The sequence below is a fragment of the Bos indicus genome, chromosome 22 (assembly GCF_029378745.1).
Source record: "Bos indicus isolate NIAB-ARS_2022 breed Sahiwal x Tharparkar chromosome 22, NIAB-ARS_B.indTharparkar_mat_pri_1.0, whole genome shotgun sequence".
Lineage (NCBI taxonomy): Eukaryota > Metazoa > Chordata > Mammalia > Artiodactyla > Bovidae > Bos > Bos indicus.
In genome coordinates this window covers 31,511,529-31,799,886 of record NC_091781.1, presented here as the reverse complement: position 1 = coordinate 31,799,886, position 288,358 = coordinate 31,511,529, and the positions used below count along the sequence as shown (strand labels likewise).

General features: G+C 40.2%; 1 protein-coding gene and 1 non-coding gene across 9 annotated transcripts; one reads left to right on the top strand and one right to left on the bottom strand.

Annotated features, from left to right (window-relative positions):
• Positions 1-58,875: 58,875 nt before the first annotated feature.
• On the top strand, positions 58,876-287,658 carry MITF (melanocyte inducing transcription factor). Of its 8 annotated transcripts, none has more exons than XM_070776328.1 (11): positions 58,882-59,143; positions 146,196-146,342; positions 194,040-194,286; positions 252,460-252,687; positions 253,739-253,822; positions 255,941-256,036; positions 266,335-266,452; positions 268,422-268,478; positions 274,191-274,266; positions 278,206-278,353; positions 284,064-287,658. In XM_070776328.1, the coding sequence occupies exons 3-11, from the start codon at positions 194,089-194,091 to the stop codon at positions 284,463-284,465; spliced, it is 1,407 nt and encodes a 468-aa protein (XP_070632429.1). In that variant the 5' UTR covers positions 58,882-59,143; positions 146,196-146,342; positions 194,040-194,088; the 3' UTR covers positions 284,466-287,658. The 8 variants fall into 8 exon arrangements, with proteins under 8 accessions (XP_019840173.1, XP_019840177.1, XP_019840172.1 ...); XM_019984616.2 differs by having other exon boundaries at positions 194,037-194,286; XM_070776329.1 differs by lacking the exons at positions 58,882-59,143; positions 146,196-146,342 and adding exons at positions 181,380-181,446; positions 183,385-183,477 and having other exon boundaries at positions 194,037-194,286.
• On the bottom strand, positions 264,162-264,234 carry TRNAS-GGA (transfer RNA serine (anticodon GGA)). The gene has a single exon. It is a non-coding gene; the product is annotated as a tRNA-Ser (tRNA).
• Positions 287,659-288,358: the final 700 nt, after the last annotated feature.

Here is a 288,358-nt window from a genome sequence, read left to right as displayed (position 1 = left end):
ACAGCAAGGATACCTGTGCTTCTACTTTGTCAGTTCAGTTCAGTTCAGTCGCTCAGTCACGTCTCTTTGTGACTCCGTGGACTGCAGCACGCCAGGCTTCCCTGTCCATCACCAACTCCCAGAGCTTACTCAAACTCATGTCCATTGAGTTGGTGATGCCATCCAACCATCTCATCCTCTGCTGCTCCCTTGTCCTTTTGCCCTTGATCTTTCCCAGCATCAGGGTCTTTTCTATTGAGTCAGCTCTTTACATCAGGTGGCCAAAGTATTGGCACTTCAGCTTAAGCATCAGTCCTTCCAGTGATTATTCGAAGTTGATTCCCTTTAGGATTAACTGGTTTGATCTCCTTGCAGTCCAAGGGTCTCTCAAGAGTCTTATCCAGCACCACAGTTCAAAAGCATCAGTTCTTCTGCACTCAGCTTCTTTATGATCCAGCTCTCACATCCACACATGACTACTAGAAAAACCATAGCACTGAGCTAATCCAGTGAATTATCCTCTGGAGCTGGTGGAAAAAAAAAGGAAAGAGTTTGAGGTTATCAGAATTGAGATGCTCTGAGGAAGGACACTTCCCATCTGCTTCTGGCTTCTCTGTAGAGCATGGAGCTGTTCTGGGGTTGCCAGAAAGAACTGGAGGCTGGAACTAGCTGCTGCGTTGGGCTGAAAGGCTGGGGCAACTTTGACAAGAACCCTAAGCAAAGAGAGAGAAGGAAATCCCTTCTCCAGCAAAGCCTACTGTCTTCTCAGTTCCTCCTGCCTTCAGAGCTCCCTGTAAGCTTCTTGTTAACAGAATCCAGCAGGAAGCCACCTGATGGAAGCATCTGGAAAATGCTTAGCCAGAGGGCAGAATGTAAAGAAAAGAATTTGGAGCTCAGACATAATGGCTTAATACCTAGCATAAATGGTGATCGTGTGCTTTTTGGCAGGGCATCAAAACACATAACAAGGATTCATCTTTTGCAGCCCACACATTTTTGTTAATTATTTAATTAACTGTGCACAATACATTTGCCTAATATCTTTCTTCCTTACTAGACTTCAAACTCTATGAAGGAGTCTACTTTTTTTTTTTTTCCCCCCTTGAGAATTCCCAGGGGTCTGGACTAATGACCGTCATTGAGTTGGCATTTCTAAAAAAGTTGTTGACTGCCTGACTGCTTTTCTGGGTTTTTATCTCACTTGATTTAATGTTTCTGAAGGACTATGCTATCCTTTATGTTATAATGAAAAGCCTTCTTTCCTTGTGTAAATATGACATAATCCTTACTCTTCAGTGCTGTTATCCCAGAGGCAGGGTGGTGAATGAAAGGGGAAAGTTGGCAGACAGCCGCTCTGGAGTCTCAGTTACCTCACTGAGCTGTCTGCACCAGACCAATTATTGTCAAATCTCCAATATCTGTTTCTGTTTGTTTCATGTTGACATAATCATGAGCTCCTTCAAGCAGACTTTGGAAATTCCTTTATGTTCTATCTTTCTGAAAACTGAACATTTTCCCTCTGAATAATGTGAGTATGATTTAGTACATGATTCTTAGCCAGGGATGACTTTGACCCCAGGGGGCTTTAGCAATGTCTGGAAACATTTTTGGTTATCATAAATGGGGATGATACCGGCATCTTACAGGGAAGCCAGGGAAGCTGCAAAACATCCTGAAATGCATAGGACAGCCCCCACAATAGAGAATCTTCTGGTCCAGCATGTCAGTAGTGTTAATCAAGAAATCCCAGTCTACTTTGAAATATATTTTTTACTCATTGCTCCATGAAAGAAAGTACAATAAGGAGGAAAAACATGGATTTGGAAATCCAAAAGAGTTGATTTTAAACTTCACTTCCTCCTCATACCAGCGCTATGATCTTAGGGGATTAACAGGTTGCTAGAGACTTCAGTTCCACGTCTGAAATGGCAGTAACTAAATCCTGGTTTGTTATGAGGTGGGTTGCACAAATTAACCAATGTGCTGTGCCTGACACACAGGATGCATGCATGCTCCGTTGCTCAGTGATGTCCAACTCTGCAACCCCATGGACTGTAGCACGCCAGGCTCCTCTGTCCATGGGATTTCCCAGGCAAGAATACTGGAGTGGATTGCCATTTCCTTCTCCAAAGGATCTTCCTGAGCTAGGGATTGAACCCATGGCTCCTGAATTGCAGGTGGATTCTTTACGGAGGAACCCCTCAATAAATAGTAACTGGATGTATGAAGAAAACACGTATGTTTGAATGCATTTATTCTACTGTAAATGTACTTCTTTAACTTCTTAATTGCTTTCCCCCCTCAAGGAATAGAAATCTGCAAAACTACATAAAACACACATTTCCCAGAGCAAATTTTTTATTAATGATGTGTTATTGAACAAGAAACTTGGTCTACACAGCCTAAGTTATTCCCAGGTTTTAATTGGAGTAAACACATTCCTCAAAGCAATAATCTCTTAAGCATCAGAATGAAAAGAGGCCAAAGTATGAATGTATGCGGAACAATAAAACAAATGTTTAAAATTGAGACATATCAATCCCATAGCTAGGCAACACTTTCAAAGATTTTTAGTTCTTAAAAACCAACAACAGAATAACAGTTAGTTTTAGGCTTAACAAAACCAAAAAAGAAAAAAGTTCATTTAAAACATTAACCCTTTTTATGAAAGATCATCTTAATAATAAAAAATGTCTATTTAGCCATACCACAAATTATTTGGATTTTTTTCTCTATATATAGCTTGCTGTAGAGAATAGATTTATCAAAGTCTGTTTTTCTAACTATTAAAACAATGCAAGTTCATTCTAAAAAACACCTAGAAAATATGAGAGTAAAAAGAAGAGTATGATAACAATGACCCATAATCCAGTAACATAGAAGGAGATCCTCCTAACATTTCAGCATATTTCCCTTCTTTTCATTACATGAATATTTTGGGGGCTGGCTAATGCTCCAGATTCTTACTAGACTCAGTAAGCTCTTGGGGATCTGTATTTTTAGCACTTTACACCATGTCTGACACATTTGGAGGGCATTTCTTCCCCCAGATATCTGTTACTTGGTTGAATATGTCCTTAATTAAATACATATATTTTTAAATTTTTTGGTTGTGCTGGCTCTTCCTTGCTGCTTAGGCTTTTCTCTAGTTGCTGTGTGTGGGGGCTAACCTCTAGTTGCAGTTCTCTCATTGTGGTGGCTTCTCTTGTTGCAAAGCACAGGCTTGAAAGCATATGGGCTTCGGTAGTTGCTAGCACTCAGTCGTGGCTCCCGGGCTCTAGAGCACAGACTCAGTGGTTGTGGTGCGAGGTCTCAGTTGCCCTGAGGCACGTGGGATATTCCCAGACCAGGGATCAAATCAGAGTCTCCCACATTGACAGGTGTACTCTTTTACCCCTGAGCCACGAGGGAAGCCCAAGTATATATATTAAGCAATAAAATTCTCTGCAAATAGCACACCACCAAAGACTTAAAATCACATGAACTTTAATAACTGCTTATGTATTAGGTTGCACTGTATAGAACGGTCTGTACTACACCATTTTTTTTAACCTAACTGTGGTAGCTCTGTATGATATACATGCTTTTTGAAGTCTGAAAGTGAATAATATCCCTCTTTATGTCACCCGCAAAGCTTGAGTAAGAGCTTTACAGAAGGAAGATGCTTAAACATTGAACTCTGTAACATGCATGTTGGTGTGTGCTTTGAGTACCCCTAAAGCCTTTCCTTGCATGAAAATAATAATTTCTTAAAGTCTTTTTATTATATGATTCTGTTGATATGAAATACCCAGAGTAGACAAATCCACAGAGACATGAAGTAGATTAGTGGTTGCCAGGGGTTGGAGGGAGGTACCCTGCTTTTGCTCCCAGCACCTCAGAAATGGCAGTTGGTTTTTGGTCTTTTTACATCTTATTGTTCATAATTGCCCCAACTGTGTATGTGGACAGTTATTTTTAGTCCTGTAGACTTAAAAAATATTCAAACGTAAACGTTGAGAGTTATCTTTTATTTGGTGAGAGTTTGTAGGACCTCAATCCAGGAGGCAGCATCTCAAATAACACTGAGAGAGCTGCTCCGAGGAGGTGGGTGGGGAGGGCAAGGTGGGGACCAGGTTTTATAGCAGTTTTGTGACAAAGGGCAGGTAGTCTGAACATGAAAAGGTTATTGTTAATTAGAGGAGAACCAGATATCTCAAGGAATTTAACACTTTTCTTTGTATGGAAAGACACAAGAGTCTGGGCACACCGAAGTCATCTCTTTGATATGCACCTCACCTATCTGAGGCCAGTATTCTGTGTTTTCACATCCTGAGCTTCCTCGGGGCTCACCATAGAGAGTGGCTGCAGGGTTTGACTGCTAGATGGGAGGTATTCTTTTCCTTCCTTAGTTTTCTCAGGGCTCACTGGCTCAGGTTGGAGGGCTGCAATCACTGATAACAATGACATCCTTCTTTACTGATTTGACAGGAAATACTCCATTTCTCAGTCCCTTTAGGTTCTTTATATAGTTGCTGGAGGAGACTTTTGTCCAGGTTGCAGGCACTCCAGTAAAGGGTCCTGGGTTCCAGCCTATTTCGGTAGGATCTAGTACTTCCTTAGGTAGTCATGATGGTTAAGTTTATAAAGTGCTTAGAGCTGAGCCTGACACACAGTAAGTGCCTTTTATAAAGATTTCACTGTTTTAATCATTGCTGTCATTATCATGATCATAGTGTCTATTTGTAAAATCCAGAGGAAGGACCTGATGGGCCAAGTGTAGGTCAGTGAATTCATTTGGTGCTGGAGTGGGCAAGCCCACCAAAAGCAATTCTCACAAAGACTGAAGTTGTTACCAGAGGATGGGAATGAGGGAGCTGGGCAGACATGAACACTCACTAGCTACCCAGTAGCCTACCCCTGCTTCAGAGAGTTTCCAAATCCCTACTCTGTCCATTGCAGTGAAAAGAAGGAAAAAAAAAAAAGAGGAATGAGTTTTTCTTTTCTTTCCTGAGAAAAAAAGAAGGAAACCGTGAGCAGGCCTGGTCACTCCTAGTTTTTAACTTTAACTGTTCCTAATCTGTGGCCTGTAAACTAAATTTGCTTTTCTGCCCCTAACTCTGCATGAGCTACATTTTGCACCTATTATCCTTTGACTCTATGCTAATTACATCCTGTATCTGGTGCTCTCCTTTACAGCACTCTCTTCACAGACCACCCCTCTAGTTTTTCTCTTTTTGCATTACAGAAAGAAGGTGGCAGCAGGGCCACCAGACTCAATTATTGGGTAACTGACACCATCCTATGACTGTTTTTGAAACAATGCAAGAAGAAGGCGTAAGGAACAAAGGTGTAAGGAAGATCCTTACACACCACAGACCCCTAACTGCAAGCCCTCCTCTTATATAAGCCCCTAGACTCCTCATGGAAAGGTGGGGGCAGATCTGGAGACACGTGCCCCTCACACCCGCAACAATTCTTTGCCGGCTGAGAATTAAAGCCACCTTTCTATATCCTGTATTTCCTCCAGACTCTGTCTCCGTGTTTTTTATTTGGCTTCAGTGGGCAGAGAAAGCCAAGGCTTTGGCCGGCAACATGTCTGGTGTAAATACATCCACGTATCCAGTGGAAATTAGCACTGTTTGTTCCCTAAGTGCCAAGCCCAGTTTTAAGTCTCTTGTGTTTACTATGTCATTTGTTCTTCCAGAGACCCCGTATGCTAAAGTTTCACTATTATTAGAAATGAGGGAGGTGAAGGAACTTGCCTATTGTTGCCAGGCCAAGGTGTGAGTTCAGGCAGCCTGTCTCCAAAACTGAATTCTCAGCCATTCAGCTCTGTTGTCTTCTGCTTTAGAGCCATTAAAAACAAGTAATGGAAAGATCAGAAAGAAGTTGGGCAATTTGCACAGGTGGCGTTTGTATTGGATTTAAAAAAAAGAAGAACTCGTTTCTTTAAGAGCACAAGTATGAAACAGGTTCTGCCTTCAAGGCAACGTTGGAATGAGCAGTAAACTCCTGAAATCAAGTTCTGTTTGCAGTCCTTTGTGAAGAAAAAAATGTTTGTCAGCTTGAATAAATAGTTGTACTTTTTTTACTTTTGAATCCCTCCGTCCTACTGAAAAACGTTGAGAGATTTGGAGTAAGGAATCTTTAAGGAAACCCCAGATTCAAAATTGTCACATGTTTGTGATCTCTAAGCAGGGGGCTTTTAGGAACAGGCTGAACCGAAAGCCCTCTGGTTAAGCAAACAGGTCGTTTCCTGGACAATGGAAGGATAAACAGGACCCCGAGGCAGGGATGAGTGAATTGTTTTCCATTGTTGAGTCTCGCTCAAAGCACCTCTGGGTGAGAAACAGTTTTCAAGACAAAGAAAGTGCCACAGCTGGCAGTTAAATAAAGCAGAAATGTGCTTGTTTTGGCCATCCCTTTCTTCCTGGATAAAGAAGGAAACCAATAGTCTTTCAATAAGCAAATAAGTAGGACTGGACCCATTCCTGCATGTGACAAAAGAGAGGGTCTGCTTTATATTTTGAGAAGTGAAATAAATTGAAGTCAAACAGATTATTTAATGACAGAGTAAAGAAGAACAGCTGTGGAAAATATTTAGAAGATGAGGCACAGAGAATCACACACACAGCTATCATTACAACTTAGACCAAAAAACAGTGCCAGGATATCAGACAGTTTTCCTTTTTAAAAGTCTTGTTTCCCTGAAAGTAAAAAAAAAAAAACTTTGTGATTTACATTATGCAATTAATAAATGCCACATATGAAATATTCAAATAGCTAAGATATGTGGTATCAGTTCACTTAAGTCACTCAGTCTTATGCGACTCTTTGCGACCCCATGAATCGCAGCACGCCAGGCCTCCCTGTCCATCACCAACTCCCGGAGTTCACTCAGTCTCATGTCCATCGAGTCGGTGATGCCATCCAGCCATCTCATCCCCCGTCATCGCCTTCTCCTCCTGCCCCCAATCCCTCCCAGCATCGGTCTTTTCCAATGAGTCAGCTCTTCCCATGAGGTGGCCAAAGTATTGGAGTTTCAGCTTTAACATCAGTCCTTCCAAAGAACACCCAGGACTGATCTCCTTCAGGATGGACTTGTTGGATCTTCTTGCAGTCCAAGGGACTCTTAAGAGTCTTCTCCAACACCACAGTTCAAAAGCATCAATTCTTTGGTGCTCAGCCTTCTTCACAGTCCAACTCTCACATCCATACACGACCACCGGAAAAACCATAGCCTCGACTAGACGGACCTTTGTTGGCAAAGTCATGTCTCTGCTTTTCAATATGCTATCTAGGTTGGTCATAACTTTTCTTCCAAAGAGTAAACGTCTTTTAATTTCATGGCTGCAGTCACCATCTGCAGTGATTTTGGAGCCCAGAAAAATAAAGTCTGACACTGTTTCCACTGTTTCCCCATCTATTTCCCAAGAAGTGATGGGACCGGATGCCATGATCTTCGTTTCTGAAGCCAACTTTTTCACTCTCCTCTTTCACTTTCATCAAGAGGCTTTTTGGTTCCTCTTCACTTTCTGCCATAAGGGTGGTGTCATCTGCATATCTGAGGTTATTGATATTTCTCCTGGCAGTCTTGATTCCAGCCTGTGCTTCTTCCAGCCCAGTGTTTCTCATGATGTACTCTGCATATAAGTTAAATAAGCAGAGTGACAATATACAGCCTTGATGTACTCCTTTTCCTATTTGGAACCAGTCTGTTGTTCCATGTCCCGTTCTAACTGTTGCATACCTGGCACTTTTTGAGTACCTGCTATGGACCAAATAATATTGTAAGTGATTTAATTGATCCTGTTCTCTAAATTCTATGGAAATGCTTGTTATCACTAATCCCACTTTAGCAAATGGGGCAGTTGATGTCCTGAGCTGGAAGTTGCCTGGGATAATATCATCCAGCATCTCAGCTGGACCCAGGCAGTTGGAGTCAAAGCTAAGTCAAAGCAACTACTGGAGCGCCCTGAAGTCTGTAGAGGTTGTTTTAATGAAAACAGTAGAAGGGCCACAGGTCTGTTCCCACCTGCCCCTCACCCACCCACCCCACCTGCAGTCCCGTCACGGCCCAGGGGTAAGGTGACCAGTGCATCCTTATTTGCCTGAAACTTCCCCAGTTTTGAAACCAAGTCTTGTTTTCCAGGAACCAGCACACTGGAATAGTTGTTTACCTTACCCAGAAGGCACATCACAGATAACATGAATGCATAAATGTACTTCCATAGATTTGTTTGCAAACACACACACACACACACACACACCCCTCTGTGGCTTTTCTCCTGTCTCAATGTATCAAGCAGTCCTTTTCTCTGCCTCTCTTCTTGGTGATTGCATGTGCATTGATTGTAAAGTTGAACCGTCACTCACATAACCACCCCCTCTGAATGCTGTCCTGGGGCCACAAAGAATTGGGGATGACTTAGTAACTAAAAAAACTGAATGCTCTGTTAAAGAAAAAAAAGTATTATAAATGAAGAGGAATAATGCTGATATTTGAGGAGGAAGTCAACACTTTAAAGAGAAAAAACTGAGGAGAGATAGAAAGACTATGGGGAAAAAATTCCCAAGAAGCATAAACAAGAAAAAGTGCTTTGGAAGTTAATGAGAATAATTTTATTTTCAGAGGAAGGAAAGTCTCAGTGGGTGAATGTCAGGAGGTCAGGGATCTGGTCCTGGGTCCACCCCTGGAGAGCTGTGTGACCGTGGATGGAACTCTGCACCTCAGTTCCACATCTGTGAAACGGGATCAGAAGCGCTGCCCAGTGCTTGAGAGAAGGCCTGTGAGGACCACGTGAGTATAAAGTACAACTATTTTTATTAGTAGTATCCTAGTTAAAGTGCCAGTCAACGCATTTGACTGTGCTCACTGGACTATGTTTCAGGGATCACAGGGTGATGTAAAGAGTTTAAATTGTTGATTGTCACACGTTTAAGATTCACCCAGGGAGGGAGTTGGAAAATGAAAATCAGGAGCCCCACCCAAGAATTATTGAATTAGATTTTCCAGAAGTGGAATCTGCATGTTTGTCATTTTAATGAGTTGACTCAGGGAATTCTGATACAAACCATCCAGATTCACAAGCAGCGGGCTAGATTGCCACAGAACAACAGGGGGCGCTATTTGCTTGCTCTGCAACGCGAATGGCATCTGCTGACCCTGTGCGGTGCCCTACATGGGCTAACCTGGCTCTATGACAATCAGGCCCCAGAACAGCTTGACCCTTTCTTAAGAGCAGAGAACGGACCATATAGCAACCACCATGCATTAGAACTTTACACGTACATTGTCTTTTCCTTCAATTAAAAATTTCTGTTGAGGTGGATTGACATAGAAGCAACAATGTCAAAGTCTAAATTCAGTGGCATTTAGTACATACCCAGTGTTGTGCAACTGCCACCACTATCTGGTACCACATATGTTATTTAATCATCACAACATTCTGAATGGTCAGCCCTTTGTTATCTGCATTTTCAAGTGGCAGAAGAAGACTTAGAAAAGCATTAGTAATTTGTCGGAGATTGGACAGTTAGAGAAGAATGAAGCTGGAATTCAGATCCAGGTCAGTGAACTAAAGCCCTTTCAAATGCATAAATGCAGGGAGGAACCCCAGGGTTCCCTGTTTTCCTGGAAAATATGGAAACAGAACTTAAGATATTGCAGTGTTAATTTCAGCACTTTAGTTTAAATGAACCAGTATTGTGTACCCCTCCTACCTGTTTTCATTTCCCATCTTCAGTCAGTTGCCATACTTTCTTAGGGACATATTCTACATGGATGCCCAGTCACAAGTTTAAATTTACTCACAAGGTAAATCAACAACTTTACCTCGTTATAAACTCTCAGGAAAAGAAAGGGAGCATTTTCAGACTATAGGTAAACCCACAGAGAGTAACATGTAAAAGGATGTGTCTTCGGTCATTGGATCAAAGCATGTTCAGTCCTGGTCTGCATATTAAAGTGGAACAAACCCACTTTCAGGTACAACAACCATGTAATTTATCCACTAACTGGGACATTTTCAAAAGAATACTGGACCGGACACTAGAACAACAGGGCTGTCCAAGACAAATGAGGCTATAGGAACCTCTTACAAGAAGACTGAAAAGCCGTCACTCCCTCAGCAAAGTCCCAAAGCAGGAGAGGAACAACCTATATTGAGAAATAAAGAAGAAAGAAACACTTAGAAAACAGTAAAACTCAACTAGGAAAAACAAAGCCGAATGAAAAATCTATGACGATTTAAAGTTACTTGATTGCAAAACAGTAGGGGTGAAAGGCGTGAAAAGTAAGAAAGTACACAAGAAAATACAGAGCTGACTAAGCCAAATGAATCTCATATCCAGCACCCATAAAACGAGCAGAAACAAAACTTCAGTCAGAGACAGTACCAGACCAATTAAGTCCAACGAAAACAACTTTAAAAGAAAAAGAAAATTCATCCTGAAGCTGGAGCAGCATCTAAATGGAAATCAGATGACTTGGGAGAAGACAAGCCAGCAAATGACTCATAAAAATACCCCTTGAAAAGGAAAGTTAACAGAAAAACAGAAACATCCAAGTAATATGAATTCTACTAGTTCAGGATCTGGTCCAGCAGAAAGTTTCTGTGGCCTATGGAATCTCAGACACAGGACAGAATTGCCAGCCTTGCTTCCAGCCCAACTCACTGCGTTGGATTGGAAAGGTTAGGCAGCTGGCTGGGGGGAGTGTGTAGTGTGTGTGTATGTAGAGGCAGTTAGCTGGGGGAAATATGTACTCTGTGTGTGTGTGTGTGTGTGTGTATCCAGAGGCAGCTAGCTGGGGGGAATGTGTGTGTGTGTGTGTGTGTGTGTGTGTGTGTGTGTGTGTGTAGAGCTGAGCAATATAAATGTGGAGCTTTCCAAAATTTAGCAAATCAGTTACCTGACTCCCAGCCTCCCTGAGTCCATCTCAGTCCTTCTGCCTGCCAGACCCTTCTTCCTGGGCCCCTAAGGTGTTAAGGGCCTGCATGGACTTAGAGTAAATAGCAGCTGCTTCTTGACTGCAGATGTTACAATAGCACAGATGGACTGAGACTGCACTCAGCACAGTTAATAAGGAAGGAAGGAAATGCAGAAGGGCGACTGCTTTATTGAGCACAGCAACAGATCTGCACCATTTTGAGAGAACCTTTGCTTGCCTGGTGTTGCAGTGTTCTGTTGTGTATGTTCGGATTGTGATGGATTTCCCCATTTCATATTGGATGACTGAAAGAGCAAGGATTTGGGAATTTTAAATGCATGGCCTCAAAGCTTAGTTTTTTCCTGTAGTATAGCGGACTGACCTTGGGCATATATGTATGTACCTTTAGCTCTCCTGGTCTTAGTTTTTTTGTCTGTAGATCAGAGAAAAATATCTTGTCTTATTATCTGTATAGTTCAAGATCCCCATTAGGAATTCCCAGGGGATTGATTCATCTATACCCAGTGTGTGTTCACAATGAAAGTCATTCTTTCTTCTTGCCCATAGTAGGACAGAAATGGTGAAGGGTACAGAAGACTCAAGTTCTTAGTCAACAGTAATTAGCAGCCACGTCTGGACTGAGATCCAGGGCTCTTGCCTTCCCCCCCCAGCACAGATACTGTTCTCAGCCCGCCCTGCCTCCCTGTGCCCACCTCCGTGTTCCCCTGCACCTGGGGTAGAACAAGAGCTCCCGACTCAAGTGAAGGAATGGCCCTGCCCTTCCCCTTTGGACTTGTCCACAACAGTGGCAATGATTCCATGTATAGCAAGACAAACTTGTAAATGCAGCATGAAAGACAGGTTAATGTGCCCCAGAGGCAGACTCTAATCTGTGAAGGTCGGGAGTCATGGACAAACGGCCCCTGATCTCTGTCCTGCTTCCTTCAAGGTTCCCCAGTGTGATGGAGCCCCTTGGTCTGGAGCATTCACCCACGTCTTTGAGGCCTATTATCAGCTTGTCTCACTTCCCCCTTATTTTCTCCCCCTGTTCCTGGCTTCTACATAAACCACCTGCTCCAGAGTCCTTATCTCAGGTCCTGGTTTGGGAAAACCCAGCCAAGACGGCATTGATTTCTCTCTCTTAGGCTTTGCTTTCTGTGTTCTGCTCTCAGAGCTGCAAATATCTCAACCCAAGGAAAGCATCATCAAAAGGGCTCCATTTGCTGAGCACCGACCATGTGCTTAGCAAGGTGCAGAGGAGGGAAAATGTGTAACTGCAAAGAAACTTTTCTTCTAATGGTGCTAGCATAAGTGTTCTACCTTCTTCCTCATACTGAGAGCAAAGATATTGTACTCGTGTTAAACAGTAGATGTATGTCTCAGGTTCTGTGGCTGCTCCGCTATGTGAGGAGGTGAAGGTCCTCTGTGAGATGGCTTCTTGTAGAGCAGAGCCATCTCTTGTAGAGCAGACACTCTTTATGGGTGTCTGAAAATGCAGACGTAGATTCAGTGTTCGCTTAAGGTGGGTCACGAGAAGCTAGAAACACAAACATTCAGGAAGAGGTTATAGGTGGCCGGGAGAAAGAAAAGGTGGATGAGGCTGGGGGTGGGGCGGTGGGAGTTGGGAGGGGGTTACCCCCAGCAAAACACATCCGGTGACAGATTTCCATGGGGGATGTTTAATAAAACTTTAAGAACAGGTACGTTTACTCGGCAGCTGCCTTTTGCTGGGAGGTGGATCCCTTCTGCTCCCCCCAGTTTTTCCTGGACATGAGCCACAGAGTTGCCCTGTGTGGGGGGCAAGTGACAAAATATTCCATGTTTCTTTCAACATGGGACAGAAAAAGGAAAACAGTAGCCAAAGACCAGTCACAGTTCATTGGAAACAGGGAACCAGAGTAGGAAACTACTACCAGAAAAGTGACCTCTTCCTCCCACTTGAAAACAGTCCAGGGAAGATAGACTTAATTTCACAGTGTAGATGGGAAGGTGGACTTGAGCCAGTTTTTTTTTTTTTTTTAATAATTAGGGAGAAAAAGAAGTATGTCTTGGGGTTTGGGTTTCACCAACGGCTGATTTACAAATTCATTATCTCACGTATTTCTCAGTGATTAAATGGTAATACGCATTTGAAGGATGAGGATTGAAGTTCAGGGGTGGTGAAAGTGACTCATGTGAGATCTCAAAGGTGAGATTTCAACCCAGCCCTGACTTAGAAGCCATACATCCTGGACTTGAATTATGTTAGACTAGAAAGGAATTCATATCTCACTCAGATCTACCTGTCCCCTTTCGGATTGTGCTTTTTATTTTTTATTTTTTTTTTTCGGATTGTGCTTTTTATAAGCCAGTTTCATATGTTTTTCACATTGGCTAGAAGTATATGATAAAAATCTTAAAGATTTATGAAATTCCGTCTTCTCTCTTATTACCCTCTAATCATCATGGAAGAAATTAGTTCTTCATTTCACATTTTATTCATCTTCAAAATCCTGCATGGGTCACACACACACAAGCACACAAAGCAGGGTTTGCCTGGGGGAGCAAAACCTGAATATGTGTCACTGCATTTCTGATGCATTTCTGTTGCTGATCATTATATAGTATGAATTGTATTAGAAGCTACATCTGGCACCATGGACTGTGGCTTTCCATGCACATATGTTCATTGCAACTAAAACACTTAATATCTTCAAAGTTTCCAAGAAATTCATGTCATGGTCCAGGAGAAGGCATTCATTCATCCTTTCAATCAAGAAATACTGAGTTCCTTTTCTGCAGTAAACAGTATAGAAGGCAATGTTTTAGGCACTTGGAATCAAATTAGACCAAACAAACAAACTCCAAAAATCTCTGCCCTTGTGAAGTAAAAGGGAAAATACGGAAAACAAATAATAAGCATAGGAATAAGTAAATTAGGTAATATATTGCAAGGTGATAAATGCAACAAAAAAGGGAAACACTAGAACAGTGTGAAAGATTACAGGCAAGTGGGTGTGAGTTGCCCTTTTACAGAGGAGCCTGAATAGGATTCATTGAGAAGGTGACAATTGTGTAAAGACTTAAGTATTAATAACCCACAAATAAAACAGTCTGAAGCCCCCGGGGGGTCTTTCTGAGCTTGGCTTGATGGTGAAATCCCAGTCCAGAAACCCTGCCTGTCTGATGACTGTGTCGTCTATGAAATTCCACAGGGAGGCAGCAGATCCTAGCCTTGGCAGCCTTGGAAATGGCAGCTTTGGGGAGTTTGGACAATGAATCCCTTGTGCTTCCCAGTTGCACAGGAGGGACTCAAGAAATCTGTCTTTGACCTGCATGCTTGTCAAGGTATTTCTTATTTAGTATGTTTGCTGGATTTGGATTCACGGATCTTTGTAACAAAAGCAACAACAGTAACTTTCACATATTAAGATTTAGCTGTGTACTAGGGGCTTATTGCATTTACAGCCTTTGAGTTTCATCTTGTCCCCATTTCTCAGAAGGGGACTGAAGCTCAGAACCTCATCACAAGTGAAGGTAGGAACCAGGATTTGTCATAGAGTTTTTGTAAAATCTTTGGCCCCTGAGTTGATAGAAGGAAGACATTTTTTTAGATTTGTTTCTGAAAGTTTCATGTGGGATGCTATTCAGTTAATTGGAAACTAGAACCCCAAAGATCAGCAATATCAAGATGACAGTAATAGCCGTGTTTACTTAGAGGCACCAAGCTCTGGACTAAATGCTTCACATACACTGTGTCATTTACTTCTTAGCTGTTTGCTCACTCCGTGATGGCATTGTCTATGTTGCTGTATTAGAAGTGATGGGCATTGTCTATATTGCTGTAGGAATTTACCTCCTAATAACTTTATTCATAAATGTCATACCTGATCCACATCAATATTCAAACAACCAAAAGAATATAACGTGGAACAGAACTTGGACAAAACCTCCCCCTGGCATGTTAACCAGCATGAGACTTTATGTAGTTTTCCATAATTTAAAAGGTAATTATCTATATCTGAAGCTATAGAAACATAATATCTGAGTATTACAAGTTTTTACTGAACAATGTAATATAATATACTATGAATATACTTTAATGATAATGGCAAACGTGTACATTTTGCCGGACACTGAGCTTGATGCTCATTTTAATGTCCAGGAGTGCCTGCTGTTGTCCCTACTCTGCAGAAGTGGAGGCAATAGAGCTTAAGTCACCGAGATCACAGAGCTGGTGGGATCCAGAGTCAGGATTCAGGCCCAGGTCATTCTGACCCCAGAGTTCACATACACCTTAACTCTCATAATTAGGGAGGGGAGGAGGAGAAGAGGGGTGTCACCAAAATATATAAAATTCATGGCAGGGTGAGAATAAGCAGACAGCAGAGATGCTGGCCTAACCAGAAAGGAAGACAGCTGTTATTTACCAGTACATACCAGATAAATATCAGCTCTGTCTTAACCAAGAACTCCTGACTCAGCCCAAGATGGAAACACAGCATTTGCTTCTGTGTTTGTTTTTCTGTTACCAGTTTATAGAGTTACCTGGACATTTTGCTTTAAAGTAGAAAAAGGGCAAAGGGCAGGGGCCTACAGACCTTCATTTTCCAAGTTGAAAACTTGAATTAAGCAATTTGCTTATGGTCCCTCAACTAACTGTCCAAGAGAGAGTCTCAGCTTCCATAATCCATACTCTTCTAACACTGGGACATCCTTTGTGATTGCTCTTAAATTTACTGCCTCAATAATTCATGGGGCCTGGGGTGGGTATTTTCCAAATTGAAATCCATGCACACGCTGTAAAAAGACGATTCTACTTGTGTGTGCCTCTATCAGTCTTGGAGATGACTTGAGATGCTCTGATACTGGCACTTGTATTGAGAGAGATTTTGATGATTTGAGGGAGAACACAATAGGATCTTTAAAATTAGAGCTGTCTCAGAAGATCTGGGGACCTGTCGCCAAAATAGAGATATTGGAAGTAATGAGATTAATAATGAGACATTAATGAAGTAATGGCCTAACTCCTGCCAGTTGAGTCAGCCCCTGCCCGAGTGTAAATAAATAATAAATTACAGGAATAACATTACCTGAGCTTTATAGACTATCCTCCAGCTGTTTGAAAAAGCTGTCTCTCCCTGAGGATCAGTCAGAGGGAAAATTTTTTTTAATTATCTTGAATTACTAAGATTACCATTTATTAGTGAATAATCATCCCTACTGGACTCTCAAAAGTGCTTAATTATACTTAGAGAATAATTTGCTCCAGCTTTAAAAATAAACTTGGATATTGCCTAAGTCCCTTTTAAAAAACCTCTATGGGAATTTGGTACCTAATATAAATGAAATCAATGTCTACACAATTCCCAGAGTAGCAGTATATCCTTACCCCAGTCTATAAAATGATATTATAATGCTTACCTCTTGGGGTTTTGGTGCAGACTAAAAGATAATAGTCAGCGACTGGCTACATAGCAGGATGTTCCCAAAGCTTCGCATATATATGTTAACATACTATCCTTGCAATGGCCCTACTGTGTGCATGTCACTTCAGTTGTGTCAGACTCTTTGCAGCCCTATGGACCCTATTATGTGGGTACTATTGTTATGTTTCGGAGAAGGCAATGGCACCCCACTCCAGTACTCTTGCCTGGAAAATCCCATGGATGCAGGAGCCTGGTAGGCTGCAGTCCATGGGGTCGCAAAGAGTCGGACACGACTGAGCAACTTCACTTTCACTTTTCACTTCCATGCATTGGAGAAGGAAATGGCAACCCACTCCAGTGTTCTTGCCTGGAGAATCCCAGGGACGGGGGAGCCTGGTGGGCTGCCGTCTATGGGGTCGCACAGAGTCGGACACGACTGAAGAGACTTAGCAGTAGCAATTGTTATCTTTACAGATTCAGATACTTAGGCATGGAGAGGTTAAGTGACTTGCCTAAGTCACACTGCCAGTAAGAAACAGATCTTAGATTTTAACTCAGGCTGTTCAACTGCAGAGTTCATGCTCTGGGAAAGAAGAAGAAGGTTGGATTGGGATAGAAGCAAAAAGTGTTTGATAAAATCCCATGGGAGGTAAAATCAGCCAGACACAGCAGAGAGAATAGTTAGGTTATGACTAATTGATGATAGTAGGTGCTAGGAGTGTTTAAAAAAAGCGAAAGAGAGAAGGAACAGCATTTTCAACAACTAAGGATCTGTGTGTCCCACCAGTACCTCTAGAACCCATGCTCACTGACGGGCCACGCCCTGGGTGGGGAGTGTGGAGCTGGCAAGACCTCAGCAAGGAATGGCTCTATGGGGCCTGGGAGGCACCAAGTGTACCTTGACACTTTGCCCTGGAGCTCTGGCCACAGCAGATTCCTCTGCCTTGCAACATAGCAGGGAAGCAGAAAGCCTCTGACTTCAACTATTAAAAGAGCACTCCATTTGGCATTGGTTGTCCTAAATTACAGAGTTGATTTGACTTCTGTTTGAAGGAAACCAAAGAGCAGCACTCTCTTCCTACTTTTGTTCCCCTCAATTGGTAAGTAAGGAGAAGATGGACTCCTATGAGAAAAAAGTAAATCTAAATAGAGTTATTTTTGTTGGTAAAGGTTAACTGAAGAAAGTAGCCTGATCTGTAGCCACTTCTAGACTTCATAAGTATTCTGCTCAAGTCTAGACCTGGATGCATCTCATCAAGCAAGAATTCGCATTCATGGAATTACTGCTTTGCACTTGTCCTGGGACAGAGAAAGAACTTCTGAACCTGATTCCTGAAGCCAGTCCTGAGCTCATCTCTTGCTGCTGCTGCTGCTGCTGCGAAGTCGCTTCAGTCGTGTCCGACTCTGTGGGACCCCATAGATGGCAGCCCACCAGGCTCCCCCGTCCCTGGGATTCTCTAGGCAAGAACACTGGAGTGGGTTGCCATTTCCTTCTCCAATGTATGAAAGTGAAAAGTGAAAGTGAAGTCACTCAGTCATGTCAGACTCTTAGCAACCCCATGGACTGCACAGCCCACCAGGCTCCTCTGTCCATGGAATTTTCTAGGCAAGAGTACTGGAGTAGGGTGCCATTGCCTTTTCCGGGGCTCATCTCTTACATCCCTACTATCTAGGAATAGAGCTTAAAATACTCATTTCATCCCAAGTGCAGGTTGATCTAGAACCAGAAGGAAAAAAATAGTTAAGAAGCATGCTGCTCCAATCCTTCTCCCAACATTTATTGAGTGCTTTCTATGTGCCGGCCAACCTTCTCAATGCTTTCATGAGTTAATTCATTGAATCCTTTTAGTGACTAAATGAGACAGGTACAGTTATCACTAAGGCTTGAACTTTGAACTCTCTCTGACTCCAGCCCCCCAACCCCCCCCCCACCACCACCCTGCCCACCACTTAACTATTTCCCAAAACTGCTTCAGAAATCTTACCTGTTTCTTGGGGTGGAGGGAAGAAGGACTGGATCTGTTGCTTCATTACTATTGCTGATACAAATATAGGGACCAGAGATTAAAGTTCTTATTATCAACCCTGATTGTGGGGCCAAAAAAGATCAAGTCACGACTCTTCAATCTTCAGTTTCTTCATATGTTACGTGAAGAGGTTACATGTAACAGGATGCTGTATTTGACACTATTGCTGATCAGTCACAGCCAAGGTCTGTGGGGCCTGAACTTGTACAGTTGGGGTATTCCTTTAAGAAAAAGAATACAAAAATCATAAATAGAAATATTGTGTATGAAAGGGAATACCTACATGGAATGAGGAAAGGGGAATTTAGGACTCAAATTATGTTTCATTTATGATATGCTCAGCTTCTCTGGATGATCTTTCTCTCAAAGCGTGTTTGGTTCTTTTCCTGCAGATACCCTAGGCTTTATGACCAATTATCATTCAGCCAGTTAGTGTCTATCTTACACCTACTTATTAGATAAGCTGGGTCTCCTCTGAGCCTCCACCTGTCATGCACTAGAGTTCAAGACAAACCCTATGGTTTAAGAAATAAATAGTCTTTGTTGGAGAAAGGAGCAACTTACACAAGATCAGCAAGAGAAGAGAAGGCCTGAGTCCCCACTCTCTCATTACTCCACAGAAGTCCACACCAGATCAGGGTATTCCACTGCATTCTGTCCTAGGGGGCAGGGAGCAGGTTTGAAATCACAGATTTCCGGGCACTAGGTGGTCTCAATTTGAGGATCAGCTATTCAGAAGGAGTGTTCTGGCAATAACAGGTGCTTAGCACCTGGAGACCTTGGAGCCTATGGGACGTTACACTTGGTTCCATGGGAAGCTGAGCTTGAGTGCAGCCCCTTGTTACAGAAGAAAGGGGCATCTCTGATCTGATCCCAGCTAGCCCATTGTCCACTTAATCAGGAGTGAATATATATGATCTCCTCCAGACATTTTCCCTCTTTGCACCATACATTTGGTTCACACTAACTGATGCTTTGAAATGGTTTACTATACACTTTAGCGTTTATTGAGCACTTAATACTGCTAATTGAAAAGACTGCTGCTGCTGCTGCTGCTAAGTCGCTTCAGTCGTTGAAAAGACTATGTCCTGGGTAATTCTACTAACTCTGTGGGATAGGTGCTGTTATAAATATTATTATGATCTCCACCTTGTAGAGAAAGAAACAAGGCTTAGAATGCTCGTGTATTTCATCATTATCCCACCTAGCACAAGCAGGTGTAGGAATCTGCCTCTTGATTCCAGAGCCAGTGTCCCAAAAACTTTTTCCCATAATGACTGGTGGCATGGAAGGGAGGAAAAATCAGGATTAAGAAAATCAAGCTCAGAGATTGATTCTAGAAAATCAAGCTCATTCTTAGCTCTGGGACTAGCTCTGGCTTTGTGGTCCAGTTACTTCCAGCGTTAGAGCCAGCCTTAGAGCTAGCACCATACCTGGGGGCAGGAAGGACCCCTCCTGCCGGGTTTGGAGAGTGAATCAAAGGGGATAAATTTATAACTGGTAGCACCATAAAATGTTAATAAAGCAGAGCTTGTGTCTTTTTCATTTTTGGATCTTTGGTGTCTGTGTGGGTACTCAAATGATGGCTTTTTAGTGAATGAATGAAATGAGAATTCCTGTTGGATCAAGATGTAGAACTTTAACATGGGTTAGAAAACATAGGGCTTAAACAGATAAAGTGGACTCAATAATATCCTATTTTAGTTCACACATCTTTGATAATAAGCCACTGAGGAGAACATACACAACAGTGTCACACACACACACACACACACACATCACACCACACACACCATATACTGCAAATGATTCTCAAAGCTAAGTGTGACTAAATTACCTGGCAAAGCTTTCAGTGAAGCTCAAAGGCTTCCTTTCAAGTTGTTGCTAATATCATGCTACCAGATTAATTTTTGTAATTGATATGCCTTGGGTGTATCTTAGAGGTAAAAATCAAGAACTATATTTCTTCCTTTCTCACCTTTCCAGTGTAACTTTCAGGTACAAATATAGATTGAAGTGTTGCTGATGTTAAAATGACACACTTTTTCACAAAGGCTAAGATTAGAGAGTTTCGGAAGAGAAATTTGCAAGCCCATGGTCCAGCCTAGGAGCAGTGAGACATCATTCAGCACCCTTGAGTTTACTGAGCACCTACTATGCGCTATGGATGAATTAGAGAGACATTGTGAGGACATTTTTGTCTTAGTGTCTTTCGCAATGTCTTTAAAGAGACAAGGCCTAAATATAGGCATGTTTACTAAGGGTTCAGTTATTGCCTAAGAATTAACACTGCCAACTAGTATTATAACTAACAGGGGTTTAAATAGTATAACAATGTAATTGATCACATACCAAGATGTCTGGGCATTAGCAGTCTCCCATGGACGGAGGAGCCTGGTGGGCTGTGCAGTCCATGGGGTCACTAAGAGTCAGACACAACTGAGCGACTTCACTTTCACTTTTCACTTTGATGCATTGGAGAAGGAAATGGCAACCCACTCCAGTGTTCTTGCCTGGAGAATCCCAGGGACGGGGGAGCCTGGTGGGCTGCCGTCTCTGGGGTCGCACAGAGTTGGACACGACTGAAGTGACTTAGCAGCAGCAGCAGCAGTAGTCTTAGAATTGATTGACTGGTTTAACCATTTCAGGGGTAGGAGTTTCTGAGATAGTTCTGGTTTTTCTTTTCCTTCAGCATCATGAGATATCTGCTACACATTTAGATAAATCCTCACATAGACATGTCTAAAGGCAATGAATAGGATATCGAATGAGAGAGATCTCCTTCAAGCCTAGGAAGGAAGTCTGAAAATAGAAGTATCTAGTTTTTTCAGGCTCTATGATAGGAGGCAACAAAGCAGTAAGGCAATTGGAAATTGGCCCTGGAAAAGACAACCCAGAGTCAGAAACAATGACTAAATACTAAATAACTAGAATAAACTTCAGTTCAGTTCAATTCAGTCGCTCAGTCATGTCCGATTCTTTGTGACGCCACTGACTGCAGCACACCAGGCCTCCCTGTCCATCACCAACTCCCCGAGCTTACTCAAACTCATATCCCTCAAGTCAATGATGTCATCCAACCATTTCATCCTCTGTCCTCCCCTTCTCCTCCTGCCTTCAATCTTGCCCAGTGTCAGAGTCTTTTCCAAGAGTCAGTTCTTTGCATCAGGTGGCCAAAGTATTGGAGTTTCAGCTTCAGCATCAGTCCTTCCAAAGAATATTCAAGACTGATTTCCTTTAGGATTGACTGGTTTGATCTCCTTGCAGTCCAAGGGACGGTCAAGAGTCTTCTCCAACACCATAGTTCAAAAGCATCAATTCTTTGGCGCTCAGCCTTCCTAATGGTCCAACTCCCACACCCATAAGTGACTACTAAAAAGCCATAGTTTTAACTAGATGGACCTTTGTAAGCAAAGTAATATCTCTGCTTTTTAATATGCTGTCTAGGTTGGTCATAGCTTTTCTTCCAAGGAGCAAGTGCCTTTTAATTTCATGGCTGCAGTCACCATCTGCAGTGATTTTGGAGCCCAGAAAAATAAAGTCTGTCACTGTTTGCATTGTTTCCCCATCTATTTGCCATGAAGTGATGGGACCGGATGCCATGATCTTCATTTTTTGAATGCTGACTTTTAAGCCAACTTTTTCACTCTCCTCTTTCACCAGGAGGCTCTTTAGTTCTTCACTTTCTGCCATAAGGTTGGTGTCATCTGCATATCTGAGGTTATTGATATTTCTCCTGGCAATCTTGATCCCAGCTTCTGCTTCATCCAGTCTGGCATTTCGCATGATGTATTCTGCATATAAGTTAAATAAGCAAGGTGACAATATATAGCCTTGACATACTTCTTTGCCAGTTTAGAACCAGTCTGTTGTTCCATGTCCTGTTCTAACTGTTCCTTCCTGACCTGCACATAAAGATTTCTCAGGATGCAGGTAAGGTGGTCTAGTATTCCCATCTGTTGAAGAATTTTCCAGTTTGTTGTGATCCACACAGTCAAAGGCTTCATTGTAGTAAATGAAGCAGAAGTTGATCTTTTTCTGGAACTCTCTTTCTTTTTATATGATCCAATGAATGTTGGCAATTTGATCTCTGGTTCCTCTGCCTTTTCTAAATCCAGCTTGAACATCTGAAAGTTCCAGGTTCATATACTGTTGAAACCTAGCTTGGAGAATTTTGAGCATTACTTTGCTAGGGTGTGAAATGAGAGCAATTGTGCAGTAGTTTGAATATTCTTTGGCCACCATTTTTGGGCTTCCCTCATAGCTCAGTTGGTAAAAAAAAAAAAAAACCCTCCTGCAAGGCAGGAGACCGGTTTGATTCCTGGGTTGGGAAGATCTGCTGGAGAAGGGATAGGCTACCTACTCCAGCATTCTCAGGCTTCCCTTGTGGCTCAGCTGGTAAAGAATCCGCCTGCAATGTGGGAAACCTGGGTTCGATCCCTGGGTTGGGAAGACCCCATGGAGAAGGGGAAGGCTACCCACTCCAGTATTCTGGCCTAGAGAATTCCATGGATAGTCCATGGGGTCGAAAAGAGTCAGACATGACTGAGTGACTTTCACTTTCACTTTCTTTGGGATTAGAATGAAAACTGACCTTTTCCAGTCCTGTGGCCACTGCTGAGTTTTCCAAATTTGCTGGCATATTGAGTGCAGGACTTGAATAGCATCATCTTTTAGGGTTTGAAATAGCTCAACTGGAATTCCGTCACCTCCACTAGCTTTGTTTGTAGTGATGCTTCCTAAGGCCCACTTGACTTTGCATTCCAGGATATCTGGCTCTAGGTTGATGGTCACACCATTATGGTTATCTGGGTCATGAAGATCTTTTTTGTACAGTTCTTCTGTGTATTCTTGCTACCTCTTCTTAATATCTTCTGCTTCTGTTAGGTCCATACCATTTCTGTCCTTTATTGTGCCCATCTTTGCATGAAATGTTCCCTTGGTATCTCCAATTTTCTTGAAGAGATCTCTAGTCTTTCCCATTCTGTTGTTTTCCTCTATTTCTTTGCATTGATCACTTAGGAAGGTTTTCTTATCTCTCCTTGCTATTCTTTGGAACTCTGCATTCAGATGGATATATCTTTCCTTTTCTCCTTTGCCTTTCACTTCTTTTCTCAGCTATTTATAAGGCCTCCTCAGACAACCATTTTGCCTTTTTGCATTTCTTTTTCTTGGGGATCGTTTTATTTTATTTTATTTTTTATTTTTTTTGGGGGGGATCGTTTTAATCATGGCCTCCTGTACAATGTTACTAACCTCCGTCCATAGTTCTTCAGGCACTCTGTCTATCAGATCAAATCCCTTGAATCCATTTGTCACTTCCACTGTATAATCGTCAGGGATTTGATTTAGGTCCTATCTGAATGGGCTATTGGTTTTGCCCTACTTTCTTCAATTTAAGTCTGAATTTGGCAATAAGGAGTTTATGATCTGAGGCACAGTCAGCTTCCACTGTTTTTGCTGATTGTATAGAGCTTCTCCATCTTTGCCTGCAAAGAATATAATCAATCTGATTTTTGGTGTTGACTGTCTGATGATGTCCATGTTTAGAGTCTTCTCTTGTGTTGTTGGAAGAGGGTGTTTGCTATGACCAGTGTGTTCTCTTAGCAAAACTGTGTTAGCCTTTTCCTTGCTTCATTTTGTACTCCAAGGCCAAACTTGCCTATTACTCCAGGTATCTCTTGACTTCCTACTTTTGCATTCCAATCCCTGTCATGAAAAGGACATCTTTTTTGGGGTGTTAGTTCTAGAAGGTCTTGTAGGTCTTCATAGAGCCGTTCAACTTCAGTTTTTTTGGCATTGAACCCAGGTCTGCCACATTGCAGGAAGATTCTTTACCATCTGAGCCACCAGGGAAGCCAGCATAAACTTAGCTTTTCAACAAAGCTTTCTGCAGTGATGGAAACGCTTTATATTTCTGCTGTCCAATATGGTGGCTACTAGTCATTGTGGTTACTGAGCACTAGAAATGCAGCTAGTGTGATTTACAAATGGAATTTTAGTTTTCTTTAAATAGTCACACGAGGCTAATAGCTATTCTATTGAATAGCATAGTATTACAGAGAGTATCTTGTTGGAGATCAGAGGCAAAACAGACACATTACTATGGACCAGAATAATCTGGTAGCCTTCATGGAGGATGAGGAACTTGAAATGATTTGAAGGCTAGTTGGGGTTTGGAAGTTTTCTAGGAGGGTAGACTTATCCTGAGACAGGGAAGCAGAAATAATAAGGCATTCCTAGAAGATGCTAAGTCAGTCCACTTGGCAGAAGTGTATTTTTTGCAGAGGTCTGGACAGAAAACTGAAAAGCAAGTTTAAATCAGGTGGTAGGAATTTTTGGACTGTGTACACGGGAAACTTAAGATGTTGAGAGAAGAATAAAATATGAGGTAGTTTTCTAAGCGGGAAACCATTAGCTTTGTGAAAAAAAAGGATTAGCCTGGTGATGGTAAGAAAGCTGGATAGAAGGCAGTTACAACTGTGTTTCCCAAATTTTACATATTATGGCACATGAGAAAAATGGTGAATATATTGGTCACTGGAGCAAATGGACAATACAGCTCCTGGTGGGGAGTGATCAGTCCAGAGACCCCAGCTCCAGTGACAGATAGGAAAAGAACCAAGGTTGGGTCCATTTTTTTGAAAGAAAATATTTATTTTTAATCGGAGCATGGTTGTTAGAGGGCACATTTTAATGGCCAAAAAAGGGCAGAGATTTAAAAGAAATACCCTAGTCAACCCTGCTACAACGAATGGTTATAGTTAATGGGGTATACTTTTGTGTTTATTAAATCTCAGACTTTGTTTTTGGACTATCACTAGTGAATTCCCTGAAGAAAAACATTAGGCTGTCTTGAGTGATCTAACTGTATCCTTACTGAAAGCAGTGGATGAAACAGCATTCTGAGGTCTGTTCTTCTCTTTATTGTACCCACTGAATGCCTGCTGGTTGATCAGAAAGCTTAAACTTTCTGTGGTTGAGCTTTCAGTGTCTAGTAGACTCATTGGAAGGAAGGAATTTGTTGAGAATAAAGAAATGGTGCAAGAGAGGAGAGTGCTATTCATGTTAGGCCTCATGGGAGAGATTAAACCTTAGCAATCTAATTCTCTGAAGTCATTTCTCTTGGGAGAGACAAACAACATAAAGACCGAAAAGACACAGTTCTTTGAAACATTGCAAAACACCCAATAAAATCAACAACTAAAAAAACAGAATCATCAGTTATGCAAATATCTCTCATTTCATTGCTGTGGCGTTGGCAAGAAATTAGGCCAGACTCTCAATGATATCGGAATCTGTGATTAAGAACTCTGAAGTTTATATTTGTGAGTTTTGCTGCCCATGTCCATTCTTCTTCTTCTTTTTTTAAATCAGATAATAGCATGGTGACTTTGTTTTGGAGGAGCATCTTCCTCCCACTCTGAGTTCGTGTTGTTGAATGGATCTGTTTTCACCTCGCCTTTACCCTTTGCTCCAGGAGTAGATGTGTGACAGAGATCCCAACTGCAGAATGTCACATCCATGCAATCATGGTAATACAGTCAAAGATGAATATTTATCCTATGTCAGGCCAGTCTGGCTCAGTCATAGCTAATTCTGACATTTTGCTTGAGCACCTGAAGAAGAGACATGCTCCTTTTACATTGAATGTAAACTTGGGATGATGTAAGCCTGGAGCTGCCAGATGCCATCCTTGGAAGAAAAGATGTCTGACAGTATGGTCAACAAGGAAGAAAACTGCATGGAAGGATGATGGAGAGGGATCTTTCCTTGGTGACATTTCCTGAACCTCTGGATGCAGCTGTGTTTGAGCTTTTTGTTTGTATAAGCTAACAGTTTAGAGAGCAGTGTTAGTCGCTCAGTCATGTCCAACCTCTTTGCGACCCCATGAACTGTAGCCCTTCAGGCTCCTCTGTCCATGGAATTGTCCAGGCAAGAATATTGGAGTGGGTTGCCATTTCCTTCTTCAGGGGATCTTCCTGACCCAGGGATCAAACCCAGGTCTCCTGCATTGCAGGCAGACTCTTCACCATCTGAGCCATCGTGGAAGGCCCATATAAGCTAACAAATAGTCTTTATTGTTGAAGTCAGTGTGAATTGGATTTTTATTACCTGCACTTGAAAGAATCCTGAGTCATACACCCCTAGAGTTAGGTGTCTCCCTTCTAATCCATTCATCTGTACCATGGCCTTTTCTCTTCACACTCAGCAGGTTCATAAGGTTATTTGCCTTTAGTGATTTCACTTTCTTACAGTATGAAATGATGAAGGAGAGACTACATTAAAAAAAAAAAATAAAGAACAGGAAAGCAAAGCTAAAAGAAACAGCAGCTCTAATTTATTTCTCTGTGAGAGTCTCAGGTCTCCTTAAGTCTTTTCCTGTTTTGGCTCTTCAAATCCAGCCTAAGCTAAAATGAAGCAGTATGGTAGATGCTGTTACACATACGCACAGTTCCCAAAGACCCCAGTAGGGTAAAGACCAAAAGGAAGCAAAACTAAAAGAAGATAAAACAGGAGAGCTGGGTTTGATCCCTGGTTTGGGAAGATCCCCTGGAGAAGGGAATGGCAACCCACTCTAGTATTTTTGCCTGGAGAATCCCATGGACCGAGGAGAGCCTGGTGGGCTTACAGTCCATGGGGCCGCAAAGAGTTGGACAGACTGAGCGACTTTCACTCACTCGCTCACTTGAAAGAATCCTGACTCATAAAACACCAAGAAAATGTGCGTGTATTAGTGTATGGAGATGGAAGACTACCACATAGATCTTTCCACATAATTCTCAAGCAGTTCTGTTATATTGGGTCCACTGACCATTCCATTTTAAAGATGAGAACTCTGATGCTAAGATGAATGTTTGTCGAAGGAAAAAAAAAAAGTGATTTAAATTAGATGACAAAGGAGCAGTCAACAAATTACTCTAGGATAGGCGAATCCAGTTTACCACTAGTTTTTGTATGTTATACAACTAAGGAATGGTTTTTATATTTTAAATTGTAGAAAAGAAATTAAAAGTTGACTTTGATTTCATGATAACGTGAAAATTCTATGCAGTTGCCACTTTGGAAGGCAGTTTGGTAGTTTCTTGTAAAGCTGCACATACCCTTACCATATGATCCAACAATCATGCTTCTTGGTATTTACCTGAAGAGACGGAAACCTGCACACAGCTATTTATAGCAGCTGTAATCATGATTGCCCAAACTGGGACACAACCAAGATGTCCTTCAGTAGGTAAATGGAAAAATAATAGCCTGTGTACATTCAGACAATGGAACATTATTCACCACTAAAAAGAAAAACGAGTTTTTAAGCCATAAAAACACTATTTTTCAGAGCAAAAAGATGTGCCTGGAAATTGTATTAAAAAAAAAAAAAAAAACAACCCTACCTAATAAGAGTTCTACTTTCTTAATTTAAAAAGTTACCAGCTACCTCCTATGGACAGCCACTGCGCTTATGTGTTTATCTAATTTACCTTTTAGAAACTTTTGTGAAATGAATGTTCCTTTCTTTGCTTTACAGAGAGGAATCTGAGACTGAAGGGGCAGAACTCCTGTTCCCATGTGTTATAAAGTAGCAAGATTAGAGCTGGAACTTTGTCTTCCATTTTTAAAAATTCAGGTTCCTTTCACAAAACATGGTTCTTGAGCTTTAAAAATTAATCTAGTGAAATGCTATCTATGTGATTTTAGGTTTAGATTTTTTCAACCCTCCAGAGACAAGAAGGAATAATATCCCACAAACTTCACTTCTTACCAGTGTACCACTGAGGAAGAAGGAGGAGGGACAAAACCCTCCAACATGTGAGCAGAGAGATGGGAGATGTATTATATAACAGGGCTATCTATGACCAGAAACAATAGAAAATAGTCATCTGAACTGAATTCAATATCTGCTTATTATCTAAGTCTTTCTGAATTTCTCTCCTTGACAATACCAATTAGCTACATCTCATGAAGAGATTTATAATCTGACAAGCCTGAAACCCTGGTAATTAGGAAACTCCTCATTATCACTCATCTTTTGAACAGTGCAGACTGGCAGGCAATTGTCAGGTTTAAATTGGTCAAGCTTTAAATTGGCCAAGGATTCCTGAAGCCTCTCCCTCATGTCAGGAGAAGAAGAAAAAAAAAAAAAAACACCACCAAAAAAAACCCCCTACAGAATTGAGGGCCTCTTTCTTAACTCATTGAAATGGGATTCAAGCCACATAAGGGGATCATCTTACTAGCTGGGGCTAAACATCTACTCTGACCTCTGACATCCATGGTTTTTAATTGGTAGTCTCCATATAGCAGCCTAGATTTTTCAGTTTACATCACTTATGTCCTATCTTAATAAGTAATGAATTACTCAATGTATTGTAACTGTGAAGCAGAAAAGACAGCCACACTTTTAATGAATAATAATGGTGGTTAATATTTATTGAATTAAGCACTGTGTGAAGATCTTTCACGTGAATTTCCTCAGCTAACTTTAGCAACACCTCTCTAAGGTGGGTTCTCCAACTCTTCCCATTTTCAGATGAGAAAGCTGAAGCATAGGAAATGAAATAATTGTCTCAAGGACTGACTGTTCGAAAGTTACATGGCTGGAATTTGAACCCGTTAATGACTGATTTCACAGACATTGGCTATAAATATTAGGCTCTGCTGCTGCTGCTGCTGCTGCTTAGTCGCTTCAGTTGTGTCCGACTCTTTTCGACCCCATAGACGGCAGCCCACCAGGCTCCCCCATCCCTGGGATTCTCCAGGCAAGAACACTGGAGTGGGTTGCCATTTCCTTCTCCAGTGCATGAAGGTGAAAAGTGAAAGTGAAGTTGCTCAGTTGTGTCCGACTCTTTGCGACCCCATGGACTGCAGCCTACCAGGCTCCTCCATCCATGGGATTTTCCAGGCAAGAGTACTGGAGTGGGGTGCCATTGCCTTCTCTGATTAGGCTCTATTACATGGAAAAACAAATCCTATGATTGCAAATGTTCCCAATGGAGCCATTTTCTGTTTGCAGGAGATGGACACTTGCCATTATTTTGTGGCTAAATGTCCCTTGGTTAGGGGGAAAACACTGATATACAAATGTGATGGAAGACCCTTCCTGGAAGGTCTTGAGGATTTTAACTGTTCTGAGGGAGAACATATAAGACTACCTTATTCAATGAAAATCTTCATCTCTGCAGATTATGCTTCCTATAATGTCTATATATTATTGCTTGGTTTTGGAGTGGAGTGGGTATAAGTGTATGTGTGTACAAGTGTATGTATGTGTGTATAAGTGTATAAAAGTCAGTGGATACCTTAGTACATGCAAAATTCTAGAAATAAGTAATTACTAGGGGAGGCAGCTAGTAGAGTTAAGGAGGCATTGCTTCTGGGTGTCAGAAATGAAGGACATTGCAAGGAGTAACTTAAAATTTTTAAAACTTTAAGGACTACCTTTGTTAGACTTTTCAAGTTATGTATATGCGTTCACTTAATACACAATTTTCGAAGTCATGTAATAAAGAAGTTAGAAGTAGTAGAAAACAGTCTTCTCCATCATGGTAGAGGCAAGTGGTGAGTGGGGACATGCAGAACTGGGTGACTAATGGAGATGGCATGCATTAACCAGCCCAGACTTGTGGAACATGCAGGCATTCCGAGAGTTGCTAGAAAACCTTGACAAAGGAACCCTGGTGAAGGAGTGAACCTCCAAAAATCAAACAGTCATCACACACCACTTTCACATTTAGGTTCTGCAGTCAGGTCTGAAGCATAATGACAAGAGCCTGACATCCATAAGCACTTGTGCTGACGGCTGATTGCTAACTTAGCACTGCTGTGGTTCATAGGTACATATGATCAATTAGCGGTGTCTGTCATGGGTACAGAAAGGAGGAGTGGCAGCGCATTAGCCTAAAGCCCATGTTTTCAGAATCCTTCTCAACTCAAGACTCTAAGAGCCACACCACTGGGGCAGGGGGGCAACTCTGAAGGGCTGTTCTCATTCCAGAACTTCTCATAAGATCGACAATCCCCACATACAATTTGCCATCTTAATGTAAAAGCCCACCTTCAGTATGTCAGCTTGGGTCCTTTCAGAAACAAGTACTAATGCAGGATTAAATGGACAAAGTTCACTAGGAGAAATGTCTGTGAGAGAAAATGGAGAGGATAGGTGACCTTGTTGCAAATCTGGTCCCAGTGAAAAAGAGAAGGAGGTCCTAAATGCAGTTCCAAGGAAACTTTGGCAAGACCATCAGGAGCCCTCGAGCCAAAGTTGCCCATCAAAGAAGCTTTGCGCCCTCCATGAACAGACCTGCCTCAGTATCCCTCCACGCTCGGTCCCTGGCCACAGGAAGCATAGCGTCAGCCCAAACAGAGTGATGCGTGTCAGATACAGCGGCTGAGGCTGTGGCAACAATCTGCCCTCCACTTGGAGGTCTGTGGGTCACACTCCCAAGGGCTGCACACCCCACGCTGGCAGATGAAGAGAGCTGAGCAGGGTTCAGACTGGCTCGTGGAACTAGATACATGAAATTACAGGTGTGGCCATGGAGTCACAAGGGAAGAGTGATGAGCTGGAGTGTGGGCCAGGCCAGACTGGAGGGAATGGCTTACCAATGTCTGCCTCCAGTGACTCACGATGGCCATTGGACGGGAAGAGTGGGATAGGAACTTTGTCAGCCTGAAGTAGGGCAGAGAGCTGAGAGGAAGGACTCAGAATCACGAGCTAAGAAGGCTGGTAGGAATCCTTCCATGTGTTTGTCAAGGACTCCAGAGCACTGACCCAGCATATTTCTGTTCAATGGCTCAAAGCTGCTCTACACAGTAATTATGTTAAAAGCTGCAATTAGTTACTGCACTAACAACAAAAACCATTAATAAGCACCCTCTAAGTACTTATTCCTATGTACTGGGCATTAGAAACACAGTTCTTGTCCTCCAGGTATTTACAGTGGAGTTGTAACATAAGCAAATTCAACCAGTGTACACAGCAAACATAGACACACAAACAGACACACACGCCCAACAAACAAAACATGATCAATTCCCTTTACTTCAAAGAAAAAGTTTTGCACAACATAGCCCCTAAAAATTTGTTATGTAATCTACTATGCCATCAAAGAAACTGACTTGCTTCCAATGTTAGATAATATATTTTCAGACTAGTTATTGTTTCCCTCAAATTCATGACACAAGAAGCTTCCTATTTTGAACTCATATATGTCATCATATCTATAGAACTACACAGGCCTAATCACTTAGGTTATCAAAAAGCATCATTTGTTCTATCAAGGGCCAGCACTGGTCATTAAGGTATATCTGTTGTAGTTGATTCTCATTAAAGGCTATGGTCATTGATGCAACTGTAAAAACATATAAGACTATAAACAGCCATCGTAATTTGCTGCTGCTGCTGCTAAGTCGCTTCAGTTGTGTCTGACTTTGTTCGACCCCATAGACAGCAGCCCACCAGGCTCCCCCGTCCCTGGGATTCTCCAGGCAAGAATACTGGAGTGGGTTGCCATTTCTTTCTCCAATGCGTGCACGCGTGCTAAGTCGCTTAAGTCGTGTCTGACTCTGTGTGACCCTGTGGACAGCAGCTGACCAGGCTTCTCTGTCCACAGGATTCTGTAGGCAAGAATACTGGAGTGGGTTGCCATTTCCTTCTCCACATCGTAGTTTGAGATACTTGCAAAATGCTTAAGGTTCTTTGTCCTGTAATTCAGAATGTGGTGGGATAGAATGTCTTTGCCAGCTTCCAAATTTGAATATCTGATTAACAAACATCACTGGAAGAATTCTAAGTTCACCTTATAAATTAATAGATCTTCAGTAGTATATGAAGTATGAATTTGTTACCCATTGGACAGACAGGGCAGCTGTGTTGGAGGAGTTATTCAAGGTCACATCATGAATCATGAGGCCATATCAGAACATGAACACTTGGCTTCATCTGTACTTTTTTTTTTTCCTTTTTTTCATCTGTACTTTTATGTCCCATATTATGTGTCATCTGGTCCAACCTCATGTTGCCAGCAGCGGTCTCCACCAAATCTAGACTCTAGAGATCAGTCAAAGTCATTGGCAGAAGAATTGTCTTTGTCATCGACTTTCTAAAACAAAGTCCAAGTGACTCTGCTATTGGTTCTTTAATGACACCTTTTTTTTTTTTTTCCAAACCTACCTTCTGAATCTAAAAGGAATACGGAAAGGACTCAGTTTTTTCCACTAGTCTGGTAATTATAGTAAAATAATCTACCATTTTATTCATCTCTGGAAAAGTATTCTGCTTTCAAAAAAATATGAAGACCAATTTAAAAAATAACAGGAATACATTCTTTGAAAAAGAAGAGATCCCCAGATGACAAATGCTAAAGGTGCTGATCACTCAGATGCTTCTTGTCCCGTCCAAATAACCCAGCCCTTCCAAAGCTGCACACTTACCCTGCATGCCTTGGCCATGGCCCTCCCATTAGCGCTAATGAACATCTGAGGGACCTGCCTGGCTGCATTCCCTTCGTATGTACCGAGCAAAGAACTTACACCAAAAGGGAAACTCAAAGTCTTTGCTTCCCCTGGGAATTGTTTCATCATGTTTCCTTTGGAGTATATTCCTAACTATTGTATCAATAATAAAAAACAATGAAGTTTATAACATGCTACATTTGGGAAGATTATTCAGGGTTTGTCTAACTTGTAGCACTTTGGGTTTCTTTTTTGTTGTTTAAATATTAAAAATAAGAAGAAATATTTGACACAAATCCAGTCCCTGAAGATATTGTATCATTCTAACTATTAAACATAAGCAAGTTTAATATATGCTTCTTAACTATTATTTTTGTAAAATGTGTAACTCCTGAAATTTTCCCCACTAGCCTTAGCTATATTAATTTTACTCCAGCTATAAAAAGCAGAAAGAAAATCATGCTACAATTCCCGCTTCCCCCAAGCAGTTGTTCTTAGGTTCATCTTTAAAAATTAAGAAAAAAATATACTGAAAATTGGGCTTCCCTGCTGGCTTAGCTGGTAAAGCATCTACCTATAATGCGGGAGACCTGGGTTCAATCTCTGGGTTGGGAAGATCTCCTAGAGAAGGGAATAGCTACCCACTCCAGTATTCTGGCCTGGAGAATTCCATGGACTATTCTTTAGGGTCACAGAGTTGACATGGCTGAGCGACTTTCACTTCACATACTGAAATTTTAAAGTATTCAGAAAATCTGAAGAATGTAATTTTCATGAGGAAATAGAGTAAATAACATTTTACCTTAGAAAGTATCATGATGGAAAAATAAAACTTTTCAGTTTAACTCTTAAATAATTCCCTGCCTGTAAGGCAAGGGTTAATATGCCCATTTTATAAATTGAGATCAGATAATGGGACCAAGGCTGCAGAGTTAGAGATAAGCCTTTAAAATTTCCCATAGCATTCTGTTTACAGCACCATCAAATTTGGAAATTAATGAAATCAATTTGAATTTTGAAACTAAATCAGATTCAGATCATCTTCTACCTTTCTCAGAATTCCTCTTCATAGTATGAAATGGCACATTATTGCATTTAGATTGCAAGCCAAAGATGCTCAAATTGACCCCTAACATTTTAATTAGACTTTTTATTTACAGGGGGTAGAAAGGATACTTTTTCTTATCTTTTTTCGTGTATATCAAATATTAAAGTGGGTTTCCCTATTTTCTAGGGCTTTCCCTGTGGCTCAGCGGTAAAGAATCCACCTGCAGTGCAAGAGACACAGGTTCAATCCCTGGGTCAGGAAGATCCCCTGGAGAAGGGAATGGCTACCCACTCCAGTATTCTTGCCTGGGAAACTCCATGGACAGAGGAGCCTGGTAGGCTACAGTCCATGGTGCCACATAGAGTCAAACATGACTGAAGTGACTGAGCATAGCACAGCACTCTGTTTTCCAACCCTGAGCTCCATCCTTCTGCAGGAATGCTCTTTTCCATGGAGCTGGCAGGACTTTATAAAGGGTTCATGTCAGTGGTGGCTGCATGACTTCATTGGACCACCTGTAGTTCTGCACAGCCAAGGTTTGGAAGAGGGTGCTGTTCTCATTGTGCAGTATTTTTAAATTATTCATTTTAATCCTTCATTCTCCAGACCAGATCCTCATCCCTGGGTAGAGGTATAGATTTACACTTTCAGCCTTGCATCAGGGAAGTTAAATGGAGGCATACAACTGTATGAATGGATGTGTGTGTGTGTGTGTGCACGTGTGCATGTGCATCTGTGTGTAGGGGGTTTGAATCCTGGGCTCAGTTTTGCTTTTTGCTGACCCATTCAAAAGCTCAGAGGTCCTAATTTTGAACAGGTGCAATTTTTAAAAACCCTTAGCAGGTATCTGTATAGGAAGATGATCTTAACTATCACTCTGTGAAAACTGTGTACGTACTCTTTTCAACATGACATGCAAGAAAGATCACTGCAATGCACTGGGCTGTGGTTAGGAATGCAATAAAAATAACCCAAATTGTTTTTCTATACATTTTTTATGGAGGATGAGGTAGATGGTAATGAGTTTTCTTCAGGAGAGTGTGATTATTCCGTTTCTAAATTTGGTAACTTTGCCTTTTTTTTTTTTTTTTAATGATGGGAATTATCAATGGGCTTCAAATAATTGTGCTCATGTGGAGACTCTGAACACAATATTAATACTGTTTATTTTAAATAAGAGAAGGTCTTCAGATCCCTCTAGAAGTAAGCCAAAGCCTTTCTTATAAAAGGAATCCAAATTGAGTCAGTTGTTACTACCTACAAAGGTCATGGGCTTCCTTGGTGGCTCAGTGGTAAAGAATCTGCCTGCAAATGCAAGAGATGCAGGTTCGATCCCTGGGTTGGGAAGATTCCCTGGAGAAGAGAATGGCAACCCACTCCAGTATTCTTGCCTGAACAATCCCATGGACAGTGGAGCTTGGCGGGCTACACAGTCCATGGGCTCGCAAAGTGTCGGACATGACTTAGGGACTAAGTAACAACAAAGATTATGTTTTATATTAACATCATCCCCTTAGCAGAGAATCCAATTAATGTTTAAATGTACCTCCTGGGCTTCATTTGCAAAATTTTCCACAGGAAGGCTCCCTCTTCTGAAAGTGAAAGTCGTACAGTTGTGTCCAACTCTTTGCAACCCCATGGACTATACCTCCTCTAGATCCTCCACTATTCTCAATATCTTCTGGAACCTTCCCTCCCTGCGACTTCTAGGAGGAGCAGGACCAGTGAAGGTGCAATCCTCCCTGAAGAGGCAGCAGTAGACAACCATGTTCAGAGATAGCATGTTTAATTTCTAAGTTTGAAAATCCCCCTCTTAAGAACGGAAATAATAATACCTACTTTATGAGGTTGTGAGGTAAAATAAATGAAATAACCGATTAAAGGTTCCTTACCCAGAATTACTGTTCCGTGCATGTCAGTTAGCATTACTGTTGTGCTCAGTTCTTTTGGGGCCAGAGCTGAGCAGACCGTAAGTAAGGGAAAGCAGCATCCTGTGCCAACAATGTCATAACTTAGTAAGTCCTCAGAAATTTGGCTGACTCATACTAAGAGGGAAAGACCATTCTTTGTAGGCGCTGAAGCTATAAGGTCAAGATGTAGAAGAAGGGTCACACTGGGAACTATGAGGCACCACAGGAAAACTTCATCTCTAGACTTCTCTGGTTTCTGCCTTCTGTGAACACTTTTTGGACTATCCAAATTACTCCTTTAGTCATATAGTTTTGTTACTTTTGACTTTTGAATGCAAGCATGTTGGTTTTGTGTCCCTGCATCATTTAGGGTCTAGACAAGAAAATTGAAGTTACTCTGGGTATATCCATTACCCCCAATACCCTTACCTCAGGCCAAACTACAGGGAGGAAACACAGCCCCACTCATTAGCAGAAAATTGGATTAAAGATTTTCTTAGCATGGCCCCGCCCACCAGAGCAAGATCCACTTTTCCCCACAGCCAGTGCTTCCCATCAGGAGTCTTCCATAAGCCTCTTATCCTCATCCATCAGAGGGCAGACAATGAAAACCACAATCACAGAAAATTAACCAAACTGATCACATGGATCACAGACTTGTCTAACTCAATGAAACTATGACCCATGCCATGTAGGGCCACCGAAGACATAAGGATCATGGTGGAGAGTTCTAACAAAATGTGGTCCTCTGGAAAAGGGAATGGCAAAACACTTCAGCGTTCTTGCCTTGAGAACCCCATGAATAGTATGAAAAGGCAAAAAGATATGATGCTGAATGATGAACTCCCCAGGTCAGTAGGTGCCAAATATGCTATTGGAGAAGAGTCAAGAAATAGCTCCAGAAGAAATGAAGAGACTGAGCCAAAGCTAAAACAGCTCCCAGTTGTGGATGTGTCTGGTGGTGGAAGTAAAGTCCGACGCTGTAAAGAGCACTATTGCATAGGAACCTGGAATATTAGGTCCATGAATCAAGGTAAATTGGAAGTGGTCAAACAGGAGATTGCGAGAGTGAACATCAACATTTTAGGAATCAGTGAACTAAAATGAAACAGAATGGGTGAAATATAATTCAGATGATGATTATATCTGCTACTGTGGCAAGAATCCCTTAGAAGAAAAAGAGGGGTTAGTAGCCCTCATAACCAAAAAAATTGTCTGAAATGCAATACTTGGATGCAGTCTCAAAAATGACAGAATGATCTCTGTTCATTTCCAAGGCAAACCATTGAATATCACAGTAATCCAAATCTATACCCCAGCCACTAATGATGAAGAAGCTGAAGTTGAACCATCCTATGAAGACCTGCAAGACCTTCTAAAACTTAACATCAAAAGAAGATGTCCTTTTCATAATAGGGGATTGGAATGCAAAAGTAGGAAGTTAAGAGATACCTGGAGGAACAGGCAAGTTTGGCCCTGAAGTACAGAATGAAGCAGGGCAAAAGTTAACAGATTTTTGCCAAGAGAAAACACTGGTCATGGCAAACACCCTCTTCCAAGAACACAAGAGAAGACTCTACACATGGACATCACCAGATGGTCAATACCGAAATCAGATTGATTATATTCTTTGCAGCCAAAGATGGAGAAGCTCTATACACTCAGCAAAAACAAGACTGGGAGCTGATTGTGGCTCAGATCATGAACTCCTTATTGCCAATTCAGACTTGAATTGAAGAAAGTAGGGAAAGGGAAACACTAGACTATTCAGTGTTTTTCAAATCCCTTAGAATTATACAGTGGGCGTGACAAATAGATTCAAGGTATTAGGTCTGATAGACAGAGTGCCTGAAGAACTATGGACAGAGGTTAGTAACATTGTACAGGAGGCGGTGATCAAAACCATCCCAAGAAAAAAAAGGCAAAAAGGCAAAACAGTTGTCTGAGGAGGCCTTACAAATAGCTGAGAAAAGAAGAGAAGCTAAAGGCAAAGGAGAAAAGGAAAGAGATACCCATCTGAATGCAGAGAAGAATAGCAAGGAGAGATAAGAAAGCCTTCCTAAGTGATCAGTGCAAAGAAATAGAGGAAAACAAAGACTAGAGATCTCTTCAAAAAAATTAAGGATACCAAGGGAACATTTCATGCAAAGATGGGCACCATAAAGGACAGAAATGGTATGGACCTAATAGAAGCAGAAGATATTAAGAAGAGGTTGCCAGAATACACAGAAGAAGCTCTACAAAAAAAATGTTAATGACCCATATAACCACGATGGTGTGATCACTCACCTAGAGCCAGAAATCCTGGAGTGCAAAGTCAAGTGGGCCTTCGGAAGCATCACTACAGACAAAGCTAGTGGAAGTGGTGGAATTTCAGCTAAGCTATTTCCAATACTAAAATATGATTCTGTAAAAGCGCTGCACTCAATATGCCAGCAAATTTGGAAAACTCAGCAGTGACCACAGGACTGGAAAAGGTTAGTTTTCATTCCAATCCGAAAGAAGGGCAATGCTAAAGAATATTCAAACTCCCACACAATTGCACTCATTTCACACACTAGCAAAGTAATGCTCAAACTTCTCCAAGCTAGGTTTCAACAGTACGTGAACTGAGAACTTCCAGATGTTCAACCTGGACTTAGAAAAGGCAGAGGAACCAGAGATCAAATTGCCAGCATCCACTGGATCATCAAAAAAGCAAGAGAGTTCCAGAAAAACATCTGCTTCATTGACTATTCTGAAGCCTTTGACTGTGTGGGATCACAACAAACTGTGGAAAATTCTTAAAGAGATGGGAATACCAGACCACCTTACCTGCCTCCTGAGAAGCCTATATGCAGGTCAAGAAGCAACAGTTAGAACCAGAAATGGAACAATGGACTGGTTCCCAGTCAGGAAAGGAGTAGGTCAAGACTGTATACTGGTACCCTGCTTATTTAACTTATATGCAGAGTACATCATGCAGAATGTTGGGGTGGATGAAGCAGAAGCTGGAATCAAGACTGCCAGGAGAAATATCAATAACCTCACATATGCAGATGACACCACCCTTATGGCAGAAGGTGAAGAGGAATTAAAGAGCCTCTTGATGAAAGTGAAAGAGGAGAGTGGAAAAGTGGGCTTAAAACTCAGCACTAAAACAATTAAGATCATGGCCTCTGGTCCCATCACTTCATGAAACTAGATGGGGAAGCAATGGGAACAATTACAGAGTTTATTATCTTGGGCTCCAAAATCACTGCAGATGGTGACTGCAGCCATGAAATTAAAAGACACTGGGAAAAATTGAAGGCAGGAAGGGAAGGGGTGACAGAGGAGGAGATGGTTGGATGGCATCACCGACTCAACGGACATGAGTTTGAGCAAGCTCTGGGAGATGGTGAAGGACAGGGAAGCCTGGTGTGCTGCAATTCATGGGGTCGCAATGAGTCAGACACAACTGAGTGACTGAACAACAGCAACTAGGTGTATCAAACAGAGGAGTTAGTATAGGGGATTGGTTACACAGATGATGAAATAACTGAAAAATGATAGAGGGGACACGAGTTTAGAAATAGTTAGGAAGCTAGTCCTAGCCTTAGGACTGGAGAGAGAAAGTTTCCACGTAAGTTATTTGGTATAAGTTAGCAGAGCCCAATATCTGGGGCCATATGCTGGAAGCTGGAATCATAATAGGCTGCCAGGCAGGAACTGAGGTCAGGGAGAGAGAAGCTTTCCTATAGAAAGGAAGCTATAGAGCAGACACAACCATATCAGAGGTACCCTGTGACTCAGAGAGTCCAGGGAAAGAATAGCAGCTTCTGCTCTCCTCTAGTCCTTCGGCCTTGCACCAGTGCCTCCCATTGGCCAAACTGCTTGAAAGCCAGAGGGCAACAGAGCCTGAGGAATGTTGCTGCCTAAGGAATGGAGCTGAGAGCAAAAGGCACAGGACCAACAAGAGCCCAGCCATACACGCTACTCAGTGTCATCTCTGGGGTCTCCTGAGTGTTCCCTTCTCTGGTTAAGCACTGTCCTTGTGGTGTGTGTTGGTTGCTTAGTCCTGTTCGACTCTGTGGCCCCATAGACTGTAGCCCACCAGGCTCCTCTGTCCATGGGATTCTCCAGGCAAGAATACTGGAGTGGGTTGCCATTCCCTTCTCCAGGGCATCTTCCCAACCCAGGGATCTAACCTGGGTCTCCTGCATTGCAGGTGGGTTCTTTACTGTCTTAAGCCACCAGGGAATACATGAATTATTGCTTCTAATGTGGTGCAATGCTCTCTCTAAAGATAAGAGCCATGAGAAGAGGAGTACTGAAATTCTTTAGCCAAATTCAAGAGGACAGGCTTAAAAGTAAAAAGGATTATTTTTAAACCCATAGAATTCTGCAGCTCATGTCTGATGTTTTCCAGCTACAACCTGATGACTCAGAAGATTTGGGGAGGTTTTTCATTTAGCAGTCTTTATTATTGATGTGATCAGCCCTCTTTTGAATCTGGAGGGAATGATTAGCAAGAGTCTAGCTGTGAGCTGAACACGATAACTTTGCACTTGGGAGGGATTCATTTTGCATCCTTTTTTGAAAAATTTAATTCTAACGTCCTACTTAAATTTTATTTATTTTTGTCTGTGCTGGGTGTTCTTTGCTGCACGGGCATTTTTTCTCTAGTTGAGACTAGAGGGTGGTGCCTGTGGACTTCTCATTGCGGTGATTTCTCTTGTTGCCGAGTGCTGGCTCTAGGCACTCGAGTGTCAGCAGTTGTGGCACATGGGCTGAGTAGTTGTGGCTCCCCAGCTCTAGAGCATTGGCTCAGTAATTGTGGTGCACAGCTTAGTTGCTCCATGGGATGTGGATCCTCTCAGACCAGGGATCAAACCCGTGTCTCCTGCATTGGCAGGCAGATTCTATACTACTGAGCCACCAGGGATGTCCTTCATTTTGCATCCTTTATCTCAAGGATATTTTAAACAGTATTGAAATAAATGTTTTCACATAACCTGTGTTTGTGATGGATTCTGAAATTTGGATATGTTATGTATTTTCCAGTTGCTCTGATGTGTGTGTGTGTGTGTGTTAATCACATCTATATTAAAATATCAAAGCAATTGAAAATCCGAGGCAGTTCTCACATTGTAAAAGCTAATTTTAGTATTTCTGTGCAGTGTCAGAAATTGTATTTTCATGTAGACTGTTACTTTATGACACAGCTTTTGCCATTTCCATTGCCTCCTGGCTGAGAGCTAGATTTCAACAGTACTAGTCATTAATATCCTGCTGTTGCTGGATACCAAGTAGTAAAGTGAGCTAGATGTCTTCAACATCTGGAAACCCTAAAGGAACTCCTTCCAAGCCTAGTATTAACTCATCTGGACACTTGTTTCTTTGTTCACGCTTTGCCTCAAGCAGTTCACCCACAGTGTATTTATTTTTAAACCAATCCTTTTAAGAGCTTTCACCTTACTGACAAATAAAAGACTTATGGAAAATATCCCTGGATGTCCATGGAGACTGAGGTTACATAGCTGTGAACTCCATTGTTTATAACATAACATGCTAAATTTCACACATTTGTCTCTGAAGTCATCCCTTTTTTGGAAAGATCCTTCCTGCCATTTCTAGGTGGAATCAGTCTAGCCATATGGACGTTCAGTTCAGTTCAGTCGCTCAGTCGTGTCCGACTCTTTGCGACCCCATGAATCGCAGCACGCCAGGCCTCCCTGTCCATCACCAATTCCCAGAGTTCACTCAGACTCACGTCCATCGAGTCAGTGATGCCATCCAGCCATCTCATCCTCTGTCATCCCTTTCTCCTCCTGCCCCCAATCCCTCCCAGCATCAGAGTCTCTTCCAATGAGTCAACTCTTCGCATGATGTGGCCAAAGTACTGGAGTTTCAGCTTCAGCATCATTCCCTCCAAAGAAATCCCAGGGCTGATCTCCTTCAGAATAGACTGGTTGGATCTCCTTGCAGTCCAAGGGACTCTCAAGAGTCTTCTCCAACACCACAGTTCAAAAGCATCAATTCTTCGGCACTCAGCCTTCTTCACAGTCCAACTCTCACATCCATACATGACCACAGGAAAAACCATAGCCTTGACTAGATGGACCTTTGTTGGCAAAGTAATGTCTCTGCTTTTCAATATGCTATCTAGGTTGGACATAACTTTCCTTATGTAGGTATAGCATATTTTGGGAGAACCTGAGGAGGTTCACCAGCTCTGCACATTTTTGTCTCTCATCATCAGTTCCTGAATTTGGGGTCCAGAAGAAAACTTATGTTTTATCTGTCACTCCTTTGAGAGTGTGAGGCATGTAGAGTTGGATACTGGAGGTGTGTCTACCAGCTCCACGTTAACCCTCTTCCTCTGAGAAGTGTCCCTCTCCATACATGCAACACCTTGGACACCAGGCAGCCATGTTTCTACAACTTGATTTTATCCACATGAACTGGACCAGAGTGGTCAGTCACATGACCCATTTAGGGCCAGTGGGTTTCTCTGTCCCTAGAGAGACTGTTCTTCAGGGTGGTCTGGTGTCTTGAGGAAGATATTCAGTAGCCATTTCGGCCAAGGGCAAGAAGTTGAGGAATGACATGAAAAGAGAGGAAAGGACAAAGAAGATAAGGCTAGAAAAGCCAAAAGAGGTGAAAGTGTTTTCTGGTGAACCGATTATCTCTTATTATACAATAAATCACCCGCAAATGGCCAACATTTATTAGCTCACATAGTTTCAGGGTTCAGGAATCTGAGACTGTATTTGTGACTCAGGATCTCTCATGAATGTGCAGTCAAGTTGTTAGCAGGGACTGAAGAATGCACTTCCAAATTCACCTGTATTGGCAGAGGGTTCTGTTCCTTGCCATAGGACCTTCTCCATTGGGATGCTTACTTGATGGAGTAACTCATCCCCCCAGAGCTGAGAGAGAGAGAGAGAGAGCATACAAGATGATTTTTGCTGTTGCTGTTGTCAGTCGCTAAGTCATGTCTGATTCTATTCCACCCCATGGACTGTAGCCTCCAGGCTCCTCTGTCCATGGAGTTTCTCAGGCAAAAATACTGGGATGGGTTGCCATTTCCCCCTCCAGGAGATCTTCCTGACCCAGGGATTGAAGCCAGGTTTCCTGCATTGCAGGCAGCTTCTTTACCACTGAGACACCAGGGAAGCCCCACCCAAAATGATGTTGGACCTTAATTCTTCTCTAGAGTGTGAGCTAGACTTGGTGCCTCTTTCGAAGAAAAAAATATGGAAAGGGAAAAAGAGTAACAATACAGTGAAGAAATATAGTAGACATCAGCTTAGCCAAGCAATCACGGTTGACATTACTAACCATCAATCATATTGATGTCGTATACTCCTGATGTGGTGTGATGAGAAGCTTATCTCACCTTGTCATATTCTTCCCCCAAATCCATAATCCCAGACTAGTTCTGAGAAGACAGCAGACAATGTACAAGATACATTGTACAAGGACATTGTACAAGATACCTGACTAATACTTTTCAAGTTATAAGGTCTTAAAAAAAAAAAAGAAGAAGAAGAAAAGGACTGAGAAGCTGTACACATTTTAGGAGATTAAGGAGATTTGATGAGTAAATGCATTGTAATATCCTGAATTAGATCCTGGAACAGAAAAATAACATTAGTAGGAAAACTGGGAATATTTGAATGAAGTCTGTGATTTAATTAATTGTATTATATGAATGTTAATTTCTTAATTTTGACAAATGTACCACGGCTATGTTAACATAAGAGGAAGCTGAGTGGCTGCAATACTGAAACTCTAGGTACTATGCAAAAATTTAAAAAAAAAAAAGTTACCTAAAAAAGTTCTCCAAAACCAACCAACCAAACAAAAAATGTGCAAAGTGACAAGCCCTGGGTGATAGCAGACATTTTAGGAAGGAGATCTAGATTAGGTTTACATGTGGGTAGATGGAATAGTCTGAGAAGGCCGCTTAAAGGCGAAAAAAAAGGGGCTGGTTGCCTTCAAAAGAGAGTGAAAAATATAGCTGTAGCATCATGAAACAGTCAGACAACTTCTAATAGAATTGTACAAGCTCAGCAGAATGGGGTGGGTGTGGTTGTAGTGTATGAGGTGAGAGAGAGAATGGCATGAGCAATGCTAGAGAAATAGCCCTGGACTCTTTGGTTAGCACTGACATAGTATTGACTTTCTGTAGGAAACTATAATAGTAATCTTGGACTTCAACAACAAAATGCCATAGACTGGGTGGTTTAAACAAAAGAAATTTATTTCTTATGGTTCTGGAGATTGGCAAGTCTCAGATCAGGGTGTCAGCATGGTTGGGTTCTGATGAGATTCCTTTCCTGGCTTACAGAAAGCCGCCTTCTTGCCGTGTCCTCACATAGTCAACAGAGGTGAAGACAAGGCTGTCTTCTCAGAAGGGCACAAATCCCAGCAGGAGGCCCCCACCCTCACAGCCTCATCTGAACCTAGTTACCTCCCAAAGGCAGGGCGTCAACGTAGGAATTTGAGGGGGGCGGGGATGGACACAACATTTTGTGTATAACAGAGATCTCTTATGCTCCATATCCATCATGGGTTGGAGTTGAGGGGAGGCTGTGTTCCTGTCAGCCTCACTTGGGGACCCAGGCCATAAGGAGTGGCTGCCATCAGTGATTGCTGTAGATAAGGGAAGAGCATGTGATAAATCACTCACCATTAAAGGCTTCTGCCCTTGGGGAATCTCCGTAGCAGGAACCCATGGGTTGATTTTGTACAGTACTGTTATTGGATGACTCAGCTCCAATTCTCCTCCCTCCTGGGGTTTCTGTAGGAGATTCAGCTTTCTAGGTGAGAGAAGCTTTTTGGTCTAGCTTGGGTCAGCAGTTCACTTCCTTTGACCAGAGGGAGCTGGGTACTGTGACATGACTTGCTTTCATTCACATTTCTTTGGCCGAAGCAAGACACATGGCTCAGTCTAACTTCAAGGGTGTGGAAAGTTCAATCTTACCCCGTGCCTGGAAGGAAGAAAATGGAATATAGGTGAGTAATCCTGAGGATCACCAAAGAGTCCATGGCAGAGTGCCCGAGGGAATGTCACTGCCTTCTAATCCTCTTCTGTTTCCTCCTTTTTTACTTTCTTCCTTCTCATCTTTCTTATCCTTATGTCTTTTTCATCCTTTTTTCTATCTTTTTCCTTATTCCCTTTCCTGAATTTAAGCAATTATTTTCTAATCACAAAGTGATATATTTAAGCTGCAAAGATTCAAATAACACTGAAACATTTTTTAAAAAATGCTTTTTTCTTTTCTTCTCCCAGAGATGACCACTCTTAACAGTTAGAATGGGGGAACCTAATTCCAGGTAATTTTTTTTTACACAATGCAATTATAAATATTACAGTACATTTTCAGATGACAAAGATAAGATCACACAGTACATAGAATTTTGCAAAGTGTGTTTTTGAATTTAATAGTATATCTTGGACACTTCTCCTTGTGTTTAAGTTGAGAAACAAAAACAATGACTACACAACAGTAACAGCATTCATTTTATTGACTAACTAAGTTGTCCACCCCTCTGTTTTAGGGATGGGGTTCTCACCGTGAAACAAGATCCTGTTTCTGTTCTTAAGACTTTTATATTCTATTGAGGACAGATCTGTGCCTGGTCCTGCCTCTGTCATCAGTAGCTGTGCGACCTTAGCAGGTATCTTGGCATTATTGGGCCTGTGTCTGTGTTTTAAACAGCAAAAAAAAAAAAAAAAAAAAATCAAAGGGTGGGCCATGGGCCAAGTATTATCACTATATCCATGGGTCTAATTCTAACTGTATTAGGACTTGTGTTTTCATTGTTGCAAACAATAGACACTGACTCTCACTAACTAAAGCAAAAAGAAGGAGTTAACTGGAAGAATATTGTTGAGACTTGGAGACCAGAAGGAAGAGTTGAATAATCATATCTGGGGAAGGGCAGGAACCTGGGGTTCTTGGGGGAATCTCTGTAGCAGGAACCCATGGGTTGATTTTATAGGGTACTGTTATTAGATGACTCAGCTCCAGTTGTCCTCCTTCCTGGGATTTCTGTAGGAGATTCAGCTTTCTGGATGAGAGAAGTTTTTTGGTCTAGCTTACAGCAGTTCACTCCTTTGACCAGAGTGAGCTGGGTACTGTTGACTGACAGATGTACCAATACCACCTGTGATGGACGTGGGGCCGTTCCCCAAAGGGAAAGGCAGGTGCTCTTAGGAGAAGAAGGTAAAAAGGAAGGAAGGCTGACTCAGTCAAAAAACGGATGTAATTTCAAAAAACTGCACTAATTTCTTTCTTTTCCCCCATCCTGTGCCTATCTTTTTTTCCATTTCTTTTTTTTTAAAGTATAGTTGGTTTCCAATGTTGTATTAGATTCAGGTGTACATAAAGGGATTCACATTCTTTTCCTTTATAGGCTATGATAAGATATCGAGTATAGTTCCTGTTGATTATCTATTTTATATACAGCAGTGTATGTATGTTAATCTCAGACTCCTAGTTTATCCCCCGTCCCTTTCTACTTTGGTAACCATAAGTTTGTTTTATCTGTCTGTGAGTCTGTTTCGGTTTTGGAAACGAGTTCATTTGTGTTACTTTTGAAGATTCCACATATAAGCAATATCATATGCTATTTGCCTTTCTTTTTCTGACTCACTTCACTTAGTAAGTTTGATCATCTCTGGGTCCACCCATGTTGCTACAAATGGCATTATTTCATTCTTTTCTTAATGGCTGAACTGTTCCTATCTTTTCCTCTCTTCTTTTCTGTTTTGAGTTTTCTGCTTTTCTTCTGCTGATCACTGTCTTAGGTTTGGCAGTCAGTGACAGGCTTTGTATAATTGAGCTTGTTGGGATTCAGTGTCTAGGTGTTTCTAATCTCTACTTTGATGACTCTAAGAAAATGTCTTCTGTATTGATGTTTGAACTGGAGCACATTCAACTGTTTTTCAACACAAGGAGTCTCAATAATATTGCAGTACTCCATGCCTTTCATGTTTTCCTGAATATCAGAATTGAAAACTCCTAGATTTACTTATAGCACTGTTTATAACAGTGCAAACTGGATACAAACAAAATGATCAAGAAGGAATTGTTTATATAGTCATGACGTCTCTTGTGCATCTATAACATAGGGTCACTCAACTATGTTTTTTCCCTCTCTAATTATTGTTTAATCCTTGGAGAATCTGAGAATTGCTGGCTCCCTTTCTAGAAAAACGTGTGTACATTGTGTATATAATTTCTCATAAATGCTTTGGGTATTTTGTAAACCCAGTAAAAATTTACCTCTAAATCCAAGAATTGTTATGAACAACCACTTGATATATTCTTGATGTAATAGAATACTGTTTAGGTTTAATCATTATTATGAGTTTATTTTTAATGTAAAATGCTGTTCAAAATATACTGAAAAGAAATTAGCTACAAAAGAAGAGGCCAGCATGTGTGTGTGTGTGTATAGTAACATTTGGGCAAAAGTTTGGACCGCTGTCCAGGCAAATGATAAGTGTATTTCCCTCTGGTAGATCACTACAGATAATTTTTTAAAGTGATTATTGTAGTCTCCTTCTTGTCTTCAAAAGTGAAAATATATTACTCATGAAGTTGTTAAAAAGGGACTGTGATAAAGGAAATATATACTTTAATCACTTATGGCTCATCTTTTTCATGCTGTCTGGTTTTCATGGCTCTTTGATTAATGGTAGAAATAATTGGGAGGCGTGGGTAAAAGAAGGTCCTATGTCAAGCACTAAAGATAGTCCAAAATGTGTGATTTTGAAAGTGAATTTTTTTATAATTCCTTCTTCAGCCCCAATAATAGCTGTTAGTGGTTTAATTTATGTACACCATTACACACACAGTTTGTTTCTTAAATGAAAATAGAATTGACATATATTGTTTGCAATGTGATTTTTTTTCATGTAAAATTTATGTTGGACCTCTTTCTATGTCTGCTCATAGTGCTCAGTCTGAATTATTTTTAACACTTGCCTAGAATTCAGCTGTAAGAATCATCATAATTTATCTACCGCCCCTTTGCCATAGACCTGGTTTTTCAAAATAATGAAAATCATCTCAGTGAAAATTCATGTGTACACATCTTCGCAGCTTTGTGAGAGTGTTTCTGTAATGTAGATTCCTAGCCATGGAATTTTTGTTCCTAGCTTCCCCCCAGGTAACAGGTTTGCAGTCTCCATTGCGTAGGCTGTGTGTCCTCCCGAAACAGTGGCAGAGTACAAGGGGCTGAGCCATACCAGGTGGCTGGGGGTGGAGGTGCTCAGTATTCCTGCTTGATCAACAGCCCAACTATTAAGAAAACATGACTTTCTGAGTCTGCAGCAGGTTGAAAGTGTGTTTGCTTTACTTTAATTGTCAGAGGAAAGTATATTACAGGCGGGTGCATGCGTGCACACTGTCCTTTCCTCTAGACTCGGTTTGAGAGGCAGAGGAGTCTAGAGTCTATGTCAGATGATATGAAGGACAAGAAAGGTTGTCACTCAGAATGACTATGTTTATAGTGAAAAGAGATAAGGATCATTCCAAAAACTTCTTGTTTTGAGTTATTCAAGGTATTTGGATTAGTAATGGTAAATTTGGCCTCAAAGGTGGCAAATACTATTTTATCCTCCCTTCCCCTAACTGCAGAGTTTTTTGTTTGTTTGTTTGTTTAGTCACCAAGTAGTATTTGACTCTTTTGCAACCCCATGGACTATAGCCTGCCAGGCTCCTCTATCTGTGGAATTCTCCAAGCAAGAATAGTGGTGTGGGTTGCCATTTCCTTCTCCAGGGGATCTTCCCTGGCTCAGGGATTGAACTCGCAACTCTTGCTGCATCTCCTGCATTTCAGGTAAATTGTTGACCATTGAGCCACCAGGGAGGCCCATGAACTATCTCCAAATAAAAAATTATCACTTCTCAAGCCCTACAGAACCTTCCCTACCACAACAAAAAATGTTTATAAAAACCAAACTAAAATGTATCCATACAATAAGCTGCTATACAGTTATAAAGTTACACACAGTACCATATAAATGAATCTCTAAAAAATGTTGAGTGGAAGAATCAAGATACAAAAGAATTCACGTTGTATAATTTCTGATTATTTATCTATCTATTTACCTATTATTTATTTATCTGTAACAAATTACTGCAAAACCTCTTGCTTTAATACAACAGATATTATTATTGCTCATGGTTTTGTGGGTCAGAGCTGTAGGAGTGGCTTGGAGCATTCCTGGCTCAGGGTTGCTCGTGAAGTTGTGGCCAATGCCCTTTCGGTCTACAGTCTTCTTCAGGCTTGGCTTGGGCTAGGGATCCACTTCTAATGTGGCTCAGTCACAGGTCTGGCTAGTTGGTGCTGGCTCTTGGTGGGAGACTTCAGTTCCTGTGTACATGGGCCTCTTGTACTTTCCTCATGGTCCTCACAGTTTCAACAGTCTGAAAGACCTAGATACAAGTTGAACTTAATTTTTTTGATAGCCCCAGAGATGAATCACATAACAAGCCCTGATTCAGTGTAGGAAGAGATCACCAGGGGACCAGAATCACTGGAGGGCCATCTTGGAAGCTGACTAGCCTAATTTCATATATCTAAAGCCCCCAAATAGGCAAGAATAAACTATGTGGCTTAGGGTGGCATATTTAGGTGTTAAAACTGTAGAAGAAAAGAAGGAATGATTACTATAAAAGTGATTACCTCTCTGAGGGTAGAAGTTAAAAATGGACAAAGATCATTATTTGTAAAAGGATACATTTATGGTTTATGTACAAAAGTACAGTAATTTATTTCATAATTGCAAGAAGAGATCTTAAAACAGAAACAGAAAGTGTTCTGTTCTATTTTGTGCCTTAAACAGACATCAGTGGATTCCTAATAATATAAAGTTAGCCAAGAGTTCTTATGAGTTCCAGACAATATAAAGCAAAGAGTATTATACTGATGCTTATTTAATTCTCACTACAGTGTCAGACTTTACTTTTTTGGGCTCCGAAATCACTGCAGATGGTGACTGCACCCATGAAATTAAAAGACGCTTACTCCTTGGAAGAAAAGTTATGACCAACCTAGATAGCATATTGAAAAGCAGAGATATTACTTTGCCAACAAAGGTCTGTCCAGTCAAGGCTATGGTTTTTCCAGTGGTCATGTATGGATGTGACAGTTGGACTGTGAAGAAAGCTGAGCCCCGAAGAATTGATGCTTTTGAACTGTGGTGTTGAAGAAGACTCTTGAGAGTCCCTTGGACTGCAAGGAGATCCAACCAGTCCATCCTAAAGGAGATCAGTCCTGGGTGTTCATTGGAAGGATTGATGCTAAAGCTGAAACTCCAATACTTTGGCCACCTCATGGGAAGAGTTGACTCATTGGAAAAGACCCTGATGGTGGGAGGGATTGGGGGCAGGAGGAGAAGGGGACAACAGAGGATGAGATGGCTGGATGGCATCACCAACTCGATGGACATGAGTTTGAGTGAACTCCGGGAGTTGGTGATGGACAGGGAGGCCTGGTGTGCTGTGATTCATGGGGTCACAGAGTCGGACACGACTGAGTGACTGAACTGAACTGAACACCAATTTTGTACTATCACCCCATTTTTACATAAAACAAAATTGAGAATTAGGGTACTTTAGGTATCTTACTTAAGGTCACACGGCTGGTTACTGGTGGAGCCAGAGATCATAGCCAGCCAGTGGCCCTTCTGATGCAGAAAAGGAGGTCAGAGTATTTGTTGTTGTTCCATCACTAAGTCCTTTCTGACTCTTTGCAACCCCATGGACTGCAGCACGCCAGGCTTCCCTGTCCTTCACTATCTCCTGGAATTCACTCAAACTCATATCCTTTGAGTCAGTGATGCCATCCAAACATCTCATCCTCTGTCGCCCTCTTCTCCTCTTGCCCTAATTCTTTCCCAACATCAGAATCTTTTGCAGTCAGTCAGCTCTTTGCATCAGGTGGCCAAATTATTGGAGCTTCAGCATCAGTCCTTCCAATGAATATTCAGGATTGATTCTGTTTAGGATTGACTGGTTTGATCTCTTTGCAGTCCAAGGGACTCTCAAGAGTCTTCCCCAGCACCACAACTCAACTTGAAAGAGTCCTTTCTTCTGCCCTCAGCCTTCTTTATGGTCCAACTCTCATATCCATACATGACTACTGGAAAAACCATAGCTTTGACTATATGGACCTTTGTTGGCAAAGTGATGTCTCTGCTTTGTAATATGCTGTCCAGGTTTGCCATAGCTTTTCTTCCAAGGAGCAAACATCTTCTACTTTTGTGGCTACAGTCACTGTTTAGTATACATTTAAACCTGTTTTTGTCTAAGTTGAACAAACTTTGGAAACCTTTTGTGAATCAGTCAACCAACCAGTCTTTCTCAGTATATGAGTGGCACAGAGTAAGTACTACAAAGATATTTTTAAAATGAATAAAGAAATAAAGATTTAGTTATTTTATTTACTTTAGAAAAGTCTTGTATGGAGTATGTCATATGCTAACCACTGGTCTATGTGTTTTACAAGTATTAATCCCTATGGAATTCATATTAATTCCTTTCCTCATCTCTAAGAAATAAGTCCCTAGGGACCTCTTCTTCTTCATTTGCTCCTAGGCTGGAAGTTTTCTGTTCCCCGCCCCCCCCCCCCCCGCCCCAGCTACTTGACCTTTGATCCCCAGGACTTGATATTTTAGCACACTACTTTTGACGCATCAGTTCAGCAACAGCACACTGAGTCCTTACTCCTTACTGAGTTCTTGGAGGAAATAAAGATGAATATATTTTCATCTGCAACCTGACAAATGAGTCCTTGTCTTTTAAAACTCCGTGACAATGTTTTGTGTTTACTTGGTTGGGAACATCAGATCCCTTGAGGTTTACCCTAGAAACCTTCACAACAGGAAATGTGCATGTATCTTGGCTTATTTCGATTTTTGATTTTAGTTCCTTTAATGAGTGCTAAATATGATTCGTTCAGTTATTTTCCAGCAGATTTTTCCAAATCTCCCATGAGCAAGTCTAAACGTGTTTGCTTGTTGCTCTAATGAAGAAATCTACACTTCCTTATCAACTGTGCCACTGGGATACAGGCTAAATTCTGCTTCGATAAATCAGTTCAGACTAAGAGCATTAGTGCTGGAGAAGAAATTAGTTATTTTGTTCCATCAATATTTGCCTAAGCACAAATGGACACTGTGGAAAACCTACTAAAAATTCTATTTTTATTTGCAATATCCTTGCTATCATTACAAAAAGGAACAATGTATGTTTGTTAGAAAACATATTTTCTTTCACACGATGGCTAATCCATTCATTTATTCAATCAGATCAGATCAGATCAGTCGCTCAGTCGTGTCCGACTCTGTGACCCCATGAATCACAGCACACCAGGCCTCTCTGTCCATCACCATCTCCCAGAGTTCACTCAGACTCACATCCATCGAGTCAGTGATGCCATCCAGCCATCTCATCCTCTGTTGTCCCCTTTTCCTCCTGCCCCCAATCCCTCCCAGCATCAGAGTCTTTTCCAATGAGTCAACTCTTCGCATGAGGTGGCCAAAGTACTGGAGTTTCAGCTTTAGCATCAATTCTTCCAAAGAACACTCAAGGCTGATCTCCTTCAGAATGGACTGGTTTGGATCTCCTTGCAGTCGAAGGGACTCTCAAGAGTCTTCTCCAACACCATAGTTCAAAAGCATCAATTCTTCGGCACTCAGGTTTCTTCACAGTCCAACTCTCGCATCCATACATGACCACTGGAAAAACCATAGCCTTGACTGGACAGACCTTTGTTGGCAAAGTAATATCTCTGCTTTTCAATATACTGTCTAGGTTGGTCATAACTTTTCTTCCAAGGAGTAAGCGTTAGACAGTTTTTAAACTGTTAGACAGTTTTTAAACAGTTAGTTTTGAACATTGTGGGCATGGACCCAGCGTTCTGGGAGCTCATCGTCTGGGCAGGGAGAGGAGTACACTGGGGGTGTGTGTGGTGGTGGGTGGTGGTGGTGGTAGTAGAGGAAGGAGGAGTTTTAGGGTGGTGGGAGCTGTGTACAGAAGTTAAGCAGATGACTACAGGACTGGGTAGCAGATAGCATATCTCGGAAACTTAGGGACGGGACCCGTAAACCAATCTGGGAACTTAGTGAAGGTTGGTGGGATAGAGCAAGGCTTCCTGGAGAAGGTAACATTTAAGCTGAGTCTTGAAGGAGCGTCTTGGGCAAAAGGGGAGAGAAAGCTGCTCCAGACAGAAATAGCCTGGCATATTCCAGGAACTTCAGCAGTTTGGGGTCACTGGAGTTACTTAATATGGAAGTCAGGGAGTGATCTCGGAGGAGGTCCAGAAGTAATAGGAGGAGCCAGGATATAGACACCAGTTATCCAGTGTCAAAGAGCCAGGTTGTTATTCAGTGGGGAATCCTAAAAGTTTAAAATAAGGAAAAGACAAGATGAGATTTGTATTTTAAAAAGATTCCTCTTGGAAAAATTTCAAAAGCACACCTGCTTTTTTGCCCAGCAGTTTAATTTCTAGGCAATTATTGTGGATGGGAGCAAAGATTTAGTTACTTGGATAGGAGTGAAATTACCTAAAATAGTGAAAACTTGAAAATAATCTAAAAGTCCAGCAATACAGAAATTAGAAAAATAAAGTCTTGCAAATTTACTGAATGGAAAGTGTATTTTAAAAACATTAAAATGATGTTGTGGGCAAGGAAAGCTACTCATATTACATGAAAGGGAAAAGTATGTGATGAAATGGTGTATTCAGTATGATATTCTTCTGAATATGTTTTGAAATTAAATATGTAATAATAACATGGTTGTGGTTGTTTAATCACTAAGTTGTGTCCAACTCTTGCGACTCCTTGGACTGTAGGGGCTTTGGGGCTCATGAGCTACAAAAGGCATCTCTTTTTTAAAAAATAATTAAACGATTTTTTTTTCTAATTTAAACCATTGAAATACAGTTGATTTATAGAGTATTTTATTAGTTTCAGGAGTACAGAATAATGATTAAAAATTTTTAGAGTTATACTCCATTTAAAGTTGTTACAAAATATTGCATTTATTCCCTATAAAAGGCACTTCTTTGCTTTGAATGTCTCTCCTGGACTAAACTTTACTTAGTTGCCTCTGAATTCTCTTCCCAGTTAGACCTTGACTTTTGGACTTCCACTAGCATTGACCAGTTTTAGCAAGAATCCAGTCAAGTCAGTTTAACCAGCAGCCCCCACCGCGATATCTGATCACCTTCTTCATCCCTAGCATCCCCCAGGAAATATCTGATTACCTAGCCTGCCTTCAGCAAGAATCCTGCTAGGTCAGTTTAAGCAAAGAATTATACTACCTTTTTAGTAATTTACTACCCACTGACCACCTTCCATACCCCCAGTACACATTCTGTTTCTTGGATATAAATCTCCAACCTTTTCTTGTGTTTGAAGTTGAGCCCAATGTGTTTCCTCTACTGCAAAACCTCACCCATTGCTGTTGTTCCTACACCTATGGCAGTAGTCCCCCTGAATCACGTTGGGCTTATTGTTCTTTAATAAGTGCCAGAATAATTTTTCTTTAGAAGTTCTTAACAAGGTAAAAGTGAGAGTGGCTCAGTCAGGTCCGACTCTCCGTGACCCGATGGACCACACAGTCCATGGAATTGTCCAGGCCAGGGTACTAGAGTACTGCAGCGGGTACTTGTTCCCTTCTCCATGGGAACAAACCCAGGGACTGAAGCCAGGTCTCCCATACTGCAGGGGATTCTTTACCACCTGAGCCACCGGGGAAGCCTCTCTTCAAACTCATCGCTCAGCTCTTAACCCTGGTGGCTCTTCAACTGCTGCACGCCAATCAGCTATTCTTGAGACTCATTAGATTTCCTTTCCTAAACTCATTTAAATCGCCCTTCATACCTCAGCCAGCCTTTTCCTAATCCATTTATGTTGCAATTTATATTCAGACCTAAGCTTCACAAATTTTGCATTGGATTTTTTATTAATCATCTTCTTTGCTTTGTTCAAATCAGAACTCAGATAAAGCCTGCAAAATGTGTTTGAGTGATATGTCTCTTCTTTTTTCCAAAATCATTTTAAAAATTAGATTTAATTCATGTATCTAATATGTCTTTTAAATATTTAAAAATCTATAGCAGGTCCTCCTTCCCCTTAATTTCATGCTGTTTGTTTTTTTTGAAGATTTCTCAATGTCTTGTAGATTTCTCAATTTCTGAATCTTTGTGGTATTATTAACATATTTCTCTCTTTTTTTCCCCCTGGAAATTGGTGGTAGTTTTCATAGTTCATACATAGGTTTCTTTCTCTTACTCTTTCCCTTCCTTTTTTTCTTTCTCTTCCTTCCTTCTCTCTCTCTCGCCTCCTTTTCTTTTCTCCTTCTTTCCTTCCTCCCCCTTCTTTCTTTTGTAGCTTAGTTACTTCTCCTCCAAGAATCATCTCTCTTTTTTGCTTTCAGTGGTTGCTTCTTTTTCAGACACTTGTAGGATTTACCTATCACTTTATTTATCCATGAAATCATTTTCATTCCTATTCCTAAAAAGTCAGGGACCCTATCCTGAGTACAGGGGATACAGGTGGCTCATTACTGCTGTTTCCCCCATAACCAGCACATAATGTGGCTGGCTCCACAAATAGTTGTTGGGATAAATGAATATAAAGTATAAATCACACACCACTTATCTGCTCCCTAACATTTGCCACCTTGGGTGTGGCTTCTCATTGTGCTACAAGCCCTGACTCAGCTCCTGAACTTTGAGCCTCTTGAGGGCAGGAAGTCAGATACATTCTTGTAGTCTGGGTACCTAACAGAATACCATGTTCATAACCAGTGCATTTTTACTTTGAACATTTTTAACAGTTACAGCAAAAAGAAAGAAAAAATTTGGTTCATGTATCTTGAGAGTCCAAGGATATCTGACTTCAGATGTGGTTGGAATGGGGAGCTGAAACGATGTTACTGTTATTTTCTGTTTCTCAGTTTTGCTTGTTTCTGCTTCTTTTTGTTGATCTTGTCTCATTTTCTCTCATTTTTTATCAGCTTCACTGCTGATCAAAAATGGCCATTACTTTGTGGCCATAAGTAATAAGCTACCTATAGATTTCCTTCCCTCCAGCACTGTGCTTCCAAGAATCAGACAGTCTTCCCAAGATGCCCCAGAAGAAGAGTCTCAAGGAGGACTTCTAGTCACGGTAGGACACTGTGTCCATCCCTCAAGGAATCACCATGGCTAGGAAAATGGCCCCCCTGATGGGTCAGGAACAGTCTCATAGCTACTCCTACAGGGTGGCAGATGGCACTGTCATCAATAACCCAACCATAGGCGATGAAAAGAGTCATCTTCCTGGACTGAGTAGGATGAGATCAGAAGAAAAAGTGAAGGAGAAAAAAATAGAAGCTATCTGTGTGTATCTCAGGGCAAGCTTACTTAGTTGGAGCTAAGTTCAGGTGTCTTAGCTTTCCTGACAGTTTATTCCCTTTTGGGTTTGATCCCTTAGGTCTAGCAGGTCACTGTGGGATATAATGACAAAATGGACTATTTCATTATAATTCAAAAAGACCCTTGCTCCTTGGAAGAAAAGCTACGATCAACCTAGACAGCAAATTAAAAAGTAGAGACATTACTTTGCCAACAAAGGTCCATCTAGTCAAAACTATGGTTTTCTAGTAGTCATGTATGGATGTGAGAGTTGGACCATGAAGAAAGCTGAGCGCCGAAGAATTGATGCTTTTGAACTGTAGTGTTGGAGAAGACTCTTGAGAGTCCCTTGGACTGCAAGGAGATCCAACCAATCTATCCTAAAGGAAATCAGTCCTGAATATTCATTGGAAGAACTGATGCTGAAGCTGAAACTCCAGTACTTTGGCCACCTGATGCGAAGAACTGACTCACTAGAAAAGACCCTGATGCTAGGAAAGATTGAAGGTGGGAGGAGAAGGGGATGACAGAGGATGAGATGGTTGGATGGCATCACTGACTCAATGGACATGAGCTTGAGTAAGCTCTGGGAATTGGTGATGGACAGGGAAGACTGGCGTGCTGCAGTCCATGGGGTTGCAAAGAGTTGGATGTGACTGAGTGATTGAACTGAGCTGAACTGAACCCGAAGTCCTTGATAGCCTTTGAAGGTCAGCGGACTAAAATTAGGCACAAGAATCTTGTTTTCATCCACATTTTCTGTGGAGCAGGTCAGTGGCTTTCCTCATATTAAAAGGTTTCCAGTGAACCAAAAGATTAAGAAGATTCCAGTGTTTCTCAATACAGGTATGGATGATATTTAGATAAGAAAGTTTGTCATTGTGCAAGAGATAAAGAGTCTCTAGCCCATACCTCTTAAAGTCCTGTAGCACCCCTATGTTACGATATTCATCCCCTTCTAGTAGTAGTAATGTTAGTTGCTCGGTCATGTTCAATGCTTTGAGACCCCACGGACTGCAGCTCGCCAGGCTCCTCTGTCCATGGGATTTTCCAGGAAAGAATTCTGAAGCTATTCCCTTCTCCAGAGGATCTTCTCAACCCAGGGATCAAACCTGGGTCTCCTGCATTACAGGCAGATTCTTTACCATTTGAGCTACAGGGAAGTCCATATTCCAGTCACCTATAGTTGAGAAACAAGATGAGACCACAAGTATAGTCTCAGTGTTTCTTGCATGTTTTACATTTCCTCTTCTTTCTGGCAGAGAATAACTTTTTTTTTTTTTAACTTTTAATGTCTAATTTCTACTAGTATCTATCATGGAATCTGGGATCCTATTTCATGAGCACAAAAAGCCTATTTTCCACGGGAGTGTTCAGGTTCTGTAATATTTTCCTGGTATGGACCTAATGTGATGTTTCATCCAAGGCGAAATAGCAAACAACCAGCTCCTGGGAGGTACCGGTCATTAGTCTAGCCTCCTTAGAATTTTCTCGCAGGATGATCATTTATTACTTTTGAAAGGACAAACTCACAAATGAAGTGTTAGTCTAAGAAATATCTTCAAGATCTGGCAAATAAAACAATGACCATTGAGCAGCATTTTTATAGATTACAGATCATTCTGTTGCATTTGACCTCGAAACATCTTCAAAAAACAGATTTTGCAATCTCCTTTTTTATAGATGAAGAAATTAAGGCTTCTAGGAATCAAGTGACAAGCTCACGATTACACAGCACTTTAGAGAAGGACTCGGGATTTCAACTGTGGGTTTTAGAACTTTAAAAGCCACCCTCTAACTCTCTACTTCCTCCCTGATACCTCCAAACACTTTTAAAAGAAAGAAAAATACCCTACTGGAACTAATCAGAGGGAAAGACTGGAAGTTCAAATGAGCCATAACAGTGTCTGTTAATCTGTTACCTAACTGAGTGCCGGGAAGCTGTGGTGGGGGTGGGGGGAGTTGACACTTGTACATTTTATGTGCCCCACAGCTTCACTCCTGTAAAGTTAGGACAACTTCATTTGAAGTCCCAGCCAACTGAGAAATTAAAAGCAGACAGTGACGATGCTGTTTTGTAACTTTGTGCCTTTTAAAATTAACTGCACCTTTCAAGTGCCGCTTTGGATTAGAAGTGGCTAATTGGATAAAGGAGAGAGTCATTCAGCTGGATGAAGAGTATTGTAAAAGCCCTGACTGAGTTAGTTACAGGAAAGGGACGCACAAGAACAGTACTATTTTACTTACAGAGTGAAGGAAAGTTCCTCCACGCAGTTCCAAATCGAGGACAAGTTGATTTGTCGCAGCAGCGCTGTAATACATGTAGCCTGATATAAAGTCTATTTAAGAGAGACTTGAAGGCTGAAACTTTCTAGTGCCAAAACCCTTTACTATTTTTTTTTTTTTAATAAGGACTTGGCGTGCCCTCGCGAATGTGTGAGCTTGGAGGAGGAGTGATGGTAGGAGAACAAAGCTGAGTCCATTCTTATTAATATTAAATGGTCAAGTCTGTACCCTTGAAGCTAGTGGAGAGAGAGAAGGGAGAGGAGCTGCTGACATTGACAATGAATCCAAACAGGAGTTGCACTAGCGGTGTCTACCACGTTGCCTCTGCCCTCGCTTAGCCTTCTGGGAATTGTAGTTTTGTGTCGAGCGGCTCCTCTGGCAAGTCGGGTATACTCGGCCCGGCTGTTGACTACAGATCCCAGACGGCGCCGGGCAGCCGCCCCTCCCGTCCCTGTTCGAGTGTAAACTCCCGGCGCCGGGGCGGGCGGCCGCGCGCGGGCCAGCGGGCTGAGCTCTGCACGGCTTGGGGGCACACCGCTCGGGGGACCCAGGCCCCGCCACCTCCCCTCCGACCCCGGGCTCGGTTCTCAGTTTGGAGCAGTGCGAGGACGGGAAGCTGGAGCCATGCAGTCGGAATCGGGGATCGTGCCGGATTTCGAAGTCGGGGAGGAGTTTCATGAAGAGCCCAAAACCTATTACGAACTCAAAAGTCAACCTTTGAAGAGCAGGTGAGTGGTGACAGCTGGAGGGAGGCGCAGCCCGCACCTGGGGGACCGGTTGCCTCCCACTCTGAGGCGAGGAAAGCAGCTGGCTCGGACTCTGGGACAAGGACCCCGTGCCCTTGCCCCGGGGCAGAGGGCGAACTGACCCCCGCAGTTGGGGGTCGTGCCGGCCGGACGGGTGCACCAATGAGGGTCTCCGCCCGAGCGCATTTTGGGGGCGCGGCGGGCAGCCCCGGACAGCCCGCGAGGGCGACGGGACCCCTCAGTTGGGGATACCAGCTGCGGAGAGCGGGTGGGGGCTGGGGAGTGCCCCGACGCGGAGGAGGGGGAGAAGGAGCGCCGGGCCGGGACGCGCTGGTGAGTTTCGAGTGAACCCCTTTTCTGAAAATCCCAGCGGCCTGAGAACTTGGGGGAGGAGAGCTTACGGTGGATCGAGCGCGACCTTACAGGCAAGCAGTTAGCTCATGTGTTGTTGGCCGCTTAGGAGTCGGGCCCCTTTGGGAAAGCCGACCTCGGGCCGCCTCCAGGTGAGGTTTCCCGAGCCCCGCCCCTGACCTTCCCGGCCGCGGCACCCCTGTGCGAGAGGGGCGGGGTGCGAGGTGGGGTGGGGCGTGTCTCCTCGTCCAGGTGGAACTCCCGGGCTTTGGGGTCCCATTCAAATACAGGCCTGGAGGGAAAAAAAAAAACAACTTTGAGACGGAGATTTGGCGAGTGACCGCTGTTGGGCCGGGACACGTCTTTCATTCTCCGGGCACTTCTAAAACTGTTTGGGAGGAGAGTGAAGACACCTGCTGGTCTGGCGTCGCATCACCCCTAGTGCCCACTGCTTACGCTGCCTCCACTCCCACTTGTCCCTTGGAGCAGATTAGGTGTCTTCTTCCTCTCTGTCCTGTGGCCACTCAGGACATTTCCAGGTCAGTTGAGGCGCTGAGAGTAGAGAGGGTTTAGTTCCACCCCTCAGTTGTGAGGTAGCATGAGGCTGGAACTGGAAGCTTCAGCAGTGCTTCTTCATCCGTCTCAAACCTTCCTGCCGGCCCCTCACTGTCAATAGTGTTTGGGTGAAGGGGCCTGGCTATGGGGGGAGAGGGCCCAGAAATCATGGTGAAGGAAGGACTGAATCCGGAGTGAAGGCGTGTGATCACAGCTGCTGGGGCATGGGGGATTGGTACTTGTGCAGTTTAGGTTCGTTTCCTTCAGGGCTGTGTCAAACTGAATCCACTTTGGGGAAGAACTGCTAAGAGCACACCGACTGGGTGGCTGAAGCAGCCTCTTGGCAGATGCTTCAGGGAGATTGGAAGGAAACCTCCTATGTAGTTAGTTGCCTAAAACCAGCCTTTAGTTGGTGGTTTCTCTTCATAATGGCTGTTTTGTGTGTGAGCCTAGATTGTGTGTGTTGGGGGTTGGGGATGTGGAGTAATAGTGTGTAAAGGGTATTGTTGGTTATGCTCATTGGGGCTTTATCTGTATTCGGCTGAAGGGACCAGTGTTTTACCGAGCAGTCTCTGCTTTTGCTTCTATAAGCAAATGCTTACATGGCCAGAATGAGGGAGGGAGAGTGTGTGTGTGTGTGTGTGTGTGTGTGTGTAGTCCTGAAAGACATGAATTAACCGGACTGTTTGGAACATTTTTGATGGTAGCTGATACATAACATTAAATAAATTTGAGAGAGTGAGGAAAATACCATCTGGAAAAACCCAAATGAATGCCATGAAACTCACGTTGGAGGATTTGGGGCCTGTTCTTTTTCAAGAGTCGGCAAAAAAAAAAAAAAAAGACTTGCAAGGGTTGAGCATCCTCAGGAGCTAGCTTGCACGTGTAAAGAAAATTTCGGGGATGTGGGAAGCGCTGGTTTCACACGCTGAAGCTGGAAACAGGTGCAGGATGGAACCGGTGCACAGAGGAAGGCTAAATGAAAAAAGTTGTAAAACTTGTCTGTGGAGCAGACACATGCTCTTTGAAATAAACCAGTGAAATAAAATCTGTGAATAAATATATGGGGTTGGCAAAATTTCCCTATAGTACAGTTTTCCACAGTTGTCTGATGTATTGTCATCGACATCTGTTGTGTGACTTTGCAAGGGCTGCATGTTCAGGGCCCCCTCCTTGTGGCTTTTTGTCTTAAGTCTTTGACTGGGACCTCCCTTCTTGTAATCTTGGTTGGAAAAAGTTGAAATCAGAAGGGGAAGATGGCTGCAACTGCCTTGTCTATCAGTTGTATTTTCTGGATTGTCTTTTGGAGTTGAAGATATGTCTAGAATCCTCCTAAAAAAGAAACTGTTAATTGCTCAGTTGTGTCCAACTCTTTGTGACCCCATAGACTGTAGCCTGCCAGGCTCCTCTGTCCCTTGGATTCTCCAGACAAGAATACTGGCGTGGATTGCCATTCCCTTCTCCAGGGGCTCTTCCCAACCCAGGGATCTAACGTGGGTCTCTTGGATTACAGCCAGATTCTTTACTGTCTGAGCCACCAGGGATGCCCCTAGAATCTGCCTACTTGTCATCAACTCCTCTGCTCCCACTTTGGTTCAGACTGCCACCTGGCCTCCCTGGCTAATTATCTCTTACCTGTTCTCCTGCCTTTATCCTTGCTGACTCTCAGTGGATTTTTCAACACAGGAGCCACAATATCTATGTTAAAACTGGTTTTCAACCTGAATGGTGGCTTGCCCCACTCAGGGGTCATTCAGCAACGTCTGGAGACATTTTTGGTACAATGGATGAGAGTTACTACTGGCCTCTAGTAAGTAGAGAGTGGAAATGCTGCTGAGCATTCTCCAGTGCTCAGGACAGTCTCAAATGAAGAATTATCTGTCCCCAGATTGTTACTGCTGAGGTTGAGAAACCTCATGGTAAATGTATCACATCATGTTCTCTCTTCAGAACCCTCCCTGGTATCAGTAGAACTCGAGACCCTTGAAGTGGTCCAACGCAGACCACTTTATGGGCGGGCTCCCTGTCAGCGCTGACTGTGTGTGTCTCTTGTTGCTGCTCTCCTGGCTCCCTCTGCTATAGCCAGCCTCCTCACCATTCCCGGAACACTCCAGACCTCTCCACCTCTGGCCCTTTGTAAGCTGCACTTGCTGGGGCCAGCAAGTGCACTTTCTGTCTTTGTCCAGAGAGCAGTAGCGTTCATTCCCTCCCCAGCCGACTTCATGTCTTCCCTTAAATGTCATTCCTGCCTTGAGCATGCCCTGTGCTGTGGCTCTCCTTCTAAACTCTGTGTCCCTTGCTCTGCTCAGTTTTTCCCACAGTACTTGCATTATGACCTAGTCTATCATTTTCTAATGGGTTTCAATTATGCTATGTTTCTCTGTACTAAATTGCAGGGTCCAAGGGGACAGGAATTTCTGGGTCTTCCTGGTTTACTGTGGTGCCCCCAGAACCTAGAACAGAGTTTCATCATCAGTGCTGTTGACACTTTGGACTGGATAGGTCTTTGCTGTGGGGGCTGTCCTGGGCGTTGCAGGATGTTTAACAGCATCGCAGGCTTACCTGCTCAAGGCCATAGCATCCCTCCTCAAGTTGTGACATCCAAAAATATGTCCAGACACCACCAAATGTCCATGGGACACAGACTCACCCCTGTTGCAGATGAAAAGGCCTAGAACAATGCCTGGCACAATAGTGTTTTGTTGTTTGACTATGTGTTGTTTTCTCCCTTTGTATTTAATTCTGGATGGGCTATTTGATTCTGGTTTTTGCATTTAAGGCTGCCTTCCTTTTAAAACAGGTATCCACCGTGCTGTCTCCAAAGAGGAGTTTATATATTCTTCATTTGGATTAGGCTTAGATGTGCAAGTGTTTGATGAGGAAAGACAGTTTCATTCCTAACCCAGACCTCCTAGACTTTAGGAATGTGAAGCCAATGGATTTAGGTGATGGAACCCCACTTTGGTCACGACGACTGGAGAAGCTGTGTCCTAGAGAGACACACACAAGAGTAAAGGGTCTCCTGAAGAAATGTTTGCAGTTTGGTTCCTCCCCAAAGGTTTTTGAAACCTTGGTGTATTCTCCTGGAAATGAGCCGTGAATGGTGGGTGGCAGAGGAAAGGTGCCAAGTATGAGAGCGTGAACCCAGATAGCACACACGAGCACAGTCAGGTCAGGGTCAGATGTGGAACCACTGAATGGGTCCCTCTCCGGGAAGGGACTCTCTGTAGGGCTTTAGGTCCCGAAAAAGATTTTTTTTAATATGTTAGCATCTTTCAGGTTCATAGTTCTTTTGTTTCATTTACTTGGTGCTAAATTCTGTGGCTTTGTAGCTGCTAATGCCCTTTTCCTGGACAGACTTCAGAATTGATTTAATCTAATTCCAGTTTCTCCTCTTCTCAAAGTTTTAATAATGGTTTAGATAATGGTTCTTTAACTTCCCACAAATTAGAAATGGGAATGAAAGTGAGTATTAGGTTTATATTGGCAGGATGAGATAGAGCAATGGTTCCCAGATGCTGATTCAGAGAGAGGTGTGTGAAATTGTTGCAGATTTGTATTCAGATGAGAAAGAAAAGATGGTTGTGTCCAACTCATGCTCACATGCATGAATTTCCATGTAAAGCCACTGCCATTTCTTGGATTTATTCTGAGATTTTTCCTGGGCTTCCCAGATGGCACTAGTAGTAAAGAACCGGCCTGCCAAGGCAGGAGACATAAGAGATTCAATCCCAGGGTCAGGAAGATCCCCTGGAAGAGGGCATGGCAACCCACTCTGGTATTCTTCCCTGGAGAAGCCCATGGACAGAGGAGCCCGGGGGTCTACAGTTCCTAGGGTCACAAAGAGTCAGATACAACTGAAGCAACCTTGCATGCACCCATATCTTCCTATTAAAAATACCCTTTCCTTTATAAAATGAAATGAATGATTGTTCATTCTTGGCAAGACTGAACTGTCCATCTTTTATTGATTTTGGAAAGTTTTCTTGATTTTTCTTTCTGTCTAATCTGTAGAGAATTACTTTACATGGAGATTTAAGAGGATTGTTCTGTCATTTCTGTCCCTAACAAGCTAAGTGACCTTGGGGAGGCTGGGTGACCTCTAACCTCAGTTTCTTCATCTGGCAACTGAGGGGCCTGCCTCCTAAGGGTCTTAAGGACATTAATTGTGACATTGACTATGGAAAAGTATTAGCATGATGCTGGGCACATATTTAGTGCTCAGTAAATGTTAGCAGATGTTCTTGTTATTTCTCTATTACTTAGCAGTGAGTCCTGACCTTCCAGAATGTGTTTGCATTTGGTTGACTCTGGCTTTCTTCTCTAAGGGCCAGCGTTGTTATGCAATAAAATTATCCCAAGTTTAGTAAAATCTTTTTGCTTTTCCTCCTAATGAGGTGCTGCAGATAAATCTTTTGTGTTTTATAATTTTGATGCAGTCCTTAACAGTTTCTTTATGCTGGTTTAAGAAAAAAACAAAAACAGAACATCGGTGGCATCATCACATACATACAGATTCATATTCTACACATATCTGTTGAGTACCTGCGAATTCATACCAATGAACGCTGTTAACATTTACTGAGGCCGCACTGTGTGCCAGCCCCTGTCCTAAGTGGTTTTACATGTGTTAACTTGCACTAACTGCTTGAGATGATAATAATAAATAAGAACAATAATGTTGTGGATTATAATTTTAAAAACAAGTAACATGCAGTCCTTACTACATGCCAGGAATGATTCTGGGTATTTTACTTCTGTTAACTCAGTTAAGTCTCACTTCTACCTTGGGTGCTTGTATTTTTGCTGTTGACATTTTACAGAGAAGGAAACCAAGGCATCACGATTAGGTGGGCCTGGTTCTGGCTCTGGTCCTGGGCTCCAGTGCCCTACTCTGGGCTGCCCTGTGAAAGGCATGGGGCCTGCCTGTGCTGCGTCTTCTCCAAAACTCACCTCTGCAGCGGGAGGGAAGGGAACACACAGATCCAGCCAAACATACAGGACGGAGTGTGATAACCAGGGGCATGAGCCATGGGAATGTAATAGAGGAAGGGAAACTGGGGTGGAGTTTTGTCAGTAAATAAGGGTATTCAATTTTGGCATTGAATGTCAAGCAATACTCAAAGCATAGTTATTTATAACATTAAATAAAATGTTACATGCCTTGGAAGGCATGATCTTTTTTTTTTTTTTTTTTTTGCTATGAACCATTTTTAAAGTCTTTAATGAATTTGTTATAATATTGCTTCCATCTTAGCTCCCCGTTCAGGGATTAAACTTGCACCCTCTGCATTGGAAGCATGGAGTCTTAACCACTGCACCCCCAGATACATTCCTGCCTTTATACTTGTCACCAGAGTCCCAGCTCTTTCTCTTGCTCTGTGGGCACCTGGGGTGGCAGAGACTGGATCCACATAGACAGGTTCAGAAGTAGCCATGCTTAATTAAGCACAGTGCCCGTGGCTTTGCTACTTAACTGATGTGTGTGTGTTCACAACTAGACTCTTAGCCTCCTGGACTCTTAATTTCTTTACCTGTGAAGTGGAATCTATAGAAGTGTCTTCTTAGGATTGGTGGAAGTTTTAAAACGGAGATAACATGTGTAAATGTGCTTTGTAGCGTGCCTAGCACATGCTAGTAATATTAATTTCTTCTCTTCTATTTTACCATGATTGCAATTTCCCCCCTCCTCATCACAGCACTAAAGCAAGTGCAGAATTATGTATCTGAAGCAAAATAGACAAGATTGAAGTACGTTAACCTGGCAGATGTTCAGATCTTATTATGCAAATTGCTTGTATGGTATGATTAGATGGAAAACTTGATTAAAGTGGGATTCTAAGTGTTGGTTTTGTGTGTTATTGGAGATTTCCTTTTCCCGAGTACTGCTATTTATAGAATTATTTAAGTGTGTGTATGTGTGTGTGTGTTTAATTCCCTTTGAGTTCTGCAGTGCCGTTTGCACAGGCTGATGTTTATATCTGCTCCAGTTGTGCAAGAAGTGGAAAATATCCTTTTTTTAGAACAGGTCACATGTGCTTACTGTCAGGAATAGGACCTCAGTGTAAAAAAATGTATCTTGGGACAAATCAAAGTTACTAAATTTCCCCTTCCAACTGCTTTGTTTCAGAACTGGCAGTATTAGGATAAATAATAGGAGAAAAATTTGGCTAAATTTTTTTTTTTGGTCATTTTTCACGGACGGTAAGCAAGAGTTTCATTTGTTTTGTGTGTGTGTTTTAAGTATAAAATGTACTTTGCTGTTAGGTCTGTCTCATCAAAGTAAATTATAAAAATATGTTTGACTCATCTCCAAATATGCATTATTTGGAGAAAACAGTCAGGAAGGCGGGTCGGAGATAGTCACTGTAGTTGCCCAAGCTTTTCATATTGTAAAGACAAATGTAGAGTTTATAAGGAGGTTTTTGTGAGTCTGGTGAACAGTGTGTACTTGAGGGCAAGGAATCACAGCAAGCCATGAAGGCTGTATCTTTCCTGAGCCAGCTGAGGGCGAGAGGACCAGCGGGCAGATCTGGGATCTCTGTTGAAACACCCACACCCTATTTCTGTTCCGAAGGACTGGGGACCAGGCTGCTTGTGTCTCTAGGTCTGGTCTTAAACACGGCCACCTTCTTTCTTTGCTGCATCCTCCTTCCTGTGGCCTTTCATGCATGCTGTGAAGGTTAAAGACATACACCTTTGGAGTGTTCGCACAGAGGTTGAACCAGGGCAGGCTGAGAGGAATGCAGTGCTTCAGGAAGTGGAGACATGGTGAGAGAAAGACTCACCAGGAAGTAAATGATACCCCAAAGTCGTGAGCCCCTGTTGTCCTCCCCAGGTCATTTCTCAAACGTCACTCGGTCGCTTTCAGCAAAGGCAGTATAACTTTGGGGTCAGAGGGACATGGAATTGTTTGTTTTTTTTCTTTCCTGTACCTACCTCATTTCTCCCCTTCTTTACAACACTTATTTATTAAGTGCTTATCGTATGACAGCTCTTTGCTGGTGTAGGGAATCAAAAGTAGAATCAGACAGACTAGGTCCCTGCTAGCATGGTGCTCTCATCTTGGAGGTGGGGGGTATAAGCTGATAATGATGCAAATAGATGAATAAGACAAGTTTTCATGCTAGGAAAACGAAATAGAATGTTATTGATATAGAGTGCCTGGGAAAGAAGTGCTTTATTGGATGGGTCTTTAGAAATGACCTCATAGAGGAAGTGATTTGCAGGCACCAAATGTCTGAGTTAAAAGTGCAGATCTTGGTGCTGCCATTCGCTAGCTGTGTGACTTTGGACAAGCTCACCAACCTCTCTGGGTCTGAGTTCCCTCCTCTGTAAGATGGAGTGAAAACTACCTTGCAAGGCTGCTGTGAAGATGAAAGGTAATGCATGAAAAGAGGTAATATATGAACAATGGAGAAAGACATGCAGGCATTCATCTTCACCATAAATAAGTGTTTATAACTAAGTCTTAAATGTTTTTCTAATGTCCAGGGAGTCAGAGATTTATGCTTGTCTTTACAAATCTACCCCTGGACTAAACATGGAGATGGGTCTTGGTATTTTTATTATCCTTCCTTTCTTCCAGGATCGTCTTACTTGAATTGTCCCCTTGCTCATTTCACTTTTGTTGCATTGAAATCATTCTGGTCTGGCCATACTTCCTTTATGTTTAGGAACAGTTTTTGGCTGCATTTTGGTGCAAAGGAGAGGGCCATGTCACCTAGGATTAAAAAGTAAAGCCTGAGATTGATTTTAGCAAATACACACGCACACCACAAAGAAATGACCCACGTAGAACTCCTGACTCCCAGGGCTGTTTTCAGCCCCTGGGTCACATGCTTCCTGTCTACACTGATGTGAAAATGTCAGTGTTCGTGCAGAAAGTAAAAGAAGAAGCCTCTCCTCCCACGCACCACTTCCAGCTTCCATCAGAGTTGACATCCATAGGCAATGGCATGTTTTAATTCACTCCTTTACGAAAGAAATCTTCAAAGCATTCAAATTACAGTAGCTGTGTTCTTTGATTCAGGTGTCCACGGGAAAAGGGTCTTGGGTTGCGTGGGAGCAAATGTTTTAAATCCGAACGTGGTAAATTGAAATTTTAGGGAAGGCACTGGTAGAATGGTGTCTTTCTATAAGAAAATTGTGGGCTATTGAGCAATTTCAGGAAGGCTTCTGTGGCCTGCGCCCTTGCCACCCCCACCCCCGAGTGGGAGAACTTGCTGACACATTCACACACATTCCCCTACTTTCCCGCAAGGTCAAGAGCCGATGGGAAGGGTGGTCGTCCCCACTGATGGGACCATGTGTAGCTTTTGTAGGATAGGTTTTCTTTCTGGGAAGCTTAACTGGCTTCCACTGGAAGAAGATTTGAGGCAGAGAAATGTTATTGAGCCCAGTGGTTGAGGTTGTATATCAGATCAGGATAAAATAGACAGGAATGCTGTACTTACTTTGGTACCTTTTCTGTGATACGTTCCTGAATATTAACTGGTTCTAAAAAACATACATTAATTTTTTAACTGGAGATTGGAAACTTGATGAAGGGAAAAGCACACAGAAAACATAAGGATGATTTTCCTGTTTAACTTGGAACCTAGCGCAATCCCTATAAAGCCTACCTGGGCACCTCAGTGAGATGTGGCCACCTTGTTCCTCTTGCCTGAACCTGTCCCAAACAGTTGGAGGTGGTATTCACAGGCACTCCAATATTGTAACAATCCCTTCTCTGTCAAAAGGACTGAGTATACTTCTGTTTAATTTTTTTTTGCATTTGAAATCTTTTAGCAGTAAATGAAAAGGTATTATTTCGGGGTCAGATTGCTCTGTGTAAACTGCAAATAACTTGAGAAATAACTCAAACTCAAATAACTCATAAGTCTCAAATAACTGCATAACTTGAGAAAATTGGCATCTCAGCCAATAGAACCTTTTGCAACAAATTTATAATACTTGGGGCAGAGAATGACTGTGAATAAGCATAATGACTGTGAATAAACATTAAAATAGTATTGGCCAGTTAGGATCATTTCCTTTTAAGGGAAAAGGATGACACCAACTATGTATTCTTGAAAAGTCTGTTCATTTTTCAAGGTAGAGTTTACAATAGCTTATGTAAAAGAGTCTCTAAAAATATAAACAGCTGGCATGATTCCTGGTGACATTCCAAATAAAAGTTTGCCCGTTTGCTCCAAAGAAGCATGGTTAGAGAGTAACCTTTGAGAGAAACTGGCCTCTGGCTTGTGGTGTATGGGACAATCGGTGGGTAGACTTTTTGGAACCACATCTTGCATCACCTTGGCATGGTCATTTATCCACTGGTGTTTAGGTAGATAAACACTAATCACATCTTATCTAGATGAAGGCTGGAGGTATAAATGCTAAATGACGGGGTCGTGAAATGCAACTCTGTCGATATTGATAGCGTGTGGGTGCTTTATATCACTGTTGATTCAGAAGTGAATGAGAGAATTTGATGCCGTTCACTTGATCATAGTATTGCAGTTGCTAAAATGCACGCTTTAATGGCAAGGGGCTGAATGGCAAGAACAATTAATTGGGATTTGTTTCTGGAGTCAGTGATATACACGTCACTCTGCTGGCCGAGGTACCCCTCTTTCTCACTCTTGGTTTCATACACCTGTCATCTTTCTAATCAGATTTCACTGGCAGCCAGCTCCCTTGTCCTCATGTGTTTCCCCTAGTGGGCACTTTTATTTTGCCTGCCTGTAATCACTTTTCCAAATTCTTGTAACAGCCCCTTCCCACAGCTTAGCCTACATGCTTGAGTTTCATGGCTTTGGGGTGGAGAAATTGATACAGGCTCGCCATGCTTCTGTATCACAGGGATCGGTTTCAGGGAGTTACATGTAGACTAATGTAATGAATCCCAGGATTTGCTTGGGTGCTCACAGAGAGTCTCCTTTTATTTCCATTGATCTTGAACTTGGGAAGGTTGTTGTGTTTTAGAATGAAGCCCTAACTTGGAGGCAGAGAAAAACTAAGTCCTTATTTTGGGTTAATGTTAGTTGCTATAACGAAGTGGCAGATGATAATCATATAAGTAGTAGTTCCTGGTAGGCAGACAGCTTTCCTCCATGTGACAAATCAAGAACCCAGGCTCCTTCCATCTTCTGGTTCTGTCATTGCCTAGAACCCTGGCATCTTTTGTGTCTGATGGTGGAAAGGAAGAGGAGAAGGTATAACTTCAGTCCCAAAGTGACAGGCATCACTTCTGCTCAGATTCTCTGGCAAGGTCCAGTTTCATATCTAGGTCTGGATGCTGGGGTGGGAACTGGGAAAGAGAGACCCCAGCTGAGCAGCAAAACCTCTAACTTAGAAAGGAGAACCCACTTTTGGTGGATAGCTAGCTATCATCACCATGGTCCTAGTAGGAGGGTTTTGGCTTCTGAATCGAGTTGTGCCTATCTTTGCTTAGGTTTATCCTTGGTCTTTTCTGTTATTTTATTTTATATCTTTTTTTTTCTGATTAGAAGTGGTTAATTTGAATTTTCTGTCACTCCAGTGGGGGCCACCTGAGCTGATCCATTGTCTAAAGCCCACCTGTCTGCATTGCTTCCTATTCCAGTTCACTGATTAAAATCACCACCCCATTTCCAAACAACAACAGTACATCCACCACTACCACCATCACCTTAGTGCAATCATTTTCAAAATATGGCCTCCAGACCAACAGTTTCAGTGTCCCTTAGTAACTTGTTCGAAATGCATATTCGCAGCCCCTACCCACGACCTTCTGAATCAGAAACTGTGGCTGGGGAGTCCCAGCAGTCTGTGTCTTTCAGTAAGTCCCCCAGGACATGCTGATGCGCACACACTTCCCTAATGCTTTTACCATAAGTTCTGTGTCTCCATAGGAAAAATACCCTGGATTGGAATATATTTTGTAAAAAAAAAAAAAAAATAGGGTGTTGCTTGTTATCGTCAGGCTAGAGAGGATCATTGATAATCACATACTGATTTTAAAAAAAGGAAAATTCCCTCTAGAATGTTAGTGATCAGATGTACATTAGTGAAACCTGGTAGGGTGCTGGGTTGTCCAGATGTGAGCTCTGAGTGACTTGGAGTTAACCTGGCTGTACTCCCATAAGGAGCCCTCACCCAGGTCTCAGAGGGCTGTAGTTTATCAGAGATTTGCAAAGTGTGAAACTTGAAGCACACTGCAGTCACTTGACTGAATGATTTGGTTGAGAAACAGAGTGATGGTGGTTTTGAGTGTGCCCGCATGACCAAATTGTTTTCCACAGAACTTGTGCTGAATAAAATTTGAAATACGACTGTCAGCCTGTTTTCCTGTCTTAATGAATTCCAGACAGTTTGTAGAATGTGGGATCTTCCAAAACAGAGGGGCGGGGTGACTGCGACCAGCCAGCCTCTGTTTAGTCGCATGTTAGGGTGTCCCGACATAACAGATTGTCCCCTTCATTCTGAATCTCACCAGGCCATCCTTCTGTCTAAAGAAGAGGGCATGGCAAGGCCAGTGTTATGTCAGACAAGCAGGGCCTATAGGGTAGATCTGGACTTCTTACTTGCCAAGAAATTCAACCTCTTCTTATTTTCAATCCACTTAAACCCAAGCATTTTGATTCTTTTGTTTTTTTTCTTTTGCTGCATGCTGACCTTCTCCAGACAAAAAGCCCTGATGCTTTTTTGGCAAAGAATCTTTTATTATTGTAAACTGGTTAAGAGCTGTAAACAGTTGAAGAAGTCTAGAGTTCTGGGTTCAACCTTCTGAGTAAGAAGGATTAACTTAAATTTCAATTTGACCAGCTACTAGTTCTTTTTTTTTCTCTTTGAGCAAGTTATTCCTGTAGTCTCTATTTCAACAGAGGACTAAGTGGGGTGAGTGGATAATAATATTATCTAAGTTGTAGGATAATTGAGTGAATTACAAAGGAATACTTGACTTAATTCCCCAGCCCAAAGCCTGTGCTCAGTAACCAGGCTCTCACTGTGATTCCATCTTTGCCCATAGCACCAGCAGGGTGAAATGAAATGAATTTTTGACTTGAAATGAATTTTTAGTTTGAGACACTGCACTAAGAGAAAATGACTCAAAGACAATGAGCAGGAAAACAAGAGGGTTCATAGAACAGAAGGGGAGTGGGGCCAGATTATCTCTTGGTTAGATGATCCAGAACCATCATTCCAACCCAGGCCAACTCTAGCCAGATTCTTCTGTAGGGTTCTTCTGAGCCTCTTTTTGCTCATCGGAGTCTTATGTTGGCTTGACCCTGGGCTTCTGAATCTACTAACCCAGTGATTCTCAAAAGTGAAAAATTAAAAATGTTAGTCTCTCAGTTGTGTCCAACTCTTTGCGACCCCATGAACTTTAGCCCACCAGGCTCCTCTGTCCATGGATTCTCTAGGCAAGGATACTGGAGTTGTAGCCATTTCCTACTCCAGGGGATCTTCCTGACCCGGGGATCGAGCCCTGGTCTCCTGCATTGCAGGCAGATTCTTTCCTGTCTGAGCCACCAGGGATTAGCTTGAGGAACTTTTGGAGTAGATGCAGGTTGAACAGTGATGAACTCCGGGATGCCTCACAGGGAGGTATTTAAAGACAGCACGTGCTATTTACGGGTAAGGCATTACTTTTGTTGCCAGAACATTCTTTGCCTTTATCAACATGTTTCCCTTCATCGTAATGATAGGCCAGCAAGGTGAAGGAATAAATAATGAGGTGCACTAACTTAGGTTTCTCAACACCGTGTAGGGCAGCAGCCGAACTCCACGGCTGTGTCCACACGGGCGTCTGTCATTCCTAACTGTCACGTTTCGACTTGGCCTGTAGTGAGTTCCTCCTTTATCTTTTCGCATTTCACAGGACAGCCTCGTTACACAGTTACCTTTATCCAGTAAAAGCTGTAATACCTCATGTTGTCAAAGTTCAATATCTTTGTATCTTTCATTCTTCTAGAATTTTTTCTGTCCTAGTAGCACGGCGTAGCTATTTTAGAGCCTAAATATCCACACCAATATGATAGCTTGCTTTTCTTTTCTTTTTTTCAGCTTTATTGCAGTGTGATTGACAAATAAGAATTTTATATATTTCCGGTGTATAACATGATGCTTTGGTCTGTGTATACATTGTAGAACAATCACCACGGTCAAATGACATGCTTTGCTTGAGCCTCACAGAGTTTCTCCCCCAAACTTGTGGCTAAACCAACCACCGGGAAGCAGAAAGGGAGACTAGTTTGAAGAACCTCCATCTTTCTCAGAAGAAAAATTCCCATTATCTCTTGCACATAAGCGGAGGCCTTCATCAGTTACAGCTTAGACTTGTTACCTGGGTAACGAGGGTCCCGGCTGCATTGGCTGGCTGGGAAGGTTTGGTGAGGTAGTGAGAGTACTTACTGTAGTAAGGGTGCAGTGGATGCTAGCTGTACCTGCTGCTGCACCTGCATTACTGTTGCTCTCTGCCTCCTGCTCCACCCAAGTGCTGCTACTGGTGTCATTGCCATTAGAATTTAGGAGTTTACATAGGAAACACAGAAGTGGTTCATCTGTACAGGTGCTGCTGACACTACCGTTGTTCTGTCACCGTTAGGCACATACAGTCAGTTTTCATGTGTTTGGGATTCTTGCAGTGAGTTTTCAAACCTACACTTGCATTTGGTTGTCACCCAGCAGTCTTCTGGACCCCTTACCCCAGCTATCAGCTGTTGTGTGCAGAGGAATGGGAATTAGTTTGATTCCCAATCAGTGGGAGACATTTCCTACCAGTAACCAGACATAGATTCATACAAACACATATGGAATTCTCAAGGCAGCATTTTTCAGGGTATTTGCAGCCTTTTTGTGGTACTGTCTGGACTGTTTGAAATTTGGTTCTCTGCTCAACAGTTCCTTTCCTGAGTTTTATAAAGAAACAGGGAAAATGACAGTTTCTCTCTTTCCATGTAATTGAAATCCACCCCCACCCCCGCCACATCCATACCCACACCCCCACAGAAGTGAAAGAGGTGGTGAGTTGGATACTTGAGGGTGAGATCCAGTGTGTTTGGGGAATTCCTGAGCATAGGACAGGATGAAGCGTGAGAAGGATGGCCAGAAACTGCCCAGCCTGATGGGTTTCTGAGCGCTTCATTTTAGTGGGCGAACAGGATGAATCGGCTGTGTAGGCTGGAGTGGAAAATGAAGACACGCGTAACTAAAGGGAAGAGGAAACGGGCAAAGGCAGTTTGGGGAGTTTTCAGAGTACATTTATGCCTTGGGTGTCTCAACAGATGGACGTGAAGAGATCTAACTCTTCCTCTATTTTCTTAGAGTCATAGTTTGGGAATGATTTGGAAGATCCTTGGGCAAATTTTCCTTTCCCATGAGGTAAAATGATACTCAGTAAATATTTATTGAGTCCACTGTGGAGTCTGGAGATGATGGTGAACAAAGAGAGTCAACCTTAAACTGCTGTTGCTTTTGGCACATGCGTGGCTGCCCAGGGCTAACACGGAAGCCACAGCAGATCATCCTGGGCCAGAGGATCCCTTCCTAGGGGGGAAGAAAGGAGTGTACTTGGACTCAGTTACCCTGTGAAAGAAATATGCTTAAGTGACATATTTATTAAAGGAGAGTAATGTGTTATTTGGGGCTTCTCAGGTGGCTCAGTGGTAAAGAATCTGCCTGCCACTGCAGGAGATGCAACAGATGCAGGTTCGATCTGTGGGTCGGGAAGAGCCCCTGGAGAAGGAAATGGCAACCCACTCCAGGATTCTTGCCTGGAAAAATCCCATGGATAGAGGAGCCTGGCGGGCTACAGTCCATGGGGTTGCAAGGAGTTGGACGTGACTGAGCAATTGAGAACACACACACACAATATTAATCCAATATAGCCAAATATTACCAAGTCAAAATGTAGTCAGTATAAATATTATTATTTTTTGATTGAGGTATAACTGACTTATAACATTATATTACTTTCAGGTACATAATGTAATGATTTGATAATTGTGTATATTGGAAAATGACCACCACAAGAAATCCAGTTAATATCCATCACCATACATAGTTAGAAAAATTTTTTTTCTAAAAATTTTTTCTTGTGATGAGAACTTTTTAAAGATTTATTCTCTTAGCAACTTTTAAATACACAATGCAGTATTTTTTTTTCTGATTTTTATTTAAAAATTAATTTAAAAAGTTGAAATATAGTTGATATACAATATTAAATTAGTTTCAAGTATACAGCATTATGATTTATTTTTGCAGGTTATACTCCATTAAAAGTTATTATAAGATAATAGGTATAATTCCCTGTGCTATGCAGTATATCCTTGTTGCTTATTATAATACAGTATTATTAACTATAGTCACCATGCTTTACATTCCATTCCATGACTTACTTATCTTACAACTGGAATTTTTTTCTCTTTGACTACCTTCACTCTTTTTGCCCACCCCCACAACCCCTGTGTCTGGCAATCAACATTCTGTTTTCTGTATCTGTAAGCCATCCCCTCCCCGCCTTTTTTTTAAGGTTCCACATGTAAGTGAGATCATAGATAATGTAGGGGATCATGTATAGTGTAAGTGAGAAACATATTTGAAACTGATTTGACTGAAGACAGCCTTTAGCTGTCACCTTATTTGAAGCCTTCATTTAAAAAAGGATGTGTATTTTAAGAAATCAAGCATCTTCTACCTATAAATATATTGATAGGAAATATTTATTTTATTTCTGTCAGTCGTCACCTGAAAGAGGCCCCAGGAAACATGTAACTTGTAAATTCCCTGGGCACCTGCAGGATAGTGAATGTCCAATAACAATTTCTTGAATAAAGAACTACCAATATAAATGGGCTTCCTTGGTGGCTCAGATAGTAAAGAATCTACCTGCAATATAGGAGATCCAGGTTCGATCCCTGGGTCGGCAAGATCCTCTGGAGAAGGGAATGGCAATCCACTCCAGAGCATAGCCAAAAGGAAAAAAAAAAGATTGATTCATTAACAGAGGAGCCTGACACGCTATAGTCCGTGGGGTTGCAAGAGTCGGACATGACTTAGTGACTAAACCACAGCATTGAACTAAGGGCTAACAGAGTCATGTCTGAAACAAGATTATCTAATACCTGTGCTTTCTCCATAAGATACCTCACAGTCTTCTCACCCTCAGCACCACTAGAGGATACCTCAGCACTAGCAGGGGCTTGCCTGGTGGTTCAGACGGTAAAGAATCGGCCTGCAATGTGGGAGACTGGGGTTCAGTCCCTGGGTTGGGAAGATCCCATGGAGTAGGAAATGGCAACCCCCTCCAGTATTCCTGCCTGGAAAAATCCCAGGACAGAGGAACCTGGTGGGCTACAGTCCATGGGGTCACAAGAGTTGAACACAACTGAGGGACTAAACCACCGCCAGACTTGCGGGTTGTCAGTAAAGTTACCAACAGAAAACATAAGAATGCAGATAGTGTAGTGCTGAATGAGCCCCCACCCCCACCCCAAGACACTTGTGAAAACTGAAACAAGGAGGCCGAGTGTTGCCTTGTTTGACCTCAGTTGGAAATGCATGTGTGGGTGACTCAGATTTCTCACTTCTCTGTCCACAAATGACTGTAAAAATGCTGCAAATATTAATTTGGGGGTTACAAATAAGTTTTAGTGAGTCGGTAAATTTGCAAATAGGGAATCTGTGAATGATGAGGAGTGATTGTATTAAAAACGGTTTTCTAGTGGTTCTTTCTCTGATCTAAAAAGCATCTCACTGGGGAACATATTTTTAAACACTGTCTGCTCTGAAATTGTTGTGGACTAAACTTGAAGCCACAATAATGAAACTTTTCCAGGCACCTGATCTTCTCTTTTTATGAGTTTATTTACAATAAAAATGGTTTATCACTTCCAGATCTTTAAAGTTGGGTGGGGCTGTTCAGATATGTAACTCTTTACTTTGATATAATTTCTGTTGTTCTTTAGAAGATGAAGAGTGAGAATATGGACCAGGGCAAAGAGTACAGAACAATGGTGGCGACCGCTGCTGCAGAATCCCGCAGAAGGCGATAAGATGGCTTAGAAATTCTGCAGGCAGTTTTTGAAGTAACCAAGCTCAGTTTAGTCATGGCCTAGAACATAAAGGTGATGCTTTGACTTCCCAGTGTATTGAAAATTAGCATATTTTAATTATAAGCACAGTCATTATTGTAAACGTTAATCGAGTGCTTGTTGAGAATGCTTGGAATTCTTTTAAGAAGGGGGGAAGAAAAGAATTGTTTTCAGTAGGTCCAGTAGTTTCGAGTGGCACAGCAGATAGATCATACAGTTTAATAACAACAAAGAAGCACAAACAAAAACAATAATAGCAGAAGCACCTCGCATTTTCAAAGTCCTTACTACAGGCTGTGTCTTGTGTTAGTGCTTTAATCTCATCTGCATTTTGGAGACTGAAGCCCACTGGGGTTAAATAATGAAAATTATAGAACAGTGGAGTTAAGTATTGAACGTTGCCGTCTTTTTCTGCGTTCCACCTGTACCTTTTACACTTTTATAATGTATCCTTGTGTATTATAAAAAGAATGGCTTCCTTATTAATAGTTTGTTTGTGTGTGTGTCCCTTTGTCTCTTTGTCTTAGTCCTGGAATAAGGAAGTTACCTATGTGATTTTTTATTTTTTTTGTATTTTTCACGTATTAGAAAAGTAAGAAGCCAAACTAGCAGTAATGAATAGCTCAGATCTAGTTTACTTACAAGTTTATTGAGACATCTACTAGCTCCATTTCAAATGCTTTGTATAATTTAATTCTGTGAGGTAAGTATATGTGTGTTTACTTGCTCAGTCGTGTCTCACTCTTTGTGACCCTATGGACTGTAGTCTACCAGGCTCCTCTGTCCATGGCGTTCTCCAGGCAAGAATATTGGAGTGAGTTGCCATTCCCTTCTCCAGGGGATCTTCCCAACCCAGGGATCAAACCCAGGTCTCCTGCATTGCAGGCAGATTCTTTACCGTCTGAGCCACCAGGGAAGCCCCGTGAGGTAGGTAGGATCCCATTTTATAGATAAACTTAGGCTTGGCCATTGTAAGTCACTTGCCTGAAGTCATTCAAATAAGGGCAGAACCAAGACTTAAACTAGAGGATTGTTTGACTTCAAAGCTTCCCCTCTTATCTGCCCTGCTACAGTAGTAGTTGTTCAGTGGCTAAGTCCTGCCTGACTCTTTGCAACCCTACAGACTGCAGCACACCAGGTTTCCCTATCCTTCACTATCTCCCAGAGTTTGCTCAAACTCAAGTCCATTGAACTGGTGATGCCATCCAACTGTCTGTTGTCCCCGTCTCCTCCTGCCGTCAGTCTTTCCCAACATCAGTGTCTTTTCCAATAGGTCAGCTCTGCTCACCCTGCTGCAGTGGTTACTGTGTATATTGAGGCATGGAAGGGAGGGCTGGATAGGAAGAGATCTGGGGCAACAACTCATGTTGACTTTGGAAGAGAAACAGGACTAGGTGTCTGATGAAGTAAAGAGAGACTCTGGGTGTGGTTGAACATCTTAATCCAAGATAAATAGATGTATCTATTAAAGGTGCTCACTGAATGCTTGGCTGCCTTGTCCTTTGTTTTCAAAGCTGTTTCTGATGATTGAAAAGAGGTAGGCTGTGAAGGCTTCAAGAAAGGTAGCAAAAGATGGGATGGTGTATACGTAATCATTCACAGGGGTGTGGTGTGTAAGTTGTAAATTTTCATCATTCCCCAGTAAAGATCTTCTTTGAATGACCTTAGTTGGTGACAGCAAAAAGTCTTATCTACATGCCCATCCTTGTGGTCTCCCACTGAACATATGTAGTTCCTAACATCTTGGTATTTTCTATTTGTCTCTCTCTCTCTCTTTTCCCCCTCTAACTTGACTTGTTAATTGCTTTTTGTGTATGTCTTTGTGAAGTTGTAGTCAGTCTATTACGTTCTGGACTGTTTATCTTTGAATGCCAAAGGTCTTGAAACATCATAATATTGTGTAATGAACATAACTTCTGCCTTGACATGTGGGTGTTAAGAATATTAGTCATTGCAAAGTATTAAGTTAAATATTTTCAATAAAAGGATATAATGATCTAATAGAGAGGAAGAAGTTATAAAAATTCTAATTGATGGCTTTAATGATGAACCATATACACAGTGGGTTCCAGCAGCAATGGGTTAGAGATTCTCAGAATAAATGTAATGGTATTTTTACTTTTTATTAGTGGGAGAGGAGAAAGGCCAACAATAAAAGGAAAACGCACTTAATTCTCATGTATACTAAGAAAAATGAAAACCATTTGAGTTTTCAGCGCTTCTGCTCCTGATTTAGTACCTCACATGCATCTTTAACTGCCATAAAAAGTGTTGGAGATTTCCATCTGGGCTGCATCTTAACAGCAAGCCCTTATTCTTGCAATGATCTGTTTTCTGGAGAGTGTCAGGTCATCCATTGCAACACCATCAGAGAGCCAGGGTTTTCCTGAGCAAATAAGCTAGGTAGGTCTTTCCATGTTGAGTTGATTTTATGAAGAGTTTTGGTCAACATTAGTCATAATGAAACTATGTGCCTGCTGCCCTGGTTTATCTCTGTAGACATCTCTCCATGGCAGAAGATGGAATCCTTGTCTCTTCATGTCTCTAGGCATCAGAAGATGTTAGAGTTGTATTTGTCTGTTTCTTGCTAGAGAGTGTTGAATGGGTGCTGGTCTTCTCTGAACTAAACAGGGAAAATTGTTTAGTTGAGTGTTTGGTTATCGGCACTCTCTTATTTGGGATCGAGTGGTTTAAATTGGAGATACTGTGTGCTACCTGTCCTTTGCCTTGCCAGAAATGTTCAGTCATTCATCCAAGACCTTGTTTTAGTTTCAGAACAGAGAGCATAAATTATGTCTGTGGCTGCTGTTAAAAGTTTCTCAACAGACTGGCTATCCTCAAAGGGTGTCTGAGTCAACTATAGCACTTATGGGAAAAATGTTCATCTCCAGTGTGATATCATTTACAAGTCGATAATTGTCTTCAAGATCAATATATGATATTTTGAGTGTTGGAGAGTGTGTGGAAGGAAAATCTCACATCTGTGGTAATATTTCTGGAAGGATTATTGATCTCTAGTCCTCATATATGTGATTCTCGATTTATTTGCTATCATTATTAATTGAATGTGTAGATAAGGAGGTTGATTTGAATGAGAGCCAAGCAACCTGTTGATGTAAAGTCTTTTTTTACCTTTTATGATTCCCATTGTTAGCACCTCCCTCCTTGCTGGCTGGATTCCCTGTCATTTTAAGTAGGCAGCAATTACTGGTTTGTTCAAGAAGTTGGCTCCTGCTGCCAATGATCCTATTAATTATCACTTCATCTCTCATTTAAGCTTCTTAGTGTTGAGAGAGGGTGCATGTAAGCCTGTGGCCAAGCAGCTACAGTCACATCTCCGTAATCATCTCCTTTTTGTGACAGTTCAGCAGGCTCAATGTTCAGCCAAAGGGCTGAGGCAGCCCTGGTGAGTGTTTTCAACTCTTCTGTAGGTTGTTCCGTCAGTTGAGTTTGGTGTGGTTTTCTTCTCCCTCTGACTCTGGCTTCAGTAAAACCTCTTGGTTGGCATTTGTGTGGGGAGTTCATACCTGTTCCGGGTCCATTTGTGAACTCAGATGGGACACTGTGAAAATACTGGGATGATTTTCTCAGAAGCTGTTTTTTCTCTCTGGGGAAAAGGCCACCATGGAATTGACTCTTTGTCAGTCTTCAAAGAAGGTAATGTAAATAATAACCAAAGTGACTTCGTTTTTACAAGTTCATGTCGTTCATGAATGTTTTTTGAAAAGTGATACTCTTTGCGTAATGTTGAATCTTTGGTTCTTGTCACTCATGAATAGTTAAATTGCTTTCTGTTTGTTTCCAGAAATGTTTACTTTACTTGTTTCAGTGACTTTTTTTCCCAGATATTCTACTGGATCGTTTGATTAGATTTGGAGTGCTTATTCTTCCTTTTCCACTTTTTCTGTTATTTTTGGCAGTGATGGTGTTTGAAGCTGTTGAAGTGATTCACTGCAAAGTGAATTAATTTTCCACATCTTCAGATGTGTTTTCCAGTTGCCCCCAAGTTTCTTTTCCCCCCTCTCATATGATTCCCCATCCGCAGTTCTGTCATTCTTGCTGGATCCATTATAAATGCTGATGTCACTGAATTTCTTAAATTACAGCTGGTGGGGATTAACAGAAATTGTAAGCGAATACCACTTCCTCATTTTGCTATTTTCTTGACTAATTATTGTCCTTTCAAATTCTGTAGGAGGATGGGGATTTGGAAGTAAGTTCTCTGTCTTGGTGTTAAAACAGCACTTTTCTGTTAATGTTATTTTTCAAAAATAGTTTGATTTTAGGATGCTCCCTACCTAATGTACTCTTTCTTAATCTCAGATAGACTTTCCCCACTTAGGATTTTGCACATTGAGTTGTCTTCTGTCCTGGGTAAAAGGTTTTGAATACTTCCCTTAAGTTTCCTTATATAGAATATTTTTACTCAACAGTCCTTCGCCAGCTACAGACTGTTAATGGTACTAGGTGAAGGGTTGTGATTCATTGATTTTTTTTTTTTCCTCCAGAGTCTTTTGTCCTTTAAGGAATGCCTGCCTCTGTCCCCATTGTTTTCTTATTTAGAATCTGAATGTTCTTGGTGAGAGTTCTTGGTTGCTCAGTACCTTCAAAGATGAATTTTTCTGGCTTTGCAGTACCTGTTCTAGCATTTGGAGCCAGGAGTCCAGAATGTCTTGTCACTCTGTGGCTTGATTGAGGGCTCCCTGAACCTTGTCCAAGAATCTTCGGGGCGGGACTTTGGAGGCCACCTGGATGTGTGCGTAAATGGTGCTGGAGCTCTGCAGGTGGCAATATTGATCGAATTGCAGTTCATGGAAACAGAAATAGAAAGGGTTCAGCATTTGCACTTTCCTCTGGTGGTGTTTTTGCTTATTTTGTGTATTTAGAAAAGGCAGCCGTATGCAAACTGCTGACTTACTATTTTCCCTGGAATGGAAACCATTTGGATTATTTCAATGAGTTTTAGCTAAGATTTGTTTGTTCATAGTATTAGTTTTGATTTCTGATGTCCTTTTCATAATAAGACCCAAATGTGTCTTTTTACTCTATGGAAGTATGTGTTCCTTGGAGTCTTGGGATTTTGCAAACCATGAATTTGAAAAATCATGTGTTTCCTTCATAGTCAAAATGGAAACTCCTTAGTGAAAATTATAGGTAGATAATACTTCTTTTTGGGTCAATTACTTTCTTTGAAGAAAAAAAAATTTTTTTGGCTGAATTATTTAAGATTTCAGAGCAGTCATTTTTCCTGCTTAACTTTCCCACTAATTATTTTTTCTCATTTTTAAAGAGAAAAAGATTAAACTGAGAAATTGCAGACCCAAAGCACATTTACTCCACTATCTGATGTAAGATGGTGACTGTTTTTTTTTGTTGTCTTTGATGATACAGTGGATTTAGTTTGACTTTTAGTGGTAAGATTTGGATTAGGTTTAAAAATAGAACTTCCTTACTGTAAGAACTATTATGCACTGGTTTGAGTTCCTGAGCATTAAGATAATTGTTTAACCTCTGGAAAACATGAATTATAGGGTCTCTGTAAGCTTAACTAACACTTCCTTCTAACATTGTGATAAGTTCTTTGATGATAAGATTTGGGAATGATATAGCTATCTGAAAAATATTTCAAATATCACTGTGGGGTTTTTGCTTAAATATGAGTTTTTAAAAGTTTGGATAAATAGAATAAAGAGAAAGAATAGTTATAATATGGGTGAAATATTTGGAATTAGGTTTTTTTTTTTTGGTGCACAGCATGTGGGATCTTAATTCCCCAACCAGGGATCGAACCTGCACCTCCTGCGTTGAAAGTGTGGAACACTGGACTGCCAGGAAAGTACCTGGAGTTAGGTATTGTTTTTAAAAAGAGTTTTTGTATTATCAGGGCAGTGTCACTACATATAATGGAAGTTTTCTAGTGGGGAGGTGGAAGTTGAAAACATGAGGTGGTAGGAGGAGTCACAGATTAGGCGTCGAGGAAACTGAATTTCACTAGGTTGATGACTGTGAATATTTTTGTTCATCATTTTATCTCAGCAGATGGCACCATGCAGAACCTAACAGTCACTCAATAAATGTTGACTGAGTGCCCGTATTGGGAGGCCTGGTTCCAGGCCCAGCTGTGCCATTCATTAATCACGTGACCCTCAGCTAGCCATTCATGAGGAGCCGTGGCAAATATTCTGCCTGCTGGGGCAGGAGACACAAGAGACGTGGGTTTGATCCCTGAGTCAAATTTCCTGGAGTAGGAAATGGCAACCCACTCCAGTATTCTTGCCTGGGAAATCCCGTGGACAGAGGGACCTGGTGGGCTGTAGTCCATGGGGTTTGCAAAGAATCAGACACAACAGAGTGACTACACACACACACACACACACACACACACACAGAATCTCCTCTTATGTTTAATCAAGGGGAAGGACTGGACAATGGTGGCTGTGTGGTGCTCTGTTGATTCCTTCCCCCAACTGCACCTCAGTAGATGTTACTTATAGTCACCTCTCTTTGTTCCATGAACCTAGAAGGAGCCTTGGGCCCTTCTGAATTCATTGCTCTAGGCTTCCATGTCTCACCGTGGACACTAGAGGCAAAACTTATTTGCTCTCTCAGAAGTATCTTCTGTCTGAGGTCCCTTACTATGGCTCCTTGATTTGGGGTTCTTTGATTTGTTTTTGATACCTCAGTCCTGAGTACAAGTAGGCAACATTCTATGAAGTTTCTTGGTCAGCAGGTGTTCACTTAAACAATGAAAACAACAGTGACACACACCATTGTCCCTCCTTTCAATAATTGTTCTGGTAGATTTAGCAGATAAATATAGAACTTAATGAATGAGTCTGGACAATATTCCTCCAGTGGAATAAGAGGTCAAGAAATGATTAGCTTAACAGAGTTTTCCAGTTTTGTTTTCCACAACCCATTTATCCCTTGAGGAAGGGTTTGTTCAGTACCAACTGCCTTCCAGGCACCGTGCTAGGGTTAAAATGGCCAGTCCATAAGACAGGGGCTCTGCCTTCTTGTATCTCACCAAGGTGAATGTGATGTTAGGTCTGTAATTATAGCTTTAGGGACAAAAGATGGAGGGATCAGTTCCTCTGAGGGGAGAGGGGAAGAGTGAAATCTCATAGAAGAAAGGAAGTTTGAGTTCATTATCGAAAGACGACGGCCAAGCAAATGAGAGGAGAGCCTTCTAGACAGGACGCTTGGAAATACAGTCCAGCGTTTTGCCTTTCGGACGTCGTAAACTTCTGAGTGTGGCTGGAGCCCTAGGGAGTATGGCTGGATTTAAGCAGACGGAGAGCACTGTGGCTGCCAGCTGAAGAGTAGGCTGGAGGGTGGCCAAGGTCTGGTGTCACGGAGGCCAGTTAGGATGGTTCCAGCTTAATAGCCTTTGTGAGAAATGATGATGCACACGCACCATTTAGCTCTGAAGGGAGGTCATGATTGTGAGAGGATACATACCTTGGTCACAGATTTTAAGGGCAATGAGGGCAAAAGTAAGATTTGTGTGTACACTTTACTGGTGGCAACAGTGACTGCTCATTCATTCATTTATCCATCACATCACTGGATGCCTGTTTTGTACCATACACCTGGGAAACACAATAGTGGATAAAGCAGACATGGTGTCTGCTCTCAAAAAGTCGATATTCTTACGGAAGACACAGTCTAGTGTTCGGATGGTTATAGATTATTATGTATTTATAAGTTAAGTGAGAAAAATTCTGTGTGTCAGTTCTTTCCATAGACACCCTCTCCTTTTCTTGCAGCCAACCCATATTCTGATCAACATGTTTTCTGTTCCCTATAGGAACTTTGGAGGGTAAAGTTAGATAAACATTGTATTATATATACCTAGTATTGCACATGCTTACACACACACACACACTCACACTCACACTCACACACTCCCTCTCTCTCTCTGATTAAAGACATCTGTCTTCATTCCAGAGGTAGACAAACACTTCAAATAAGGCATATGAGAGTCCCATAGTAAGTCTACTACAGGTAAAGTTCTGGATATGTTCTGATATTTTCTGAACTTTGATGTTTTACATGCAGTAATCCTTTTTGTTTAGTTCCAGATCCAAGCTGAAAAGTCTTCGCTCTTGTGATCTTTCCACACATAATTGGATCTTGAAGCTGGCTCTGGTGGCTGCTTCATGTCTGTGTTCCAGGTTATAGCCTGTGTTTGGGATTCATGTACAGGAGGAAGAATTTGCCTCTAGGCAGCAAGGCTAGTTGACATCAGATAAGTGGCTTCTTTAAAAGAGATGTTTTGGTACAGAAATGACAGTAACAACAAATTCTTCTCCAATTAGAACTTTTCTCCACATTCTCCATCTAACTCAGGATAACGTTTAAGATTATAAGGAGTCAAAATTCAGCTGGATGGGTCTGATAAGAATTCCGAGGAGGCCATTCTGGGTTTAAGCACTCACTGTTCTTTGAAGATGAAGCATTCTGACATGACAGTGGTAATTGCAACTGGTTTTAAGTGGCAAAGGGATTTTCTCCATTTTGCATGACTTGGAGAGGTCGTGTTTTGTTAGGACTAAGACTGAATACAGACCCTGCGAGCTTCAAATCCCAGCCACACTGACCAAGCAGCTATGTGAGTTTGGGCAAAATGCTAAGATTCTTGGTTTCTTCACCTGTAAAATGTGGCAGCTATTAAGCAGGTAAGACCTTTCATTAAACCTGTCTGTATTTGACTCTATGTCTACTAGTCTGTGACACTGGGCAACTTGTTTACCTTGTATCTTGCTTTCATTAATAGTAATAATAGTAATAGTTACTACCTGTTGAGGATGGAGTAAGAATTAAATGAGATAAGGATTTGGCATAGTACCCAGCACATAGTACTCAGTATAACTTGTTATTTTTCCTGCATCATTATCTCGAGCGTCTGAAACGTTCCGTAATGCTATTTGGTGACTAACTGTATTCTTTCTGAAAATTAAGCCATCACCAAACACATTCATTGCTCTGTGATTTCTTCTCTTTCTCTCTCTTTTTTTTTTTTAAAATTAAAAAAAATACAGTTTCTGAGTTTGGAGTAGGATTGCCAGATAAAATACTGGATGTCCAGGTAAATTTGAATTTTGCACAAAGAATAATTTTTAGTATTAACTTTCCCCCAATATTTCATGGAATGCTTATACTAAAAAATTATTCTTTGATCACTAAATTTACATTTAACTGGGCATTCTATATTTTTATTTGTGAGATCTTGCAACGCTAGTTTTGGGGTAATACCCCTTTTACGCTGTCATCTTTTTTTTTTATTTTAACTCACTGAAAAGTATATGAATGCTTAAGCAAACATAGTGAGTTTACTCACTTGGAACATGAGTTTAGAACTAGTTATGCAAATTTGATGGGACATTTCCTGTCTGTAGTAAACTGTCTCCTCCTAATTCTTTTAAAGTAGTGGGACCATCACATTGAGATTATGGTGACTGCTGAGTAGTATGTAGTGAGGAGTTGCTTGAAAATTCTGAAGTGCTCTTGTGTCATTTCTCCCCAGAGGGAACTGGGTCTTAATCATGACACACTAATGGGGAGGTATGAATTCCAGAGAATCCTGAAGAGCTCATCATTGAAGGAAATTACCTCATTAGTCTTAGAGTTGCCTATCTAGGGATGATCGTACCCAATGGCTGGCCTGCTTTTCCAGAATAGGAAAATAAACACATGGAGTGGTTAGGTTAATAACTTAGATTGATTTCATTATACTTAAAACTGAAGTTAATTTTTAAGTAGGTTTGGTTCTTAAGCTATTAGACTAGTTGGAGATATTGAGAAAATTAAATCCAAGACTAAGATACCTTCCATTCAACCAGCATTTATTTATAGTATCTCTTGGATGTAAAGCAACTGCATAGGGGTAGAGAGGAATTGAAAAGTTCTGTTCCCCCAGATCCTTAGTGTTAAGTGGAGCAGTAGCCATTATGACACAAGACAGAATAAATAAAGCCAGGGTCTGGGCTAGTAAAGCCAGATCTCAGATGGGTGAGTCTAAGCCGTGATTAAATCTGAAAAGCAAATGGAGTAGGAATGGATCCTACTCTATTAAGAAGGGCTTCTTGGAGGGTCATACTGGAGAGAACTTTTCAAAGATGAGAGTGATTTCATTGGGGAAATGAAGTGTTCTAGATGTAGTATTAGCAAGAAGGCAGCCGCATTTTGAAAAGAATGTGTTACTTAGACCTGACAAAAATATACCTAGCATCGCCACTGGCTGTGACTTCTTCTCTTTTGTGAGGCTGTTTATGGTCTAGAATTTCCAGATCAGGAACTTGACTTCATGTAGGAGGAGCTAGACACATTCCATGCGGGTTTCCTAAATATTTTTTTGTGCACCTGCTGTTGCTATGAGTGAGGTGGCCTGAGAGACCCGGGTAGCGCTTAGCGACTCTTGTGAGTCACTTCAAACGCACTGCAAGTCACTGCAGTTAAATGTGGGTTTTTCCTGACATGAACATTTCCAGCGATATCTCTGGTTTCAATTGGGCAAAACCAACAGCAGAAGAATTCAATGAGAAGCTTTGTGTGAGGCCCTCTGACTTGCGGGAATATTTGCTTATGTGACTTTGAAGGTCAGCTTAACTCATTTCCTGTTGGGATGACATTTGTTTACTAGACTTGGCCATAGTCACAGTTAATAGCCTTAATGGTTTTGAATGGTCCCAAATGGTTCTCCAACAGTGCACCATTGGCAAGTGGGGAGGTGTATACAGATGGCATGTAATAAACACACACCTGCTTCAGCCTTTGTGGTTTTAAGAGAAGAGCTATCCCCATCTTAGATTTAACTGTGGAAATATGGGGAACTGGAAAGTAAGAGTTACCATTTCAGTAAATGCTAGAATCTTTTTCAACAGTTCTTTTCTCACAATTTTGCTTTTTTTTTTTTCTTCTTTCTCTGAAATGATTCTGTATGAAATTAATGCTATTAAAAAATGGCTGTCCCGCATTTGGTGATTATAGAGATCACCCCTGATTCTCCAGGAAATTAATTAAAGCATAACAGGGTTTTCACATTGGTAAACAGATCATAAAAAGGCATATCATGAAGAGCATTGGATTGGGTAGCTTGTCCAGTGCACAGGAGGGCCCACTGAGACTGGGGATGGAACACTTTAGTTTTCAGTTTATCTATTTGTTGGGCTCTCTAGAAATTAGCAAGGTGTTCAGTGATCCCTGGGATTTCATGTTTGTGAATTAGCGTTAGCCTGTGCCTTTCAAGTTCAGACAGATAGTTCTTGGTGGATGTTTTTGCTATTTCAGGTTCTAGTGGGTAAAATACAGCCTGGATACAAATCTTCATTGGATTCTTAAACATGAAAGACCATAAACTGCTTATGTTCGCTTGGGTCTGTCTGAATGTTGTCATTGTTGTTCCTTTCTTGATGAGTGGGCCAAATACTATGCAGTTTTAATATCTCGCCTTGATTCCTATTGCCTTGTTTTTGGCTGTTCTTAGTATCTTCCTTTATATATCTGTCATTAAGTTATAATTGAAGCTTGATGGTTTATATTTAGAATGATACATGGAGGTTCAGCTGTGCCAGCCATTCAGGCTTCATGGCAAATGTTGGTTCACGCCAGAAAGTTTTTGAAATCTGGTCTCTTTTTTGGGATGTCCAATCTGAGCAAACCATCCTCTTCTACTTAAGCTGAGGGGCACAGGGAAGCAATTCAGAGGTGATTTCAGCATCTGTCCATGTAAGAACGTCTTGTTGCTGATAAAAATTCTGGCTTGTTAGTTGCCTTTCTAACCAGGAGTCGTGCAGCCTTACAGGGACTTGCTTTGACAAGTCTTCATGTCACTTCATTCGTTTACCGTCCTTCACCCACAGTATCAGCGGATGCCAGTTCTGGAGTGGGCACATAGTGATGGTAGATGACACCCAGGCCACAGGCTGTTGCCCAGGGGCTGCCAGACCCCGTGAGGCATTTCACAGCTCTTGAATTCTCTGCATTTGAGCTTCTTTTGAACTCCATCCATTAATCCATATAACCAGTTATTCAACATATGTTTATGAGGTTTTTACTGTGTGCCAGGCACTCATCTAAGTTTGAAGAACAGAGCAGTGAGCCAAATTGTTGAAAATCCTTGTATTCAAGGAACTTACATGTCAGGGAAGGGAGAGCTGTAGAAACAAATACATAAGTAAGTAAAGGACAAATGTTAAATGGCAATGCATGCTATAGAGAAGATATAGAATGGGTGGGTTTGGGGTGATTTGTAATTTAGCATTGTGTGGGCAAGGAAAGGCCTCACTGAGAAATGGCATTGGAGGAAAGATCTGAAAGAGATGAGAGAGTGAATCATGCCAGTATCTGGGGGGAAAGCTCAGCAGACAGAGGGAAGGATTAGGACATAGGCCCTGGGCAAGAGGGTGCCTGATTCAAGGACAGCATGACTGTCATCTTGGCTGAGACTGGCTGAGCAAAGGGGTAGGTGGTAGAAACGGCGCTAGAAGAAGTGGGATCCAAATGGAGGAAGACTCTGTAGATGTTTGTACACACTTTGCCACTTACTCATGAAAAATGGAGAGCCTTTGCCGATTTCTGGCTAGAGGAGTAACATGATATGATTTAATTCAAGTGGCAGCCCAGTGTGCTAGGGAAAACAATGATCTAAGAACTCAGAGATCATTTAAGTCATGGTTTTGTCGCCAGGTAGGGGCATTTTTGTTCAGCACTCTGAGCTTCAAATTTTTTCCCCCCTCCTTATGCAAACAAGCCTGGTGGAGTAGATAATTGCAAATAACCTTCCAGGGTGGTTTGATGCATTCATCGATTTTCTCCCCCTCCCCATCATCTTAATGTGTTTGAGTATTTCCTATTTGTGGCTGATTACATTTCTGTGTAAATGCAGAGCAGGACCTCAGACATATGAAGTCTCACGCTACACTTTATTCAATTGTTTGTAATTTTTCTATAAACATCTCACACTGAAAACCTTGCAAACTATGAAGTAGTTTTATTTATTGATGATAAAGATGGCTTGCAGACTTCTTAGCCTGAATTAACACGGGTTATAATGCTTTATCATATAGCCTTAATACTAGTTTTTGGTTACACAGCATTTGAGCTGATTTATTAATACCTCACTGTTACAGTGACCTATCGATTGAGGTAGAGTGATTAACAGGAGACAGTTTCTGCCCTCACCGAGTTGAGGAGGAGGAGACAGGTCTGGTTAAGAAAGTACCGCGCAAGGCGGTGTTCATGGAAGAGGGCAGGAAGTCATGGTCAGCCTGAGGCCCGTGGGAGTCCTCTGCAGACTTACCAGGTGAGCGTTCACACTAGTATTCTTTCAGTTTGCACAATCCAGTTAGACTTTGTGCTGTGCAAGGTGGGAGGTGCCAGAGGCCGGCAGCCGCTCTTCTACAGTCCCAAGCAACTTGGCTCTGCCCTAAACTTGCATCACACTGTTTAGAGTTTCAAGGTCTTACAATTAACCCCCTTTAGGAGGCAGTGTAGGAACCATCTTTTATGACTGGAGAATGTCCTTGGGGCATCTCAACCTCCTCCTTTACACCAGAATATCTCTTCCTCTTCTTTTGATGTTTTAGCATCCCGCGTAGACAGGTGCCCCTGCGAGGTGCATGGCTGGTCAGTTGCTCTGTCTCCCTTGTGGGGAAGTATTGCCCCAGCCTTGGCTTATCTCAGGCCTCCCATTTGAACTCTTTGTCAAGAGTCATTTGGAGCCCCAGGCATTTTTACCCACTGACACAATGTATTCCTCGTGTTCTATTAACTGGCCTTGTCTAGGACAGTCTAGGGATATTGTAAGTTTTCAGGTTGAGGATTCTGGACACAGCTTCCCAGGAGGTAGCCGGGCTGCTGCTTGGCCAGAGGGGTCCTTCCATTGAGTCTCCTTGTGCGTTTTTGGGAGTGGGTTGCTGGAGGTGCTTCTGCCACCTGGGCTTAGCATAGTTACCAGTGCCAGGACTCTGAGAAGAATGAGGCCATCTCTTTAGCACCTAAGCTGTCCCTATGGTGGTGCTTAGGAGGCCGCTGACTGTGCCAGTGACCGCTGTTGGAGCGACTGAGGCCCAGAACGGTGAAACGACTTTGCCAGTTTAGTGGCTGAGCTGGAACTAGAGCCAGGAGGTCTTGACTCCCACGGCACTGCTTCCTTTGCATCTTTTCTACCTTATGTCTTTGCACACATTCTTTCTGCCATCTTGAATGCTTTCTGAGCACTCTTTTGCCTACTGTCTGCTCCACTGTTCAGTCTCAGTTTAAAGGTTGCTTCCTGAGCCACCTCCTTGCCCCCTCATCTGAATTAGCTTGCTGTGTTATTCTTTTATGGCTTCCTGGTTTTTTCCTTCATACTAGTTACTTACATACTCAATTACTTACATAATGATACTATATTCATCCATGTCTTCAATGTCTTGTCTTCCCACTCCATGAAGTCAGCGAGTGTGGCTGTTTTGTTCATCATTGTGCTCCCAGAGATTAGCCCATGAATAGACATTGTATAAATATTTGTTGATTAAATGAGTCCATAAATGAAAGAATGATTAAAAGGCAGACTCTGCATTTTCTCTTGTCTATTCATATTAAATGTCTGTGCCTATCCTGGCTAAGGGTAACAACTGTTATTGACTTTGTATATTATTGAGGATGCTGAGGATGTGGTTTTTGTCTCCAGATGACTCTGTGGCCTTGTGGAATTTTATTAAAGTTGTCTCTGCAAAAACTGAAAACCCAGTGACACACACAAATCAGCTGTCTTTAATTGGTGTGGGCCTGACATGTTAGGCCATGATTTATCAGTTTATTTTGTTGTAGTTGCATTTTTTATTACTTAATTCTGTTTCCAGAAATGAGGTTTAATTTTTTTTTTAAATACTGCTCCTTTCTTTTTTATTAAAAATGAATAATTAAACAATTGCTTTTTCTTAATAAGATTCATAATGTATTTTTGGAGAGATTTGTTTGGGTTTAAATGATGGAACTTTTAAGTGGATAGGACTGGAACACCAAGAGGTACTCTCTGTAGAAGGAGGAGTAAAGTTTCATACTGTGTACAAAAAAAAAAAAAAAAAAGGCAACAACAGTAGACTTTCTCTGTTTTTAAAACCAAATTATTCCTAGTGTTCATATCGAAAAGATGGTCTTTTCCCAAGCTAGGTTGGTGTGTTTAATTTATAGAGAAAGCATGCATTGTTCTGAAGTATGCACTGTGGTTGCACAGGCTCCTAGTAGATTAGCTCAAAGGTACCTATGAATAGTCACACCCTAGACTATATGAACTGAATAGTTTTACAGAGGCGGAAAGTCTGATGCAGACTGTTTCCCAGCCACTCATGCCTCAGGAAAGGAACCGGGGAGGTGGGGAGCGAAACCCAGCCGTTGCCCTTTATATCCTCCAATGAGGCACTTGGCTCAATGACCCTGGACGTCTGACTTAACTTATCTGGGCCACAGAACCTCCATCTGAAAAGTGGGGATAAAAATACCACTTACTTCAGAATTATTTGAGGATTTCATGAGATCATATATGGAAAGTTTCACAATGCCTAGCACGAGATAAATGCCCTGGAGATGTCATTACTTGGGGGATAATAGAGCGGACATGGTGATGGTTTAAAGGTTTATATCCTGGAGGTCCTGGCCTGGATGTGAATCCTGAATCTCTACAGCTTATCCTCTGGACCATTTTGACCTAATAACTTGACCTTTCCATGCCAGAGTTTCCTCATACAAAGAATGAGAATATAATAATACCTGCTATCTCGGGTTGTTGTGAAGATGAACTGTTTGTCAGCTCCTGGTACACGATAAATGCTATGTGGATGTTTGCATTTGTGATCAAGAAATCTGGCTTCTGCTGATGGATGGTCTGGGGTCGTTAAGTAAGATTCCATCGTGTACCAGATATGCGATTATGAATAAATTACTAACTTCTCTGAGCCTCTGTTTCCTCTTTTTTTGTAATATGGGGATGATTCTAATTGCAGTGCCAAGTTTTGTTAGAGATCAGTGAGATAATGTATATGCGTAGAGCTTAGCATAGGGCCTGGACCATGGGAGTTCAGTTCAGTTCAGTCGGTCAGTTGCGTCCGATTCTTTGTGACCCCACGGACTGCAGCATGCCAGGCCTCTCTGTCCATCACCAATTCCCGGAGTTTACTCAAACTCATGTCTATTGAGTTGGTGATGCCATCCAACCATCTCATCCTCTGTTCTCCCCTTCTCCTCCCGCTTTCAATCTTTCCCAGCATCAGGGTCTTCTCAAATGAGTCAGTTCTTCTCATCAAGTGGCTGAAGTATCGGCATTTCGAGCTTCAACATCAGTCCTTTTAGTGAATATTCAGGACTGATCTTTAGGATTGATTGGTTGGATCTCCTTGCAGTCCAAGGGACTCTCAAGAGTCTCTTCCAATACCACAGTTCAAAAGCATCAGTTCTTTAGTGCTTAGCTTTCTTTATGGTCCAACTCTCGCATCAATACATGACTACTGGAAAAACCAAAGCTTTGACAAGACAGACCTTTGTTGGCAATGTAATGTCTCAGCTTTTTAATATGTTGTCTAGGTTGGTGATAACTTTTCTTCCAAGGAGTAAGTGTCTTTTAATTTCATGTCTGCAGTCACCATCTTTAGTGATTTTGGAGCCCCTCAAATATAAAGTCTCTCACTGTTTCCATTGTTTCCCCATCTATTTGCCATGAAGTGACGGGACCAGATGCCATAATCTTAGTTTTCTGAATGTTGAGTTTAAGTCAACTTTTTCACTCTCCTCTTTCACTTTTATCAAAAGTCTCTTTAGTTCTTATTCTCTTTCTGCCATAAGGGTGGTGTCATCTGCATATCTGAGGTTATTGATATTTCTCCTGGCAATCTTGATTCCAGCTTGTGCTTCCTCCAGCCCAGCATTTCTCATGATGTACTCTACATATAAGTTAAATAAGCAGGGTGACAATATACAGCCTTGACGTACTCCTTTCCCAATTAGGAACCAATCTGTTGTTTCATGTCTGGTTCTAACTGTTGCTTCCTGCCCTGCATACAGATTTCTCAGGAGGCAGGTCAAGTGGTATGGTATTCCCATCTCTTTAAGAATTTTCCAAAGTTTGTTGTGATCTACAAGTCATTCTTGAGAGTCCCTTGGACTGCAAGGAGATCCAACCAGTCCATCCTAAAGGAGATTAGTCCTGGGTGTTCATTGGAAGGACTGATGTTGAAGCTGAAACTCCAATACTTTGGTCACCTGATGTGAAGAGCTGACTCGTTTGAAAAGACCCTGATGCTGGGAAAGATTGAGGGCAGGAGGAGAAGGGGACAACAGAGGATGAGATGGTTGGATGGCATCACTGACTCAATGGACATGGGTTTGGGTGGAATCTGGGAGTTGGTGATGGACAGGGAGGCCTGGCGTGCTGTGGTTCATGGGGTCGCAAAGAGTCAGACATGACTGAGCGACTGAACTGAACATAGTCAAAGGCTTAGGCGTAGTCAATAAAGCAGAATTAGATGTTTTTCTGGAAAAAAGAAAAAGACAAAATGGTTGTCTGAGGAGGCCTTACAAATAGCTGTGAAAAGAAGAGAAGTGAAAGGCAAAGGAGAAAAGGACCATGGGAAATACTCAGTAAATAAGAGGTACAGCAAAGATTTTTGTTATCATTGTTATGACTGTCACTTGATTGTTTCCATTAAAAATTTTTTATGGCTAATATGTTTCTGTCTTATATAAAATGTTTATTCTAAAATGAATTCCACAAACCCTCTATGGAAATCAACGTGATTAATATGTGGAAAATGATGTTGAGATCTCTTGTTGATACATTTATATAAATGGAGCTATTTCAGCAAATTAAAAATACTCAGTAAAAGCCTCGTAATCGTGTATTTACAATTTTCTGGGTCAGCAAAGGGGTCAAAGTTAGGGTCAATGTTAGGTGGACAGTTTTATATTCATGGAAAATGACTCAGGAAACGTTAGGAACTAAAATTTTCGTAATAAAAAAACAAAAAAGTCATCTCTTAAACCATGTTTAAATCGAGTCTGCGTCTATTTCATATCCTAACTGGCATTGTGTTCATAAAGTTTTGACATTGTTTGAATTTCTATTGTTAAATCTCGTTTAGGGGTGATAATCATACAGTATAACACATGTCACCGGAAATCATTAAGTACTGTTTCCAGTGCTGGTAACATTTTCCACTTTAGTCATCTGGGTCACTGTGTCTGCAGTATCCATATTTACACCTTTGTGTTGTTTTGCAATAGATCTTTAAGTTCAACTTCCTTTTTTAAAAAAGAAATAAAACCTAAAAAGGTACGGAAGCAACAACATCATTTGTAATCCAGAACTATAAATGGGATTTGAGAAAAACAGGGTGTTGTCTTATGTTTGACCTGGGAGTGCCTGGTGTTTCAATGGAAGGTGAGAACTTGCACTGAGCAGTCAGATGTGGGGAGAAATGCAAATGATTGTACCTAGGTTGTAGGTACTCTCAAGTCAAAGTATGGAGGTGCTAATAGAATTCCTAGATTGTGGAAGGATGAGTAAAGCTATTCAATTAGAAATATGTGGGAGAACTTCTTCTAGATGTGTGCGGATATCTGCTAAGAGTGTTGGTTGGTTTGAAGGATGCAACCTGGAGAGAAAGTTAATTTGAGTTCAGTGTCAATGGAGGATCTTTTAAGCCGTAATTAGGAGGGTGGTCTTTATTCAATGGCCAGTGAGGAGGCTTGGAAAAGTTTTAAATAGGAGCCAAAGGATCCTGTTTGTGTTTCTGAAAAGGCTCTGTGGCATGTCCATAGAGAATGGATTGCAGAAGGTGGTGACAAAGAAGACCAATGAGGAGCTGTGTATGTTGGAAATGATGCAGTCCTGGACTAGCATGGCGGTTGTAGAGATGGTTGGAGCTGAGACACACTGGGGATGAAGAAGCACAGCCCTGGGTGATCAGGTGGACATAAAGTGGAGAGAGTGAGGAGGAAAAGATGGCTTTTAGATTTCTCACATGGGCAGGTGGGTAGAACACTAGTGTTGTTTACAGAGATGAAGCTCTTGGAAGAGAAAGAGTTTGGGGAGAGTGGATATTCTTCTTTATACATGGGGTATGAGATAGAATAGCTGATACGAGAGAGCACTGAGACAGGCATGATCCTAGGGGTAGAGTCTGTATTTCAGACACGTTTACATTTTCATGCATGAAATGCAATAGCCAGCTAGCAGTCACCTAAACAGATGGGGATCCATTTGTCTCCCATACAAGAAACCCAGGGCTCTGTGACCCCTGCCATTCTTTTAGTGGTTCCGTGATGTCAGAACCATCCTTGTAGTGATCTATCTTGGCTTTTCTTCTGTTGCTTTTCATCTTGTGACTGCAAGATGGCTGCTCCTCCTCTGGGCATTCAGAATGAATGCCAGAGTGCTCAGTTATGTCCTACTGTTGTGACCCTATGGACTGTACCCTGCCAGGCTCCTCTCTCTATGGGATTGTTCAGGCAATAACACTGGAGTGGGTTGCCATTTCCTCCTCCAGGGGATCTTCCCAACCTGGGGATCAAACTGGGATCTCCTGCATTGGCAGGCGGATTCTTTACCACTCAGCCACCTGGGAAGCCCCTGGTGGTTTATGGGCAAGTTCAAGTGCCAGAAATTATATTTTGTTTGGATGCTTCTTGTCTTTCTTGCCCATCTGTACAGTATTAAATTGCAGACATCGTTAGAGTCTGCAATAGAGTCATCATTTTAAAAATCCTGGTTATTTTTGACTAAACAGTTTAGTGGTCAGGTAGGAAAGATGAGATGCTTTATTTAACTACAGTATACCTAGTCAAATATGTACATAGACACACGCAGGGAAGCCCACCGTTTCCTTTTTTTTTTTCCACCGTTTCCTATTAACATGTACATTATGAAGTGTGTTTCAGCTTTAACTATATTTTTGTTTGTTACCTTCAAACACATATAACTCTGAATTGTCTTTGAAACATAATAAACATACCTTTTCCTTATCTGATTAAAATTCTTAACCTGTGGAAGACTTTTGTTCCCAGATTTATTCCATGTCTTCCTAATTCTTTAAGCTCTCTCTCAGTGGACCCCTTTGGGATTAGAGCCAATGAGGAAAATTCTGTGTGGTATTCACTTATTGATATGCATTGCATGTAAAAGCAGGGAGTGCGTGATGGAAAATGTCATCCCCTTTACTATGACTTTTGTATCTGTGAAGGATATAATTATTCTGTGTTTAAAACTAGAGAGAGGAAATGTTTGTTCACTCTTTCTGAAGGTAAGGTTATTCAGGGTATCGTAAGATGCAAATATTTGTCCTCTATTCTCTTCCAGTTTAACTCAAGAGAGTCTCCCCATCTAATATATGCAGAATTCTCCTAGTGACTGCTTTAGCTCAGAGTGGTTCTGAGAATAAAGAACTTTTCTGTCCCTGAGGTAGGGAAGAAGGTGCAGAGATTTTGGGAAAAGGCCTCTCAAGCCTACCACTATGCATGTGATGTTGAGAATAGAATTTAACCTCTCTGAACTGATAGATGCTCTGAAATTTGGGATGAGAGCAGGAGATAGTTTTATGGTCCCTACCACATAAGTATAGAAAAAACCACCTGCAACAAGGATGGCTGGGTACACTGAAGATGGAAGTAGTATCTAGTGGGGAGTAGGATAAGGAAACTGGGAGACTGCTGGGAGACTTTAAGAAGGCCTTTTGGAGGAGAGGACTGGAAGCCCATGTATTTAATAGGAGAATGCAGAGGGATTACAGGATGGTGGAGGATGGCCCCGGGCTGAGCACATGGACATGGTGTGCAGGGTATGTTTGAAGATTTCAGAGACTGACTGTTTTCAATGATGGAAAAATTGAGAAGAGCCTTGGAAGTCTGGCTGAGTTTGGACTTTGCTTTCTAGGTGATGGGGAGCAACCACAGACACTTGGAAAATTCATACAAATTTAATTTTGATAGAAGTGGATTTTGTGGGTCAACAAATCTGCACGTTTAAGACGTCCGTAGATTTTAAAAATTAAATGTTTTGAGATTGTGGTAGATTCCTAAAATGTGTGGTTTTAAGAAATAACACCCAGAGATCCTGAGTACTTGCCCAGTTTTCCCCAGTGGTACCATCCAGTACAATATCACAGCCAGAAATCCACTGAAGACTTTTGAGAATAGTCCACAATATGCCTGAATCTGTGTTTTAAATGGGTGATCATTAGTAGGAATGGCCTGGAATGGATTGGAGGTACAACATGGAGACTAGGAGATCCTTTGGAGGTTAATGATCTAAAAGAGGACATGAAGACCATGGTGATAGGATTGGATGGGAAGGGATACCTGAAGTAGTAATAATAAGGATTCGGCAGTCATATGGGGGTGATAAGAGCATTTGATGCCTTGTGCAATTGCTCAGCGAGTAGGTATTGAGGACTAATTGTGTACCAGTCTCTGCTAAACATTGGGTTGAAAGGTGAGCTGACAAGAGACCAGGCACTGTGACTGAGGGGAGGTGGGCTGGTGAAGCTGGTTGCTTGGGACAGGACAGTGAGTGCTTTGCAGAGAGGGTAACCGCCACTCTGCTTCTGCTGGTTATGACCACGTGGGAATGTAGGTCCATTGTGATTGATAATTCTGGTTTCTCAGAAGCTAGAAATCTAGATTTTTATGTGAGATCTCCCAATTTTTAAATGTTACCTAGTACAACTTCAAAACAAAACAAAACAGTTAGCATTCACCTGTGGGCTTGATTGACTTCATTATTGCCAGTTCCTAGCCTCTCTTTTCTCAGGGGGATGTTTAGAGCTTATGTCAGGAATGTCTGGGGTTTATTTCAGTTATCCACTGCTGTGTAACAGAATCACCCTGTGTGTTAGTTGCTCAGTTGTGTCTGACTCTTTGGGACCCCATGGACTGTAGCATGCCAGGCATGTCCATCTCATCCTCTGCCGCCTCCTTCTCCTCCTCCTCTCAATCTTTTTCAGCATCAGAATCTTTTCCAGTGAGTTGGCCCTCACATCAGATGGCCAAACTATTGGAGCTTCAGCGTCAGCATCAGTCCTTCCAGTGAATATATGGGGTTGATTTCCTTTAAGATTGACTAGTTTGATTTCCTTGCAGTCAAAGGGGCTTTCAAGAGTCTTTTCCAACACCACAGTTCAAAAGCATCAATTCTTTGGTGCTTAACCTTCTTTATGGTCCAACTCTCATATCCGAACATGACTACTGGAAAGGCGATAGATTTGACTATACAAATGTAGTAGTTTAAAACTATGGCTGTTTTATTATCTCTCACACTTCTAGGGGTTGACTGGGCTTACCTGGGCAATTTTTCTGCTGGTCTTGCTTGGGGTCCCTCATAGAGGTACTGTTTAGTTGTAGGCACATGATGGTCAGGGCTGGAAAAATCTGGAGATCTGTCTTGGGCCCTGATACAATTGGAATTTTGTCTTCCTTCCTATAGTTTCAGGGCCTCTGGTAGCCTTTCCCTGTGGTCTCTCTAGCAGGGTAACTGGATTTCTTACATGGTGACTCAGAAGATCTTCAGAGTAAATGTTCCAGAATTGAAAGGAAGCTAACAGTTTCACTGAAGTTAGGTCCAGAATTGCCAAAGCATCACTCTTTTTCTTAGTTAATGCAAGTCTCAGGCCAGCCCAGGTTTTTTGTGGGAGGAAACTACACAGGAGCATGAACACTCAGGCCTGTTTGTTCACTGACTACAGTTTTTAGAGACCACCTACAACTGAAGTCTTGATACCCAGAAACTGGTGATTGTGCTGATCAAGATAAGTTGGCAAATCAGGGCAAATTCTCCTGCTTACCAGCCCCTATTCCTCTGAAGTTTTTGAGAATTTCCTGATATTAAGTTTATTTTATGATATTGGTGATTCTGGAGAAATTTAATTTTCAGTATGACATACTTTAGAACCATAACTCATTTGTAGTTATTTGCTTTCCAGCCCTTTAAAAATAATACTACTACTAAGTGATGAGACAGACTGATTCTGGTTTTGGTTGAGTGTCTGCTTTTCAGATATGCAACCAGTTTATTAATTAATGTTGATTTTCTGATCATGTATCCTTTTAGGAAGGAGGCCCTCAAATAAAGTCCATTGAATAAGAATCCCAAGTCTTTACTGTCCTCCAATAGGGACAGCTGTCCATTATTATGACACTTGTGAGTATTCCTGGCAGCAGCTATACAATTTGCAGGACCTAGTACAAAATGAAAATGTGAGAACCCTTGTTTAAAAAGTAAGAATTTTAAGATGGTGACAGCAGACCATGAAACTAAGCCCAGGCCCAATGCCCAGTGTGCACGTGCATCAGGCTGGCCCTGTGTAGCCCCTTGAACATGTGTGCAAATGCTGCATTAAATATGTTTTCCCAGAAGAGAACCATTGACTCTAATCAAATTCTCATTCGATTTTGACACCCAGAAAAGTTTAAGAAGCACTGCTTAGACAAATCAGAAAAGGTGGAAGCTTTGTGTCTGAACAGCCCTCTGCTCCCAAGCAGGCAGTATACATTTTGGCCACAGCAACTGGTCTTGGCTGACGTTAGGCTGAACATTCTGCCATGCAGACTCCTGAATTCCAGGGACACCAGCATCGTGGGGATGGTCTTTGTGGCTGAGCGCTTCACAGGTTGTCTCCCTTTTTACTGAACTCTGTTTCTGAAGCATACAGAGTAGGTTACCTGTGCAAGCGATGGGCATTTAAGTTCTTTTGAAACAGATATTAGCCCTGTTTGTTATGCTGGGAATTTGGGGACCAAAATCTCTGGGAGGCAGCTGGTGGACTCTAGATAAGGCTGCCGCATTGCCCGACTTCATAGGGTTTATGCCTTAGTGAGAGCTGCCGAAACACAGTGCCATGGACTGAGTGGCTTGAACCAGAGAAATGTGTTGTTTCAGTTCTGGAGGCTGGAAATCTGGAGTTGAGGTGTCAGCAGGGCTGTGCTCTCTCCGAATGGCCCTGGGAGGGATCTGTTCCCGGCCCCGCTCCTGTCTTCCGGTGGTTCCTTAGCTTGTGGTGACATAATTGCAGTCTTCACCTGGCTCCTCTCTGTTCACCTTTCCCCTCCTGTGTAAGGACACCGGTCATATTGGATTAGGGGCTCATTCTACTCCCATCTCTCTTCATCATAACTAATGGTATCTGCAGTGATACTATTTCCAAATAAGGTCACATTTGAGGTGTTGGGACTTCAACATAAAACTTTGAGGGGCACACAGTTCAACCCATATAAGGGGTATTTTCCAATTGTAATTAGGAATGGCACCTCCAGACATTGTGTACTGCTCAGCCCAAGTGGCCCTACATGGAGGGCTTGCCCTGGAAGAACCTCAGTAATTAAGAGAGGTGTTTGTGAAGCTGGCTTTTAATAATACATGAGCCACTTTGAATTACTTGTTTGGGCCCTTGACCGGGAGCATCATAAGCTCTTAAATTTTTTTTTTTTAATCATCCCTGTCAATCAGTGGATGCGAAGGTCAAATTACCATCATGCCTACATGCCTGACCCTTAGAATAATGATAAGCTAACATTTATTGAATGCTTATTATGTGCTAAGAATTGCATGTGTTATCTAATATTATCTTCACAACAACTCTATTAGATAGTTACTGTTATTCTTCCAGTTAACAGGTGAGGACGCTGAGATCAGGTTATGGTTGTGTGACATGCCCATAGTCACATAGCTAATTAAGTGACAAGATGAGATTTCAATCCAGTTCTGATTTCCAAATCCAAGCAACATTGCAGAGGGTGCGCCCTGTATTTTTAGAGGAATGTTTGCGTGTAACAGTTCACCATTTAAAGCCTGTTTTATCATGGGCCTTTTCTTTTTTCTAGATCATCCTAATGAAATATTCTCCACATATGTTTATATGTCTCAGGATTCTTAACCTTTTTCAGAGTAACCACCAGGCCTTCCATAGGTTTTATTTCTGTCTACTTCAGTAAGTCTAGGAATTTTCAATTTGAATTAATTGAAATTACAAATGGTAAACGGTAAAAGAGATTATATTTTAGCTATGTGTTTTAAGAGATCCTTAAGAGAACATAAAAGTTAACTCATTTCCTTGACATTGGTGAGAATAGCGCCTTAAACATCACTAGAGAATTCCCTAGTACTGATAAGGAAATTTAATCTCATCGCATTTATGCTGCTTTCAGTCTAATATGCTGTATGGTGAGAGTGGAGACCAGTTCTCTTGAAAAACACATTTTTGCTTTCTTCCTTCTTTTCCAGGTAGCAACTAAGATTCTCTTTCTCTGTCAGAGTGATAGTCCAGTTAAATCCATGCATGTAAATAGATGGGTTCCTCCCTCCAAGTGTGAGAACAGTGCTGGTTTGGTATCCTCTGACGGTTTATGTTGTTGTTGTTTAGTTGTTAAGCTATGTCCAACTCTTTTGCAACCTCATGGACTATAGCCCATCAGGCTCCTCTGTCCATGGAATTTCCCGGGCAAAAATATGGGAGTGGGTTGCTATTTCTTTCTCCAGGGGATATTTCCGACCCAGGGATTGAACCCATGTCTCCTGCATTGGCAGGCAGATTCTGTACCACTGAGTCACCTGGGAAGCCCCTGATGGTTTTTGGCAAGTTCAGGTGCCAAAAATTATATTTTGCTTCGATGCTTCTCATCTCTCTTGCCCATCTGTATGGTATTAAATTGCAGACAGTATGATAGTCATCTTTTTTTTTTTTTTTTAATCCCTGTTATCCTTGACTAATAGTTCAAGTCAGGCAGGTAGGAAAGAAAGATGAGGTGCTTTATTTGATTACAGTATACCTAGTCATCTGTTTACATAGAAACACATATGTATATATGTATTCACACACACATATACATACACACATATCCACATAGAGCCTTTGTTAAAATGGCATGTCAGCTAATGTTGCTTTCAGACTGTAAGAATTGAATATTTCCTGATTCTAGTTGAATTATTTGTCAGGGTCTGTGGGATAAGTTATTCTACTTATTTGCAAGGTTCTGATAAAGGCTGTCTTGAATAATCCAATATGTTTCAGCCCATGTGTCTAAAAGCAACATTTTGCACAGTGTAGTCCCAGAATCACCTGTGTCAAAATCTCTGGGGGCACGGTCAAAATATGAATTCCTGGGTCCTGGTACTCCAGCCTCACTGGTCTTGGTACTCCAGCCTCACTGGTTCTGGTACTGCAGCCTCACTGGTTCTTCTACTCCAGCCTCACTGGTCCTGGTACTCAAGCCTCACTCATTCTGGGTTTCCAGGAAACTGCATTTTGTTCAGCTTCTTCGTGATTCTTCACCACACCATCCTTTGAGATCCACGATGTGAAATGTATTAACAGGAGAATAAAAATTAAATTTAATTTTCTCTGTCCTGTTTCATTTTCCTCTTTTGTCTTCCTCTTTCCTGTCTTTTGTCTTCCGCCCCCTCCATCAAATATATTAAAAGTATTTCAAGAGCTAGTCTAATGGTGTACTTTTAAAACATTGTTCATAAAAGTCTTTTGTTTATTTTAGCAATATCACGATTCCATCTTTCCTTTTGTGGTCTGTATAAAAGGAGCAACTGGGGAAGAGTGTTTGTTTTTTTTAAATGCCCTCTATTCTCCACAGTAAATCTCCAGGAAGGAACAACATGCTGTTTGTTCTTTTCTCAGGATGAACCATGGCTTTCTTTGGTAGTGGGTATTGTCATCAATGGTTTCAGCAACTTATGACTCGTCCTTTTTATAAATCCCAGAATTTAGTGCATGCGTGCGTGCATGGTAAGTCGCTTCAGTCGTGTCCGACTCTGTGCAATCCCATGGACTGTAGCCCCCCAGGCTCCTCTGTACGTGGGATTCTCCAGGCAAGATTACTGGAATGGGTTGCCATTTCCTTCTCAAGGGAATCTTCCTGACCCAGGGATGGAACCCGTGTCTCTTAAGTCTCCTGCATCAGCAAGCAGTTCTTTACCACTAGAGCCACCTGGAAAACCCGAGTTTCTAGATGCTACTTTTTGGGGTGAGTGTAAGGAGTCAGAATTCTCTGAGAAATCCTTTTGAGGATTTTCTGGGATCTCAGAATAGGCCATCACGACTCCCTCAGTATATGGTGTCAAGAACTTAGGCCTCTTAAGTATCTGAAAGAGTCATTAACTAGAGGTTTTAATGGATTGTTAGTAATAGGATGTTTTTAACCAAAAGTATTCCTGAAAGGTGAATTCCCTCCCTTCCTCTCCCGTATTAGAGAAATCCCTTTGTTGCAAAGCTGAACTAGCAAGATTGTCTCCACTTTAACCCGTAGTAAATAACTTGTTGGATTCCAAGAGAGTAGAAATTTTCCAGGTGACTCAGATGGATGCTTCTAAAGGTATCCAGACAGTGGATTATCCACTGTCTAATCCAGACAGTGATGTTAGAAACAGATTCTTCTATAATATTCTTTAAAAGGAAAATCATCACTTAAGTGTTACGAAGTAGAGAAACTGTGTGGTGATTCCTTCTGAAGTGTCAGATTCAAGGTCTGTTTCCTCTTAGAGACCCTCAGGTTAATCTCCAGCATTTTGTATTCCAGCCTGGGAAAGACTGGCCTGGACTGTGGGCTCTAGCACCTCACTGTTTGTTTTTTTGTTTGTTTGGACTGGTTAATACAAGTGACAACCTGTTATTTTTTGTCCTAGTGCTGTGGTTGGATTTTTTTTTCCCCCCTAATGGCACAGATCTCTTATCTTCCTGCTGTGTCTCTTCATGAAAGCTTTGTACTGGCAGAGAACCCTTGGTGGCAGAGCTGGGCTGATGGCCGTGGCCCTGACTATAATTTGGGTTGTCCTGGGAGGGCTTTGAGCGTTTCTCATGAGGACTCAATGGCAGTGAGTCACGGTGTTGCTGGGGCACTGGTGTCCTGAAACAACAGCTGTGGCAGCAGCAACGATTCGGTAGCAGTAGCTGGTTGAGCGTTTATTGATGCTCCCATCTTGCCCATCACATGTGTTATAGCATTTAAATTGGCAGTAGTCCCATGAACTAAGCTCTATCTTTCAGCTCCATTTTACAGATAATCGTCTCAAAGACAGCAGACTAGTAAGAAGTAGAAGTGGAACTTGAACTCTGATCCCTTGGATGGCCACATGTGTCCATTTAACAACCACACTACATTCTTCTGACTGAAGTACACGTTGTTGCCAGCTTCCCCACCCCCCTCTTAAATCACATCATAGTCAGTTTTTACTTAGCAGGTTTTTTTTTACTGAGTAATCCAGGGACCGATGACTCCCTTTCCTTATTTTTCATGAGTTTAGGTTTTAAGTGAGAGGGAAAGTTCAACCTTGGGAAACTGAGCGCGACCTTCAGCCTGAGACCATGTCCATATCCTGAATCCTCAAGGGATAAAAGGAATCTTGTCAGGGGGAGTGTTGGGTAAGAGACAAAGAGGTAGACAGGTAGACACATCCAGGGAGATTTGTATCTCCTTAGAGGAGCAGGAGGGACATTAAATATAATTTTAGAGTTCAGAGGTCAGCCAGGTAATAATGCCAGGGACACTTTATGTAAAAAAAAAAAGTTCCCTGGTCAAGTACATTTAGTAAACTACCTTCTAACATCCAGTTAAAAGGCACCAACAACCAAAACACCAAGAGCACCTCAAACTTACTAAATGCTTCCTGTGTGCACTTTAAGCTCTTTGTTGTACCAGTACTACAAGGTATTATTCTGATCCCAATTTTACTGGTGGAGAAAGGTCATCCTGCTATTGGGTGGCAGAGGTGGGAGCCTAACCAAAGCAGTCTGGCCTCAGGCACTGGAGTCGTCCTCCTAGTGCCTCTTCTGGTGACATCTGCTGAGCACGAATATATGTGCCAGGCCTCAGTCTTAGTTCTTGTGTGTGTTTTTGTTTACCCGTTTAACCTTCTCACACATCATAATGTGCATCAGCATATTAAAGGTTCTCAAGTGTCCAGCAGTCAACACACTTGTCAGTCTGTGTCCAGTGTTTCTCAGAGTTGCTTTACTACAGAATTCATCTGCCTTTGTCCAGGAGCAGGAGGAGTGAAGGGAAAATACCTGCGTGTGTGCACTTAGGGAAATAACGACCAAGAGAATCATTTTATTCTGACTTTGCTTCCTCCCCAATGCAGTTTTGAGACATGATTTATTTTCAAAACAGAGCAGACTCCCTGAGAATGTGGCTTTATTCTCTAACTGCCCAGTGTTTGGTGACCTTCATCAGGGCTCCATCTTGCTTCCCCCAGGGGCATGGATACCTGCTTCTGTCTACTTTATGGGAATCTTGACAGTAAATGACCGTAAAACTCTTTGAGCTGCTTTAAATAAAGACACTATTGAAGTCCAAGGTCTTCATGATGTCATATCAAATATCCAGACTTCCTTCATTTTGGTTAAGTTTGAAAAATAAATGTGTGTCCTAGCAGGACAGATTAACTAGTTTAGCTTACTCAGGGGGACGGAAGATGATAGATCTGCAAAATGTTTATTGCTCCCCAGAGTCAAATCTTCAGGCTCTTGTAGCCTAGCACAGAGATGCGTGGTCACAACGGGAGCAATGTTGAAGTTGAGTTCCCCATAAGACTGTGGGAGCCTTATGTTTGTGTGACTGACTTTGTCCTTCCTAGGTCCAAATATTTGAGGCCAGAGACCCAAGTGCATATGTCTGGGCATGCATCCTTGGTAGTGTATGCTTTTTTAAAAGTTTTGTTTTAACTGTATGGTTGTACCAGTAAAAATCCGTTTTTATCAGTGTACCAGGTAAAAATCCGTCTAGCTGAAAATGACAAAATCCAACTCAAGCAAGAAAGGAGATTTACTGGTTCCTTGAGGTGAAGAGTGCAGGTCCTTTTAGGGTTGGTTTGAACTTGAGGATGGTTTTGACCCAGAGGTCTGGTGTTAGTATCATGGGCTTGATTTCTGTGCGTCCACTGTGCCTTCATGGTGATATGTCACCTTTAGTCTTCTTTTGGTTCTACCTCATGTCCAGATGTCTGCCAGATATTCCTGAGGCTACTAATTCCCTTTAGTTTATTTTTGGTTCTACTTCATGTCCAGATGTCTGCCAGATATTCCTGAGGCAGTTTATTCCCTCCACATCCAGAGATGAGAGAGATTGAGAGATAGGCATATTTCTGGAGGCTGTTTCTGAATAGCAAGAAAGAAGATCAAACCTTTCTTATTGCCCAAACTTAGGTCATGTTCCCATGCATTAGCCAATGCCTCTGATGAAGGAATGGCTTTAGACTGATTGTGCCCTGTTCCACTCCTCCATTCTGAGGTGGCATGTAACTTTGCAAAGGAGGTATGGAAAATCAGATGGTTTCCACAGTAAGTGAGAATGGGTGCAGGGTTAAACTTTGAGACTCATGACAGAATTTACCTGACAGTTTTCTCTTATACACTCATGTTAGCAGTTACATGTGAAACTGGCCAGTTAATGAATAAAAGACCTAGGTCAAGATTTAACTTACAAGGGATTTAGTTTCAAGCTCTCTCTTTCTTAGTAATACAGGCTACACCAGACCAAATTGAGGGATTCTCTTCTTTTCAGCTTGTTGAACGGTGTGGTGTTTTGGTTTTTAATTTGTAAAGCATTAAATTGAGTCTCTTTCTGCCAGTGGTTTTTAATACCAAATGCGTTTTGGGTGAGTGAATCTGAAGTTTCATTAAGGCAGTATAAATGACCCTAGCTTTATTACTCTCTTCTTCCTATTGATCTCAGCGTGACTGCTCCTTGCTTTTGACATTGAACTTCAAGCTTTACTAAATAAAGGATATTTGTTTCCACATTGGTCTCTTAGATGCCTGACATTACATTTTATTTCATAAAAATTATGCCACCATTAAAAATAAAATCATTAATATTGAGAGGCATAAATTCCAAGATTGATAGTAGTAGCCGGAAGTGTACTGAGTGCTGACTGTGTGACAGGAAAAAGCACTGTGCTAAGTGCTTTATCTGCAATATTCTGTTTGTTCATCTCAATAGCCCTGGGAGATGCTAGCATTACTTGCATTTTATAGTTGGGGAAACTGAGATTAAATAATATGTACAAGGTCACAAAGAGAGGAAATTGTGGAGCTAAAATACAGATCTTTTGACTCTGAGTCCTGTTCTCTTGATCACTATTCCCTCCACTATTTTCAAAGCCAGGATGTTACATCCAATGTTAATTTGGAGTGTTGGGAAAGTTGCATTATGTGTTTAAATCTTTCTGAAGTTAGTGCTTCTATAGTTTGGTAGTGGTAGAGGATTGAAAAAGAGCATCTCCTAGCATGGATCTTGGAAAAACATGACCAGAGTCTTTCATAAAAAATGTGCATTTTCCCTGAGAGCCAAAACAGTTTTGTAAAAGAACAAAGTTGGAGGACTCACACTTCCTGATTTCAAAGTCTGCTACAAAGCTACAGTAATTTAAACAGCATGGTAATGGCATTAAGACACACAGACAGACCAGTGGAATAGAATTAAAGAGCTCAGAAACAAACCCTCACATTTGTGGTCAGATGATCTTTAACAGGGGTGCCAAGATTACAAAATGGGTCAAGGACAGTGTCTTTAACCAGTTGTGTTGGGAGATGTCCATATACAAAAACATGAAGTTGTATTTTGCCATATGCAAAAATTAACTCAAAAATTAAGATCTAAATATAAGACACAGCACTATAAAAGTCCTAAAGCAAAATATGGAGGAGAATCTTGATGACATTGGACTACACAATGAGTTTTTGAGTAGGACACCAAAGCACAGACAAGGAAAGGAGTGATAGACTCGCGGGACTGCATCAAACCGAAAACCTTTTATGCATCAAAGGACATAATCAATAGATTAAAAAGAGACCTGTGGAATTATAGAAAATATCAGCAAATCATATAGCTAGTAGAAGTTAATCCAGAATATATAAAGAATGTCTCAACTCAACAACAAAAATAATCAACCCAATTGAAAAATACGCGAAGGACTTGAATAGAGATTTCTCTAAAGATGACATACAAATGACCAACAAGTATGGGAACAGTTGTTTAACATCATTAGTCATTAAGAGAAATGCAAAGAAAAGTCCCAGTGAGATATCACATCTCACCTATTAGGATGACTATTATTAAAAACAATAGCAACCAACCAGCCACCCCCCACCCCTTAAAAAAAAAAAGCTCAGAAAATAACAAGTGTTGGTAAGGATGTGAAGAAATTAGAGACCTTGTACACTGTTAGAGGGAGTCGTGAGATGGTACAAATGCTGTGGAAAACAGTATGGTGGTTCCTCAAAAAATTAAAAATAGAACTGCCATATGATTCAGCAGTTCCACTTCTGGTATATATCCAAAATAATTGAAAGCAAGGTCTTAAAGAGAGATTTTCACACCCATGTGCATAGCACTATTCGCAGTAGCCAAGAGGTAGAAACGATTCACATGTCTATTAATGGATGAATGGATAAACAAAGTTTGGTATATACATAGAAAGGAAGATTATCTAACCTTAAAAATGAAGGAATTCTGTTACATGCGACAACCTTGATGGCCACTGGTATGTGAAATGAGCCAGTTACAAAAAGAGAAATAGTATATGGTTTCACTTATATGTGATATCTAAAATAGTCAAATTCCTGGAAACAGAAAGTAGAAGGGTGGTAACCAGGGGTTGGAGGAAGAAGGGGAGTTTTTTAGTGGGTATTAAGTTTCAGTTTTGCAAAATGAAAAAGCTTTGGAGATTGGTTGCATAGCAATGTGAACATAATTAACACCATTGAACACTTGCTGCTGCTGCTGCTGCTAAGTCGCTTCAGTCGTGTCCGACTGTGTTCTACCCCATAGACGGAAGCCCACCAGGCTCCCCTGCGCCTGGGATTCTCCAGGCAAGAACACTGGAGTGGGTTGCCATTTCCTTCTCCAATGCATGAAAGTGAAAAGTGAAAAGGAAGTCGCTCAGTCGTGTCCGACTCTTAGTGACCCCATGGACTACAGCCCACCAGGCTTCTCCATCCATGGAATTTTCCAGGCAAGAGTACTGTAGTGGGGTACCATTGCCTTCTCCGATTGAACACTTAAAAGATGGTAAATTTTATGATGTGTGTTTTTTAAATCAGAATTGAAAAAAATTGTATTTGTCTTCTGGTATTGACTTAAGTACTTAATTGAGTTATTTGAACATCTTAAAGTTAAAACCCTGAGCCTACAGGCTGAATATGGATCACAGGTATATTCATATAGACTCATAATCTTTTTTTTTTGGATAAAATATGAATCAGTGGTCATCATTTTAAAGAATTAGGAAATTTCACATTAAAATCTCTGCTTCTAAGCTTCTCTTGGAAAACTGGAAAATCTGTACATTGGGCCTTGTCTAGTCAACAAATGACTGGAACAAAGGAGCAGCCAACCTCTTTCTAGACAGGGCATGAAACAGACTACATTTTTTCTTGTTGCCTTTTTTTCCTTGTATCAAGTCCAAGGTCTTATGTACAGTTGATCCTTGAACAGTCCAGAGGTTAGGAGAGCCCACGCTATGGAACATCCATATCTAACTTAAAATTGCCCCTCTGCACCTGCAGATTCATTCAACCGCATACAGTGTAGTACTCTAGTATTTACTATTGAAAAAAGTTCAAGTGGACACATGCAGTTCAAACCCATGTTGTTCAAGGGTCAACTGTACATATACTAACTTCAAATTAAACTCCTTAATCCCTGATGCCCTATTACTACTGATATTGTACTGTGGATGCTCATCATGTCCTCCACGAATTAGGGTCTACCATTCCTAAGTAGCCTCTTCTGTTTTAGGTCTGAGAGTTCTGATCTCTTGTCTTTCTTTAAGAACAGTATAGACTCAGTGCTTTTTTTTTTTCTTCTCTTTTTCCTTTAGCTGTTTTGCTTGCAGCAAATGTCCTACCAGTCATGTTCTAAATATAGATGTGTTAAATTTCAAATGTGAAAGTTTTTGATGGGTCTGAAGCCAGTTTGCTAATCAGGGCAAATGCTATGATTGGCGCCAGTGTTTACAGACCCTGGGGGTATTGTGAAATCCGCCCTCGCCACTGTGATTCAGCTCGGGGTGGAAAGAAGCTCCCTGACCCCTGGAAAGTTCTCCAAGTTGTTTTTCTTCTTAATAGTGTGGTGATTCGTTGAATGTCATAACTTTTAGAAAAGTACGTGTTCCTTGGTTCATTTTACTAGTGCTGGATTACTATCAATAGTATGGTCATAAATAATTTTTGCAAGCAAAAACAAATCATATTTTTTTTTTATCTTTTCATGTGCCATCAGTAAGGAAATGTCTATCTATAGAAGGAAATCTAGAGACCCAAGGGCCTGCCTCTTCATATGAAGTTAAAAATAGTTACTTGTGCAAAGTGTAAACATTTTGGTTATTGGAAAGTTCAGACTGACCCAATTTAAAAAATCTTGTATCTTTTACATCTAATTATTTAAATTATTAATTAATAATAAATTTAATAAATAATTTAATTATTAATAATTATTAAAGAGTAAATCTCTTTAAAGATAGGGCTAGTGGTGTCCATTGTAAGGAGGGGCAAAATACTGGAGAGGCAAGCAGTTGCCAAAATTTTCAAAGCTACCCCCTGCATAACATTCGTGTGTGTCTGTCTGTGTGAGTATATATGCAGGGAGCATTATTAGAAATGCCTGTATGTTTCATGCCGGGTCTGTTTTGTTTGTGTCATAGAACTTGAAACATTCATTTTCGTGTGTTGAATAATAGTGAGCAGCAGTGGAGGAGCCTTAGTCTCCAGTACCAGTAGAGTGGAGGTATTCGGAGAACTTTCTGATAATGAGAATTAAGGTAATGAAGTTGCCGTGCCCTGAGACTCTGAATCCTTATCTCCGCTTGCCAGAAGTGAGGCTGTCATTTAGAGAAGTGGGTGTCTCTGTTACTGAAATGAGATATGACTGTAGTTGATCCCATCACTCTCCGGTGCAGAATTTTTCACCCTGAGCAGCAGATCAGAGAAATCAAACAGAAGAAGCCAGTTAAACCGAACTGCTTTGCTGGCTGAAGGGACCCGAAAGTAAACAAAGGGACAGGCTTTTGGAGTTCCTTGCCCAAATTTGATTTCTCTGCTTTTATCCGTTATATTGGTCAACAGCAGCACTCACTGGTAAAAAACAGGAACAACAGATTCAAGTTTTGCCATTAGCAACACTGTAGTGTCGTTCTCTCTCTTTTTTCCTTCTCCTCTTTTCTCTTCCTCCTCCCTTTCTTTGATCCTTCTCTCCCTCCCTCCCTTCCTCAGTTCAATTTTCTGTATATATATATTTTTAAATTCCAAAGGAATAATAGCATAAAGAAAAACATATTAATTTTCTTCCTCACCATCTTGAATCCAGCCCTGCTAGAGAAATAATAATTTGTTGTGTATCATCAATCATTTCCTTGCTCAGGCAAACAAGATCCGTAGATAGAACAGTTTGTTTGAATTTTTAGAATTTACTTAATCTATTTATTTTTGGCTGCGCTAGGTCTTTGGGACTTTGTGCAAGCTGTCTCTAGCTGTGGTGAGCAGGGGCTACTCCGCCTTGGGGTGTGCAGGCTACTCTTGTTGCAGAGCACAGGCTGAGGTGCATGGGCTTCAGCCGTGGCAGGATAAGCACCCTAGAGCGTGGGTGCAGTAGTTGTGGCGCAGGGACTTCGCGGCTCCGGGCAAGTGGGATCTTCCCAGAGCAGGGATCTGAACCGATGTTCCCTCCATTGGCAGTGGGATTCTTATCCACTGAGCCAACAGGGAAGTCCTGTTTGTTTGAATTTTCACAGAAATGGACTCATGCTGTGTGCTGTGACTTTATGTACCTGACGCTACTTTGCGGCTCTCTCTCCAAATCAGTACCTTTACCTAAAAATCGTTATTTTCAGTGTGGTATATTTCATAGTATGATTGTATCATTCTTCATATAAATCCCCTGTTGATTAATTCAGTTTACAGATTCCTCCTTACCCCCCACTAAACAAATAGCATTGCTTATTTTAACTGCATATATATATTTTTTTTTTTTTTTTGAAAAACCTTTACCCTGTGTGATATTTGAAGAGGGAAGTTATAGGGCTTTTTATTTTTCTTATTTGTTTTTATTGGAGTTAGTAGTTACTTTACAGCGTTGTGTTAATTTCTGCTGTTCAGCAAACTGAATCAGTTATAGGCATACCTATATCTACTCTTTTTTTTAAAGATTTCCTTCCCACTTAGATCACTGCAGATCATTGAGTAGTGTTCTCTGCTATACAGTCGGTCTTTATTAGTTATGTATTTTATACGTAGTAGTGTATATATGTCAATCCTAGTCTCCCAGTTCTTCTCCTCCACCAGCGCTTGGTAACCATAAGTTTGTTCCCTACATCTTGACTCCGTTTCTGCTTTGCAAATAAGTTCATTTGTAACATTTGTCTAGAGTCCACATATAAGTAATATTATATGGCATTTGCTTTTCTCTTTCTGACTTATTTCACTCTGTATGGCAGTCTGTAGGTCTATCCATGTTGCTGCAAATGGCATTATTTAATTCTTTTTATGACTGAGTAATATTCCATTGTATATATGTTCCACGTCTTCTTTATCCATTCCTGTGCTGATAGATATTTTACCTTGCTTCCATGTTTTGGCTATTGAAAATAATGCTGCAATGAACATCAGGGTGCATGTATCTTTTTGAATTATGTTTTTTCCCCCCAATATATGCCCAGGAGTGAAATTGCTGGATCAAATAGTAGCTGTATTTTTAGTTTTTTAAGGAACTTCCATTCTGTTCTCCATAGTGGCTTATCAGATTACATTCCCACCAACAGTGTATGAGGGTTCCCTTTTCTCTACACCCTCTTCAGTGGTCATTGTAGACTTTTTGGTGATGGCCATTCTGACCAGTGTGAGGTGATACCTCATTGTAGTTTTGCTTTGCGTTTCTCTAATAACTAGTGGTGTTGAGCATCTTTTCCTGTGCTTTTGGCCAAGAAGGCAATGGCACCCCACTCCAGTACTCTTGCCTGGAAAATCCCATGGACGGAGGAGCCTGGTAGGCTGCAGTCCATGGGGTCGCTAGGAGTCAGACACGACTGATCGACTTCACTTTCACTTTTCACTTTCACGTATTGGAGAAGGAAATGGCAACCCACTCCAGTGTTCTTGCCTGGAGAATCCCAGGGACGGGGGAGCCTGGTGGGCTGCCGTCTATGGGGTCGCACAGAGTCGGACACGACTGAAGCGATTTAGCAGCAGCAGCAGCATGTCTTCTTTGGTGATGTGATTTCTCTTTATTTTTGCTCATATGCATACCATACCATATTATATAGAACAGGGGTTCCTTACATCATAAATCACATATATTTCATCACCTTTGTTTATGAAATAATTTTAATTATCTGTTGTTATTTTCAAAGGTTGAATTTAGTTGGTATTCCTTTGAAGAGTATGGCAGTTGTTCTTTTCAGTGGAAAAAGGAGATATGATCTGACAGGATTTTTTTCTTTCAGTGCCTTGAGGAATCTTTTGAAATGATTTTCCAGGTAGTATAACCTTTAATGTCCTTTGGAATCACTGTGGTTTGTGAAGCTGATAGGCAACATCTCTTTGGGATGGTTGTGAAACAAGTCCTGGGACAGACTGACTTGTTACTTAGTCTGCATCTGTTGCCTTGACAACAAACTAAACATTTAAAAATACTTCGGCAAATGCCATAAACAAGTGATGCTTGGGGGTTACACTATTAAAGCAGAAGCACCAAGACCACATTTAGACAATAAAGGTTGCAGAAAAAATACCCACTTTTTAGGAGATTTTTATTGTAGGTTTTTCTGTCTCTGATAAACACTAGATGCATTAGCAAAGAGAAAGTCTTCTGCTCTAAGTTTAGAAATTACTTTTAATTGCGGTGTGCGGCAATTTGCACTGTATTTTGGCCCAAAGGATAACGCATACCTCTTTTATTTGGCTTTCGTCAAAGCAATTTAGTGCCATGCGAATGAAAACTGGATTAGATCTGTCACAGCAGCTGAAGGTTAGGGTGACATAGGGAAAGATAAAATGCCAATCTTTGTGCCTAAGTTTTTTTTTTTTTAACCTATGCTCTCACATTCTTCATATTCACAGAGGTACTTGTTGTCTGGGTGGTGCTATCTACAAATCCTATAAATGAACATTTGTTATAGTGTCTACTATTATACTAAGAATCATTCATTAAATAATTTGGGGGAGTGAATAATTTATAGGAAAAAAAAGGATTCTTTTGGCCAAACAGGAAGGGTATTCAATTTTGTTGGACTCAGTGGGAGGGAAAAACAATCCTGTTGCAGATTTCTGTATTTGAAGGGATACAGTTCATGATAGTTGAATAATTAGGAATTCAGGGATCCTTTCTCACGCTTTTCTGTTTTCTTAAATTCTCATGATCTAACATTGTTCTGTTTGGCTATAAGTAACATTTATTTTCAGTTTGACTTTGAAATGCTGATACTTTCAGTGTAAGTGAAAGTCGCTTAGTTGTTTGTGTCTGACTCTTTGTGACTCCATGGACTATACCGTCCATGGAATTCTCTAGGCCAGAATACTGGAGTGGATAGCCTTTCCCTTCTCCAGGGGATCTTCCCAACCCAGGGATCGAGCCCAGGTCTCCTGCATTGGAGGTGGATTCTTTACCAGCTAAGCCACAAGGGAAGCCCCAAAATACTGAAGTGGGTAGCCTAGCCCTTCTCCAGCGGATCTTCCCGACCCAGGAATCAAACTGGGATCTCCTGCATTGCAGGTGGACTCTTTACTTTCAGGATACAAATAGTGAAAAATAATATAATTCCACATATGACCTTAATTGTCAAGATCATTTCTTCTGCTTATCTTGGTGGAAATATTCAGTAGTTTTTCATCTATAACCAAGGTTATCTTTAGGAGCTGTCAGGGGTGTGATGACATATGTAGTGATACAAATCTGGGACTCCCAGTGCTGTGGGTCAGAGATTACAATAAAAATACAAGTGTAAATTTCTGAAACAACGTGCACTCTAGATTTTCCAGAGGGCTTTAAACAGATTATAGATACAGTGGTGACTCACAGTTTCAGTTTTTAATCAGTCTCTATCTTGATTGAAAGACCCTCTCAAACTTTGCTGTCTTCATTGCATTCAGATCCCACTTCTGTGGCTTATTGAGCTGGAAGCTGTTAATGGGTCTTGTTTATGCCCACAGCTGACCTGCCTCTGCCTCAGTTTCCCGATGTGTAAAGTGGTGATGCTGCTGCCCATATGACACAATTGTTGGAAAGATTAAAAACCCAACTGCTTTTTAACATGCTAGCCCTGTTTCTGGCTCCTTAATAATGGATATTTTTACATTATTTTTATGGTAAATAAACTGTGTTGTGTTTATTAATCTGCCTGTGGAAGCCAGGCAGATTTATTCAGTTCCTCTTGTATCACATATCAGAGGCATGGAATCTCATCGAGGTCAGTGAATTCCCTCTGAGTCTCAGTTTCCTCAATTGTAAAATAAGAATACTAATATTTACCATTCAGAGTTGTGAAGAAAAAAGACCATGTTTTTATAGTATATAGCACAGGTCTTGCCATGTCATAACCATTTACCAAATGATAGCTGCTGTTGTCACTATCATTGTTATTATCATTTTTATTATTATTTGACAATATGTATATATCACAGAATTTCTGCTGCCATCTATAGCCTAGCTACTGTTATCTCTCCCTGGGTTGCTGTCATAGCTGTTGAACCCTTCTCCTGATGCTGGGATGAAGACCCTCCATCATAATCTGGCCTTGCCCTTCCCCTCCCACCTCAAATCCCCACATTGCTTTGCAATAGATCTTTCTGTGCTTTGGCCTCCACAGACTTTGTTTATTTCTTTTCACATGTTATACTACTTTCTTGCACAAGGCCCTTGCATATGCTGTTTTTTCCTTCTTAAAATAGTCCTCTCCTCTTTTCCCATTCCCTTATACTTCTTTACTTCCCTACTCATCCCCTTATTAAATACCTTCATAGGTACTTATACTTAATTCTTTAAGTCACTTGTCATGTTACATTTTTTTGTGCTCACTTAGTGAATTCCATCCCTCACCCTCATCCCCAGCTACAGGTTCTGAGCAAGTAGAGATACTGTCAGATGGGATCACCACTGGCTCTTGGTTTAGTTCCCCTCCATATGCCTTTGTTGTGGGAGGGAGTGGATGACTGGATGCATGACTGAGATGGGAATTGAAAATAACTGGGCAATATTTGAGGAAGTAGAGGCAGTCGTGGGGTGTGAGGTTCACCCCTGGGGAATTCAGATTAGTTCATGGTTTGGCGCGCCACCGAGGAAGAGCGATGTGTTTGTGCAGGGAGGAAAAACTGTGCAAATGAAGAAATGCAGAGAGGAAGGAAGACGCTTAGCAGGAAATAGCTGTGGAGGATTGGAAAGAGGAAATAACTGAGAAGTGACTTGATAGAAAATTGTGCATGTATTTCTCTGCTGTAGTTCTTATTTTTCTGGTTTATGCCTTTGGTCTTGTTTTTTGAGTCTGATTTGTAGCATTCTCTTTTTTTTCCTACTTAGGATGCCATGTCAGTTTATTTACGCAGACAAACCGATCCACCAGAAATGAGCACACAGACAGTGGCAGTGCAGACTTAATGTCGTTTTCCCTTCTTACCATAAACTCTTCCTCCTCTTTGTCAGTTTCTTTCTCTATCTTGGTATTTCTTCTGTCAAAAGTGCACTTTTTTTGTGTATGTGGTTCTCTACTCTGAAATGGATTAAAACCCCCTCCCTTGGCTCCCCTTACCCATTTCTAATGTTTAAAGACTCAGCACTGACTTCTCATTTCAGCTGTTCATGTCACTAATGACGGAGTGATTTTTCAGGGCAGAAAGCTCTGCTGAGACCACTGTCAGGTATTGGGTGGTTGCAGGGATGAAGAACCAACTGCTTATCTTTGAGTGTTTTTCTTTTTTAGTCTCCAACCTTTTTTTTTCTAGTGTTAGGTTAAATTAACATAGAATTCACAGAAGATCAAATTCACTATTTTGAAGTCTACACTTCAGTGGTTTTTAGTTTGACAACTTGTGCACTAGTTACCATTATCTAATTCCAGAACATTTCCATTATCTCCTTAAGAAGCGCTGTACCTTTCAGCACTTAATTCTAACTTTCCTTTCCCCTGTCCCCTGGCAGCCATTAATCTACTTTCTGTGGATTTGCTTACTGGATGTTTCATATCAATGGCATTAGGCAACGTATGGCCTCTTGTATCCGGTTTCTTTGACTTAGCATGAAGTTGTCAAGGTTCAACTTTGTTTTAAACATGTGTCAGTACTTCATTCCTTTCTGTGGCCAAGTAATACTCCATCGTAGGACTGTTCCACATTTTGTTTTTTTATTCTTCAGTTGATGGACATTTGAGTGGCTTCCACTTTTTAGCTGTTATGAGTAATGAAGCTCTGAGCATTTGTGTATAAATTTTTGTGTTGGAATTTATTTTTCATTTTTCTCAGGTAGTCACTTAGGAGTGGAATTGCTGTGTCATATTGTAAGTCTGTGTTAAACCCTTTGATGAACTTTTAGACTGTTTTCCACAGCAGCTGTACCATTTTACATTCCCACTAGCAATGTACTAAGTTTCCAGTTCCCAGTTTTTCCATATTCTTGCCAATGCTTCTTATTTTCAGTTTGTTTTTTTTTTTTTTTTTTTAGATTACAGTCGTTTTAGGGTGTGTGAAGGGGTCTTTGGACTTCCCTGGTGGCTCATATGGTGAAGAGTCTGCCTGCTATGCAGGAGACCTAGGTTCGATGCCTGAGTTGGGAAGATCCCCTGGAAAAGGGAATAGCTACATACTCTAGTATTCTTGCCTGAAGAATTCCATGAACAGAGGAACTTGGTGGACTACAGTTGACGGGATTGCAAAGAGTTGGACACAGCTGAGTGAACGTCTGACTTTTTAAATGGTAGTTTCTGGTGGGACTTGATCATTCCTCTGACCCGCACACTGTCTCTTTCATTAAAAAAAAAATGGTTATTGTTCTTGTCATTTTTATTAGGATTAGATTTTGAAATGAACCTTTGCTAGGACTGAGGGAATCATGAATAGTATTTGAGATACTACTTTATAATTGGGAAACAACATGCTCACAGAAGATAACTGAACTGGAAAATAGCAGTTATGGCCTACAAATTAGGATTTTTCTACTAAAGTAAGCCTCAAGTAAATATTCTCGTGTATAAATTATAGAAACCTATTATTATACAGAAAAGTCAAAACAAGAAATTTGGTAATAAAACTCTGTCTGCCTTCTGGATTGGTTTCTTTTCTTTGTATAACTTTTTTTAAAACTTTAAATTCTTATTCTTCATATGCTCTTACTATGGTGATTTTTCATTTACAGACTAATCTTCTACGATCTTTTAAATCCTGTAGAAAAAGCTCTGCTAGTATTAGCCAAACCGATTTTTTTCCCGTTGTTTCAAATGGAAGCATCATGGCCAAGGGCTCAGCATTGAGAAGCTTAAACAATTATAGATTCTTTTTCCTTCCATTCATTAGATGTAATTTAGTATTTGAAAAAATAAAATTGCTCAATTCAGTTGAAGTTCAGCTGTCTTAACCCTGTCTCATGTTCTCTATATGGCTTTTCATTGTAAACCTTGACAATGTCAAATCAATAGAAATATATTTTTGTTATTCTCTAGTATAAGGTCAACACCATCACCCATAAACATGTAATGAGACTTCTTTTATGTGTGGAAACCAATCTCTGATCTTTAGGAACTTACAGCTGAGTACAGAGCATTGATGCCAGTAGATACTACAGACACAAAGTGTTTGTGGCATATATCAGGCAGGAGGAACTCAGTAATTTTAAGGATGGAAGAGGCAACTGTGATATAATTGATATGGGAGATATTATTGACACAGGATTTTAAGACATCATTTCCGGATTTTGTGCAGTAGGGAAACACATCGAGCTCTGATTATTCTGGGGAAAGAAAATTAGGAAAACATTGGAAGCGTACAAATACTTGTTAATGGCCTACTGAATGAGAAGCTGTGTTTGGAGATTGATTGCAGAGTATGGTAGGCGAGAGCTTGGCTTTGGGGAGTCAGATAGCTTCAGTTTGTTTCTTGGATGTGACAACTTTCATTTGTGTGATGATGGTGAAAATGAGTGTCCACAGTCCATATGGGTGTTGTGAGGATTGAAGGGGATTAATTTAAATGACTCCCTCTATTTGGTTCCTGACACATAATGGGCACTCTAATAATATTTATAGTCTTCTTCCTGTCAGATTTTTTGTAATTATAGTTATTTTACATTTAATTATTACAACCATTACTTAAGAAAAGTGGTATTATACACATTTAAAAAATATTGATTGATTTATTTTTGGCTCTGTAACATCTTTGTTGCTTCGCATGGGTTTCTCTAGTTGTAGTGAGCAGAGGCTCCTCTCTAGTTGCCATGTGCGGGCTTCTCCTGTTGTTGGAGCACAGGCTTGAGGCACGCAAGCTTTAGTAGTTGGAGCACGCAGGCTCAGCAGTTGAGGCTCGAAGATGCGAGTGTGGGCTCAGTAGTTGTGGCACATGGGCTTTGTTGCTACGTGGCATGTGGAACTTCCCAGACCAGGGATTGAACCCATGTCCACTGCATTGATAGGCAGATTTTTATCCACTGCGCCATCAGGGAAGTCCAACACGCATTTTCAAGTGAGAAAAACAAGGCTTAAATAATCAAGAAATTTGCCTACAACAGTGGTTCGTCCCTGGGGATGATTTTTGACAGCATCTAGAGACGTGACTTTGGTTGTCACAACTGGGGTGCAGCTTGATGTTGACATCTGGTGAGTAGAGGCTGAAGAGGCTGCAGAACATCCTACACTGCGCAGGACAGCCTCTGTGACAAAGAGTTATGCCGCCCAAAGCGTTGACAGTGCCAAGATGAAGAAACCCTGGCCAAGAGTCACGGACCTTTTAGGAAGAGGAGTAGGATTTGAGCCAACTTATCTCAATCATATGTTTCTATTTTCCCCTGAAACTTTGATTTCTTCATGAGAATGCAGGGAGTGACATAAAGTGAGTTTTGACAAATCCCTTTAAGATGGGGTGATGGCCTGAGACTCAAATACAGCTTCATGAGAAGGTGACAGACCAAGTCCAGAGAAAGTGAGGTGATGTGGGAGGGAACCACCATCTGTTTATTCTTTCACTGTTCATTCATTCATGTATTGATTTGCTAGTCATGTTTTAATTCATGTGTCAGTCATTAATTCTCCACATACTTACTGAGCACCGACTCAGACAGCTTGGAAATGGAAGAGAACATTTCTGAAGTGTAGTATAAGAAGTGGGAGGGGAAAAAAAAAAGGTTCAGTATAAGAAAATCCAGTTTATGAATTTGTCTCACTTGAACCCTTACATTAATCTATTTGTTTGTTCCTGGACTGCTCAAATAAATGCATGTATCCATGGTATCTTCTTGCTAGGAACTGTGTTAGGTCCTGGTACTTATGCTCAAGAAAGTGTGTCTTCTGTTGTGTGTGTGTTAGTTGCTCAGTTGGGTCCGACTCTTTGTGACCTTATGGACTGTAGCCTTCCAGGCTCCTCTGTCCATGGAATTCCCCAGACAAGAATACTGGAATGGGTTGCCATTTCCTTCTCCAGGGGATCTTCCTGACCCAGGTATCGAACCTTTGTCTCCTGCATTGGAGGCAGAGTCTTTACCATCGAGCCACCAGGGTGACCTTTCCATAAATGTTTATATAGCCTTCAGAAAGAAACTGCAGTTTTATCATCCTATTACCAATAAAAATCTTTTTAGAAACAGAAGATGTATTGGTCTGTGTTTCAGACCACTTTTGAATTGAGGTTTTTGCTTGGGGAAGGAAGAATCTTTCTTGGGTATCGACTGAGCCTGTGGTTTACTCTTAATAATTATTTTAGTATGAAAGAGCTTGCTGGGCTTTGTGGGAAGTATCATAAAACACCGGATTTCCCTCAAAAAAAAAAAAAGAACAAAAAACTGCCTGACTTATGAAAAAGATTGGAATAAAACAAATGTGTCTTTTAAAAACTGCCTGTATTCTGATAGAAATTCCTTTAATGACAAAAACGAATGTACACATGTGTACACACACACTCTCAAAGAGATACATCAAAAGCCTTGATTCTTGTTTTTCTTTTTTTTTTTTTAAGTAATAAAAGTATAGTAATACATTTTCAGGAGACTTGGAAAATACAGAGCAAAGTTACACATAGTTCTACTATATATTACATACTATTTTTAGTAGATAAATTAAGAATATTTCGGAGTTTCAATATCAAGCTCTCAAAAATCAATAGAATGAATAGAAAAGTATAAGGATATAGTAGACCTGAAGAGCACTATGAACCAGTTCAACATAATTAAGATTTATACAGTTTTTTCACAGCAGCAGGGTACAAATTCTGTTCAAATTCCCATAGACTATAAACGAGGAGACATTGAAACATATCCAGGAAAATAAAGCAAGGTGCAAAAGTTTCATGATCTAAAGGTATTGAAATCATACAGAGTCTGTTCTTTCATACTGTGGCATTATGTTAGAAATCAGTATCAAAAGATATATGAAAATAACCCATATATTTTCAAGTACAATGTGACATTTACCAAGAGAGATCTTTGACTTAGCCCTTGAAAGCCTCAATAAAACAAACAAACAAGCAAATCTTGATTCTTGACAATTTGTACTTTTATCCCATGAAAAAGCAAGAATTACTGCTTGCATTATTATTATTAAGAATTTCATGACCGAATAGCTCATTTTTTTTTTTTTTTTTTTTAAGTAACCACAAATTTTCCCATAGTGATGAAGAGGCAGACAGTTTCTGGATACTGGGAAGTCCCTTCTTAGAAGTGTATATTTATCATGGATGAGCTAGGGTAATTTTTTTTTTTTTTTTGGTTTGTTTCTGTTCTAATTTATATAGAAGAAAGAGTCTGTGAGGCAGAAGTACCCTGTCCTATCCAGAAGGAAGGACTGAGTCAGCACCACGGAGCAGTTTCATTGGTCACTCCTGTGTAGTCTGAGCTGTTTAAACAGTTTAAAAGTGCACACACTGAACGGCTTAATTCTTCACTATGAGACGGCCAACTCTACGATCTTTCTGGAGTTCTAAAAATACATTACCATTTGTCATGATTATGGTATTTTATTTTGCTTCTTGATCAATTTTTGCCAGTTTGGTTTGTTCCCCCTGCCCCTCATGTCAACAGTTAATCTCTCTGAACTCTCTGCACACTTTTGGGATTGAGCCCCCACCCCCGAACCCCCCTTTTTGTTTTGAGTCCCCTCAGACCTTTCCCCATTATTTACCACTTACCTTTTTTTTTCTTCTGTGGTTCTTCCATTGTCTAACATTGAAAAAGTTGTTGTATGTGTTTTTTTTAAATGTTTAAATCTCTTTATAAAAAAAATACACATTAGCATTTGATATTTTTGTGTATATTTTTTACCTGGAATTTTGAAAAGTTTATATACGCATGTGTAGTTAAGAGTTGATCGTTTCAAAATGTGGTTTGCACTTGTAGCCTATGAGAGCAAGGTTTTTCATTTGGTATAATGCCGTATAATGTGTCTCCTTGCAAATTCTTTTTCTTCTGCTTTTCTAGAGCCCCTGAAAGCTCTCACAGGGGCTCCAGGCACAGAGACTATCCTTGGGGAGGAAGTCCTGAGTCCAAGGAAGACCCTGGGGTGTTGGCTGTCTTGGCATGGTGTTATCCTAAGACTTCACTGTGCAAATCTTATTCCTTGAATTTGAAAACGTGTGAAGCAACTTTGTTCTACTTATTAGAACAGGGAAAGCATAGTGGGGTATACATGGAGGCCTCACAGCTGCAGTACACGTGTACTCCTGGTGATTTTAAATCTAGTTTTCAATTAAAGCTTGCCAGTTTCTGGGTGTATTGTAGAGACAGATGTTACCGGAATCACTCTCCGACTTCTCAAGCTTGTTTCATTTAAGCTACCAAGAAACTGAGTCTATAAAATGACATAATTTTATCTTATACCTTTTTCTGACCTGATAATTTCCTTTTGCCTTCTTAGCTCACCAGTTCAAACTAAAAAAAATCATTCATTCTATTGCCACACAGGTAACATCCTCTGGATTTCTTCCCCATTTGGAATCTTTTTTTGTTGTTGTTGTTCTTGTTTAGAAACTAGAATTTTAAAGTAATATTTTACCAAATATTCATGATTTTACCTATAATTTTTGAAGATCTGACTTAGTATTTTAAAAGCACTTCAACTAAGAACAAGAAGCTCTCTATAGTCCCCATGAACTCTGATGATTTACAAATTTATTCTCCTTTTCTGGGGTGAAGGGAAGAAGAATGAGGCCTTTCCCTGACTCCCTGATGCTGTACTAAATCACAGCTTCCTGATGGTTTCTTTCAAAGTGATTAAGAATATCTGCGACCATGTATTTTCATCATTTACTTATGAGCTTGTGTACTGTCATCTCTTCCACCTGACAGTACATGCTATGTTGGCAAGAAGAATGTTAAGTGTATTCAGTGTACAGTAAGTCCCTTACAGATGAATGAGTTCATGTAGTATAACCTAGTTATGTGAAAAACTACCTTGCGGAAGCAAATTTTGGGTGTAGATTATCTGTTTGTAGAACTAAACATTTTTTCTTAAACTGAGGGATTTAGATTTTATATTTTTAACTGAGAGGCTTTTTCTTTTTCTAATGTTGAATTCATTTGATAATAAAATGTTCTTAACATTGAGGGTCAAGAGGCAGTTTGTAATTTAAAGCTAAAGATTCTATCTTGAGGAAATATATTTAGCTTGCTATAAATTTGTGCATGTAACAATAAGACTTAATGAACCTTTATATGTAGGTCCTTGAACTCATATGCAGAAAATTCAGGCTTTTCTCTCTGAAGCTTTGTATAAATAACAAACCTCTGAGAGTTTGAAGATGGAACTCTTTTAAAATTCTGTGAGCCTATGGACTTGTAATTAAAACCACAATTATTGTTAGATTGGTTCTATGCGTAATTAAGGCAGGAAAAAAATACAAGCCAGTAAAATGAGTAATGCAGGGAAATTCTGATGTCCTGCTTCCTTTTGAAGAGGGTTTTACACATTCATCCCTGGCTTGTTCTCTGTTGAAGATTCTTATCTTGGCTACATGGATTGTTCAGAATTTTCGATGTAGAGAAAAACTATTGAAGTGGCCTGCCTTTTCTTGAGGAAGCTCCTCCCAAAATTATTTCTAGCCGGGCCAGATTCTCTCTCTTAACATATATGATTTCCCCCAGTGTGTTGATTGGTGGTCTTATTGCCTGACTTCTCTTTTATATAAAATTCCTGTGGTGCACTGTAGCTCTCTGGAGCTGTGTTAGGGATGACATAACATACCTCAGACCTGAGGAATGCTTGGATGTTATTTATTGCCTTTGGCAGTCTGTGGATCTCTTACTTCTTTCAGTCTGATTAGTGGGGAATTCAGAGCTATAGTCAGGAGATAGTTCACCTAAACTATTACTGCTTTGATGGATTTAATGATCAAATGCTGGCTAGTGCCCAAAGCAGATATTTACATGCTCTATGCTTAATTCTACATTTCCCTTGTCAAAGATGGTTGTTCAACAAAGGCCTTTTATATTGGTTAAAGCCAATTAATCATGGAGATGTAATTTAATTTCTTCCTCACTGTGGTTGAATGTGAGGAGTCTTGATTGCCTACAGTGACACATATACAGGCAACACCTTCGTTTACTAAGTGCAATAATTAAGGCAGAACATTTTTTTACTGTAGTTCTGTGGTAGAAAACCCACTTTGATACCTTTATTTGGGTCAAAGTGTTCTTTATACAGACTTTGAGGTACGGACCTCATCAAAGCAGTTGATCTTCCAGTGACCCATTTTGGAATAATATGAACACAATGGTGCTTCTCTAGAGTTGATCTGAAGTATTGTGTGTTTAGTAACTAAGCAAAAATATTCTCAATGCCAAAGGCTATTAAGACTTGGCTATATCTTTGATAGTTATCTCCGTTTAGCAGTTTGGTATGTTGGAAAGCTACTTAGTAGATCTTTTTTTTCTTGATATATGTCAAGATTACATTAGATTTTATACTCATTAGTAGTTCAATCAGTATTCATTGATTACTTTATATAGCTGTTGTAGCAGTAGTTACCGGGAATTCAGTGATGATCATAACTGAGACAACCATATACGTTTTAGTATAATAGGGTTTTTTGGAAGGCAAAGGTGGTACACTTAGTAATTATTCTGCAGCAGCAAGAACTGGGACTATTCCACGAAAATTGGGACTAATGGGTTACCTTAGTTGACACAGGTATGATCTCTGTCCTCATGCGGCTGGTAATCAATGAAAAAGATGAAAATTAATCCAATAATCAGATATTAAGTACCAATTGATAGTTGTGAAAAAATTATAGAAGGCCATAGAGTAAGGGAATTTGACCTGGTCATGGGGTTAGGGAAGGCCTTCCTAAAGAGGTAAATTTTATGCTGAGTTCTGGTAGACTATTTCAGAAGGAAAAAGCATGTGCAAAAAGCTTTAGGGTGGGAAGGGAGTGTGGTGTGTTCCAGGAACAGTAAGACAGGAGTGATGCAAGCATGGGCCTCCGTGTAGAGCACGTGCAGGATGAAGCTAGGAAGCTTGGTAGAAGCCACACCTCCTGGAGCCTTGACGGCCCTGGAAGGATTTAGATCTTTACCCCAACCAAAATGGAAAGCTGTTATAGAATTTAAAATGGGGGATGGGGTCAAGTAGGTAGAAGGATCATATGATCAGGTTTGGATTTTGAAAAGATCCTTTGGGCTGCAGTGTGAAGAAGAGATTGAGCAGGGATTGCCGGGGTAAAGCAGGGCTAGGGGCAAGAGGAAAATCTGGAGACAGTGGTGAGATAGTTTCTGTGTTAGTCCAGCTGAGAGGTAATGGGGACTTTAAAGTGAATCTGAGAGGTATCTAGGAGCAAAACTCAAAAGGACCTGGAAACAGAGTCGTATGGGCGCTGAGGGGTGTTTGGAATTGTTTTGTGCCCACCTGTGATGATACACAGTTCTCTTGTGTCCACTCAGCCTGTTTTATAAATTAAAATCAGCAGCACTGAACAGAAACCACAGAGCAGAAAGAGCTAGCTTCACCGACTTCTGAGAAGTGACTAGAGATAGTTCCTGAGAAGTCAGAGACTCAGAAAATATCTTAATTATTTGGCATCATCAGCGTACTCTGAGTGTATGGTGGAATGAGCTGTGTGTAGAGTAGTACAGTTCCTTACTGTACTTGAGCTATAGAATGATCCCAACCAGTATTGCTGTGTCATTGACTTCTTATCCTGATCTCTCTTCAATTAGCCTGTAGGGCAGCATGACTAAGGTATCATTTAGGGTACTAGAACAATAATTTTCTAAATAATACCCTGGTGCATTGAAGGGGTTAAAGTAAGGATGCCCAGATGCTTCATCTGTGATCAGGGTGCTGGATCTGATTAGACACTGGACCCAACTGGTTTATCACATGGTTCTTTTACAAGGCTGTTGCTCATGTTAAAGTGTGATGTAACAGAGCCTATGAATTAAAAATAAAAACCCACAGGGTCACGTGAATGTGTATAAATACCAGGGAACTAAGTATATCTTTCTCTGTAGAACATATTGTTGTGGGTAGAGGAAGACTTTTGCTTTTGCACGTGGCATAACACCAGGCTCAAGTCATTATTTATGTATTTGCCTGATGACAAAATAGTAGTTGTTAGTAGCAGTTTGCTCTTTTGTACACTCTGGATTATGTCTCATTCATTCTGCCTTTATTGCTGATATGTGGGCATATTTTTTTAGCAACAGCAGAACCAAGCCAGTTTCTGGGGCCATCTTCCAAAATCTTAGTTCAGATACTGTACTGGCAAAATCAGCAATAATATTAATATAAGAAACATTCTGAAATTTTTAAGATGGTATCTTGAATATTCTTCCAAAAATATTGTTTCAGTTAGTTAAGAAGAAGCACAGGTTCTTGCATGGGTTTCTCTTCTTTAGTTTTTAGCTCTTCAATGTCAGCAAATTATGAGATTTTGCTCCATTTTATGCAAGAGATCCAGTTTCTATTAAAAGTTTTTTTTTTTTTTTGCTTAAAAGGGCCACTATGAGAGATAAATAGCATCATTCATTCATTTGTTTAATCAAATGATTAGAGATGAGGAAATATGTTAGGAATTTTCCATTTCTTCTACTGTCACCTCCTTTTTGGTTTTCTTTTATTTTTAGAGCTGAGTATATTAAGCAGCTTCATTTACCTTTGGTCCTTCATCCTGAGCCTGGCGTTGGCTAGCCAGGAGAATTTTATGTTGTTTTTCAAAAGCTTAGTCCAGATTTTTATAGCTTCTTGCAGGGTTTGATATTGAAACAAAAATATTGTTTCAATTAGTTAAGAAGAAGCACAGGTTCTTTTGCATGGGTTTCTCTTCTTTAGTTTTTAGCTCTTCAGTGTCAGCAAATTATGAGATTTTGCTCCATCTTATGCAAGAGATCCAGTTTCTATTAAAAGTTTTTTTTAACTTTTAATAAAAGTTAAAAGTGTGGCAACCTACTCCAGTGTTCTCACCTGGAGAATCCCAGGGACCGGGGAGCCTGGTGGGCTGCCGTCTATGGGATCATGCAGAGTTGGACACGACTAAAGCGACTTAGCAGCAGCAGCAGCAGGAATAATTTAGGTGACTACTAAATTATTGACTACTACTCACCAACTTATTCTTTTACTAAGCCTTGAGTCATATTTTAGATTAAACATGGTTAATTTTTTCCATTCAATTCTTAAAACTTTACACACTGAGTTAGATACGTGGCTTGAGTTTAAACTATGTTTGCCATAAGTGGAGTTCCTGGATTACTGTCCAGTGTGAGTTTGGACAGTCGAAAGATTTATTTGGTGGCAGTATGCTCAGATTTTGAAATTAAATAATAGAGCTAGTATTCAAAATGACTTTTTTAATGTATCAGTTTTTTAAAAAGAATTATCGAAATATAATTGATTTACAATGTTGTATTAGTTTCTGGTATATAGCAAAGTGATCCAGTTATACATATATCTATTATTTTTCATATTCTTTTCCATAATGGTATGATAGGATATTGAATATAGTTCTCTGTACTGTACATCATGTCCTTGTTTGTCTATTTTATATATAGTGATTTGTATCTGCTAATCCCCAACTCCTGATTTATCCCCCCCCCCCCACCTTCTTTCCTCTTGGTAACCATAAGTTTGGTTTCTATGTCTGTGAGTTTGTTTCTGCCTTATTCATATGTTCATTTGTATCATACTTTAGATTCCACATTTAAGTGATATCACATGGTATTTGTCTTTCTCTTTCTGACTTACTTCACTTAGTATGGTAATCTCTAGGTCCATCCATGTTGTTGAAAATGCATCATTTCATTCTTTTTATGGTTGAGCACATTTATTATTTGTAGGTTTTTAATCATGGTCATTCTGACCATTTTGAAGTGATAACCTCATTATAGTTTTGTTTGCATTTTCTAACATGCCTATTGGCCATCTGTATGAAATAACAGTTTTGATGTTTGCTCAAAAGATCAGTGTTGATTAAATCTCTGAAAAGACATGTGATTTTGGCATCACTCTGACTGTATTAGAGTCTTTCTTAGCTTAAAAATCCTCATTAGTGACAAGGAAATAATAATGCCCATCTTCGAGGGCCACTATGAGAGATAAATAAGATCATCCATTTATCTGTATGATCAACAATCATTTATTAAGCATCAACAATGCAAAGTGCTGTACGGGATATGACAGAGAATGGCAATGGAGCTTATAATCTACTTCATATTTGTTAAGAATATAGATGAATACTACATGGTAACTAATTGTGGATATCCAAATTTTGTCTAAAACTTGTGATCTAAAGTATATTGTTAAATTACTATTTGTCTGATTTTGAATTTGGTTTAGAGATGTTAAAGAATTTCTGTAGATATATTTGCACATTAATTTTAAGATTGTAAAGCAGCGATGCTGAACTCTGCATATTAGTTTGACCTGGGGAGCTTTTTAGTAGCTACAGAACCAGTGTCAGGAGGTTGCCCTCAGAGATTCTGATATAATTGGTTTAGGGCGGGACATGGGGACTGGCATTTCTTAGGAAGCTCCTCAGATGATTTTACTGGGCAGCTGTGGTTGAAGTGTACTGCTTTAAAGGTAGGTATATTTCATGAGTATTTATACATTGTGGTTAATGATAGATTTGCTATTGACTTATCAGGATATTTAGCTTGATGTGAGCAAGAGCTCTGTCATTAACTATGGATTGACCAGTTTTGATGATAGGTTTCAGAGTAAAGTATGCGGCTTCAAAGAATCAGATATGTGGACTGTAGGCATGACTGCCACGGTGCATCTCTGTGGCCTTAGGTGAGTCACTTTACCATGCAGACCTCTGTATCCTCATCTTTAAAATGAGGAATTTGGTTAAATGTCTGTACTATCATTCAACAATTGTTATAATGTAGTACTTTAATGCCCCAGTCTATGAACTACCTGTTGCCAGAATGGTTTCCTGGCCTGCCATATTGTTCTTTCCCTTTCCCATAGCTAATCAAGCCAGTGGTGGACACCCAACCAAAGTCGGCCGGGCCATCATCTGACGGAGAGACAGCTAACTCACTCTTGAGAGAGTTTGAGTAAAGATACGAATGTTATTACAGTCTGTGAAGCATGGAAAGATGAGGAAGGGGTAGGCGAACTTGGTGATTACCAGGGGCCATGTGTGGACTGAGGCTGATGGTGTCAAGTGAGACTAACTGGGGTGGGTGTGTGCAGCGAAGCACAGACGTCCTGAGAGTGTAGTGAGACGACTCACGAAAGACACGGCAAGGAGAACTTTGTCTTTGACCTCATCCCAGTTCCACTCCCCAGGGACCTAGCTGTGAAATTGCTGTCCTCGGGTATCTGTAATGTGGCCTGCTGTGTCCTTATTCTTTCTCCTTTCCTTGCACTCCCCGCAGTGGGTTTCTGTCCCTGGCAACCCCATATGCTTCTAGTAGAACATTAGGTTAGTAGAAACTTTGGAGAAACAAATGGGGCAAGGATAAAAATAGAAATGGGGTAAGGAGAATAAGCAAAATAGTGCAATATTGTGGAAAGAATGAGGATAGTAAGTTAGAGTAAGTTAGAGCTCTGTCCCAAAATAGCTCCGTGACCTTATCCAAGGTGCTTGACACTAGCGGGTTGGTCTAAAATGGGAATGGTGCAGTCTCATAGGCATGGTGTAATGAAAGTTAGATTACACTTACAGAAATGCTTTGAAAGGTAAAGGGGCATGTCAGTGAGGGGCTAGCAAGTTTTGAGATGTTTGCTCTCAGAGACAAGAGATAGGACAGAAGAGAGGCTGAGTTATAAAATATGCCTGAAGGACCAAGCTTTTTGGTATTTGATTTAACTCTCAATAGACTATTTCTTGGGCTTCCCACGTGGTGGTAGTGGTTAAGAACCCAGCTGCCAATAGAAGAGACATAAGAGACGGGGGTTCAATCCCTGAGTAAGGAAGATCCCCTAGAAGAGGGCATGGCAACCCACTCCATGGAGATATGGGTCTCCAGTAGGCATGGCAATGCACTGGAGAATCCCATGGACAGAGGAGCCTGGCAGGCTACAGTCCATAGGATTGTAGAGTCGGACACAACTGAAGTGACCGAGCACGTACACATGCAAACTATTTCTTCCCTTTTGTCAATTTTTTATTTTCACAGCTTGATTTTTCTTTTGCTGGTTATTATTTCATTCTTAGAACTTCTAAGTTTTTGTTGCCTAAATTGTCTGATAGGGTTTTTTGATACACATTTTTAGGTACAGTTCATTTTTTTTCCTATTAATTTCTGTAGTGAATATGGGTAACAATTCTGTGTATTAGGAGTTAATGATAAAGTTACTGTTTTTCTTTGGGTTCTTTGAGGAGCAAGGATTGGGTCATGCGTGTGAAGGATTTAGCTTGTTGGTTTCCTTCTTATCCTCAGTTGGCACATCCTAAAATCGTTTTGTTGTCTCCCACTCAGTGGGCTTGCCAGACAGACAGTGGGAAAGGTTTATGATTGGAATCGGAAGGCTGTCCAGAGTTCATGACTGAGGGAAATTGGCCCTGCAGTGAACATACTTAGCCTGGCACAGACAGGATTTTCCCATCCTTCCTCATTACTCTATAAGATAACTTTTCATTGACACAGTTGGGTAATTAAGAAAGATAGAGTAAAATAAAAGGATGATTGGGTTGGTAGTAGGTAGAAGGTGTACGAAGTCTTTACTGTCATTTATATACATATTTACACTTAGTGTGATAATTTTTCCCTTCTGGAAATACTGTTACAGTTCCTAATATATTTGGGCATGAATATCATTCCTTTCTTGGAGCCACTTATAAATTCAGTTTATGTCAGAAGCAACATCAGGATTTTTGATAGATTTTTTTCCCTATGCCATTTTCCCTTGCATTCCAGATTGTTTTCTGTTGCTTTAGCAGAAAAGGAAGATCACCAACTGCTGTTCCTGGATCTGACATTGGACCACAAGTTTCTTGAGTCATTAGCAGCTTTTATGGAGTTATCTCACTGCCAAGTATTTAAAATTTCTTTAAGAGGTATTAAGTTTATTATGTCCACTGAAGTATGAATGGACTATGCACAACTTCTTTTTAAAGACTTTCTGGCAAGTTGATTAAAGTTTATAGAATGAAGTGTAGTGGAAAATCAGTTATTTTCAGAGGGTGCCTTTTTTTTGGTTAGTGTTATGGGCAAAAAGTGAAAATACTTAAGGATCATAGATAAAATTCTGTAATAGGGCACTGGAAGAGGATTGCTGACTCGTTCTTTTTTCAGGACGCATTAACTACAGTAACTTGATGGAGGGTTATTAAGTATTTAAGTGCTGCTCGAAGATATTAGATGCTTATCAATATTGTGACTGAGTATTGTTTCACTTAACCTTCCGTCCATGGGTTAAATAGTGTATGATTGACTCCTATAAACCAGGAAAAAAAACTACCATTTGTCAGATCTTTTTGTAACAGGGCAGTTTGCTGATTTCCCTCTCAAAGAATCAGTTCTCCATAGACTTCTGATCATCTTCCCAGCGTGATGCTTTTGAAGGAAATGGCAACCCACTCCAGTGTTCTTGACTGGAGAATCCCAGGGATGGGGGAGCCTGGTGGGCTGCTGTCTATGGCGTCGTACAGAGTCAGACACGACTGAAGTGACTTAGCAGCAGCAGCAGCCTTGTGGTATGTTTTATACAGTATAACTTAAGTATTGATTCACTGGTTTTTTCAGTAAGTCTTTTCCCTTTTCTCTGTAGTCTAAAATGTTGGTATCTTTATATCCAAATGTGCCAGCTATTAACTTACTGGTTCGTGTGGAAACAAGTGCAATACTTTCAGGTGTCCCTTCCCATATTGGGATTCAGTTAATTTTCCAGCAACAGTATGTAATAACACATACAAAGTGTTGCCAACTGAAGATATTTACCTGAGCCTCGGTGTACTGGAATTTTTGGGGGGGTCATGTTGTGCCCCTGTGGTCTCAGTTGCTTTGACTTTACCCTGCTCCTCCCAAAGCTCCACCTCCTCCCTCCCCCCAGCAAAAAAAGTATTCACCCTAAATCACAAAAGTTAGGAAAAAAAGTTTGAAAAGGTAACAAAATTTAGGAAACCTCTTTCTAGGGTAAAGTTTTCTGGTAAACTGTATAGCATAGCCCATGGCCTCAGGCATACAGAGAGAGGTGATCATCCCAAGACAGTGTGGCTCAAGACCTCAGACATACAGTTCAGTTCAGTTCAGTTCAGTCCCTCAGTTGTGTCCTACTCTTTGCAACCCTATGGACTGCAGCACGCCAGGCCTTCCTGTCCATCACCAACTCCTGGAGTTTACTCAAACTCATGTTTGTTGAGTTGATGATGCCATCCAGCCATCTCATCCTCTGTTGTCCCCTTCTCCTCCTGCCCTCACTCTTTCCCAGCATCAGGGTCTTTTCAAATGAGTCAGTTCTTCGTGTCAGGTGGCCAAAGTATTGGAGTTTCAGCATCTACATCAGTCATTCCAATGAACACTCAGGATTGATCTCCTTTAGGATGGACTGGTTGGGTCTCCTTGCAGTCCAAGGGACTCTCAAGAGTCTTCTCCAACACCACAGTTCAAAAGCATCAATTCTTCAGCACTCAGCTTTCTTTATGGTCCAACTCTCATATCCATACATGACTACTGGAAAAACCATAGCCTTGACTAGATGGACTTTTGTTGGCAAAGTAATGTCTCTGCTTTTTAATATGGTGTCTAGGTTGGTCATAACTTTCCTTCCAAGGAGTAAGTGTCTTTTAATTTCATGGCTGCAATCATGATCTGCAGCAATTTTGGAGCCCCCCAAAATAAAGTCTATCACTGTTTCCACTGTCTCCCCATCTATTTGCCATGAAGTGATGGGACTGGATGCCATGATCTTAGTTTTCTCAATGTTGAGCTTTAAACCAACTTTTTATCTGTCCTCTTTCACTTTCATCAAGAGGCTCTTTAGTTCTTCACTTTCTGCCATAAGGGTGGTGTCATCTGCATATCTGAGGTTATTGACATTTCTGCGTGCAATCTTGATTCCAGCTTGTGCTTCATACAGCCCAGCATTTCTCATGACATACAGAAACACTCTTATTAAGCATACTGTGCCAAGGGCTCAGAGGTTATCTCTTAGAAGCCAGTGAAAGTCAATCCAGCAGACAGACCTGCCTTTGAAACGTGCAGGGTTTGAGCAACCCAGGCCTGCTGAGTTAAGTCTCTCCTGCCCACAGGTCTAGTAATATTTTATTTGATGATAGCCATTGTGAGTATTACACTTTTGTATCTCTAGATTTTGTCACCTTAATTTACTCAAGGATCAGCTTGATTCTTTTGATGTTGTTTTAATTTTTTTGTGAGACTGGATCTTGCGTAGACTTCCTGTAGGCCTTGTTTATTCTTCAGAATGAAGTCTCTGCTGAATAAAGCAGGTGTTGAATGAAGTTTTTCCACTCAGGCAGGTTGGATCTTGATTGTTTCCCAGTCCTTTGTGAGCTCTGAAAGCTGTTTTGCTTATAGCTTCCCAGTAGATGTTTTTTTCCTTGTAGTCATATTTTGGTAGCTAGTCTTTGCTCAGCCCTACAGAGTTTGACTCTCTGCATTTGTGTATTAACTAAAGACTCAAGGAGATCTATAAGGACATTTTCTAGGCTTATTATTATTATTGCATAGCTCCTTCCTTTCCTTTACTCTGTCCTACATATTCTACCTCATTCTCCCCAAATTCCAAACTTTCCTTCTCAGCTCACCGAGGCTCTGCTCTGCCTAGGCTGCCCCTCTCTGTCTCACAGTCTGGAAAGTACTTCTAGGTAGAACTCTTAGGTGGTTATATTGCTCATCTCATTTTTTCCTCTTCCTTCAGTAATCACAGTCCCAAATTGCTTATTGTTTAATGACTGAAAACTGTTGTTTCATATATTTTGTCTAATTTTCTAGTTAATTACAATGGGAGAGATAATGTAGTACTAGTTCCTCTGCATGATTGAAAATGAACTTTTTTCTAATGTAGTTTTTATGTAATAGTTAAGATCAGGAGTTGATGTAGATGTCAAATTTAGTCTCCAGCTTTTACTATCTTTTGATCTTTGGCAACTTGTTAACATCTCTCTGACTTGGTTGCCTTATCTGCAGAATAGACATAGTCGTATCTAAGTCACAGGGTTTTATGAGCATTATTTTTGGTAGTACAAGTAAAATGCTTAGCATAGCTCCTGACACATGTTAAAGCTCATTCTACGACAGTGGTTATAGTGATGGTAGTGGGATTCGGCTGTATTTGCGCCATTAAGTGAGGGTGTTACATGGGAAGAAAATGCCATTAGGTTAGAAAGTCGAGGTACTGAGTTTCTTGTGGCAGTTAATTGTCCCTGAAGTGTGATAGGATCAAGGAGAACATGGACGTTTTCCATCCCTCTGCTTGCAGAACTGTCAGAGAAGTTACAGAAAAATGCATTAATGATTTCTAGCTGTGGTAGTCACATGAGTTGATGCTTGTTCTGAAACTACTCATATAGGGATGCAGAATGCCTGAAGACTCTGCAAAATGGCTTTGAGAATTAATCTGATTACATCTTTTTTTTAACCTGATTATATCTTTAAGGTTTTATTTATTAGGCTGTGTGATAAGGTGTGTTTATTATATTTGTCTTCATTTGGTACAGCTGATATGATTCATAATTTTAAAAACCTGTCTTACCCCTTCACATAATCTTGACATGCTTGTTTAAAAAACGATAGAATTAAACACACAAAGTGCAGTATGATGGGTAAGATAGGTCTCACTTAGGTCAAGTTTTAAAATATGGGCAGAACATTGCCATGTATTTATAATGAATGTGGGTTTGTGTGTGTGTGTGAGTATGTGTGTGAGTGTGTGTGTGTGTGTGTGTGCGCGCGCGCGCATGAAAACGCTGAAAAAAAAAACAGTTTCAAGAAAGCACTTTCTTTCTAAGGAGAGAAATGGGTGTGAGGGAGAACAGGGGTAGAAAAAAGCCTTGAATTGAATCCTTGATGCTTTGTTTCTGACAAGAATCAAATCAGATATTGGAATAACATCTAAAGATCTGAATGGTGCTTACACTGGAATTTGTTACAGTCTTTGTTCGATACTTATCTTAAAAACAAATATAATAACAACAATGTTCAAGTTGGAACTAAAATTCTGCTTCAGTGTCTTAGTTCATGTTTTATCAAGACTTTGGGGAATGTTTCCAGGAATATGATTACAAAATTAGATATTGTCTTACTACGGGACAGTTGCAGAATATAAGGTTAGGCTTTGAGGCCAGAAATATTGCTCCATCTGTATATATATTTGTGGAAGTTATTGTTAGGATACCGTTTGTTAGGTAGGTCTACCTCAGTGTGAATTTTGGATATCGGAGTGCAGGGACTCAGTCCTGGACCAGTCCATGTGCTCCATCTAATCTCCTCTCCTCTGAGCTGTCTGAATCTTCAGACTCCGAGTTGGTGTCTCACTGCTAGGACATAGTCTGTGCAACTTAAAGGGACGTATGAAGCCCCCCAACTCCATGAGTGCCTGTGTGCTTCAGTCATGTCTGACTCTTTGCAACCCCATGGACTGTAGCCTGCCAGGCTTCTCTGTCCATGGAATTCTCCAGGCAAGAATACTGGAGTGGGTTGCCATTCCCTTCTCCATCCAACTCCATTGCTTCTCCTAAACATCATCTACTTTTTTTTTTTTTGCCATCCAGCCACCTTTTGCTTGTTTTTTTTTTCTTCTTCTTCTTCTTTTTTTTGTTACCTCTTAGATTTCCTGTTCATTCCCTGGCTTTCATTCTAGGTGTTTCCACTTAATTTCCCCCTTCATCTGTAACTCCCTCTCTGTTTCTCTCAGTTTTTTTTTTTTTTGGCTGACTCCCTTATACATGCCTCAGGTCTTTATGTATGTATGTGTGTATGTACCTATGTATCTGTCCATTTGGGTTTCCCTAATGGCTCAATGGTAAAGAATGTGCCTGCAATTCAGGAGACTCAGGAGATGCAGGTTCGATTCCTGGGTCGGGACGATCCCCTGGAAGAGGGTGTGGCAACCCATTCCAGTATTCTTGCCTGGAGAATCCCATGGACAGAGGATCCTGGTGGGTTACAGTCTATGGGGTTGCAAAGAGTCAGACACGACTTAGCGATTGAGCATGCACACACATCTATCTGCTATCTATCTGTCTATCGTCTTTAATTTCTTGCCTCCCTCCCTCTGTCCTTCCGTCTCTCTCTTTCTCCTTATCTCTCTGCTTTCTATAATTCCCCAATATTAATGCTCACATTCTGACTGTTACTACTTACTTATTCATCTTCCAGCTTAGATTTTAAGCTCCACTAAGGAGAGACCATGTTTGTTTTCCTTTTCCAGCACCTGTGTAGTATGTATGTAGTGTCGGGTGTAACGTAGCCACTAAATAAATATTTGTTGAGTGAATACATCAATGAAGTACAGTTTGAGCTTTTGGCTTTCTTATTCTCACTAGATATTTAAGTTCTTTAATGGAAAATACTGCATTTTAATAAAGTATTTGTGAATATTTTATGACTATTTTCATAAAATATTAAGAGCATTTAGAGTCAAAGTTATATTTTAAAGTCAGAGAAGTAATATTAGAATCTGTGGGCATTAAAATAGGTTAATTTTCTTTTAAAAATTGATTTTAAAATTTTCTAACAACTAGCACATGGTTTGGGAAAAAAAATCAAAGAAGAGTGAGTGTTTCAAATGAAAATCAGCATTCATCAGCTTTGTGTTTCTAATCCTGTGATATTAATAGATTAAAATTTCAGTAAGATTCACCTTCAAGAAGAAATAGATATATACATATGTACATCAGAAGACTGCAGTGTTCTCAGAAACGTGACTACCGTTGTTCAGTTGAAGGTATGATGGGAATAGACAGTTCATACCGAAGGGACTTTTTAAGCCTTGATTTGTTTTTTTAAAAAAATGGCATATGAAGGGCACAGTGCCTCTTCCAATGTTAGCTTGTGTTTCCTTTAACCTTCTTCTTCAAAGACCCATCCTAAAAAAAATTCAGCCTGTTTTTTTTTTTTTTTTCCCTCCTCTCTTTCAAAGACAGTATCTCAAAAATGGTACTAATTTAAGCCCTGCTAAATGTCCAGATGCAGCACCTGGGAAAAATGAAGTTCAGAAGTTCAGGATTTGGAACTTGCTTAAGCTAGGAGAATCTTCTTGCTGTGGTTGCATGTCTGATTCTAGAAGCTGGTAACCTCTTTCTCGTGGGCATCGTTCCATTGTAACAGATGGCCCCAAGTGTGGACGTGTCAGAGTGAAGCCCACGTGTGAACTTGTCCAAGAAGTTGAAACACTGCTCAGAATATCTTCTCCTGCCAATGATAGCTTTGTTGTTGCAATTAGAACTTTCTGGATTGGAAGAGTGAACTTAATGAAACATAAGAGAAGCCTTTAGAGCTCTGTTGTCCAATATGGTAGCCCAGGCCACACATGACTCTTGAGCACTTGACATGTGACTATTTCAAGCTGAGGTGTTCTCCAAGTATAAAATTCACACCTGTTTTTGTAAACAAAAACATAAAAACATGTAAAATATCACAGTAATAATTTATATTTTTAATTGATGTTGAAATACTCTTTGGGGTACACTAGGTGAAATAAGATAAAATTAATTTCATCTGCTTCATTTTTTAAAAAATACGGTGACTAGAAAATTTTAATTTACGTATGTGGCTCACTTTATATTTCTGTTTGGCAGTACTGTTTGGGCTAGACTCTTAACTAGGGATGTACATGAAACTTGGTTCCACTTATACTTTGACATGACTGTTTAGTTTGATATATGTCAGTTCAGATCTGGAATGAAAACCTTGGACTTTCTACATTAGTTTCTTCATAACTTGCAGTTTAAATGGAGCAGTAAAAGCAGGAGTAGGATTTTTTTTTTTCAGTTGTACAAGAAATTTCTAGAGACTAAGAGCTTTGCAGAGCTAAAAATTCATTCCCATTGTTTTATTTTTAAGCTCTATTTTAAGTTCCTGCCAGGACGAAAATGTTCATTCCCTTTTGGGTTCTGATGGCCTGGTAAAAACTTCTTTGTAAACCCAAGGGATGTGATGGAATTGGCACAGGAGAAAATTAATTTGGTTGGGATCCATGAGTGGAGTGGAGGTAATGTGCAGGGCTTGCAGAGTCCGTCGTCATCAATCACTGCAGAGCCCTTGCAGCAACGCCGGGCTGCCTAGCACCCGCCCCTTGGACAGCAGCAGGGCAAGATACCCCCTTTTCCGAAGAGCCCTACTCTTGAGCCATAGAGAAGTGTTAACGTAGAGTATGTGCACGATGAGGGGCCACATGTATACACATTCAATAAGGTAGCTTGGCATCTATTCCTATGTGGGTGCATTTTTCTGGAAAAAAGTTAAATGGAGTTTTCCATAACTTTTTTTTTCTCTCCTAAAGTGTGCATTGTAGGATATTTTCCAACCCCACATGTTTCCAGTAACTTAAGCTCAAAGCTCATAGCAATGAGGCACTTTCTTGTCAAAGGTGAGTCAAAAACAGGAACCTTTTAATTCTGTCACATGATGCTGGATGTTATAAAATAGTAAGAGCAAGGAGTTCACTTTTCCCCCTTCTCAGTCCTCAGAGTTTTAGCTGCTTGCCTTCTTCACCATTGAGGAAGCCAGGAATTCAGAAGTGTGGGTCGGATATTCGCCGTAGAAAATGCATTTAGGAGCGTACACTTTAACTGGATTATAAATAGTATCTGCCCTGACAATGCTGGAATTTTCTCAGCTTCTGGAGACATTGAAGTCTTTGTTTCATGGGTCACTGCCCTCTCCCCCACCCCCTAAGCTTGAGTCATAAAGCTTGACAAATTAATGAGGTTGCTGAAACTTAAAATCTCGGGGGTAGGACATATGGGAAACAAGGAGAGACAGCAGGAACCATATACTTGGACTTAAGGTGGCTTCTCTCTTGCTGTCCTGAACTTGCTCACTTTGCATTTTATTTTTTCAGGCCCTTGAATTTATTGTTTTCCTTCAACAGGATCAAATTAGATTGAAAAAATTAGAAAAAAGTGTAAATAGGTAGCAGCAAGACTAATATTAGCTCCTGAATTCTCTATTTAGAATAGGAAAGAAAAAAAAAAAACGTATCCATGAAAGCAGAAGTACAAGCCAGATTGCTTTGATCGTGTGTGTGTGTTTGTATTAGCTATGGAACTAAGAATGGTTTTCACAGTGAATACTTGTTCTCAACCACTGAAGGTAAAACAAAACAAAAAAACATGCAATACGAAGCCTAAAATTACTAGTGACCCTGGTTTAGAATGTGTTTACTCTGTAACACTTGACACTGAATATATAATCAATCAAATTATATATATATATATATATATAATCAATCAAAACCCAATATAAAAATTCCTTTCTTGGGTTTTGTGAGTTCATCCAACGTATTTCTTGAGTATTTGTTCCATTCCTAGCACTGTCCTAGATACTGGGGAAATAAAGTTTAAAAAAAGAGACATTTCTACCTTCACAGAGCTGACCTTCCTATGGAGAAAAAAAGACCAAACCTAACCAAATCTAATGGAAATTAGAAACTGGACAAGTGAATCCCAGGAAGAGAAAACAGCTAAGTGAGGTAGAGAGCAACAGAGCAGCTCCCATGTGTCTCAGCCTCTGTTTTTCCTTCCCCAGACTGTGCTGCAAAACGGTGACTAAGTTATTTCTGTTATTTCCCAGATTTTGAATTCACCCCCCACCCACCAAGATAAAACATTCTTTGCTTGTCCCTGTGATTTCCTTACTAGTCTGTTTTATTTCTTTTCCAAAGGCTCTTTTTGCCCCAATTGAAATTGATTATTCAGCTCAGGCTTATTGAGTCCTAAATTAGGTTGATGTTCACAGGGAATATTTATTTTCATTCTACTTTTTCAGTCAGCTTTTCTACACCCTCCTACTTAAGGTTAGTTGCTGGTATGCTCCATACAGTTCTGTTTTGAACCTTAGTCTTACATGCTTTTTTACCCCCCTCTTCTGGAAATATGGATTATGATTATTTTATTTCTGTTAGCATCAGGGTCTTTCTCCAGATCTGATGTTCTCTCAAAAGCCTGCATGTTGTGATCTGTACCAAAGTGAGTTATTGGCCCGTGTTTGCTCATTTCCTTTATTTTGAGTCTTTCCTGTGGTTGGAATCATTCGTGATACTACTGATCATTAATCCTGTACTCTGAGGATATGAATATGATTTTTTTTCTAGTTCCAGAGATGCACTCCAGCTTTGCATTTTGGTTGGCAAAATGACCAGAGCTTGGACAAAAGGCCATGAGTGACACACAAACACAGGCCTGAAATTATCGTAATACAGAACAGTTACCACGTTCGTGTGAATGGCTAAGCAAAGGTCAAAAATATGAGCAACATTATTTATGGCTCAGTGAGTGATTTGATATTCACAGTCTGTCATCATTTGTCAGAAGACTGGTATTATCAAAACTGTGCTAGGCTAAGGACTATCTAAAAAATGATTTGAGACAAGCTCAGTATACAGTAAAAAAGAAAAAAAAAAGGACAGTTTAGATGTATCCCAGGAGACAAGAACCCTGCACCTGATGTGGAAGTAGTTCTGTTATCCTGCTGTTGTCAGATTTGTTTGCCTCTTGACAAAGAATTTTCCTTCCTCCACATCAGTTTTGTCACCTTTAGCCAGGGCAGTTCTTTTTTTTTTTTTTTTAATTTTATTTTATTTTATTTTTAAACTTTACAATATTGTATTAGTTTTGCCAAATATCGAAATGAATCCGCCACAGGTATACCTGTGTTCCCCATCCTGAACCCTCCTCCCTCCTGCCTCCCCATACCCTCCCTCTGGGTTGTCCCAGTGCACCAGCCCCAAGCATCCAGTATCGTGCATTAAACCTGGACTGGCGACTCGTTTCATACATGATATTATACATGTTTCAATGCCATTCTCCCAAATCTCCCCACCCTCTCCCTCTCCCACAGAGTCCATAAGACTGATCTATACATCAGTGTCTCTTTTGGTGTCTCGTACACAGGGTTATTGTTACCATCTTTCTAAATTCCATATATATGCGTTAGTATACTGTATTGGTGTTTTTCTTTCTGGCTTACTTCACTCTGTATAATAGGCTCCAGTTTCATCCACCTCATTAGAACTGATTCAAATGTATTCTTTTTAATGGCTGAGTAATACTCCATTGTGTATATGTACCACAGCTTTCTTATCCATTCATCTGCTGATGGACATCTAGGTTGCTTCTATGTCCTGGCTATTATAAACAGTGCTGCGATGAACATTGGGGTACATGTGTCTCTTTCCCTTCGGGTTTCCTCAGTGTGGCAGTTCTTATAGGATGAAGTTAGCACCTGTGGCTTGCATGGAGCGTGTTGGGTTATTAGAACTTACTGCAATTGCTTGCTATAGGATGTGTTCTGGTTATCAGTTTATTGTCTATGAGGTCGACTTTCACCCTTTATTGCCTGCTGTGTGAAAATGGTTCTGGACTCTAGATGTTTTTCTTTTGCCAGTTGGCATGATGTTAAGCTTTGTCAGGAGAGGGCGCTGGAGAGATGTTGCAAGGGGAAGGAGTTTTCCTTTCTGCAGCAGGTGTGCCTGCTCACCAGTGTCTCTGGTGGGCCACCTCTCTGTGAAGAGCCTTCCCAGGGACTCCAGAGGATGGAGTCCAGTAAGTGCTGGACACAGTGAATTCCCTCCCATGCAGAGAGCTCCTGGATCTCAGCCCTGGGGAGGAGGACCCTGAGCCCTAAGGGTCGTGGCGGCTCCTTATGTCTGCTATTCCTATATTAGAGTTTACTTCTTATTAGCTAATTCTCTGTGATAGTTAATAATTCCTTTCTTCATTCACATTTTTCTGGTTTCTGTCTCCTGATTGGATCCTGGCTGATACAGTGTTCATCAGAATTAGGTTTCGTTCTTGTATTGCATGAAGCAGGTAGGTAGGAGAATCTAATGAATTTGTACAAAGGAGCATGAAATCTGAATGTTATAAGCAATTGTTAATTTCTCTGTGTTCTTCTGACTAAATGGCCAAATCTTAGGAAAAACTGAAAGTCTGCAAGTATCTGTGGTAAAAGTGAAGGCTGGTGGTGCCAATGTGTGTGCCTGCATGCGTGCTCAGTGGTGTCCAACTCTTTGCGACCCTGTGGACCGTAGGGTGCTGATGATCCTAGAGTTAAAAATCCACGCAAGGCTTTGTTGGACCTACTGACCATTCTGCTTTGTGTGGGAGCTTCAGGATATGTGAACAAGGCTGCTGTGGGACCCAGTGGTGAGTGGTTTAATTCAGTTCCTGGGGAGTGTCTGCAGGGCTGTAATATCTACATGGATAATCAGAGGTTGATTAAATGTATGTGTCAAGTCTGCTTCCTTCTACCCTTGTATCATGTGATAGGGTTGCAAGCGGTTCCCGTTTTCTGTGTGAATGCTGCATCAGTGTGATACGAGCAAGAGTAGAGTTCAGGAAAAAAAAAAAGAGGACTAGAATGAGGTGCCATTGAAGATTATTGGGATTTCTTCCATTTTTGGATGAGGAAGCTGGTCACTGGTGAGGTTAAATGCCTTCCTCTCAAGAGTGTGCACTGAGACAGCAGGGGAATACACCAAGACAGATTTTTCTTTAACTTCTAGTCAGTTGTTTCCCCCCAACTCCAATTTATTTACGTTCAAATCTCTAATGATTTTTCTTTTTTATAATTACTTTATAATTGAAGTACAGTTAATTTACAATGTTGCATTCATTTCAAGTGTACTGCAAAGTGATTCAGTTATATATATATATATACACACACATACATATACATTCAGGTTATTTTCCACTAATGGGTTAGTAAAATACTGAATATAGTTCCCTGTGCTATATAGCAGGTGCTTGTTGTTTATCTGTTTCATATATACAGTAGTGTGTGTATGTTAATCCTACATTCCAGATTTATCTTCTCCTCTCCCTCCTCTATTCCCTTTGGTAACCATCTGTTTGTTTTCTGTGTCTGTGAGTCTATTCCTTTTTTGTAAATAAATTCATGTGTAGCATTTATTTTTAGATTCTGCATCTAAGTGATATGTGATATTTGTCTGATTTATTTCACTTAATATGATAATCTCTAGCTTCATCCATGTTGCTATAGATGGTATTATATCATTCTTCAAATGATTTATTTTCTTATATTTGTACTTAAGATTTCTAAAGCATGGGAAAATATAGAGTGCTTTATTAAAGAATATTTGAGTCTAAATACATTAAAAGGATAAAGTAGAAAATGCCTTAAGGAGGTGCATCTTCTTTTGATAAAAAGTATTTTATTGAAGTGTAATGTATGTAGAGAAAAGCATACTTACTTTAAGTGTATAGAATGATGGCTTTTTTTTGGTAAATTGAACTCCTGTTATCCAGCTCTCAGATCAATTAATCAGGTGATATCTGCACTTGATGCTCCCTTCCTGTACTCTTTAGTCATCACCCCACCCTACAGTAGCTACCACCCTGATTCATAACTGCATAGATTAACTTTGCCAGTTTTGTGCTTTATAGAAATGGATTCAGTCATATTTAGGCACTTGCCTGTGCCTGGCCTTTATTCATCATGATTATGTTTGAGAAATTCATCTGGGCTACTGTGGGTAGAGTTGGTTTTTTCATGATTATATGGTATTCCTTCAAATACATTTTTTTGGGGGGGATTTACCCATTCTCCTGTTGATGGGCATTTAGGGAGTTTTTTAGTTTGGGGCATTTACAAGTATGAACATTTGTCTTCATTATTATTTTTTAATGTTTTGACATTAGAAGATAGAGAAGTGTGAGGTTTAGGGCAAAAGCTTGAAATTAGACAAACATACTAACTTTGATCCTAGTCAAGTTATTTACATCCTTAAGCCTGTCTCCTTATTTGCAATGAGCATCATGACTAGTGTTTCAGAATTTTGGAAAAATTGTTTGAAATGATGGATGCTTTGCACAGTACTTGATATATAATAAGCTCTCAAAGAATAGAAGTTGTTAGTATTTTTCAAGTTAATGTTTTTTAAATTGTAACAAAGCATCAAGATAATTCACTGTCTGCATTCTGTTGCTTGTGCATCATGTTTTCATGTTTTTCAGAGCTTGTACTTGTTTGTTTTGCATCTTTATCTTCTCTCTTCCTTTCTCCATGCTATACTCATTGCCTGCCTGTTATAATCCAGGTGTAGGGGCAGGGATTGAAGAAAAGTTTTTAGCAGATTTCATTCTTGAGTTATCGTCTCAGTTTTTGCCATGTAGGCTCACCATTAGAATAACATTTGCTTTTTTTTTTGCTTTGCCCAAAGATGCAAAATCCATGCAATAAAAGGTTTGTATGCCTGAGCCTCAGTGACCTGTAAGAAATGAGGAATCACAGTTTCCTTCTGTAATTCAATAACCATTTACTCCTCCTGCCAGATGATATGATAGAAGCACTGTGGAACTTGAAGGCAACTGTCTTGAATCCCACCTCTGGAAAATTTCTGTTAGGAGTACCATCAGGATTGTTCCCGCCTTCATTTATAATTGGCCCAAAGGTGGAGTCTACTCCTGGGTGCCACTTCAGTGAGTACTGACTTTGTGTTTAGCCTCAAGTAGGATTTCCTCTGGAATGCACTAATCCAATGTTTAGTTGCACTTTGGTGAAAATCATTAACTCATCCTGATTTAAGGAAGCTTTGTGAATGACGAGAAATTTCAGGATTATGTTTATATAGTTTCGAAGGTCGTATTTTTAGACAAAGGATAATTTAAGAAGATTGGCTAGTATCCCTCCTCAGTCTTAAGCTATTTTAATGAAAACAGAAAAGGACAGCCTGTTTACTTCTTAGGAGTGTCATACATCAGTTTTGTTTATAAATTATATTTAATCTTATTTTATTTAGATTATATGTATATATGATAATTTTCAAATAGGTAATGTTAACAAGCTTAGAATAGGTAAAGGAAAACATTTGTGGCCCAGTGTTTTTTTGGCCAAATGTTTTGTGTATCATTTTAGTAGCATTTTAAAAACCTCTTGATACTAGTTTGGAAAATAAATATGTTTCTGTAAAGCTGCAGGTATAAATATAGAAGATAAATATATAAAGACCATATTTTATAAATGGATTAATATAAAATCACCATCTTATTTACACGAAACACATCTCATTATAATCATTCTACATAATGTAGGATCTATTATAAAATGAACAATCTGTTTCTAATTTTTGTGCTTAAATCTTGGGATAATTTTAAGTGAAGTGTAGTCAGCATTTTAATGTATTCTTGGAGTTTGATATTATGAGCATTATGGACTTGTTAATTTTATTCCTAGATAGTTGAAATAAGTATCTGACAGAAATGTATTAAGAAGCAGAACACTATTTTTCTCTATCAGCTGAAAAGCAAATGCATTATTAGCATCTGAATTGAATGCTGGAATCTCCAACATACATGTATGTCTATCTATGTGTTTTGTGATCTGAGTCTTGCTACTGCAAGTATGATCCATGGATTAGAGTGGTTCATGAACTGCTTGTCAGTCATCAATGAGATGTGAACAGGTATTGAGTGTTCAGAAACCTTTATAGCAATTGGAGAGAGTGATTTTAGGTCTCTTGATTCTCATACAGATTTGGGCTTGCGTATTTGTGTGTGTGTTTCTTTTGTTTTTCAGTTGTTTTAGAATTCAATTTTATTGTAGTTTACAAAAGTATTGGTCTGTGTTGGATTTGAAATTAAAAAAAAAAAAAAAAACAGATAAAGTGATGCAAACCACAAATTGCAAATGGTGAGAAACGTCCGTGAGAGGTTTCCACCAAGGCAGAAAGGTGGTATAATTTCTAATCTTTTTAAAATTAATTAATTAATTTTAATTGGAAGCTGCTTACTTTACAGTATTGTGGTGGTTTTTGCCATACATTGACATGAATCAGCCACGGGTATACATATGTCCCCCATCCTGAACCCCCCTCCCCCCTTCCTCCCCATCCCATCCCTCAGGGTTGTCCCAGTGCACTGGCTTTGAGTGCCCTGTTTCATGCATCGAACTTGGACTGGTCATCTATTTCACATATGGTAATATACATGTTTCAGTGCTATTCTCTCATATCATCCCACCCTCGCCTTCTCCCACAGAGTCCAAAAGTCTGCTCTTTATATCTTTGTCTCTTTGGCTGTCTCGCATATAGGGTCGTCGTTACCATCTTTCTAAATTCCATATAAATGCGTTAATATACTGTATTGGTGTTTTTCTTTCTGACTTACTTCACTCTGTATAATAGGCTCCAGTTTCATCCACCTCATTAGAACTGATTCAAATGTGTTCTTTTTAATGGCTGAGTAATATTACATTGCGTATGTACCACAGCTTTCTTATCCATTAGTCTTCCAATGTGCATCTAGGTTGCTTCCCTGTCCTGGCTATTGTAAGCAGTGCTGCGATGAACATTGGGGTACATGTGTCTCTTTCACTTCTGGTTTCCTCGTTGTGTATGCCCAGCAGTGGGATTGCTTGGTCATATGGCAGTTTTTTAAGTAATCTCCACACTATTCTCCATGGTGGCTGTACTAGTTTGTGTTTCCACCAACAGTGTAAGAGGTGGAAACACTCCACCTCTCCGCACCCTCTCCAGCATTTATTATTTGTAGACTTGTTGATAGTAGCCATTCTCACTGGCGTGAGATGGTACCTCACTGTAGTTTTGATTTGCATTGCTCTGATAATGAGTGATGTTGAGCATCTTTTCATATGTTTGTTAGCCATCTGTATGTCTTCTTTGGAGAAATGTCTGTTTATGTCTTTTTCCCACTTTTTGATTGGGTCGTTTGTTTTTCTGGTATTGAGCTACATGAGCTGCTTGTATATTTTTGAGATTAATCCTTTGTCAGTTGCTTCGTTTGCTATTATTTTCTCCCATTCTGAAGGCTGTCTTTTCACCTTGCTTATAGTTTCCTTCATTGTGCAAAAGCTAAGTTTACTTAGGTCCCATTTGTTTATTTTGCTTTTATTTCCGTTACTCTGGGAGGTGGGTCATGGAGGAGCTTGCTGTGATTTATGTCAGAGTGTTTTGCCTATGTTTTCCTCTAGGAGTTTTATAGTTTCTGATCTTACAGTTAGATCTTTAATCCATTTTGAGTTTATTTTTGTGTAAAGTGTTAGAAACTGTTCATTCTTTTACAGGTGATTAACCAGTTTCCCCAGTACCACTTGTTAAAGAGATTGTCTTTTCTCCATTGTATATTTTCTTACATAGGCATGATTTAGGACATGGAATACTGCGCTCTTGTTGCATCAAGCTTTTCTAATCCCTAGTTAACCATATCCCCTAACATTTCCAATGTAGCTGTTCTGTCTGTTTAATTATAATGTTTTGAGCCTCTGATTTCTTAGAGTGATTTGCAAAGAAGTATTTATTTCTTTGCAAATAATTTATTTCTTAGCAAATTTATTTTCACATAAATGCTTTGGACTTATTTGCAAATAAATAATTTGATCATTCATTCAGCCATTCTTTATTTATTGAGCATTTAACTGTGGACCAGATACTGTTTTAAGCATTGGGAATTCATCAGTAACAAAACAAAATGGAACAAAACAAAAAACAATTTCTCTTCTCTTCTAGCTTCTATAAAAGAATTGGAATATATCAGTATATGTGTACACATTTGTGTACACACACACACACGTATGAACTGCAAGACGGTTGATTGTGTCCAAGTGCACCCAGTTCCCCTTGGGCTATGACTGCATGCATTCCTCTACTCTATGGATATTAAGGTCACTATTGATGTAGTTTTGTGTTTGAACCCTGTGACTAACGAAAAGTCCCCAGGGAACACATGTAGTTGGCTTCTCTCAGGGCTCTTGGTGCTTGAGCATGACCTCCCCAAATTGTTGAGGATAATGGAACAAGCAAAGCCTCAGAGCCTGGAGGAACCTTGGTGTCCATTGTCCTGAAATGCTGTCTGCCTTTGGGATGTCATTAAATATAGAGTTTGTTCCAAGCTGTTTCTTTGTTTCAGCTGGAGGAACTACGATCTCCTGTAGGATGTTGTTCAGATCCTGGGAGTCTAAGACAGAGATGTCAGCTTTCTGAAATTAGGACAGGCAATTAGGGTATGTGCACTTCTTGGGATGAGGTCTTCTAGCTTTCCTCAGCTTATACAAATAATTCATGACCCTCAAAGCTGAAGAATCACGGATATCCAGTGGCCAAGAGCCTTTTGCAGTTTGGATCCTGTTACTTCATCTGGTTGTGTCTCTTCTTTTCTCCCTTAGTCTTTTCCTGCAGTGACTAGACCTGCCTCCTCACTGAGGCTCCAGTGTGCCAGGCCTGGCCCCACCTGGGATGCTTGACCTCCAACCATCCACAGAGCTCATCTCCTCTCCTCCTTTAAGCTTTTGCCCTATTGTTACACTCTGGGCTTACCCTGGCTACTGTTCAAAATAACGTCCCTCTCCTGTCCCTATCTTGGTCCTTAGTGCTTTATTTTTATCCTGGAAGTTGCTGTCTTTAACAGATGTTGCTGTCTTTAGTATCTTAGATGACTTCGTTATTTACTAACTTTATTGCCCATATGCCCTTTCTCACCCAAATGTTGCACAGAAGTAGAAACTTTTGTCTCCTTGTTCACTGTTGTATAGTGACTTCCCTGGTGGCTCAGATGGTAAAACATCTGTCTACAGTGCAGGAGACCCAGGTTCGATACCTGGGTTGGGAAGATCCCCTGGAGAAGGAAACAGCAACCCACTCTAGTACTCTTGCCTGGAAAATCCCATGGACAGAGGAGCCTGGTAGGCTACAGTTCAGTTCAATTCAGTTCAGTCACTCAGTTGTGTCTGACTCTTTGTGGCCCCGTAAACTGCAGCATGCCAGGCCTCCCTGTCAATCACCAACTTCCAGATTTTACCCAAACTCATGTCCATTGAATCGGTGATGCCATCCAACCATTTTATCCTCTGTTGTCCCCTTCTCTTCCTGTCCTCAATCTTTCCCAGCATCAGGGTCTTATCAAATGAGTCAGCTCTTTGCATCAGGTGGCCAAAGTATTGGAGTTTCAGCTTCAACATCAGTCCTTTCAATGAACACCCAGGACTGATCTCCTTTAGGATGGACTGGTTGGATCTCCTTGCAGTCCAAGGGACTCTCAAGAGTCTTCTCCAACAGTACAGTTCAAAGGCATCAATTCTTCGGCGCTCAGCTTTTCTTTATAGTCCAACTCATATCCATGCAGTTCATGGGGTCCCAAAGAGTCGGACACGACTGAACGACTTCACTTTCTTTCTTTCTTTCACTGTTGTATCCCCAGTGCTTCAAACAGTATCTAACACATAGTATATGTTCAGTGTATATTTGATATACATTGAATAATTTAATGAATAAATATGGGATCTGATTCTTCCTTTCCAAGTATACAACATGGAGTTTCAATTCTGCCAGTTTAACTGAGATTCCTTATGTTGCTCTATGTGTATTTCAATCCTGTTGGTTGTGGTTTCATGAATCTCAGTTCTTATGTTGCCATATATTAACTTTCAGTGTTTTCAATATTTTATTTTTCTTTCCATGTGTCAGTTATTCCCATGAGGCAGTTTCATCTTTTTCTTACTGATTTTCACTGGTTGCTGAATCTTACTTTATGCTGGAGCCTCCAAGTGTTCATGGTTAAGACCTTAGACAAGCTGGAGAGGCCAGCAATCTCTGTACCTCAGTTTCTTCATCTGTATAATGGGAATAATAATAATAATAATAATTGCATTAATTCTGATAACAGTATAAGTATATTAAGGCTCAGCCTAATGTCTGCATGTGGCAGGCACAAAAGTAAATGACGGTTCTTAAAGTTATTATGTTTTTCCTTTCCATTGTTACCACCACTAATGATGCAGTCCCAGACAATCATCAAAGAGCAGAACATTAACAGAACGTTCTGGAGAAGGTAAAGGTTGTCCTCCCTTCTCTTCCTTTTTTTCTTTTTCTTCCTCTTCATTTTCTATACACTGTTTGTCTACACTTTCCATGTGATGGAAGAACTTTCAGGTTTGAAATTTATTCTTCGCTATGCAAATCTGATCTTGGTTGTCACCATGATAACAGTACTCAGTCTTTTTTTGGTGACATTCTATTTGAATGGATAGCAATAGGTCCTTGAGATGTATTTCCACATAAGTATTTCACAACAGTTGGAATTTCTGGCAATGGTTTCTTTTTTTTTCTTTCTTTTGGAGGGCATTTCAAGGAGCTGCCTTGTAAACTCTGAATGCCTGGGTTATTTGCATTCTGTCTTTTCATCCTCAATGCCAAGTTAATAAAACTCCCTAGATTCGATTCTTACAAGTAATCAACCAGCAAATGTTTATTAAGTTTATCTATGGAAGACTTTTGTAGCTGCAGATGGGCATGATGAAAGGCGAGCTTTAGGAATATCAGTCTGGGGATTGTGTATATAACTGGTGGTGGGGATGTTGCAAATCCAGCAGAGAAGGGAGGAAGGGGCTGTATTGTGGGAAATGGTGAGACCCAAAAGTGTAGCAGTGACATTGGGAGTGCAAGAGGGGGTGGCGCTCTGGGTGTGTGTATGTCTGCTTTCTTAGGTACCACCAATACCCTCCCAGGGCAGTTGCCCCAACTTATATTTCTACCATCAGGGGCTGAGAGTTCTGAGTGGCCCCCATTCTTGCTAACACTTGGTTACTATTGCTGTATAACAAATCATAGTAAAACATAGTGGTTGAAAATAATAACTATCATCTCATTATCTGCCATGGTTTCTGTGGATCAGGCATTCAAGAGGGCTGTCCTGGGATGTCCTGGCTCTGGACCTCTCGTGAGCTTGCAGACAGATGGTGGCTGCCAGACTTTCTGAAGGAGGAAACCGTTGGTGGTCAACATATGTGTGAAAGTGAAAGTGTTATTCGCTCAGTGGTGTCTGATTCTTTGTGAACCCATGGACTGTAGCCTGCCAGGCTCCTCTGTCCATGGGATTTCTTTAAGCAAGAATACTGGTGTGGCTTGCCATTTCCTTCTCCACGGAATCTTCCTGACCTAGGGATTGGACCCGGCTGTCCCACATTGCACCAGATTCTGGTGGCGTCTGAACCACCAGGGAAGCCCTGTCAATATATACCTTTTCTAACTATCTCTCTTAATCTCAAGGCATAGGGCCAGACAAGGGTGAGTCAGGAGATGAAGTTCTGACACTGCCAAGGAATAAATGAGCAGTTATTGAGCATCTACCGGGCATAGTCTTATGCAAACTGCTCTACTACGATGAGGTTATTTCCTTCAGCATGATCTTTCTTCAGTTTGCTTCCTAGACAAGCCTTTCCTTAAGAACTCTATTTAAAAAAAAAAAAAAAGAACTCTGTATTTAAATACATGTTCTTCTTTATTTCCTTCTTGTAGTTGATCTTTAGTTGCTAAGTCGTGTCTGAGTCTTTTATGACCCCATAGACTGTAGCCTGCCAGGATCCTCTGTCCAAGGGATTTCTTAGGCAACAATACTGGCTTGGGTTGCCATTTCCTTCTCCAGGAAATCTTCCCGACCTGGAGATCAAACCCTCATCTCTTGCCTTAGCAGGCAGAATCTTTACCACTGAGCCACCAGGGAAGCCATTTCCATCTTAATTGCTCAACTTATCACCTCCATAGCCCTTTTTTTCTATTTACACTCTGTGTGTAGTTGTTTGCCTATTTATTACCTGTCCACCTGCCTTCCTCCACTCCTGAGTGCTAGACTGAGGGTTCATGATGACAAGGGCTCTGCCTCTTTCATGTGCATGACATATATCCAGTAAAATTTGAGTTTCAGATCAAAATGAGTAATATTTTAATATAAATCTGTCCAAATATGGAACATATAAAAAGCGTGAGTATATCTCAAATACTTAAAAACTATATCTGTAAAAATGCATGTCTCAAATGTGGGACATGCTATACTGAAATATGTATGGTTTATTTGAAACTCAGATTTAATCTGATGTCTGGTAGTTTTATATGCTACATTTGGCCACCAAAGTACTTGGTATTTAGCACAGTTTGTGGTTATAATAGAAGCTCAAATAAATGTTTGAGTCAATGAATGAGCAAATGAAAGAGTTCATATCTTTTTCAGGAAAATTTTTTCAAGATAGATATTACTATTTAAAAAAAAATAATAAAAGGGAACCCTTCTACAGGGTTGGTGGGAATGTAAATTGATACCAGTCACTATGGAGAACAGTATGGAGCTGCCTTAAAAAGCAAAAAGTAGAGCCACCACATGACCCAGCAATCCTATTCCTAGGCATATACCTAGAGAAAACCGTAATTTAAAAAGATACATGCACCCCAGTGTTCGCTGCAGCACTGTTTACAATAACCAGGACGCGGAAGCAACCTAAATGTCCATCAACAAAGGATTGGATAAAGAAGATGTGGTCTGTATATACAATGGAATATTACTCAGCAATAAAAAGAACAAAATAATGCCATTTACAGCAACATGGATGGACCTAGAGATTATCATACTGAGTGAAGTAAGTCAGAGAAAGACAAATATTACATGATATTGCTTATATAGAGAATCTTAAAAGAAAACCCAGGTCCAAATGGAACTTTCTTACAAAACAAGTAGAAGAACGAATGTAGGAAACAGACTTATGGTTACCAAGAGATGGGGAGTGGGGGAATAAATTGGGAGATGGAACTGACATGTACATACTACATATATAAAAATAGATAACTAATAAGAACCTACTGTGTAGCACAGGGAACTCTACTTAATAATCTGTAATGGCCTATATGGGAAAAGAATGTACAAAAGAGTGAATATATGTATAACTGATTCACTTTGCTATATGCCTGAAAGTAACACAACATTGTAAACCAACTATACTCCAGTAAAATTTTTTTAAAAAGAAAATAGGATTTGTGTTTGCCTTAATTTTTTAGTGTGTTATTGTTATTGTTCAGTTGCTAAGAGTATTGAGTCTGTACTCCCAGAAGGCACTCAGTATGAGTGAATTAAAGCTCAGTTCTCTGTGTGTGGTGGGATTTTTACATGTGACTTTAATTTTATTCATAAACATTTTAAACATTTCTTATCATGAGCCATTTTTGTTAAAGAAACATTTTCAAAACTTGGTAACTGGAAGAAAACCCATAGTGCTGAAATCCTTTATCCACAGTTCCAAAATTCAAAAGTTTCTGAGTATTGAATGATTTTTTTTAAATCTCATTTAGAAGAATTACCTGACCTGAAATGACATGAGGCTATTTATAGTATTTATTATCTCACTGAATTGAATATTCATGTTTTCTGGCAGAAATGTTAGTACATTTGATTATGAGCTGTTGCCCTGATCTCTCTAGGGATATCACACTCTATATATACTTTAATATGTTACGAAATCTAGAAAATTCTGACATCCAAGACTTATCAGTCCCCAGGAGTTATTCTGAAGAATGTTTGTGTGTGTGTGTGTGTATACAGATGTGTACTGTGTATATAGAAATTTCTGAAATACATTCAATATTGTTAATCATAATTCTAAGATAAGGGATTGGATGGGGATGACAGGGAAAGATGAATTTATGCTTGAGTATCTTCTTCTTTAATATTTCTAATTATTATAATAAAGTGATTGCCTTTTTCAATGAAAGAGTAGAATTGGGTGGAGGTTTTATTTAGGAAAGTATTGGTATTATTCATGTTAAAAGATAGTTTATCAAACAGACTATGCCTTTACAAATTAGTTCAGCATTTCTCTCTGCTGACAGGGACCCAGAAAACGTTATGCACACATCACGCAGCCTGTTGCCTTTTGGATAATGTGTGCATGATCTAGTGACAGAGAATTTACATCAGCAAAAACGCTAATTTTGCTTAAAAAAATAAAATCAAGGCACTCAAAAATGTGATGAGTAAATGAAACTACTGTTATTAGTGATGGGTTTGGCATGTTTTACGAAGTCTGAACGATTACTCATCCTCTGTACGTTTGCAGAAGTGGCTTCAACAAAAGCCAGATGCATACGTACTAGCAGGGGTCAGTAGGTGGATGAGAGGATTAAACCCCGTGAGTTTTTGGAGCCCGGGTTTGTAGCTGTTTTTGGCTTGTCGACAGGCTACTTTACTGAGTCAGCCTATAGGATGCCTTCCCAGGGTAAGTCTGCTTTTGCTTTTCTGAGTTTAAAATATACGTGGTCAAGGAGAGCCGACTCGTTGCCTTTTGCACTGGATTGCGTTTGTTAACAGTGCCTGTGTGTCTTTCTGTGAGAAAGACATTTATCTTATTCCAGCATATTCTGGTGCTCCTGCTACTGGTTTTTATGGCTTTACCTCACCTCCCCCTAGTTTTTAAAGTGAAATGTCTTGAGTGCTGAAAGGATTTGCAAGGGGAATTGCAAAGGTCATATGTAAGTTCTGTGGCTGGCGTGTAGAGAGCAGTGTGATTGAACCAGAGCCCTCAGTGACCCTTTCTTTTCAAGAGGATGTTTCTAATAAATTAGCGTAGCGTGCTGTATGTGCCTGTTTATGACCTTAAAAATGGTTTAGTTCTTGCTGAGTGGCTATTACTGATGCTTTATGACATGTTATAATGGTTTCGACTTGCACATTTTTTTTGGATTAAAACAATGTCATGCATCAGTCAATGTGAAGTTCATTTTTCCTTTTTTTTTTCTTTTAAAGGGACTCAGGAGAACATTCAACATTAGAATAAGTCCCTGGATTCTGACCTCAGAGAAGGTTTGATTCTTGAGGTTAGAAGAAGTAAGGATTCGCCAAGCTCTTACAAATGAGCTTTGTAGTAGTTGTTGGTGAAATTATAAAACATTGCTTTTCCCACTAGATACTAAATGCCCCTTTTCATTAGCTGTAGTATGGGGAGCAAAAGCATGTGATTTTTCCTTTTTTTTTTTTTTAATGTTTAACCGTAGCTACTTTTAAAAGGCAGTTTTCATTTTGTGGCTGCCTTTTTTTTTTTTTCTTCCGGTATCTAGCACAGTTAAGGACTTTATCTTTTTTGTATCTCTTTAGGAGCAGCAGCAGCAGCAGGACACTGTGGTGAATGATGGGGTCTGAATAGCTCTCTAAATGGAGGAGGGTACCGATGAGCCTGGGCTCGAGGGGCTGGAGGAGCCCAGTTGCACCTCTGCCCAGCATGCTTGTGGCTATATTGACCATGTCCCTTCCTCTCCAGCTGTCGGGCTGGAGGAGGTCACTGTGATGTGAGGGCTGGGGCATGTCCGGGGCTGAGAGCTTTTCCGAGTGGCAGAGACATCTCTGTGGGCTCAGAAGGGGATGTGCCTCAAGATTTCTGTCCACTAATGTTTAGTACCCATGAAGGGGAAAATTGATCTGCTCTAAATATAACCCTTCCTCAAGAAACACTGATAGATAAAAAGGAGTAAGGGGGTTGGAGTTGATTTTTTTTTTGTTTTAACATGCACATTAGAGCTTTTAAAAAATCAAAGCATTTATGTTCTTAGTGGAAGTCTGAAACCTAGTGCCAAGGGCTGCATGGGGTTGGAGGTTAATATGGCCCATCTTTTTCAGAGCATCCGTAGTTCTTTAATATTTGGGATACAGGCACAAAAGCCTCAATAATTCAACTAGTCAGTAACCTAAGAACTGTTTCCTGCTGATAAAAGCAAGGGGATATTAGAGAATAGAATGTGAGATAAAATGTGAGGCTGCCTGGAGACCTCTCCCTTGCTGATGGTGAACTCAGACCATTCTCCTAGGCCTTCCTTCCAGGGCTTGCAAGGAGGTGGCTCTTCGGCTGAAACGTGCTTTGGTGGAAAAGTTATGGGGTTCACGTTCGTCCCTTTGCAAATGCAGTCTTTCCAAGACTGCTTCTACGGGTATTCAGGGTGAATTGGTATGAGGTTTGAGAAAAGCTGGGGGCGAGCTGGAATATTTAATCCATCATGTCACACACACATGGGTACTTTAAAAGGAACAGGAATCTTGACTAGAGGCTTAGCTCACTACCACCTGGAAATGGCTATCATAATAAGACATTGGTCTTTTTTCAGTGAGAGAGACAGAGAAGCATGAAGTGTGGTGAAGACTGGCACCTGAATGGCACCTGAAGATGTAACCCTGTGACCTTTGCCAATGTTCCCTCCCTCCCCTGGTGTGGAACTTAAATAGTGGTTTAGCTAAGTAGTCAATTAAAAAAAATTATAATTGTTTTATTTTTAAAATTTTTATAGAGAGGAGTAAAATCAGTGATTTCAGAGCATATTATGTGTCTGGATTATCTCACCTCTTATGAGTTTTGTCCTTGTTGCCCTCATTTCTTAGTCTTTCTCAGCATCTCATCAACTGACAAGATAAAATGCAACCCCAAATAGCTTTCCACACCTAGTTGCTTGTTAGCAAATTCAACTTAAATATATAGAATGACATGTATATTTCAGTTTGTGGGAAAGAAAACTCAAGAAAATACACACACACACACACACACATTTGAGCACAGTCTTTGATGCACACACACAGATATTTAGGTGTGTCTGTATCTATCTTTATCTTCCTCGTAATTTACTCAACTCTAAATCCATCATCACACACGCGCAAAATAAAATCTCAAAATAACCTTCCTGGAAGAAATAAAGAGGGAAAATTAGTAGGCAGTCTTCATGACATTTTAATGTGTGTATTTACTACTTAGAAATATTCAAATACAGCTTTGTTTTGTATCATTAATTCTGGTGGTACAGTATTTGAAAAGGTGACAGATACAAGGGCAGAATGCAATTCTTAAAGCTGTAATTTGCAGGCGGCTGATAATAACAAGTCCATTTTCTTTTCCAAATGTGCTATTTATATAATTTATATTTTTAACCAATCTTAGAACTAGATCGAAAATAGTAATTAATCCTAAGGGTAAGAAATGTTGCAACTATGCCAGATTTGGAAACTTTAAGAAAGTCTCTGGGTGGCTAAGCCCAATCTATTGAATATTCTCGTTTGCATGTAACACATTGCTCAGCAGATAGTGCGTGCGCAGTTAATGTTAAATGATTGAGTCAACTTGGCAACACTTTGTTTTTGTTTTTTTTTTTTTCAAGAAATGTAAGCATATTTAGTTAAGAAGTGGCAGGCCAGTTTTAAAGCCTAGTTAAGATAAAACAGGCCGAGCAACATAGTGCATGTGGCAGGGATAGTGGTGTTTATATGAGCAAAGAGAAAAGACTGAAAGGAAGAACATCAAAATGTTCACATATTTTGATGATGAATGATTTTTATTTTTTATACAGTTTTTTGCTTTCATGTATTTTCCCAAAGTGAGCACGTGAATCCTTTGAAATGTAGTTCTTTCATGGCACATATTAGGCCTTACATAATAATTTGTTAAATGCTGAGTTAATTTATAATGAAAATGATACACATCAGATGTCAGTGATGTTGCCTGGAGTTGGGCAACACGACAGCTTCAAGGAAAACTTATGTTCTAGTGAAATCATTTTTTCTTTCTTGAATAACATTTAGTATCCCAGTATCATCTGCTCTAACAAAACATACACATTTCTAAAAAATACTTAAACAAAAACCACTAGATAATGGGAAATCATACAGTACAGAGTCTATAGGGGCCCCCATAGTCTATAGGTGCACAATACTCAAAAACTTCATCAAGAACATAAAGGAAAAATAGGAACCTTAGAAAAACCTTAGAGTTTTACACTTGCTAAATGGTTAAGCGGTATGCAAATACAACACAACTTTTCAAGCTTTGCCTTGAAAAGACCTAGTATTTTTTTGTGAAGGGAGTTGTGGGAAGGGTTGCAGCTTGTATACTGTAGTGAAGTGGTGCAAGTAGGCTTGTCTGAAATTGGGTGGGAAGTTGTAGCAAAGTACTGGGTGGTTGTGGTCTGTAACACACATGGTAACTGAAGCAGCAGGCAGATGTTTACAGTATGTACATCTTGTGTATTTGTACACTACTTGATTCAGTGGGGTGTGGTTTTCTGTGTTCACTTACTGTTCCTTGGTGACCAAACCAAGTTCATGTGGGTTATGCTCAAATTGCCCTCTGATGTATCAGTCACGTTTGAGCAGATTTGCATCTTCAAATGAGCATCGTAACAGAACTAGCTCTATATGAAATAGATAAAATCAAATTGCACCACTTGTAGGCATGTCAAGAGCCTACTTTGGAACCCAACAGTCCTTTTAGCACCCCAGCGTTTCCAGGGACCATCGCTGTGTGGCCTGGAGATTGTGTGTCCTTTTGTTCGTGACCTGGAAGAGATACAGGACAATTTGTTCTTTTTTTAATTACTTTTTTGTGGAAACATTTGGTCCTACTTTTGTATGGCTCGTGGCTGGCAGGTTCTTCAACAGTCACAAACTTCAGTCCTATTACTAGATAGACTATCTGGTAAAGCAAATGACCTTGAACTTAACAGGCACCTCATTCCAGGTCCTCACCAGGGAATCTAACCTTGTGCATGATGCTACTCAATGCTTCTCAGATTGCTTCTGTGAAAAACCAGTATTTATGGATTACTGTCTGAAGGATAGAGGTTCATCTGTTATTCTGAATACTCGGAAACAATGAGGAAGGAGGGCAGTGTCGTTAAAAAAGCCATTTCACAAGGTAGCTTTTACTTTGATTTGTCAAATAACATTAAAGAAAAGCATGAGAGTTTTATATTTATCAGAAGGATTCATTGGTTAAAAAGTGGGTAAGGGCAATCTACTGTAATATCTATACCTGAAGTAATCTAGACTAGCAGAATCTCTAAACCTGAGAATTTGTCCTGCCCCCATTTTCCCCTCAACCTCAGCAGTTAGTTTTATTACATGACACATAGTATTTTATACTCTTAACCCCCCGGAAGGTCATCATGAGATATAACCCATGAATCCTGATTGTATGGGGTGCTTGTCTTGTGGATGGATATTCCAGTGTCTTCTTTATGAAGATTCTTGGAAGAAGTGTCTCTCTGGTTTTTATACCACAAATGACTGTACTTCTACTCAACTTTGGGTTTTTGTTTTATGGATACAGTTAGTCATGTAACTGATCATGTCTTCTTCCTCTTTATGGCCACAGGCATGTTTTCTTTGACCCATACTTTTTTTTTTTTTAAACCAAAAGAAAAACTAGTTTGCCAACACTGGAAAATGAGATTTCTCACAAGTGTGTTTGGATTTCCAGCATTTACTGAAAAATCAGATCTGGCAGTGCTGGATCACGTGTCTCCATGGCAACCATGGGATCCAGTAAAGTAATGCCGTTTCCCTTACAACGGAGCAGGTACTCTTACCTGTGTCTTACCTCCTCACTTGAACTGCCCGCCCGTGTAGACCTTGGACTCTGGGCCCGGTGGCTTAGAAAGCAATTTGTGACTTAGAAAATAGGCAGGTCCTATTTGCCTTTTGTGAGCTAATGCTCTTCCTAGGGTCATTTACTTTTCTTTTCTTTTTTGAACTTTCTTTCATCTTGTTTTCTTCATCCACGCACATTAGTTTTCTCTTGTTTTATCTTGTGGGGTTGTGTGCTTTTATGTAAGCTGCCTTGAGTCTTTGAGGGGGTAAGAAACAAGGTATAAATAAAGAAAAATAGAAGAGTGACTTTTCCCATCAGATTGTCTTATTTTTATTTTTTGCCTGGTAAGAATTTAAAACAATTTCAGCTCTTTTCTGACCTATTTTAGAATTACCTTGATTCTAGTACCATTCAGAGCTCTGCAGTTCCTTGTTAGGGTTTTGTTTTGCTTTGGTAACTCTTCACAGAGACTCTGAGAAAGCATTGTTTTGTACCTAAGATTGATTGGCTTCCCTTCATCGTGCATTAAGGACTGAAAATTTTCTGTTTTGTAAATAAGTTCATTTGTATCATTTTTTAAGATTCCAAAAATTCCAAAATAGAAACAGATTCACAGACCCAGAGAACAAACTTATGGTTACCAGGGAGAAGTGTTGTGGGATAGATTGGGAGTTTGGGATTGACATGTACACACTGCAGTACTGAAAAGAGATAAGCAACAAGGACCTACTGGATAGCATAGAGAACTCTGCTCAATATTCTGTAATCACCTAAATGGGAAAAAATGTTGCAGAAGAATAGATACAGGTAATGTATAACTGAATCACTTTGCCCTACACCTGAAACTAACACAGCACTGTTAATCATCTTAACTTCAGTATAAAATTTTTTTTAAAAAAGAACTGAAAAGTTAGGTAAGTCGGAATATTTGTTCATGCAGTTCTAAGAGGGAAGATTAGGCCACCATGAACCTTCTTAGAGTTTATCTGCCAAATGCAAAGACCCCGAGAAGGTGCCATTCAGTGCCCTGCATGTGGCACTGCTGTGACTTCCGGGGACAGGGCCAGAGAAGTCAGTAGTCTTTGCTAGTCTGGGGACCTTCTGTTCTCAATGTGGCTGTTAGATGTTAGTGTAGCCTGCATAGTGTTGAAAACAACTCTGGACCGATCAGAATGTGGTGTCATTAATTTTTATACTCTCTTTAGTGTTTACATATTCCTTTGAAAAATCTGGAGACCCAAACATATGGGCCAGGATTCACCCTGCATGGATTTATGTCTAGTTCACCACACTCTCCCACTACCTCTTGTCTGGGTGACTCTGACGATGAATGCCATGTGCCCAGTGTCCCTCCATTTCTCTGTATGTGACTGTTGTTGCTTAATGCCATGTCAACGCACCACCCTAACTCATCTGCTGTTTAGCATAAACCACACTGTGGCATGTTTTCCTGCTGCGGTAGTCACCTTCCCAAGCCACTCAGCTCTTTCCGTGGCATTCATGTTTCGTGAATTGAATTTTGATCTCTGTCTCTCTTCCCCCAGTCTCAGAATTGCAAACTTCCTCAGCAGGAATGGTATGCTACTGCTGCTAAATCGCTTCAGTCATGTCCGATTGTGCGACCCCATAGATGGCAGCCCACCAGGCTCCCCCATCTCTGGGATTCTCCAGGCAAGAACACTGGAGTGGGTTGCCATTTCCTTCTCCAATGCATGAAAGTGAAAAGTGAAAGTGAAGTCGCTCAGTTGTGTCTGTCCCTCAGTGACCCCATGGACTGCAGCCTACCAGACTCCTCCGTCCATGGGATTTTCCAGGCAAGAGTACTGGAGTGGGGTGCCATTGCCTTCTCTGGCAGGAATGGTATGGGTGTGCTTAAAAGTGTAGTTCAAAAGGTCGCTGGGTTTGTGCACCCAACACATTTACTGAGCACCTACTGTGTGCCAGGTGCTGTTCCTGTGCTAGGCATAGAGCAGTGAGTGAAATGGGCGCAGATACATACCTACTGGAGTTTACCTCCTTTTAGGGGTGGTGGTAAGTGCTGTGAAGAAGAAAGCCAGGAAGAGTTCCTGTTTCATTTGGAGCTCATAGGCTAGAGCTCGATTCTGAGGTCCCTTTTGAATAAAGATACGAATTCACTCGCTGAGGAGTGAGCCATATGGCTGTCTGGGAAAGACATTGTAGACCGAGGGGATAGCAGTGAGAGTAAGATCCCTGAGGAGGGGCATACTCGCATTTGGTGTTAGGCACGGTTCTTACTTCAGTGCTGCGCTTCCTGATGGTATGAACTAGGGTCAGTTGCATTTGCCTCTGGACCATATCTGTGCACTCATCTCTAAAATGCAAGACTCTATATGAGGTTCACAGACACAAACTACTGTACATCAAATAAATAAGCAGCAAGGATTTACTGTATAGCTCAGGAGTTATACCCAATAATGGAATCTCATCTTCACACACACACACACACAAAATGAATTGCTGTGCTATACACCTGAAACTAATACCAGTATTGTACATCAGCTACACTTCAATAGAAAAAATCACATTAAAATGCAAGTTTCCACATTTAGGAAGGATCGTGGCTTCCTCATTAGTCTCTCACCAAGGTCAAGTCTGGTCTTTGACTCTTGGTAAATGTTGAGTAAATATATATGCAATTAACAGATGGACACATAAGTCATTATAGAAGGATTTGAAGGATCTCAAAAGCATAGTCTTAGCTAAATGTATTTCACAGGCTCACAGATTAATGACAATGAACATGACCAGCTCTGAAGCATATGTGCTGAGAGTTTCTCCTTAATGGTAACTCCACAGTTTTTATGCTCAGCAAGCTGCATCTACAGAGTACCACTGAGGAATATATATGACGGAGGAAAGGGGCCTGAGCTGTGTCTGTGTGGTTGTATCTGTTACTATTCATTGGTACGTCCTGACTCGTAGCAGAGTGCCTGTGGGCTTATAGTAGGACCTTAATGAACCTTTGTTAGAGTGAATAAAACCAAAGCCGGCATACATTTTCACTTATTTCATAAAGCAGTGTTGGAGTCACGCTGCATTCTGCCTGTGTTCTTCCCAAGAAAGATACACTAGGACTAGAGAAGATGAGAAAGACCACAGCAGTGTCAGGATCAGACTGAGCATTAATGTCTTACTTGCTTCATCTCATTTATTTACGTTCTTCATTTGCAGGTGGGAAATGGAGGCTTAGAGCTAGTGGCAGATACAGCTAGTGTGAGTCCAGGGCTTGTGTTCTTACTCATGGATTGCATCACTTATAGGGAAGAATAACTAGCAGATACAGAAACAGAGGTATGAAAGGAATTCAGTTCCACTATATTGGCATTAGTAACTGATGACTTTTAATGCTATTGGAAGTTGCATATATGAGAGGTTTCAGATGGAGAGAAGGGTCTGCTTTGTAGCTCACACTTACCTAGTTTGTGTGTGCCTCAGAGACTGCGTTCATGCAGTTTCTGGAGGATTGATTGGGTTTTCTGAAAGCCATGTGGGAACCCCTTCCTAATGGGAATCCTTGTTTTGTTCCACTAAGGTGTGGGTAATTTCTAAGTGTGACAGTCATATTCCTCTTGCTTCAAAGCCTATCAGGTCTCGCTATCACATTCATATTTAACGACGTGCTAGCAACACTGTCCTTTTGTCGGCCTCAATTCCTCCCTTCTGTCCCCGGTTCATGAACAAACTCTTCGGCTTTAGTATTATTCTAGGGCAGTTAGGTTTTCTACCTCTTATTTCCATTTTCAGTGGTGTGGAATGATTTATTACTTTTATGCTTTTGAAGGAGAACAAATTTAAAGGTGGAAGGAAGCTTGGTGAATGTCTAACCATCTGTTGAGTTTGGGAAGGACCTCTGGAACCCCTCTGTTTTGTTTTCCTGTGTACGTGTGCTTTCAAATGAGGGGAACGTTGTGATTTTTGTAGCAGGTGTCAGCCTCAATGGCAAGGGGAAGCAGATATCCTGGCCAGCTTTCTGGGGAAGAGGAGAATGGTTGTGTTTTCTCATGACTTTATTTTTCCAGTGCTGACTATATGGCAATATCATTCTGGCAAATATTGGCTGGCCATGGAACATTTTTAAGTGCAAGGGTTTAATAAATGTTCTGTCTATTACCATGGCTGAGGAATCAAAACAAAATACTCTCCACACAGTTCCTCGAGCATTCATGGATGGGTTCCAGTGTATTGCTTTTACGTTAGCTCCTCTATGTGTGAAGAATCTAAAATAAAATATTACTGAAAACACATTGATTAAGAAGAGTAGGGTATAATGTTTTGTACCATTTTCCTTTTCTATACAGTAATGCCATGCCAAGAATGGTGATACAGATGAACTGTGTGCAGAAAGGCTTTGCAAGAATTTATGTCTTCATATTCTTGTTATGGACATGGTAGTATTGACAATAGTATGTAATGTCTGTGTGTAGCTGTTGATAATCTCTGTTCTCACCTAAGGAAAAAAGCTAACACTAGTGATATTAAAAACCAAAACAACCGCCTCCCCCCATTTATCCCAAGAGTTGTCAGAATTTGTTTCCCCCCTGCTCTATAGTGTGCTTCTCACGTATTTATGTGATTAATGAGAATGAGTAATCGAGTATGAGTGTATAAGAAGTTTATAGGACAGTGTTTTCCTAGTGACTTTTTGCACTGGGGCTTTATTTGGGCAGAGATTCTTCTGCAGTGCTTCATGTGTCTTAAGAATGTAGCAGATTGTCCCAAACATGAATCAGGGAGTTCATTTCTGACACTATTTTGGAGGAGTTTTCTGTGGGAGTCTATGTTCGCATCAGGCCAGGGTGAAAATGGCAGGGATGATACTGTTAATAATGGCTACACTGTATTGAATGCTCACACATATTCATTGTGTCAAGTACACAAGGGGCATTGTTCCATGGATTGTCTTACAACACCTGTGAAGTTGGGGCTCTTCTTGTCTCCATTTTACAGACAAAAAAACTGAGGCTTAGAGCGGTTTGATTATCCCCTAGCTGTACAGCTAATGAGAGGGGGCAGACCTTGATTTTGACTCCATTCTTTGCTTCCTTCCTTCCTCTCTCTCCTCTTCCTGCTTCCCTCTCTCCTTCCCTCCCTTTTCCCCTCCGTCCCTCTTTCTTTCTTTCTCATTGCAGGGGACTTTATAGGCAAATCTTGTATTCTTGTCCTTCGATTTATTGCACTTTGCAGACATATATATATATTTTTTTTTTTTTTGAACAAACTGAAGGCTTGCAGCAAACCTTCATCAACCAAGTCTATCAGCATTATTTTCCCAGTAGCATTTTCTCACTTTGTGTCTATGTCACCTTTGATATTTCTTTTCAATATTTGAACCTTTTCACTATTTTTATATTTGTTATGGTGATCTTTGATGTTACTATTGCAAAAAGATTTTGACTCACTGAAGGTTCAGGTGGTGGCTAGCCTTTTTAACAATAAAAAATTTTAAATTGAGGTTTGTATATATATTTTTAGACATAACACTATTGCACAGTTAGTAGACTAGCATAGTGTAAACAGAACTTTGGTATGCCCTGGGAAACCAGAAGATTCATGTAGCTTGCTTTATTGTGATATTTGCCTAACTGGGGTTGTTTGAAACCGAACCCATAGTATTGCTGAGGTCTACCTGTATTTGCATATTTGTATTAGTCTCTAACATGACTTTCGTATATACAGTGTTGTATCTCAGCTTCTGTATACTGCATTGTGCTCACCACCAGATGTTTAGTTTCCATCTGTCACCGTACTGTTGGCCCTTTTACCTATTTTGCCTCCCCCTATACCCCATTTTTCTCTGGTAAACACTACTCTGTTCTGTGTATGTCTACATTTGTTTGATTTGGTTTGTTCATGTTAGAAAAAATTTCACACATGAGTGAAATCTTATGGTGTTTGTCCTTTTCCGTTTGACTTATTTTATTTAGCATAATATCCTCAAGATCCATCCATGTTGTTGATAATGGCAAGATTTCATCTCTTTTTATGGCTGAGTAGTATTCCATTGCATACACACACACTCTGTCTCTCTCTCTCTCTCTAAGATGTGAACCCAGTTCTTTCTGACCCCAGAGCCTGGTGGGGTAGCTCGTTCTCACCACATCCTTCCTATAAATAGGAAACTCTTACCTGGAATATTTTAGTGATCTGCTACTTATCTCCCTGCTTTCTTCCTCTTTCCTTTTTAGGTCTTTTTCCTGCCACCAGCCTTCTGATGCATGCACCTCTTCATTGAAGTCCCCCTTCCATCCTTTCTTTCCTAGTGAATTCTTTATCTTCTGGACTTCATATCCTGAGCTTTCTTCTCTGAGTTCTCATAATACTTTGTTCCTCTCTTAATCAAAATACTTTGCAGCTAATAGTCAGCTACTTAAGTATTCCAGGGATTCCTAGGCCCCCAGTGTTCAGTTTTGTGTCTGTGCCTATGTGAATGTTTTTTCTTGAGACAGTCCATAGTTTTCATATGAGTCTCAGAAAAGTATTTGATCAAAAAGTTTAAGATACTATTTTTAGGATTCTCTGTCCTCATCCAAGTAATGAGCACCTAGAGGGGAGGAGCATATCTTATTTGTATTTATTTCCTTGGATGGCTATAATGATACTTTTTTTTTCCTCCGAGTACCTGGATGAATGAATGTCTCTAAAAGTAGGACCATGACGGTATGGCCTAGAGGTTAAGAACAGAGGATCTAGAGCCAGACTGTGCCTTGGATTGAATTTCTCCTCTGCAAACAGTCTAGCCAGTGATACAGTCACCTCAAAACCTCACTCTTCTCATTGGTGAAAGGGACATCATAATCGTGTTGCTGTTAGCGGGTTGTTATTGAGGAATACCTCAAGGTGTGGTATGTAAAATGCTTAGCACAAGAGTACTTTGCATACTACCTATAATTAGCTGCTATTACTATTATTACTGAAGAACTTTGAAATGGGCTAGAGGATGAGTTTCTCTTGATTTTTCTAGTTACTATCATGGTGATATTACAAAAATTTTTGTCATGCCACTTTGAGTTTTCAGAGCTTAAAACCAGCATGCTTTCTCTAGTCAAGGTGACAGGTTCAGCTCAGAGACCTCCCTGAAATGTTGCTCTTGGGCATTTCCTTTCCCCCTGGCCTCAACCCTGGCTGTGTAGTATCTTAGGTTCATGAAGTGCCAGCTAATGGAAATTTGTGATGTGGGCACTCTGCCCCCCGAGGATTTGGACATATGCTTCTTTGTGTTTAAATCAACAGAAAAAAGTGCAGCTGTAGCCACCCTTCTGCATAATCGTTGCAGTAGCCTTTTTCCTTGCATGTTCTTGGAACCCCTGAGTGCCAAACCTGTCACTACTGTCCCCTCTGTGCGTCTCAGGTAAGTCCAGTAGGTCAGATGAAAGGCAGAGACCAGCAGAGCATAAGCATTAGTCTGCGTATAGCACCGATGAGTAGCTGTACACAGATCACGGCTTACATGTTATTTATAGTTGTGTGGCCATAGGGTCACGTTGGCAAGAAGCAGCCTTTAGAAAAGTGCTTTAGTTGGCCCATTAATGGTCACTAAATATAGAAAAGTAGTTTGTGAACTCTCTTTACAGAAAATGTATTGTGAGCTGGGTGCATTGACACGAGGGGAAAAATTGTTGACTCCTGTTTTCCTATAGTTTTTTTTTTTTTTTTTGGAGTGTATACTTTTTCTTTACATCTCTGGTAAATGTATGACCTTTAGTGAGTTATTTGCAAATACTCTTTAAAAAAAAAAAGTCTTAAAGTAAGGTAACTTTATTCACAATCATCAAAAACTGGAACGGCCCAAATGTCCTTTCACCTGTTAAAGGACACGTAAGCCATGGTTCATCCATACAGTGGAATATTAACGTGCAAATAGATACCAATACCTGTCACAGCATGGATTGAACTCAAATATACTTGTTAAGGGAAAGGAGTCAGACTCAAAAGTCTGTGTTTTAAATGATCGCATTTATTTGGCATTCTGGAAAAGACAAAGCTGCGAGAATGGAACAATAGGTGGTTTTTGGAGCACTGGGGTTGGGTGACGTTCTGACTCCAGACGGACAGCCCAAGGAGTGTCTGAAGTGTAAGTGCAATAGGTCAGTGTACTCTGTCCTACTGGCTTTAAAAGCTGTCTGGTAAACACCGTGAAATTTTGGTTTATTTATTTAACGTTTATGAGTTGGAGCTCCTTTGTCTCCTGTCTGGCAGAGCTGCTTACTTTAAAATAGCTCCTCGGCCTCGGCACTGTTGAACATTGAGGGCTGGATTGTCTCTACTGTGGGGGCTGTGCACGACCCTCTAAGGTGTTCAATAGCATCCCTAGTCTCTATGTACTAGATGCTCATAGCACCCGTCACCCTAGTTTTCAAAAAATCTGTTTTGAATTTGTTACAATATTGCTTATGTTTTGGTTTTTTTGGCCAGGAGACATGTGGGATCTTAACTCCCAACCAGGGATGGAACCCCTGCCCCCTGCACTTGGAAGGCGATGTCCTAACCACTGGACCGCCAAGGAAGTCCCTGTGTCCCCATTTGTGACAACCAAAAGTGTCTCCAGACATTGTCAGATGTCCCCTGGGGACAAAAGTGTCTCATTGGAGACACGATTTTAAAAGATTAGGATTCAGTGAAAAGGCATTGAGTTACCATGACTGACAGGTGAGAATCATCACTGTAACCTTCCTCTTACTTCCCTGTGGCCCCCGTCCAGGCTCCAGGTTAGATAGAGGAATATTCTAGTCTGTTGGCAGGGGACCTTCTCTGGTCCTGGAGATCAGCCATTTCCTCTTACCAAGTGCCTTGGCCATTTGACCTCATGCCATCGAGTGCTTTCTCTCTGCTCAGAGACTGTGAGAGCCTAGAAGTAGTATCTGTGTACTTGCTGCTCCCTTGCTCTTATCCCTCCTATCCAAGAGGTCAACTTTTTGGGTCTGATGAGTCATGCTTACTGCATTTATAAATTGCTTCCATTTCTCCCAAAGCAAAGAAAAAAACAATTTTTTTTGAAATCAGTTTAAAAAACTATAATAAATACTTGTTAATAAACCAAAATTAAAAGTGCCAGTGAACTATAAGATGATCATATTTCAGACATATTTTTACAGCTTTGTTAATAGTTTGATATTAATTTGGGCTTAAGAGGTACGGGAAATAGGCAGAGTGGTAAAATGATGGGACCTTTTGATCTTTAAAACTTTGATCTTCAAAATTTTAAATATATTTAGGTGGTATGTGGTTCTCCCACATCTTCTTTTTTTAAATTTTATTTAATTGGAGGATAATGACGTCACAATATTGTGTTGGTTTCTGCCATACATCAACATGACTCAGCCACAGGTATACATATGTTCCCTCCCCTCCTGAACCTCCTTGCCCTTCCCTGCCCATCCCATCCCTCTGGGTTGTCACACAACACTAGGTGGAGCTCCCTCTGTCACACAGCAAATTCCCACTCACTATCTATTTTACATATGATAATATATGTGTTTCCATGCTCCTGTCAATTCGTCCCACTCTCTCCTTCCCCCGCTGTGTCTACAAGTCTGTTCTCTATGTCTGCCTCTCCATTGCTGCCCTGCAAGTATGTTCATCAATAACATCTTTCTAGATTCCATATGCATGCGTTAATATTTTTTCATGTCTGGCACAAACCTGTGTGTGAATCCCAAAGCATTATAAAGATGGCTCCATCTAGTGTATGAAAGTATTATACAGCTAGAGGGGAAAAAAAAAAACACAACAAAACCAACAGTTCCATTCTGGGGATCTCCTTTGGTACTTCATTATGAAATTAGATTAAAAAGTTAAACCCAAACAAAGATGGGCTATAAGCTATACTTGTGCCCCAGGAGATAATGCAGGCCAAAGTGACCTTCACAGTGTGAGAGGAGAGGTCGTAATATATCGAAGCATCAGCATCCAGCATGCCTGGCATTTTGTTCTAACAGCCTTGCCTTTTCTTTTTCTGGACGGAGGTCTTGTTTACAGGCACTATCAACCACTGTGGCTTGTCCACTTCCACTGTGATATTCTCCGTCCTCCTTGGCCCGGCCCCGGGTTTTCCTGTATGGAATCCTATCTGCCAGTCATGTTCATTTTCCACAGTTAGGAAGCGATTAGGGCTAGGCCCATGTACTGTGATTTCAGAGCCCTACATGATTTTCTTTATCAGACTGGAATTCTTTGTAGCTGTTTGCTTCTCACTGCAGTAGAGTAGCCACTGTTTGTGGGCTGTGTTTGATCTGGTTTCCACGGAAGGGTTCTGGCACATTCTTCATGTCTCTTAATCAGGGTTCCCAAATTTGAGCCATACTCATCCTAACTTCATGACCTTTGCCCTCTACATTCCATATGATGGCTTAAATAAATTAAAAACACATATTGAAAGGAAATGCTGTATTAAATGGCAATGACAGATGGATGCATGTGTAAAATAAATATAATGAAATTGGAAGAAAACAGTTCATTCCTTATTGGATGTGTTATCAAGAAGGGTCTGAGTCTGAAATCTGAACTGTTTTTGTTACAAAGGGCAAGTATTGCAAGATTGAAGACATGTTAGCATCAAACAGACACTTTTCGTGGGATGAAAAGAAATTTGAAAGGGCCTTTCTGTCTGGGTAATTCCATGGTCATTTAATGTGGAGTCTTTGTGTCTCCATTTGAGATCATCCTGTATCCCACACGTTGAAAAACTTTGCTCACAATTTGCCATCTTTTCCAGAGGAGTTTGTCACGGTCCCCCAAAGTCCAAAGCCTGTCTCCCCATCAAAAGCCTTTTTCAATAATTCTTTATTTTCTGAGCACTGCTATACTTCTCCTATTAACAAGAAGAAATTGTGCTGATATTCATATTTTCTCACTCTTTCCCAACTAGATTAAGTTAATTGAGGACAAGCAGTGTGTGTTTCTTTTCTGTTTCTAGTGAATGCCATTAATTTAACTCATGCTTGGTGTAAATATTCAGGGAAGCCTGCTTCATTTCCTGCTTGTGTTTTTTTAAAGGTAGAGCATAGTCAGAAGTGATCAGAAAATGCACCATGATCAATTCATTATTCCTTTAACCCACTGACAACTAGTTATTGGGTTCTTTCACTGGGTCTGGAATTGTGCCTGGTTAAAGAATGAAGAGGGAACTAAACAGAATGGGTTATTCCTTCTTGGAATTCAGACACCAGTGTAGGGTGTGGGGAACAGACAACTAAAGAGGCAACTCCAGTGCAAGGTTCTAATTTTAGAATTAGTTTGCTTTTGTGATTGTTGAGTGGCTCACAGAAACTTCGAGCAGAGAACCATAGTGAGAAGCATGTGGGCTCTGGAGTTTTCAAACCCTGAATTTGCAGTTCATCAACATCTTGATTCTGAGCAAGTTACTCACCTCACTCCCTTTCCCTCTGTTTCTTCATTTAAATAAACATGAGGTATGATATGCAAATAAAAGGCACAGTTATCAGTGTGATGATGTGATGAATTCTCTACCTTCTCTCTTCCCCTGTCTCTTTTTTTAAAAAAGAGGCAGAAACCATCTCATGATTTTTTCAGATTTTTCAAATTTTCTGCCTGGCCCACTAGGAAATGAAAACGCACTGATCCTTGATCCAGTATTAGAAAGCAAATGTTTTTGTTAATGGGAATGACATTGTAGATGGTACTTTAAGATGGTAAATTCATGCAATTTCCAAATTACCTATTTAAATTAATCAATGATTTGAGCATTCAGAGTTACTCCAAAACATTTCTGACTTCATAATCTAAGCGCCATGGTATATCATTAATGTAACTCAAGCATATTCAGTAGTGCTTGGGACAAGTAGGTGCTCAATAAAGACTTGTTGAATGAATGAGTTTTAATAAGAATTTTTTGATTTTTCTAGCTTTTATTCATGATTTTGCCCATATGTATGTTTTTTCTTTGTTCTGAAATTTAAAAAATTTTATTATTGGGGTATAATTGCTTTGCAATGTTATATCCTTATTTTTTAAAAATGAACCAGTGTTACTTGATATGAGGAACTTATTAATAAACTTGATTGAAAGTGGTGGTGATTCTCTGCATCTCCATCACCAGCCTCATCTTTAATACCTGGCAGGTAATAAGTACTTGGTAAATATCAAAGCAAGAATTAGATAGTTCTGATAGGCACTATTTTTTTTTTAAGGACATATAACTGAATTTTGTCAAGCAAAGATGTCTTTTTTCCTTTGTATCACTACATACCAGTATTACTTGAAATTGCACAGGCTATTAATTTAAAATATTGGTTATTTTAACGTTTTACTATCAACATAAATATACACTTTGATTATAGGCAAGACTCCTGAGAGTGTAACTTAGATGCAGAATGCTATTGTGTATCAAGTTTATTGTGATTGATTAGATTTAATTAACATACAGGAAGGATTCCTGTGCAAATATTATTTTTCTCATTTCAAATCCTATTTGTTCAGCCTAACTGAAACAGGATGTCATTAGTGTAAGGGTAAGTATTGAGATGCTTTCGAAGTTTGGGAAATTTTAACTATTGACCTATGGAGATCTTTCTTTTGAACACAGAAGTTTGATTTGTTATGTTTTGCTTATTTAGGTAAGTTATTTCCTTCATGACTTACGAATATGTTTATAAAGTTAAAATACAAATTAAAAAAGTATTTGACACATTGTCAGAACTGAAGGTTTCCTGGGCTAGCAGTTTTGTCTGTAGCTAAGACAACCATTAAAAAGGCATCAATAGTTGTATACTATCAGAATAAGTTTCAGATCCCCATCAACATCTTAGTTTTTCGTTTTTCATTATGAATGAATATGCTATCCACAAATATCTCTGGACCTTTTCTGAGCTTACATTTGTTTTCAGTCTGCACACTGTCTTCAAATACCATGTTTCAAAAGCATTTTCACTTTTGTCTCTTTTTATAAATAGTTTATTTACATTTGGCCAGTGCTGGGTCTCTTTTGCTGCATGGACTTTTCTCTAGTTGTGAAGAGGGGGGCTAGTCTTTGTTGCAGTGTGCAGGCTTCTCTTGTGGTGACTTATCTTGTTGTGCAGATCGGGCTCTAGGGCACATGGGCTCAGTACTTGCAGTTCCCGGGCTCTAGAGCACAGGCTCAGTAGTTGTGGGGTACAAGCTTAGTTGGCTTCGTGGCATGTGGGATCTTCCCAGTGCAGGGATCGAACCTGTATCTCCTGCATTGGACGGCGGATTCTTTACCACTGAACCACCAGGGGCGCCCTTTCACTTTTGTCTCTTAATAATAACTTTTATTTGTCCTACAAGTTGAAGTTCTTTGAGGCTCCAAGGACTCACTTCTCATGCCCTAGTGTTCTGAAAGTGGCCTTTTCCCTTGTATAATATTGATTGAGTGCAATTTTTTTTGCAGGCACTGTGCTAAGTACTTTTCATACCTCACTTTGTTTAGTCACATACCCTACTAAATAGGTGATATAATAGAGATCTCCATTTTACAGATGCAGATTTCGAGACTCAGAAATGAAGTGAGTTGCCCAGGGTAGAGCTACGAGGTGAATGCAGTGCATGGGGTATGTGTGTGTCTACAGGCCACCAGCACACAATGCTGTCTCCAGCTGAAGGATGATGCTAAGTTTAGATCGTTAAGCAAGAGAGACTTGAGCAACTATTCGCGTATTTATGAAATAGTGGACCCCTCACAGGCTAAAGCCCCTGCCCTGGATTCTTACCACGCGTTGTACAGATGGAAGTTATCACACCTGGCACATTTTCATACCACCTTCCACCGCAGTGTTGTGGTTGTCCATGAGAAAAATCTATCTCTGCCTTCAGTTCAGTTTTTATAATACAAATAGGAAACCTCCGTGAATGGAACACAAAGGCTAATTGGCAGAGTGCCTTTGTCTTCTCTGTCTTCATCGCTTTTCCAGTTCCACTTGAGCCATAAAGGATCAGGTGGTTCTTTCAGTTGCTGATGCCCTGAGTGAGAATCTGGGGAAGGGCGGACTCACCTGCCTCAGTAGCCAGGGCCTCAGCACAGAGGGTGTGTGGAGGCCACTTGTCAGAGCTGAATTTGTCTTGTTTTAACATATTTTAATATCTTGAAGAAGAATGGGAAGAAGAATGAAACTGATGTCTTTCATGATGACCACAGAGTCGCACCCTCCTGTTTCCATCCTCAACACCATTAGGATAGCAGAGACTCTATGGGCTTCTTTGCTATTCAGTTTAATTACTTAAAAAAAAAAAAAGAGTTACTACAGTGAAAGAGAAATCTGTATTTTTCTTTTTAAATAAGTTAGGAGTTCACCACTGAATTGAGAGGAAAACACTGTGATTTTAAAGTCCTGAAGTGAAAGATTTGACTTATTATAAAATCCTAGTGTGAATAACTTTGCACCCCTGCCTCCATGGCAACAGCCTTATCTTTTTCTATTTATTTACCTTGATAAGGAAAGTAATTGCATTTTTACTAAATTTCTTTTTTGAGAAAATGCCATCAAAGCGGCATAATCTCCATCCGTGTTTCCTTCCTCAAGTTTGTGTTGCCTCACGAACTTGGCTTTTTTTGTGGATTATGTTCTGCTTATTGCAGAACCCCACTGCCATTGATAGACAGCAAAGAAACAGCCTCCGAATTGCCTTTCATGGAGTGCGAGTATTTCTTTTGAAGTGAACTCTAACAGATAATATCAGAGAGCTCAAGGTAAGGAACTAATCTCTCGTATTGATTATTTATGAAAGACCGACTGTTATTTCAAATATTTCTCCCTTCATTAATTGCTTAAAAATTTACTTCAACCAGCATTTGAAGTGCCTCTTTTTGTAGATTTTATTTGTATTCTCAGGACAGAGTTTTCTAAATAGTTTGGAAAAGCATTATTTTTTTCCCTCTAAATCTAAAGAGTTCTTTGGTAATGTCGACAGGAGCCTAGATTAAATTTACCTGGGGTCATCTTGGTCTTGTGTGCATTTTCCTTTTCACCCCTAAAGGGCTTCTTTGTGAGCTGGGTACAGTGAGCAGTCTTTCAGAAGATGCTGTCCCATCATTGTTATAGGGAGATTATGTTCTTGGTAGTAGGAAAAAAAAAAAAAAAAACAGAATGAAAGAGATAAATGTGATTGAGTGGTACTGAGCACTTATTTCTGTAGATACATAGTCATTAAAAATTTCCCTCAGTCCTGCTGTGAGTGTTTTCAAATTAGAACTCCCAGGCTGCCAGTTCCTGTAGCTTTGTATCCTCGTACTTTATCCATGAAAATGAGTTGTGTTCAGCAACTGAAAGCTTCCAAATGAAAAGTACACAATCGTGAGCCCCACTACTGCCTTTTGACTTCCTAATTAATTAAATGCTGTCATCAAATTATATTTCATAACTCCTTCCTTACCTGATCTTTTTTTGTCATTCTTCCATCTATTCATCTTTCCTTCTACTCATCCACTCATCCATTGTTCATTGAACAAAAGTTTTTTGAGCACTTATTATATACCAGACACTGAGAATGTAATTCACAGGAAGGACCCTGCCCTCCAGGATAAAGGACAAACAAACAAAACAAATGATTAGGAGTGGGATTCAGTGCTACAAAAAAAGAAGCATTTGCTGAGAGAGTAAGAAGCAGAAGTGGATGTTCCTTCTTTAGGTAGGATGGGGTCGGGGAGGAAGCCCTCCCTGGGGAAGAGGCCACAAAACCCATGAGACCTCATCTGAAGGGTGGAGAGGAACCCCTGAAACTGCCATTTTGTCCCCCACTCCTCACTCTTAACCATGGGCCTGTGTATGTGAGTTTGGAGTTTCCCTGGGGTGAGCCCCAGAGAAGCAGAAGCTCTCACATCTTCTTCTTTATCTTCCCCACAGCACTGAGAAACACCTCTCAAATGCTGGGCACATCAGCGAATATTTGAGTAGAAGGGCCTTTTGGTGACATCTGACTTTCCAAAATGTGAGCATGATGGCATGTGGGGAAAAGAGCCAGATGTGTTTGTTACTCTGGATGGAAGTTTTTGAATTTTGCAGCCACTTTCACGATACTTGTTAATTACCTCATAATAAGACTTTCACTTAACATTCAAAGCATACCCATTGTATAATAATTCCAAGCGGACACTTTACAGCATCAGACTATACAAGTAAAGACTTCTTATTTCAACAGATAAAGGGAACTTGAGGATCTTGGGCATTTTCCTGTCATTCTTGCAGAGATAATTTTCATAGAACATATTATATATAATTATGTATGTTGAAATATGGTATATAGTAGTGGTTCCGAGGCCTGACTTCATATTAGTCTTTTATGAGAATCTTTTTAAAAGATTGGAATTTGAAACAATGCTTTGGAAAGTCTCATTCAGTCATTTATTTGGGGGAAGATCATTGACATTTGTGTTTTTAAATGCTCCTGAGTTGATTTTAAAGGGATGGTGGGGGGAGAATGGTCCCTAGGTCTTTCTGATAGAAATGCAGGTTTGGTGAACCATTGGCTGGGATTATAATAAAACATTATGGGTAGATGCTTCCTAAATTGTATGTAGCAGGTAGTTCATGAGTCAGTATAGTGGATGGCATGTATTACGTCTTCAACTGTTGATTATTGTTAGGGTGATGAGAAGTGGTTTATTGAAAAAAGCAATAGCTATCAGAAGGAAAGATGTAAGACAATGATGTGCTTTGGGGAAAATAAAACATTTGATATCCAAATAAAATAAGAAGGATTCTAACTGTGTTAAAAGAGTGGTTCTACTTTTCTTCAGCTGAATTTTGGACAGGATAACAAGTAAAACCTCTTATCTCTTCTCTAACTCGTTCAACATAGTGATTGAGTTTTTCCTTCCCAAAAGATTGAGGCCCAAAGTTAGTAAAAAAAAAAAATTGGCTGTCACTTGGATGTTTGATAGTTTTAAGTTCCATTTTTGTTACAGTTGTCTTTGGAAAAGGTCAGTGAGAATTCTGATGACTCTAGTTGATTTGCTGGAATTTGGGGCAAGGAGTAGCAGTTAAGATTTGAATTATATGGGAGTACAGGTAATATTTTTATTCTACACTCAGTGTTTCATGTTAAAAGTATTATTTTTCCTTTGTGTCTGTTACCAGTTCTTATTTTGTATTTAAATTTTAGGGTTTGTGTGTATATATACATTTATGTGTCTGTGTGTATGCATACATATACATTTTTATGTGTATATGCACTTAGGATATATATCTGAATAGTACAAATATGAACAAGAGAGTTGCTTACACATTACAGATTAATTCATTGTCAATGTATTTATTGAACATCCATTGTGGATTGTTTATTCTTCTAGGTTCTAGGGATACAATGGTAAACTGAACAGATATGGTTCCTGCCACTCAGAAGACATTTGTTAAATGATTGTGTGACTACTTGAGGGGCAGGATTGTGGAAATGTATGTAATGTTCCATGAATTTTATGGCTTTTGTCAGAGGTGTATGTCAAGCTTTATTCCATTTGCTGATAGGTATTTCATTGCTCTGTTCAGGGAGATTCCCCAAGAACATTCGCGTGACATAGGTATTTCTGAAGGTACCAAGAATAAGTTGAACACACGCCCCTTGAAAGTAATTTTACTTAAACATTTATGTAAACGGTCAATGGATAGCCTCCTTGGGTTGGTGGATTGTCCAGGACAAAATATCAGGCGATGTCATTGGCAGAACCTGCCAGGGAAGAATTTGGCACCATGCGGTGTCCCTGTTGGAATGGCTGGAATTGATGCCATTGGTTTCATGATGAACATTTGAGAGCCTGTGGAGGGTACAAATTTTCCCTGTGTGTAAGCATGTAATAAATCAGGGTTTCATTTCAAAAACTTACCGGGAACCGTGTAACTTAATTCAGCTTCAAATAGTGTCCAAGGTGGGATAGAGTCCAGCTTGGTCTTTTAAAAAAAAATCACCACTTGAAGGTCCTGATATGGTAATTTCCTAACCTCTCTGTTTTCTTTGATATTCAAATTTCTCAATTCTCCCACTCTGTTGAATTTCTGTTGGTTCTGTAGGTTAGTCGGTGTGCATCCAGAATAGACAGTTTCAATCATAATCGTAAGAGCTACTTTTTTAATTGAGAGCTTAATATGTGTCGAAGAAGGAAGTTCCACTGTGGCTGGAGGGCAGAGAGCAAGGGTACAGCTTGCTTCCCTAAACTGTACCATACACATTACATATATTCATATATTATTCCCTTCAGTTTTAACAATAATCTGTGGGATAGCCATTTATCATTTCCCCTTTCTCAGGTGAAGAAACTGGGGCATGGGAAGTTTAGTAAATTTGCACAAGGTCACAGAATTAGTAAGTGGTGGGATTTGAATCTGAAGAAGTTGACACCAAAACTTGTGTTCTTGATTTATATACTCTACTGTGCTAGAGGGAGGAAAAGCAAGGTGCGGAGTAGGTTAGTAAGGGGAATAGTGTAGCATCTTAGTCATCTGTTAACGCTAGAACTCAGTACAATACCCGGTATGTAGAAAGTCCTCAGTAACTTGTTAATAATGAGCACGATTATTTTCATCAGGGATCTGATTTCCCCACCCCACCTACATTCCTTCTACATATTGGTCTTTAGCATTGCCAGTAATCTACCTGCTTTCATCCACTTCTCTCCACTCTTGTCCATTTTCCCCTCATCGCCTCCCCTCACCTCCATGAAGTAGCTAATCTTGTTGCTCCTCTGGGTGGTTCTCGATACAGCAGCCAGAGGGACCTTTCTAAAAACACAAATCTGAGCCTGCTTACAACTTCTCAATGGTTTCCTCTTCATCTTGGAAGAAAATCAGTGACTCTTCCCTTGTCTCCCAGGTCCTGATGGTCTGATTGTAGCCACTGCTTCAGTCTCATGGATACCCATGATTCCCCTTACTGTCTGACCTCCAGCCGCAGTGGAGCTTCCTTCTAACTCCCCACTTCAGGATTCTTGCACATGTTTTACCACTGTTCAGAAGACTCTTCTCCCATTCCTCGCTTCACACCCAGAATCCATAACTGCTAACCCCCACTCACATTGAAGCCCGGAGGTCCCTGCTTAAGGGAAGCCTTTCCTGACCCTTACATATTAAGCTTTCCCGGTTCCTTGTCACATTTATCACAAGTTACATTAAATACTTGGGTGATTATTTAAGATGTGTCCCATTAGACTTGAAGCTCCAAGACTTTGCACAGTGCCTGGGACGTAGAAGGTGTTCCATAAATATTCAACAAAAGAAAAAATGAACGAAGAATACAAAGGGCCAGGAACAGCTTGTCAGAGACTTCTGGCTGGATATTTCCCATTATTAAAGGGAAACTAAAGAAAGATCACTTCATCACATGAAATTCAAGTTTGAGTATGGCTTATAGAGATTGCTCTGTTTTCCACCCGTTTACTTTGAAGACAGTCTCAGGCACAGAGAAGTGAAGTAACTTGCCCAGGATACACAGCTAGTCCATATCAGATGTCTTTGTTCTGACCTTTGAATTGTGTGTAGGGAAGAACAGACATTTTCATAAATCTGCAGGACATCTTTGATGTGCTGAGTCTGTAGGAGCTGCATCAATATTTGATATTATTGACGCTGTCATGTCAGAATTTTAAAGTGTCTTTTGAGAGTATCTGTTATTATTGCAGTGAGTTCAGAGTTTAATTGGATGACAATTTAAGAATATGCAGAAGTATGGGCTAAAGATGTCCTAAAAGATACTGCCCACAGTAAGAAGCAGCTTGTGTCTGATTTTCACCAAGACTGAGCAAGAGATAGCACTCCTTATATTCTTGGGGTCTGAGGGTAAGGAATGTTGCCCAGATCTCGACCCTGTTAGCAGGAAAGCATGTTCGATGAGCAACCTCCAGTTCCAAAAATGCTTTTGCATGGATGCAAAGCAGCTAGAGCTGTGTGATGAGCTGCTGCCAGAGGTCTCCCCAGTTGAGACGGGACACAAGCTGTCCCACAGCCATCCTGGATTCTGTGGCTCTTTTCGGTGTTAGAAATTCACCAGGATGTAAAATTACCTCTGCCTTCATGTTCTCTAATAGCACATAGTCACTGCAGGCCCCCACCGGTACCCATACCCGTGCTCAAGAGGGCTAAGTGAGCATCCCAGGTGTCGCCTGGCCGCTGGCTTGGGTTTCCGGTGGTGCCTTGGTCCTTGTGAAGCCCCTGTTGCAGGGTGAGGCAGCAGTTTTTTGTCCTGCAGGTACAGTAGGTACTGGATTAAACAGGTCTGCTGTTGCAGACAGACACCGGGCACCGTTGTAGCACGAGCTGTGTTTGGATTGGAGTTTCCAGGGCCTTATCAGGAGCCACCCCTAGTGACACAGCCAGTGCCAGAACTAACTTTGACTTTCACTCTTCGCCAAGGGCTTGCAGAACACCTTAAAGGAAAAAAGATGGAGGCGCTTAGAGTTCAGATGTTCATGCCTTGTTCCTTTGAAAGCTTTTACCTGTAAGTGGAGTTTTATTCTGGAAATAATCCTGGGACCACTTGGCAGGAGTTTTGTTTTTTTTATTTTTTGTTTTTAAGGGGAGAACAGAGAAAGGGAAGGTTTTATCGGGAGTTAAAAATTCTGGGACTGTTACTCTGTGATGTGGCTTTAATCGGCTTCAGCTGTAACCTCTGGTAGGTGACTGTGACAAGGATAACAACTAATTTGTGGGGTGGGGGGATTGAAATGCTAGTCCATTAGCTCTGCTTTCTCATTTGAAATGGAATGTCGGTCTTAAATTAATCATGCCCCCAAAATGACTGCTCAAAAGTGGGAACAGAGCTTGATTTATGGTTACTGAGGTAGTCTGAAGCCGGGCTTTGCGATGACTAAAAAAGGGTTTTTCTTCAGGAAAACGGGTGTGCTTAGTGACATTGGTCAGAATTGTCCCCTTGCAGACACTTTGGATTTTTTGCTTTCTCCTCTCCCCTCTACCCCACACTGTGGAGTAGTACACTTGCATTAATAAACATTGCATTTGCATTTCTTTATATTGATTTTTTTTTTTTTTTTGTCTCTTTGAGAGGAAAAGAAAACATCCAAACATCAGAATTATCTATCTGGCACAGAAATGTAGAATGAGTTTGAAATTGGCACTTTCAAAGAAATACTAAGATGGAGAAATGCTAAATGGATCACAGCTTTCTCCTCTCCCCCCAACTGCCCCCCCCACCATTTCCTTCAATATTTACTTTCAGTGTTAGGTGATAAGATTTGAAAACAATACTAAAAGCCATGTCCCTAAGTGAATAGGCATTCAAGCAAATCAACTTAAGCAAAAGCCACCTCTGGAGCTTAATAATTATTTACTGAACGTTCCTGGGTCATGAGAGAGGTTCTGATTAAGTCAGAAAAGCATTATGTTCAGCAGCTTGTGAAGGTGTGTTTAAAGACGGCAAGAATAATGGAAAAATACTAAAAGTAGCAGAACTATTTTTAGAATCTGATTCTTAAAAAATAAAATTCCTGTAAATGTAATTGTGGTAAAATTCCTAATGTTTAGTGGATACATCTTTAAAAGACTTTATAATTATTTAAATTGTTTTCTAATGTCTTGTTCTATTTTTGCTGTATGGTTTGCTTTTATAGATTTTTAAAATTGTATATGTTATTAAAAGTTTAATTACTCATCTCTCTAAAATGATAGAACATTTTATGAACAGAGTATATACATAATTATGTATTTAAAATGTCATCAGGTTAGAAATGTTACAATTTTATCCTTTGTAAATCAGATAGTTGTCTGTGGTTCATATCACACAAGAATGTCCTCCATAACTTAATAATTTTTGAAATATTATTTTTAAGCAAATGAATGGATGTTATAAATGGATAAAGCATGCCATTTAACTTTAGGATAGTAATGATGTCATCCTTGAATTTATATCCAATATAATGCTTAATTTCAACTACTTTTGCTTAATTGATTTCTTTTTTTTCTGGTTGACTAAAATACTGGCCATAGGACCATGCTTCCTTTATAAACTCTCAGAATGAAATTCTTAGCTCATATCTTTGACAAAACTTGTTCACTGAGCTGTTGCTCATTAACTTCTTCTTGCCTCTTCTTTTGGGGAGGGTACACTCTGTGAATTAATTGTTTCTTTTGTATTTTCCTCTAGGAAAGCAAAGAAACATTATAGCAGAAGGCAGCCTTGTAAGAATTTGGGTTCCTAGAAAATAACTTTTCAGTTTTCAATAGTTTCAAGTTATTAGAAAGCTGAGAGAGTACCAATTTGGGAATTCAAGCGCAGCACAAAAGAATCCATTGCCTAACATTTACTTACTGTCTGCAGGATGCGCTGACCACTGTCCTAAAAATCTTACTTGCATTAGCATATTCAGTTCTCATACTTGCTCTTTGACAAAAGTACTTTTCTCCTACCTCCATTTTGTAGATGACAAAACTCAGGTTTGGGCAGGTGAAAGATCCTGGCCACGTCTTATCGCTGAGAAACGATAGAGCTGGAATTTCAACAGAGGTATTCTGGGTACGTGGCTTCTGCTTTTCTCTTTTCCATTCTGTGGATTTTCATTTCAGATACTGACTGAATTGATGTTTCTTCCTGTGGCCTTTTAATTGTATTTCTCCAATGCTCAGATTTCTGAATTATCCAAACTGTACCTCCATTGTGCTTTTGAGTGGCTATGACTAATCCAGTGTCACAGTATTTGTCTATCAAATGGGTTTCCTTGTATCTGATTTACTATTGATTATAAGATGACTGTTTGGGGGAGAAGAAAGCTCTACTAAATATATATATATATATATATATATATATATATATATGAGATTTATTCTGACTTGAGAAACCTTAAAATATGGAGGAAAAGTTTGTCTTATAATTAAACTAATACAGTTGGTTTCTGGAACTGAGATTTTTGGGAAAAGATTGTTCTTTGTCACTGGGTGACTCAAGCAATGGTTTTACTAAAGGTCTTCCAGCATTAAGGTTCTAGTGTTACCTGATTTTAGGAGGTGGGTTATTTGTTAGGGTAGAGATACCAAATTTACTCTTTGGATAGATATTTATTTCATCCCACTATGTGCTAAATATTCTTTTAGGTGCTGGAGAATTTAGGTGCTGGTGAATAAAGCATAGAAATCTCTGCCCTCATAGAGCTAGCTCTATCTGGTCATGAGGGGCTAGGAACATTCCAGCTCTATCCTTAAGTCTGGGTCTCATCTTCATGGTCCAAAGTGGCTGCTACACCTGCAGCCATTACAACTAAATTCTAGGAGACATGATGGCAAAATGGGTATCTCTTTAGGAAGAATTTTTGAACAAACCATGTGATCTTTCTGCTGAAGTCTCACTAGCAAAACTCAGGCATGAAGCCAATCTACCCCCTGAAAAGGTAGGAAATGTGAGTGGCAGTGTACTGGCCAAAACAAGGGCAAAATAGAATGGATAGCTAGATTGTTTGAGTTGTAGCTCTTAGGCCAAAACATTGATTTTTTTTTTTTTAACAAATAACTGATATTTTCTAAAATGACACAAAAATGTACTATGGTTTAACAGAGCACATCCAACTGGATTAAACAGAAATGGAGATTGAGAGTCCCTTGTAAATCAGTGTATCTTGTGTCCAGGGTTACGAGGCTTCAGGGATGGTTTGATCCAGATGCTCTTTGCCATCCACATGCTGGCTTCTTATGCACTCTTCCTTCTTTCTAGGCCTCAATTCCTTCTTTCAGTTCACATCACTGTTTCCTTTAGTTTGCCTTTCTTTCCATATAGTTTCAGGAAGTTCCAGATTTATATCCTACCATCTTTTCAAACCTTAGTATAAATAGAGGTCTTTTACCCCAGTAGTTCTAGTCAAAGGCATTGGGCTGCCTCTATTGGGTCATTTTAGAGTATAAGCCCATTCGATGGGTATGTTGATTGATCAAACCCACGTTGTGTTTCTAGGTCTGGAGTTAATAGCACCACCATAACCTGCCTCATGAATGGAAAATGAGGGGGCTGGTTTTTCAGGATGGAATTAGGGTACTTTCTCAAAGAAATGAGGCAGTATGGTGAGCCAGCATAAGTAATATGTGACCGCCATAAATCATTACCCCTATTTGTAAGGCTGGCTTTTAGACCATGACAAGTGCATATACTCACTGCTCCTGAGATCATAATTGGTACTTTTGTTTTGATTTTCAAACAGTTTTGCAAACTTTGCATCTTGGTTGATATGTCTTAGACATGTAGTAATTGCTAAGTGATGGCAGTCTAAGGCTTTTGAATCTTCTCTCACCTGTTGTGTTGCTATCTTGACACATGGACAGAGCATACCTGTGACTGGGGCGATTGTTCAAGTAGAGATAGAAGGCTTTTCAGTCTTTAAAAATATCCTTCCAGTTACTTCACACTCATGTCTGAATTCTCTCATTAGATTGTCGTGGTGGTTTGATGGTTTAGTCACTAAGTTGTGTCTGACTCTTGTGACTCCATGGACCATAGCCTTCTAGGCTCTTCTCTGTCCATGTAATTTTCCAGGCGAGAGTACTGGAGTGGGTTGCATTTCCTTCCCTAGGGAATCTTCCCAACCTAGGGATAGAAAATGGGTTTCCTGCGTTGCAGGCAGATTCTTTACCAACTATAGTTTTGGATAAAAGTTCGTTCCTTTTAAATTGCTCTAAGTGGGATATATTGTTATGCCATATCAATTACTTATACCTTATAAGGAATGGATTTTTCAGAGTCTTTTAAAATATGGCATCTAGATGTGAATGAGGTTCCACGGTTGGACAGTGTAGACAGGAATTCTAGAGTGTGATCTAGTGAAATGCAGCTTGATAGGAAAGATAGGATTGAGTGTGGGGCCATCTACTTTATCTGCATTATGACCTTTTGATAGGCTGCCAGAAATAATTTCTTAGAAAGGAATTGAGAGTGGAGTGTGGAAAGCCATGGTGGCGTCTGTGGGAAACGGAGGACAGTCATGGCCTTAAAAGGAGGAAATGGTACCCTCATATCCTTGTTTGAAAATAGCTTTCAGTAACAGATACTCCTTGGTTGGAGTGTATAGAAGTACGAATATCTATTTGGGAGGGGTGCATATAATCAACTTAAAAAAAAATCTGATGGTGAATATCGCCTGGAAGAACACTGGGCTAATATTATAGAGGTCTCAAACATTTTGGGTCATATCTCCTAAAGTAAGTTTTTTAAAGCTGGCTCTCTCAACATATTTTAGTTTACTTATAAATTTCATACATGTGTCACTATACTGATGCTATATTATAATATGTGTGTGTTTGTTGCTTAGTTGTGTCTGACTCTTTGCAACCCCACGGACTATAGCCCGGCAGGCTCCTCTGTCCATGGGATTCTCCAGGCAAGAATATTGGAGTGAGTAGCCTTTCCCTTCTCCAGGGGATCTTCTGACCAGGGATCAAACCTGGGCAGATTCTTTATCGTCTAAGCCACCAGGGAAGCCCAATATTATAATATACAACATGTATAAAAATAGAAAATAACAGTGATGGGTAAATTTTATATAAATTTCAATCTTTTCTTCCTGTACTCCAGGGAATCTTTTTTTGTACCCTCTTTTGAAGAATGTTGATATATTAGTTTTGTCTTCTTATGTTTCTTTGAAAAATACGGATATAAGTCTTATTATGCTTCTTTTTGATTTTGATCTCATCAGTTATTGAAGTTACTCTTACTGGTGCCTGTCGAAGGTCCAGCTTAAAGAGCATTAATCCTAAATAGATTCAGAGAGACTACAATTCTTTCAAACTAATTGGATTCCAGGTGTTGAAAAGTGACGATTTTGGATTTTTAACGTGCATATTTTTAACTTGGCAATTCTTGCTTTTTTAGAACACTTTCCTCCTTATGCACAACAAAGAGTAAAGAACTCCAGAGGATGGGCATGCGGTCCTCTCTGGACACCAAGCCGGCCTCATGTCTAGCAGAACAGGGCCTTTGGAAGACCTTCAGATATTTGTTGAAGGAAAGAAGAGGAGAAAGACAAGCTGCACTTCGCAAGCCTTTTTATTTCCTCTGTGCCAGAAACCTGTAGCATTTATTGTCTGAGCTGATAGTGTTACCAGGAAAAGCTGGACGTTTGGCATGTTTTCTTTTTTTTTTTCTTGACCACTGCAACCAAGGTTGTTGATGGCTCAAGTCCACAAGATTTCCACTTTTGAAGCCAAAGTGTGAAATCTGGTACTTTCACATTTACATGAGTTATACTCTCAGTTATTTTAAGTGATGTTTGTCATATATATCATATATCAGATACACCATATATTTCTTATATTTATGTGTGTGTATATATATATATATATATATCATATAGACAAGTAACAATATATATTCTTATTGGTACTTGCTTCTACCATACATGATGAAAAAGTCATCTCTACGCTTATAGAGCAGTGACTTTGGAAAGAAGGGAAAGGTTAAAATAATGGAAATAGCTGATCCTTTGAAAACGTTAAATACTAGGACTTTCCTGGTTGATCTAGTGGCTAGGACTCTGTACTTCCAGTGCAGGGGCCCAGGTTTGATCCCTGGTCAGGGAAGTAGATCCCATGTGCCACAACTAAAGAGCCAGTACAGCCAAATAAATAAAATAAATATTAAAATGTTAGATATCCATACTGCCATTTAAAAAGATATATCTGTTTACTGACTCTTATTTTGGTAATTTATGCACTTGGACTTACTTTCTTAAGACTCTTAAAAATCTCTTTTTGCTGACAGAACAGCAGTTTTGTAGGTTTGGCCTGTAGGTTCTGATGTACTTTTCCTTATAATAGAATAGTTATGTTGTAACCATAATGATCCATTGGCAGTATTTGCAGAGATTTTTTGTCTAGTTGGTTTTATAGCCCGTTTGGCAAGAGTGGGTGGTCCTTACCATTTCATTCCGTTCAGCATGTTGGGTTCAGCATCAGAAGGACTCTTCAGAGCTCTTGGAGTTATCAGAGGCCGGGAATGGAATGTGCATTTCCTCAGACATGGAAGAAAGTGTTCTGGTCTAAGAATCAAAGATGTGAGTTCATGTCCCAGCACTCCTACCAAACAAATGGATGATCTTGGGTGTCCAAGTTTCCAAACCTGGCATCAGAATCAGCAGCGTAGTTTTTGTAGACATACTGATTCCTGGGCTTTACCTAACCTGAAGTCAGAATTTCTTGGGATGGAGCCCGGGCATTTTGACTTTAGGCAGGGTCCTTAGCTGATGGTGTGGCAGCCAGCCTTCTGCATTTGGAAACCCTAGTAGCTTAACCTATCTCTGACATAGCTTTCTTACCTGTGCATGAGGTTAATTATCATGCCTTCCTGTGTCTTCACTGTCTGTGTGAACATCAGCCACTGTGCTTTCTTGGACGTAATTACATTGTATCCAGTGCAGGCAGATGCTAGGCTTTGAGCTCTATCAACTGAAAGATTATAATGAAGATTCCTTTTTCCTGGAGAAAAATTCTAGGAGTTTTACTTTATATCTTGTGAGTGAACTGCAGGATAGATTATCTTCTCTCCACCCCTTCAAACTTTGTCAAATTCTCTGAATCAAAAAGAGATTGCCTAAACCTTAAAAAGCAGATAAGCTATGGTCCAAGCTTGCATACAGGCTTATAAAATTCACTTTCTTGCATAAAAAAGAAGTAGCTTGTTCATGGTTTCATGTTTTCTGACTACTACTTTTTTAACTCTGTTCTAGTTTATCTGAATTGTGTTTTGGTTATTGTGCTAAGCTTTTTACCTCTATTACAAATTTTAATCCTCCTCATGATGCCAAGAGGCAAATGTATTAAACAATCTATAAATAAAGAAGGCAAAAGGCAATGGCACCCCACTCCAGTACTCTTGCCTAGAAAATCCCATGGATGAAGGAGCCTGGTAGGCTGCAGTCCATGGGGTCGTGAAGAGTCGGACACGACTGAGCGACTTCACTTTTACTTTTCACTTTCATGCATTGGGGAAGGAAATGGCAACCCACTCCAGTGTTCTTGCCTGGAGAATCCCAGGGACAGGGGAGCCTGGTGGGTTGCCATCTCTGGGGTCGCACAGTCGGACACGACTGAAGTGACTTAGCAGCAGCATGATGCCAAGAGGCAAATGTATTAAACAATCTATAAATAAAACCAAAGCTCAAAGAGATTGACTGACTTGGCCATGGTCACAGGTTAGTAAAGGCCAGGACTGTATTCTGCCTGTGGAATTGATGAGAGGTAAGGCAAGGGAAAGTTCATCAGCTCCTTGAGCCTAGAAGCTAAGTTGCAGCTTACACCCAGATTCACGTCTTGGATGATTGTGATATGGAGACCAAAGACTGATTCCTAAGGTCTGGTGAAGGGGTATTGGCATCACTGTGAAAGGTGAGGATTGGTCAGGCAAGTGTTGTTTGGATGGCGAGATATTGGAGTTTATGAGATTTCTGATATATTTAAGTTGCTGATGAAGGCAGAGGAATTAACTCTTTGAATTTAGGAATATACCAGTGATTCACAGAGCACATGTCCAAATGTCTCTTTACCATTGCAGAGAAGGGTCAGGCTTTGAAGGTTAAAAATGTAAATTTAGCCATCAAGTTAGGAACTCAGGTCACGTTTATGGCTACTTATCTAAGTGTCCATATTCTAGCTGGCATGTTATCACTGTAACTTAGCTGGGATTCGCTCACTCAGTCATTGTTGTTCGTTTAGGAGGTGGGTTTTGGAGAGGTTCAGAGAGGTTGAGTGGCTTGTTAAAGATCAGATTGCTCAGCAGCGACTGAACTAGAAGTTGTGTCCCATTGATGGCCATACTCCTGAGTCACCACTGAGCAATTCCCAGTTTTCAGGGAAGTTGCCTGGTCTTAGTGATGTGGGTAAGTGCCAATTAAGGCATTTGCCTCCCCTTCAGTTGGCTTTCAAAGGGTGACTTCTTGTGGTGAAATATATACCTTCCCACATGGAACTAGATAAGAGTCCAATAATCTAGATAACTGACTTAATTTTAAGGCATCTTAAAAAAAATTACACGACCCTGCCTTTTAAACTCATTGAGATTAGAAACTAGGTATTCCCAGCACCTGGCACAGGGGAAACCCTCAATAGCCATTTGTTGAATAAATGACCTTTAAATAATCTGATTAAAAGGAATCAGACTGATGAAATTAGGATTACCTAATGCACATTGAGGTTCATGGGCCCTGGATGAGTTCGGTCAGCTATTAAAACTAAATACATTGAGACAACTCTTATTAGTAGTAGTTGAAGCATCACGTCCTCATTTTAAAAATAAGCTTTTGGCTACCTGTAATGTTCTCACATAAAACTTGACTTTGAGTTTAAAACTTCCTCATGTGACCTGCTAACATTTTGATGTGTAGGTATTTTTGTCGATAGGGTGATAATTGCAGATTTAGTTATTTCTAAGAGGAAGTAAAGTTTAAAAGATCGAGGAAAGCTGACAGTCTGAGAGTCATCTTTAACATGGAAATATCCAGTAGGGTACGTGTGCAGTGAAGTAACTATTTTTCCTTTCTTTTCTTTGAGAAGACTTATTCAAATGTCAATTAGCTGAACCTTGCTAGATTTTTTTGTGTGTGGGGTTTTAATTTATTTATGTGGGTCTACCATATAAATATGTAATTTTTTTCCTAATAGGATATTTCAGTAAATGTTTTAAATGATACTGTTGTTGACTTGAAAGTCTGCAGCCTTAGAGGTTGATGACTAGTAATTTTAACTTAAGATGTCTCAAGAATGCTTTACTGTTAATTGAAAGGATTTTTTTTTCCCCTGGTATCACAGCCAATGGCTTGTCTTGAGCAGCTAATTAGTGCGATTTTTCCACAGCTGCATTTGCCAAGGCACAAAGGTTTGCTCCTGTTTTTATCAAAAGGATCAGTCTCTCTGGGAATGTTTTAACCTGACAGGCTTTGAATAGCAAGACCATCTATTTATTTATTTATTTTTAAATAGCCTTCTTTTCTGGGTTTAGGAAAGTACATTTGAGCTCTGAACACATACTCAAAAGTGGGAAAATGCATTTTCTTTTGGTGCTCTTTTAGCAGAACCTGAGCAGGTGAATGGAGTGTTTTTGAGAAATGATGGGGTATTTTTATGGTGTAGATGAATGCATGATTTGAAAGTAATAAACCGGGTATTAGCATTGTTCAGTCTTTGTGTATCTGTAGGAAACTATAAGGGAAAGAGGGTCTAAGTCTTCTGGGATGCTGAAGACTTCCAAGAGAACCAGTGGATACAAGTCAGCACTTCCCTATCCTGTTGTCAAAATGCTGTCTAGGATGGATCTAGTCTCTTCCAGCCAAACTGTGACTTTGATCACTCAACTCACTTCTTCATGCTTATAAGTTAATTCATGTTCCTTCTGTTTTCAAATTAGTGGAATATATCCTGCCACTGAAAAAAATATGGTGACATTATGGTTTATAGGGGGAAAAGTAAAAAGTAAGAAATTTACCTATAATCCCACTCCCACTTTGGCAGCTCTCATCCTTTTGCTGGTCATGTGTATATTTGTGTACATACATACACTCTACTTATTCTAGATTAGAATGGACATCCACTTTTGATTCTACTTTTTAATTTGTCTTAGGACATGGATTTTGCACTTTGCTGTGTGCTGAGCACTTTTTTTTTAAAAAAGGTATATTATCAAATCTATATGTATCATAATTTACTTTTTTTGTTGTTTAGCTACACTATGTGGCATTGGAGATCTTAGTTCTCCAACCAGGGATCAAACTCATGTACCCTGCATTGGGAGTGCATAATCTTAACCACCGGACCACCAGGGAAGTCCATAACTTATTTTTTTTTTAACCTGTTTTATGCTTAAATCTTTTGAATGGTTTTATTTATTTCCTCAACTTTACTGAGGTATAATTAACAAAATTATTTAAGGTATACAATGTGATGATTTTTTACATGTATACATTGTGAAACACATTAATCACCTCACATGGTTACTTACATATTTTTGCGTGTGATGAGAACACTTAAGATCTGCTGTCTCAGAAATTTCAAGTGTACGATGCAGTATTGTTAATTATAGTTACCATGCTGTGCTTTAGATCCTCAGAACTTACTCATCTTGTAACTAAAAGTTTGTATTATTTAACCCACATCTCCCCTCATAATTTACATAATCATGCCTATGTCAGGGGACAGAATACCGTGCAATTTGTCAACAGCTTTGTAATGTCAGGTTTTCCACATTTTGAATTATTTTCCTAAGAAAGTTATCCATCAGTGAAATTTCTAAATCAATTGATAATATTGTCAACTTGATGACCGATAATATTAGATAATATTGATATTGATAATATTAGAGGATTGTAGTATTATCTTCCAGCAATAGCTCAGGGTTGCATTATCTTTGTACTTTTTCTTGTAGTAAACATTTTTTTAAGTTTAATCATACCTTTCTAATAGCAGGATTTCCTAAGTTTAATATATTGTATAGTTTTAATTCACAACCATAAGTATATCTCTATACCATTTTTTATGGCTCTATATTAACAGCATTATTTTATATGAACTTACCAGTCTATTGAAGCAGGTTTCTGTGCTGGGTAATGAGTTAAATGCTAGTATAATTTTTTATTATATAGTTTTCTGGAACTCTGTGAAGGTGAAATGCAAACATTTCTTTATTCTTTAGTACTTTTTTTTTTTTTTACCTGAAGAATTTGAAGATTTTTATCTTTAAGGGGTTTGTAAGGCTGGTCAATAATTTAAAGGCTCTATTTTGCCTTTGTTAGAAGATAAGGATGATATTGGGATTTATATTCAAGGAAAGAAGCTCAAAGGTATAGATACTTCTCTGGAAGAATAACTTTGACGTGAATATAAATACTTCCTAAATATTACTCTTTTTTCTGTTTCCAGGTGCTAATTAAGGTTTTATATTCTTTGCCCTAAACTGTTGTTGTTTTTTTTTTTTTAAGAAAATGATATTACCAGAAACAAAATTTCTAGATAATAGTAATTGCAACAACAAACATTTATTGAGGCAGTACTGCATAGCACTCATTGTATTAAGGGATTTTTGTGCATTATTTCATTCATTATTTTGTTTAATCCTCACAAAATTCCTAAGAGGTAGGGGTTTCGAGTATAAATGATGCAAAAGATATTTAAAAAGCATCTCCCATTTTGATAAGTGGGTAAGTAAGTTAAAATATTGTTATTCCTCTTTTTCAGACATGGTAACTAAGGCAGAGAGAGGTTTATTTACTTGTTGATGTCGTAGAGCTAGCAAGATAAACAATAGAAATCTATATTTAGGAAAATCAAAAAGTCCTTTCTTCTTGACTTGTGACAAGTATTTAAGCTTTTTAAATGATTTTGGGTAGAGTAAGCGCTAGCACCATTAGAGGCAGGCCTCATGGGGAACTCATAGAATGCGTGTTGGATAGGACTTGCCAAGAAGAATCAGAAGAAAAGACTGCACAAAGAAACCCAGGCGAAGAAGAATGGAGTTGCCAAACGAACTTGTCTTCTGCCCTCTTTCTCGAAGACTGAGGTTGAGTTCAGTGTTAAGATTCTGGTCCAAAGCCTTCTTTAATGACTTTCACTTCTTGTATCGTAGAAAAATTTCCCCATGACAGAGTTCACCTTTTCTTTGAACTATTGTGTGTTAGTAAACAGTTTAAATATCTTCAAGGAATTTAGATAGTGTACAGGAGTAGTTATTTGGCTAGATTCGGCTATAAAAGGAAATCAAGAAAATTATTTTTAAGTGTGAAACTCTGGGTACCATTAAGATCCCTTGCTTCTTGGCACTTCATATGGCAGCACTATATTTGGTGGTGATGAGTAGTAGGCGATATAAAATGTCAAAAAAAAAATAAGCTGTATGATAAAAATGCCTAGATGCAATCAAGCCGACTTATTTTAATTCAACTACTGATGACTTAAATCCTGTCAGCTCTTGATTTTCAATTAGGTGGAATACCACTCTGCGATCTGATTATATTTTGCACGGGCTCATTTCATAGTTTGGTGCAATTTAGGATACCCCAAAATGCAAATGAAAGGTCTCATTAGGAACTCAATGTGTGTTTTTCTGTTTCCCCACAGCAGTTCCGAGGAGCATCCTGGGGCCTCCAAGCCTCCGATAAGCTCCTCCAGTATGACATCACGCATCTTGCTACGCCAGCAACTCATGCGTGAGCAGATGCAGGAGCAGGAACGCAGGGAGCAGCAGCAGAAGCTGCAGGCGGCCCAGTTCATGCAACAGAGAGTGCCTGTGAGTCAGACTCCAGCCATAAACGTCAGCGTGCCCACCACCCTCCCCTCTGCCACCCAGGTGCCGATGGAAGTCCTTAAGGTATGTGAGTGTCACTCTTGTTGGCTGGGCCAAGCCTTCTTCTTCTTCAACATTTTCCATTTTCCAGGTGTTTTATTTGTCTCATCATGTTTATTTGGTTATATTGACCTATCTGAAACATATTTGTAAATGTCAGCTCCATTGATTCCTACATGGCTTTGTATTTCCAAAGAAAGATTCCAACTAACTTTAAATATAATAGTAACCCTCACTAAATGGGGGAAGAGTTGTTGATGTCCCGTGAGAAATTACCAGGAGGTTATAGATGGTTTTTGTAATGATATCTTCCCATCTTTCTTTGGGAAAGTTTAAAAATGTACAAGTTATCTGAAATGAACCTCTTCTAATAACTTGGGTATATATATATATATATTTTTTTTTTTTTTTTTCCCCTAAATACATTCCATGGCCATTCTTGAGTTTTCTTTTCTCTTGAGTAAATCATCTTGGCTGTAGAATCTGACTCTTTTAGAAAGTCTCTTCAGATAGAAAATGGTAGAAGAGCTTAGCTTTAATAACCAGACTGCATAATCTTTTAACTGAAGTGAGTTGTCTGTTTTGGGTCCCTTTGATTTCTTGCTAGAGTAGAAACTGCAGGAGCTTGTTAGCATCATTCTATCCTGGACATATAGCTTCCTAATTACTAGGGAAAATTGTAACAAGTCTAAGAATAGAATTCCATCTCACACATGGGTCCTGCAATCACATTGGGAGGTACTCCTTCTTTAAACATTCCAGCTCTTAAATGTGACTGGTGCAAGTGATGTTAAAAGAAAAGAAAGAGGACTTCCTTACTTCTTAATTTTTAAAATCCCATTACCTAATTGATCCATCCTAAAGAGTCCCGAATGTTACTGTTCATTAAACAAAGTGAACTTTACTGCCGGTGATTCATTGTTGGTCTTTGCAATCATTCCTATGCTCAGAAAGGACATCTTTCACTATTTAAAGTTTACTATGAAAGCAAATGGGATGCTGTGTGATAATTGGGAAGCAATCTATGATCTCTACCAGGAAGAAGGAAAGAGGTTCTTTAAAAACAAAATTTAAGCCAGTTGTTTTCTTATCAGTAAGACTCTTGAAATGTAATGATGGAGTACTGAAACTGTGTCATAGAGAAACTAATATTAAAATTCTGTTAGGATGAAAAAGATTAAAATGGTTTAGCAGAAAGTTTTACTCTAATATGACTGAAGTTCTGAATATTGCCACACCTAATGTATATCTTATGTACCCCACCTTCCAAATAAAGGCAAGTTTTTCTCTTGGAAGTAGATTGTACATTAAACTTTCTGTTCTGCTTGGGTGAAAATTGGCAACCAGTGGGTTTTTATAGACCTAAGGTTTATTTAAGATTTAAGTTGTCTGCTGTTCACAAGAATCATAATTTTTTTTAGCTATATTTCAGATTATTTAAAGTTATATAAATTAAGTAATAATAAATTATAGAGAAATGTCTGTTTTATTTACTTTAGTAGTCTATTTTTTTAATCTGAAGAACAGATTTTAGAAGAGAGGATACAGATTTGTGTTAGTAGTGGTTTATGTCTAAATCATAGGTAATGTTATTATATTAAAGTATATTAGTTGAAATCTGTATTCCTATTAAGGCAGTTATATCTGATGAAAGAAAAATTACCCGAGTATGCTGAAACATTATTTCCATTTCATTTTAAAAACGGACATCATTTTTAAAAGTTTTTATTACTTAAAAAAAGTAATTGTGATATGATTAAAATTAAAATCTATACTAATTGGTTTTAATAATATAACCATTTTTCCTTAAATGTTACTGTGTCCTGGTAACACTAGCCCTAACTCTATCGCTCAATTTAGTTATACTAGAAATATGTCCAAAGTTAAAACACAAATATATTGTTAGAACCCGGAGACTTAATCTAAATAAAAATGAACAAATGGTTAATGTGTATTTCATACGGAATTAGTTTATCTCTAACTTGTGCATTTTTATACTTCAGTTATATAAAGAGCAAAGTATGTTAAGAGGTGTAGGGCATAGCAATGTGGGTAGGTTTGGTAGCTGTTTAGACAGATTTTGTATATACTGTCCTTATGTGGAGGACCAAGCAGAAGCATGATTCCATATAAGGTGCATTCTAAGAGATTCAAATTACATTTAAAGGAGAGTGTCATATACATGATTACTTCAAGTACTTAAATACTTAGTACTTTATAAAAATTATTTGCATATTTTTGAAAGTTTTGTGGATGGAAATATTATGAATCATTTATTACAGAAAGGTAAGTAAGAAAGATGGTCATTTTTTTCTTTTCTCTTTTATAGTTTTTAAATCATAAGCATATATTATGAAGTAAATGGTTAATAGAAAAGCAGTTAATTTGCTTAATCTTGACCCCCATTTCTATGAATATACATTTTCAAGGAGTAACACTGAGTATACTAATTTATGCATAATGATACAGATGATATTGAATAGATATTTTTTCTAATAGTATAGTCTAAGTAAATTCATCATTTAATTTTTAAAGATTTAAGTTGCTAGAACAGAACATACCTGCTTTTCAGTGGAGGTAGATGTGGGCAGTCAGATGTCTAGTGTGTGCCAGAGAATCCTGGGTAAATCTCTCCCGTCTCTCACCGGTTTACAAGAGCTTGATAGAAAAATCACACACACAAACCCATGTTACGAACATTTTTGCTCTTGGTGTGTTGAATGATTTTGAAAAGCTCAATTAGTATTTTCTGGTTAATCCCCTTTCTTTTACAGAATTATGCTTAAAATATGAACGTTTATAAAGCATGTTTTAAATTGTCAACCGCTTCTAGTAAATTTAGGACTAGTGTTTGGAAGTCATAGGGATTGGAAATTTGCATTACTTATTTCTCAGATGGTTGTCATTCAGTCCGCAAATTCATGAAACTTTGCAGGATTAGCCTCTGGTTTCTACATTGATTTACTTAATTTATGATTTTTATTCCTATTGTTGGTTTTTATTTTAGGTGACATGGAGTGGTTAATTTTATTGTTGTATGTATTCACGTAGTGGATATATCCTCTAGGTTTCTTAAGAACAGCCCTATTCAGTTGGGTATTGTAATTTAAGGATGCTTCTTTGTCATAAATTAACCAGTATCTGGAGTGCATAATATATATTTCACAATAGTGAAAATATGTACTCTGTATTTCTCACTGTGAATTAACAAAGTATATCATTAAGAACCATTAATGGAAGTAGTTTCTGCCACAGGTAGTTTTATTGACAAGCAAACCAGAGATCTGAAATCTGACCTGGCTCCTTTTAGACACAGACAGAGGAACTGGAGATAGGCCTTGTGGACACAGTCTCATGGCTGAAGAAGCATCACATATCAACCGTCTTCATCCGCACATCCATCACGCATGCATTTTCCCTGTCTCATCTCTCTAACCTGACTGATTATGAAAGTACCTGATTGCTCTGATCTTGAACTGGCAGGTTCATCAGAATTGCTCCCCCTACATGGACTCTGACAGTGTATAGTTGAAAACAAGAGTTTATAGTGTGAAAACATTTATCTATTTAGAAATGTATAGGGAATTTTCAAGAATTTCCCTCTCTGCCTCCCTTCCTTTTTTTTTTGTTTTTGTTTTTTTCTCCTTGGACTTAAAAAAATTTAAAGCCAAGGTATTCTCTTGGGAATAAATTGTATATTGAATCTTTCTGTTCTCCTTAGGAGAGAGATTATATGAATTTGAAGGAAAAAAATATATATTTTTGGTAACTTTAGGGTATCTTCTTTTAAATAATTTCAAGAAATTTATTTTTAGATTTTTTTCTTTTTTTCCAAATCATCTCAGATAACCCAAGGAATTAGATTACTGCAGAATGAGAAGTGATGCTTGCTGTTCATCAGGTATTAAAACACATTTTTTCCAGAGCCCTCTATCTTGTGAACTGAATTCACATTGGTGTTTTTTTGGTGGTTGACTTAGGTATGGCATCTCATTTAAATAGTGATTCTAGCAACCCAGGATGGATGGGTGTTCTGCTTTTTTGTCACCCTGTCTGACAACCTATATTCCATGAAATTTCACTAATGGAGGAAAGGGTGGCTGACTGAATTGCTGGCCTTTCTCTGTAATTTATGAAATCTACCTGATGTTGAATTGTCAAGGTATGGCTTATTCTTTAGGTATAATACAGAAACTTGAAGGTGTGTGGAGTTATGAGTTGAGTTGGTAGATTATATTAGAAGAAGGAACGGCTCCCAGGCCCCATTATGCATTTGATTTTCTTCCGAATTTATTTAGGCAGGAACACAGAACCTTATTAGCATCATATTGACCAAAAGAAGTGGGAAGAGATGCAGTGTGTCTCAGTTTGGCTTGCCTTTATCCCCTTAGTTAGGGAATCTTGCTAGAGCTGCTGACCACATAAGAAAGGAAACCTGAGAATTTTTCTAATCCCATAGTCCATGGGCCAGCATATATTTTTGTTACCAGTCAGTGTGAGTTACATGAACATTCTGTGAGCATCAGTTTCAGGACTGTTTATGAACTTTGGCATCCTTTTGTTTTTGGATCAAACACCATGTCTACAAGGCCACATCTTCTCTCGGGGACAAAGGGATTCAATTTCCAGGTTCCACAAACATCTTTTCATCCTCCTACAGACCTCCTTTCCCTACAGAGTCTTTAAGCTCTGGATCGTTATCACTTTGTATTCAGTGTCACACATAAGGTAATTTTCTTTCCCTTTAAAACTCATTTTTGTTGGAACTCTACTCAGTATCTACTCAGTATTCTGTAATGACCTATATGGAAAAAGAATCTAAAATAGATTGGATATATGTATGTGTGTGTGTGTGCTCAGTTATGTCTGACTCTTTGCAACCCTATGGACTGTAGCTCACCAAGCTGCTTCGTCCATGGCATTTTCCAGGCAAGAACACTGGAGTGGGATGTATGTATACGTATAACTGATTCACTTTGCTGTACACCGGAGACTAATACAACATTGTAAATCATCTATACTCCAATAAAATAAAACAAAAATTATAGACAGTACTTGTTAACTGAGAACTGATCTAAACAGTGTAGAGGGAGATCCAGCAGGACACCAGCTATTACAGTCTGGGGCGCAGCTTTCCTGACTTCTGCTGCTTTCCAACCTACAGATCCCTTTTCTAGGAGCGAGGTCTGAAGAAAGGTATTAGGCAGTTTTGATCAGGTAGATGTAAATCCTATCTTTATTTGTTCACCTTTTCAGGTGAAGTGAGACAAATAGTTTCTTTTCTTTCTGAGAGAGAAATATCTTGTCTGTGCTTTTGAGAATATTGCTTTAAGCTTCCTGTTCCTTAGGCAGAATAGGGACTTCTTACCCTGTGTACTGGAAACACTTAGATCATTCTGGTGATACGTGTGCTCCAGTTTGCCTTGGCAGTGACTGGCGACCCATTTGCTTCCCATGCAAATGCGATGCATACCATATCCCCGTAGGTAAGGAGTTAGTAATCTACGGGCTGGCACAGGAAAGTTCTCCATAAACTTGCCTTACATCGGGGAAATCTAAATCTAACTTAACCCAGGCTAAGTAGGGCACCCATCTCAGTAAATGTGCATTGATTAACCTCAGACATCTTTTCTGCCTCCGCTGCTTTTAGTAACTAGGAATGAGCAGTGAATCCTGGCTGAAAGAAAGTCATCTTTGCTTAGATTTTTAGGCCTGGCCCACTTGAAAGAGCAGCCCTGTGGGGAGCAACTATGTAAAACAAAACAGTCAGCCTTGATATAGCTAAGCTTACGAATTAATTCCACTTTTCTGGAAACACTGAAATATCAGCTGTAATTCCATATTCATTTGGTAATGTTCATGCATGTGTACATGCTAAGTTGCTTCAGTTGTGTCCAATTCTTTGTGACCCTATGGACTGTAGCCCACCAAGCTGCTCTGTCAAAGGGATTCTCCAGGGAAGGATACTGGAGTGGGTTGCCACGCCCTCCTCCAGGGAATCTTCCCAACCTAGGGATTGAACCCGTGTCTCTTATGTCTTCTGCATTGGCAGGTAGATTCCTCACCACCAGTACCACCTGAAAAGCCCCTCATTTGGTAATATTGGCACACAAGATGGAAGTGATTTCTTCCACTATGAGCACACAGCCATTTTTATGTGGCTGAGGGGTATCATAGAATCGGGTGGTATGATCTCCTTAGGGTGTGGGTCAGGTCAGCCGTGTTCAGTGGACATCTGAGCCATGCAGGTTTGGGAGGAGGGTCACCTTCTTTCTAGGGTCAGGGATTTTTCTTCTCAGTGGGCTACTTTGCCATCGCTGAAGTCACCTTGTGGGTTTACATGAAGGGCAGCTGCTCAGCCCCTCTTTTTCTCCTGGTAAAAAAAGCCATAATGATAGGTGCAGTCTCTTCTAATTTACACAGTTCTCATAATCCTAAAACTGGAGGTCCAGGTAGCACTTAAGGACAGTGCTAAGGTCTAGGGCCTTGGAGTGAGAACTGAAAATTGGAGTGGGACTTTTTTTTTTTAATCTACCTTTGAATGGGAATTTCTTTTCAATATGATATGACATGTAGCACATGCATTCTTAACTGGGCTGATATTGTCTCCCAGGGGAGCAAAAATTGGCTCTTGGAAGGCAAAAAATACAAGATGTTATAATGGTTTGTGATCCTCTAAAGCAGGAGTCCCCAGCTTCTGGGATCTAATGACTGATGATGTGAGGTGGAGTTGGCATAATAATAATGGAGATAAAGTGCACAATAAATGTAATGTGCACGAATCATCCTGAAACCTTCCCCTTCACCTTCCCACTCATGGAAAAATGGGGACCGCTGCTCTAAAAGGGCATAGTACATAAGCAGATATGCAGTATATGTACCTGTTACAATTTTCTTGGTTGGGGATTAGGGGAGAGGTAATTAGGGGTAACAAGAAGGTCTAAAATGGCTGCTTAAGGGGGTGGTGATGAAAAACAAAAAGGATTTGAGAAACATTCCTGTTTCTGTGCTGAATTCCTGTTCGGCATCTTTCTTAACTCCCCTCTTTGTGTTCTGTTTAGAAAATGCTTAGGCTCTTATGGATGTACCGCCTGCCTTCCAGCTAGTATGTGTTTCCCAGAGAACTGTTAGACCCACAGTCATGGTTGGCACGTCCAGATCAGGCGGTCGTTATTAGTGTCCCCATTTCACAGACGTGGAAACTGAGGCGAAGGGGTCAAATAGCTCGTCGGAATTGTGTGAAACAAGTGGTGCAGTCAGGATTTGAGCTTAGTTGGATTTCATGGCACTGATTTCTTAATCATTGGTGGTTGTTCCTCTCTGAGAGTGAATGACCTGAAAAAGTTTAGGAGGCAGAAGTAGCAATGTTTAGTTACTCAAGTGACATGGTAACCTGGTACCTGCAGCAGATACAGTAATTACTGGTGTAACCATGGTACTACCTAAAGCAGCTTCGAGGAGGACAAGCAGTGACTGCACAGACATTAATTATTGGCTGTATTAGATGGTAAGCTGAATCCTTTATGTCCATTATATTACGTATCTCTCTAGCAGCCCTGTGGGATAAGTAGGATAAGCCCAATCTTCCCCATGGGGAAACTGATGCAAAAAGAGATTGTCACTGAAGTCACACAGTTAGACTCCTCAGCCTACGTTCCATGCATGTGTGCTCAGTACTGCCTGACTCTTGGTGACCCCAAGAACTGTAGCCCACCAGGCTCCTCTGTTCATGGGATTTTCCAGGCAAGAATACTGGAGTGGGTTGCCATGCCTTCTTCTAGGGGATCTTCCTGACCCAGGGGTCAAACCTGTGTCTCTTGCGTCTCCTGCATTGGCAGGCATATTCTTTACCACTGTGCCACCAGGGAAGCCCACCTTATCTACTTATCAGCCTACCTTATCTACTTATAACCACATACCTTGCTTCCTCTCTGTTTCCTACAGAGTTCAAGAACAGCCTCTAAACATTTCAAAAAATCACCAGTAACAGACTATGTTAGAGCCAAGTGGGAGGTCGAAGAGAAACTACAGAGGAGTCTCACAGGCTTAATGGAAGGATACATAATCTTAAGCATTTGAAATTAGTAAGGGGACATCCATATGGAATAATTAAAGTGTATCCCTGAATTGCCACTATATGCCAGATGGAAGACCTGGACTGTAGAAAAATACTGCCTCACCACATTGACCACTGTGGTAATTTATGGTTCATTGTAGTCATCATTATTGGTCAGAATATTGAGATGTTTTATAACAGCATCCAGAAATCATAACTCAAGATGATTTGCATTCTAAAACATCCCGTCTGCCAGGCTAATCTTATTGGCCTAATTCATATCTTTCATAGTTCTGTGTGTATCAGTAATAGATTTATATTGTTGTAAAGGATTTTTGGAATACTCAATTTGGTAGAGTTAGTACATGTGTTTTAATATTAATTTTCTCCTGGGATTATGGTTGCTTTTAGAATTTTTCTCCCCCTACCTCACTGCATATTGTTACTTCTGTTGTATTTCAGCACTTACAACTGGAACTTCAGTTCTGGTTGTTTTTCTCTTTGCTTTTAAGTGAATAATGTTAGCTGTCATAAAGTTTATATTACTGTACGTTAAGGCCATGAATCTTCTTCACAAATGTTACCTACGTAATCCCAACAATTAAAAAAGGGGCTTAGATTTAGAAGACCATCTTCTATAGGTAAGCTCTTGAATAACAGAGATTGTGGACATGTGTAAGCAAAATCTAATTTTAACATTGCCCTACTAAAATAAGGGGGTGGGATCTGTGTTTAAAAATATGTAAATTAGTAAGTGGTTTTGCACAACGTTAGGGCTGCAATCAGTACTCGTATCTTGGCTCTTACCCTAAATATGTCTCTTGTTATTGGCTTCTTTGAGCATCAGCCTAAACTTTAAGGAAAATTTAACTCCCAACAATACACTAGTCTTTCAGACCTTGTTTATAAAGTTAGATGTTTTTTCCTATTAATTTATAGTTTTGCAAAAATGAGATGAATTAAAATTGGAGCATATGAAGCAGATAAAATAGGAAGTTATTAAAGTAGAGAATGGTCCTAGAGAAAGAGTTGTAATCACTGTTTTAAAAACTAAAGAATATTCTAGAAAAGGACCTAGATTGTTTTATACCAAATTGTTCTTACTAGTTACATCTGGAATGAGTTTTTGGATTGGAGATATTGGTGGTCAAAGGCTTTATTAATTTTTTAATGGTATATGCATACATTCTTAATAAAATTAAGTAGGCTTCTCTTGATGCATTTTATTAGGAGTCTTAGGGAAGTTTCTTTTGCCTATAAGTCTTTTGAGCAGCCCAGTTAGCTGAGTTTACTAGACATGTGCACATTGCATAACTCCCTGTTACGTGGTGTTCCCTAAAGGCAAAATAGCAAGGTGTGAGGATCCCAAAAATTAAAAGTTAGTAAAAAGATTTGAATCACCAGTTTGTGAATAATTTTAAAAAGGACCAACATGAAAAGCAAACTTCAGATTTCTACTACCTTACCATCAGGCATAACTTTGTCATAATCTCCCCTGTTGGCCCGGAGTTTTGTATAATTAAAATTTAGGAGCTAGAAATTTTGTTGAGACTTAATTAGAAGCGACAAACCAGAGACATTCCTGCTGGTTAGGAAAGGCTTAAGAAATTCTTATTGGCTAAATTACAAATATGTAACATTTTTTTCAGAACACTGCATGGTAGTTCAGACTGCCTAAAGGTGACAAGATTAGGTCTGTTTTTCTAGTGAAGTAGTAAAAATTAGATTAATAAGTACCAGGCAAAGAACCTTTTCTTTTTTTTTTTCCCGAAAGGAATCCTACCTTGAGTACTTCTGGCTGTGGAGATCGGTGCTTTAATTAGCCACATGTTCTTTTTACCTCCTGGGAAATAAGTACGGGATAAAGTTGGGGATCAAGACATAGACGCACATTGACTTAGCACACGCCGCTAAGTAATTCATCAAGGAATGTTGGTAATTAGTCCTGCCTCTTTCAACTCTTGGCTTATTTCATAAAACCAGTTGATTTAAAATAATGCCTGCTGATTTATTACCAACACGTTTCAAGACTGAGACTTGGCTCTTAACAAAAGCAATATTGTGCAGCGATGGAGACGCGCCCTCTTGTTTTTGTGTTTTTACAAATTCTGAAGTCCCCTATTAACTTTGTTGCATTTTCTTTTACCCCATTCAGCATTTTCTTGGGCTTTCTTTTGTCTCTTGGTGAAGAAAAGGGGGGAGCAAATTAGAAAAAACAATTCCAGGCTCTTAGAGGTTTTGGATGTGAGGTGCTTGTCAGAGCGTATTGACTCAGTGTGATTTGATGGAATTTAATTTGAATCCTTCGTCTGGTAAGACAGGCTGTCATGATGGCCTTTGGTCCTCCTGCATTGTTAAGTGTTTGGTGATATTTATGACAGCCAGGTTAATCTTAAAAGATTGAATTTATGAGAAGTACAGAACCTTATGACTTTAGCCTTGTAACCTTGGTATCCAAACACTGCACTAAATTATTCTCTGGATGCCAGATTCCCCTTAATGCCAGCTGATGTACTTCATTATGCTTTGAGATGTGACTATAATCAGCATCCTTGTTGAAAAATCTGGGATTAGATTAAATGACTCAAAATTGGAGCATATGAAGCAGATAAAATAGTCTCCAATACTTAACTAGGTGACCTTAGACACATTTCCTGTTCATTCTGGGTCTCAGTGTCCTTATCTGTGAAATAGAAGTAATAGTGTCTGACCTGGAGAATTTTTGTGAGGGTTAAATGAGATAATTCACCTTACGCAGCACTATCCAATAGAATGTGAGCTGCATGTATAAATTTAAATTTTCTAGTTGTTGTTTAGTCACTAAGTCATGTCTGACTCTTTGCGATCAAGTGAGCTGTAGCCCACAGTAAAAAGAAAGTGATGACACCAGTTTTAATCCTGTGTATTATTTAATTCAGTATATCCAAAATGTTATCATTTCAACATACAATCAATATAAGAATTACCAAAATTTTGGCATTCACACTTTTTTTTTCTATATTAAGTCTTCATACTAAGTCTTCAAAATCAAGTGTGTGTTTTACACCTATAGAAACATTGCCATTCAGATGCTAATTTTTCATTGAATTACTCCATCTGTTTTGATTTTATGAGATTTACAGTTGAAATGCTACATTCCTATCCTCTCACTGACTTCCAATTACCAAGTTGAATATAAATCTTTAAATTAAAGTGAAATCCTTAAAGAATTTAAAAAATTTTGAAGTTCTGTAAATTTTAAAGAATTTTTAAAATCCTCGTCACACTGGCCACATTTCCAGTGCTCAGTAGCCCATGTGGCTGTGGCCTTTGTGTTAGTACAGATTTAAAGCATTTAGTGCCATGCTAGGTAGATGGAAAATGCTCAGTCAAGGATTCTGCTGTGTCGTTGTATAATAATGAATAATATTGATATAATAATTATTACTGCCGACTCCAAGTTGCCATATTTATTTGCTGCCATAATACCTATGCAACACGATTGCTTTCCCACTGCCTTCCTCCCCACCAAAGAAGCTCAAACCATTTTTAGTCATTATTTTCATTCTCACAACCCTTTGGAGCCCAGGTTAGCTGATGTATCTCAGATGCGGTTGATATTTCCTGTCAAAACACCCTTTCCCAGGAGGGCACAGCAGAGTCACCCTTGGAAATATTGCACTGGGATCCATCTCTGCCAACCACCTTTCATTCAGGCCTGAACCGTGACAGCTCTTAACTTGTTAGTCACACATCTTACTCAGACTCTCAATCCAGTTTCTTCTCAAACCTACACACATCACACTTAAATAGCACCTGTGTGGTGTGTTAAAGCTGACTAAAGCCTCAGGAACATATAAGCATCTCGTCAATGTTCGTGGTACAAAAAGAGACATTGAAGGAAAAGGATATCAATTAATCCTACTTCTTCTTTAAATATATATTGCGTAGTAGCTGAATGAACAAGTAAGATATTGAAACCTACTTTTTTTTAAAGGCGTTTTATACATGATTTTTACTTTTGTTAATGTTGCTAAGGATGTTTCTTTTCTCAGTTAACTTGCAGTATATTTTTAGGAATTTTCTGCATAGCTGATAATTCCATAAAACAGTTTTTTCTCCTTATCTACCAGGCACCCAGGATTTCTGTTTTGATACTAGTTTCTGACCATTTATTAAACCAGAAAAAACACACGTCTGAAATGATAATGTATATATTTTTAGATACTTTGTTATTCTTAATGCAAATAATGAGTTGATTATATTGGAATTAGTAAACTCTGTTGGAAAGATTTAATGTGTTCTTCATATAAAAACTAAGAGCCTGTAAAGCTGCATTTTTGTTCAGTTGCATAAGTGAGAAAATCAAAGGAATAAAAATGTTAACCATGCAATGAGTTTCAGAAAGAAAGATCTTTCTGTTGTCAAAAGTTATGATTTCCTGAGTTTGGAGTTACATATTTTCTCAATGTTTATTATTTATTTATTTATTACTTATTATTAATATCTTAATTTTAAAATAATATGTTAACAAACATGCATGCCACTGTAATGTTGATTTCAATTTTCTCAGTAGCTTTCCAAATTTATATTAATATCATATACCCAAAGAATTTTTCTAGCTCATTAATTACAAAACACTGATGGAATTCATAATACAATGTTAAGAGTGTGGGATGTCATGCTGATTTTTACTGACACTTAGGACCCCTAATGTCTCATAGACAGGGGAGTTAGGACATTCTGGGAGGACATTTCATTTTGATGTAAAATTTTCATTCAGCTTGACATGAAGCTAAGGTGTATAGAACTTAACTCTAAAAGGTGTTCTTGGGAAAATTTTCTGTAGCTCAGTGGGTCTCAAAATGTAGTCTGGGGTCTGGATCCCTTGCATTATGTGGGAGCTCTTTAGAAACACAGATTCCCTGAGTTCACTCCAAACCCATTGAGCCAGAAACCCTGAGGATAGAGCCCATTAACTTGTCGTAACCAGCCCTCTGGAAAATTCTAATGCAGACTCATGTTTGAGAATCACTGCTATAGAAACCTGTAAGTTAATATGTAAAAAACATAAGAAAAATTGAGAAATGCTAATGCAAATAAAGTCAGCCTCTTAGACCTAAAGTAAACATATAAAGAGTTATGGAAAATCTCCAACAGTGGTAAAATTGGTAGGCACTTTATTTGAGGAGAGAGGGGAAGAGGAAGACAAGCAAAGGAAATGTTTCTCTCCGGTGAAGTTGATCAGCGGAAGTTGCAAAATATCCAATAGCTCTCTGTAGAGTCTTTTGTACATGAGGTGCATCCCATTATTTGCAGATATTTTCACAAAGTTGATAAAACTAGATTAATCATGCAAAATCTTAGGGAGATGAGTTGGGGATAAAATAATGAGAAGAAACTAAAATTATACAGTGGTTCCCATTTTAAGCTATAGAAGCCATTGTGACTTTGTAGGAACCCTGAGGCATGAATGAATCCATTTGTCCATTAACATTTATAACTAAAGTATACATACACCTTACTTACCTAGACATCTCTTTTTCAAATAAACATTGATGCCACTGCAGTGAACAAAGTACAAATTGATACCAAGGCTATATATTTCATTTTATTCTTTATGTTTTACACATTTTCTTGATCAGCAAAAACTGAAAGTACAACTCTAATCAAACAGGGCCTGGAAATATTTGACTTTAAAAAAAATGTTAAGAGCTACTTCTTTTTAGGAAACTTTTTAAACTATCAAGTGTCACTTCAGCTCTACTTTGGAATCTACTTTCCTCTTTTTCAAATTGAATGTAGTTAATGGTAACACAGACTGCCCTTTTCAGAGTCCCAGGAACCCTAACATCTATCATTTCACAAGCAGCAGGCCCTTGATGGTCAGTCTCTGACATCAAAGGTCTTTACTGACGTGGCCATAGTCTTCACATGGCCTTTTACACTGGACCATTGACATCAACAGAAAGTGTTTTCTCTTCTTTTTCTTTTTTCAGTATTAGTTTTCCGCTGGAAGGCAGTATATCCAGTACATGAAGCCAGCTTGCCCCCTGGGTTTGAATAAAACAAACCTTCATTTTTGGAAGCTCCACAGGAAAGACCAACTCTTTCTAATACTGGAATCCTTAATTTGCGCACCCCGCACATGGACTGAAGTCCAGCCCACATAAAAGCCATGCAGTGCCCTTTTCTTCCATCAAAAGACATGGATTATCTTCTTACCTCCCTTCTCTTAAGAGGAGGGAATCAGAAATAACCTAAAGATACCTCTTGCAAACTTCTGCACTGATCACAAACCTTCTTTCCCACACCTACTTTACTTTTCTGTTAGGGTTTCCATTTTTCAGTTAAAATTCATTCTAAGAACTCTTGCCTCAAGGTGTTGTCTGTATGCCACACCTCTGGCTGCTGTGTACATGTTTAAAGGCTTCAGCCCTGGAGTGAGATGGGCAGCTCCCAAATCCTTTCTGGACCACAGTGGAAAAGGATAGTAAAAGTCCCTACCTCATAGGGTTACTGTGAGAAGTAAGTGACATGATGCTTGCAAAGCTCTTAGCACTGTGTCTAGCACAGTACTTATTAATTTTGATCACTGCCATCAGCATTTCCACCAGAGTCACACACTAAGTCCCTGGTAATTGAACCACCAATGGGTTCTTGAGAAATGCTCAAAACTTTAATGTTTTAGCAAAAAATGAGATAAATTGATCTGGAATTAATTTCTCTAGGTGTAGATGGGGTATATAAAGTTTCTTTTGACCAGTGATTATTGAGTTACATTTTAGCAGCAAGGAATTTTTGTTCTTAAAAATCACCTGATTATGCAGGTTCCCTTAACAGTGATTTTTTTTTTTTAAGGAAGGCAGTGTGATTCTTGACCACAGTTTTTAATGTCTCCCCAGATTTTACCCACTACTTAAAATTCTTAGAATTTGATTTGATGATTGACAGCCAAGTTAGGCAACAATTAAATCCCTGCTGCTGCTGCTGCTAAGTCGCTTCAGTCGTGTCCGACTCTGTGAGACCCCAGAGACGGCAGCCCACCAGGCTCCCCCGTCCCTGGGATTCTCCAGGCAAGAACACTGGAGTGGGTTGCCATTTCCTTCTCCAATGCATGAAAGTGAAAAGGGAAAGTGAAGTCGCTCAGCCGTGTCCAACTCTTAGTGATCCCACGGACTGCAGCCTACCAGGCTCCTCCATCCATGGGATTTTCCAGGCAAGAGTACTGGAGTAGGGTGCCATTGCCTTCTCCGAGTTAAATCCCTACCTATAGAAAATTCTGGGAAGAGTGCTTAAAAGTGGGGCTAAACTTTGAAGAAATATTAATAGATGTCAAAGGCTGTGAGAATGTTCTGATTCTGAAATTAAACTTCACCTTATAGGTTGAGAAGTCATCAGTTTTGGATCTGGAACTCTGGTTAAAAATACGTGATCATACACAATTTTATTAGCTGTTCACTTTTGTAAGCATTATTATTTTTAGGCAATTAGAGATTCAAAATACATTTAATCACAGCCTCTCATCTCCGAGCCCCAGGGCCCACTTAGTAGAGCCAGTCAACTGATGCAAATCATTATCTGTCTTCAGAAAGTTTTCATCACTAACCAGATTGCATAAGTATTTTTATATAGTCTGTAAGTACTTTGATTCATATGCTCTGGGATTCGCTGTCTTCTTCTTTATATGATCTGCTATTTTTCCCCCTAGTCTGAGATCTTGCTCTCCCAATACCTATTGCTTATAACATATATAATTTTAATCTTTTTTGTTTCTTACCTTTCAGAAGCATGTCATCTTGAGTATTCTGTACTTACTACTAACTGCTTGGTGACCTTTATTTTTGTTATTAAACCATTTGTCGTATTTCTATGATACATACTATCTTGAGATAAGAAGAAAGGCCATTCCCTTCAACCTGTCTTACAACATTGACTACTTAACAGTCGACACTACAGGCCTGAAATCAAACATCCGTGAATAGTACCCATGCCCAGGTGTGGACCCGTAGTATGACCTTGGAGAAGTTGCCTTTCTGGGCCCCAGTCTCCCCATCTGACTAGCTGGTCTCAGAGCCTAACTGACATCCAGTGAACTGTCTCTACTTTTTCCTTGAGAGGTGACCACCTCCAGGTTACTGAAATTTCATTCACATTAAGATGAAGATCACAAAGGATGACTTTAAAAAGTCCTTAAAAGAAAGAAACATTAGTATTGTTTTAAATAGTAGATATACAAAACAGTTGTTGTAATAAAGACCCTCCAGTGTATATATTGCTTAGAGTTTCACAGTAGTTTTTCTATCTGAGGGTGGCAAAAAGTCACTTGGCACACCTCTTTTGTTTTATTTACTTGTTTTATTATGTTTGTCTTTGTGTGTTTTGAATATGATGGTGATGGTAATCCTGGATATCACTTCTTGCATCTTTGAGACTTTTCCTGAAGGCCTTTTAAGCAGAGACTCTCAGCAAAGACTTACTAGAAATAGATGATGAGGAAGTTGACCAAACTACCACTAGTTTTCTATACAGACATCTTAAAATCCATGTTAAATATTTAATCCTTAGGTTTCCAAAGTCTGTAACACAAAAAGCATTTCTGACATAGTTTGTGGTTACAGAATGTCCTATAGCTTTTAGTTCTATTTTAAGCATAAATGAGTTGAGGCTGAAGGTGTCCATGATTGATGAGTAAGTACCAGGGCAGGAGCACGTGATTCACTTCTGTTCAGTTCAGTTCAGTCACTCAGTCGTCTCCAACTCTTTGAGACTCCATGAACTGCAGCACACCAGGCCACCCTGTCCATCACCAACTCCTGGAGTCTACCCAAACCCGTGTCCACTGAGTCGATGATGCCATCCAACCATCTCATCCTCTGTTGTCCCCTTCTCCTCCTGCCTTCAATCTTTCCCAGCATCAGGGTCTTTTCAAATGAGTCAACTCTTCGCATCAGGTGGCCAAAGTATTGGAGTTTCAGCTTCAACATCTTTCCTTCCAGTGAACACCCAGGACTGATCCCCTTTAGAATGGACCGGTTGGATCTCCTTGCAGTCCAAGGGACTCTCAAGAGTCTTCTCCAACACCACAGTTCAAAAGTATCAATTCTTTGGTGCTCAGCTTTCTTTATAGTCCAACTCTCCCATCCATACATGACTACTGGAAAAACCATAGCCTTGACTAGACAGACCTTTGTGGACAAAGGAATGTCTCTGCTTTTTAATATGCTGTCTAGGTTGATCATAACTTTCCTTCCAAGGAGTAAGCATCTTTTAATTTCATGGCTGCAATCACCATCTGCAGTGATTTTGGAGCCCCCAAAAATTAAGTCTGACACTGTTTCCACTGTTTCCCCATCTATTTCCCATGAAGTAATGGGACCAGATGCCATGATCTTCATTTTCTGAATGTTGAGCTTTAAGCCAACTTTTTTCACTCTCCTCTTTCACTTTCATCAAGAGGCTCTTTAGTTCTTCTTCACTTTCTGCTATAAGGGTGGTGTCATCTGCATATCTGAGGTTATTGATATTTCTCCCGGCAATCTTGATTCCAGCATGTACTTCCTCCAGCCCAGCATTTCTCATGATGTACTCTGCATATAAGTTAAATAAGCAGGGTGACAATATACAGCCTTGACACACTCCTTTTCCTATTTGGAACCAGTCTGTTGTTCCATGTCCAGTTCTAACTGTTGCTTCCTGACCTGCATACAGGTTTCTCAAGAGGCAGATCAGGTGGTCTGGTATTCCCATCTCCTTCAGAATTTTCCACAGTTTATTGTGATCCACACAGTTACAGGCTATGGCATAGTCAATAAAGCAGAAATAGATGTGTTTCTGAAACTTTCTTGCTTTTTTGACAATCCAGCGGATGTTGGCAATTTGATCTCTGGTTCTTTTTCCTTTTCTAAAACCAGCTTGAACATCTGGAAGTTCACGGTTCACATATTGCTGAAGCCTGGCTTGGAGAATTTTGAGCATTACTTTACTAGTGTGTGAGATGAGTGCAATTGTGTGGTAGTTTGAGCATTCTTTGGCATTGCCTTTCTTTGGGATTGGAATGAAAACTGACCTTTTCCAGTCCTGTGGCCACTGCTGAGTTTTCCAAATTTGCTGACATAGTGAATACAACACTTTCACAGCATAATCTTTTAGGATTTGAAATAGCTCCACTGGAATCCATCACCTCCACTAGCTTTGTTCGTAGTGATGCTTTCTAAGGCCCACTTGACTTCACATTCCAGGATGTCTGGCTCTAGGTGAGCATGAGTGAGTACACTGTTGTGATTATCTGGGTCACGAAGATCTTTTTTGTATAGTTCTTTTGTGTATTCTTGCCACCTGTTCTTAATATCTTCTGCTTCTGTTAGCTGCATACCATTTCTGTCCTTTATTGAGCCCATCTTTGCATGAAATGTTCCCTTGATACCTTTAATTTTCTTGAAGAGATCTCTAGTCTTTCCCATTCTGTTGTTTTCCTCTATTTCTTTGCATTGATCGCTGAGGAAGGCTTTCTTATCTCGCCTTGCTGTTCTTTGGAACTCTGCATTCAAATGGGTATATCTTTCGTTTTCTCCTTTGCTTTTCACTTCTCTTCTTTTCACAGCTATTTGTAAGGCCTCCTCAGACAGCCATTTTGCTTTTTTGGCATTTCTTTTTCTTGGGGGATGGTCTTGATTCCTGTCTCCGGTACAATATCAAACCTCCGTCCATAGTTCATCAGGCACTCTGTCTATCAGATCTAGCCCCTTAAATCTATTTCTCACTTCCACTGTATAGTCATAAGGGATTTGATTTAGGTCATACCTGAATGGTCTAGTGCTTTTCCGCACTTTCTTCAATTTGAGTCTGAATTTGGCAATAAGGAGTTGATGATCTGAGCCACAGATATCTTGGTCTTCATCTTGAACCAGATCAGCTCCTGGTCTTGTTTTTGCTGACTGTATAGAGCTTCTCCATCTTTGGCTGCAAAGAATATAATCAATCTGATTTCAGTGTTGACCATCTGGTGATGTCCATGTGTAGAGCCTTCTTTATATATATTTGGTTATTTTTTCTTTTAATTTGCATACTAATACTCATTTTAATTCTCTTGCAAGAAAGAGAGAATTGACTATTTTTCTCTCAGTAGCTTTCCTTTTTTTCAGTCTTTCCTTTCCCTGCCCTTGGAGGATACCTTTGTAGATGTTAATCTCCCTCCCTGTCTCCTTCTCTGCTTTGCTGTCTGCTTCCCTTCCTCGCTCCTGCTGTCCCTTCCTTCTCTCTTTCCTTAAATGCACAAATCTGGAATTACTTGGCTTGCCTTTGAATCCCCAGCTTTGTCATTAGTTAATTTGGGGCAGGTTATTTAGTCTCTAGTCTAAATCTTAGTTTCCTCATCTAGAATATGGGTATAGTGTCAGTATATCCTATTTTGTTGTAGTATGTTTTTTTAATGTGAATAGCTCCAATCTTTTTGCTAGATAAAGAACTCATGCTGCTGTAACACGAAATTCTTTTTGTTCCTTTTCCACAGCATGTAAATGTTTGAAGCAGTCCAGGGTAAGCTTTATGGTATTTAAAGAGAAAGCCTTAGCTGTTGACGAAGACTTTACACTAAGCCAGGTATCTGTTCAGTACAAAGCATCCGCTGTTCCTACAGTTTTAGTAGCATTTAGGCTACAGAAACTGCTTGCTTTTCCATGGTTCTCCATTCTCTGCAGAAGATTTGAGTGCAGACCTTAGAGACATCTCTCTCTGTATTATCACCATGCACTCACAACAAAGGCTGTAGCCAGGATCAGATTTTCATTTTTAAAGAAATGATCTACATTAGAAATACTTACCACCAAAGATCTACCTTTTTGAAGGGAGGGAAGCTGGAGACTCAAGGTTGAAAACTGTCTGTGAGGCTGGCTGCAAACATCAGTAGAAATTTAACCAGCTAGTGTGGAATTACAGTTAACTGATTGTCGTTATGCATGCTCTGGTTACAAAGGTCCAGAGGTTTCGAGGAGTTGCCCCTCACCTTCTCTCCTCCTGTATGCCATGTTATTCATAGTTTGTGATTCTGCAGAACGTGACATTTTTCCAGGACTTATAGATGGGGTTAGCGCAGGAACACCTGAATCAACTTCAGAGTTGTGATCATGTAATGAATGAATGTATGTGAAGTACACAGCACAGCTCCTGAGGTGGTTGCCTTCGCACGGAGTCTTGAAGGACAAGTAGGAAAGAAGTCTGCACAAATATGAGCTGGTGCCCTCAAAGCCTTCGAATGCCGCAGTGTTTCCTTCTCTAGCGATGAAGCCCATCAGGCTGCCCTGTGGGGAGGTGCTCTGGGCACACAGAAGGCCTGCAGTCCTGCCTCAGAAGGTGAGGAACGAATCCTTGGAGAGGTTTGTGTTGAGGACAACCTTGGAGAACAAGTAGGGTCATTCCAGAAGGACTTAGGATAAGGGGGCCCAGCATGAGGAGAGGAATGAACCCACAGTTCGGGTTCTAGATTCTGGGGCGAAGCAGTGACATGAAGGATAGTGAAAGATGAGACTGAGAGAGCTTTGGGAAGCGAAGCTGGTTTGGGTGAGCAGGGGCCACGCGATGAAAGGCCTGAGGCGGTTGGATCCAGAGTGGCGGGTCTTGGGTAGGCACTGATGACATGCGTTTGTGTTTGTTTTCATGTGTTTCTTCACTTATTTTCATTTTAGAGAAGGAGAGGGATGGATATCAGGTGGATGTCTTTGGGCCCTGGTGGAGATGGGAGATTGATCCGTTTTAGAGGAGTATGAGGCTCTAGAGGAGGGGGGAGGCTATTACAATAATTGGGGGAATCAGTTATGAAAGCATTGACTCTAAAAGTCTTAGGAGACATAGGAAGAAAGCACTAGTTTTTTTTTAAAAAATTAAAGGATAAAGGGAATGGAAGCTTACTAGATAAAAAGGAGAAGGAAGAAAACATAGTGCTGTATCCATTTACATACAAGGAAACTGAGCAAAGATTAAGAAATTGGTCTGAATCAGGGATCTGCTTTACAGGAAGCCCACAGGACACGTTCTGCCCACTGCCTGTTCTGTAAAGTCTTACTCGAACGCAGCCGTGCTCATTTGTTTTCAGACGGTCCATGACTGCTTTCACACTACACTGGAAGGTTGAGTAGTGCAGCAGAGAATTCATGGCCCACTAAGCTAAAAATACTTACTGTCTGGGAGAAAAAGTTTGCTGACTGCTATTCTCTGTACATGGTGTAGTGGTAGACCTAGGATTCAAATAACCTAGAGTTGGGATCTTATCTCCTTTGTTCACCTCTGAGCATTGGAAAAGACCCTGTTGCTGGGAAAGATTGAAGGATAAGGGGAGGACAGAGGATGAGATGGTTGGATGGCATCACAGACCTGATGGACATGAGTTTGAGCAAGCTCTGGGAGTTGGTGATGGACAGGGAAGCCTGGCGTGCTGCAGTCCATGGGGTCACAAATAGTCAGACATGACTCAGCAGCTGAACTAAACTGAGCACTTTACATTATATTCAGTAGGTAGTAAAACCTCATAAAACAATTCTTATTGAATGAGTGAATAAATGAATGAAAAACTAGCAAAGGTAAATCACATCACAGAAATGATGCAGCATTGACCAGGTACCAGACAAGAGAAGGCCACGGTGCTGTGGGAGCTGGAAAGATTTGGTGTAAAGAGTCAGAGAAGGCTTTCCTGTCTTCACCTGGTCTGTGGTCTGAAGAGTGAATAGATTTCAGTTTGACAGAATGAAGTGCCTGTGCAAAGTCCCTCTGGCAGCAGAGAGCCAACAAAGAACATAGAAAAGGATAGCTGTGCAGGGGGTGAGAGTGAAGAGATGGGCAAAGTTCTTGTGATCTGGATACAGGTATCCATCAACTTCTAGAGCCAAGTCTGAACTTGAGAATTTTGATACTCAGTAGTTTGTGTGTGTATACACACACATACACATATATATATAGTGGTCTATAGTCTAGTACTTTAATCCTGAGAGAGTTATGAGCTCACTGGAGAGAGTGTTGGAAGAAGAGATGTGTGCCTTGAAAAGAACTCTGGAACACACAACTAGAGAAGGACAAGGAGAACCTGTGAAGAGATGCAAAAACTAGGAACAAAACTTGGAGAACCTAAAGTCACAAAAAAGTTTGAGGTGGAAGAACAGCTGATCAGTTGTAGATACTTGGGCAAGTCTTCAAGTGTCCACGAAGTGAAGGATTGAAACATGTCCATTGGATTGTTCCACTGGAAGGTCAACTGTGACCTTTGAAAGAATAGACTGAGAGGAGTGGAGGAGGAAAGATGGAGCTGTCAATTTGTAGGATGAACAGAGAAGAAAGGGAAATGAGTATATATTCATTCAATGACTGAACAAATAGTTACAGAGCATCTGTGTAGTAGGGATCCAGTGTTGATCAAAACCACACGTAGCACTTGCTCTCCTCCCTGCCTTGTTCAGACCCTTTGCTCTTTGCTTCCGTGGTTGGCTGACCCCTTTCCCAAGACACCCACTCCTTCTTTGCTATTAAAACATTTTGGCATGTAACTTGGTTGGCCAGGAGCCATTGTGAATCTCTGGGGCAACTTGAGAAGACTTACTGTAAAGTTGTGGAAACAGACTTAGTCACACAGTTCTTCCAGCACCACTCCCAAAAAGCAAATGGACAATTTAGAACTCAAGTGTGAAGGAAAGAAAGAAGGTTCTGTGAGAATATACAGCAAAACAGTGGGGAAGAGTTTGTGCAGGGAAGAATTTCCTGAAAGTGATCCTGGAGCTGAAGGAAGCGTAGGTGTCAACTCTGTGAGGTCTTGTGGGGAGGTCACATTTCAGGATGTAAAGGGAAGCTTATGGCCAGAAGTCCCAGAGCTTATGGCTCTGTGGTTCCAGAGGGCTTGGCAGCTCCAGGAAATAAGAAACTAAATCTGGGTGGTTGTGGGCAGAGGGTGAGCCTGAGAATTGTACAGTCCAAGGCTAAAAGATAGGCAGAGCCACCAGGGCCTTGCAGGCCATCTTTAGGATTCATGTCTTTATCCCAGGAGCAGTGAGAAGCCGTGGAAGCATGTTGGCCAGGGTCAGCAGACTTAAGTTTTAGAAAGTGTTGTCTCCTGTTGGTAGAGAGAACGTGATCCTGTTATTCCTTTCTGAGCCATCACGGGCAGGTAATCTTCAGAGGGAGTCTCATCCTGGGGTGGGGGTCAGTCCATCCTATGAGAGTGTGCACTGAAGCTCTTCAGGAAACACCAGCTCTCTACAACCCCTGCTGCCTTGGCAGAACAGCATCACAGTTTCTCTTGGAATCACTTGGAGAAAATTCACCTGGAGAGAAGAATGCCTTTGTTGACTGTGTAAATTCAGGAGGCCTGGATTTCTGGATCAGCCAATTGCAGGCAAAAAGAAAGTAAAAATGCAGGCGACTTCTGACAGAAATGATTTTAAGGGCCACTGGCTTTATTTAGGCTTGAGTTTGCTCTGGTTGGTGTCCCTTTTTGGGGTCTGACTGGGGATATGACCTTAAAGCAGACATGTGTTTTCAGAGATTTGCCCACTTCTGTACTTCTGTTTTTAGATCTGATGAATCAAGAAAGGCTTGTTGAGAGTAACCTAACATTATTTCCTCCAAGAAGTCTGTGTGTTAACAGGACTTGACTTTTGCTGGCATGGGGGGAGGGGAGGAATGATGGATTTGCAGAGAAGATCCTGGCTGGCAGTGGTGGGGGCTTTCTCTGCCACCTTTCAGATCACAGTAAGTGGGCGACCCCTTCCTCTGCTCTCAGTTAAGGCTTGCTTTGCCTAGCCGTGTTGCACCTGTGTTATTTTTTGCATTAATGATAGCCTTTCTCCACAAAAGTAAAAAAATGTGATGCTTCCTGTCTTGCTTGTCCTATCTTCTCCTGTTTGTAAACCCTCTTTCTCTCTTTTTTTCCCAAGAGTTCCTCCTTAATTAGTTTTGCATAATACGTGTGGTGCCTTCTTTATCCGAATTTCTTTTCATCCTTCCTGGTGCTGTTTATCCAAACACCTCCCACAGCTTTGTTCTCTGTGCTTATCCTGGTTGACTCCTGAGGCGACACTGGCTGACACTTGGTAAACCAGTGACCTTGTTTTTGGGCTAAAGTTAACAAAAAACTGATAGAAGAGGATAAAAAAGGGTGGCTGGACACATTCGGCCAGCTCTTTCTTCATTAAGGAAGAAGCAGCTTAGGTGACTTTAATAATAGGAAGTTATGTTCTGAATAGTTGGGAAATATTTAACTAGATACTTTAAGAACAAAAGTAACATAATTAAGGCATATAAAGGATGAAGGGCAATGCTCCCTAAGGGAAAAATGTGATAGATGGACAGAGTAAAAAGTGATTATACACTGTCTGCTTTAGACATAGTCCCTTCTGGGAGTCCTGTATTTGTTACTATTGAAATTAGAAGAATTTGCCTGGGAAAGTAATACCTACATAGGAAAAGTGAATTTAAAATATGTTAGGCACTAGAAGTCCCGTTTTGCACATCACCCCAGAAAAGTTGTCTCAATTAAAAGGAAAAGAAAAAACTTGTGAGGATGGAATGAGATATGTGTGAAGTACATTGAGATCTTTGGGTGAAGTTGTTGCAGTGTAACTTTATGACTTGGGTTTTGATTGTAATTTCAAGCATTATATTCTTAGATCAGCTGGATAAAAGAAATAGCTCTTTAACCAAATTAGCAGTAATAGGAACCAAAGTAATTAAAAAAAAAAAACTTCTGATCAGTCTTTTTTTGTTGTTCTTTTTAATACAATTTTTAAAGTTTACACTCTGTTTACAGTTATTGCAAAGTATTGGCTACATCCCCCATGTTGTACAATACATGCGTGAGCCTATATTACACCCAATATCTTATACCTCCCACTCCTCTACCCTGCTATCGCCTCCCCTCCTCTGACTGGTAACTACTAGTTTGTCTGTGAGTTTGCATCTTTTTTGTTATATTCTCTAATTTGTTGTATTTTTTTTATTCCACATGTAAGTGATATCACACAGTATTTGCCTTTCTCTGTCTGCCTTATATCACTAAGCATAATGCCCTCCAAGCCCATCCATGTTGCTGCAGTTTGCAAGCTTTCATTCTTCTTTATGGCTGAGTAGTATTCGAGTGTGTGTGTGTGTGTGTGTGTGTGTGGGTGTCCATACCGTCTTTATTGATTCAGCTTTTGATGAACACTTAAGTTACTTATGTATCTTGGCAGTTGTAAATAATTCTGCTATGAGAATCAAAGTGATTTTTTAAAAATCCATTGTATCTTCAGGAAGATTTTGCCTCTGTGTTAAAATTAGTAATATTTAACTTTAATTTCAGCATTTTTCTTTAGATACTGATGGTGTGTTATTAATAATGCAAGTATCCTAGCTCTTTTTTAAATTATGTTTTTTTATAACAGTTTTTACAATTTCCATTTTGCCACAGTTGAGATTAATTTCATGGGTTTGAGCACAGTTTTCTATTTACAAACCCAATTTTTTTAGCCATTATGCCATTGACTCTACTCTTTTGTTCATCCTCCATCCTTCTTCCAACCTGCATGATTCAGATATCTTTATGAATGGCTTTGTCAGAGTGCACTTTGAGTGAATAGTGAATGAGCCCATGGAGGTTAGCTATCACTTAATTATTTTTCTGCTAGTGGCTCATGGTCTAATCACGTGTTTGTTAGGACACTTGGTCCTGTTGTGTGAGTTGCACCATACTTTTTTATAAGTTGTAACGAGGTGAAGAAACTAACTAAATTGTGAAAGCAAGCATTTACTTGTCACCACCTATCTCATTTGGAGAGTTATAGAAAAGCTTGGGTGGCACTTTGAGCGTGGCTTTCTAGCCTATAAAACAGATAACCAACAAGGACCTGCTGTATAGCACAAGGAACTCTTCTCAGTATTCTGTAATGGCCTATGTGGGAAAAGAATCTAAAAAAGAATGGATATATGTGTATGTATAACAGATTCACTTTGCTGTACACCTTCTGAAACTAATGGAATATTGTAAATCAACTATATTCCAATAAAAATTAAATTAAAAGAAAAAGAACTCAAATGCTGTAGGCAGTTAGCTATTTATCCCAGTGTGAGTCACCCTTGGAAATGCAAGCATTACAGATTTGGAGTTGGCCCCTCTGTTCCTACATGAAGTATGAAAGGGTTAATTGCTCAGTTGTGTCCGACTCTTTGTGACCCCATGGACTGTAGCCTCTGTCCACAGAAATCTCCAGGCAAGAACACTAGAGTGGATTGCCGTTCCCTTCTCTGGGGAATATCCCTGACCCAGGGATTGAACCTGGGTCCTCCGCATTTCAGGCAGATTCTTGACTGTTGGAGCCACCAGGGCAGACCCTAGTAGAAGGAAATGGAGCTCTGGCCCAGTCTGCCAAGGTAGGGGCAAGCAGTGGGAATGCCGTTTGCTTTGAAACTGTATTGGAAATTGAGATGTGTGTCCCCAATCCAGTTGGCCGTGGAGAAAGGCCTTGACTGGTAGTTTGTTGTCCATGCTTGGTGAAAATAAAAGTGGATAGGTGGCCATTGGTGACATTGAAACCTTCTACAGCAGAGTCATAATATCTGTGAGGAAGAAATGCATTCATGTTGTGTGACTGTTCCTTTTCTTATTTTTTGTTTCTCCAGTGATAGGTTCTTTCTTAGGCATCCTCATCTTTCCATTTATATAAGTTCATGATCTTTGCATACTTAATATGTTTATTCTTAAAGTTCAGTTTTGCATGAGGACATGGATCTTGGCTTATTGCTGGGACTTCAGCATATAAAATAGTACTAGGTCATACCATGGAGTCAATAAATACTTACTGAAAGAAATTCCAGTTTAATCCATGACTCAGTCTTTACTTCTTGATTTTTTTTTTTTTTACTTCTTGATTTTTGTGTTTGAGTGATCTAGCTGTCCATGGGCTTGTGAGGATGATTTATATTTTCCTCTAAATGAAGGGTGAAACAGATAGCTCATAGGTTATTCTGGTATAAAATAGGCCCCTTTGAAAAGCAGCCTGAGGCTTTTTTTTTTTTTTTAATATAGTACACACTGGTTTGATCTTCTAACAAAAATACTGCTTTTAATTACTGTGCAGTCTTTGTTACACTTATAACCTCTGGAACACCAAAATGGCAACACAGTCAAGTCTTCGCCTTTAAAGGTCTTGCCTTTGTAGTTGTTTATTGGCAGTTCATCATATTTAGCTGGAATTGTAACATTCTAATATGTACTTTATGTTTTCAGGTAAAAAACAAAACAAAAAAACCTCAATCTAAATTGATTTGTTTTTGAATTTTAAAATTACTTTTTCATTTTTCAAAAGTACAGAATAATTAAAATAATGCAATAATGGTATTTTCTATGGAGTTTCATCATTTCTAATTTTGTTTGTGGAGATTATAAGTTATGATCTATGAGTCTTCAAAGAGTTTAGAAATTTAATTTCCCTTTTAAGTCGGCCACATTTTCTGGGTTTTAGTTTCGATTATTTTGAAGCCATAGAGATGAAAAATCAATGTGTAGCATAAGAACAGTTTTTCCTAGGAAGTGGATCTAGTTTGTGGTTGACAGTAGTGATTTCCAAACTAGCTAATCGTTGAGATAACTTGGTGAGGTTTTAAAAATAAATATAGCTATATTTAGACCTAGACTTTGGAAGTACCCTTTCAATCTTTATTTTTTAAAAAATTCCCTCATAGTTTCTGATGACAAGCCCGAAGTCTGGTTTAGAACACTGGGTCCAAGAATTCAAAGTCATGAGTGTGATTGGTCTCTTAGCCTATTGATTGTAGTCACTCCCTTCTGTGACCTGAGACTTGGCTTCTGACCATGAACCGCTCATGGATGACAAGGCAGATCAGGTCCTCTTCTCTGAAGACAGCTTATTCCTTATCTACATCAAGCAGCAGCCTTATCTCTGGGAGCTTCTTTCTTATTTTTTTTTGGTTAATGGTTAATGGAGTGGTGTTGTTGAACTGCCACTGATTGAGACACAGTGGTCCTTTCCATTGACTAGAGTTGGAATTCAGAAACTCAGTTTCCTTCTAGAAGTCGTAGCTCCTAACTCTGCCTTGGTGTAGGAGATGTTCCAGGAATATGTGAGCGAAAGCACTGGTATCAGATTGCATGGAATTCTGCCTCTCCCATGTTCTAGATGTGTTTTCCTATTGGCAAAATGGAAAATATGTGATGGGAATCTTTAGAGAGGTAAACTGAGTTTGCTTTATCACTGTAGTTAATAATGCCATAAAGCAATAATAATAATAAGGAGATATGAGATTTATGATATAAGGTATGAAATAATGCCTATCCATACAAATAAAGTGTTTAGTAAATGTTAATGGTGGGTTGTTTGTCTTTATTGTTTTAAGATTTTTAATGAGCTTGTTTTATCACTGTTTCATGAGCAACATAGTAGTGTTACCGGTGTTTGAGTGACATTTCTGTCCGAATATAAGAAGTGTGTTGTTGCTTTCATGTTTTATGCCATTGTTTTTCTTGAGGAGATAAATTCTTCTTTGAGAGCTCTCATTTGCCCTGCATTTGCAACATAAGGTTTTTCTAAGGTTGCAAAGAAAAAGCCGAGGTAATGGAGCAGTGACATGGTTGAGTCTGCATGAAGGTGACTCAGTTTTCAGCCCTTGAGGTACTTGAGCATCATGTGTGGTGATGAACTGCATCTCGTTTATGACAATGCAGCCAACTCTTTTTGGATATAAACAATAGCACAGCTCATTGGACAGGAGGGTAGAGCAGGCAGTTCTGCGAGTGTCACTGGTGTGTAAACTAAGCCGGTGATTTTATATCATCCTAAATAGCTAAATAGCGTGATGAAATACAGGCCCTTGAATTGTCTTGATGCTGCTGTCTATTCAGCCTGTCTGTACCCAGGACGACAAGAAGGCTGTAACCGGCTTTCATGAATGCAATATAGATTTGATATTGCACTTTTTATTGACTATGACACGATGGGTTTGGGCACTTTAAATGACAGAATTCTTCCTCCTTTTGAAATGTGAGTTAACAAAATACTTATTCTTAGAAATTGTCATCACGACCTTGTCCATTTGTTTCCATTGTGGTTACCCTCCCTCCTGCTCCTTTATCAGAGAGACGACACACACCCAAACACAGTTCATACTCATCAATACTTGCTACTAGAATTGAACCATTTTGTTTTCAAAGTGAGGTTTTGCATTTCAGAAGAAGACACATAAACTGGGCCACACATTGAACACCCTCCAGTAGATGACCTTGACACTCTTTTCTGTATTGTTGTCTGTGTAGAAATGATCAATTCCTCTGACTTAGGGGTGCTTTGTCCACTTGTGAGGTGGCAGTAGTGACACTTACTGGCCCCATGGGAGCATTGAGTTACTGCCATCACTGTGCAGTGTCTGATGAGTAAATAAATGAGCAAGGGTGACTGCTAAAGGCTGGATGTTTTTGCAAGGGTGGACTGTAATAGTTGACTGGTCGTTTCAATAAGAGACTAAGAGGAACCCTGAGGTTGTCTTCCTCTAAGGGGCTTAAGGCATCCCTGGCGGCTCAATGGTAAAGAATCTCCCTGCCAAGTGGGAGACAAAAGTTTCAGTCCCTGGATTAGGCAGATCCCCTGGAGAAGGAAATGGTGACCCACTCCAGTATTCTTGCCTGGATAAATCCATGAACAGAGGAGGCTGATGGGCTACACAGTCTATGGTGTCGCAAAGAGTTGGACATGACTAAGCAACTGAACAACAACAGAGGCCTTAACCTGTAAAAATTATGAACAGTTCAAGATAGCTCATTATCCATTCAGTTTTTGCAGTTTCATTGGATACCTGCTATGAGCTCTGTGCTGTACCAGGCATAGGAGATGTAAAGCCTAGTTTAGTAGATTCTAATGGAACAGAAACATCATAAAATAAGTGTCTTTCCTTATATAGCAAACCATGCTTGTATTCCATGGGTCAAATGCTGTGCAACACATAGATCCAAGCATGGCTGCTGAACATCATCAGTTGCTCTTTTTTTTTTTTTTTCTCTATGAAGTTGAATAGAGATACTTCCTGCCTTCTTCCACAGATTACGTTTAAATGCAGTATGCAGCCCAGGGATAAATGTTAGCAGCTCATTTCACTTGGTTCCATCAGGAAGAAGTTATTCGGGAATGCATTCAATTGTGATTTTTCCATACTGTAGAATTCTTTTCTCAACCACAGCTTGTATTCCTTTGAACACAAGAAGTGTATATCACAGCCAGGCATAATAAAAATGAGTCATACCATATAGTTCATGTTTGTATGAGACATTCCTAATACTTAAACATTAATGAGTGAACGTTCCCCTTTATATATGTGTAAATAAATATATCTGTATACATATGTACCTATTTCTGTATTCATTATATGTATTTATAACATATCTATACATATGTGTTTATAAAAGGAGTCAAACTGTAGCTCTGTAATAGAGTTTTTAATAGCTAGTAACATTAAGCAACATTGGTTAATTTTAAAAGAAATGTGTTGACAGCACATTGGGAGTCCTGCAGAGTTGTTAGGTAGGTAAGAGAACCAGACTTGGAGCCATGAAGCTGAAGCAGTACCTCAAACCACAGCATGGAATTGGTCTGCCTAACAACCACTGAACCTACCCTGTTGCCCCTGGTACACCAGGAACCCAGTCTTCTCCCACCACGCCCATCCCCACGAATGCCGACTGCTTATGTCTAGCACCTGAGTCCTCTGCAAGTACATCTGACTGCTGGATCCGAAGTCACGTGTTCACTCCTGAGCTGCAGGAGAGGCCAGAAAAGAATTATGATTCCCCACTTCTCTAGTAGAAGGCTGGCTCTGCAGCCAAAAGAATGTGCCTAACTGTTTTAATAATCATACCAGAAAGTTTGAAAGGTAGAGAAGATGAAAATATCATGTTCCATTATTCATATATAAAAGTATTGTAAAATGTAATTTTCTTAGTTTAAAAAAAAAATCAAGGTTTTATGTCAGTACAATTATAGGTTTTATACTTTTACATATACATTTTGTTTTCAATATTGTGTGCTTTTGTATTGAGGTTTACATCCCTTATGTGTCCTTTTAAATAGTTGCATAATAATAAAAATGAATGCACTTTGTGATTCTTCTCATGCTGGAGATCACTCACACATTTTCATTATTATGAAAAATAATATGGTGAATATGTGCATGTCTAAAGCTTTTACATCTGGATATTGGATTTAGGGGTTAAGAGCCCAGGGAGAAATCTTTAGGGAAGATGGAGCCTTGGTCTTTTTTGACCAAGATAACATTTGTTCCAGTGCTACTGGCATTGATGGTGACCGCATTAAAATTCTAGTTTAATCAGTAGGAAGATAAATGTTATAATGCTGTCAGGATTTATCTCTCTGTATGGAATTACTTCTGTGGTTTTTCTTTCCCTTATCTTTTCTCATCTTTATGTTCTAAATTTTCTCCAAACATATATGTTACATTTTTTAATAATAAAAGTGATAAAATATTTGTTTCCTCCCTAGTCTTGAGGGCAGTTTCAATACAATCCCCTCAGTGTTTTTTCTCTGGTACATTCCTTCTTGTGGTGACTATTTTGGAGGTCTTTAAGCAAGTGTATTTTCCATATCACTTGTAGCAGGGCATTGGTGACTCCTGAGAAATGAACCCTCGATGTATCCTGCTTATTTTGGTTGGTTTGGAACGCAGCAAACTTGGGTTTAGATCTCTGACTGTGTGAGAGCAGGTGAGTGATATTAGACTAGTTACTTAACCTCTCTTCTCAGTTTCCTCATCTGCAAACCAGACGAGTGAAAGCACTTACATTGCTATGAGCATCAAGTAAGGTCCTCGTCTATGAATTCCTGAGCCTGTTGCTTATACAGAAGAGATGCTCACAGAAGTAAATTATCTTCTGTAATTTTCTTTAAGCAGAGAGGGTAAAAACTGTGTTAAAACTCAGTCTCCTAGCCCCTCCCATTTTGAATGTGGAACATTGCATGGCTTGTTGTTAAGTAAATAATCGTATTGTAAAGGCTTCCAAGGTGGCTCAGTGGTAAAGAACCACGGGTCATTGCAGGAGCTGCAGAAGACGCTGGTTCGATCCTTGGGTCAGGAAGATACCCTAGGAGAGGAAATGGCAACCCACCAGTATTTTTGCCTGGGAAGTCCCATAGGCAGAGGAGCATGGCAGGCTGCAGTCTGTGGCAATGCAAAAGAGTCGGACATGACTGGGTGACTAAGCACAATCACACACACACACACACACACACACACACACACACACAATAAAAAAATATTGCACTATATGGCCTTTCGTGACATGCTTTTCCTTAATCATTTCTGTTTTTTCAAGAAAACATGTCCCCCTTCCCTCCCTCTGTCCTCTCCTCCCTCCTTCCTTCTCTCTCTCTCTCATTGTATATCAAATGATAACTTAGCAAACATATTCAATGATAAAGTTATTAATATAACTGCATCATTATATCAGTTCAGTTCAGTTCAGTCGCTCAGTTGTGTCCGACTCTTTGCAACCCCATGAATCACAGCACGCCAGGCCTCCCTGTCCATCACCAACTCCCGGAGTTCACTCAAACTCATGTCCATCGAGTCGGTGATGCCATCCAGCCATCTCATCCTCTGTCGTCCCCTTCTCCTCCTGCCCTCAATCCCTCCCAGCATCAGGGTCTTTTCCAATTAGTCTGCTCTTCACATGAGGTGGCCAAAGTACTGGAGTTTCATATTTCAGTGCTAAAGGGAGAGGAGACAACACTCATATTCAGGCATTACAACGCAAGAATTTTCTAGAGTGCTAATTAGATAAAACAGACAATATAAGGCATCTTCAGTTTGGCAGTTGAGATCACTTACTTTGCTAAAACTAAGAATCCATTTATGGTCACTTAGAGCCACATTTATGTGTTGCAAGCATCATTTGAGACAAAAGATTTTGGAGATGATAGTTTAATGAGTGCAGTTTCTTCCACTTTAGCTTTTTGTTTGTTTATCCTTCTGAGTATTTTACAGAATTTTTTTTTCTTTAAATGTAGAGGATGAGGAGGCAGATAGCAAAATAAAACTAGAGCTGAAATCTTTAAGACCGAAATTGAAAATCATTAGAATTAATTTTTCTGATAAACACCCAGGGCAGCATTTGTGTCTGTGTTTATACGTCTAAAAATTGTTTAAACTTTTTTTCTTTTTTTATGACTTTTTGAAGGAAAATTTCTAAGATACATCAAAATAGGAATAGCATATTCAGCCTCATTCTCCCCTACTATTTATAAATGCTTTAAAAGATACCAGTGTTTGCGTCACTTCTATTTTGACCTTTTAAAAGCATTTAGAAAATAAAAATCTATGTGTCATATAAAAATTATAAATTAATATACTTTAAAGTTGTTTTATTTATATACACACATATTGTTTTTTGGCTACACCATGCAGCTTGTGGGATCTGAGTCCCCTGGCCAGAGATCAAACCTGGGCCCTCGGCAGTAAAAACATGGCATCCTAACTACTGGACTGCCAGGGAATGCCCAGAAGTTGTTAAAATACATTGAAAAATAATTCCTTTTTAAGTATATCAGAAACGAGTAAACGTAAACTATTTTTCTTGTTATTGTTGTTTAGGAGGGTAAGGAGGATTTGTGCAAAACATTGTACAAACTAACCGCTGATGAACTCTGGCTTTGTTTGCAAGTGCGGTAATGTTCCTTTACTATTTATCAGGTAGAAAAGACTTTTAAGTGATATTGCCAATGTACTCACAGTGGCCAGTGCGCTCAGAGATGCCTAAGCAAGTTTCCGGTGTGCTTTTTGAATCATTACAAATGTTTATCTCCATTCTGTGTAGTTTTCGGGCATAGTTGATCATTATTGTGTGATATTGATAGTTCTCATTTTACCTTTCCCTCCCCACCCCACCCCGTTACTGTCTAGAGCTCAAATCTCAGATTGTGAATTAAGTTCTTCACAGAGATGATAGCATTTCTTCCTCCTTCCATTTAACTGAAAGTGTCCTTTACGTGTTCAGTTCAGTCACTCAGTCATGTCTGACTCTTTGCAGCCCCATGGGCTGCAGCACGCCAGGCCTCCCTGTCCATCACCAACTCCCGGAGTTCACTCAAACTCATGTCCATCGAGTCGGTGATGCCATCCAGCCATCTCATCCTCTGTTGTTCCATTCCCTTCTCCTCCCCACTATCCCACCCAGTCCCCCCCAGCATCAGGGTCTTTTCCAATGAGTCAACTCTTCGTTAAGACCAGACGTAAAATAACTGTTGACTTTGAAACTCAGATGGACTTCCCAGATGGCACTAGTGGTAAAGAACCTGCCCGCCAATGCAGGAGACATAGGAAACATGGGTTTGATCCCTGGGTTGGGAAGATCCCCTGGAGGAGAGCATGGCAACCCACTCCAGGATTCTTGCCTGGAGAATCTCATGGACAGAGGAGCCTGGAGGGGTATAGTCTGTAGGATCACAGAGTTGGACACAATTAAAGCAACTTAGTACCCATGCATGCTTGAAACTCAGATACACGAAGAAAGCTCATCAATTGTTTATGACATATCTACACTATTCCTTTGGCTTGACTGGTTTTGTTGCCTTTTTTTAAGGAAATCTACCCTCAGAGGTTTGGGGTGGTGAATCGACACAGCATCTGTTGGCGTAGGGCTTCTCCAGTGTCGGGACTGGGGCCGGGTCATTCTCTGTTGTGAAGGGCTGCCGTGCATGCTGCAGCATGTTTAGCATCATCCTGGTCTCTACCTATAAGATGCCAGTAGCAGCCACCCCCGTCCAGCTGTGACAGCTAAGCATGTCTCCAGACATTCCCAAATGTTCCTCGAAAGGAAAAATCGCCTCTGGTTGAAAACCACCGTTATAAAGGGTTGGACCATCTAAAAATGTGTACATTTGTGTGTGGGTTTCCCTTTCATCCGTCCCCACCCTAACCCTCCGTTTGTAAGGTGAGGAGAGGAATGAGGGGGTTGCTTTCACATTGGGATAGGTCCCTCTTTCTCTCTACTACATGTAAGATACAGACTTTGGGGAACTGACTAACCCATTGCCTTTCATTTTTTTTTTCTTCCAAACCAGATAGTGCATTGGGTCATGTAATCAAAGAGTAATCTGCACTTCTCTTCCCTAACTTTTTTTTTTTCCCGATACTGGTTTATAATTAGGTATATGGCAACTGGCATTTCAGTGATAACAGTGGCTCATTTTCTTTCTTATAAAAGACATCAGTCACTATACTGTACACTGTTTTAACCTTTCCTTTAAAAATCCCATGATACAGATGCTTTTGATTAACAAAAATTCCTTTTGAGTCTGAAAGATTCTGTTTGCCTGCCAACCCCTCCTCCCCCGTTTCCGCACACATCCCCCCACCTCCCACCAGAAAAGGAAGAACGAAAGGAAGCAGCATCAACCTTTAAATTATTCCAAATACTGAGGCAGCTTTCCCATAAGAAATTTTCCCTTTGACTCTATGTTGTAAAATTCAGTTTTCATTCTGTTCACTTAGGAATCAGGTCGAACATTGGCCTAGCGTCCATGCAGGCTATGTTAAAGAGAGGCTTATTTATAATGAAAGTGTGAAATCAGGTTTTCAAGAGAAAAGCATACTACAAAGCTACAGTTTCACAATCAGTGCTACTATGCTGAAATATAAATTCTGCAGATAACTCATCACATAGTAGTATTTAGTGTAGTGTTGGGAGTCAGCCTCAGATTTCTCATCCCTAAGTGAAGTGAAAGGTGTTCAGTTGAGTCCAACTCTTTGTGACCCCGTGGACTATACAGTCCATGGAATTCTCCAGGCCAGAATACTGGAGTGGGTAGCCGTTATCCCTAAAACAGGAATAATAACAGCCGTTATCTCATAGGGTTGTAGTGAAGATTAAATAAGGAAATCTGTTGAAAAATTTTAGGAGAATTACCTGGTATATGAATGCTCCCTGGTATATATGTGGCATATAGATAGGGCTTGGATATATAGGGCTTCCTGGGTGGCTCAGTTGGTAAAGAATCCACCTGCAATATAGGAGACATAGGTTCGATCGTTGGGTTGGAAAGATCCCCTGGAGAAGGAAATGGCAACCCACTCCAGTATTCTTGCCTGGGAAATCCCGTGGACAAAGTCCTTGGGGCCACAAGATTCAGATACAACTTAGTGACCAAACTACCATGTATGGGTGCTCAATAATTACTTCATTTTCACTTTTTAATAGTTTTTCTTTGTTATGAGAAACCCCAGTAATATTCTCATATTCTTTCCTCTTTTCAAAATGCCCATTTCTGTTCTTGAAAGAAGGTATTTTGTCCCTTTCCTCCTTATCCATTTTATCCGTTATTTTGTCACCCAAAGAAATTCACATTGGGCTATCTCGGTTACATTATTGGTTTTGTGTAGATATCTTTATACATTTTTATGGTTTTGCAGCAAATTTTAAATCCCTCTGAGAGCTTGCATTGTAGAGTGTGATAAATCTTTTTTTTTTTTTTTGGCAAATGAACTTTTTTTTTTAATGAGGAAAATACAGCTCCTCCTAAATATCTTTACAGTTCAAGTTTTAGTTGACTGTTTTTTTTTTTTTCCTATGACACAAATGTAGACCATTGGCCATTTGGTTTGAAAGAGGTAGTCCTAAGTTTGACTGAAAAGGGTATGGTTTGAGTTTTATTCCCTCTGCACAAGTCAAGAGAAGATCCTCTGGAGGAGAAAATGGCAACCCATTGCAGTATTCTTGCCTGGAAAATCCCATGGACAGAGGAGCCCAGCAGACTACAGTCCATGGGGTCACAAAGAGTCAGTCACAACTGAGCACACACACAGGTTAATTTTAAAATATTTCATTTTTGGCTAAAATATATATCAGTGAGAATAGTACACAGGCAGATCCAGCTTACTCTGTTAAAATGTTTCTCTCAGAGGTGCTCAGGATGACAGCACTACAGAGGAATGACTGGTTCACGTTGAATCCATGATCTATTCATTGAATGTAGAGTTAGCTCCCTTAGAAGAAAGCTTCAGGCGAAGATCCAGAATGGCAAGCAAAAAAGCAGACATTTAAGCTTGTGGTATACCAGATTGATCAATAGATTGACCAAGTGCTTGCTTAGTAAATACGCTACCATAGGACTTTTCTTTTTATAGAAAATGAATACAAACGATGTATCAGGTATGTACATTTCTTTGTGCTGTATGAATGCAGATAGATTGATTCAAGCTTAAATAAAAGCAGAGAATAATATAATGAGCCCCTCATATACTCACCACTTAGCTTCAACAGTTTTCAACTAATGAGTCATCTTGTTTTCTGTATATATCTCCTTCTTACCTGCAAATTATATATGTAATTTCATCTTTATATGTTTTCTTGCTAGACCTCTTCTAAAAAAATCATAGCCAAAAGTTTTCATACAGTGTTTAGGGGTTTCCACTTTTGCTGAGGCCGCAATTAAGAATGAGTACTTGAGCTAACTCCTTTGGAAGTGGGAGAGAAAAAAAGATGTCACAGAGCCTTCTGAATGATACTCCAGTCAGCAAATGTCCAGTGCTCCCAGATTCTTGTTTCTTCTCTTTTAATCTTACCTTTGGCCTGGAGGATCCCAGGGACGGGGGAGCCTGGTGGGCTGCCGTCTGTGGGGTCGCACAGAGTCGGAAACGACTGAAGCAGCTTAGCAGTTAGCAGCTATCAGTGATATTTGAATCAGAAAAAGATAAAAGGATACCTGAAAGAGGCTGGACTGCCCCCTCCTTTTTGCCCTCTCCACCTGAAGAAGGGAATGGCAACCCACTCCAGTATTCTTGCCTGGAGAATCCCATGGACAGAGGAGCCTGGTGGGCTACAGTCCATGGGATAACAAAAAAATTGAACATAACTGAGTGACTCACACTTCACTTCTCCTTCAGGGTGGCTTTTTCTTTCCTTCCTTCTTTCTTTTTTTTTTTGAGCCAGATGAGTTGAATGATCTAACACTGATCTACTTGAATGTGAAAACAAAAAATCCAGGACTAATAATAATGGAGGGCATTATTAATTTATTGATCATTTACTACATTAAGCACTTTTCATACATTTTATCCCTTAAACTAATCAACAAAATGATCAACTACTAGGTAGGTAGTGTTTGTGAACCCATTTTATAGATAGAAAAACTGAGGTTCACAGCATTTAAGCAACTTGCTTAGGATTTGAGGTTGAATCTCTCTGAGATTTTAGCCAGATATAAGACAAGGCCACCTTTCTCCATTGCACTCTGACAGTTGGCCATACATTAGCTTGTGTGTTCCAAGCAGGTGTACATGGGGTATTCTGCAACCATGTACCCATGTATAATTACTTTCATTGTTGATATGAGACCTTTCATAGCATTGTGTAAGAAAGTTCTTTATTCTGAGATTTTATGGAAGCCAAGAAGCAACTGGAGACAAGAGGTAGCAGCTCATATATCTCATATCCAACTGTATACTAATAAGTGAATCCAAGGCATCATCAACTATAGGTAGCTACTGTTGTAGTAAATTCGCTAAGTCACATCTGGCTCTTTTGCGATCCCATGGACTGTAGCCCACCAGACTCCTCCATCTGTGGGATTTCCCAGACAAGAATACTAGAGTGGGTTGCCATTTCCTTCTCCAGGGGATCTTCCTGACCCAGGAATTGAACCTATGTCTGTGGCATTGGCAGGCAGATTCTTTACCCGTGAGGCACCTGGGAAGTCTGACATGTAGCTCTTTGTTGTTGTAGGTGTTCAGTTCAGTCACTCAGTCGTGTCCGACTTTTTGCAGCCCCATGGACTGCAGCATGCCAGGCTTCCCTGTCCATCACTAACTCCCGGAGCTTGCTCAAACTCATGTCCATTGAGTCGGTGATGCCATCCAACCATCTCATCCTCTGTCATGCCCTACTCCTCCCACCTTCAATCTTTCCCAGCATCAGGGTCTTTTCAAATGAGTCCATTCTTCACATCAGGTGGCCAAAATATTGGAGTTTCAGCTTCAACATCAGTCCTTCCAATGAATATTCAGGACTGATTTCCTTTAGGATGCACTGGTTGGAACTCCTTGCAGTCCGAGGGGATTCTCAAGAGTCTTCTCCAACACCACAATTCAAAAGCATCAATTCTTTGGCACTCAGCTTTCTTCATAGTCCAACTCTAGACAGACCTTTGTTGGCAAATTAATGTCTCTGCTTTTTAATATGCTGTCTAGTTTGGTCATAACTTTTCTTCCAAGGAGCAAGCATCTTTTAATTTCATGGCTGCAGTCACCATCTGCAGTAATTTTGGAGCCCCCCAAAATAAAGTCTGTCACTGTTTCCACTGTTTCCCCATCTATTTGCCATGAAGTGATGGGACTGGATGCCATGATCTTAGTTTTCTGAATGTTGACTTTTAAGCCAACTTTTTCACTCTCCTCTTTCACCTTCATCAAGAAGCTCTGTACGTATAGGAGCCTCCTGATTATTCCTCCTGTGTCCACTATTCCTTTACATTCATGTAACCGCAGGGATGATATTTTACAAATGTTCAAGTCTTGTCACTTATGTGCCTAAAATCTCCCCAAGCCTTCTTATAAATAGCAGAGAAGAAAAATCAGATTCCTTTCTGAGGCTTACTAAGCTCTACAGTATCTGGCCCCGACCACCTCTCTCAGTTTATGTGCTGACCTGGTCACTGTTCCAGCCCCTCGGTCTTGGTTATTGATGTTATTCTTCCAAGATGCCACGCTACTTCTGGCTCAGGGTTTAAGTGCCTCTGACTCTCAACATACCTGGTTCCTTCCCATCATTTGAGTTTCAGCTGGAATGTCCCCACTGCAGAGTAGCCTTCTTTTCTCCCAGTGGCTTACTTTATCTGTTCTGCTCTGCACTTGTGTTGCTGTGTGAACTTCTTCTTTCTTTGTTGACTTGTTGCCATCGTGTTTGTCTCTGCTTCCCCAGCTTCAGTATGGCTTTTGTGGGGTCAGAAGTTCTGCCTTCGTGGCTGCTTTATCCTCTGAGCCTCCGTAAATGCTAGTTGAACGAATGGCTGGGTTGTTGGGTGGGGTCGTTACAACGCACCGGGCCGTAAAACTCTCGGTCAGAAAGTACTTGTGAGCTGCTGCTATCAATTGTTGGAGTTGTTCATTCCAGACTGGAATTCGCTTATCACATAATGTGTACAAGAGGTCTTAGGAATTGCCCAAGACAGTGCATTTCCTCAAAAACTGGGAGGACCTCCTTGGTCTCATGATCCAGGCCCTGAAGTCCGTGTTGTTATGAGGCGGCTGCTTTTTGCCAGCTTTCAGCTCGTGTGGACTTGACCTTCAAACCGGCAGTGTTCAGCTCTCATTTCTGGCTGACCTTTTGCTTAGGCCTAGGGCAATGTTTTCATCTCTGTCAAACTTGACCACTGCCAGTTTCTTAAAGAGTGTCTGTCCTTCTGAAAAAGAGTTTTGCCGCTTGTGTCGTAATGATCTCTAATACCCGATAAACTGCAAACAATAGGGGCATTTGGGGGGAGAAATGCTGAAACAAAAAGGCATCTTCGATTTGGAGGCAGTGCTAAACTGGGGCATAAAAAAAAGTTGTAACACGTGGAAGGCGGCACTCACAACTCCCATTGGGGTGGGGGCAGCTGGACAGTCCTTACAATGAGCTCTTATTATAAGAACACCACGAAGTCACGTAATTGCAGCCCTTTAGAAAACCGTAAAAATGTGTCAGACATTGTACAAACTGAAACAGTCTGGGCTTGATTGTTAGACCAAAAATTTCAAAAGTATCAGGGTCTTCTTAATCTAATCTAGTATTTAAAGAAAAAAAATTGAAATGAGGCAGATTTCATCATTACATAATGCCTTCGTGAGTTTATTTCTGGTTTTCAAAATTTTTAGTAGCGAAATTCTGCATGAATATATTTTTATTTGTCCACATCCACAAACTTTAATTTTTGTGGAATTTATAGATTTTTTTTCTTAATTACAAAATTAGCATCGTATACATTATTGTTGTTGTTCAGTTGCAAAGTCGTGTCTGACTCTTTGTGACATAATAGAAAATATTTAAAAGAACCAATAAGATAACAGTCATCTATACTTTAGTCATCCTGAGATAGTCATGATGAAGATTTTTGATGAATGATTTGTAACTGGTTTGTGTGTGTGTGTGCATATGTAATGAAAGCATTTTTAATTCAGTTTAGCGTCACAGAGTAGGTAGTGATTCTAACTTGTTTTGTGTTCCTGCTGCTGCTGCTGCTGCTAAGTCGCTTCAGTCGTGTCCGACTGTGTGCGGCCCCATAGACGGCAGCCCACCAGGCTCCCCCGTCCCTGGGATTCTCCAGGCAAGAACACTGGAGTGGGTTGCCATTTCCTTCTCCAATGCATGAAAGTGAAAAGTGAAAGTGAAGTCGCCCAGTCGTGCCCGACTCCCAGCGACCCCATGGACTGCAGCCCACCAGGCTCCTCTGTCCATGGGATTTTCCAGGCAAGAGTACTGGAATGGGGTGCCATTGCCTTCTCCTTTGTGTTCCTACTTATATGATAAACTTTTCCTCTCATTAAATAGTTTTATAGACACATTTCACTGTCTATATCGTGTCCATCTATTTGAGGGCAATTCCCTCCCCTCACCCTAAGGACATTTAGAATGTCTGGAGACATTTTTGAATGTTACAACCAGTGTTGAGGAAATCGTTCCATTGGCATACACTGGGCAGAGGCCAAGGATGTTGCTAAATACCCTGTAATACACATACAACCCCGCAAAAAAGAAGTACTTGGCCATAGGGTCAATAGTGCTGAGGTTGAGGAACCTTGAACTCATATAGCTTCCTCATAATTACTTGAATGCATTGCTTTGTATTGATATTAATTTCCCATATTTTGTTATTTGAGAGTAGTGGTTGGCACACTTTCTTTAAAGGGCCAGGTAGTAAATACTGTATGCTTTGGAGGATGTAAGGTCTATTACCCAACTGCCGTCTAGTATTGTAATAGTTTGAAAACAGTTGTACACTATATGTAAATTAATGAGTGTGGCTATGTCCCACTAAAACTTTATTTCCAAAAATAAGCAGTGGGTCCTAAGGTCTTCTTTTTTAGGTAATGCTCTGCTGGACCTCTGTGTTCTTAAATCTTTGCCCTTACATCTGATGATTACCTTAGAAAAGTTGTGTAAAGTGTGAATTGCTAGATGAGCATGTACTTTTAAAAACTTAGTATCAATTCATTGTCTCACCTGTATCATATGAGATTGTTCATTTAGTGTATTCTAGTCCCACTTATGCTACCATCATTTCATCGGATTTGGAACTACCTCCTGGAATATGGAATGTGAAAGGCTAAGGGAGTTTACCAATTTAAATGCCTTCAGGAGCCAAGCAAATTAATGAGTAGATCAGGGCCGTTTTAAGTATCAGAATAAGGAGTGATAACCAGAGATCAAATTGCCAACATATGTTGGACTATAGAAAAAGCAATGGAATTCCAGAAAAACATCTACTTGTGCTTCACTGAATACCTGAAAGCCTTTGACTGTGTGGATCACAGCAAACTGTGGAAAATTCTTAAAGATATGGGAATACCAGACCGCCTTACCTGCTTCCTGAGAAACCTGTATGCAGGTCAAGAAGCAACATTTAGAGCTGGACATAGAGCAACAGACTGGTTCCAAATTGGGAAAGGAGTATGTCAAGATTTTATATTGTCACCCTGCTTATTTAACTTATATGCAGAACACATCATGTGAAATGCTGGGCTGGATGAATCACAAACTGGAATCAAGATTGCTGGGAGAAATATCAGCAACCTCAGATATGCAGATGATACTGCTCTAATGGCAGAAAGCAAGGAGGAACTAAAGAGCCTCTTGATGAAAATGAAAGAGGAGAGTGAAAAATCTGGCTTAAAGCTCAACATTCAAAAAATGAAGATCATGGCATCTTGTCCATTACTTCACAAAAAATAGATGAGAAGAAAGGGGAAGCAGTGACAGATTTTATTTTCTTGGACTCCAAAATCACTGCAGATGGTGACTGCAACCACAGAATTAAAAGACGCTTGCTCCTTGGAAAAAAGCTATTACAATCCTAGATAGCATATTAAAAAGCAGAAACATCACTTTGCTGACAAATGTCCATATAGGCAAGCCTGTGGTTTTTCCAGTGGTCATGTATGGGATGTGAGAGTTGGACCATAAAAAAGGCTGAGTGCTGAAGAATTGATGCTTTCGAACTATGGTGCTGGAGAAGACTCTTGAGAGTCTCTTAGACAGCAGGGAGATTAAACCAGTCAATCCTAAAGGAAATCAACCCTGAATGTTCACTGGAAGGACTGATGCTGAAGCTGAAGCTCCAGTACTTTGTCCACCTGATGCGAAGAGCTGACTCATTAGAAAAGACCCTGATGCTGGGAATAGGATTGAAGGCAGGAGAAGGGGGCGACAGAGAATGAGATAGTTGGATGGCATTGTCGACTTAATGGACGTGCGTTTGAACAAGCTCCGGGAGATAGTGAAGGACAGGGAAGCCTGGTGTGCTGCAGTCCGTGAGGTCACATAGAGGTGGACGCAACTTAGTGACTGAACAAGAATGTGGCAAAATGAAGAGCAAGAGTCACATCAAAGGAAGGCAGCTGCTTCTCAGCTCCGCCCCCTACTGGCCCACTGGGTGGTTGTTCATTGTTGCTAGGTCTTTGTATTCAGAGAAACCAGACATCCAAATTTTAGTATGAGAACTCCTAATTTTTAATTAAATACTCTGTAGGCCATTAAGCCATACCTGTGGACTGTGCCTATGGGCCACCAGCTTGAGGACTTCTGCTTTAATTGTGACTTATCAAGAGGTCTACAGTGTAGTGAAAGTCACTCAGTCATGTCCAACTCTTTCCGACCCCATGGACTATACCGTGCATGGAATTCTCCAGGCCAGAATACTGCAATGGGTAACCTTTCCCTTCTTCAAGGGATCTTCCCAACCCAGGGATTGAACCCAGGTCTCCCACATTGCAGACAGATTGTTTACCAGATGAGCCACAAGGGAAGCCCAAGAATACTGGAGTGGGTAACCTGTCCCTACTCCAGTGGCTCTTCCTGACCCAGGAATCGAACTGGGGTCTCCTGCATTGCTGGTGGATTCTTTACCAACTGAGCTATGAGGGAAGCTAGAGATAGAGACAAATGTCCAGGCTCTTAGCCATGTGTGTTAGATCCTCAGGGCCCTAAGCATCATGAATAAGAGCTGTAAGAGTTGGCAGTCTTTGGGTCTGCCCTCACAGAAAAGGAAGTTTTGTAACTCAGATTGGGGAGGTGCACTGTGAATCATCTGCCTGGCTTGGAGACATTTCCTCCAGGGTTTTCTGAATTAGTCAAGAAGAAAGTCAGTCTGCCACTTCTCCATTCCTTCAGGACATTTCCAGAATCTGTCAGGACCCTAACCTCTAACCTGTCCAAGGCCCTAAACAGTCTGATACCCTTCGTCCTTAGTTTTCTAGTCTCTCCCCTCATCCATGCATTTCAGCCCCACTGCCTCCACTCAGTCATCAATTCTCTACATATTTGCTGAGCTCCTACTATGTGCCAGGCCATGTTCTGGACACAGAGAACAGAGTAGGGGTGGGTGGGGGTCACTGGTGGGGAGGGGATTGGGGTTTCTAAGTGCTTAGGATGGTTATGGGAGATAAGATCAGAGAGAAATGACCTCGGGATGGAAGGGGAGGTGGGCACAGTGGGCTGGAGTCTTCAAACTTTGTTGTGGATAAGAATCTACCTGGAGAGCTTGTTAAAACATTAATTGTGATCCTCACTCAGAAATACTGATGCATCAGTTCTGGTGTGGAGCCCAAGAATGAGCATATCTAACAAGCCCATGGACAGCTCTGGTTTAGGGACTTGTAGGCCAATGGCACCCCACTCTAGTACTCTTGCCTGGAAAATCCCATGGATGGCGGAGCCTGGAAGGCTGCTGAGCAACTTCACTTTCACTTTTCACTTTCATGCACTGGAGAAGTAAAAGGCACCCCACTCTAGTACTCTTGCCTGGAAAATCCCATGGATGGCAGAGCCTGGAAGGCTGCTGAGCAACTTCACTTTCACTTTTCACTTTCATGCACTGGAGAAGTAAAAGGCAACCCACTCCAGTGTTCTTGCCTGGAGAATCCCAGGGTCGGGGGAGCCTGGTGGGCTGCCGTCTATGGGGTCGCACAGAGTCGGACATGATTGAAGTGACTTAGGGTTAGGGTTAGGGTTAGCAGCAGGCAGGCCATTGTAAGGAGTTTTATTTTCCTCAGAGATAAATAGGGAGCCATTGGAGAGGGGTTCTTTGTGCACAGGAGTGGTATGATCTGACATGTTTTACAAGGATCACACAGTATATTGAACATAGGCTGCAAGAGAGCACATAGTAGGTGGAAGAGTCAAGAGGCTTTTCAGTCACCCAAATGTGAAATGATGATGGCCTTGTTAAAGTGATGAGAGCTTGTTAAAACATCGATTTTAGGGTGTTTTACCTTGTTAAAGGTGAAAGAGGAGAGTGAAAAGTTGGCTTAAAACTCAACATTCAGAAAATGAAGATCATGGCATCCGGTCCCATCACTTCATGGGAAATAGATGGGGAAACAGTGGAAACAGTGTCAGACTTGATTTTTGGGGGCTCCAAAATCACTGCAGATGGTGACTGCAGCCATGAAATTAAAAGACGCTTACTCCTTGGAAGGAAAGTTATGACCAACCTAGATAGCATATTGAAAAGCAGAGACATTACTTTGCCAACAAAGGTCTATCTGGTCAAGGCTATGGTTTTTCCTGTGGTCACGTATGGATGTGAGAGTTGGACTGTGAAGAAGGCTGAACGCCGAAGAATTGATGCTTTTGAACTGTGGTGTTGGAGAAGACTCTTGAGAGTCCCTTGGACTGCAAGGAGATCCAACCAGTCCATTCTAAAGGAGATCAGCCCTGGGATTTCTTTGGAAGGAATGATGCTAAAGCTGAAACTCCAGTACTTTGGCCACCTCATGCGAAGAGTTGACTCACTTGGAAAGACTCGGATGCTGGGAGGGATTGGGGGCAGGAGGCGAAGGGGATGACAGAGGATGAAATGGCTGGATGGCATCACTGACTCAATGGACGTGAGTCTGAGTGAACTTCGGGAGTTGGTGATGGACAGGGAGGCCTGGCGTGCAGCGATTCATGGGGTCACAGAGAGTCGGACACGACTGAGCGACTGAACTGAACTGAACTGACTTTGTTAAAGAGGTAACAGTAGAGATGATGAAAATTAGTTACATTTGGGATATATCCTAAAAAGAAAACCAGTGCCTCTTGATGGATTGGATGTAGGGTGTGAAGGAAAGAAATGAATTGAAGATGATGAAGTTGACCACAGTTTTGGAAATGAGCAACTAGGTTGAACCAGATGAAGGTTATTTAATTTAATTTCATACATTTCAACGTAATGGAAGAATGCGATTGCCATCTACTAAGATGGAGAAGAGTGTGGCAGGAGGGGAGGATGTCTTCAGTCCTCCCAATGGAGTAGGCTGGTGGAGGTGACTGTGGAGTTCAGGACATCTGAACCAGGTGTTTAAATCCAGGAGCCTGGATCTTCATCAGGGCTGTGCTTGCAGAGAGAGGAAGTCAAGCTCTGAACCCTAGGGTGCTCTGACATTTAAGAAGGAGAGAAGAGGAGAAAACTAGCAAAGGCCACTGGGAAGAAATGATGAAAGAGGCAGGGCAGGAGAAAACCCAGGCAAGTGTCAAACCCTGTCAAGAAGCAGCCAAGGAGAGTGTGTGTGAAGAGCCTCCTTACTCTTCCCTGAACAGGAGAGGCTTGTTCACACCGAGGACTTTTGTACTTTGCTGGATTGCTCTTTCCACCCATCTCCTAGCTCATTCTCTTTCCCCAACTATAGACCTATACTTACATGTCACCTTCTGGGTGAGGCTTGCCCCTGAACAGCCTGTGTCTAACGAAGACAGTTGCCTGGTATCTGGCTGGTAGATAGTATTTGGTGAGTGAATGGTGAAGATATAACTCTTTTGATGGGAGCAGAAGTTGAGGTGAAAATGTGTTAAAGCCTTGCACTCAGAGGGTGGTGTGATTTATTGACCAGCAGGGTAGACTTCCCCTGGGAGCTTATTAGAAATGCAGGATCCTGGGCCCTACCCCAGACCTACAGAATCACACAGCACTTAACAAGATCCTAAATGATTTATTTAGACATGAAGACTTGCACTCAACCCTATTTTTGTGTTTGGAAGAGGACAATTGGGTATACTCTGAATAGCAGCAATTCAATATAAGAGGTTAAACCTATGAAAATCTGAAGAGTCTATAGTTCCTTCTGTATGTAATCAGTTGTCATCATATGATTTTAAAAAATTGTGAGAAGAAGCTTTCAAGAATACTTTATAAGCTATCCAAGTGATTTCTGAGCTTTATTTTAAATTGACCTGAGCTAGGAGTGAATATTGGAGAAGGCAATGGCACCCCACTCCAGTACTCTTGCCTGGAAAATCCCATGGACGGAGGAGCCTGGTAGGCTGCAGTCCATGGGGTCGCTGGTCCGACTCCACTTTCACTTTTTACTTTGCTGCATTGGAGAAGAAAATGGCAACCCGCTCCAGTGTTCTTGCCTGGAGAATCCCAGGGACGGGGGAGCCTGGTGGGCTGCCGTCTCTGGGGTCGCACAGAGTCAGACCTAACTGAAGCGACTTAGCAGCAGCAGCAGCAGCAGGAGTGAATATAAAATGCACAGCATCAGGTACATGATATACAGTTTTGATTGAATTAATGCTAATTCTGTTTTCTGTGTTTTAAAAAAAATCCTGCTATATTTAATATGATATAACTGTGCATCATGATTTATATGGTCCTCAGAATGTAAATGCATGGTTTTTCTTTAAAGTGAGTAATGGATTAAGTTTATTGGGTCTTGCTGCTTCTCTTATAGAAATTTGATTCTGTAAGTGGTGTTTTTAACCTGGGATTATTCATACTCTGCAGGCAGATGGCTGCCACCCTTTAATCTCTCATATTTCTATTTGGCTGAGATAAACACTTGATGTTCTTTTAATACTCAGACCTTGGGTTTATTTTAGTCTGAGAGAGAAAAAATAATATATATACTGTGAGTTTTCTTACAGTAATACTTCCTTTTTATTTTTTTTTTTAAGACTGCTGAATATTGTTTTTCCTAAATACCAAGCATGCCCACTTTGCAGTTTAGAGTAAGTCCTTTATTTTATAGGTCATTGGTTTAGGATAAGAAGCTTGCTAGGAACTTTTAATAGGGCAGTCCACTTTATTCTATTACAACATCACAGTTTTAGAAAAATAGATTTGCTCGCCGTTCCTCATGTGCACATTTACTACACATCCGTCTGAATTCAGAGAGCCTGGTGAGCTGCCGTCTGTGGGGTCGCACAGAGTTGGACACAACTGAAGCGACTTAGCAGCAGCAGCAACAGAGTAGTAAGACAGGAAGTGGTGTTAAACTGTGCAGATCAAAAACAATACAATATAAATTCATGCATATTTTTGCATGCATAAGATATGGGAGTACACTTCTGGATGTAGGTTTATCTTTGTCTCTTTACTCAGTTCAAATCCTTGATGGAAATTGATCAGCAGTGAAGGGGTTCCATCATTTGTTACTGGACACAGGAGGCAGGGCCCTGAGTTTGTTTTCTAACCCTGGTGAGCCTTTTCACTTTTCCTTTTAGAGTTTGTTTTTGTTTTACAGCCTTTAAAATAGGGATAATTAAGCATATCCTCTGTTCATTTGTCCAGTTATTTGGAAAAACAACTATAAAATTATTTATACATATTGTATTTCTCTTTTGAAAAAAAAATCACCTCATTCTTCAAATCTTGCTGAAGCTTCAACATAGTAGGAAAACTGAATTCTAGATTGGTAAAACTTTCTTACAGAGCAAGGATTGACATTTTCTCTAAAAACCCAGATAGTAGATATTTTAGGCTAGGAGCCACCTGGGCTCCGCTGCTATAGTGTGGGAGCAGCCATGGACAACATGTCAACGAATGGACGGGGCTGTGTGCCAAGCAAACTTTATTTATGGACATTGAAATTTGGATTTCATAAAATTCTCATGTATCATGAAATATCATTCTTCTTTTCATGATTTTCAGCCAGTTAAAACTGTAAAAATCTATTCTTAGTGTTTAGGCCATGCAAAAGCAGAGAGCAGGCCTAATTGGGCTGGTGGGCAGATCTCTGTGATAGGGAAGAAGACCTGGCTATATCAACTGTAGTCACTTATTTAAGTACTGATCTTTTTTTTTTTTTTTTTTTTGCATATGATTTTTAAAAAATTGAAGCATAGTTGATTTACAGTGCTGTATTAGTTTCAGCTGTACAAGAAAGAAAAATCTGAAAAAGAATATATGTGTATGCTGCTGCTGTTAAGTCACTTCAGTCGTGTCCGACTCTGTGTGACCCCATAGACAGCAGCCCACCAGGCTCCTCTGTCCATGGGATTTTCCAGGCAAAGAGTACTGGAGTGGGGTGCCATTGCCTTCTCCAATATATGTGTATATTCTCTTTCAAATTCTGTTCCATTATAGGTTATTACAAGATATTGAATATAGTTCCCTGTGCTATCCAATCAGACTTTGTTGTTTATCTGTTTCATGTATAGTTGTGTGTTTCTGTTAATCCCAAACTCTTGATTTATGCCCCCCAACCCTTGCTTTTCTTTTTGGAAAACCATAAATTTGTTTCCCATGTCTCAGACTCTGTTTTCTGTCTTTAAATATGCTCATTTGTATCTTTTTTTTTTAGATTCCTTATATAAGTGATAACAGCTTCCCAGGTGGTGCTAGTGGTAAAGAGCCCACCTGCCAATGCAAGAAATGTAAGAGACGTGGGTTCAGTCTGGTTTGGGAAGATCCCCTGGAGCAGGAAGTGGCAACCTACTCCAGTGTTCTTGCCTGGAGAATCCTGTGGACAGAGGAGCCTAGCAGGCTATAGTCCATGGGGTCACACAGAGTCAGGCATGACTGAAGTGGCTTAGCACGTGTAACTGATACTATATGGTGTTTGTCTTTCTCAACTTACTTAGTATGATAAACTCTAGGTCCATCCATATTGCTGGCTGTGGCATTATATTATTCTTTGTAATGCCTGAGTGGCTCAGTGATCAGTGCAAAGAAATAGAGGAAAAAATAGAATGGGAAAGACTAGAGATCTCTTCAAGAAAATTAGAGAATCTAAGGGAACATTTCATGCAAAGATGGGCTCAATAAAGGATAGAAATGGTATGGACCTAACAGAAGCAGAAGGTATTAAGAAGAGGTGGCAAGAATACACAGAGGAACTGTACAAAAAGACCTTCATGACCCAGATAATCGTGATGGTGTGATCACTCACCTAGAGCTAAACATCCTGGAATGTGAAGTTAAGTGGGCCTTAGAAGCATCACTATGAACAAAGCTAGTGGAGGTGATGGAATTCCAGTTGAGCTATTTCAAATCCTAAAAGATGATGCTGTGAGAGTGCTGCACTCAGTATGCCAGCAAATTTGGAGAACTCAGCAGTGGCCACAGGACTGGAAAAGGTCAGTTTTCATTCCAATCACAAAGAAGGGCAATGCCAAGGAATGTTCAAACTATCGCACAATTGCACTCATCTCACATGCTAGTAAAGTAATGCTCAAAATTCTCCAAGCCAGGCTTCAGCAATACATGAACCATGAACTTCCAGATGTTCAAGCTGGTTTTAGAAAAGGCAGAAGAACCAGAGATCAAATTGCCAACATCCGCTGGATCATTGAAAAAGCAAGAGAGTTCCAGAAAAACATCTATTTCTGCTTTATTGACTATGCCAAAACCTTTGACTGTGTGGGATCACAATAAACTGTTGAAAATTTTGAAAGAGATGGGAATACCAAACCACCTGACCTGCCTCTTGAGAAATTTGTATGCAGGTCAGGAAGCAACAGTTAGAACTGGACATGGAACAACAAACTGGTTCCAAATAGGAAAAGGAGTACGTCAAGGCTGTATATTGTCACCCTGCTTATTTAGCTTATATGTAGAGTACATCATGAAAAATGTTGGGCTGGATGAAGCACAAGCTAGAATCAAGATTGCTGGGAGAAATATCAATAACCTCAGATATGCAGATGACACCACCCTTATGGCAGAAATTGAAGAAGAACTAAAGAGCTTCTTGATGAAAGTGAAAGAGGAGAGTGAAAAAGTTGGCTTAAAATTCAACATTCAAAAAACTAAGATCATGGCATCTGGTCCCATCACTTCATGGCAAATAGATGGGGAAACAGTGGAAACAGTGGCAGACTTTATTTTGTGGGGCTCCAAACCACTGTAGATGGTGACTGCAACCATGAAATTAAAAGATGATTACTGCTTGGAAGGAAAGTTATGACCAACCTAGACAGCATATTAAAAAGCAGAGACATTACTTTGCCAACAAAGGTCCCATCTAGTCAAGGCTGTGGTTTTTCCAGTAGTCATGTATGGATGTGAGAGTTGGACTATAAGGAAAGCTGAGTGCCGAAGAATTGATGCTTTTGAACTGTGGTGTTGGAGAAGACTCTTGAGAGTCCGTTGGACTGCAAGGAGATCCAACCAGTCCATTCTAAAGGAGATCAGTCCTGGGTGTTCATTGGAAGGACTGATATTGAAGCTGAAACTCCAATACTTTGGCCACCTGATGCAAAGAACAGACTCATTTGAAAAGACCCTGATGCAGGGATTGAAGGCAGGAGGAGAAAGGGATGACAGAGGATGAGATGGTTGGATGGCATCACCAAGTCAATGGACATGAGTTTGGGTAAACTCCGGGAGTTGGAGATGGACAGGGAGGCCCGGAGTGCTGCAATTCATGGGGTCACAAAGAGTCAGACATGACTGAACAACTGAACTGAACTGAACTGAATGCCTGAGTAATAGTCCATTGTGTATATATACAACATCTTTATCTCTTCATCTGTTGATGGACATTTAGGTTGCTTCCATGTCTTGACTATTGTAAATAGTGCTACTATGAACCTTGGGGTGCATGTATCTTTTAAAATTAGAGTTTCCATTTTTCCTGGATATATGCCCAGGAGTAATTTTGCTGGATCTTATTGCCACTCTGTTGTTAGGGTTTTTGTTGTTGTTGGAGAAACCTCCATGCTGTTGTTTGTAGAGTGTATACCAATTTACATTTCCACCAACAGTGTAGGAGAGTTCCTTTTCTCCATATCCTCTTCTAAATTTGCATTTGTCTGCATATGGTTTGGGGTTTTCTCTCTTAGGTCAGGATTTGTATCCTTGTTGTCTTTCTTTTTTATTAAGGAGAAGGTTGTCCAGGTTGCAGTGAAAACATTGCTGAATGAGAACTTGCGTTCTGGGCCATTGTTTTCATTCATGGTAATATTATAATTGTGGGACTGAAAAGAATCTTGTCACCTCTCATACATGACCTAGGGCAAGACTTTGGGTGAGTCATTTCAGAATGCTAGCTGTTTCAGAATGTGCTCTGTTTCATCATGTTCTAAGGGATGATGATTACATTAGTGACCATCTCTGTACATTGTCCTTTAAAAATAGTATGAAGAGCATAGTGGTTTGGGGGGTGCTGTGCTGTGTGTGCTTAGTCACTCAGTCATATCCAACTCTTCGCGACTCCATAGACTGTAGCCTGCCAGGCTCCTCTGTTCATGGGAATTCTCAGGGCAAGAATACTAGAGTGGGTTGCCATGCCCTCCTCCAGGGCATCTTCCCAATCCAGGCGTATAACCCAGGTCTCCCTCATTGCAGATGGCTTCTTTACTGTCTGAGCCGCCAGGGAAGCCCAAGAATACTGGAATGGGTAGCCTATCACTTCTTCAGGGGATCTTCCCAACCTAGGAATGGAACCGGGGTTTCCTGCGTTGCAGGCAGATTCTTTACCAGCTGAGCTACCAAGGAAGCCCTTGGGGGTGGTAGTGGATAGCATCTGATTGAATCCATTTTAATATTTCTTTTACTTACTGAACAAAAGAACACATTCTCTCTCTAAACACAAAGTGAGAAATCTGAAAGCTCTGATGACTTGTTCAAAAAGTAAAGTCCATTATAGTAAAAGAATTATGGGAATATTCACTCAATTTTATTTTTATTCTGATCTACAAATAGTAGAGGTAATCAAAGTGCAGTGGATATCAATCAGATGGGGATTTTTCTTTGCTCCGGTGAATTCTTTTGTCAGCCAATTTGATGGTATCTGCAGGCACCATCTTACACTGATGTGCTCCAGGGTCTCTTTAGAATGAAACCGATGGGAAACAGCCTGTCAGTGTCACCTGGGAAGTGGGGAAACTAAACTGTGACAGCTAGAAAGTGATTCATTCCCATTCGTTTGCTATCAGTTCAGGATCTGAATGAAGGAAGGAAAAAGGGAAAAAGACAGTAGTAATAACAGGAAAGAAAAGTTTCAAAGTCATTGGATTTTTGCCCTTGACCCAGATAGCTAACATACTTACTTCTGTGAAATATAAGTTATGTCAATAAAATATGGTGTTTTGATAGAGTGAGAAGTATTCCAGCTTTATTTTGTGTCTGCACCTCAACTGCTCAACAATACCCAATTTTTGGCATCTGAATTCCATAATACAGTTGGTTTGAAGGACAAAAACCTACAAAAATTACCAGGAAATCATACCGATGTTTAATGCCACATGTGTTTTCATTGGCAGTTTTAAAATGAATGAGAGGGAAATCACTAACTAAAAATCTATGGTTTAGGACAGTTGAAGACAGAATGTTACATTTATATGGCTTTTACTATAGAGAAAGGAGAGACTTCCCTGATGGTCCAGTGGTTAAGACTCTACGCTTCTAGTAGGGGGCGAGGGTTTGATCCCTGGGCAGGGAACTAAGATCCCACATGCTGTGCAGTGTGGCCAAATAAAGCAGTCAAAAGACTATAGTATAGAGCCTCATAATAATGTTGTGGAAGTTGAAACTCCAATACTTTGGGTATCTGGTGCGAATAGCCGACTCATTGGAAAAGACCCTGATGCTGGGAAAGATGGAAGGCAAAAGGAGAAGAGGGCGGTAGAGGATAAGATGGTTGGATATCATCACCAATTCAATGGACATGAACTTGGGAAAACTATGAGAGATAGTGAGGGACAGGGAGGCCTGGTGTGCTGCAGTCGTTGGGTCACAAAGAGTTGGACGTGACTTAGCGATTGAACAACAAAAGCAATGCTATGAGAAATTAGGGTTATTAGTGTTTTGAGTGTGAGGCAAGCAAAACGCACAGTGACTTTGTTGTGCACCACCAACACAGTGGGCAACAGCATGACCAGGATGGGCTGGATACAATGCTACAGGTAGATCAGAGCTTCTCAAAGTGTCATCCCAGAACCCTGGGGGTCTCCAGGACTCCTGCCATTCCACCAGGTCACACATACTTTTATAATAATAACAAACTGTTATTTTCCTTTTTATAAATGTTCATCTCTCAAAGAGAGTACAGTGCCATTTTATATTAGAGACTTGAGCATCCTTGGATTTTGCCATCTGCAGAGGTCCTAAAACCCATCCCTGTGGATTCCAAGGATAACTCTATACAGAAGAGTTTTACAGAGGCTACATAATGTGTTACAGTGTCTTTGTTCTCATGCCCAGCAGACTATATGCTAGTGAGTTATCTTGGGTTTTAAAATTTTCTCAGTTTTAATTCTTAAGATGATAAATACAGATAAAACCCACATAAACACAAGACATTTAAGAGTTTAAAAGGGTCCTAAGGCAAAAAAGAAAATTTGAAAACGGTTGTTTGAGATGGATTGCTAAGCCTAGTATAATTGTGGTTTCATTTAATGCCAAAAACACCTCTAGCAGGCAGGTTCTGTTATCACCCTCATTGAGCATATGAAGTGACTAAGGCCTGGAAAGGTTCATATCGTGCCAAAGGTCACATAAGTAGTAAGCTGCGAGATCTGAATGTGATCGCAGGTTTATACTACTAATTCTTCTGCTGACTGTGCCACCAGGCACGATGCGCCTCTCAGAGAAGCACCAGGAATGGAATGGCCTATATTTGACACTAATGTTTCAGAAGAAGAACTAACTTCTAAGAACCTCGGTGCTCCTGCTGGGCCCCAGAATATAGAAAGAAAGATTCTCCTTCTGGACGGTGTAGAGCAGAGACCACATTTCTGTTGAGTCCAACCAACAAGTGTGTTTGATTTGTCTTGTACAGTATGAAAAATCAAACAATTAGGTGTCATTTTTGTAATCTGGGAGTTTTCATTGAAAAAACAAGTTCAGGTTGCAGGCTAAACTGAAAAATTGAAAAAAAAAAAAAAAAAAACCCAACTCGACTGGAATGGTATTGCCACAGGGCTGCAGTCAATTACAGATTATGTCAGCTGTTTTTTTGTCTTTTTTTTTTTTTTACATGAAGCACGTGCACTCTAGTTTGCCACAGACCTCACCACCCCATAGATCATGACCTCCTTTATGTTACCTATTTTAGGTGTTGGATTGGTGATGTCTGGGGATGTTCTGTCTTCTCCATAATGTTTATAGCCAGTCCGTTCTTAACTTACTTAAAAATATATTGACAGTAAAAGGGAAACAATACATCCCACTCTGAGCATCCCAATCTGGTTGTAGTAAAGACCTCACTGACAGTGCTGAACAGACAAGAAGTTGCTTTTTTCCTTACTAAAGCCTGAAATTCTGATTCATTTAAAGAATAAGGATCTGCCAGTGAATTAACATTTATTTTTAAATGTGCAGCCCTTTCTTTTTTAAGTGTAATAGTGAAATAAGCACATTACACCCATTGCCCTCATTTGATGTTTATTTTAGTAATGTCTATTGTCCTCATCATTATCATGTCTGGACCCTTTATGAAACTTAAAATGTTTCTGTGCACGTTAGATCAGTCATTTGAAAGAATTTGAGATTGTCAACTAAAGGACTTCATTAGCCTGGGCATTTGGACAAAATTATTAAATTTCAAATTCTTGTACTTAAAATATCTCACCATTTCAGCAGTGCCTATCAGCCATTATCATAATTTTAAATATATATCTGTTTGTGTTTTCCTTCCTTTGCTTCACCCCAGACTCTCAGTGTCATAAAGCTGACAATTGTATCTACTTGCTCACAATGTGCATTCTTTGCCTGGAACGGCATTTAGCACATAATACCATTAAATAATGGAATGAATAAATGAGCAAATATACAAATACACCAGTTGTGTATATGATAAATGTATTCTTCTTTAGCACCAAGAATTACATTAAAAGATTTTCAGTGAAAATTGTTATGCTTCCTAATTTGAGGACTAAATTGGGGAGGTGTGTATTTCTTAATTTCCATGTAAATATGTATTCGAAAGTGCCTCTGTGGATATATGTATTTTTCCTTTTCTATTTCGAATAGCTCCCCCTTTTCCTGATGCAAGGTCAGGAGGAAATTTATTTATCTATCCAGCTAAGAATAAGATGTACCTTGAGACCTGGATGCAAGATGAGACTGCTGAACTCGAAAGTTCATCAGGGACTCCCACATACTAAAGGACACTCTTTCTGTGTTTGGAAGGGGCCAAGTTACTCATCCATTAGAAAAGTCTCATGTGTAGCTTTTAGGCAGTGTTCTCCAAAGAGGGCATCTAGCTCTTAGCCTATTGCTGAAAGAGAAATAGCACTGTCTATTAATACTACTGGAACTAAAGATGAATAGTGAATTGGCCTTGATCTGACAGCGAGTTTGACTTTGATAGCTCATCCCTTAAAAAAGGTTCTTTTATATTTATGAAAAAAAGGCATGACGTCAAGCTGGGTGGGATGGGGGGCGGTTGATATCAATATTTAAGAGCAAACTTGTAGGGCTTCCAAAAAAAAAAAAAGCCCTTTGTGTGAACTTTTTTTTTTTACATGCATAACTAATTAGCTTAGGTTATTATAAGCAGGGCTGCTGTGATGAAGTTTCCGGTGGTGTCTCGGGACACCTTGTTTATAGTGCTTTCTCTATGCCAGTCTACGAATTGGAGTTACAGAAAGTAGAGGGAACGAATAGTCTACTGTTTCTTGTTGGATTGGGGCCACCTAAAACGTGGTTATGCTGGAAATGCTAGAATATAATCACTATCAGGTGAGCTTTATTCTTATATTCAGTCTCTGAAATGTAATTCATAAATTGAGTGTTTCACCTTTTCGTGTTATTGTAGTAGACACACAGTTTTCAGTTGGTACGTGTCTTCCTTTTTAATGTTGTTTATTATTTGATGCCATAAGCAGTAATCCAATGTAGTTTTGAACAGAGTAAATATTAGTAGGATTTTTTTCCCTCTTGTGCATGGCTGTATTCTCCCCATGACTCCTATTCTTAGCTCATAAGAATAAATTGTGTTTCTCAAGGAAAAAGTGACTATATTGAGTATCATTGATTTTGTTTAAAAGCTTCGTATTGTCTATTAATGTCTTATGAGAAACAAGGTGAAAATATACTGGTGGCTTAAAAAAATGCCTTTAAAAACATATCCAAAAAGAAAAAACAAACAAACACATCTGTGGAAGTGTTTTTTGTGTTTGAAAGAAACTACTTCATGTGGAACTGCTTTTTATGTTGAGTTTAAGATCTTAATTAAAATGTTGAATACTCATGTCCCAATGAAAGTGGGAAGAATTAATCTGCAACTGGTGGATTTAATCATCAGAATGTTTCTGTTTATGTTCTACAACCATTTTATAGTTGTTTCTAAAGGAGGTGGTTTTTTTTTAAAAACAAAACAGAAAGCTATTATATTTGCCAAAGAAAACTGAAATAAGTTATACACCTTCTTCTAGATTATTGTTTTGATCTTAATAAACTCTTTCAGATATGTGTTAGAAAATGTTTACCCTACAGATGGTTGCAGATTTTTGGCTATTATGCATGAGAAGAAGGGCACAAGGTTTTAAAGAGATGGACTGTTAATTAGCAGGGAAATGAAACCAGGCAGAGTATTAACCCAAATCCGAAGAGTTAGCCTTTAAACTTCAGTAATAGCAAAATCCATTAACACAGTGCCTGGTACCTAACAGGGGCTTAATAATCTATTCTGTTAACGGACTGGCCTGTCTCATGCTTGTGCCTGAAAAGAAGAGCCGTCCAAAACTCACCAATAACGGCACTTTCTTCTCTTCCCTCCATGGCTATGTTCAGGTGCAGACCCACCTCGAAAACCCCACCAAGTACCACATACAGCAAGCCCAAAGGCAGCAGGTAAAGCAGTACCTTTCTACCACTTTAGCAAATAAACATGCCAACCAAGTCCTGAGCTTGCCATGTCCAAACCAGCCTGGCGACCATGTCATGCCACCAGTGCCGGGGAGCAGCGCACCCAACAGCCCCATGGCTATGCTTACACTTAACTCCAACTGTGAAAAAGAGGTAATTCATGTCTCCTCCCCTCTCCTTTCTCTTACACTGAATGACTGTCTGTTGGATCTCCCTCCTGCACTTGATTGTGGACTCTAGTCTGTCCGCGTGGCCACCTTCACCGGCCTTTGTCCCAGACTCCCCATGCTAGCTGTCATCCTCTAGCCTCTTGTCCCTGTCACTGTCACTGGGTTATTGGGTTATGGCTCCAGGCAGGGGACTTGGCCCCCTCGGAGCAGAACCTGGAGGCGAGGACCCTTTTTCTCCTATCCCGTTTCTGCTTGTTAGCTGAGTGTTCTCTTCCATGCCTTTCCATTTACAAAGCGTTGAAAATGCAGGGAGAGAAGGGAAGGTGGAAAAGGGATAGTAAAAATAGAAAAGGTGTCGGACAGGCAGTTTAGAAGTTCCGCTTGCTGTGAATGTCTGGAATATTATTTTTATTTCTTCCTGAGCTGGAAAGGAAAAACAAAAAAAGCACAGGGTGTGCATGGCTGGATTGAAAGAATATATAGTACATGAGAATCTAACAGAAAAGCAAAGATTTCCTTGCTGGGTGAATTCGGTTTCCTTAATAAATTGCTGCTGCTGGTGAAAGCTGCTTTTTATAAAGGCTGGGTTGGAGACAAGACTCAAATATACCTCAAAGCTAATTGTGGCACCAAAATTTGAAGCATACCTAAAAGGCAAGTTGTGATTTAATGCCTGTTATTTCCAAATTATGAGATGATGAGCATCATTTTAATGGAGTTTGATTGTCCTCTGAAATGTTCACGTGATTTCAGAGGTAACCCTTCTGAAGTTTGGTTGATTTTAATTTCTAGAGGGACTAAGTCTTCTCCCTTTTACCCAAACCAACCATCTTATTTTTCTCTGTCCATGCTTGTCATCTGTCAGACTGATTTGATGGAAGTTCTTCCTTCATTATTTCATTTCTTGGTCACATTCCACTTTACTGGAGAGCTTAGTTCATCTTGTTGCTACACCATCAACCTCATGTGAAAATGTCACTGAACAGTCATTTGCAAATCCAAGTCATGGGCTGATTTTGCTTGTGTTTTTGCAGGGATTTTATAAGTTTGAAGAGCAAAACAGGGCGGAGAGCGAATGCCCAAGTATGAACACACATTCACGAGCATCGTGCATGCAGGTACTGAATGACTCGGCAGCCCAAGGATATAACACTTTGTAATGAGGATCTATATTTGTGGCTAATCACACCTTCCTAATGACTTTGGATTTTTGCCCCCACCCCCACTGATTTTTTTTTTAAATCATTATGTCTCATGATTTAAAAACTACTAGGGAAATGATACTAAAATGCATTTTTCCCTGAGTTGCTATAAGGTGTTAAACTGTGCTAAAATACATAAATTTTAATAAATAAGATGTAAACTGCTGTACTTCATTTAGATACCATTATCAAAGTATGTTATACAAATTTATGGGTTAGCAACTTGGACAGAATATCTGTAAAACCAAGATGTGTGTATGTGTGAGATCTATATAGTTTTATAAAATGAAATCTCATGGAAAATATTTTTGGAAACTTTATTTATTCATTTAATGATAATTCATGAATCTTTTCCCAAGCAATGAAAATTTCTTCTGTGACATCCTGTTTAATGGATATATAAATTATGTTACATCCATTTATTAATTATATTTGTATATTTTAAATGAGTGCATGGATATATAAGAGGAAGAAAAAAAATTTTTTTTTGCTTTTTATCAACATGTATGACTCTTTTCATAAGAGAACAAATTATTTAAAAAATTCTCTCACACCAAAGCCAGTAATTTCCTTTCCCTGAAAAAAAAAAAAAAAAGATTAAACATTTACAAAGAAAGGTTGCTCATAAGTCTTCTGGCCCATTTTCCAGTTTACCAATTCACTTCGAAAGTCATCTGTTAAACAGGACATACAATTGGTATACCTGGAAAGGAAACAGTACTGGCAGTTACTCAAAACTGACCTCCATTTATTCTTCTCTGGAGTTACTCAGTGACACTCATTTTTTGAATGTATGCTGTATGCTTGGCACTGTGAGCACTTCATATGGTTTGTCCTGAAATCTCACAAGAATCCAGTAAGGGCATAGTATTATTAACCCCATTTTACAGATTGGCACACTGTGACTCTTAAAGATGAGGGGCAGTGATCCAACCCAGAAAGTGGGAGAACCGAGATTCTGACAAGCGCCATGATGTTGAAGCCTGTCTTCTTTAACTATGGCAAAGAGGCACACAGGAGCATCCCTCTGAGTTCTGAGCTTTCACTGTGTACTTGTGAAGCACTATTAAGACCCAAGCAGGTGTTTGCATGCTCGCGCACGTGCGCACACACACACACAACACACAACACACACACACACACACATACCAAGTAGATCAAATACATAAGATGTTTACGAAGAAATGTTTTCACAGACTTGTCTTTGCAACTGCTGCAATGCACATGTAATCACTGTTGTTTATTATCATGACTGATGTTTTGGTACTTTAGAAATAAAATTGATCTAGAGGGAATGTCAGCTCCACGACTGTAATGATAACCTCGTCCTGGTGCTCTCCTCCGGGAGTGCCAAGCACACTGGCAGGCATACAAGGAGAGACTTAGTTTACAAGTCATTGTAAGGTTACTGCAGGGCTAACCAGTGGCCTGGGAGCCACAGCGCCCCCCACATCCTATGGGAACAAAGGGTTGAACAGCCATCTGTGGTTTTTTTTTTTACTCCAAGGAGGGTGTGGGAAATGTACTGGATATAAATTTAGATGAGAAAAGGAAAAGGCAGCTATCATTCAAGATGAAGTTTCCTGGTTCCTCTTTCCAGTTTAGGGCAGGCAGTTTTATATAACAATTGAAAGCATAGTTCAAACTGTGGCTCTAACCCCTCTTCGATGTGTGACTTTGGGCAAGCTGCTTCTCATGTATCTCACCTGAAAAATTGCTGTAATAATAGCACCTGTTCTGGTAGGGTTATTGTCAGGGTAAATCAGTTAGTCCATAAAAAGCCCCGAGCCCAGTGACTGGCACCTAGTAATCACTCACTATGTGCTGGTTGCATGTATCATCCTCCTCATCACCCATTAGCATTAATGGTCTTCAGTAATGTATTCCTTTGAAGAGAAAGAGGACAGTCATCTCTTAGACTCTAACTAAAGAGTGTTACTTCTTTAGATCAGGAAAGACCATGGATCTCTCTTTGGATTGCTTTGCACAGTTTTTGCTTATATCTCTCTCTCTTCCATTGCCTTTTTCCCTCAGATGGATGATGTAATTGATGACATCATTAGCCTAGAATCAAGTTATAATGAAGAAATCCTGGGCTTGATGGATCCCGCCTTGCAAATGGCAAATACGGTATTGGTGATATTTTTATTTTTCTAAAAAAAAGCTCGAGATATTATTTCCAGTGTTTTTTCCCTGTTCCTGAATTTTCAGTTTCTCTTTGCAAGTGATTCTTTGAGAAGTTAATTCATGAGGCAGAGAAATATCTCAAGATCACAGATAAATGACTCAAACATTAGAAATTAAGAATTGCTCGTGAGTTTATCAGTAACCCCATGATAAAGCTCTGCATTCCCTGGAGTCCAAGTTCACTTTCAATAACATGCTAGGTTTTCTAACTCCCATCCGCGTCTGATGCCTAACTTGTATACTGCTGCCGAGGGAAATACTGTGTGTTGTGTTATTTACAGTGGTTTTCTGGTCAGCCTGAAAACATAATACACTTTTTAAAGGAGATCCCTTACTATTGACAGGTGATTAAGTGATGTTCAGTTTGCCCCATTTCAATGGCAAATTTATTCCAATTTTAGTTCATTAAGCAGGGGTCATATTTGCTCTTCTCTGTTAAGTATTCCTGTCTGCAGTTGGAGCCTTGCCTGTAGAGTTTATTTTCTTTCACTCCTTCCGTTTGCATCTTTCTTGGTTCTCGCAGGAATTCCTTGAGTCATGTTGGGATTCTCTCATTGCCCTCCATTTTAGGGTTAGGAAAGGTTAGCTTGTGTTGCCCTAGGTTATACAGGTCAGATGTGTCAGAGCTGGGACACAGTACATCTTTGAATGCCTGCTGCTGCTGCTGCTAAGTCGCTTCAGTCGTGTTTGACTCTGTGCGACCAGAGCCCATATGCGACTCTGCGCGTCCCATAGACGGCAGCCCACCAGGCTCCCCTGTCCCTGGGATTCTCCAGGCAAGAACACTGAAGTGGGTTGCCATTTCCTTCTCCAATGCGTGAAAGTGAAGTTGCTCAGACGTGTCTGACTCTTAGTGACCCCATGGACTGCAGCCTACCAGGCTCCGATGCCCTTGGGATTTTCCAGGCAAGAGTACTGGAGTGGGGTGCCATTGCTTTCTCCGATTTGAATGCCTAGTCCCATCATTTTCTGTTTTCTATTCAAGCAATGCCATGAGACTGTCATATTCTTTAGTAATTAGTATGTTTTGGGGGGTATACTATTTTTATTAACATTTAAATTTCACCAAGAGTTCAAGAATATGCTAGCCTTCTGTTCAGATTTTTGAAATGAAAATAAAATGGACAAACAGCTTTAAGGATGCAATATATTTAAGACTGCATAATATACTCACCAGCTGGACAATCTAGGGGTGGTGTAACTATACACTTAGGAGACAAGCCCTGGAAGTGGAGGAAGAACCTACCATTCAGGACTAAACAGAGGACTCTGGTTGCTGACAGAATCTCCCCTTGACTTCAGGCTTGACACAAACCGAGCAAATCTATCAGTATTGCTGATAGATTTGACACACTTGACACACACTCACATGATACAAACCAGCGAGTTCAGGACAGTTACAGGATAGATTGGCCAGAGCTGGTTCGGATTGTGGAGCCAGTCTGAAGCAAGCAAGATTGGTTGGAGGATAGAGTCATCTTTTAAAAACCACTAATTTACGGGGTTGCAAAGAGTCGGACACAACTGAGAGACTGAACTGAACTGAATTTCTACACAAGTTCCTAAGATGCTTTTCCTAAACAGGGTAGTAATTGGTTTTTAAAAGAGTAACTTCCATGGTGGTAAAAAGGGTGAAAGGGAGTTGTTGGCTAGTGGTTATAGAAATTCAGATTTGCAAGATGAAAAAGTTCTGGAGATGTGCTACCCAACAGTGTGAATACACTTAACACAATGGAACTGTACACTTAAAAATAATTAAAAATGGTGAATTTTAAATCATATTTTTTTAACCACAGAATTTTTTTTAAAGACTAAATTCCAATGATAAATTTCCTGGGCAAGGGAATGTAGTAGCTTTTACTTATTTATACCAAAATCCCTAGAAAACCAATTTTTTATAGTTACGTTTTCTTTTCTATCTTGATCCAGTCCTTTAAGTCACCTTCTTGAAGTCTTGAGGAGTAAGACTCCCCTCAAAACCTCTGAGTTTTTTCTAGATTGTTTAGTTTTGTCAATTTACTGCCCGTTTAAACTCACCCCCTATTTTGAAAGAACTAAATATTATTTCTAACAAATGTTTCCTTGCCAAACTCGTCCCACCCTCTCTCAGCCCTGGGTCAGCTTCTGTGGAACCCTCTTACTTTCAGCTTTATGCATCCGTGAGGCAGACTGTGCCTGTCAGTAGTCAGAATCCTAGGACGAACAGGAGCAAAAACCTTGGAGGAGCTTGCGCTCAGGAGTTTATAATTTTTACATATAATTTTTACATATACCCATGGGGTCGCTAGGAGTCGGACACGACTGAGCGACTTCACTTTCACTTTTCACTTTCATGCATTGGAGAAGGAAATGACAACCCACTCCAGTGTTCTTGCCTGGAGAATCCCAGGGACGGGGGGAGCCTGGTGGGCTGCCGTCTATGGGGTTGCACAGAGTCGGACACGACTGAAGCCACTTGGCAGCAGCAGCAGCAGCAAGTCATTTCAGAAGAACTTTGCTGACAAGGGTGGTAATTTTCCAGTGGCATCAAATGGATACCTGTGCATACTCAGGAGAACTATAGGATTGACATGATTCTTTTAAATTATTTTTTTTTTTTAAATTTTCCCCAGTGATGAGGACCTCAGATGTCATCTGATCTAACCTAGTACTCACTGCCTGAATTTCCTCTTGCACATCCTTTGTATTCCCCTTCAAAATATCAGGCTTTCAGCTTCTTGAAAGCTTCCAAATCTACACTCACAAGTGAAGCAGTGTAACACAGTGGTTGGGAGTTGAGGATTTACTGTCAGACCTGGATTCAAATCCTAAGTCTGCCGTTTACAGCCTGGCCTTGCACATTACTTGGTTTCTTGAAGTCCTCCATTTCCTTATTTGTAAAATGAAACTGATCATTGTTTCTCCTTGACATGGTCATCTCCTAAATTATGAATTGTTGTTGTTTAGTCATTGAGTCCTTTCCAACTCTTTTGTGACCCCACGGACTGTAGCCCACCAGGCTCCTCTGTCCATGGGATTTCCCAGACAAGAGTAGTGAATTGGGTTGCCGTTTCCTTCTCCAGGGGATCTTCCCAACCCAGGGATCAGACCCCTGTCTCCTGCATTGGCAGGCAGGCTCTTTACCACTAGCCCCCTGGGAAACCCTAAAGTATGTACAGCATTTAGCATTGGAAACATAGCTTGTTCTCAACAATGTCTAAATTATTATATATAATTTATTATAGTTTAAATAATTTTGATAGTATTTTATCCACGTGATATTCACTCAGCACCTGTAATATGCCAACTCTACATTAGAATAATATCATATTCAATAATGGAAATATTTCTCATAGTGAGTCTCTCTGTGGATGTGGATCCCAGTTTGCCCCGTGGAAAACTTGTCCTTGTGACAACCCTCTGAAGACATGACCTTTAGACTGAATACCCGTGTCCCCTCGGTCAGTCTACGCTGGAGTAGATATCCTAGTCCGATTGCTCCTGAACTCACTTTAAGATTGATTTAGCCTTTATTAGATGCCTCATAGAAGAAGGCAATGGCACTCCACTCCAGTACTCTTGCCTGGAAAATCCCAGGGACAGAGGAGCCTGGGGGCTGCAGTCCATGGGGTCGCTAGGAGTCGGACACGACTGAGCGACTTCACTTTCACTTTTCACTTTCATGCATTGGAGAAGGAAATGGCAACCCACTCCAGTGTTCTTGCCTGGAGAATCCCGGGGACAGAGGAGCCTGGGGACTGCAGTCCATGGGGTCGCTAAGAGTCGGACACGACTGAGCGACTTCACTTTCACTTTTCACTTTCATGCATTGGAGAAGGAAATGGCAACTTACTCCAGCGTTCTTGCCTGGAAAATCCCAGGGACAGAGGAGCCTGGGGGCTGCAGTCCATGGGGTCGCTAGGAGTCGGACACGACTGAGCGACTTCACTTTGACTTTTCACTTTCATGCATTGGAGAAGGAAATGGCAACCCACTCCAGTGTTCTTGCCTGGAGAATCCCAGGGACGGGGGAGCCTGGTGGGCTGCCGTCTGTGGGGTCACAGAGAGTTGGACACGACTGAAGCGACTTAGCAGCAGCAGCAGCAGCAGCAGATGCCTCACATGTGACCAGTGCTGGGTGAGGTGCTATGGATGCAGATGAGTCAGGTCTCCTCCCTGGTCTCACTGGGCTTACAAGTTTAGAAAAGGAGACCACTTCAGACTTTGAATGGAGAAGGATAATTCAGAAGCAGAGAGACCATCTCAGGGGAGTCCGCAGATAAGAAAGAATCCCCAGGGCAGATTTTAATTAATCCCCAGTCAAGAGAAGAGTAACCTGCAGCGCCCTCAGGGGGCACTGACCTTGTCCTGGTCCCCATTTCTCTTCTGTGTTCTCCACATCAGAGCTTTCCCGCAAGAAACTATTTCGGCATTTTACAACTGGCAGAAAGGCACGGTAACACAGAAGGTAGGAACACAGACTCTCAGCCAGACATCTGAGTTCAGTACATACTCTGGAGTGAGTTATTTGTCTTTGCCTCACTTTCCTTCACTGGAAAATGGGGATAATAATAGCATCTAAAACAAGAGAACCTATGCCATCACTAAATGTTAGTTACTAGCTCTTATTCTTGATAAAATTGGGTTTTAATTGTTAGAATTAAATAATAGAACCAACTACAACTTACTAACATTTTAATGTTTTCCCCACAGTGAAGTTTAAACTTAATATTCTTTATGTTGGGCTTTTTTTTTCCTTTTAGTTGGTTCTTTGAAATGGTCTATTTCAAGTTAACTATTTTAAAAAATAAAGTGGAAGGAACACTTAGAGAGGAAACTATCCTAGAGAGGAAACTATCCTAAGGGAATTGGAGTCTAGAAATAACTATTCTGAGAGCACAAGGGCCCTCTTGTACCATCGCAAACAAAGAATAAAAGTCCCAGTTTACTTCTGCTTACAGAACTTAATTGATATTCAGAGAAGGGGACCATCCAGGGAGAGAAAAAATAATAACATTTTGCAATTATCATTTACTTGGAAAAATATTCATTTTGGTGGAGCAGAACATGGAAAAACTCGATTCAGACAAAGTTTAGGGAACATACGCACACGTGTCTGCCTTCTCTTTATTTGTCCTAATTGGACTGTGTCTTTTACTGTCCAAGGTACAGCTCATGCACTGGAAGTGAAATCTTGTCCATCAGGTTAATGTGCTGGATAAAAACCCCACAAAGACACAATATATTCATATTAACAGAAGGTGTGCTTGCTCTTCCTTAGCTTTTAAAGTGTTATTTTGACCTAGTAATGAAGTTACCTGTGTTTATGGGGGAATTTTTCAAAATGAGAAAGGGAACCACTGAATCTTTTCCTAAATTTGCATGGCTAGGAGACTGATTTTTAATTAGAAATCCATATTATTTTAATCAGCCTCCCTTTGAGTAGCTTTCATAAGTAACAGCTGTTAATATAAAGAGGCTAAGCCATCATTTAGAGCAGTCTTTCAACCTTGGTACTGTTGACATTTGGGATGGATAATCCTTTGTTGTGGAGACTGTCTTGTCTGTTGTAGGATGTTTAGCAGGATCCCTGGCTTTTACCCACTGGGGGCCATTCACACCTTGCCATCTCACAGTGACAACTCAGAATGTCTCGAGATAGTGACAAATGTCCCCTGGGGAAAAGGGGCAAAATCACCCCAGTGGAAAAAGATTTGGAATATGGAGTAGTCACTTGAGCCACACATATCCCCTCATTTCTGTGCTTAGATCTGCATTGCAATCCACGGGATGTTTGGTAATTCATGTGGCAGATAGTTCTGTTAATCAAAGTGAAAATTAGTTTGACTGCCCAAAAACTGTGACTTCCCTGGTGGCTCAGACAGTAAAGAGGCTGCCAGCAAGGCACGAGACCCAGGTTCGATCCCTGGGTCAGGAAGTTCCCTTGGAGAAAGGAATGGTAATCCGTTCCAGTATTGTTGCCTGGAGAATCCCCATAGACAGAGGAGCCTGGCTAGCTGCAGTCCATGGTGTCACAAAGAGTGGACATGACTGAGCGAAAAAACCGTAGACAAAGAATATACTTTCAGGAAAACCTCATCGGACATGAATTTGAGCCACTTTGAGAAATAGAGAAGGACAGGGAAGCCTGATGTTCTGCAGTCCATGGGGTTGCAAAGGGTTGGATACAACTGAGTGACTGAACAATGAAACATAGTTTATCAGTCACTTTAAAAGCAGGTACTCTGTTTCACTTGTGCCTGCCTCTTCAGTCATGTTCGACTCTTTGTGACCCCCATGGACTGTATGTAGCCTGCCAGGCTCCCCTGTCCCTGGAATTTTCCAGGCAAGAATACTAGATTGGGTTGCCTTTCCCTTCATCTGGGGATCTTCCCCACCCAGAGATCAAACTCGCATCTCCTGCGTCTCCTGCATTGGCAGGCAGATTCTTTATCACTGCACCACCTGTTTCACTCACTTTATCTTGTTTACTTTTTACAAAACCCTGTGAGATGGGTGATATGACTGCTACTTTTCAGAGAGGGACATCTCACCTCACAGAGTTGAATATCATTTGGCATGTCAGAGGCAGCTTCTAACCTGAGTCACTGGTTCCTTAGCCCAGGATGTAAATGACTGCACCATTCATTTGTAAATTTGAGTACCCACAGTTAGTGAGCAACTGGGTTTTTATTTGCTCAGGTTCATTTGGAGATTAACTGAAAATTGCAGTTTTGATTATTGGTTATTTGATTATTGAAAATTATCAGCAGGTTGATCCTGCTCTCCTCCCAATAATACGATTAACATGCAATGTGAACCTCCTATCAGAAACCTGCACTCAGAGCAATACCTTGATGTTCCTTTTTGTAAAGTCAGCATGATAAGTTACAAAGATTGCCTTCTAACCTCTGTGCCTGGCTCAGAGTAGGCACCCACAAAATTAAGTTTTCCTCAGCAAAATATCCCAGCAGGCTCTATGATGCCCACTCCTAACCAGCAAGATTGGAAAAGCTGCCGAAGCGAGAAATCTTTTCAAGAACTCTCCAGAGGGTTATAAGCTGCTTTTTCAACTGGAAGTAATGATGTTTGACCTCAGTGGAGTGCCCAATAAGGCGTCTTGTTCCAAAGATTTTAATTCATCTCTCTTTTTGGTCAGCCCTGCTGTCAGTCCACACAGTCTTCTCTGTAGTTTTTAACCCCTACTCAATCCATTTCTCAGAGAAGGCGATGGCACCCCACTCCAGAGCCTGGTAGGCTGCAGTCCATGGGGTCTCGAAGAGTTGGACACGACTGAGCGACTTCCCTTTCACTTTTCACTTTCATGCATTGGAGAAGGAAATGGCAACCCACTCCAGTGTTCTTGCCTGGAAAATCCCAGGGATGGTGGAGCCTGGTGGGCTGCCGTCTATGGGGTCACACAGAGTCGGACACGACTGAAGCCACTTGTTAGCAGCAGCAGCAATCCATTTCTTTCTGAGTTCTCCCCGCTTCCACCCGACTTGCCCATCCCTCTCTCTCTCTCCCCTACTCTTCTGTGTGTGTCTCTCTTCCTGTTTCCACCCGCCCCCTTGTGTCTTTCTTTGTCTTATCTCCAGTTTTCAATTCTTTCACCCTCTCTTTCTCTTTTTGTGAGTCTGCATTTATTAAGTATATGTACACATAACATCTTCCTTTAGATTGTGGTTAGAAAATATATTCTTATCCTGGAGAAGTTGATAATAGAACATATCTGTTCAGTATCAATCCAGTGATAACTTAGAGGTTTTTTTAAAGTTAGTTGTGTTTATCACTTGCCTATTATTTATTCCTAACAAATTATCATAATAACACAGTTGCATGCTTTGCACACAGTTTGCACATGTGATCTTTATTTCTCAAGCCATGGAAATAATTGTTTTTAGCTTGTGGCATTGAATCTCAAGTCACATTATTGGTTTATTAATACCAGATGAAAGTGAAAGTGAAGTCGCTCAGTCGTGTCCGACTCTTTGCGACCCCATGGACTGTAGCCTACCAGGCTCCTCCCTCCATGGGATTCTCCAGGCAAGGGTACTGGAGTGGGGTGCCATTTCCTTCTCCAAGGGATCTTCCTGACCCAGGGATCGAACCCGGGTCTCCTGCATTCCAGGCAGACGCTTTAACCTCTGAGCCACCAGGGAAGCCCATTAATACCAGATAGTTCTTCCCAAATCTGAAATTCTAGAAGGACAGGAAGATAACTTGAGCAAACTCCAGTAGACAGTGGAAGACAGGGAAGCCTGAAGTGCTGCAGTCCATGGGGTCTCAAAGAGTCAGACATGACTGAGCGACTGAGCAACAATAAAGGAGGAGGATAAAGATACCAGCTTTATAACTTTTGACTCTCTGACTCTACAATGCTATATCGAGACATTTGAGCCTCTTTCACTTTGCTGTATTAAGTTGGACAGGAATAAAACTAAACACAGGGCAAGGCTGACCTGAGAAGATGACCTGTTTCATATTAAACCACTAAGACAGCTAGTAATCATAGTCATTTTTTTATCAGTTCCTTAGCTAGAGGCCCTTGAAATATGGTTCAAGGGCATTTTACATTATCACATTTTCATATGTATACGTATAGTGAGATATGTGTAATCCATTTCATATGCATAATTTAGATGCTGTCTTCACAAAGGAAGAAAAGACTGAATGGAGAAGAGAGATGTGCTCTGCTGATCTGTCTGTTCGAACAGCCCCCAACCCCTAGAGCAAGTGTCATATTAACCTGTTGGAAAACATCTTCTTCTCTGCAGTCTTCCCCCATCTCTCTATCTAGGGATTTAGCTCATAGAGTGTTTATTTAGAAGTCATGACAGGAATATGATACCTGGTGGCTCCCAATGAGAGGAAACACATTTGATTCTATCTTTATTTCATGGTATCTTTTAATCTGTATGTTAGTGGTTATTTGAAAGAATGACACATGCTATATTGTGATATAGCCTCTACCAGGTACATCTGTATTACTGAGTATTTTAATCATACTTAAATGCTACTACATTTACTTTTCTCAGATTAGAGTAAAATTCAGAGTGTATAGTCAAGTAAAGGAAGGGCTTAAAGACATAAACTCTCACCTGGTAATGATAGTTTCAGAAATTATTCAAGTTGAGCTGGAAATGGGAAGTTTCTGCTGTGGAAGTAGTGAGATCACTTAACTGTTTTCCAGCAATTAATACTTAGACCTTTATTTCAGGGAGTGGGAAAAGGAAATGTCTTGGATCTCATATGTTTATAAAACTGAGTATCAAACTCATAGCAGAGAGCTAGTCACAGGGAAATGTATACGTACAAAGGGAAGTCATTGTTGGGATAAAACAGATTCACTGCTTGAAAATATTCAGTTCAGAACAAGAGACAAACACTCTTAAGCTCGTTTGGAAAGGCTCAATATTTCTTTTTTTTTTTTTTTAAGTGTTAACATTTTGTTCTTTTATGAAAGTCAGTGGGCTCCCTCTTGTGGCTCTGTGAAAGATTTCAGTTTCAAGGAAAATACCTTTTTAGTATAATAGTAAGGATATCATTTCTTTTCCAATAAGAAAACACTTTTCATTACTTTTCTTTGTAGAGAGAGAGAGGAAGAAAAGGAAGGAAGAAAGTTGACTTTGATGCAAAACCTGACTTGGCTACAAAGCTATGCCACATAGAACATGACTTATAATAATAATAGCCAATGTTTACTGAACATCTACCATAAACTACTAGATGCTATAGATAATGAGTTCACCACATTATCCTTGGTCTCAATGCTCGTGATACACCTATCAGATGGGTTGTATACTGATTTGATGTGTGTGAGATTCTGCCTCCTTTCCTGTCTTTAAGGGAACCCCTAAGGAGACCATATACCTGCAAATGGGTGAAATGGCAAACGTCTCATTTCCTGTATTAACAAATATTTTTTACATGAAATCATTTCTTTTTTTAAAATCAGTTTTTATTGGAGTATAGTTGCTTTACAATGCTGTGTTGGTTTCTGCTGTGCCGCACAGTGAAGCGGCTGCCCACGTCCCTATGTCTGCTGCCTTTGGGACTTCTGTGCCATTCAGGTCACCACAGTGTGTTGGGTAGAGTTCCCTGTGCTCCTCAGCATGATGTTCTCATTGGTTTTCTGTTTTATACTTAGTATCAATGATGTATATATGTGAATACAGTCTGGAATAGGATAAGGGTTTTAGCTGACTAATTTAGGAATCGTTCAATGATTCATTTCCATGACTGTTTTTTTCTCTTTCCAGTTACCTGTCTCTGGAAACTTGATTGACCTTTATGGAAATCAAGGCCTGCCACCCCCAGGCCTCACCATCAGTAACTCCTGCCCAGCCAACCTTCCCAACATAAAAAGGGAGCTCACAGGTAAATTCTCAGCAAACGTGCCTCTCAGTGGAGGTTTTCTGTTCGTGTTTTGTTCAGCAAAGTTATCCAAGTAGTGATCTCCAGAACTATTTCCAACTCACACACTTATGTTTTTAGGTCTGTGCAGTGGTTAAGACATTGAGCTATGTTTTAGCATGGGGTTTTTATACTTGAAAATCCTGGTTTCCAGTATTACTTGAGATGCTGGGAATCGGGTCCCCGTTCCTCCATGACTGCCATCATTGAGTCTGTGGCCGCTGTCCCCTTTGGGGTGAGAGCAGAACACTCCCAGTCTGGATTTTTCCTGGCCCTTAGTAGCATTTGAGTTTGAGAACTCTGATCTGAATTTTCCTTTGACACACGTTCAGACCCACAGTTGGGACAGACTGAGGACATGTTTCTTACTTCTTAAGATGCTTCCTGTTACTTTTGCTCTATAATGTGCAAAAGATTCACTCACAGAGTGAAAAAATAATTTATCAAATGGAGCAATGGGTATCGTTTGCTCTTGAGGCAAGTGTGAAATTAACCTGTTTCGTCATTTTTGTTTAACGCTTTAGGGAAGGCATTTTACCATTAAAACACGATGAAACTGCATTAGAACTGGCATTCTACCCTGCTGGATTTTATGGCCTTCAGCTCATCCAAACCCTTTTTATTATTTGATCCTTGTATCCTACAGGATTCGGTGAATAGACTGAGACTATGGAATATAGATTTGGTGCAAAAAAAAAATTCCTCTTGTATTCAAGCGTATCTTTGAAAGAACAAAAACAAAAGTTCAGAAAATTGTGGCAGGAGAAAGACATTTTAAAAAAAGACATTGATTTGGTTTTTAAAAAGATGATTAATACATAAAAACCATCAAAAGCCAACAAACACATAGGTATCGTACCAGGAAGTAATAATACAATGAAGCTTTAGAAAACATAGCTAAATGAAACTTGTATTAAATAAGGATAAAATATGGTTAGAGTAACATGCATAAAATTCTTGAGTGTAAAATAGGGTTTCGAATTATGTATATGATTGTTTCTTCAGAAAGAAAACCACAGCAGCAAGGGGAAAGAGGATATAAGAAATGGGTGAAGAGGGTGTACATTTATTAAACTTTTTAAAAAAGCAGGTATAACAGACACTATCTCTAGAGTCACTGGTATCTTAGACAATGACCAGTCCAGTCTGGACAAGGGTAAAATGGCAGGAAAAGAGTAAAGGGACAGGAAATGAGGTTCTGAACACTGATAGCTCAGGAAGCAGCACACTATACACAAAAAAGAAGAGGCTTACAAGTCAGCAAATCTGACCTAATAATACCTAATACATTATAATAATATAATACATATGCTATAAATTATGCAACAATATCTATTTTTAAATACAATTCTGGATTATGATAATGTAATGTTTTTATATCACTTCTGAAAGGAAAGTAACAGAGGTTCCCGAATCCCCAGGATTAGTCAAGCAACCCAAAGTTCTTAAATAATGAGTTCATTTCCATGAACCAGTTAGAGATCCAGTTTGGGAGCTTCTTGGCTCAGTTTCTGTCTCAGTGTGTTAACACATCAAAGAAAGACTGAAAAGTGCTATTTCCTGAAAAGGAAATTTGCCTGCTGACAATACTCTATTGACAGCAACTTCTCATAATCTCTGGTTATTGATTTTTTTGTTGTTCATACCTGTCTGTCGTTCCAGCTTGTCAGACATTTTTGTTACTGGTCTTCTACCATTTTGTAGAAGCTAAATGTTTGCATTTATTGGATATATATTGCTTTTGAAAAAAAACAAAGTCTTTGATTCAAAGTTAAAAATTTTTAAACTCTGTTTTTATTTATAGTTAAGTCAGATAAACATCCATTTGTTTAGATAATGAAGTGTGTTTTTTTAATTTACACCACTGTGTTCCTTGAAAAGTTCTGGTTTCTAATGACTTCATTCATGTGCACAGCGTGTATTTTTCCCACAGAGTCTGAAGCGAGAGCATTGGCCAAAGAGAGACAAAAAAAGGACAATCACAACTTGAGTAAGTTGGTTTTATGTTTATTACATTGGAGTTGATGTTCCCCCTTATATCAAAAAGTTTCCAGGCATTTTGAAGGGAAATTGATTTTACCTGTTAAAGGTATATTTTATGGAAGAAAATTGTTTTTTGAAGAGTCCAAAGTATATATTTTGCCTCATATTTTAATCTCAGATTAAAGTGAATTATATACACACACATACACACACTTGTTTTCAGTATCTTGAGGACTGGTTTTTTTCTTTTTTTTGTAAGAGGGAATTTTGATCCCTGACTACCCAATTATAAGTTGCTCACACTGGAACTTAACTAACAAAAGGGGATTATGGAATCACCTTCTCCATTGAGATTTAAAAGAAAAAAAATGAAACATCTGGAGGAGAGTCGTTGAGTGAGATGAGGTAGCCTACCAAATTTCTGACTTTAACTGTGATTTTAAAAAAGGTCTTCTATAGGAGAAGGCAATGGCACCCCACTCCAGTACTCTTGCCTGGAAAATCCCATGGACGGAGGAGCCTGGTAGGCTGCAGTCCATGAGGTCACTAACAGTCGGACACGACTGAGCGATTTCACTTTGACTTTTCACTTTCTTGCATCGGAGAAGGAAATGGCAACCTACTCCAGTGTTCTTGCCTGGAGACTCCCAGGGACCGGGAAGCCTGTTGGGCTGCCGTCTCTGGGGTCGCACAGAGTCGGACACAACTGCAGCGACTTAGCAGCAGCAGCTAAGCATCAGTAGAAAAATTGCCATTTGTTGTATAACTTTCTATGAGGAAGTGATTTTTAAAAGGTTAACAGTACTGTAAAATAAAAATTAAAAAAATTTTTTTTAATAATTAAGCATTAAAACAGAAAAAACAGAAGTCTTCTAACATTTAAAATTACTTTCTTACATGCTTAATTTACTCTTGATCACATCTTTATGCTTTTTCCTATGAAAATTCAAGATTTTTATTACATAAGCAAGTTCAAGAGGCTGCAAGAAAAAAAGGATTGGACTTGGAAGTAGAAAATTGTGAATTTCTCATCTCAAGATCCTCTGTCCTCTTTTTCCTAAATTGATTTTTAAGGATGAAGTTATGTATGAATACTTTGTCCATGTAAAAATGATAGGATAAGCTCACAGTTCTTCTCTGAGCTCTAAAAATAATCATTGTCGGTTTTTTTGTTCAATTTGTTGTTTGTCTTAGCAACCTTTTCCTGTGTATTTAAGAATACACACCTTTATGCATGCAGAGATTATAATAGAATGATTTTGTCTATGATTTAACACAAATAGTCTCATATAGATGCCTGGTTTTTTACTCAACCGTGTGTCCTAAAGACCTTTTGCTATTACTTCTCTAGATCTATCTACTTTTTTAAAAAATGGTTGCATGGTACTCCACATGTGACTTGTGATATTTAGTCATCCTCCGACTGCTAAGTGTTAGTTCTGTTTCCAGTTTCTCCCTATTATAAACAGTGCCACAGCGAACATTTGCAGACATGGCTCTCTGTGTACAGCAGAGTTAGTTTCTCCAGGGTGAATTCTAAGAAATGGAATTGCTAAGTCCTTAGGGGAAGGCGGTTGTGTCTGTGTGTTTTCTTTGAATAGATCCTGCTCTTCCCAGTTACCCTTTCACTTAGAAGAAACTTTTCTCACCTATTAACCAAGAGATTTTGACTAATATTTCTAAAGTCTCTTCTGGTTTCCAAGTAACTTTACTCTAAGATATTTCTTCTTTTAAAATACATTAGAAATCAGATAATGAGGCAGTCTCTAAAGCTTCTCCAAAACTGAAATGTGGAAAACTAAGTTGGATGTTGGTAAAAACAGTATCTGCCTTTACTTTGTCACCTGGACTCTCAAGTTCAGGGCTGTCTGTAAAGTGCAAACATTATCAGCTCCAACTCTGAGGACAATAAAGCAGTCTTAAGATTTCATTGAACCGTTAGAAATTAATACTCAAGGTTCACTTGCCCATTGCCTTTCCTCTTCTAGGAATTTATCTTGTAAGAGTTTCTGACAAAATGGGCTAAAGATTACATTCATTTATTCATGCATAGCTACTTCTTGAGCCCCATTATGTATAAGGCACTTTTCTACAGAGGTGAACCAGACCGACAGATTTGTCTCCTATCCTGAGAAGCTTACATGTGAGTCAGGGGCAAACAGAATGGGTGAGCAAACAGCTTCATGCAGATGGTGTTTTCAGCACAGGCTAAGTACTGTGAGGGGAATAAAAAGTACATGCGACCACTAGCAAAAGTAGTCATTATACTTTGAAAAAGAAAGACATTGGGAATAGTCTAAATATTTATCAGTAGCGGATTTGTAAAAAATAAATTATGGTACATCCTTATAAAGGACACTCAGTGGCTCTTAAGAAGAATGGTGTTGGTCTGTTTCATCTGTCTACAACGAATTACTGAATGAAGAGAGCAAAACAGCACAATGATATGTATAGGATCCCATTATGTAAAAGGAACACTCTGTGTATGCGTGTGTGTGTGTGTGTGTGTGTGTGTGTGTGTGTGTATTTAGAAGATCTAGGAGTCAGCCTTGTCATTGCCAATTTCCTCAGGCATATAGATGTTGGATGGTGTGAAGAGTTGTTTCTTACTTTTTTCTTTACACACTTTGGCATGTTTTGCCATTTTTTTCAAGCTGATATCACTTTTATAGTAAAAATATAGTTGGGGGGAGGCACTGAATTAAAAATAAAATGTAGTACATACAAATGTTGATGATAATAGGTGTCAACAGTACACTGTTAAGTGAGAAAAGATAGATGCAGAATGGGTTTTCGTGTAATTCTGCTTTAGTGATGTTATACTTTATTTGGTTCATGGTTGTTGGAGGCCTAGTGTGTGCTAGGCTCATATGGGTACTTGGAAGACATCAATGATTAAGCATATATAAATAAATAGAAACATGCAAATGTTAGATGGTAGACAGCTGTATGATTAAATGAATGAATGAATGAATGAATGAAATATGTAGATGTTAGATGTCAGAAAGTCCTATGAGGAGGCAGAGTGCAGAGAGGGAAGTAGAGTGTTGGGATGGGCATGGGAGGAGGTGGGTCCCTTCTAAATAGGCAGTCAGGGAGGGCTCACAGGTAAATTTGAGTCACTACTGGAGGAGGGTGAGGGCAGAGCCTTTCAGATATCTGGGGGAAGAGTGTTCCAGGCAGGGGGAACAGCAATATGAGGTCCTAAAGTGGGGAGTGTGTCTGATTTGGTTGAGGAAGGGCAAGAAGCTCATGCAGCTGAGGATAGGAGGAACACAGATGAGTCACAATAAAACGTGATCAGAGGAGGAGAGGAAGAGAAATGAAATCAGAGGGATGGGAACTCCCAGATCCTGGAGGACACCTCAAGGGCAAGCAATTGAAGGGTTTTCAGCAAGAGATTAACAAGCTCTGACTCATGTTTTCACAGCTTATGCACTGTAGATAGACTAATGGGGGTAGGGAATGAAGAGCATGGGTGAAGCAGAAGTACCCCTTGGGAGGACTGCGGTAATCCAGGCAAGAGAAGCTGATGGTTTCTATCAGGCAGCAGCAGGGATTTCAAGTGGACAACTTCTGGAAATATTTCAAAGATAGACCCAGCAGATTTTGCTGATGGATTGAGTATAGGATGTGAAAGAAATAGAGCTACAGAATTGATTCTAAGTTTCTGCTCTAAGTAACTGGGAAAATGGAGTTACAGTGAGGTAAGAAAGCCCGTGGGTGAAGCTTATTGAAAAAAGGAAGATCAGGGGCTGAAGTTTGGAGGGTCAGGGCTGCCCATTGGACCTTTATATGGAGGACTTCCATATGACCTTCCTAAGTCTCTAGTAGTAGACTTATGAGTCTAGAATTCCAGGGAGATGTTTGGGCTGCAAATACGATAGTCATCATTGTATATGTGGTATTCAAAACCATAATACTAAATGAGGTTACCAGGAAGTGAATGTAGATCAAGAAGAGCCTCAAGATCTGTTTCCTGGGTGTACCCCTAGGCCACGTGTGTGCTTATTCTTAGAACATAAAAATAATCACCAAGGATATGTAACAAATTTTACAGTGGTGGTATCAGGCTCATTAGAGACTTTTATTTCATTTTATATATTTCAGTAATATTTGATTTTTTATGAATATTTTATGCTTGGAAAAAGAAAACATGTCACGCTTCAGAGTTTTGGAAGAAGTTAGCTAGATCAGAGGTCCAAAAATTTCTTCTTCAGAGCCAGTGATTATCCCTAACTATTTCTATTTTATAAAAGTCTGATGATAAGACTGTGTTATGCATAACTGATTTAATCTTAGAAATAATCACTCAGCTAAGAAAAAAATGTAATATGCATTGAGAAAATAGTGAATAATACTGTTTATTAAGCATGTAGAATGTTAGTGAGTCAAATATAAATATATATTAGATTTTGTATATGCAAAGTAAAATATTAATACCTTTAATCCAATTTATTAGACTTTAAGTTATTTGGAATTTCTTTTCAGACTAGGTAAATTTAAAACATTTATTAAGTCATATGCCTACTATTTCACTCCCCTTCCCCCAAGAAGATGATTATTCAGTTGAACGTACAACTGGATTTATAAAAGAAGAATGCTGTTAGGATGCATAGTATAGTTGAAGATGCTTGACTTCTAGGATTATTTTATTCATTATTGTAGCCAGTGGACATGTCTGCCTGTTGAGCATTTGAAATGTACCTAATTCAAATTGTGAGTTGCTGCAAGTATAAAATGCACACTGGATTTTGAAAAGTTAGTACAGATAAAAGGATGTTAAATATTTATAAATTTTTATATAGTCTACATGTTGATATTATAATGCTTTTGATATATTGAGTTTAATAAAAATATTAAAGTAGATTTCACTTCTTTGTTTTTACTCATTTAATGAGACTGCTGGAAAACTAAAAACTACATGTGAAACTTTAGTTTTTAGTAGTTTCACATTATGTTTCTGTTGGGTATTCCTGGACTGGAGCAAAGATTTTTGTATGGCCTGTAGGCTGAGAATGTTTTTTTACATTTTTAAATGGTTTAAAATGCCCGAAGAATAATATTTTATGATATGTGAAAATTATATAAAATCCAAGTTTCAATATCCAGTGATTCTTGTTAGTAAACTTGCATCATTGAAAATAGCGTTCAGTTAATATTAGTACATTTTGAATTTTGTCAACACAAAATTTATGGAAATCTGTTTTCTCTTTTGCTGTGTAGGTACTTAATTATATGCTTATTTTTGCTGTTTGGCCTACAGAGAGCTCACTATCTGGCCCTTTGCAGAAAACTTGCTGCCCCTGGGCTGGAGGATCAGGGTCGAGTACTGGCTATTCTCCACTTACTGCGTCAGGCTGTTCTCCACTTATTGTGTCCTCGTCAGCTCTCTGATATCACCTAGGTAGTTTTGTCATTTGTAACTGAGGATGGTAGCTCCAATTTCAAGAGTTACTAGGGTCAAATGAGAAATTATAATCTCAGGGCTTCATAAATGATACAGCTCTGTACTAAGGTAGCTCATTTTTTAAAGGGGCTCATCTTTTAAAGGGCTTTAACCTCAGTACCAAAACCAGGAAAGTAACTGGGAAATATAGATTCAGGTTTTCATTGTCCCAACCAAGCAGAGATAATACACACATGCCTTTAATGAGATGTGCTAAATGTGTATATGGCACCATTACTAATAGCCCTTTCCTGTGCTCTTTTTTTGAAGTTGAACGAAGAAGAAGATTTAACATAAATGACCGCATTAAGGAACTAGGTACTTTGATTCCCAAGTCAAATGATCCGTGAGTACAATTGCATCATATATTTTTTCGTACCTTAATGTTTTTTCATATGTTGTAAAAAGTGTGCAGATAAAACTAAAGAAGTATCCCTTCTTCCTTTGGTTTCATTTATGCATACCACTTGCTCCTTTCTTTTGGTTGGTTCATCAAACTAAAATCTCAAGAGAAGTGAACTGAGTTGTTCAAAAAGATTATTGGACGTGAGCTGTTCAGCTTTGGAGGTGGGAAGGTGGCTTCCTGAAATCTGAGATTCTTTGACAAACACTGAACTACTAAAAAAATTATCAGTTCATACTGGACAGAGACTTCAGTAGGTGATAAAGCAAGATTTGTTGGCTATTTATTTGCTTTTAAACTCATATAATATAGGCACTGAGAGCTGATATTGGAGATTTCCAGTTTAACAATCTTCAGTAGATAAAAAGTCAGGTTTTTTTCCCCCAAATTTTATGCCCTTTGTTTGTTTTACCAATCAAGGGGAAAAAAATAAATTTTTAATCCTCTTATAAGCACTGGTCAGCTAATTTGGATTTCAGCTTCCAGTCTCTAATGCACTCTTTCAGAGATTACGGTTGTAAAGATAATTTTCCTACCAGCAATGTCAGCAAATAGGACAACAAATACACAATTTTTATCCATTAGAAATTGGCCCATTTGAAGTAAAGGGCTCGAAGATGTATACATTTTAATGGCTCCCACAGGCATTCTATGAAATTAGCCTCTGAATATGACCTTTTAGCTACCTAATAAAATGTAAAGATGAAATCAAGCATTATTCATGCAAGGCTTATTAAATTTGCTATTCACATTATTGTCAGAGAATTTGTGACAAAACCATTGCCCATTCTAAGGTGGTTTTGATGAATGTTCAAGCCAAGTCTCCATCATCAACATTTCACTTTCCCAGGTTTCAAGGAAAGCCGTTTTGAAACTCAAAACATTCAAATTCTCAGTTCTGCAGCACAAATGCATCCTACGAAGGGGCTGTGACCTTCATTTCCTATAGTCAGTCTTGCATGATAGTTGAAATTGAATTCCCATTTTCCTGTTCTTTATCAGCTTTCACTTTTTAGCATATTCTTTTAAACTGCAGCACATGGATCTCTTTAGCAACATATTATGAAATTATGGGGCTGCAGTGAAAGCCTCTATTTGCATATCTTCTTTATTGTATTAGAATACTTATGTGTTTATAATCTGAACTGATAACAATCTTTAATTGTAGGCATTGTTTTAAGATACAGCGGACCGCATCTGTTCTGTCCTAAGCCAGGTTTCTGTCACAGACCTTGGGGCTGCTATAGAGACATAGTCAAGCTGATCACAGTCTCAGCCCCACACCCTCTCCTACCCTAGACTAGGTCTGCCTTTAGTGACTTATGTTTGGAGATCTGTTTACACTTCTGTGTGAGAAAAAAAAAAAAAAGGATTGCTCTCATTGCAAAAAAAAAAAAAAAAAATTGAAAACCCCAAAGCATAATTAATTAATTGGGTCTCACAAGGAGGTGAAACCCAAGGTAAGTGATTTTAATTCTGTGCTTAGTTGCTCAGTCGTTCCAACTCTTTGTGACACCATGGACTGTAGCCTGCCAGGCTCCTCTGTCCATAGGGATTCTCCAGGCAAGAATACTGGATTAGGTTGCCATGCCCTCCTCCAGGGGATCTTCCTAACCCAGGGATCATACCCAGGTTTCCCATATTGCAGGTGGATTATTTACCATCAGAGCCACCAGGGAAGCCCAAGTGATTAGAATCATCACCTCTTAAAACCAGAGTATCTGCTTTCATGTTTAATTACGGGTTTCTCACCTTATTGGCCTAGTGAAGGCATCTTTCATTATAATTTTATTTCTCTCTGGCTGTTGAGGCAGGTCTGTTGTTTTCCTTTTAGCCCTGAACAGGTTGGCTTTGTGCTCACTCTTAGCATCTCAGGACACCTCCCTGGGTTGCCATTTTTGGTGCCCAGATCCCAGGGATCAGCCTCAGGGAGTTCTCCAGGGGCTGTAAACTCAGCATCTCATGGGAGAGCTTCTGTTTTGTTCTCCATCTAAGCCATGTGAGGATCAATTACTTGGTGGCTTGTTGTAATGTTCCTCCATTCACACATCCCAGCTGATACTTCCGATATTTTATCAGCTATAGATTATGGGATGTCCCTCATAGCTCAGTTGGTAAAGAATCTGCCTGCAATGCAGGATACCTGGGTTCAGTTGCTGGGTCGGGAAGATCCTCTGGAGAAGGAAATGGCAACCCACTCCAGTATTCTCACCTGGAGAATCACATGGACAAAGAGCCTGGCAGGCTACAGTCCATGGGATTGCAAGAGTCGGACATGACTTAGCAACTAAACCACCACCGTTCACATGTCCCAGCTGATACTTCCAGTCTGCTTTTAGCAGCTGTAGATTATGGCATAGGAGGTTTTCCATACATAAAATTGTTTTTGGCTTTACCATGGTCATTATTATCATGGATATTTTCTATAAAAGAGCTCAGGTTAATTTAAAGCACTATAGAAATATTACTATGTAGTTATAATTTTAGTCTTAATGATTTTTCTGGGGTGCTCTAAGTTTTTCAACTCGCTTTTACCTACATCTTCCCTGGTAGCTCAGTTGGTAAGAATCTGCCTACAATGCAGGAGACAGGTTCTATCCCTGGGTCGGGAAGATCCCCTGGAAAAGGAAATGGCAACCTACTCCAGTATTCTTGCCTAGAAAATTCCAATGACAGAGGAGCCTGGCAGGCTACAGTCCAAGGGGTCACAAAAGTCAGACATGACTTAGCTACTAAACCACCCACCTTATCTACACCTTAATGGCATTTTTAATGTTCTTATATAGGAATGCATTAGAACAATAGTGTTTAAAAACCCAAAGGCACCAAGCTCAGGCTGCCTGCGTTTGAATTAGAAAATCTGTTAGATGTGTGACTTGGGGAGGAAATTCTCCCCAAGTATTTCATTTTTCTTACCTGTTAAAAAAAAGGAGGGGAGCAGGGAGCAGACTATTTCTATCTAGTCTAGTTGATTTGAGGACTCAGTCTCTTGAGAGGAAGGTGGTTTAGGGGATGGAGTCTGGCTCCAGATTCTCCAGGCTTCCTGGCTCGACCATTTCCTAGCTGTATACTTAGAGCAAATTATTTAACCTGTCTATGCCTCTGTTTTTCAATCTATAAAATGGGGATAATATTAGTGTCTACCAGTTGAGGTTGTTATGATTAAACCACTTTAAAAAGTACCTGTCAGGCAGCAAATGCTATTTAAAGGTAGCTGTGGTAATTATGATGTTGAATCCTAGCACAGCGCCTGCTCCATTGTTGAAACTGTATTCTAGACTTTTCTCAGCATACTCATATAAAGTGTCTACTTTGATTCCAGCAACATACCTATGGGGCTGCTCACAGAAGCATAGCATCACCATTTTATTGATGAGGACATGGAGACTGAGAGAATTTATAACCGGCCTATGAATATTCGTGATAAAACCCAAGGATGCCACTTTTATGATGCATACAATTAAGTAGTGGGATCTCACAGAATTTTTTTTAACTGTATATTACTCTGTTTTAATTTTATAATCCTAGAAAGCTATAACTATTGAATATAGTGTTTAAGAATATTGACTTTGTCATCAACAGACCTAAATTTAAGTCCCGACTCTGCCTTCATGTAGTTCTGGAATGAAAGGCTATTTGAATCATCTCTGATTCAGCACATGCCCAGTGGCCCTCCTTTGCCAGGCGCCTGTCTGGTTGAAGTACGATGAAGTAGAAGATTTGAGTAGACTGTGTCTACCACATGACTAGCGCTCAGTCAATGACAGTGACTCTCAATGTCTAATTGTTATTTCATCTTGAGAAACTGAATGCTCTGAAAATTGAATTTTCATGGAGCATCCAACACTAAAACTCTCTTGTTTCCTTCCATTTTCATTCCAGAGACATGCGCTGGAACAAGGGAACCATTTTAAAAGCATCCGTGGACTATATCCGAAAGTTGCAACGGGAACAGCAACGTGCGAAAGAGCTTGAAAACAGACAGAAGAAGCTGGAGCACGCCAACCGGCACTTGTTACTCAGAATACAGGTACCCGGCGTGCACAGGGTGGAGGTGACTGGAGATGGAGAAAATGGGGTGTAATGAGCCATAAGGGGCCTGACTTACGTGAGACCGTCTGTACTCATTATTTGTGGATTCTATTTTGTGTTTTTACTTCCGTGCAAAAAAGTTATTTGAAACCCCCAAATCGCCTCTTGTGGTATTTACATGCTCATTCACAGATGTGCAGAGTGGCAAATGTGACTTAGCTGGTGTGTTTATTCCGAGTTATGGTTGAACAATGCTCTGTCTTCTTCTTTCAGCTCATACTATAAACAGGTGTCCTTTTTGCTGTGTTTTCAGTGTCATGTTGTTCACATTTTGTGGGGTTTTGGGGTGATTCGCTATTTAAAGTGGCCTGTGAGCATGGCCCTGAAGTGCTTTCTCATCTTTCTGAGCACAGCAAGGCTGTGATGTGCTTTATGGAGATATGTTTCATTCAGGCACGAGTTGTAGTCTTCTTGGCCTTGAGTTTAATATTAATGAGTCAATGATGTGTTGTAAACAAGTTGTCTTTAAACAGAGACACATAAAACAAAGTTACATGTTGATTAGTTGGTGAAATGTTGTGCCCAGATGCTTTATCGTAGTTTTAAGTTGCGTCTGACTCTTTTGGCTAAGTTATGGACTGTAGCCTGTCCGGCTCCTCTGTCCATGGGATTTCCCAGGCAACAATACTAGAGTAGGTTGCCATTTCCTATGCCAGCGGATCTTCCAGATCCAGGAATCAAACCTTGGCAGGCAGATTCTCTACCACTGAACCACTGGGGGAGCTCATGTTCAGATGCTTGCAGGAAAGTAATCCTCTGTTTTCACCATGAGCAATGGTTCAGCATTCACTAATTCAGTGTTCATAGCAACTCTGTAGCATATAACAGTCTTTGACCAATCATGCTTATGTGATAAAAAACATCACAGACTGAAAGGTTTACACATGAAACATTTATTTTTCACAGTTCTAGAGGCTGGGAAATCTGATGCTGGCCGTTTCATTGTGGGACTGAGTTCCTGCTTCTTAGTTCATAGATCGCTGCCTTCTTGGTATAACTTCACACTACAAAAGGGTTGCGGGATCTCTCTGGGGTCTCTTTTATAAGGGCCTCATCCCATTCATGAAGGGCCCCTGCTTGTGACCTAATCATCTCCCAGAACCCTATCTCCAAATACCATCCTATTGGGAATTGTTTCACCATATGAATTTGCTGGGGGAGGCACAGATTTGACTCCATAGCTATACCTACTGCAAATCATGACAACTCATAGTAGTTGTTAAGTACAAAGGTGTCTTAGTACTGAAGGGGGCACAGTCCATGGTCAAAGCTCATGTTTATAGGGGACCTGGGGACACCTTGAAAATCTTATCATCAGGATATAAATTTTGGAAATTGTTCCAGATAATGAAGTTTTCCATATGTATCTTTAACTTGCTCTTAAAGGGAGAAAAGTGATTTTAATAATACATGGACTTCTTACGTCATTCCATTGAGGGAGCATACATACCAATGTAAGCATGAGATGAGGGACCCCTTGCATATCATCTCCTGGTAGTTCTTTGTCGCTTGGCTTTTCATACTAAATATAAAGATGCAACTTCCTTTCAAACTGTCTTGGAGAAAGAAAAACTGACTTTTTGCCTGTGATTAAAGGAGTTGGCAAGAGTCATTTTACTTTACTTGCTTACTTTGAACACAACCAACGAATAAGGATTAATGACAGTTTATCTTCTTCTTGGGTAGATGGACCTACTTGTATCCAGTTTTGCCATATACCAATGGTTCCTTTTTTTTTTTTTTTTTTCATGTTTCCAGTGCAAATAATTGTGGAATAGCAATGCAGAGTATGGCAATTGAAAGGCTATCTAGTGGTGTTTATACCCCAACATTACATTTACTTAACAGAGCGGATTACTTATGATCTCTGATCTTGTTAATGCCCCACAACACTGTCAACATTTCTAGATGTCACATCTCGTTTCACTGCAGTGATCTTCAGTCCCCGATCAGAGAGGCAGAAGATGGTTTTCTTCTCGGGAGAGCATTTTAGAATCTTGGTAGTGAAACAGAGGTTATGTGTCATTTGGAAATCCCCCTTACCCTCTTTCCTTTTTTGGCTTTTGCTGCTTGCTTTATGTTCCCTCTCTTCAGTAATTAGCCGCAGGTCTTTAGTCTCTTACACTTTGTATATATACCCATTTTTAAAAGCAACTCATACTAATGTGTTATTTCTTTATATAAGTATTCAGTTCAGTTCAGTTGCTCAGTTGTGTCCGACTCTTTGTGATCCCATGGACTGCAGCACGCCAGGCCTCCCTGTCCATCACCAATTCCTGGAGTTTACTCAAACTCATGTCCACTGAGTCGGTGATGCCATCCAACCATCTCATTCTCTGTCATCCCCTTCTCCTTCGCCTTTAATGTTTCCCAGCATCAGGGTCTTTTCCAATGAGTCAGTTCTTTGCATTAGGTGGCCGAAGTATTGGAGTTTCAGCTTCAGCATCAGTCCTTCCAATGAATATTCAGGACTGATTTCCTTTGGGATTGACTGGTTGGATCTCCTTGCAGTCCAAGGGACTCTCAAGAGTCTTCTCCAGCACCACAGTTAAAAAGCATCAATTCTTTGGTGCTCAGCTTTCTTTATAGTCCAACTCTCCCATCCATACATGACTACTGGAAGAACCATAGCTTTGACTAGATGGACTGTTGTTGGCAAAGTAATGTCTCTGCTTTTTAATATGCTGTCTAAGTTGGTCATTACTTTTCTTCCAAGGTCATTACTTTTCTTACTTTTTGTCTTTTAATTTCATGGCTGCAGTCACCATCTGCATCTCAATACAAATATTAACATATAATGACTGTTCTGAAAGAGAGGCTAGGTTTAATACATCAGTGATACTATTGTAAACAAGATGTCTTTAAACAGAAACACATATGAAATAAAGTTACATGTTGATTGGTTGGTGAAAGGTTGTGCCCAGATGCTTTATTATGGTTGTTTAGTCGCTTAGGTTCCAAATATATCCATTCATGTCAAATACAAATACTGTGAAAAATATGAATTGGAAATTGCATGGTGACCATGTCTTGGGTTTCTTCCAGTGCCAGGGAAGCAGCCTTTAGAACTTTTGTGTATCATGGAAAGCAGTATTAATTAGGAAAGCTCTGTCATGCAGTGAACCTGAATTTTCTAGATGAGACTTGTCACACTATTTAACAATCTAAGTAAAAGTTTAATTGGCTGGTAAACATTTTTAATTAAACAACAAAAGATTAGAATAAGACGTGTGCCTCTATTCATTCAACTTTTTTGTTTTTTAAGACATACTACAAGTGCGGGGGCACTGCTTTTATCATGTGGGTGTAGATTTACAGCAGTGCATGTGATCAGCTTGAGCCTAAGGGATTCCTTTCATTTTCACCCTAAGTGATGCATGCAGAAATGTTCACAGAAGAAAGACCATGAAGCCTTAATATCACTGGGACTGGAATTTTATTATTAAACAGCCCATGGTTTTAAAATGATGCCCAGGGACACTTGTGTGTCTGAAAATCACATGAAGGAATATGCAGATACTGTTGTGACATCTCAGACTCCTGTCTCTCACTTGTACTGAATCTAGAGGATGCCCTTGCAGATCAGACAGCCTTTCATACAGGCTGAACATGATTGAGAGGTTTGACCTGTTGTGTCCTTTGCCTTCTCTCCTGATGCAAGGTGACTTGCTTCAGATACATAGTCTATTATTTTTGTGGTATCATAAAACATAGGAAGATAGCATTGGCACATAGGAGCAAATGTTCTTTGGGGTCAGTTGTCGTCTATATGGTTCATTTTACGGAGGATCTAAGGATACTCTTGTATCTTGGGCTTCCCTTGTGGCTCAGCTGGTAAAGAATCTGCCTGCCATGTGGGAGACCTGGATTTGATTCCTGGGTTGGGAAGATCCCCTGGAGAAGGGAAACGCTACTCACTCCAGTATTGTGGCCCGGAGAATCCCATGGACTGTATAGTCCACGGGGTCGCTAAGAGTTGGACACGACTGAGGGAATTTCACTTAAGGATACTCAGGAAGGGAGACAGGAAGGAGCTTGTTTGAAAGGCTTTCCCTAGTTGTGTCTCTGTGTCCTTGCAGCGCCTCATGCAAATTAGATGAGCACCCACCCTAAGGATCTCATTTTAACTTAATCACCTCTTTAAAGACACTATGTATGACTTGAGGGTGATTGTTTTTCAGTCGCTAAGTCATGTCCGACTCTTTTTCGACCTCATGGACTGTGACCCCCTGAGCCCACCAGACTCGTCTGTCCATTGGATTTTCCAGGCAGGAATACTGCATTGGGTTGCCATTTTCTTCTACAGTCATTTTGGGGAGGGGACACAATTCAGTCTATAGTAGGAAGGATGTGAAAAAGTTGTAGGAAGAGATTGTTCCTCTTACACATAAGAACTTTCTTGTGGAATTAAAATAAAATAACTCCCTTTGCCTTGATGAGATGGGTTAAATGATGTGACTTTAGTTACCTATATGGAACTGTCATAACTTCTGCTATTATTATCCAAATATTATTCTATTTATTCCCAGTGCCCTTACTATCACAAGTAACTTTTTCATTGCACCTTAAGCCAAAGAAATACCTACCATTTCCTTGTTAGGTTTTAACAATTTAGTAACCATTTGAGAAGATAAAATGTATAAATTGAAAGAAAAATCATATTTTCATTTTATTTTTAAATAACCATGTTACTACCAGTGAGATGTGTGTGCCTGTTGGGGCAGGCTTCTCCAGCCTTGGAGTCATTTTGGACACTGTTACCCTCTTTCCCATTCCACATTTATTTTCATGCAGGACTTGGTTTTTTTGTTTGTTTTCCTTTTTAGTCACAGTAACCATCTGAGACCTGGCTCTGTGTTGATATGATATGATGGAAACACTGTTCAGTTCAGTTCAGTCGCTCAGTCGTGTCCGACTCTTTGCAACCGCATGAATCGCAGCACGCCAGGCCTCCCTGTCCATCACCAACTCCCGGAGTTCACTCAGACTCACGTGCATCTAGTCAGTGATGCCATCCAGCCATCTCATCCTCTGTCGTCCCCTTCTCCTCCTGCCCCCAATCCCTCCCAGCATCAGTCTTTTCCAATGAGTCAACTCTTCACATGAGGTGGCCGAAGTACTGGAGCTTCAGCTTTAGCATCATTCCTTCCAAAGAAATCCCAGGGCTGATCTCCTTCAGAATGGACTGGTTGGATCTTCTTGCAGTCCAAGGGACTCTCAAGAATCTTCTCCAACACCAGAGTTCAAAAGCATCAATTCTTCGGCGCTCAGCCTTCTTCATAGTCCAACTCTCACATCCATACATGACCACAGGACAAACCATAGCCTTGACTAGACGGACCTTTGTTGGCAAAGTAATGTCTCTGCTTATATACCTCCTACTCCTGCATATATATAGCTTCCCCTGATATTAATACCCCCCACCAGAGTGAGACATTCTAACAGTGGATGAATCTGCACTGACACAGCATTATCACTACTTGACCTAAGGATTGACTGTTAGCGATACACATCCTTTGAGTTTGGACAAGTGCATAGTGACAGATAACCATCATTATAATATATTATAATATCATGTTCAATATTCACTGTCCTAAAATCCCCTGTGCACCACCTTGTTAAGTGTCTGATTTCTGTTTTCCTTTTAGGAACTTGAAATGCAGGCTCGAGCTCACGGACTTTCCCTTATCCCATCCACGGGTCTCTGCTCTCCAGATCTGGTGAGTCGGATCATCAAGCAGGAACCCGCTCTTGAGAACTGCAACCAAGACCTCCTCCAGCATCATGCAGACCTCACGTGTACAACAACCCTGGATCTCACAGACGGCACCATCACCTTCAACAACAGCCTCGGAGCTGGGACCGAGAGCAGCCAAGCCTACAGCGTCCCTGCAAAAATGGGGTCCAAACTGGAAGACATCCTCATGGACGATACCCTTTCTCCTGTTGGCATAACTGATCCACTTCTTTCCTCGGTGTCCCCCGGAGCATCCAAAACCAGCAGCCGAAGGAGCAGTATGAGCATGGAAGAAACCGAACACGCTTGCTAGCAAATTCTCCCTGCTCTGCTTTCTCACAAACTGCTTCCTTTCTTGATCAGCAGATTTAATAATTTACCTGAAAGGGGTTTTCTTGATCATTTTCTTTTAATATGAAAAAAAAATTTTTTTTCATGCTTTATCAATAGCCCAGGATATATTTTATTTTTAGAATTTTGTGAAACAGACTTGTATATTCTATTTTACAACTACAAATGCCTCCAAAGTATTGTACGGTAGTGTACAGTATCTGTGAACTGAATACACCCAGACTTTAGCTTTCAGAGCAAGAGGATTTTGGCGTCAGAAAAATTTCTGTCCGTTTTTATTCAGGGGAAACTTGGTTTGCTATCTGTATGCCTGCAACTTCCTTGGAAATGAAGTGTAAAGTTTAACTAAAAGAATGTAAAGCAACCAAACAAGAAAGAGAGTGAAAGGGAGAGAGAGAGAGAGAGAGACAGAGAGAGACAGAGAGGAGAGGGGTGGGGAAAAAAAGAAGAAAAAAGGAATCCATACTAACCTTTTTCCATTTTGTAAATGTATCGATTCATTGGTACTGCCCTAAAGATACAGTACCCTTTTAGCATCATTTAGTCTTTATACTGCAAATTCTTTAAAGAAAAACTGTATTCTGTAAAAGAAAAAAAAATGCAGCCATTTTCATGTGGATTGTCTGGTTAGAAAACAACCAATACCTTAGGTGCAACTGGATTGAAAGGAGATATAGGCCAAGGCTCTGAAACATGGAGTCTCATCTTGCTCTTCACTCTGTGCTCTGTTACAGTTTTCCTCATCAATGAATGTGATCCAATTTTTCATGAGATATATTTTATTTTGAAATGGACATTAATGTCCTCTCAAAGCAAAATATTGAGGAGCACTGAAAGTTGTTTTTTTTTTTTTTCCTCAATTTCACTTTTGATAAGAAAACCAAACTGGGCACATTTCTAATTGGCTTTACTATTTTTATTTTTAAATTATGTTTTACTGTTCATTTGATTTGTACAGATTCTTTATTATCATTGTTATTTTCATTATGTTTGTATTAATTTGTAAGAAAATACATCTTAAAATGGCAAGTTTTCAATATTTTTACAACTCACTAGTGGTTTTCTGCATTCTTTGTACACACGTGAAAGAAAACTTTTATGCAAGGTCTTGCATTTAAAGAGAGCTTTGTGAATATTTTGTATATTACAGTCTCACTCAGAACTGTTTTTCCACACATTTAAGGTGTAGTATAAATAGGCTAAAACTGGCTTTCAAAAGAGAAACAACTTACATATTTATTTTTAGTGATATAAAACTAGCAATATTCTTGGAGAATGATAACCATAGCGTTAATATGCCTGTTATGGTAATTTAAATTGGGGTTTATTTCAGCAAACCTGAATGTTTTTTTAAAGAGAGAAATACTGTATTGGCCAATTACTGTTACTTGATAACAATGTTTTAACAAACAGCAATGTTGTAAAGTTAGTTTCAGTGCACTATCTACTTGTATAGTCCTATGCAATAACAGTAGTGTTACATATATTCTATCAGGCCTAGATGTTTTCTACAGATGACATATGGTGTTAAGAGGCAGGCTGTTGAATGGAATTTCTCAGTAGCAGCCTACGATTGAATAGCAAGTGGCATAAAGCATATCCATTCAGAATGAAGTGCCTTAAATATAGCAGTAGTCTCTAGCACTGACTGAACTGTAATGTAGGAGAAAGTTTCAAGATGGTATCTATAATCAAGAGGGACGTGTAGCATGGTGCCTATGTAGACAATAGAAGAGCTTCCAGTTTTCCTTCAGATATTTTTAATATGGAATATATTTTAGTGACAGAGTGCCAACTTCTTTCATCAGGAAACCTTATTCAGGAGGGTTTTTTTGTTTTTGTTTTTTAAGAGAAACAGTTTAAATGTCAAATGTGAATTGGTGATGGGTATTGGAGGATTCAGGGGGAAGGAGTGATTGTCAGACATATGAATGGATGGCTTACATGAAAATAATCAACTGCATAGTTCCCATGCACGTTGGGCAATGAGAATCCTTGGAAACATTGATGATGCTATCAGTTTTATAGCTTTATGACTCAAGGGGGTAGGGAAAATTAGTTCCCATTCTTTCAACCCCTCTTAATTGTATAGCTCTTTTCCTAGAATAGTGATGCAAATCTGCATGAACAGCTAATTGTACCATAGTGTTCATTGATACAATCATAGCATTGTCTATTTTTTCTCTTCATATTTATATGGGGGGAGGGGAGCTGGGTGAAAAAGTCAAAGATTGCAATGGTATGATGCTAGTTTTCCTTAGCTGATCGTGAGAGTTCTTAAAAATAGAGTAAGGTTGACTCACCCATGGCCCAGGGAATTTGGCCAGGGTTAAGCCAACTTATAGAAAGCTTTGTTGAAAGAAAGCATGGCATGTTGCACCACTGCCCTGACACTCGCAGCTCCTGAGCTCACCATCGCCTGTTTCTCCATCCCCTTCTTAACAGACAGTTTCTGGGAGGGGACAGGTGAGCAAGCTCAGGAGAATGCTGCAACCTTGGGGGTGGTTTTATTTATTTCTTTTTTGCCAAATAGAGTGTGCATATGTTTTAGGGACTAGCTAAGCCAAGAGGTGGTGGTTTGGGTTCACTGTTTGTGACAAGGAGAATGGTCCACACCACTCCCCCCATCCCTGAGTGCACAATTGTGACTCGGGGTTGGGCCTCCGTATGGAGTAACCAAAATGCCAAACTTGTACACCTGCCTTTGAGTATGGCAATGGAAATACCAAACCTTCTGACTTTGCCAAAAAACCATACAACCAACCTGGTCATACATAGGATGACAGAGTTCTTTCTGGTTGTTTTAAAATATTAAAGCAATAAGAACAAATAAATACATAGGAAGTTAAAAGATATAAAATAAAGCACAAAGGAATGCACTTATTAATCTTTTTTAAAAATGCACTGGGGAAAGTTGATGTTGATAACAGTATATTAAAAAAAAACCCTATTTCTTGAAAAAATAAATGACAAATGACTGTCTCTTGCGGACGCTTGGTACTGTAATGTTCATACTAGTCACCTGCTGTTGGATGCAGCAATAATTTCTGTATGGTCCATAGCACTGTATATTATGGATCAATATTAATGTATCCAATGAAATAATTGAACTGTTATTCTTGATAGCCTCATTAAAGCATTTGGTTTTTCACATAGTGGTGGCCAGTTGTGTTTGGTTAATGTGAATTTTGAATATTGTTTGCCTTATCAAAAAAATAGTGCACAAGTTCTTCGGACTTAATGACTAACAAATTGCATGAAAAATTTTTAAATGCTGGTAAGTACCTTTTTAAAAAATTATTTTAAATACCACTCTAAGATACTACTTTTTGATTACTTTATGACTTGCACTCAGATGAACTGTAATTATCCAGTTTTTTTCCCCCATCCTGAATTTGGGGAGTTTTTAAAGTCCCAAATGCCAAGAGTTCATTTAGATACAGGAGCTTATTTTAAATGTTTCAGTGAAAGGTGGCTTTACAAAGAGAGAAATTGTCAGAGAAACTCTTGCATATTTACAAAAAAGGTATTGGGTTTTTAAAATACAAATTTGTGATAATGAAAGCTTAGTATACCCAGGTTGCCACCTCCTGGCTGGCTTTTTTTTTTTAAGTACTTAATAATCACTTGATAAATGTTGAATTTGAATTGGGAAGTGTCAGACAAAACATGTCTCTATTCCCTAGCTAGACCTTAAACTTCTGCCCTTTAAAAAAAAATCATCTGGTTTAACCTCTGGAGAAAATGAGCAAGAAACTTCCCATAATGTTTCTAATTTGATTGTCAGCTTTTTCTTAAGCTTGATTTTTCTTTTCCCCCTTAAATTGTAATATACAATAATCGAGCCTTTTCTTT

What these genes read in the sequence shown, in the direction of transcription:
- MITF (XM_019984613.2), top strand. Translation starts at nt 59,040, where the DNA reads ATGCAGTCGGAATCGGGGATCGTGCCGGATTTCGAAGTCGGGGAGGAG. An exon ending in CATAAAAAGGGAGCTCACAG is followed by an intron (nt 266,453 to 268,421) that starts GTAAATTCTCAG and finishes TTTTTCCCACAG; the next exon opens with AGTCTGAAGCGAGAGCATTG. An exon ending in AAAGGACAATCACAACTTGA is followed by an intron (nt 268,479 to 274,190) that starts GTAAGTTGGTTT and finishes CTTTTTTTGAAG; the next exon opens with TTGAACGAAGAAGAAGATTT.